Here is a 246,459-nt window from a genome sequence, read left to right as displayed (position 1 = left end):
TGGATCGATTACCAAGTCCTTTTGTTTTACCTCCTCAACTCTGTTCTAGTCGGTCCATTTCTCTACATCCCCACTGGTGCTACTCCACCCAGGACACCTCAACACTTGCATGAATTATCTATGTGCTTCCTCATTGCTTCTAATGGCTCTCCTGCACCCAGGTTTTCTTCCTTTCAACCCATTTCCCCCGCTGCATTCCCAGTGATCCTATCTGCTCCTGTCACCCCCTACTTCCAATGACGGAGTTTCTCCACTGCTTGAAGACCAGCCTCCCTTGCCTTCAATGCAATGGCCTTCATGGAAAGGCCTCTTCGTACCGCTTCAGTTCTCACCGACGTTCTTTACTCGCTACACTGCGGTCCCACTGAACAAGTTATGTCAGTGACGCTATGCTCTCTTGCATCCCCAAGACCTTGCCAATACTGCTTTCTCCCCTCTCACATCTTCACCTTCTCCCTGCTCCCCTTCGTTTCCTAATTCTTACTCATCCTCCAGATTCCTGTTTAGGAGCCACTTCCTGTAGGAGGTCATCTCCGAGCTTCAAGTCACAGTGACCTTCTGCCCTGTGAACTCCCAGAGCACGTGTCCCCGCATCAGAGCACAGCCTCTGAGTCAGAAAGACTTGGATTTGAATCCAGGTTGACCATTTACTTTGCTGTGTGATCTTGGATGAGTTACCCTTTTAGACTCAGTTTCCTCGTCTATAAAAACGGGAATGAGGAATTTCCTGGTGGTCCAGTGGTTAGGACTCTGTGCTTTCACTGCCAAGGGCCCAGGTTCGATCCCTGGTCGGGAAACTAAGGTCCCACAAGCCGCATGGCGTGGCCAAAATAGATAAATAAATAAATAGATAAAAACGGGAATAACAGTAGTAGTTACCTCTTACTGCTTCCGTGTAAGTTAAGTGAGATAGTGCATGTGATTTCCTGTGTTTCAACGAACGGAACACAGTAATTACTCAATAAATGATTTTATTATTGTGCTAACTGTCTGTAAACCATCAGCTTGTGTCTTCACTCAGAACAGCTTTAGGACCTGGTCTGTGCAGAAAAGGTAATATATGCTCAAAAAGCACTGGCTAATGGTTAGAAGGAATGTGTGTTATTCCCACATTGCCTTGTCCCTCATTTTTAAAGGGGTTTAATTCTATTTCAAAACAGAATTGAGTCTTTTTTTCGAACTAAGTGGTCCGTCAAGAGCTTCACATATGTCAACTCATTTAATTTTCGTAACCACTCTAAGAGGTAGTTGTCATTCTTATTTTATAGGTAAGAAAATGACGTCATAGCCACAGCAATAATAAAGAGCCGAACTCTGACTCAAATGCGGGACTGGCTGACTCCAAAGGTGTTCAATATTTGTCACCAGAAAAAAAACCCTCCCTCAGGTTCTATCCTGAAGAAAAGGATGGACACACGTGCGGGAGGCCAATCATGCCCGTATGGGTGGCGTTTCTAAGCTTCTGCTGGGCGTCTGTGTAGCCTCGGGTGCAGTGATGAAGAGGTCTGTGGCTCATGATTGGGCCCATGTCCTCATGCGCTGAGACTGTGAGTCTTTGAGAGGGTGTTTGTTCAAGGCATAGGTGTTGGGGTCTGTGGATGTGTGTATACCTGGATGCCTGGCACCCTGCTGGATACCTGTATTGTAAGCAAGCACATCTGCAGCTCAGGTCGATGGAGCAGCTGCACAGAGAACCTCTACAGAAGGACTGGAAAAGCCTAAACGCACGTCTCAAGAGGAGCCTCTTTGCAGAACTGGCTATATAATCAGAGAGTCCAGGAGCTCCATGTCGCGCTGAGAAGCAGGAAGTGACCCTGTGGCCATGGCCAACTGGGTGCGGTGCCAGGGCTGAGAATCAGAGAATAACCGGGTGTTGGTCAACCTTGGAGCACATGAGACACACTTTCCTCTAAACATACTGGGAATATCACTTAGGGACATGCCAGAGGGTGAGGGGCTGGCTGATCAACATTTTATTGACACTAAAAGTAAGTTCAAACCTGTCTTTAGCATTCATACAGCCAGGATTGGAAAGGCAGATTGTTACTGTTTGGGAATGACGGGAGGTACGTCGCCCAAATTACTTCAGTTAATGAACCCAGACAACTGCACACCAGCCGCCGTGCCTTCTTCCATCTGCCTGTGAGATCAGTCCAGTCTCTCCAGTGTTGTTTGCCTGCTGGATCACTTTGGCTTTTCATAAGGACACATTTATGAAACTCAGGTTAGAGAATGTTTTCAGGCATCATAATGAGCTAACTGGAGATAGAGCAAAAAGAGGGTTCAGGGAAATGTGAAATTTAGGCTAAGTCTGGGTTAAGATCTAAGAAGTCTCAGGGAAAGAGGTGTGAGAAGAAACCCAGACTCGGGGGAGACAGGAGGCGGGGTCCCTACTGGGAATACTGAGACCTACAGTGGTTTGTGAGGACTGCAGCTGAGACAGGGGAAGAACGAGTCTGGTAGTGGGATAATCCACAGCCTGGAACTTTAGTATTGGGATTGCTGAGGGCATGCTGGTGTCAAATCCTCAACTCTAGCAACAGCTACTGATTTCCTTATAAACTTCCTGCCCCCAAATGTCACCCTGACACTGGGTGACAGTCAGGAGGGGACAAAGCCTATGGATGGAAGATGGATACTCTAGGAATGGCCAAATACTGGCAACATGTTAAGGCAAAAAAATAACAAAAATAAACGAGACCTCTCTCAAAGAAGTTGTCCAGGGTTAAATAATAGCATACCTAATAGTTAACTGAAGAAGGAAATGTGTACTTCATTTTTCCAGGCCATATTTCAAAATGTTCTTTTGCAATTAGTATCTGTGAAAGATAAGTTATCTCAACCTTACAAATAAACTATCAATTATTAACTGATCCATGGATCCCAGTACTTTATGAGTTTCTGTAGTAGTGGTGTCTCTGCAGGTTGCCTTTTCCTTCTGCCGACACAAATAACTCCCACACCTTTCTGTCATCCAGGATGATTAACATACAGAAATCTTACTTCTTCAAAATGTGCCCCAGATCACTGGTGTACACATCATGTACCATACTTACCTGTTTTTATCCGATCTCAGTGATTAGTGAGACCCGTGAAAAAATGGGATTGTACAAAGAGTGGACCCCAGGTTGCACAAACACTGTTCTGCACCTTGTGAAATGGTTGTCTATCCTGGTTTCAGGTTTTGCCTCAATGATAATTTACATGGCTAGATTTTTCCAACTTTAGAGGGGGGCAGATAGGATGCATATGCAGAACCAGCATATTCTATGGTCTTCACAGAGACAAGGAACCAAAAGTGAGGGCCTTTGTGTGTAGGACAGGGTAACCTAGACAGAAACATGGAGCCAGGATAGCCAAGCATTTTACAACGTGAAGAAGTCCCATTTCTCCACAGCATTCACTAATCATTGAAATATGATAGAAACAGGTAAGCGTGGCTATGGGAAAACTTTAATTGGCAATTACACTGCTTCAAGATGGCAACTTAAACTAAAACTGAAATTACTGGTAGTTTACTGGATTTGTAAAATCAGTCATCTCCTTAAAAGTTGAATTGAAAAAGAGACTTCTTTTCCTTTGTCAATAATTATGCTACACTGAAAGTAGTAAAAAGCACAGAGAATGAAGCATGAACATGTGTATGCCCAAACCAAAGTCTGATATTCTCTTCGTTAGAATTCATCTTTCCTTTGTTCTTCAGGATCAATTAGGTAGGTTCATGGTTTGATTGTTAAGGTGAAGGAGGCTTGAAGGAGATGTACTTTCTCAACCCTCACTTGAAAGTCAACTTTAGTGTAATGATACTTGATAGATTTTGGTTTTGGTCGAGGGTTTTTTGTTGCTCAAAACCAATCAATGGGAAAAAAAATGAAGTACAACTTTCTTTATGCAAGAGCTTCTGATTTGCACCATTCACTTTCAAAATTCCAGAGACTCAGGGCCAAGAAGGAGCGAGGTTTCTGACAGGTCAGTTTTTGCGCTTTGAAAATTCCTTTGCCCTCTTCCAGTGGAAATGTGGCTGGAAAAAATTGTACAGTGCCCCACTTTCAAATCCCTTACCTTTTTTGAGCCACTTCTTTCTGTTTATATAACTTCAGGATTTGAATGCCTTTGGCTAACTAAGGAAAGTGGAAAAGTGACTGATGGGAATATAGAGACCCCCAGTACAGCTGGATTTAAAATTTTACTCTGTTCTGATCCTCGACTGGAGTAATCCTTGGGTAGTTATTAGCTGGTTGGAGAAGCCTGGCACCCTGTGGCCATGTTTAGTACTACAGCTGCTTCTGTCCCAAGGTGCCCCAGTTTGTACTCTTTCTAGGGGCTACCCTGGATACAGTGGGATGAAAGGCGTGTATGCTATGCGTGGATATTTTGGGGGGGATTTTTAAAAATTGAAGTATAGTTGATTTACAATGTTTCATGTGTACAGCAAAGTGATTCAGTGATATATATATACGTTATATATATATGTGTGTGTGTGTGTTTCTCAGATTCTTTTCCATTAAAGGTTATTACAAGATATTGAATATAATTCTCTGTGCTATACAGTGAGTCTGTGTTATTTATTTTATATATAGTAGTGTGTATCTGTTAATCCCAAATTCCTCATTTATTCCCCCCCTGCCCCCTCTCCCCTTTGGTAACCATTGTTTGTTTTCTACATCTGTGAGTCTGTTTGTGTTTTGTAAATAAGTTCATTTGTATCATTTTTTTTGGTTCCAAATATAAGTGATATCATATGATGTTTGTCTTTCTCTGTCTGACTGACTTCACTTAGTATGATGATCTAGATCCATCATGCTGCTGCAAATGGCATTATTTCATTCTTTGTTAAGGCTGAGTAGTATACCATTGTATATTTGTACCACATCTTCTTTATCCATTCATCTGTTGATGGACATTTAGTTTTGGATTTTCTTTTTTTCTTTTACGTTTTTTCATCTTACACCTGTCTCAGTATCTCCACTGAGTCATAGTTTTTGATCAAAAAGCAGGAGACATGCACAGAGCATCCATTTTACAAGCAGGAGAGGTTCCTTTTCTTTCCAGCTAACACTGACTGGGGAACATCAGCTCCTATTTTTAGGCTTAGAAGAAAGAGAAGTTGGAGGACCAGGGTAGGGCATTCCATGGGCTTAAAAAAACCCCATTAAATGTTATTTTTATTTTTTAAAATTTTAATTATTTTATTTATTTTTTTAATTAATTATTTTTTGGCTGTGTTGGGTCTTCGTTTCTGTGCGAGGGCTTTCTCTAGTTGCGGTGAGCGGGGACCACTCTTCATCGCGGTGCACTAGCCTCTCACTGTCGCGGCCTCTCGTTGCAGAGCACAGGCTCCAGACGCGCAGGCTCAGTAGTTGTGGCTCACGGGCCCAGTTGCTCCGCGGCATGTGGGATCTTCCCAGACCAGGGCTCGAACCCGTGTCCCCTGCATTGGCAGGCAGATTCTCAACTACTGCTTCACCAGGGAAGCCCCAATTATTTTATTTTTAAAAAAACTTTTGCTCTTTATTATTTTTAAAATATTTATTTATTTATTTGCGCCGGGTTTTAGTTGTGGTAGGCGGGCTCCTTAGTTGAGACATGTGAACTCTTACTTGCAGCATGCATGTGGGATCTAGTTCCTTGACCAGGGATTGAACCCTGGCCCCCTGCATTGGGAGCACAGAGTCTTAACCACTGCACCACCAGAGAAGTCCTTAAATGTTATTTTAAAAGTTAAAAGTTGAGGAAATTGGGAGACAAGGTTGTCGTGGAACGAATACAAAATGAGGAAACAGGAGATTTTATTTCTAGCTCTGGTTCTGTCACAAACTTTGTGTGATCCCAGGGAGGTCATTTAACCTCCGTGGGTTTCATTCCAATAAAGTTAAGAGGTTGGACCAGATCATTTCCAGGGTTCCCTCTGGCTCTAAACTTCTGTGATTTGCCCATGGATGCTATTTCTTATGCCCTGCACAATATCTCCTTGCCAGCTGTGCTTCTGAGCATGCAAACTGTTTCTTATCTTTACCCATCACTGCTTCTGGTCCTGAGATCACTCTTAGCTGAGGTCATTCAACCATATCTACTAGTCTTCAATTGCCTGTGTCTTTTAGAGCCAATATTTGAGTCAACCTACGGAAACTCACTGATCTTTTCTAGTTCACTTTATATTCATTAAAGAACTGAACTCATTGCCTTCATTAAACTGGTAGAAGAAAAATTTATTCATTGGCAGATGTTGCAAACTCGATCTGGAATCTCTAAACAGGTTCATATCTTACTCTCTTTTAGTCTTAGATATTTTATGATGAATACAGGTTTCATTTGTCATTCTTTTGACTTTACTTCATTGTTATCATGCAGCTGCAGGGTCTTGATCTTGATGGCACGAAGACTGGCCACCATCAGGAACGTGATGGCATCATGCCGTCATTCAGTGGAATCTTAAGTAGCATTACTTTTGAAGATATGACAGCGAAGACATAAGCCCTGACACCAAAGACTTATAGCTTACAAGGGTAGCCAGAAAGCTGTCAGCACAGAGGCGTGAAACCAAATCAGCTTGGGGGATGACACTTGGTAAATCCTGAAGGATGCATATGAGTACCTAAGCACGGAGGGACTGAGGTGGGAGAGGGGACTGCTTAAGGGAAAATTCATTTCAGTGAAATTTACCCAGCACTTACTCACTGTTTTCAATGATTTGGCTTTTTCTAACCTCAGATAGGTAGGATTTGGAGGATATTTGATTCTATGTATTTCTTTTGAAAATTTTTATTTATTTTAAATTAGTTTTATGAAAGTATACTTGATTTACAATGTATTTGTTTCTGCTGTACAGCAAAGTGTTTCAGTTATACATATATATACATTTTTTCATATTTTCCATTATGGTTTATCAGGATATTGAATACAGTTCCCTGTACTATACAACAGGACCTTGTTGTTTATCCATTCTCTATATAATAGTTTGCATCTGCTAATCCCAAACTCCCAATCCACCCCTTCCCCTTACTCTTGGCAACCACAAGTCTGTTCTCTATGTCTATGAGTCTTCTAACCCAATATATTTCTAAACTCAAATTTACTTGGCAATATCCAATTTGGGGGAGTCATATGTCCTAGTGTATATCTGATGTAAGTACTTCTAGAACCTTGCAGTAGGTCCTTGGACGTTTTAGCCCAGTCACATCAACCCTATAGTTTTGTCCAGTGCACATCCCTGAAATCAGGAAAGTGGCCACCTACGGGTATAGTCACAGGTTTTATCCCTGTGAAATAGGGCAGAAGGGTTGAAGGTTTAAGTATAACATGGAATGAATGATTTAGGGATGCTCTGTCTAGCAAAAGAAGGCAGGAAGATTTTTTGGTGGTTGTGAAGCTGGGGAGATCCTAGCCAGGCAAGGACTTAAGATCTCATTGTCCCCCCTGCCCTTCAACCCTCCCCTGAACCGCTCAGTAAGATAGTCTGAAGCTATTTCATGCTATTTTGAGTACAATAAAAGCTTAACCAGCCTCCACTTGCCAACTTCTCTGTAAAACTTACTGGTGGATGCTGCAGCGTGCTGAATACTCATGACTTTCTCTAAAACCCTCTACCACATCTACTCACTGTTATGCTAATTGTAATTATAGAAATTAAACTATATATAAGCCAAAGAGATATGAATTTCTACTGTCTTTTTTCCTCTGTATGAACATGTATTATTTTTATTAAAATTTTTTAAATTTTTTTAAAAAAATTATTATTTATTTATTTATGGCTGTGTTGGGTCTTCGTTTCTGTGCGAGGGCTTTCTCCAGTTGCGGCAAGTGGGGGCCACTCCTCATGGCGGTGCACTAGCCTCTCACTATCGCGGCCTCTCCTGTTGTGGAGCACAGGCTCCAGACGCGCAGGCTCAGTAGTTGTGGCTCACAGGCCTAGTTGCTCCGCGGCATGTGGGATCTTCCCAGAGCAGGGCTCGAACCCGTGTCCCCTGCATTGGCAGGCAGACTCTCAACCACTGCGCCACCAGGGAAGCCCTATTTTAATTTTTTTATTGAAGTATAGTTGATTTACAGTGTTGCATTAGTTTCAGGTATACAGTAAAGTGATTCAGTTATCTATCTACCTATCTATATTTTTTCAGATTCTTTTCCGTTATAGGTTATTACAAGATATTGAACGTGGTTAACCTGTGCTATACTGTGGGTTCTTGTTGTTTATTTTATATATAGTAGTGTGTATATGTTAATCCCAACCTCCTCATTTATCCCCTCCCCCATTATTATTTTTTTTAAAGCTCACTAGTCCATCTATATTTGTCTTTTGTCCTAACTCCTCACCACACAGGTACTAGATTCTCTTTGATTGCCACCAGGTTACCTGGTTCCCAGCTTCTTCCACTTTCGATAGCCATAGTCTTCAATCTCTTGTTAACATGGAGTGAGCTTGCAGTCTTCAGAACCCTTCAGACAAGTTCTCTTCTTCTCCATGAGGGTGGGAAAGAGAGGTTCTAGAAAACCACACAGGGGTCCAACTCACTGAGGAACGATTGCAAGAAGAGCAACTTTTAAAATTTCTTTATTTATAGACATTTCCGAACCATTTAAATCAACAACGAATTTTTTTAGACAAAACATACCATGTTTATCTTGAGGTACACATTGGGCCCATAGACAATGCTCTGGAAATAATGCAACTGTTAACTGGTAGTTAACAACCCCAGTTTTCCAAGCAAAGAAACTGTAAAGATGGTTACAAAAGTCTTCGAAAAGAATATACCATTTTCATTTAAGTCAAGGAAAACTCCCAAATTTTTGACTAATTGAATTCAACTTTTAGGCTTAGCTTAAGCAATATTTTAAATGGAGCTTAATATGAAAATGGGAGAAGAGGTTTATAGCTAAGAAATGATCTGAGCCCTACTACATGAGATTGTAAACAAAGGAAATTCATCATCTGATAAGCTCATTACAAATCTCATAGCCTAAAAATTAGACAGAGCAGCAAAATTACAGAAGATACTTGTATATACTTTTAACAGAAATCACGTTTACCCTTTGTTTCTCGCTTTCACAATGAGACAAATTTTAAAACACCAAGTTCTGAAGACTAAACGATGTGATTGGACAAGAAGTGGTCATAAGAATTACAGTCCCACAGTATAAAAATCCTACTTTCCATCATTTGCACTCTGGGCATCTGACTTTTCTTGCCCTAGCAGCCTGGTGCCATTGTATTCCTAGAAAAATAGTGGGAATTGGGATTAATGGTCATAGTTTCTGAAAGTCTTGTGTGTCCAACAGCAGATTTCACTTTTCTGGTGGACTGAAGTTGAAATTTTCTTTGAACAGTTCACAGTGGTCTTTGGAGAACTGTGGGTTTTTTTCAGTTTGTTATTCCAAATGTTAACCTCATACTCTTTAGGCATGATGAGTAGTGACTTGTGATACAGTGTGTTTGGAAAATGAAGAGCCCTCTATTCATCCACACCCGCCCCCTGAACTTCTCGAGGAGTTGTGTGCACGATGTGTAAGGTGGTTCTGGAATGTCGGCAGAGGGTATTTACCCACGTCTGAAAACAGTTGGAATGGACAGTCATAATGTTTCCCCGTAAGATTGTTTTATTTCTATGTGAAACAAGAATAAACACTGCAATTTAGTCGAATGGGCAGCTCGCTGCAACTCCATAAATGTGAATGGTCTATGTGGGTTGAAAGGGTCTAAATGTAAATTTCACAGTTCGTAAAGTTGAGCAGCTCAACTTAAAAGAGAGAGAACGTGCAGGCGTTTACGAGATTCTGAGAAGTAATTGATCTGTGTTTGAGTGCTCTGTCCCAACAGGAATCAGGCCCACATTTTACATTTTAGCTGCTTGGTTTGGTTTATTGTTGAATTTCTTAAGGGGGTCACGATGGTTTTGGCCATGCATTTAAGGAATCCAAGAAAGAGTCCCATTTGGACACTCTCCCCCAAGCACAGGGGTCAGTGCACAGATTGCAGGGAACCTGCCAGAAGATGTCCTCAGTCTTGACCTGGTTGGTTAGAAAAGGTTCTGCATGTGGGGATCTCTATACACTGCTTTTCACTGCAAAAATCGCAGCTCAGAAGGGAAGGGCTGTTTCCTTCCTACCCCTGTTCTGCGTTCCTTGTCTTGATTTTCTCTGGCTATGCATGCCTTGTCTAGTAAGGGCGCCATGTGGCTTTGGAGATACCAGAAGATACTTACTACCAATTTAAAAAAAAATTCCAATCAGTAGAAAAGAACACTAGTCAATGGGAGTCAGAGATACTTGCTGCCTCCAATGCTTTCCAAGTTTTAATGGTCTTGTAGTTTTTCTTTTATACCCCGTTAATAGAGGCTGCCATTTCTTCCTTCTGTGGGTTCTTGAGGGACAGGGCACACTTAACTCTCCATACATCCAACTGCCAGGAGAGTTCATGTCTCTCTTACACATACCCAGTCTCAACAACTGTGGTTTTAAACATAAACCTTATGAGTTCCAAGAGGGCAGGAACTGTGTCTTTTTATCAGCCTGTCAAGTCATACTAGCCTAGTGCCTGGCACACAGATGATGCTCAGTGAATTTTGAGTATGTGAATGAAAGGCCATAGCCCCTGCCTTCAAGGAGTCTCTATGTGGCCGTCGATATAAACTCAACGTACATATGCCAAGACAAAAAACAAAAAGGACTTTGTGTTGAGGTTTTGCAAAAGAAAAAAAAAAACCATACAAAAAGAAAAAAAGATAAAAGGAATCAGTTGTTTATGTGGGGCAACTGTCATAGTAAACTCAAACCCACTCATTCCTCCCTCTTGAATTGAGAACAGCATCCAGGCACTAAGGATTCACGAACGGATTCAGCAAGGTTTTGCCAAAGAAAACTTGCAACTTTTCAACATCATCCTTTCTGTTTTTATTTTAAAGGAAAGTTCTGAGAGGTTAACTTTACCTAGGGAGTTGCCCCTCACACAGAAGGATGCTTTCTCAACATGAAAGTCATGGAGGGGCTGCATGTCATCTGAGTGCAGTACTAGAAGCTTCTATATAAACTTGTCAGTTACTTTTGAAGAGGTGCTACAGTTTGATAGATTCTACAGGGTACTCTTTTATGGGGCACTTTTAACCTAGAGTATTTGCATTTTGGGAGACATGTTGGGGGGAAAAATGCTTTTTTTAAAAAAAAAGAGATTTAAGATGGAAAATGAGAAAAGGTATCAATTCACCCCAATTCTAAACAATGAGATGGATTAAAAATATCTTGAATGCCAAGAAATGAAGCCATATATTGAACAGGTCTGCAAAACTAGACTGGTGGGTCTTGTCTTTCCATTTGTGTATTTATCCTGATGAGCAAGAAGAGCGGATAATAACATACAAGCCAATCCTGCAAGTCACACTGACACCTGGGTGGCTGTCTGTCCATCTAGAATGTGGGGACAGACTCTGGGGGAGACAGGGCTAGGGACGATATGCTGCTCGGAGAACAAAAACTTTTCTAAGATTTATATTCCTTCAAAAAGTCAAGAATTATGTGGATGCCATTATATTTTGGAGTATTTATTCACGTTTGGCAAAAACTGTCAGACTGGGTCCTGGGATTGTTGGAATGAAAGTATGGTAATCATGTATTTTCTTTGGAAGAGAGGAAAGAAGAGATTTCTGAACTAAACAAGTACTCTTACTGATACTTTAAAAAATGATGCAACAGATGTAGCACATATCAAAGCAGAGGATGGTATGTCTGATTTCTGAGCTCTCCTAAAGCACAAAGCATGTTGAGAACACCTGACACGCTCTGAGAAATGCTCTCCAGACCCCTCATCACCACATACCAGGAGAATAAGACCCTCAAACCCGAGAAGAATGATCACTCGACAGAAATGGTCATTTCCCCAGACACTGATCAGCACGGGAGTATTCTATGTAAAACTCAGCCTGTAATAGGTTTAAAATCAAACTTAATTCTTCAATACAGACTCTCTACTGATTTGTTCCAAGTTTTCTGTGATGGAGCCTGATAAGACTGAGCTTCGAGGGACAGGGTTCTGAGAATCTTTGGAATCATTCTGTCCCATTTCCTAAGAGAGGCGACTTAATTAACGGCCCCAAACTTCAATGGATATTTGAAAGTGAACAGATATTATCTAAAAGATCAGACTCATACTGATGTTGAAAACATACATTTGTATTGTGTAAATATACATATACGTATATATTCTGGTCTTTTTTATCTCTGCTCAGTAAAATTAGCAGCAGTTACAGATAAATTATTGTGGTCATGATTTATTATTTCTAAGGACATCATAGATCTTCTCTACTAGCACATGACTTTTGTAAAATGCCTTTTGATAAAAAGATCCCCACCAAGCACATAACACTGCAGTGTCATTTCATATCACTAACATTTTCAGGCACAAGAGTAAAACAATTAGCACTGAGCAATCCGAACGACAGAGCACAGAATAAATTGTCTAAAGTTGATTCTCCCAAAGGAGGGAATTGTTCAAAAGTGTTTTTTTGTTTTTTGTTTTTTGTTTTTTTTTTAAGATTCTTCTGTCTTTCAGCTTTGGCTATTTTGTAAATAAATATCACAACTTCTCGCATAAACCTACTTGGGTAACAATTATTTCTCTGAACATGCCTTTTGTCCTTTAGCAGCTGTTGAGTGTTGAGTGATGTACAAGGCACACCTCTAAGTGTTCTGTACAGCATTTTTATTGATGTACAAAATAGCCTGTTCACCATTCAAAATCATAATCTGCATAGTAAGAGTTTTCTCTTATCCCTATTTACAGAGAAAGTTTTTAGTGCAAAAAAATGTGAAACTGTGTCCCAGCCCTCCCCTTCTAGAACACACATTTATTTGTTTTGTTCAATGCTACCTGGGGTTATTTGGCTATATTTTGGGCCTCCAGCCGTTAATGAATTGCAGGATTTTCTTCACCTGCAGTTTGCTCAGTTTGAAATCCTCAGAGAGGATTTCTTCCGTGAGCTGAACAAGCAAGTTTCCGTCAATCTTTTCGGTCACAAAGAATGCTATGACGTCTTCGGACAACCCTATGAACCGCAAGGACTTGGACACTTCTTCTATGGAAAGTCCTGACAGGTCGGCAGGTGGCTGCCACGGGGACCCGTCACCACAGGAGCGGGGGGCCAGCTGGAGGTGGAGGGGTGATGAGAAGGGGTAAGACACGGAGAAGATGTCCTGTGTGCCCTTCTGAACAAAGTACGGGTCCTCGGAGAGGTCCGGCGACCCAGACTCGGGGTCTTCCTCAGCACCATCAATTTGCAGAGGCAAAGGTAGGGTGTCGAGGGCAGCTTTCTCTTCCACTGGCCTCGGGGCCCTGGGAGGCAAGGCAGGGCACGAGATGCTCTGCTTGGCGGGGCCGGCAGTCAGGGTCTTCCCGCCCGTGCTCTCCAGAGAGTAGCTGGCCGACTTGGGACACCCCGGGGCACTACCGCCGGGCTCTGTGGGCCTGGGCCCGGGTGGGCTGGCCGCCAGCTCGTGGCCGTCGAGGTCGAAGGCTGCCGGGCAGTTTCTCTTGGGCGTGCCCGGCGTCTTCTGTCGGGGGTAACTGTAACTCCTGCTCGGATCCAGCAGGAAGTCGCTCCTGGTCTGGGTCTCTGACGCTCCCAAATAATGATTAGGCCACGAGAGCCTGGAGGACAGAGCTTCAGCAGTGGGACTGCCGAACGGGGACTTGGGGTCCATGGAATCTGCTTTCACTCGGGTACATGGGTAGCAGGAAACGGGAGCGCTTTCAGGAGGACTCATGTCACTTTTAGTAACGCTGCTTAAAAGCCAAACACAGAGAGAGAGAGAGATGAGTGAAAAAAAAAAAAGTAAAATATCCAACCTATCCTATCCCATCGATGTCACTTCTGAATAGAAAAATGTAGTTAGGCAACAAATATTATATTTCTTATCATAAAGTACCTGCTTAACCTCACTGGGTTTGTTTTTTTTAAAGAATCTTTAAATTACGGCAATACATTGGTAACTATGGATATGAAGATATTGATTTAATATGCTATAGCAGAGATGGCAAATATATAATTTTTTTAACAAGAAAATCATTGTTAGTGGGTGCCTGGATCTTTGTGATGAGAAAAATCTTTAGCCTTGTTTGGGCTTATCACCAACAGGTGCTGTGATTGATTAGTGATGTCTGCAGTGGGCAAGGGTGGAGTGAGAGAGCAGTAAATGAGTGTCTCATGCTTGTCATCCTTGGGCTACAGTGACAGGACTACATCACCATCACCGATGACCCTATATCCATCCAAGAATCTGAGGCTGGAAGAAATGTTTCGAATAAAATGCTTATTCTTGCCTTGGTTTCCGCACAATTGCGTAACATCAGCGTAAAGATTTAAATGTCCAGGGAACAAAAAAATACCTGCCAAGGAGAGCTACTTTAACCTGTCACATGTGATCACACTCAGCTCTGGGGCCCTATCTTCAGAGTGACCATGAAACCAGAGTGTGCTCAGAGGTGGGTGATGGGGGGACAGCAGGTGGGACTGAGACTGCCTCTTGGAGGAGACTTACATCGTGGCTGACCTCACGGTTTCACAGCCTGATCAAGAGAGGCCGGGGTGGACCTACATTTGTTTCTTTAGACCTAAGAAACAGTTGAAAGTTACATGGAGATAGATTTCAACTGGATATAATGAAAGATCTCTAAAAAAAGTTATTGGCATGTGCCAACCATGGAATGAGCTGCAGTGCAAAAGAATGAGCTCACGGCACTGGGAGGACGCAGATGGAAGTGGAAGACCCTGCCTGACAGTGATGGTCAGGAAGGGACTCCAGCACCGGGTGGGAATTCAGAGCAGACAGCCGACAGGACCCCTGCCATTCCGGGTCCTCCTTGAGGGTGCTGTCTGCGTGTGTTGAAGTCAAAGCGGAGACAAGTAGATGCCAGCCTTAACCACTGAACCCCTCACAGACTCTGCATCTTCCTAGGTCACCGGCTCTTCCATCCTAGCTCAGAACCAACAGGGCCCCATCATGCTCATCCAGTTAAAAAAAAAAAAATTTTTTTTTTTCTTTTTTTAAAAGAAAACTTCCTCTCCTACCACCCTGCCCAGGGGATGGCTCCTTGACACGGTTCTCAAGGACTGGGGACCTGGTTGATGAGGGAACCATGTGGAAGTGGGCCCTGGCATAGGACTTACATGTCGTGCAGCCCTGAAGAATAGTAGGACAAGGTGGGGCTGGGAGAGCGAGTCTGCTGCCGCGCCGGCTTGGCTGTGCGAGGAGGGACCGAGGGGCTGGTGGACTGAGGCTTTGCGCTGCGGGGCGGGACAGGCGGGGCGTTCAGGAGCCGGCATTCTTCCCTGACCTGGCGCAGAAGAGAACACGCGGGGTTAGCGACACTCGGACTACGCGCAGGGCCAGCTCCCTCCCGGAGGGCCCAGTGGCTGCTCTTACGTGACACCAGCAGGGGTGGAAGAAGGGGAGAGGAGACCTGAGCAAGCAAGGACTGTGGGAAACAGGAGGCTGCCAGAGATGGAGCGATTTTGAAAGAAACGGTTTGGCAGATGCTGCAGAAATGTAGCAAGTCATGGGAAGGACAGCACGGTAAAGAGCCGGTGATACGTGAGGACACAGGAAACAGGAATAGGATGAAAATAAGTGCGTAAGTGATCACGATATTAATAAAGGATTCCATTCTCCTAGCGAGTTGTATTTCTTCACTGTTCAAACTGAATTTGATTTGCTACAAACCTTAGGGAACAGTGGACCTTGTCTAGTGTAAAGGCTCCTTCTGAAGTTACGGTCGGGGCTTCTCACAGGTAACTGTGCACATGAATCCCCTGGGGATCTTGTTTCATGCACATTCTGACTCAGTAGACCAAGGGTGGGGCCTGAGACTCTGCATCTCTAACAAGCTCCCAGGTGATGCGGACGCTTCTGGACCACGGACCACACTCTGAGAAACAAGGCGGCAGATGGCGTAATGAGGCAGCTCTCCAAATCCGAAAAACAGTAGTTTATAAGAGCCGCCTCCACCTCTCTCACCCTCCCTTCATCTTCACACCGGAGAGGGAAGCAGGTGACCTGTGCCATCCCTTGCCTGCCTTCGCCCCAGCTTGTTTTCCATTCACGGCCTGCCTTCAGAATACGGTTTTTAATGAGGCAGATATTTTTATGTACTTCTCTGTGTCAGACAGCAGGGGGCAGTTTATACCTGGTTCAGCTAGTCTACCCTTAACTACGTAGGTAAAAACAGAGCCAATTCGGACTTTGTAAAAAAAAAACACCCTTGCTTGCTTTTAGGCTGTGTTCCCACCCATTTTTTTTCACCTTTGCCTTCGATTCCTCTGTCCCAGGGGCTCTGGGTAATGAAGACAATGAAACGGAGCTCCTGTTAGCTTTGGTTTGGAGTTCGCTTAAGACCAAATGAAATGGGCTCACGTTACACTGCATCGTCTACCACCTACGCTGCACCCCGGCCCTCTAACTGGCTTCTGAGGCCTGATTCACTTGCTGGAGAAAACCAGATGTTAAAAAATTCATGTGACCCCGGGGTGACCCGGCAAACCTCAATTCTAAGCGAAACAGAAGCCATTTAAAGTCTCATCCGTTGCATTTCTCCCTGGGTCTGGGAATCACAGCTCGCACCCAGAGGACCCACCACCCTGGTTGTTGGGACCCACTGGATACAGTTTCTCTTCTGCAGCAGCCCTTTAGGCTAAAACAAAACATTGAGAGCAGCAGATTCTCTTCTCCAACAGCTGCGGGAGTTCTCTTTCTGAGCTTTTCAAAAGGTGGTGGAGGAGGAGAAAACGAAGTTTGGATAAGGAAGAAGGAGGCTTGCTTGTAAGCTGGCCCAGGGGGACTCTTGCCTCACTTTGGGGTCTTCTTAAGAAGCTGGGAACCAACTAGGACACTGAAAAGTTCTGGCTGGATCACTCCACTCCCTGGCTTTTGGGAGCATATACTGGTTACAAAATAAGTAAGATATTGTGTCATCTTCCTTCTGTCTTGTTAGCGAATTGTATAGTAGCCAACTGTGTTTTTCTTTCTTAGGGAATGTCTTTAGAATCTGGGATGGATGGGTGCGGCTTTTATAGATGTGCTTGGTTCTGTCTATGCTTAGAATAACAGGAATCATGGAAAACGTAAGAAGATAAGGAGTCCGTCAGTTAACTTTTCCATTTTAAAAATAAACAATCGCTTCTCAACATGGGATTAGAGAGAGGCATGAGGAAAACAGGGTTAAGGCTGAATTTGATCTAGAAATTTCTAAATTTTGGAATTAGTCATTAAATACATTTCATTAGGGACCACTTACCTAGATGTCAATTATGATATGCTGAGATGTCGACTACACTATGCATTGTAATTGAGGATCATCAGCTGACCTAGGTCTCGGAACACAGAAAAGCAGCCACTTGTAGTTGACTTTGATCTCTGGGAAGTCCTCTCTTCTTTTCTTATAATCCCAGACTCTCAAGGTTCCTGACATCTGGTTCTGCCCCCTCCTTCCATAATTGGACAGTCCTAAAGAGCTTCCCCATAGGTTTCCCGGTGACAGGAGGGGACGGGGGAGGCAGCAGTAAAAGGAAGCATTTGTAGGTCACAGGGCCTGGCGAGGTGAGCTCGGCTGACCGGAACGTTTCCAGCTACACTCCAAACAGCATTTGAAATATGGAAAGCTTCTGAAATGGCCACATGACTCCTAAAAGGAGTTAAAGAACAAAGGTGTGTGTGTGTGTGTGTGTGTGTGTGTGTGTGTGTGTGTGTGTGTGTGTGTGTGATGTTGTCAGTGAGGAGATACTAACATGAGACCAAAGAAAGATTTCTTCCCTTGTGATGAGGGGGCAGTTTGGGTGTAATTGTGTGACTTCAATGGGAAAGAACTAGGCTTATCTGAAACCCATTTTGGAGAAAAGGTAGTTAAAAACAAAACAAAACCCGACTTCAGTGGGACCCCGTGGGCGACAAGAATTGATCTGTAACACTGTGGAGGAACACAACTAGCGAGTGCTACACCGGGCAGGTGCGGGAGGGCGGCCCTCTCGGGGTGAGCACGGCTGATGACCCTGCAGACGTGTCTCCACGTGTTACTTTTAACTTGGTGCTGCAGATGTGGACGCTTAAATGAGGTCATACTGCAGTGCGTTTTATGAGAAAACTATATATGCTTTGGGGGAATGTATACATTTTTGGGGTTCAGAAGTGACACACCGACACACTGTGAGGGTTTATTGTGCCATCTTACTTCCTATCTCTTACATCCTTTTAACAGTAATTATTCTACTTCTCTTTGCTTCTTGATTTGATTCATCATGGGACATTTATATCCAAGAGGAATGTAGCTGTGGCTTGAAATGAATTTTATCTGACAATAAAAGGCAATTTATAAGACCAGATGGCCAATCACCCTATTTCCAGTTTTCCCTCATATTCAATTTCACGTTTAAGTGCTACATTTTCAGCACATTCCTTCTAAAAGTCTCAGCATGTGGCTTTCATCTTGTTACTTCCCATCTCCAGTGGCCCCCCTTGACTACTGGACAAAGTCCAGCTTCTCCTGTCTCCCACTGAGGCCTGCTGCAGTCTTTCTAGTGATTTCTTCTCGCTAGAAGAAATTATCCCATTTGATTCCATCTTTCTAGTTATTTCCCTCACTACTCCTCTATATGAATACATGGGTCCATCCAATGGGGCAGATTCCGTGTCACCTAAACACACCCTGTGCTTTCCTGCCTCTCGCTCTGCTTTAGTTCTTACTGCCCATCCCCTCCGGCCCAGCTCTAACTGTTACAGGCGCGGTTTGGGACCATCACAAGTAGCCACCAGTACTTGTCATTGCTTCTGAACTCTGCCAACAGACCGTTTATATTTACTTACTTCCCCTGTATATTCAATTAGCCCAAAAGTGGAAATGGTAGGGACTGTCGTCATTGTTCTTACTGCTCTGTGGATGGCAGAGTTTGGGGATTTGTCACCTCTGGCACAAATATGGCGCACAGAATGCCAGGTGGAGGTTATCGGATGTCACAAAACAAATACAACGAGGCACTTTTATTTTCAAACTTGTACCAAAAGAATGCCTTTTATATTTTAATGTGGAGACTGCTATTGATAAGTCATCTGGGCTGCATGTTAATTTTTTTGTCTTCATATTGGTGTCAATCTAGGGGAAAAAAGGTGCCAGCAGACCTGGACCCTATGACCGCCATCAACTCTGCCACCATGACACTGGACGTGGTGGCAGAGTGAAAATGACAGTATTTCTGAACTGGGAAAGGTTGTGGCTTCATTGTCAGCACCCCATCCCACCGCCCTGTAACTACTATTCTCAGTGAGGATGTAACAGAACACACCGTGCCCGACACACCATGCCTGACGGACTAGAGCCCTTCTCTGCCCTTCAGTGCGGCATTTAAGACTGAACTTCAAGGAGCAGTGCAGGGCGAGGGTGAGGTACTTGGATTATCAGGAATAAACCTCGAACCCTGGTGCTAAGGGAGGGGATGGTGTTCTGTCTGAGGCAGGTGTTACTACCCATCGCGGATCATGGGTGACTTCTGCCTACTGGTAATTTCTGGTGATGAGTAGCTTGAGTGTTTACAGCCAAGCTCCTGGCACCTGCTGGTTATGACAGGGTCAATGACCACAGCATGGATTCAGGGAGAGCGGACTCCCATCCGTACCCAGAGCCTGGCTTCACAAGCAGTTCTCTGGTCTAAAGCCTTTCTTGTAAGTGGTTTTACTTTCAGCACAATCCTCTCATCCTTGCCTCTCCACAACAAGTCTTTCCCTTTTCTAAAGAAATGCTCAATGATTCAGTCTTATCAGAGATAAGATACCGCTGCCCAGGAGTAAGACACGTCTCCCCAGTGTTCCAGCAGCGGACCATGAACCCAGAGCTAAGCAGAAAGCTAATTTATTGCGAGGTGGAATTGGGGAGTTCTGCTCTTTCTAGAACCATCACTTCTCTTTAGTCTACGAGGCATATTCTCAGGGAGGCATATTTACCTAAGTGGCTGCCATCTAACACACAAAATTTACTAGTGGGGTTTGAAGCAAGCTGTGGAAGGTGTCCGTCCTGAGGGCTAATGGCCGGGACCACAGGTACCATCTACTGCCCCTGAAAGTCTGAAGAACATTGTGTCACTTTCCCTTTTCCTACAGATGACATTAATTCCATTTACTATTGACTTGTTCAATTATATGCTGAGTGCCCATCACAGGCTCACGGAGCTGGTGTTGAGTAAAGCAGACAAGAGTAAGTAGCCCCTGGAATTAGCTGGGAGGGAGGGAGGGAGACCAACACACGACTGAGATAAAAATCGGTCCTATAATAATAGAAGGTGGAATGAAGGTCAGTGGGAGGACCATGAATGAGTCAGGAGGGCAGGGGAAGAACAAACTCACAGGAAATTATACTGAGAAAGTCTGGAGGAGGAAGGAATCGTGAGTGTACAAAAGGTACATGGGCAGGAATAAACCACCAGAACGATGCCCTGGACTGGGGGCTTAGAAGGCGAGACAAATCCTGGTGCCACTTATCAGACAGACACTTAGAAGGAAGAATAGAGCTTGGGAGAAACCAAGGGTTCAGTGTTGAAAAGAGTTCGAGCTCAATGCTCTACGGATAGAATCTGAAGTCCTGGTGGCACTGAGATCCCAGATGAGAAGGGAAGAGGGCTGAACCCCTAAGGCGCCAGTAGAGGAGGAGACCAAGGGGGGAGAAACACAAGGGACCGCATCTCACCGCTCATGGCACAGAACAGTCCCCACTGGTGTCAACGAAGCAGATGGTGGGGAGGACGGCTCAGGAGAGGGATGGTGTGAAGACGGGACGACGGCAGGAAGTCAGGGCAGGTCGGGAAGATGTGTGACAGTTAGCAGGTCCCTGGGGATCTTAGTGAATGAAGCTTGAGTTGAGTGAGGGGACCAGAAGCAGATTCCAGGGAGTCAAAGCCAGAACAGGAGGCGAGGGTGGAGTTAGTGAGGACAGACCACTCTTTTCAAGAAGGAAGGAAGGGGCTGGGAAGGAAGGGAGAGATAGCTATTAGAAAGGGCTAGTGGATTGAATGAGGCATGGCTTTTTTCTTTTTAACTTGGAAGAAACTTGAAAACGTGCCTGGGTAGGTACATGCACGCATGTAAACTGGAGGTTAAGTGCACACTGACTTCTGGGATGGAGAGGAGAACACATTACCCCACTGCTCTCTGCCTTCACCATGCCAGCACTGGCCACGTAAAACCAGAAAAATAATCAATGGCAGCTTATTATCTAACAGTGAAAGCAAAGATGGACACACCCAATAAAATAAATGGCTTTGGAAAGCTTCGTGTTACTATGTGAAGGTGGTTGACAAAGTCAAAACCCAACTCCAACCTGTGGTCAGAATCTCGTGCGTCACGGAATGGGACTATTTATTTTCTGAATACTCTCCAGAAAGTGTAACTTGATTTCCTGACTCCTGGAATAGGTATTTAAGCATCCTTTCCCCTCCCCACTCCTCACAGCTATAAGTCTGTTTGGTTGGGAGGAAACTGAGCTCGGGGTGAAGGACCAATAATTTGTGAAAAATGGAAAACAAGGTCTTCTCCCTAAATAGTCACATGTTAAACATAACGCCATGAGAATTTATAAATACAAAGCTCATTATTGCATGGCTGGAAACAGGGTTAAATGTAAATGTTTAGAAGACAAAAATTCACACATTACATACAACTGGAGTATTTATACACGTATGAACTACTTTCTTCTGTGACCTTATCTTTCCCTGACACTTCCTAGGGATTAAAAGAATACAACAAACAAAAGACACACAATGTGCTCATGAAACTGCTCAGTGTAGGAATGGGGGCTTTTTGGTATGATGATGTTTCTTGGAAAGTCTTAGTTTCTCAGAACTCCCTACTCGTCTTCTATGGAAGAAATGACACTTTCACACCCTTTCACTAACTGGACCAAAGAGACAGCTTAGGAAAACAGAAAACTTACTATGAAATGTTCTTTGCTGAACTTTTTTGGGGAAAAAAAAATCAATTTCATAGCAGCAATTGTTCAACTTTTAAATACAAGGCAATGGATCTGGAGACACTTGCCAACGAGGCCTCACATTTCCTTGTCTACAGTCTAAAATCTGCCATCACATACCTGTGGGTGAAAATCTCGGCTCAAAGACCACACTGCTTGGAACTGTGGGCAGTCACTAACGGGCTTCGGCCATCCTTAGGCGGACTAAGGATCATTTTGTTTCTATGTTGACACTAATTCAGAAAACACACACACTATAGGTGAGCTTGATCTAAAACTGGACTCACCTTTACCATGAGTTTTCTTCTCTAAAAAGCTGACTTCAGGATAATGCCAGTGTTGCAAAGAAAGGAGTTTTGTAACCATGCTTCCCTGAACTTTGTAACTTTGCCTTCACTGCATGCCCTCTGCCCTGTATTTTACATTTCTTCCCACACTCCCTCTCCCAGATAACAAAATCATTACAGCCTTAAGAAATCTTATTTATAAAGAGGCTTTTATGCAAAGAGTTCACAACCCTGTCACATACCCATCAGGGGTATTTTCAGCCAAACAGAAATTAAAGTTTTACAATGACAACATGGCAATAAATGAACATCTATCTGATGAATTACGCCAGGGCAGATGTGATTTACAGTTGAAATCCTGATTCTCAGATGTGTGCGTTTCTTTTTCCCATTGTGTATGCGGATGATAAGGACCTAAGGCAGGCCTGGGTCTGCAATGGCCTCCAACCTCCAGGCCTCAGGCAAGGGAGTCAAGGCGGAGGGCACAGCAGGCCGCTACTGGGAAACAAGAAGGGCACGCAGTTCTGAAAAGAATACTTGTTTAAGTTCCAGGGTGCTTCCCTGGACTCCAAAGAAAGACTATGCCATTGGGGCAGAGAATAAAGACCTTTTCTGAGCAAGGAGTATAATGCATGATAGATATATTTAAATAGTATATAACTTTCCCATTAATGTGATTTTGTGCAAATGGTAAACCCAAGAGTGCAGATTTGAAACAAGGGCTATCCCATAGAATATTACAATGACTTTATTAACATTTTAATCATTGAGACTTTCGGCAGACACAGGAGAAAATTTCTTGGCCTAGAAGGTTTCATTTAAAAATAAATAACCTACACAAAACCAAAGGCAATTAGTTTCAAAATTACCAAAACACAATAATAATTCAGTCCTTATTTCAATTAACAAATGGGAAATGTAGGTATGGCTTGCTTACAGAGTACTCCTCAAAAGCTGTAATTAAAATTAATTAAATGTCAAATGCCTTAAGAGACAGCATTAATTAGTGGAATCCTGAGTGAATCCTTTTGTAGAGCAATTATTTTGAAAAGTAAATAATCACTTCCAGATTAATCTTTTTATTACCTAAATTTGACTATCAATACACCAGGTTTATTTAAGAAGATCTCTCCTTTAGTGCCTTCTCTGATATATATTTTTTAGCTTTAATTTATATCACTTAAAAATTTTTTTTACTGGAGTGTAGATATACTATACCTATTTTAGATATAGTAGTGTGTGTATGTTAATCCCAAGCTCCGAATTTATCCCTCCCCCCTTGTCTTCTCTAATATTAATAGTCAGTAGAAGAAAGCCCAAAGACAAAATAAAAATTCAGAGTAGAATCAATTCTTTTTTTAAAAATTTATTTGATTGAAGTATAGTTGATGTACAATGTTGTGTTAATTTCTGCTGGGTAGCAAAGTGATTCAGTTATACATATATGCACACATTCTTTTTCATATTCTTTTCCATTATGGTTATCTCAGGATATTGAATATAGTTCCCTGTGCATACAGTAGGACCTTGTTGTTTATTCTATACATAATAGTTTGCATCTGCTAATCCCAAACTCCCAATCCGTCTCTCCCTCCCTCTCCCTCCCCCTTGGAAACCACAAGTCTGTTCTCTGTCTGTGAGTCTGCTTCTGTTTTGTAGATAAGTTCATTTGAGTCATATTTTAGATTCCACATATAAGTGATATCATATGGTATTTGTCTTTCCCTTTCTGTCTTACTTCACTTAGGATGATCATCTCTAGGTCCATCCATGTTGCTGCAAATGGCATTATTTCATTTTTTTCTTTTGAATAACTGAGTAGTATTCCATTGTATATACGTACCACATCGTTTTTATCCATTCATCTGACAATGGACGTTTAGGTTGTCTCTGTGTTCCTGGCTATTGTGAACAGTGCTGCTATGAACATAGGGGGACATGTATCTTTTTGAATTATAGCTTTTCTGGATATATGCCCCGGAGTGGGATTGCTGGATCATATGGCAACTCTTTAGTTTTTTGAGGAACCTCCATATTGTTTTCCATAGTGGCTGCACCAATTTACATTCCCACCAACAATGCAGGAGGGCTCCCTTTTCTCCACACCCTTCCAGCATTTGTTTGTAGATTTTTTAATGATGGCCATTCTGACGAGTGTGAGGTGATACCTCATTGTAGTTTTGATTTGCATTTCTCTAATAATTACCGATCTAGAGCATCTTTTCATGTGCCTGTTGGCCATCTGTATGTCTTCTTTGGAGAAATGTCTACTTAGGTCTTCAGCCCATTTTTCGATTGGGTTGTTCGCTTTTTTGTTGTTGAGTTGTATGAGCCGTTTGTATATTTTGAAAATTAAGCACTTGTCAGTCACATGTGCAAATAGTTTCTCCCAGTCTGTAGGTTGTCTTTTCATTTTACGGTTTCTCTTGTTGTACACAAGCTTGTAAATTTGATTAGGTCCCACTTGTTTATTTTTGCTTTATTTCTACTGCCTTGGAAGGCTGACCTAAGAAAACATTGGTACGATTTATGTCAGAGAATGTTTTGCCTATGTTCTCTCCTAGGAGTTTTATGTTGTCATGTCTTATATTTAAGTCTTTAAGCTATTTTGAGTTTATTTTCATGTATGGTGTGAGGGTGTGTTCTAACTTCGTTGATTTACATGCGGCTGTTCAACTTTCCCAACACCACCTGCTGAAGAGACTTTTTTTCCCATGTTATAGTCTTGCCTCCTTTGTCAAAGATTGACTGTAGGGGTGTGGGTTTAATTCTGGGCTCTCTATTCTGTTCCATTGATCCATATGTCTGTTTTTGTGCCATTACCACACTGTTTTGATTACTGTAGCTTTGTAGTATTGTCTGAAGTCTGGGAGGGTTATGCCTGTAACTTTGTTTTTTTTCCTCAGGATTTCTTTGGCGATTCTGGGTCTTTTGTGATTCCATATAAATTTTAAGATTATTTGTTCTAGTTCTGTGGAAAATGTCATGGGTAATTTGATAGGGATATCCATTACATGGGTAGATTGCTTTGGGAAGTATGTTCATTTTAACAATATTAATTTTTCCAATCCAAGAGCATGGGAATATCTTTCCATTTCTTTGAATCATCTTCAATTTCCTTTATTAATGTTTTATAGTTCTCAGCATACAGGTCTTTCACCTCCTTGTTCAGGTTTTTTTTTTTAAGATTGACTTTTTAAAACAATTAATTAATTAATTTTTGGGCTGTGTTGGGTCTTAGTTGTGGCATATGGGGTCTTTTCGTTGTGGCGCGTGGGCTTAGTTGCCCTGCAGCATGTGGGATCTTAGTTCTCTGACCAGGGATCGAACTGGCGTCCCTTGCATTGAAGACGGATTCTTCTACTGGACCACCAGGGAAGTCCTGGTCAGGTTTATTCCTATTTCTTTTTTTTTTGATGTGATTAGAAGGGCTTTTTTTGTTTGTTTGTTTTTTACATTCCCTTTCTGATATTTCATTGTTAGTGTAAAGAAATGCAACAGATTTCTGTATGTTAATCTTATATCCTGCTAACTTGCTGAATTTGTGTATCAGTCTAGTAGTTTCTGTGTGGAGTCTTTAGGGTTTTCTATATATAGTATCATGTCATCTGCATATAATGACAATTTTACCTCTTCTCTTCCAATTTGGATAACTTTTATTTCTTTTTCTTGTCTGACTGCTGTGGCTAGGACTTCCAATATTATGTTGAATAGAAGTGGTGAGAGTAGGCATCCTTGTCTTGTTCCAGAATTTAGTGGGAAGGCTTTCAGCTGTTCACTGTTGAGTATTATACTGCTGGTGGGTTTGTGGTAAATAACTTTTACTATGTTGTGATATGTTCCCTCTATAACCACTTTGGTAAGAGTTTTTATCATGAATGGATGCTTTTTCTGCATCTACTGAGTGTTCATGTGGTTTTTGTCTTTTCTTTTGTTGATGTGGTGTATCACATTGATTAATTTGCTATGTTGACCCATCCTTGTGACCCTGGGATGAATCCAACTTGGTTGTGGTGTAAGATCTTTTTGTGTTGTTGGATTTGGTTTGCAAATATTTTGTTGAGAATTTTTGCATCTATATTCATCAAAGATATTGGCCTGTAATTTTCTTTTTTGGTACTGTCTTGGTCTGACTTTGGTATCAGGGTGATGGTGGCTTCATGGAATGTCTTTGGACATACATTCCTTCCTTCCTCTTCAATCTTCTGGAAGAGTTTGAGAAGGATCAGTATAAGTTCTTTTTTCTCTGTTTGGTAGAATTCACCTGTGAAACCATCTGGTCCTGGACTTTTGTTTGTAGGGAGTTTTTAAAATTATGGATGCTATTTCACTTCTAGTGATCTGTCTGTTCAAATTATGTTTCTTCTTGATTCAGTTTTGGTGGGCTGTATGTTTCTAGAAACTTGTCCATTTCTTCTAGGTTGTTGAATTTGTTGGCCTATAATTGTTCATAGTATTCTTTTCTTTTCTTTTTTTTTGTATTTCTGCGGTATCAGTTATTTCTCCTTTTTCATTTCTTATTTTGTATATTTGGGTCCTCTTTCTTTTCTCCTTGGTGAGCCTAGCCAGAGGTTTGTCAATTTTATTTACCCTTTAAAGAACCAGCTCTTGTTTTTTTTGATTTTTTTCTATTGTTTTTTAAATCTATTTTATTTATGTTCTCTCTGATCTTTATTATTTCCTTCTTTCTGCTCACTTTAGATTTTGTTTATTTTTCTTTTTCTAATTCTTTTAGGTGGTAGGTTAGGTTGTTTGAGATTTTTCCTGTTCTCTGTGGAAGGCATGTATCACTATGAACTTCTCTCTAAGAACTGCTTTTGCTGCATCCCATAGACTCTGTATGGTTGTGTTTTTATTGTCATTTGTCTCAAAGTATTTTTTGATTTCCTCTTTCATTTTGTTGTTCACCCACTGGTTTTTTAGTACCATGTTGTTCAGTCTCCATGTAATCATTTTTTTCTTATTTCTTTTCCTGTGGTTGATTTCTAGTTTCATGCCATTGTGGTCAGAAAAGAAGCTTGAAATAATTTCTATACTCTTAAATTTGTTGAGGCTTGTTTTGTGCCCTTGTATGCGGTCAATCCTAGAAAATGTTCTGTGTGCACTTGAAAAGAATGTGTATTCTGATTTTTTTTTGGATGTAATGTCCTGAAAAATATCAATTAAGTCTAACTGTTCTATTGTATCCTTTAGGATCTCTGCTGCCTTACTGATTTCTGTCTAGAAGATGTGTCTGTTGATGTGAGTGGGGTGTTAAAGTCTCCTACTATTATTGTATTCCCATCAATTTCTCCCTTTATGTCTATTGGTATTTGTTTTACATATTTGGATGCTCCTATATTGGGTGCATATATTTTGAGGATGTAATATCCTCTTCCTGTCTTGATTCCTTTATCACTATATAGTGTCCTTCTTTATCTTTATGGCGTCTGTTTTAAAGTCTATTTTGTCTGACATGAGTAGTGCGACCCCCACTTTTCTGTCATTTCCATTTGCATGAGATATCTTTTTCCATCCCCTCACTTTCAGTCTATGTGTGTCCTTTGCCTTAAAGTGGGTCTCTTTTTTATGTGTTGCCTACAATAAGCAGCATATTATAGGCTCTTGTTTTTAAATCCAATCTGCCATTCCCCTGTCTTTTGATTGGAGCATTTAGTCTACTGACACTTAAATTATTGATAGATCTCTATTTATTGCCATTTTAAACCTTGTTTTCCAGTTGATTTTGTATTTCTTCTTTGTCCCTTTCTTTTTCTTTTTGTGGTTTATGATTTCCTGTTATATTATGCTTGTGTTCTCTTCTTTTTGGTTTTTGTAAGTCGATTTTATGTGTTGATTCGTGGTTACCTTGTTTTTCAAGTATTTTAACCCCTTCCTATCTACTTGCTTTTAGACTGGTAGTCATATAGGCTCAAATACATTCTAAAAAAAAACAGACAAAAAAGTCTACATTTTATTACTCTCCTCTCCCACATTTTATGATTTTGATGTCCTCTTTTACACCTTCATATTTATCCTTTTGCTGTTCATTGTGGTTGTCATCGCTTTCACAAAAATCTTTTTGATTTTTAAAAAAATCTGTCTACTGGCTTATTAAGTGATTTACTTTCCAATTGTGATTTTTCTCTTTCCTATACCTTCTTGCTTCTCTTCTATTTAGAGAAGACCTTTCAATATTTCTTTTAGGATAGGTTTAGTATTGCTGTATTCTTATAGTTTTTGCTTGTCTGAGAAATTCTTTATCTCTCCTTCTATTCTAAAAGATATCTTGCTGGGTAGCATATCCTAGGTTGCAGATTTTTCCCTTTCAGGACTTTGACTATATCTTGCCATTCCCTTCTGTCCTGTAAACGTTTCTATTGAGAAATTAGCTGATAGTCTTATGGGGGTTCCCTTGTAATTAACTCTTTGTTTTTCTGTTGCTGCCTTTAGAATCCTCTCTTTAACTTTTGCCATTTCTATTATAATATGGCTTGGTGTAGGTCTGTTTGGGTTCATCTTGTTTGGGACCCTCTGTGCTTCCTGTACCTGGATATCTGTTTCCTTCTTTAGGTTCCGGAAGTTTTCAGCCATAATTTCTTCAAACACATTTTTGAACCCCTTTTCTCTTTCTTCTCCTTCTGGGATCCCTATTATGTGTAGATTGGCATGCTTTATATTATCTCATAGGTTTCTTATTTTGCTTTTTTTTTTTTTTTCCAATTTGGCTTTCTGTGTTCTGATTGGATGACTTGCATTATTCTATCTTCCAGAACACTTAGTCGTTCTTCTGCATTATTCAATCTGCTATTCATTGCCTTTAGCTCAGTCAGTTTTCATCTCAGCAAATGAGTTTTCTAATTTTTCCTGGCTCCTCTTTTATAGTTTCTAGTTCCTTTTTACAGTAATCTGCATTCCTATTGATAGCCCTTCTTAATTCCGTCAGTATTTTCATTATCTCCTTTTTAACTTGGTGTCTATTAGACTGAAGAGGTCTGTTTGTTCTTTCAAGGGAATTCTCTTCATCTTTTAATTGGGAGTGTTTCCTCTGCTTCTTCATTTTACTTATATTTCTCTTACTCTATGAATTTAGGAGAAACAATTATCTACTGTGGTCTTGGAGGGCTATTTTTATGTGGGAGCATCCTGTGTAGCCTGGGTTGGTTTAATATTTTTGGTGCAAGGGCTGTTTTTAGTATGCATGTCCTGCTGCCTCTTTCCTCAGTGTTTGCTGGCTGTAGAGTAGAATTAATTCTTATAGCTCAATTCTTAAAAATCACTTCTCTCGGTTTTTAAACAGTACATTTTTATGACTTTTTCTTAATTTGGGTAGTCTTGTGAGGGCCCTCATTCTGTAGGGTGGACACATCCAGGTGTGACACCTGGTAGCACCATGACCTAGCCTCGCCATGCCTAATGGAATTAGCCAAGGCAACTTCTCAGCTTTAATATTTCTAGAGAGGTTTTTCTAGGAATTTCAGTTTCTTGACACATATTTGCAGCCTTAGAACCACATGTGGCTTTTTCATAGGTACTCTATAGTTCTACAAAACCCCCAAATCCCCCATGAAAGGATTACATATTATTGGGGCCCACAGGATGCTGAGCATTTCTGTAGCCCTTTTCTTGGTTTATCATGATTACAATTTTGGCTCCACAGGTAGGTAACTATAACACATAACACCTAGCTTATCAAGCAGACATTTTAAAAGTCAGATGAAAAGAACGTTTTGCTACTTTTCAAGCCTGTTAGGATGCACTTTTGGAATGCAGGGAGTGACTTTCCCCTGCTTGTGTGCCAGTAGGGCTCTCTGCTGGTCTGTCTGTGGAGGTAGGTGTCCTTGTCCCCATCAGCTTCCAAGACTCTCTGGAGAGGCCTTATACCTTAGGCAAGGAAGGACAGGGGAAATAACCTCCCCAAAATTATTTTCTATCATCTAACCCTAAAAAAGAATGCATCCCATATTAAGTTACTGCTACTATTTATTGAATGCTTACCAAGTGCCAGGGAAAACTGCCAAGTACTTTGTACAATACAATAATGCAATGAAGACGCTGTTATTAATTCCCACAGGAACTGACTCAGAAAGTTAAACAGTTTGCCCAAGGTGTGAAGCTATGAAGCTACTAAGTGGCAGAGTGAGAATGCAAATCCACGTGTGGCTCTTAGACATGATGTTTTGTGCCTCTAATTATCCATCACATAGTGTGGCAGATCACTCCTCTCTGCTCCCGGTGAAATTCCACTGAGGAGGGAAATGAAGACTCTCAGGATGTTTGGTGTCCCCTTCCATTTTCTCATCAGATGCTCAGTCTGCAGATTCAGACTTCTGTAGAGTGCAGTCTTTTCAGGCACCTACTGAACTAGGTGCAGTGTGGATCTGGATTGAATTCGCCCTTTATGTCTTATTTTTCTCAAACATCAATAAGACAGTGTGCTCCATTACAGGAACTTGATTTATGATGGACTTCAGTCTTACAACAATGAACGTATGCTACCGATCCATCTTACAATTCAGTCCCTACACCCTGCTTCTCATATTGTCATTGTCGGGGGGCATCCTGTCAATCCCAAAGGTTAACGAATTCTCCATCCATACTGCAGTAAAACTTGCTTTAAACCAGTGGTTTCAACCTAGAGCTCCTTTTATGATTTTTCTTTCATGAACCTCAGGAATCGCTGCCACGTTAACATCCAACCAAGAGTGAATGCACTTTTTTTTTTTCTGTTACTAAAGAAAGACAGACAGAGGACGTTAATTAATCCCTGGGTTCTGGGGTCCTCAGGTTTGATACTACTGCACACATAGCTACAGAAGAGTTGTGATCCAGTAGTTTTGATACTGATTCGTAATTTACTGCATTGACCAGAATAGTCTGAGAGTCAAACATTCTATTTATAGAATTTCATGCAATATCAAGCCTTCCCGTCACTGCTCTCCAAAATGGCATCTTCCAAAGAGGAAAAAAAAGAACAAAAAACCAAAAAAAGACAGCTCTTCAAGACTGTCACTTGTAGAGTGTATCTGGGTAAATATTTCAGACATTATCAGCCAACAGCCAGAAAATTAAAATTATGGAATGAGGCCCACAATGTTACAAAATAGAGGATGTGTTTGGAACATATGAACCAATTAAGGATAACCCACTGAAGAGGAACTGTCAGGTCATTCTGATTCGAGGGCACTTTGCACAATTTAAAAAAATGAAAATGTCACCACTCAGTGAGCTGGGCAGCTCCCCAGCCTGGGCTCATCTGCAACAATTTCTCTTCTGTGCCTGGAACCAGGAGCTGTTTACTCTTCCCTGGGATGTTCCAGTTAGGGAGGGAATAGCCTCTTATTCTTGGGAAAGGTAAGTAGCAGTGTTTTGTGTTTAAAGAAAAAAAACCTTTGTATTTAACGATCTTTACAAAGGTACAGACTAGAGCATAATTCTAAGTAGCCGCATCAAGTACAAAGTATATTAACAGGGCTAAACTGATCACTCCTCCACTGAGGATTTTCTGTTTGGCCCCATGGCCTAGTTTTCCATTTTAGGATATGGGTAGGACAGTGGTCAAGCATTATCCAGATGATGCCGGAACTGCAGCACACTGCTGGAAACATAGCAAGAATTACTGTTGAAGGAGAAAGATTTTTATCTCATTTACAGAAACAAAGACTGTCAAAATCTGCTGGAGAAAGAGCACAGATATTTGCTGTAACTTAGGACCCTGAAGTAGGGAGTGAAGAATAGAATAAGAAGAAAAGGCACAGGCTGACATATACTGCAGTGGAGCCACTGCCCCTTTAGATATTAACATGACTGGGCCATGGACTGTGGCAAAGCAGAGTTCATTTGCCATTTATCAGCTCTGCTTCCCTTTCTATGGCCCATCTTTTTCCCGGGACCCACCCCACTGTCACTATCCAAAGAAGTTTTATTTAATTCTGTGGGATCACTTGAATTTATGCCCCATTAAAGTTCCCTTTTGAAAGCTACAAGCTGAAGCCACATCTAACAATTATGACGTTCTCCGGATCCCACGCACATCCTAAAACTGGAAAATTTGTTTCATGGTCACAGAACCAATAAAAAACATGACTTCATTTGAAATGCCTAATTCTTAAAAAAAGAAAATTAAGTAAATTCAGGTGTTTATAAAAAGTCTTTATGATTAGAGCATTCTATAAACACCGAATATGCTCTGAGAAGGTTCTCTTATGTCATAAGAAATTACGGCTTAGACTGGAGGCCCAAACCTTTTCTTCTGCTGTGAGATTTGCTTTTAGTTCCAAATTTAACTCTAACATTTTTCTTTTAGTACCAAGGTCAAGATAGGGCCTCTTAATATTTATGTTCTTACTCATCTTTCACTAGCCTCAGTGAAAACAATCACTGCCAGTTTCCTACCTCAAGACTTGGTTATGTAAATAACTAGGTGTGACCACCTTGGATGAGTCAATCAATCAATCAGTCAACAAACAGGAGTCCCCATTATGTGCCAGGTGGGACCAGAGTTCTATAGGAAAAGCTCATGTGGTCACATTCCTATTGAAGAGAAGGTTCCAAGCTTCAAGCAACAATCACATACACAGGTAAGTTGAGACATCCCTAAAATTGCCTAAAGTACTTACTAGGAGTGTCCCCTTACCTTTTACCTGTTTTTTGGGGAACACCATCTGACATGAATAAAAGAACCAAGGACTCTGACTCCACCAAGACTTCCCCCAAATATTCCACAACCCCTACTGGATACGGGGATCTCTGGGCTTGTGCCTTAAGATCCCTGGTAGATCTTGTAAGGAGCAGGGGAAAGTAGAGACCTGCAATTTTATGTCCTGGAATAAACAGCTGGAGGTGGGTCTTCTCTCAGGAAAGCTTTGCAGCAATGTGGGCTCTGCATGGACAGCTATGTGTGACGCCCGGCACAAAGTGCTGCCTGGTGTCCAGAGCTGTCCGTGACCTGGTTCCAGCCTTGAAGACACCACTGTCCTTCATACTCCCTCTTCAGCCCTATTCCACTCGCCCAGCAAAACTCTGCATTTTCCCTCGTCTGCCCTTGCCTTTGCTCAAGTCAGTCATTCTGTCTGGAACGCCCTTCTTTCCCATCTCTCTGCTCTTTCCATTCATGTATACACTCTCGGCTCATTTGAAATGTCATCATGTCCATGAAGGCTTCTCTTGCCCAACTAGAGGTTCTTTTCTCCTCTGAACTGCCCCCACACATGACCTATGTATACCTCCCACATTTTAACTTGTATAGTAGTCCTCTCTTTTCATCCGTTACCTTCCCTACAAAAGGGGAAGTTAGTTACTAGAGTCCAGAGTCATGATTTCAGGGGTCACTGATGGTGATTTTTCTAGCATCTAGCCCATGGTTTTGATACGAGGCTCTACACAGCTCCGTGGTTCCAGAGAGGTGTCCTGAGACCACCTGGTGGGGGCAGAGTGGACAGGGCCAAGGGGAGACCCCCTCCTTCCAGTCTGTCGTTCAGTCAGATGGGTTTTGATTGTAATTCTTCTATTTATTGTGATCTGTATAAGTTTTCTTTTTTTTTTCTTTTACAGGATTCTGCTAGAGATAGAAAAAAAGGAGACCACTGCCATAGATACTGTCAAATAAATGAACAGAATTACACCCTATGTATGCCTCAAGCGCTTTCTCCCTTCAGATATAATGAAATCCAATGATCAAAAATGAGTCGTGAAGGTTCAGAGTGCCTGTCAATCAAGGAACATGGTCAAAACAGAGGGCTCTTTCTCCTGTCCGGTATGACCTTTTTACATTAAAATCTGATTGATAGACGCCTCCTCAGCTCTGAGTGAGTTATGTTTGAGGTGGTAAGCAAAACCGGGCTGGCACCTGGCTCTGCTCTGTGTGTGTATGTGTGGTGTGTAAGTGAGCATCCCCATGATGCTTTGATCTTGATGTAACTGCGAGGAGAGAGTTACAAATGATGCTGATGTCTCTTGATCTCTCCTTTCCCCAAATAAATCCACTCCTCCTTCAGTCCGCATCGGTGGTAAGTGGCACTAATATCCACTCTGCTGCTCAGCCTACAAATCTAGGAGTTTCTCCTGATTTCTCTCTTTCCTTCACTACCCACATCCAATTTAATCAGTAAATACTGTTGGTTCCACCTCTGAAACATGATCCGAAGCAGCTCATTTCTCCCTGCCATCCGCTGCTACCAACTGCTGCGGTTCAGGGTGTCATCATTTCATACCTGTTACCATATTCATACCTCTTATCTGGTCTCCACCTCCTGCTCTCCCCTCGCTGTTATCCATTCTCTAGGCAGCATGTTTAAACCTCTCCTAAGAAAAACTCTCCAAGAATTTCTCATCAAATGTACAGTAAAACTCTAACTAACTCCCAAATGGTAAAAATCATCCAGCAAATATTTCTATTTCACTCCAAATTAAGCAAATTGCTCATTCTGATAATCTTCCACTGGGGAGTTTTCTTTAAGAAAGAAAATAAATTAGCAGATGACTGAGCAGAGAGACAGAAGGACTGGCACATCACCCAAAACCAGAACGGACTTACGGCTTCAGATTTGGGAGGCACTGGAGGTGGAGGTAGGGCAATCTCTGAAGACTTCATTGCTGCTCCCAGAGTTCCGGGGACAGGAAGAGGAGAAGGTGCACATTTGGACCGGACAGAACCTCGAAACTGATCACATCTGCTCTTCTCGCTCAGGGAGCGAGTGAGAGGCTGATGGCTGGGCTTGCCTTCTTCCAGCCACAGCTCTTCGTAAGGAAGTTCTGACTTCCCTGGGATGCCCACTGATTCTTCACTAGCTTCTGGGAAAAGGTAGTCGCTCCCACTATCACCCGAGTCCTGATAGGGCAGGATGTCATGAGGAAAGGGGGCCCACTCTCCCCCGAGGTCCCTGCAGCCGTGGAGGTTCACCTCACTGTTGCCATGGAGATTGTTGCCATACACACAGACCGAGAGCCGGTGGAAGGACTGGGTGAGCTCATCGCGAGCGTAGCTAAGGGAATTGGGCACATGGTTGTGGCCAGTGCACCGGCCCTTCTTGGGGCTCTTACAGTCCTCGTTCCAGTCGGTCTTCACATCGCGGACCGCCCGTGAATACTCATCGATGTCGAACTGTTCTTGGCAGATACCCAGCCAGTGATGGACCAGGGTTTCAGGCCACACTTCCCCCTTCACCAGGTGTTCTGGGAGGCTAAACTTGGGGACAGTCAAGTGCAAAGGGAAGTGCATGGGGAGGATCTTGTTGTTCCGCAGCACACAGCAAACCACCACTGTCTTGGTCTGGATGTTCACGAACTTGTAGCGGTGCCCCTCACGGATGAAGTGGAGGTCGTACGGGTTCCTCGGTGGAGGGCTGGGCACGGTCACGTTCACGGGAAGTCTGGTTTTCTCCACAATGTTGCGGATGGTGTGCTCGCCCTCCTGCATCTGAAGTTCCAGGGGGCTTCGGGTGCTGAACCTGCCCTTGCACTGGAATGGGAGGCTGATGCTCTCGTTGGTCCGGTGATTCATGCAAATGAGGCACGGCATTTTGCCTTTTCCCAGCTTGCTGATGGAATTGAGCTTCCCAATCTTTTTGAAGATGGTGTTGAGTCGTGACTTCTCCTTGAAAGTCTTTGCATAAAGGATTTCTGCCTGGCCCATTAGAGTGAGTTCATCCCCCGTACAAAGGGTGATGTTGTAAACTTCGGTGTCTTCATTGCATTCACCTGAAGCAACCTAAAATAGGATAAATCAAATTTTAGGGTAGTTGTCTTTAGTTTATTCACACAGAGAAGTAGCAAACATGCTATTAAGACACACATGCATACACAAAGGAAAATGCTGTTTTATTTTAATACTAAATTTAGACAATCCATTTCTCCTATAGTATTTATGTGGTTAACAATAACAAGATGATGTTAGTTCAGACTCTTAAAAGCATTTTTTTTTTCTGAAGAAGAAGGTACCCTGTATTCATTTGTAACATTTTGGGAAATACAGAAGAAAAACACACACACGGAATAACACCCACGAACCTGATGCAGAGACAGCCATGGTTAATGGTTTGATAAACATCCTTCTAGTTTCTTTTCCTATGTATTCTACCATATGGATAATTATTTTGGGACATTAATATTATCATTGTATCATTTTCAGTTATAAAAATGCTTTCATGAATATCATTGTAGAAAATTCTTTTTAAACTTAAAATTCTACTAATTTTTTTACCTTTAAAAATTTTCTAATTTTATTAAATTTTCTAAAATTGGGACAAAGGATTTAAAAAAATGTCTTCTTTCTCCCCATTCTTTTATTTATTATGCAAACTATTCATATTCATTGGAAGAAATATTAGAAAATACAGATATAAAAGTGAACAATTTCTACACAACTTGCCCACTAAAGATAACCTGTTAACAATTTTACATAAACGGAAAGAAAAGACAGAGATAAGACGGTGGAGTAGAAGATGTGAGCTCACTTCTCCTTACAAAAACAGCAAAATCACAACTGATGAACAACCATCGACAAAACCACTGGAATCTACCAAAAAAGATATCCTACATCCAAAGACAAAGAAGAAGCCACAATGAGATGGTAGGAGGGGGCACAACTGCAATAAAATCAAATCCCGTACCTGCTGGGTGGGCGACCCACAAACTGGAAAATTATACCACAGGAGTTCTCCCACAGGAGTGAAAGTTCTGAGCCCCACGTCAGGCTCCCCAGCCTGGGGGTCTGGCAACAGGAGGAGGAGCCCTCAAAGAATCTGGCTTTGAAGGCCAGCGGGGTTTGATCGCAGGAATTCCACAGGACTGGGGGCAACAGTGACTCCACTCTTGGAGGGTGCACACAAAGTCTCATGTGCACCAGGACCCAGGAAAAAAAGCAGTGACCTCATAAAAGCCTGGGCCAAATCTACCTGTTAGTACTGGAGGGTCTCCTGCAGAGATGGGGGCAGCTTTGGCTCACTGCGACGACAAAGACACTGGTGGCAGTAGTTCTGGGGAGTACTCATTGGTGTGAGCCCTACAGGAGGCGGCCATTTTCTCACCAAGACCTGGACCCACTCAACAGCCTGTAGGCTCTAGTGCTGGGACACCTCAGGCCAAACAACTAACAGGGTGGGAACACAGCCCCATCCATCAAGAGACAGGCTGCTTAAAGTCTTCCTGAGCATACAGCTGCCCACTAAACATGCCCCTTGACACAGCCCTGCCCAACAGACAAACAAGACCCAGCTGCACCCACCAGTGGGGAGGAACCAGTCCCTCCCACCAGGAAGCCTGCACAAGACTCTTAGACAGCCTCATCCACCAGGGGGCAGACAGCAGAAGCAAGAAGAACTACAACCCTGCAGCCTGTGGTAAGGAAACCACAATCATAGAAAGTTAGACAAAATGAGATGGCAGAGGAATATGTCCCAGATGAAGGAACAAGATAAAACCCCAGAGAACAACTAAGTGAAGTGGAGATAGGCAATCTACCCAAAAAAGGATTTAGAGCAATGATAGTAAAGATGATCCAAGATCTCAGAAAAAGAATGGAGGCACAGATCGAGAAGATAGAAGAAATGTTTAACAAAGACCTAGAAGAACTAAAGACCAAACAAACTGAGATGAACAATACAAAAACTGAAATGAAAAATACACTGGAAGGAATCATTAGCAGAATAACTGAGGCAGAAGAATGGATAAGTGAGCTGGAAGACAGAATGGTGGAAATCACTGCTGCAGAACAGAATAAAGAAAAAAAAAATGAAAAGAAATGAGGACAGCCAAAGAGACCTCTGAGACAACATTAAATGCACCAATATTCGCATTATAGAGGCCCCAGAAGGAGGAGAGAGAAAAAACCTGAGAAAATATTTGAAGAGATAATAGCTGAAAACTTCCCTAACATGGGAAAGGAAACAGTTAGCCAGGTAGAGGAAGTGCAGAGAGTCCCAGGCAGGATAAACCCAAGGAAGAACATGCCGAGACACACAGTAATCAAACTGACAAAAATTAAAGACAAAGAAAAAATACTAAAAGCAACAAGGGAAAAGCAACAAATAACATAGAAGGGAACTCCCATAAGGTTATCAGCTGATTTCGCAGCAGAAACTCTGCAGGCCAGAAGGGAGAGGCATGATATATTTCAAGTAATGAAAGGGAAGAACCTACAACCAAGAATACTCTACCCAGCAAGGCTCTCATTCAGATTTGACAGAGAAATCAAAAGCTTTACAGACAAGAAAAAGCTAAGAGAATTCAAATTCAGCACCACCAGACCAGCTTTGCAACAAATGCTAAAAGAACTTCTCTAGGCAGAAAAGGCCACAACTACAAATAAGAAAATTATGAATGGAAAAGCTCAATGGTAAAGGCAAACATAAAGTAAAGGTAGGAAATCATCCACACACAAATATGGTATCAAAACCAGCAATCATGGGGGACTTCCCTGGTGGTGCAGTGGGTAAGACTCCGTGCTCTCAATGCAGGGGGCCGGGTTCGATCCCTGGTCGGGGAACTAGATCCCACATGCGTGCTGCAACTAAGAGTTCGCATGCCACAACTAAGGAGCCCGTGCGCTGCAGCTAAGAAGCCCGCAAGCTGCAACTAAGGGTCCTGTGAGCTGCAACTAAGGAGCCCACGTGCTGCAACTAAGACCCAGAGCAACCAAATAAATAAATAAATAAATATTTAAAAAACCCCAGCAATCATGAGAAGAGGAGAGCATAATGCAGGATATTAGAAATGCATTTGAAATTAAAAGACCAGCAACTTAAAACAATCTTGTTTATATATAGACTGCTATATCAAAACCTCATAGTAACAGCAAACCAAAAATCTGCAATAGATACACACACAAAAAAGAATAAGGAATCCAAACACAACACTAAAGTTAGTCATCAAATCACAAGAGAACAAAAGAAGGGAAGAAAAAACACCTATAAAAACAAATAAAAAACAATTAACAAAATGGCAATAAGAACATACATATTGATAATTACCTTAAATGTAAATGGATTAAATGCTCCAACCAAAAGACACAGACTGGCTAAATGGATACAAAAACAAGACCCATATATATGCTGTCTACAAGAGACCCACTTCAGATCTAGGGACACACACAGACTGAAAGTGATGGGATGGAAAAAGGTATTCCACACAAATGGAAATCAAAAGAAAGCTGGAGTAGCAATACTCATATCAGACAAAACAGACTTTAAAATAAAGACTGTTACAAGAGACAAAGGAGGACACTACATAATGATCAAGGGAATCAATCCAAGAAGAAGATATAACAACTGTAAATATATATGCACCCAACATAGGAGCACCTCAATATATAAGGCAACTACTAACAGCCATAAAAGGAGTAACAGACAGTAATACATAGTGGAGGACTTTAACACCCCACTTTCATCAATGGACAGATCATCCAGACAGAAGATCAATAAGGAAACACAGGCCTTAAATGACACATTAGACTAGATGGACTTAATTGATATTTATAGAGCATTCCATCCAAAAGCAGCAGAATACAAATTCTTCTCAAGTGCACATGGAACATTCTCCAGGACTAATCACGTGCTGGGCCACAAAGTGAGCCTCAGTAAATTTAAGAAAATTGAAATCATATTAAGCATCTTTTACGACCACAACACTATGAGACTAGAAATCAACTACAAGAAAAGAACTGTAAAAAAACAAACAGATGGAGGCTAAACAATATGCTACTAAACAACCAATGGATCACTGAAGAAGTTAAAGAGGAAATCAAAAAATACCTAAAGACAGATGAAAACAAAAGCATGACGATCCAAAACCTATGGGACTCAGCAAAAGCAGTTCTGAGAAGGAAGTTTACTGCAATATAATCTTACCTCAGGAAACAAGAAAAATCTCAAATAAACAATCTAACCTTACACCTAAAGCAACTAGAAAAAGAAGAACAAACAAAACCCAAAGTTAGTAGATGGAAAGAAATCATAAAGATCAGAGCAGAAATAAGGATGAAGAAAAAGCAGAAAAGATCAATGAAACTAAAAGCTGGTTCTTTGAAAAGATAAACAAAACTGATAAACCTTTAGCCACACTCATCAAGAAAAAAGGGGAGAGGACTCAATAAAATTAGATATGACAAAGGAGAAGTCACAACTGACACCACAGAAATACAAAGGATCATGAGAGACTACCATATATGCCAATAAAATGGAGAACCTAGAAGAAATGGACAAATTCTTTGAAAGGTACAATCTCCCAAGACTGAACCAGGAAGAAATAGAAAATATGAACAGACCAATCACAAGTACTCAAATTGAAACTGTGATTAAAGAACTCCCAACAAACAAAAGTCCAGGGCCAGATGACTTCACAGGTAAATTCTATCAAACATTCAGAGAAGAGTTAACACCTATCTTTCTGAAAGTACTGCAAAAATTGCAGAGGAAGGAACACTCCCAACTCATTCTCTGAGGCCACTATCACCCTGATACCAAAATCAGACAAAGATACCACAAACAAAGAAAATTACAGACCAGTATCACTGATGAACAGTCGCAAAAACACTCAGCAAAATGCTAGCAAACCAAATCCAACAATACTTTTGTTTTTTTTGGAAGACTTTCAGAACTAAAGTTTTTTTTTTTTTTTAAATACATCTTTATTGGAGTATAATTGCTTTACAATGCTATTTTAGTTTCTGTTGTACAACAAAGTGAATCAGCCATGTGCATACATATATCCCCATATGCCCTCCCTCTTGAGCCTCCCTCCCACCCTCCCTATCCCACCCCTCTAGGTCATTGCAAAGCACCACGCTGATCTCCCTGTGTTATGCTGTTGCTTCCCACTAGCTATCTACTTTACATTTGGTAGTGTATATATGTCGATGCTACTCTCACTTCACCGCAGCTTCCCCCTCCCCCATGTCCTCAAGTCCATTTTCTATGTCTACATCTTTATTCCTGCCCTGCCCCTAGATTCACCAGTACCATTTTTTTTTTTTTAGATTCCATATATATGTGTTAGCATATGGTATTTGTTTTTCTCTTTCTGACTTCCTTCACTCTCTATGACAGGCACTAGGTCCATCCACCTCACTACAAATAACCCAATTTCGTTTCGTTTTATGGCTGAGTAATATTGCATTGTATATATGTGCCACATCTTCTTTATCCATTCATCTGTCGATGGACATTTAGGTTGCGTCCATGTCCTGGCTATTGTAAATAGAGCTGCAATGAACATTGTGGTACGTGTCTCTTTTTGAATTATGGTTTTCTCAGGGTATGTGCTGAGTAGTGGGATTGCTGGGTCATGTGGTAGTTCAATTTTTTAGTTTTTTAAGGAACCACCATACTGTTCTCCATAGTGGTTGTATCAATTTACATTCCCACCAACAGTGCAGGAGGGTTCCCTTTCACTACACCCTTTCCAGCATTTATTGTTTCATTTTTTGAAAATGGCCATTCTGTCAGGTGTGAGGTGATACCTCATTGTAGTTTTGATTTGCATTTCTCTAATAATTAGTGACGTTGAGCATCTTTTCATGTGCCTCTTGGCCATCTGTATGTCTTCTTTGGTGAAAAGTCTATTTAGGTCTATCACCCATTTTTTAATTGGGTTGTTTCCAACAATACTTTAAACGGATCACACACCATGATCAAGTGGGATTTATCCCAAGGATGCAAGAATTTTTCAATATCTGCAAATCAATCAGTGTGATACACCACGTCAACAAATTGAAGAATAAAAACCATGTGATCCAAAGACAAAGGAGAAGCCACAATGAGACGGTAGGAGGGGCGCAATCACAGTAAAATCAAATCCCATAACTGCTGGGTGGGTGACTCACAAACTGGAGAACACTTATACCACAGAAGTCCACCCACAGGAGTGAAAGTTCTGAGCCCCACGTCAGGCTTCCCAATCTGGGGGTCCGGCAATGGGAGGAGGAATTCCTAGAGAATCAGACTTTGAAGGCAAGCAGGATTTGACTGCAGGACTTTGACAGGACTGGGGGAAACAGAGACTCCACTCTTGGAGGGCACACACAAAGTAGTGTGCTCATCGGGACCCAGGGGAAGGAGCAGTGACCCTATAGGAGACTGAAACAGACCTACCTGCTAGTGTTGGAGGGTCTCCTGCAGAGGCGGGGGGCGGCTGTGTGTCACCATGAGGACAAGGACACTGGCAGCAGAAATTCTGGGAAGTACTCCTTGGCGTGAGCCCTCCCAGAGTCTGCCATTAGCCCCAACAAAACGCCCGGGTAGGCTGCAGTGTTGGGTCGCCTCAGGCCAAACAACCAACAGGGAGGGAACCCAGCCCCACCCATCAGCAGACAAGTGGATTAAAGTTTTACTGAGCTCTGCCCACCAAAGCAACAGCCAGCTCTACCCACCACCAGTCCCTCCCATCAGGAAACTTGCACAAGCCTCTTAGATAATAGCCTCATCCACCAGAGGGCAGAGAGCAGAAGCAAGAAGAACTACAATCCTGCAGCCTGTGGAACAAAAACCACATTCACAGGAAGATAGACAAGATGAAAAGGCAGAGGGCTATGTACCAGATGAAGGCACAAGATAAAACCCCAGAAAAACAACTTAATGAAGTGGCGATAGGCAACCTTCCAGAAAAAGAATTCAGAATAATGATAGTGAAGATGATCCAGGACCTCGGAAAAAGAATGGAGGCAAAGATCGAGAAGATGCAAGAAATGTTTAACAAAGATCTAGAAGAATTAAAGAACAAACAAACAGAGATGAACAACACAGTAACTGAAATGAAAAATACACTAGAAGGAATCAATAGCAGAATAACTGAGGCAGAAGAACGGGTAAGTGACTTGGAAGACAGAATGGTGGAATTCACTGCTGTGGAACAGAATAAAGAATAAAGAATGAAAAGAAATGAAGACAGCTTAAGAGACCTCTGGGACAACATTAAATGCAACAACATTCGCATTATAGGGGTCCCAGAAGGAGAAGAGAGAGAGAAAGGACCAGAGAAAATATTTGAAGAGATTATAGTTGAAAACTTCCCTAAAATGGGAAAGGAAATAGCCACCCAAATCCAGGAAGCGCAGAGAGTCCCATAAAGGATAAACCCAAGGAGAAACACGCCGAGACACACAGTAATCAAACTGGCAAAAATTAAGGACAAAGAAAAATTATTGAAAGCAGCAAGGGAAAAATGACAAATAACATACACGGGCACTCCCACAAGGTTAACAGCTGATTTCTCAGCAGAAGCTCTACAAGCCAGAAGGGAGTGGCATGATACACTTAAAGTGATGTAGGATGTAGGAAGAACCTACAACCAAGATTACTCTACCCGGCAAGGATCTCATTCAGATTTGATGGAGAAATCAAAAGCTTTACAGACAAGCAAAAGCTAAGAGAATTCAGCACCACCAAACCAGCTCTACAACAAATGCTAAAGGAACTTCTCTAAGTGGGGAACACAAGAGAAGAAAAGGACCTACAAAAACAAACCCAAAACAATTAAGAAAATGGTAACAGGAATATACATATCAATAATTACCTTAAACGTGAATGGATTAAATGTTCCAACCAAAAGACAAAGGCTTGCTGAATGGATACAAAAACAAGACCCATATATATGCTGTCTACAAGACACCCACTTCAGACCTAGGGACACATACAGACTGAAAGTGAGGGGATGGAAAAAGATATTCCATGCAAATGGAAATCAAAAGAAAGCTGGAGTAGCAATACTCATACCAGATAAAATAGACTTTAAAATAAAGAAGGTTACAAGAGACAAGGAAGGACACTACATAATGATCAAGGGATCAATCCAAGAAGAAGATATAACAATTATAAATATATATGCACCCAACATAGGAGCACCTCAATACATAAGGCAACTGTTAACAGCTATAAAAGAGGAAATCGACAGTAACACAGTAATAGTGGGGGACCTTAACACCTCACTTACACCAATGGACAGATCATCCAAACAGAAAATTAACAAGGAAACACAAGCTTTAAATCACACAATAGACCAGATAGATTTAATTGATATTTATAGGACATTCCATCCAAAAACAGCAGATTACACTTTCTTCTCAAGTGTGCATGGAACATTCTCCAGGATAGATCACATCTTGGGTCACAAATCAAGCCTCAGTAAATTTAAGAAAATTGAAATCATATCAAGCATCTTTTCTGACCACAATGCTATGAGACTAGAAATCAATTACAGGGAAAAAAATGTAAAAAACACAAACACATGGAGGCTAAACAATACGTTACTAAATAACCAAGAGATCACTGAAGAAATCAAAGAGGAAATAAAAAAATACCTAGGGACAAATGACAATGAAAACACGGCGATCCAAAACCTATGGGATGCAGCAAAAGCAGTTCTAAGAGGGAAGTTTATAGCAATACAAGCCTACCTCAAGAAACAAGAAAAATCTCAAATAAACAATCTAACCTTACACCTAAAGAACTAGAGAAAGAAGAACAAACAAAACTCAAAGTTAGCAGAAGGAAAGAAATCATAAAGATCAGAGCAGAAATAAATGAAATAAAAACGAAGAAAACAGTAGCAAAGATCAATAAAACTAAAAGCTGGGTCTTTGAGAAGATAAAGAAAGTTGATAAACCATTAGCCAGACTCATCAGGAAAAAGAGGGAGAGGACTGAAATCAATAAAATTATAAATGAAAGAGGAGAAGTTACAGCAGACACCACAGAAATACAAAGCATCCTAAGAGACTACTACAAGCAACTCTATGCCAATAAAATGGACAACCTGGAAGAAATGGACAAATTCTTAGAAAGGTATAACCTTCCAAGACTGAACCAGGAAGAAACAGAAAATATGAACAGACCAATCACAAGTAATGAAATTGAAACTGTGATTAAAAATCTTCCAACAAACAAAACTCCAGGTCCAGATGGCTTCACAGGTGAACTCTATCAAACATTTAGAGAAGAGCTAACACCCATCCTTCTCAAACTCTTCCAAAAAATTTCAGAAGAAGGAACACTCCCAAACTCATTCTATGAGGCCACCATCACCCTGATACCAAAACCAGACAAAGATACTACAAAAAAAGAAAATTACAGACCAGTATCACTGATGAATATAGATGCAAAAATCCTCAACAAAATACTAGCAAACAGAATCCAACAACACATTAAAAAGATCATACGCCATGATCAAGTGGGATTTATCCCAGGGATGCAAGGATTCTTCAATATACATAAATCAATCAATGTGGTACACCATATTAACAAATTGAAGAATAAAAACCATATGATCATCTCAATAGATGCAGAAAAAGCTTTTGACAAAATTCAACACCCATTTATGATAAAAACTCTCCAGAAAGTGGGCATAGAGGGAACCTACCTCAACATAATAAAGGCCAAATACGACAAACCCACAGCAAACATCATTCTCAATGGTGAAAAACTGAAAGCATTTCCTCTAAGATCAGAAACAAGAGAAGGATGTCCACTCTCGCCACTATTACTCAACATAGTTTTGGAAGTCCTAGCCATGGCAATCAGAGAAGAAAAAGAAATAAAAGGAATACAAATTGGAAAACAAGAAGAAAAACTGTCACTGTTTGCAGATGACATGATACTATACATAGAGAATCCTAAAGATGCCACCAGAAAACTCTAGAGCTAATCAATGAGTTTGGTAAAGTAGCAGGATACAAAATTAATGCACAGAAATCTCTTGCATTCCTATACACTAATGATGAAAAATCTGAAAGAGAAATTAAGGAAACAGTCCCATTTACCACTGCAAGAAAAAGAATAAAATACCTAGGAATAAACCTACCTAGGGAGACAAAAGACCTGTATGCAGAAAGCAATAAGACACTGTGAAAGAAATTAAAGATGATACCAACAGATGGAGAGATATACCATGTTCTTGGATTGGAAGAATCAATATTGTGAAAATGACTATACTGCCCAAAGCAATCTACTGCAATCCAATAGATTCAATGGAATCCCCATCAAATCCAATAGATTCAATGCAATCCCCATCAAATTACCAATGGCATTTTTTACAGGACTAGAACAAAAAATCTTAAAATTTGTATGGAGACACTAAAGACCCCAAATAGCCAAAGCAGTCTTGAGGGAAAAAACCGGAGCTGGAGGAATCAGACTCCCGGACTTCAGACTATACTACAAAGCTACAGTAATGAAGACAATATGGTACTGGCACAAAAACAGAAATATAGATCAAAGGAACAGGATAGAAAGCCCAGAGATAAACCCATGCACCTATGGTCAACTAATCTATGACAAAGGAGGCAAGGATATACAATGGAGAAAAGACAGTCTCTTCAATAAGTGGTGCTGGGAAAACTGGACAGCTACATGTAAAAGAATGAAATTAGAACACTCCCTAACACCATACACAAAAATAAACTCAAAATGGATTAGAGACCTAAATGTAAGACCGGACACTATAAAACTCTTAGCGGAAAACATAGGAAGAACACTGTTTGACATAAATCACAGTAAGATCCTTTTTGATCCACCTACTAGAGTAATGGAAATAAAAACAAAAATAAACAAATGGTACCTAATGAAACTTAAAAGCTTTTGCAAAGCAAAGGAAACTACGAACAAGACGAAAAGACAACCCTCAGAATGGGAGAAAATATTTGCAAATGTGTCAACAGACAAAGGATTAATCTCCAAAATATATAAACAGCTCATTCAGCTCAATATTAAAAAAACAACCCAATCCAAAAATGGGCAGAAGACGTAAATAGACATTTCTCCAAAGAGGACATACAGATGGCCAAGAAGCACATGAAAAGATGCTCAACATCACTAATTATTAGAGAAATGCAAATCAAAACTACAATGAGGTATCACCTCACACCATTTAGAATGGGCATCATCAGAAAATCTACAAACAACAAATGCTGGAGAGGGTGTGGAGAAAAGGGAACCCTCTTGCACTGTTGGTGGGAATGTAAATTGATACAACCACTGTGGAGAACAGTATGGAGGTTCCTTAAAAAACTAAAAATAGAATTACCATATGACCCAGCAATCCCACTACTGGGCATATACCCAGAGAAAACTATAATTCAAAAAGACACATGCACCCCAATGTTCACTGCTGCACTATTTACAATATCCAGGTCATGGAAGCAACCTAAATGCCCATCAACAGACGAATGGATAAAGAAGATGTGGTTCATATATATAATGGAATATTACTCAGCCATAAAAAGGAACGAAATTGGGTCATTTGTAGAGACGTGGATGAATCTAGAGACTGTCATACAGAGTGAAGTAAGTCAGAAAGAGAAAAACAAATATCGTATATTAATGCATATATGTGGAACCTAGAAAAATGGTACAGATGAACCGGTTTGCAGGGCAGAAATAGAGACACAGATGTAGAGAACAAACGTATAGACACCAAGTGGGGAAAGCAACAGGGGGTGGTGGTGGTGGTGTAATGAATTGGGAGATTGGGATTCACATGTATACACTGATGTGTATAAAATGGATGACTAATAAGAACCTGCTGTATAAAAAAAAATAAATAGAATAAAATTCAAAAAAAAAACCCCAAACCCATGTGATCATCTCAATAGATGCAGAAAAAGCTTTTGACAAAATTCAACACCCATTTATGATAAAAACTCTCCAGAAACTGGGTATAGAGGGAATATACCTCAACATAATAAAGGCCATATATGATAAACCTAGAGCTAGCATCATACTCAATGAGGAAAAGATCAGGAACAAGACAAGGATGTCCACTCTCGCCACTTTTATTCAACATAGTTTTGGAAGTCCCTAGCTATGGCAATCAGAGAAGGAAAAAAAATAAAAGGAATCCAAATTGGAAAAGAAGAAGGAAAACTGTCACTGTTTGCAGATGACATGATACTATACATAAAAAATCCTAAAGATGCTACCAGAACACTACTAGAGATCATCAGTGAATTAGGTAAAGTTACAGGATACAAAATTAATACACATAAATCTGTTGCATTTCTATACACTAACAACAAAAAATCAGAAAAAGAAATTAAAGAAACAATCCCATCTACCATTGTAGCAAAAAGAATAAAATACCTAGGAATAAACATATCTAAGAAGGCAAAAGACCTGTACTCTGAAACTGTAAGACACTGATGAAAGTGAAGATGATACAAACAGATGAAAAGATATACCAGGTTCTTGGATTGGAAGAATCAATATTGTTAAAATGGCCATATCACCCAAGGCAATCTACAGATTCAATGCAATACCTATCAATTTACCAGTGGCATTTTTCACAGAACCAAAACAGAAAAATCTTAAAATTTGTATGGAGACACAAAATACCCCAGATAGCCAAAGCAATCTTGAGACAGAAAAATGGAGCTGGAAGAATCAGGCTCCCTGACTTCATTCTATACTACAAAGCTACAGTCATCAAAACAGTACCATACTGGCACAAAAACAGAAATATAGATTAATGGAACAGGGTGGAAAGCCCAGAAATAAACCCATGTACCTATGGTCAATTAATCTATGACAAAAAAAGCAAGGCTATACAATGGAGGAAAGATGGTCTCTTCAATAAATGGTGCTGGGAAAATTGGACAGCTACATGTAAAAAAATGAAACTAGAACATCTTTTAACAACATACACAAAAATAAGCTCAAAATGGATTAAAGGCCTAAATGTAAGACCGGATACTACAAAACTCTTAGAGGAAAACATAGGCAGAACACTCTTTGACATAAATCTCAGCAATATCTTTTATGATCCGCCTCCTAGAATACTGGAAATAAAACAAAAATAAACAACTGGGGCCTAATTAAACTCAAAAGCTTTTGCACAGCAAAGGAAACCATAAACAAAATGAGAAAACAGCCTACAGAATGGGGGAAAATATTTGCAAACAATGCGAGCGACAAGGGATTAGTCTCCAAATTTTACAAACAGCTCATGCAGCGTGACATAAAAAACAAAACAACCGAATCAAAAAATGGGCAGAAGACATAAATAGACATTTCCCCAAAGAAGATATATAGATGGCCAAGAGGCACATGAAAAGATGCTCAATATCGCTAATTATTAGAGAGATGCAAATCAAAACTACAATGAGGAACCACCTCACACCACTCAGAATGGCCATCGTCAAAATATCTACAAACAATAAATGCTGGAGAGGGTGTGGAGAAAAGGGAACCCTCCTGCACCATTGGTGGGAATGTAAATTGGTGTAGCCACTATGGAGAACAGTATGGAGGTTCCTTAAGAAACTAAAAATAGAGCTACCATATGATCCACCAATCCCACTCCTGGGCATACATCTAGAGAAAATCATGGTTTGAAAGGATACATGCATCCCAATGTTCACCGCAGCGTTGTTTACAACAGCCAAGACATGGAAGCAAATTAAATGTCCATTGACAGATGAACAGATAAAGAAGAGGTGGTACATATATACATTGGAATACTACTTAGCAATTAAAAAGAATGAAATAAAAAAAAAAGAAAAAAGAAATGAGTGTATCAGTCTATCTCAGAGATATAGAAATACACATACAGTTTTATCGCTCAGCTTCTCACTGTAATTTATCCATTTTCCTGTGCATATACTCCATCAATTGTAATACTAACCTAACATATTCCATTATATATGGATATGCCTTAATTCATTTGACCAATTCCTTATTGTTAGACAGATGGGATTTCCCAATTTTTAGCAAGTATAAATAGTACTGCAGCAAACTTTTTTACACTTCAATTATTTCCTTAGGATAAAGTCTCAGAAGTAGAATTGCACGGACAAAGCTGTGTATACATGTGAAAGGTCTAATATGTGTTACCCATTGTACTTCATCAATGTTATACATAGACATATTTCTACTCTATGAAGTTATGTTTCCCCATACCCATGCTGAATAAATTTAATGTTTACCAATATTAAAAGTAAAGCATGAGTCCTGCATTTATTTATGTTTTATGTTGAATATGCTTGAATATTAGTATTGTGAATATTTTTTGGTATTTATTTATCAAGCTTTTTAGTTTTTCCTCTGTGAATTGTCTACTTGTGTCCCTCACCCATTTTTCTGTTGTGATGGCTATCTTATTGATTACTATTTATGCAATGTGAATGTCATTTATGCTATACATTTTCCAATTTGTTGCTTGAATTTCAATTTTATGGCTTCTTTAAGTATTAAAGTTTTTTTTCTATGCAGCATTTTAAAACATTTCCTTTGTGATTTCATTCTTGGGTGTTATGTGTCTACTTGTTGAGAAGATATAGATCAAGGTTCTGATCTAGGAGTGGTTTTGCCCACCCCCCCCAGGGGACATCTGACAGTGTCTTGAGACATTTTTGATGGCCATGACTGGGAGGGTGCTTACACCTAGTGGGTACAAACAAAGAATGGTGCTAAACATGCTACAAGGCACAGGACAGTCCTACAGCAAGGATTTATCCGGTCCAATTTTCACTGGTGCTCAGGTTGAGAAATGTTGGTATCATTAACCAATATTTTCTTCCGGCATTTTGATGGTTTCATTTATTAAATATTTAACTTATTTAATTTTTTTTGGTGGATTATTTAAGGTAGGGATCTAACTTCAGTTTTTTAAATAGTTAACTGAGTGTCCAGTACATTTCCAAATAACCATCCCTTTCATCACTGATTTGAAGTGCCACTTCTATTATATATTAAATTTATAAAACACATACACTCAAATGTATACATATATTAGTATTTATTTAGGGGCCATTTTATCCTTATGATCTTTCTGCCTATTTTCCTATCATAACAATACTGTTTTAATTCCTGTATCTTTATCATACATTTTGAGATCTGATAACAAAAGTCCTCACTTGTGGTTATTCTGACTCAAAGTTTTTAGATGGAAAGAAACAAGAAAAGCAAAGTCAAAAGTCAAATAACAGACTGACAGAAAATATTTCCAGTGTATATGACAGAAAAAGACCTAACATCCCTAATACATAAGCAGTTTTTAAAAAAGACCCCAAAACCTCCAGAAAAACAGAAAAGCCATGAAAAATCAATCCACTAAAAAGATGCATCTATGAAAAGATGTTCAGCTTTTCTTATACTAACAGAAATGTAAACCGTAATTACACTGAGATACCATTTCTCACCTAGAACACTGATAAATATTCAAAAGCTTGACACTGCCCTCAGTTGGTAAAGCTATGGGGAAACAGGCACTCTTGTTCATAGCTGGTGGAAATGCAAATAGTACAAGCCTGGTGGCAGGGAATTTGGCAATATCTAACCAAACTATTCATGCATTTATCCCTCCACCCAGCAATGCTACTTTTAGGAATTTACCCTGAAGACATTTCTCCAACCGTATGAAAATACCCATGTACAAGGTTATTCGTTGTAGCATTATTTGTATTTGTAAAATATTGGAACCTATTTCAATGCCCAAACATCGACAATTGATTGAATAAACTATGGTACACACACAAAATGATATTATGTGAAAATGAATGAGTACTGTTAGTTCAATGAATTGGTATGAAATAAATTCCAGGATATACTAAGTTAAAAAAAAAGCAAGTACATGAAAATTTATATGGTATATTGCTTTTTTGTTTAAGAAAGAAGGAAAAGTTAGTGTGTGTGTGTATATATATATATTTCTGCTTATTTTTTTTTAAGGAACACAAGAAAAATAAACCAGAAAACAATGAAATTGGTCACTTACAGGAGGGAGGGGAGGGAGGAAGGGACATGGGGGAGAGTGACACCTCTGTGAGTAAACCTTGCTATAGAGTTTTGTCTTTTAGGAAGTATGCTAATGATCTATATATTCAAAAAGTGAAATAAAAGTTAACAAGAAATTAAAAAAAAAAAAAAGCTGAATGCAAATGGAAACAGATGAACCCAACTGTATTTCAAATGAATAAACTAACAGCCCTGGGGACAGAGAAATAATCCAAGTAACTGTGGAACACTGACTATATACTACCAGTAGGGAAAAGAAAAGACCAACCAAGATTGTGTTCTTTTTAGTAGATTTGTTTTGTATAGGGGTATAGGTACAGTGATTCTCAAACAACTCTATGTGTATTGTAGGACTGAACAAATGAGTAAATGTGTCGATATTTTGGGAGCCAGAGTTTTCACTGTGGCAGGGGAGACAGAAGTATGGAATTGGGAAAAGCAAGCAAGAACTCCACAGGGTTGGATTGGAATTGGAGGTATTAGTACCAACTCATAATTTGAAGACACCACACACACATATACTACTTAGCTTTGTTCTTTCCAAGGGACTAGAAGGAAAGATTCCAACTATCACCAAATATACTTAGTGCCCAACTCATTCCCCATTAAAAGGAACTAGGGCTCCTGGGACAAATGACTGATTCCAGGGCGAGGGCAGGAAGGATACAAGATTAGCTTGGAACATTCTGTTGTGCCAGAAAGTAAAGAAGTGCTCATAAGATGATGGGATCATGTCAAAAAGACACAGGAGCCAGCCTGAACTAGCCCCCACTGGCTAAATCTGGGACAGTTTGAGTACCACAGTAAATGAAGACTGTAATGAATTATAATCTATTGAATAAAACAGGAATGTCTAAGTCCATATTGTTAACAAAAAGATGAATGAATGAAAAAAATGAATGGGGGAAAAGCTGACAAATGTAAAGAAGTGGTGGAATTGAAAAAATCAGAATTTTGTATCATCTATTACAGTAAAGATTATACACTAGAATCATTAATTAATACTGAATTTATAGAAGTTTGATTAAGGTAATAGATAATGTGCAAGGTCTTAAAATGTCATCCCCCAGAAGCTAATTAATTACCGGGGGAGGAAAAGTAATTGTAGAGGGTAGAAACTGGACACATCTTGACCAAGTGATAAAACTTAATATTACCAAAGAGAAGCATGTTCACGACACGCACCTCTGCATGTGATTCCCTGAGAAGTTCAGGACCTCAATCACATAACAGTCCACCTTAAAAGCGCATTCACTACTAGAATCTAATCATGAGGAAATATCAGAAAAACCCAAACTGAGAAATATTCTATAAAATATCTGGTGTGTACTCTTGAAAAACATCCATGTGATGAAAGACAAAGAAAGGTTGAAGAACTGTTCCAGATTAAAGTGAAATAAAGAGAAATGAAAAGTAAATGCCATACGTGATTCTGGAATGGATTCTGTACTGGAAGAAACAAAAATGCTATAAAGTACGACATTGGGACACTTGGCAAAGTTAGAATACAGACTGTAAATAAAAGTATTGTTATCAATGTACTGTGGTTACATAAGAAAATATCCTTATTCTTAGGAAATATACACTGATTATTAAGGGGCAAAGGGCATAATATATGCAATTCACTCTTGAATGGTTCAGAAAAACATAAATAAGTTATACATATGTACGTATATGCACATGCAGGCGTAGAGGATGATAAAACAAATGTGCAAAATGTTAACAGTTGGTGAATCTAAAGTGGTTAGGGAGATCTTATATTATTCTTGCAACAATTCTTTAAGATTGAAATTATTTAAAAATAAAAACTTAAAAGAAAACATGACAATAGGAAATTTTAGATATTTTTGCCTATTTTTCCAGATGAACTTTAGAATAATCCTGTCCATGGTTTGCATTGGTAATTTTACTGGAAGTACATCTACATGGTGTTTTGACAAGAAGTAACATCATTATATTAGTATTTCCAAACAGGCACATGAAAACTCTCACCATTTATTCATATCTTTTATTTCCCTTATTAGTATTTAAACTTGCCTTTGTTATCAATCCCTGAACATTACTGTTTACTGTCTTGTTGAATATACTTTGTTGCTATTCTGTGTGTCCAGTAATCTTATTGTAATAGTTTTTCCCAGTTGATTCTCTTGGGATTCCTAGGTAATTATATCTTATGCAGTCGAAAAATTTGTTTTCATTTTTAAAGTTTTCATCCTTTCTCCCCACAACAGAGTGGTGGTGACGAGAGTGTTGTTTCACATTTTAATGTGAATATAATCTGTGTTTTAATATCAACTATGAGAAATTTGTTGGTTTGAAATGGATATTTTAAAAAATTGTATTAGTGATGTGTCTTTCCAATTCTAGTTTTCTAAAAGTTTCTACAATGAAATTTTTTTTTTACCAAATGCTGTTTCTGTATCCAATAAGATAGTCATATGTTTATTTTTCATTTTGATGTATGTATTTTATATTTTAATAGTAGATTCCCAAATAGTAAAACAACACTACATGCCCGAAAAAATCTCTACGTGATCATGGTGCACTTAAAAAATATATTGCATGATTCTCCTTGATAGCATTTGATCTATGATTGAGGTATCTTAGTCACATGTGAGATTAGTCTATAGTTTTAGTATTATGTTATCTTTATCACATTTTAGTATCAGGCTTACATTAAGCCTGAGATGGATTTTTTCTTTTATGTTAATAAAAAAGCATCTTGGGTCAAGTGACTGACATTGTTCATATTGCTTACTGAGTAGGAATCATTATGTCTTTAGAAAACTAGGTAGTAAGAATCCTTGTAAATAATTCCTTACCCACTCTGGGTCATCTCTATATAATTTTAACCTTTGGGAAAAGGAGTTTGTCGATCAACATTAGTGCTATAAAAAACAAACAGTTCTGTTGTCTCTGGAGTGAAGGGAATCCCTCTGAAGGAGGCATTATCAGTACATAAATGGTAGCACAATATTGTTTTAACAGAAGTTCAGGCTCCTAAGGTTTAAAATCCATTTCAGCGGACTCAGATAAGTGTTATTATTATTATTTTTTAACAAGACCTCAACTTAGCTGTGTTTATTTTCAGACTCAGCATTCACCTGGACTTCTATATTGGAGTAAGTTTAGGAATTTAAATCAATTAATTAATAATAAATAAATAAAATTTAACTTTTTATTTGGAATAATTTCAGATTTGTAGAAAAGTTGCAAAGGCAGTACAGAGCGTTCCTGTATACCCTTCACCTAGCTTCTCCTGTTAACATCTTACAAAACCATGGCACATTATCAAAGCTAAGAAATGAACATTGGTACAATCTATTAACTACATTATAAGCTTTATTTGGATTTCACTAAGTTTTTCCATGAATGTCCTTTTTCTGTTCCTGGACCAAACCAGGATACCACATTGCATCTAGTCCTCTGTCCTGTGAGTTTCTTTGTCTTGCCTTGTTTTTTATGACCTTGACAGTTTTGAAGAATATAGAAGAGGGTTTTCTTTTAAGCTAATGTATCATTTATACATGACAGTACTTGGCACGTACGAAAGCTGACTGTCTTTTCCTACAGGACCTGTAGCTTCAAGGTTTCAGTTATTTTATTCTCCTGACTTTGGTCACCAAGGGTCCTTATGAAGATTCACTGGCTATTAATTTTAATTTTTGGTTTATCCCTTTTACTTCCAGCTGGCATCTAGTGAAGCTTATAATAACACAGATCAGAGGTCAGCAAACTACTGCCCACAGTCCAATTCTGGCCCACCACCTGACTTTGTAAATAAAGTTTTATTAGGACGCTGCTACGCCCATTTGTTTCTGCACGGTCTGTGGCTGCTTTCACTCTCCACTGGCAATGTTGAGTAGCTGCAACAGGGACTGTATGACCTGCAAACTCTTACCTAGTTACTCTTTGTGTGCCTTTACAGAAAAAGGTTGCTGACCCCTGGTATAGATGAATAAAAAGAACCATGTTCTTTGGAAATTAATTGGTACAATACTATTAAGGGTACAATACTAATAACTAAACTACAAGCTGAGTTTGAATCTTGTTAACTATTAGGTGACCTCAGATGAAGTGTTTTACCTTTTTGAGCCTCAGTTTCCTCATCTGTAAAATGAGAACACCATCAGCTACTTCTTAAGCTTAACCAATGTAGGTAAACAACTTCCCACAGTGGTAAGCCCCCAATAAAGGGAGACCATTATCGTTATTATTACTTTTATTAACAGTAATTCTGAAAAAGTTTTAATTCTTATAATTCTGCTTCACATTACCTTTCACATCTCTGTATTTTCATGTTATTTTCTATTTTCATGCACTACTGTTTTCAAGCCCAAACCGCTACCTTTAAGCATTATCCTTCCTTCTGTACTAAAGAATTGCTCAAGTTTTTATTGAATGTGTTATCCCAGAATAAAACTTAATGTCAGAATAGGGACTGAAATATCATTACAGTTATATCTCAAAGGAAGTGAACATATTGAAATGATTCAGAATACACTGTTTTAGGATAAACTGGTCTCCAAAATGCTCAGATGCATTGCTATACTTCCTTTTTATTGGAACTTTATAAAAAAAGTTGGCAGTTCATCCATCTGGATCAGAATGGAGACAAGGATGTTGAGAAAGGGTTCTCATGAGATTTGAGGAAACACACACATGTTCACTCATACAACAGACTGTTTCCAGTGAACATACAGGGAGCCAACAGTGCTTCTCAAACACGAAGGAATAACAAGAAGAAATGTCTCTTTCTAGCTTCTTTAAATTGGTACTTATTCTATTTTTCCTTATTTACTTTTATAAACATACACCTTCCAGAATGAAGAAATTATAGGTCTAGTGAGTACTGCACACCAAATGAGCTGAAAGAGAATGTCCACATAGTTTGTGAGACACGATTCACACAGATTAAACAGATCTAAATTATCTTCAGTAAATGTCACTCTCTGGGCGCACTCAACAGTTTTGTCTACATTTTCGTGTATGTCTGTACTTCTAAAGGAAGTTACTCCTACTCCCATACATAAAAATGCATAACATATGTGTGTACAATCTGTGGTTCCATGCTTCCAACTCTGATGTCACCATTCACGCTGACAATTAGCTCTGCATATATTAGGAGACTAATGTACCTACCAATCTTGCGGTCACTGTCAGTGACAGAGGAAGAAGCTCATAAATAAGTGTTCTTCCTTTGACAGTTGAGCCAAACAGTCTCCTCTGGTTTCTACAGATGTGATTTATTTGCATAATTTCTTTCCTTTAAAAATTTTTTAATAGCAAAAGAAACAATGTGTTCTGTCTAAGTGCTTGGCTATGCGTGCCTGGTTAACATTTCCAGTTTCAATATTTCCTGAGAGGAAGTCATTCAAAGTGTGTTATCTAAACAACTCTAATAGGTCTAATCCAGGAAACTATCAGGGTTTTACTGTTCATAATAGCTTTCAGAATTAATACCCCAAGGTCAAGCAACATTTAAAAACACTGACATAAAATTTTACACACACACACATACTCTCTCTCCCCACCTCTTCTGTTTCTCTCTGTCCCTGGCGACTGGCAACCTGTTCCCTAAGAACAGTTGTTTTAAAGATGAAACACGTAACAGAGGTTAAAATCTCAACTCTTGAAAAAAAAAAAATCAGGATTGATCTGATTGATATTTGGTTAAATAGACAATATTTGATTAATATTAGACCATTTCCCCCCGAAATTCGATTTTTGTAACTCTTTCTTTTGGGAAAATGGCAGAAAATGAGAAAGAAAGGGCATGAAGAGTTAAGATAAATGTCAATCCTGAGTGTTTTATTTTTTTAAACAGGAAATAGGGCAAGGATGACAAGTACAACGGCCATGATTTAATTTGTGACGGCGCAGCCGAGGGCTTGCCAACGGGTAGTTTTTCAGAGGAGGTCTTGAAACCTCAGATGATGAAAAAAGCACTGGGCTGTCTTCAAACACTGAAATAATTAGCCTCACCACTGTATCCAATTTTATCATTCTGAATGACTCTTGAAAATAAATGACATCTGACTCATGGTAAGGAAAAGATGAAATTTTTAAAAACTGGAAAATACAAATAAAAACTGGTTACTTCTAAATTCATTCACTCTTCATTTTTAAAATTCATTCTTACATCTGACAAAATTCAGGTTGCGTACTAATCGGTAATTTCTGATCTCTCTGAAATGTAGCCAAGAACAAGGTAGTGAACTAAAGGCCTCTGAGCAGCCAAAAAGATGTGACATTAGGGCTTATGGAAAAGCCTTTAAGGACCTTAAGGGTACTTACTCCTATCTAACTAAAACTCTATCCAGCTTGGTTACCAGTTTCCAGCCCACAGCTGAATAGAAGTGGAAATCAACACTGGAAATACGGACTGTTAAAGCAGGTATTCTAACAAACATAAGAGGCAACAAACAAACAATTTAAATGAGACCATAAAGCACATAATTCTCAGGGTTGTAGAGTCTCCCCATATAAAGGTAAAAGTCATACACATCAGGAGATGAGGATGAGTTTAAATTTTGTTCCAGTACTTCTCTTTCGGATGATAGAAAGTACAATACATTGTAAAAAACTGAAAGAAAATTACAGTCATTTTGGACAGGATTTTTGTTATAATTCACAGCTACCCCAAAAGCTGGCTACCTAGAACTACTCATGCTCTAAAGGCTCCACAGAGGTAGAAAATGCCAGAGCCAATGATCCTTATCCATTTTGAAGAATCAGAGGAATAAAACACCTGCCTGACATCATTATAAACTTAACAGCATGAGGATTCCTTTTCTGAATGGTCAAGACAGAAACCAGGAATGGTATTTTAAACTAGGAATGATGTGACCACCGCGACTCAACTATACTCTTAGTATAAGAATAAAACAAAACAACCAAAGAACTCAGTCCCACTATTTTGTATTACTCTACAGGACGAACATAGGATGGCCCATGCACACAGAATAAAGTCTAGTCATACGCTGTTTTTGCCTTTTAAAAGACAAACGTGATCAGAAAGATGGCAGAGAGTAAAATAGTATGACAAGAGTTAGAATCAAGAGCAGCCCAAACCCTTCCCATCAATGTATCTCCAAGGCCTGGTCTGTAGTGTGTTCTGTTAAAATGAGTCAAGGAAGTAACATGACATATGTTTAATTTGTTAACTATCTTAGGTATGGAAACAAAGTACAGTCTAACTGGCTGGCAGAGGAGGAAGATCTTTATTTTTTCTTCAGCACTTTTTCAGATGGCAGCTTTAAAAAGGGGAATGAATATATTAAGATAAAAGGCACACAGACTGCCTCAAATCTACGGCTTGGGGGAAAAGCTGGCTGATTCGCAGTAAGTTAGAAGCCTTGGAAAAAATCCAAAGTTCAGCATCAAGTTGCAGGAATCATATTAAACTTTAGAACTCTTGCTTATTTATTCAATGATGCATTTTGGCTACTTCCTTGTGTCTTTACCACTGCTTCAAGCAACAATGCAAGAACCAACCCATCTTGTTTCTCTGTGAATACTGGTTAATACTTTAAAAAAATTCTGGGTTAATATGTTACAGTAGCATTTTTGAAGGGGTTCATTTTGACATGTGCTATCTAACTAGAAACTGCACCACTGCTGATAGAAAACATCAAGTTAACTTGTAGGATTTTATTTCTGAAATATTGGCAACATACTCTGGAATGATGTAAGATCTAAAAATCGGCACATATAACATTCAGAAAGTTGCCAAATCCTGTGTGTCAGACCATAAGCATTTCAGAAATATGAAAGACGGAAGGATTTGGCTAGGCAATAATTATTGAATATGTTTATTTAGATTTTTAAAAAAAGAAAATGAGTTTACCATGCAAGCTATCGTGTCAATGTGAAAGGATTTTCTGATCATAATCATGGGCCTTATCTCAAATCCACAGACAGAATATGAGGGAGTAAAAGGACGACTGGATTGAATTAGGGGACCTGGCTTTGCAGCTAAGTTGTTTTGTGGTTTTGTATGTATCAACGAAGTCGGCTGACATCTGTTTCTTAGTTTTCCTATTTATTAAAAGAAGGAGTAGGACGAGGCAATGTGTAAGGGCCTTTCCAGGTCTAACATTTGATGATTATCAAAACTCAGAGTCTATAAATTTCCTAGTCCTGCTGGATTATTTATAACAGCTTGCCACTTTATTCTTGGTCACGTTTCTCAGTATTGAGAAGCTCAGCTATCACTCAAGTTCTCTGAATCTTACATGATTTTTTTTCCCTCTTAAAAAAAGTTGATCCTGAGATGCTTCGCCCTACACTCCAGCAGCTTTGCCGTGAGACACTGCCACCCCTGCCAGAACCAGGCGCCAAACCCAGTTAGCAGGAGCCAATTCGCAGGTGACAGGACTGTCAGCTGAGCTCTGACCCAGCCACAGGGTAATGGTTCTTACGAGGTCTGTGTGGGCTGAAGTGGTGACTACATTCCACATTTGGCCCAAATCTCACAGTTCCTGAGTGGGGCACTTTCCCCAGCTGAGACAATGCAAACTTGTTATTCTGCCTCCGGGGAATCTATGCTGGAACAGCTGAAAGCTTGGACCTCACTAAACCGGAACGAAAATAGCAACGTTATAGCATCCAGATTAGCGCATTTGGGCTCCCTAGGACTGGGGAGCGGTCATTTTAATGTAGAAAGCTTGTGCGTGAGGGCACTGAAGGCAGGAAGCCTCCTCCCCACTTTACAAGAGCTGCAAGCTACCCAGTGCCAAATCCAAGGCTGCCCTTTCTTCCCGCTCTCTCCGCAAATGTCACAGGAAAGACAGACTTACATCAAGACTTAATTTTTTAGTCGTTAGTTTGATGGCAGAAAATACACGTGTGGGAACACTTCTCATTATTACTGGGCTGGGTTTGGGAGGCTGGAAGACATGTAAAATAATTCACTAGGTACTGGTATAATAAGTCTCCAAAAAAGTATTTGAGGTGAAAGGGTATTCTGAAACAACACATTATGTACTCTGTTCTAATATTCAGTCACAGAATATAAAGTACTAAATAAAGAGTAAGTGAAATCATCTGTGCTGGGAAATTTTTTTAAAATGTGAAACTTCATTTAGTTGGATTTTATGTTTTGAATCAGGGGTTGGCAAACCTTTTCTTACAGGGCCAGAGAGTAATAATTTCAGGCTTGTGCGCCAGATGGTCTCTTTTGCAACTACCAGACTCTGCCGTTGTATCATGAAAGCAGCCACAGACAACACTAAGTGTAGGGGGATGGCTGTGTTCCAATAAAACTTTATTTGCAAGACAGGTGCCTTGCCCCAAGATTGTAGTTAGCCAGCCCCTACATGAGACACTTGCAAAGCACATGAATACATTGCTTCATTTAAATCTCATGACAAATTTATGAGGTGGGTAGTATCACTCGCATTTTGTCCATTTTGCAGGTGAAGACACCTGGGGTCATATGACCTGCCCAAGGTCACAGTCAATGCCTGGAGCTGGTGTCTGACCTCATCTCTGAATCCAGAGCCTGAGCTACGATACACAGTCTGACATGCTCTTTAGATAACGGCAACTTGTTTAAAGAAAGAAGTCGGACTGAAAACTGTTGGTGCAGCTATTTTTCTTATTAAAGGGTAGAGGACTGAGCCTTCGGTTGGAATGACCAATTCAGAACTAAGACATCTTCTGACTTTGAAAGTAAACATGAGAGCAGAGATAGCTGATGAAAAAACTAAAAGAGGTAATTGAGAAAATGCTTATTACAGTTAAAAACAAATAGGTATGGGCTTCCCTGGTGGCGCAGTGGTTGAGAATCTGCCTGCCAATGCGGGGGACACGGGTTCGAGCCCTGGTCTGGGAGGATCCCACGTGCCGCGGAGCGGCTGGGCCCGTGAGCCACAATTACTGAGGCTGCGCGTCTGGAGCCTGTGCTCTGCAACAGGAGAGGCCGCGATGGTGAGAGGCCCGTGCATCACCACGAGGAGTGGCCCCCACTTGCCGCAACTAGAGAAAGCCCTCGCATAGAAACGAAGACCCAACACAGCCATAAATAAATAAATAAATAAACCCAAAAGTTAAAAAAAAAAACACTGAAAATACAGTATGAATTCAACTTTAAAAAAAAAAAAAAGGTTAGAAACGCCTTAAAAAAAAAAAAAACAAATAGGTAGGAAAGCAGGTAAACAAAAACAAAATTCTTACCATGGAAACCAAAAACTGGATGTTATTAACAGAGGGAAAAAGTGGTGAATGAGGCAGGTGACTGCTGTTCTAAAAACATCGAATGCCATCAGCTTAGGAGGGATTGGAGGAAATGGACAAAATGATCAGCAAGAGGTTACCTGCCCACATATTCTTTCATCTTCTTGACCTTCTCGTCTCCCATTTTCTGTTCCTCCCACCTCAGTTGCCTATTTAGATTTGAAAAACAGCTACTCCTATCATTTCCTATATTACTGCCTCAAGTTTAATTTCAAGGACTTCACACTCTACCACTCTCCTATTTTGCACATCACTTCCTTAAACAAATCCACATCAGAAGTTTCTTAACCCTGTCAGGATCTCCAATTTTCATTGGGGTTACACATCTTGTATCCATGGCTCATTGCTACCTGCCACTCCAGGGCACTTCATCTGTGCCTTTGCTTATCTCTGTTACACTCCCTGGTAGAACCCAACTCTGACTATATACCCAACTCTCCAGCTGAAGATGGCTGGAAGAAAAAAAGGTTAGTGCTGCGTAATCTCACTTGAAATTTACTTCGACAAAACCGTGGGACCACCCTACTATACTTCCCTGGTTAACTGTTTTCTGGGTCTCTGAGATGATTATTATTTCCTTCCTCTCAAAGCTTCTAAAGGCTCCCATTTTGCTAAACTTAATGGTTAGTTCCCAGTGCTTATCGAACTCAATCACTAAGCATTTGACACAATTGCCCATTCTTCTTTGAAACGCTATTGTCATTTGGCTGCGGGGATACCACGTGCTCTGCTGTCTTTCTATCTGCTACTCCTTTCTGTCTCCTCTAGACCCCAGTGCTGGAATGCTCCAGGGCTCAGTCCTCAGATCTCCTCTCTTAATCTAGACGCTAGGTTAGGGTTTCTCAACCTTGGCACTCTGGACGTTTTCGCTGGATAATGCTTTGCTGGGGGGCTGTCCTGGGCATTGTAGGATGTTTATCAGCATCCCTGTCCTCTACTCACTAGACACCAGTAGCACCCGCCCCTTCCCCAAGCTGTGACAATCAAAATTGTATCCAAACATTGTCAAATGTCCCTGGGGGGGCGGTGGGGGGATCACCCTTGGTTGAGATGTAGGAGAACTCAGCTAGCCCCGTGACTTCAAATGCCACCTAGGAGCTGATAAGCCCCAAATATATATTACATCCCAAGACAGACCCTGCCCCAAGCTCCGGACTTGTATATCCAAATGTCTTCTCTATTGCTTTATTTGGAGGTAGTGTTTGTATTTGCTTATTTATTCCCTGCCTCCCCAACAGAATGTAATCTCCAAGCAGGCAATGATTTACTTATTCAATATTTACCCCCAGTGCCTAGAACAGGGTGGGCCATGTAGTAGGTGCTCAAAATATATTTGCCGCTTAAAGAATTAAACGTTTACCATATATTAACTCATTTCACGCAGTTAATCAATGATGGGACAATTGGGCAGATCATTTTTAAACACATCAAGTCATCTTCTAAAGACATATTTTCTTTAATTCAAGATAAAAGGAATACATTATTTTGAAATAAATGTGTAAATAGTACTAATACTATCCGTTAAATTTTACATAAAATTTTGCTATAGTCTTGAAAATAACAAAACTAGTTCTTTCAATACTTTTGTTTTACTCTGTATTCTTATCGTGCTTCATTTCAATTTGCACTTGTAACTATATATGAATATATGTGCATAAATATATATTTCTTTATTTCAAATAATAATTGTGCCTTTTGACTATCATGATGCCAGTTAGCTGCCAATTCTTAACTGTAAGTCATTTCTAGAGTTGTTTAGCCTCTTGGTCTAATTTACACTGTATCTGAAGCAGAGAGAAGAGGATGAATTTTCCAAGGAGGTTTGAATTCTCCTATCTTGTAAAAAATTGCTTCCTGGATAATAGCTATATTTATATAATATTTCATATTACATTATATTTAATAATATTTGTAACAGCTATATTTATAAATAGGTTGTACTGTTTTTCATTTTTTCTCTCCTTCTCCAGGAGAAGTAATAACCAAGCATAGCACTTCCTTGCCCCCAGTTAGGTCTCACATTAAGCTCGGCATATATGTTCATGCACATTATAATCAATTTTTAAAGAAGACCATGGCATCCAACATTTTCTTTTAAAATCCAGGCAGTATCCAGGCATCTTTCCCCCAAATCTCCTCGGTTTATTTATTTACGTGGGTGTTTACTCACTAAGCACACAGACTTTTGTGTATATCTCTATGTAAATTTCTTGAGGTTCCTTTATCGAGTCTTCTTGGAATAGAATTGAAAGACGTCTTAATGATTAGCACAGGCTGGATGTGATGACATCTTAAAACTTTATGAGTGATAGACTAGAGGTATTAAATATTTATGTATGCATAGCACAGAACTCAACCCAAATCCAACCAGCTCTATGGATGCTATAAGCTTCTACTCCATACACTTATCTGTAATATCCACAATTACACTGACATATTTTAAAAAGTGTTCATATGGAAAGGATTTTCTGTTTGGCCTCATTTCAGTGGGGAGTCCAACTGACTTTTTTATTTTGCTTTTTAAAAAAATTGTGGTAAAATATACATAACATGAAATTTACCATCTTAACCGTTTTTAAGTATACAGGTCAGTAGTGTTAAGTACATTCACACTGTTGTGCTAAACTTTTAAATGACATCTCTATTATATACATTTGAATCAATATAGCCAATCATGGTATTCTGTGGGGAAAAAAAACCCCTATCAAAATGTATTCGTTTCAATATTATTTTTTCATTCATTGCTGGTTCAATACAAATTCACAAACAAACAGCTCTTAGGGGCATCTTTTAAAAGTCTTTCATGTAAACAATATGCCACCAAAGACTGAATATTAGATTTTAATACTTGAGGACATTTAAAAAATCATAAAAAAATTTTATGCGTGATTTCTCATCATTTATCAGCAAACGAAATGTTTCAGAAGAGAGTTTTGCAGTATTACCTTTGCTTTCTAAACAAAATTTTTTTCATTTAGTTAATTCTAAATGTAAGTTTTAAGGAGAGATTTAAATCAAATCAAGACACTAATGAAATAGGATTTGATTAACTTCTGGCCAACGAATCTTGGCAAGTTTAAAAATGAACACTTTCTCACACATCTTCAATGTAAACAAATACAAGCTGTCTTGATGACTCACAGCCCGGGCCACTGAAGGAGTTAAAAATTATAAATATTCTGAACATAAGCATAATTTGGTTAGTAAAGAACTTTACTAAATACAAAATCATTTTAATAATAAAACTAAAGGAAGTAGATTATGGCAGCTGTGTTTTAGAACTGGAGGAAAGAATGACTTAGCCAATTCAATGGGCCACTTCTCCACTAAGGAAGCTGTCTTGGGCATCTCTCCCCTTCCTGGGAGTGTAGGTGGAGTGACCCACCTGTAAAGACACTTGCGTTCTTGGGCCAAGATACCATGTAGTCTGTTTTTCACATAGAGTGGATTTCCAGGAAACCGGCATCTGCCCCCTAAATCTTGAAATATTCAGAGAACAGTGACTCAGTTGGACTTCCTGCTGAAATGAGGTTAAACAGAAAATCCTTTCAATGTGAACACTTTCTCAAATGAGTCAGTGTAATCGTGGATGTGGCTGAAGAAAGTGCAGTGGGTTTGCAGGCTGAAACGAGGCTGGACCTGGTTGGTGGCATCGCTTCTCTGGTTAGTCCCTCTTCTAACCAGACTCTCGTCAAGGAGCTCGCTCATTGTGTAGGAGGGGACAGAACTGTCCCTTTAAGAATGCAAAACCAACACAGCACAGTAAACACTATTCAGCTTTCCTCTGACGAACAAGGATCAATAAGTACCTATTGGGCAACATTCGATACATCAATTTTCCCTCCTTTGCAGACTGATATAGACAGAATGAATACATGCTGATGTCAGGGCATGCTCTGGAAGTCCCTCTTTCTCTCAATAAGTGTTTGGTATTAGATTTACCATATGCCTTTTGCTTGCTCTTACAAGCAGAGCATCTAGCCTCACAGAAGATGTGGCCAAAAAATGGTTATATCTTAGGGAATAAAGTCCAAATTTTAAAAAAGGAAAATAACTTTTGATCTGCCTTAACAGTTATTCTAGCCAAAGATAATGCTAACTAAGTGTAGTAACCTTTCGGGTGGGGGTCAGCTCAGCTACAGCACAGTTCTTATAAGACCAGTTTTGGCCATTGACACCAACTCATTAGGAAGATGGAACCTCCTAAGAGGCACAGATGAGCACTTACTGTGTACACAACAACCTGAAAGCTAAATTATCTTAGTGAGGATAAATCTTTGGTTCTTTCAGAACTACCTTCACGTTGAATGTTATTTCCTCCATGACGTACACGCGTTCAGGAAATGCTTTAGCCACCTCCTCCACACTGTTGAAATATTGCACTGGCTCCTTTATATCTCGGTCTTGTTCCAGCAGCTTGAATTGCCCTGAAATACGTGATAAACGGAAGAGATATGAGATGTTTACGCTGGACAGCTGTCACCGTGGCGACAGCATCCCCTTTCTTTACTCCCACTCTTCTCTGTCAAAGGCTTTCTGAGCATTATCATTTAAAAAAAGAAAAAGTTACCGTGGCAAAAGGTTTTCTTGAACTAGGATATTTCTTTAAAAATCAGCTTAAAAATGAAAGCAAACATATTTTTTCTTTTTTTGCTTACTTTCAGAGTTTATTACCACAGGATCAATAACAAATTTGATGGATGCTTACTTGTAATGTAAATTCGACATTGAAAACTTAATGTGTTATATAAATGGTTGCTCATGTTGTTTGTAACAGTAAGTCACGCTGTCATTTAGTTGTAATAATGCCCCCCCCCATACATTATATTCTAAAACCAAGGCCGAGTGGCCTGGGGGAACTGATTTTTTTTAAATTACTATTTTTAAAATGTGCAACGGAATAAAATAATACGTGGACCCTTAGCTTTCACAGATATCCTTGGTTTCAACAATACGTGGGCGATGCTGAGGGCTCAGGAGCTGCTATAATTTGTAATTATATAGTTTGGCTGCGGCACACGCGTGGGGCTTGAGACCAAGGGGCCTGGGGCGGGGGCTGGGAGGAGCCCCCTTGCAGTGAGTGAGCCACTCGGCATCTAGAGCAGCACGTAGCTTCCATCTTTCCTTTTTACTACCATGTGTGAAATTCATGAGAGTAGAATATACTACCAAAGTATCCACAATGTGGGGGATTTCTGAAGAACTCTGAACATATTCCTAAAAATGTCAAGGCTCTATTATGCTGCTTGGACGTTTTTGGTATTTGTGATATTGCTGCCACATTCTAGAGGAGCTGCTTTCGGTTTAGAATAAAAGACCATATACAATCAAGTCCATGACGCCATGTTTCTTCATGGTCATTTTCTGAACACTGTTTACAATGTAACACTTGAGAAACTTGAAAAGGAATGAAAAGCTATTATGAGGCGGATCTCTCTGCATGTGTCCACGGGGCATCAGGCAGAAATAGGGAAACTTTCATACTTTCAACACATTTGCCTTAAAGCATCTATTAGGTGGAGGCATCATTCTAGATGCTGGAGATAAATCAATCAAGAGACCAGATAGAAATCTCTGTCCTTTTGAAGCTTATGCTGAAGTGGGAGACAGAGGATAAATACAATCAATCAGTAGAATATATGTCAGAAGGTGAGAAGTGCCATTAAAAACAGGGTGAGGGGGGTTGGAGAGTGCAGGGCGGCCACAGTAGGCATGGCTGAGACAGTGACTTTGATGTAGTTGGGCAGTGAGTTCTTAGAATTCTAAGCACACGCAACAATCTACACAGAAACCCTCAGGCGGATGGGTTGGTGCGTCCTTGGCATGCTGTGGCTGGAGTGGGGTGAGTAGAAGCTAAGAAGGAAGAGAAAAAAAGTCAGAGAAATAACACGTGGTTTAGATTGTCCACAGCTTTGCAGAACTGTGGTTCTTCATCTGAGTGTGATGGGGAGCCACCAGGGGGGTCTAAGTGGAGAAGAGGTGATTTAACCAATGTTACAGAAGAATCATTCTAGTGTTGAGGACACACTGTAAAGTTGCTAGGCGTAGAAGCCCAGACACCAGTTAGGAGGGCCCTGCAATCATCCAGGTATGAGATGGCCGGGGTTTGGAAGCAGTGAGGAATCTGGCCTGAGCGGCTGAGGAATGGAGCTGCCACTAACTGAGATGGGCAGGTCTGGAGGGGTAAGATGAGGAGGTAAGATCAGGAATTCAGTCTGGACAGGTTAAGTCTACTAGACATAGAAACGGAGATATCCCGAAAGCTCTTAGACGGATACATAAGTGTGGAGGTCAGGAGAAAGGTCTGGCTGGAAATAGTAACTCTGGGTGCCACTGGCACATGGATGATATTTAAAGCCATGACACTTTAATGATGACAACCATAGTCTCAAGTGTAGACCGAGAAGAGGTCCAAGGTTTGAGTTCTGGGAGACTAAGGACTGGCCAGGAAAATAAGAGAAAAATCCAGAAGTGGTACATTCTAGAAGCCAGGTGATTCGAGTGCCTCAAGGAGAAGAAGGGGGAGTGATGTCAAATGCTGCGTATAGGACTGTGAAACGAGACTGAGAACTGTTGGATTTAGCAGCTTGTATTTCATTGGGGATTTTGATACGAGCAGTGGAATAGCTGGGCCAAAGCTTGATTGAACCTGAGAAAGGAGAGCTGGGAATAACAAGAATGGACAGCAGGTGATGTTTCGGGGAGTTCTGTGACGAGGGGAGAAGAGACACTGAGTAGTAGCTAAAGGGAGGAAGTGGGATGGGGCCTGGAGAGTGCTTTTGTTTCCTTAATACGATGGGAGAAGTACCAGCATGTTTGATGCTGATGGGAATGACGCACAGATGATAAGCAGGATTACTGGAGCACATCCTTGAGGAGATGGGGGGACATCAGAGTGGAGGAGCTGGCCTTCAACAGGAGTTCATCTGCGGCAGGTTCAGTGGGAGCTGGGGGAAGCTCCCTCTTATTGCTTCAATATTTCCAGCAAAAGTGGGAAGGAAGGCATCAGTTGAGAATAAAGTTGAGAGGGGAGGTGTTGGAGGTTAAGGAAAGAGGAGAAGATTGTAAAAAGTCCAGTGAGAATGAATACCATAATATGGTGGGCAGCCCTAAGTTCCCACTTGAGGTTAATGGTCATCATTTGAAAGTGAAACCAAACAGTCTAGTCGTGTGTTTTCCTCTAGCCAATGTCTGACGCACAGGGGCTGGCGTGAAGCAGGTAGAGATTTGGATTCAGCCAATTGCCAAGTGAGTATGAGACGTGAAAGAGGGACAAAGCAGGCAGGATGTATGCAAGGGAGTTCATGGAGCTTGAGCTGGACCCAGCATCTTGGGAGGGAGGGAAGAGGATGAAAGTAATCATGGGATCAACGGATGGCAGGAGTTGATTTCCGTGCCCTGGAGGAGTGAGCTCGAGAACCAGGCAGAGGAGAGGTCAGAGAGTGGTATGTATGCGACTGAGATCACGGAGGGATGCAGTTATTGGTGATGCTGTGGTCAAGCGGGCGACCATGGGAGGTAAGCATTGTGGTGGTGAGAAGCTAAAGGAACTGAGAAGCCAGGGGTATCAAATGAATCATACAGGTAAGCACTGAAATCTCCAAGGGTGAGGAGAGAAGCACTGCTGGGGAGAACGGCAGTGAGCTGGGAGTAAGAACCATGGAGAAATGAGGGAGGAATCCTAGGCTTGGGAGATGAATGTACCAACGATGGGGGAGCAGGGGATGCTGTCTGATGACAAGAGATTTACAGCTGAGTTTTTAGGGAGCAGTGAAGGTCAGGGTAGCAATGAAGACCATAGAGACACTTATATCCCCTCAACTCTGGGGCAAAAAAAAAATAGAGCTACCACCTGAGAGGCCTTCAGGGAAGCAGTGTTTTCAGGGCATGTGCAGATTTGGGTTTTAACAAAATGAAAGTAATTTCAGAGGAGGGTTTAAGGATGTAGGGATTTTGCTAGTGATGAACCTTGATGGAAGCGTTTTCAAGAGTTAAAGGGTAGGTGATGAGGACAAAATAGAGGATGCACCTAGACATAACAGCTCATGTACCTTTTAGAAGAATGTAGAGGGATGAATAACACATTTGAAAGCACAAAATACGCTGGACTGTACCTTTTTCATAAAAAACGATTTTTAAAAAATCAAAGATTACGGCAATCTCAATACTACTTATTTAAACAAATTCTGCCAAATTAAACTTTTCATTTGTCATTATTCTACTTAGTCTATGTACAAATTTTTAGTAACTATGGTTTATCTACAGTTTTATACTCTGTTTCTTTCTGTATTTTCCTACATTTTCCCACGTGATGACACTTACAATACTTGCATAGCACTTAATAATGGATTTAACTATTTTTCTATTCTTACATGGTCAGTCTGAGTTTGGCTGGTGCCTAATGTAAGTGGGAACTCTGCCATGTACACATTTTATGATACTGGCAAATTACTAATCCGTCTGAGCCTTGCTTCCTTGCCTGTAAAGTGGGGACACTTCATAGGGCTGCTGTGGGGATTAAGTGAGATGATGCAAAGTACTCAGCACAAGTAGCCATTCAGCAGTTCTCGGCTCCCTTCCCTCTTCTCAAGATGCAAAGAGATTGTCTTTTGTCTTCTGGCTCACATTTTGGGGATAAATTTTCTAGCGTGAGGTTATTAAATCAAAGAATAATACACAATTCCTTATGTTTACCATGCACGGCTATATTTCTTTCCAAAATACCAAAACCAATTTATATTTCTATGAATAGGCTACATGCCTCCTAGTTGGGACACAATCTTGCCAGCACTGAGTATTTTTTCAATTAGACAATTCAATGCATATTAAAAAGCATCTCTTTCCTGTATTAATCTGCATCTCTTTGAAGATCAGTGAAGTTAAACATTTGAATTTTTCTTGTACAAACGACTGTACAAATATATAATAAATATATTTGACATAGTCTACATTTCTTTTCACTTCTAGAGACATCTAAGGGCCTGTTGGATATTTATACTTGGAAGTCCCATTAGCACCAAATTCAACATGTCTAAAGTCAGGGAAGCACAATGCCTTGCATGCAATAGGTACTTAATAAATGTGTACTAAATATAGTCCTGGAATTGGCAAACAATGAAACAATGCATAAGTAATTGCAGGTTTTCAGAGTTATAAATAAAGGTGAACTACATTACTATACACAAGGTTTGTTTCTGAACTACAGATGAATGTTTTCACTCAACAGAGAAAGAAAGCAATGGTGTACTTAAAAATCATTCAAATCTGAATAATGTACAGAACCTCAAGACATATTTTTCAGGGACCAATCCAACCAAAGAATAGATTAGATAAGCAACTGCAACTATCTTCCAGGATGAAACAATCTTTCAGCATCAGAATGTAATACACAAGGGGAAAAAAGTAGTCACCAGTGAGCAAGAGTTCAAATTTATAGGTCCATTTGGTGGGAATACCCAGAATCATCTGACAGAGACATCAGATATTTGCCAACAATTCCAATTACCTGCAACTGTAATTTATATTTTCTAATTTGTTAGCAGAATAACAAAATAAATTGTAGATTTGGAACCTAAGCCAAGTCAAGCTACCATCACTAAACCAAGTATAGTTTATGAAAGTCTACAAATTATCTTTCCAGGAGCATGAAATAGTTTAACTTATTTTAAAATTTTGATCAATATTTTAGAAAAATTTTCCTAAGGCAGGGGGCAGGAGGATCTGTATGCATGCCAAGTGGTCTGTAGATGTACAATCTCTGAGCTAACAGATTACCCGAAAGCTACATGCCTATACTAAATTCCATTCTGTCCCTTCAGAAAGGCATTCACAAGTCAAGGATGTGTCACCAAATCCTGACACTTTCACATCAAATGAGACATTACCCTACAGAATAGTGCCGCCTCATAGAAATACAATGCAAGCCACACATGCAGTTATGTGTTTTACGATGGCCACATTAAAAAGGTAAAAAGAGGTGAAATTTATTGTAATAATACGGTTTTATCTAAACCAATACATCTAAATTCAATATAAGAATCATTAATTAAATTTTTTCCACATTAAGTCTTTTAAATCCCATGTAGGTTTTACACTTGCGGCACACCTCTGTTCACACTACCCTCATTACAAGCACTCAACAGCCCGCGTGGCTAGTGGTTGCTATATCCATGTGGGTATAGAACATCTCTGCCTTCTCTTAAAACTGGCTGCAGGTACTGTTCACGTCCTTAAAAAAGATCATGTGATGGAAGACCTCCTGACAAAATAGGATGTTTCATCTCATGAAATAACAGCTTCAGAACGCTTATATTTTCCTTTCCTTGCTCTGTTTGTCGTGATCGCTGATATTCTGGTTCAAAGAACAGAGCCTGGGTTTCTTGATATAAATCACCTCTATCCCCTTAACACCGTTTTTCTTCTCTTTCAATTTGGGTGCTCGTTCTTCAAGCATTCTTTAGTTATTTTTCTCTTGTGTCTGAGATCTCTTACTGTTAGCAGCCTCAAATATATTCTGGCATATGAACCAAATGAATAATCCTATCTTGTATGGCTGTGATGTCAATAGTAGAGCTGTATAAATTCTAACCTTCTAGTCTCACCTGTGTTTGTCATCTCAGGAAAGATGGACAGGAGGACCTCAGAAGCATGCGCATGGGAGCACTGACCAGAATCTATTCTGAGAATGATGAACATACACAGATGAAAGGATAAGAAAAAAAACAAAGTAGCAGCTAAATATGACCAAATGTTTTCACATCTGAACATACTGTACATCAGAAAAATTGATTCCTCTCATTCATTCTTTTAACTGTTTATTGAATATCCAATATCATCCGTTAACTTCTGTCTCCTCTTTTCCATATAGTTTCTTTATATTGTCCTGTAAGATTTTAGTTCATATGTTTCTTTGTATACATATATTATTATTTTAAACATTTTCTTGTCATATGTTTAATGGTCTAAAACCAAATAAATATTTTATACTTCTTACACCCCACAAATACCTTTAAAATCTAAATATATCAAATGTTTTAATGTAATGTTTTAAATACCAGGTCATGGGATATACGCAACTTCCTATTTCAGGGGTTGGCAAACTTGTTCTGTAAATATTTTAGGTTTCGTGGGCTAAATGGCCTCTGTTAACAACTCTTCAACTCCAGCGAAGTATCTCAAAAGCAGCCACAGACGATACGTAAACGAATTACAACATCTGTGTTCCAATCAAACTTTACAAAAACAAGCAGCAGGTCAGATTTGGCCCTGAGGCCACACAGTTTGCTGACCTCTGTCCTGCAGGGAGACATCAAGAAATGAAAGACATCAGACAGGACATCAGAAATGAAAATGACCAACACTCCTAAGTAGTTATCCTGAGGTCTCTTGTAAGGTAGTTGAAACTACACCCTAAGCTGGCCCATGTTCATCTTAGAATGGCAGTTTTCCCTTTAAATATGAGTCTAAAATCAAGATGTGTTAAGCTGCACATGCGGATTGTATTAGGAGAATAATGCAAATGAAAAGCAAACGTGCCCACCTCCTCTCATTGTATTTTACGGCTTCTATTCTCCTATAAAAGAATAGAACCCTCTCAGATGAGTCAAGTTGGAGTTCTCTGGGAAAGATGCTAGGCCGCTGTGTTGCTCTGTTCCCTGCGACTGCTGTAGCCTGGAAGTCGGAACTTGTCAGAGTCAAATCCTGGAGCCAATTTAAAGAGTTAAGAGCCGGGTTCCTGCCAAAATGTGAAATCAATTTACACAACACATCTTCCCACAATCCCCACACGGAGGAACTAATTTTTTTAACAGACCATTTCATGAATAACAGAGTCTTTGTGCCACCAAATGAGAACATTTGGAGATCGCCGAAACATCTGTTCTGAGATGTTACCGTCAAAACCCTGTTCCCGGAGAGGGAGGAAACTGCATTGTCTTTCAACGGTTTTGTTAATTTCATAAACCATCTCCACTGTGAGAGCTGTTCTGTCAGCAGGACCCTGAAATTCCCAGGAACAAATCCAACACCACGATCGTCGATGACAGGTTAAAGAAATTGAAGGTAATATGTAAAAAGCAAAGATTGGTACTATTATTGCACTATTTTCATGATCTGCTTCTAAAACTATATTACATAATTAATCTGCTGACAGGGAATAACTGTCATCCAGAAAATATCCATTTTTTGGTGTGTGTCCCTCAAGATAATCACAGTGATTCACCTCGATAGAGATGATACATTAAGCACAGACAGCTAAGAGGCCCGAAGTCCTACGTGAGGTGTCTAAGTTTCGAGCACCTATATGATGCTGACCTGACCGTAGGACCACACACTCTCCTTTACTTAGAGGGAAAAAAGGTCACTTGTCAGAAATGAAAAACGGAAACAAATTTTGCTAATTAAGAAGAGAGAGCAACGATGCTGAGATGTGTAGAGATAACAGAGAGAGTCAGAGGTGGTCAAATTCAGTTCTGTCCCGTTTGCTACTGGCTGGGAAGTTACGGTCAACAGGCAGTGAGAAGTAAGTCCCGTGCTACTGGGAAGGCGGGGCTCCCCATGATTCATGCCTCCCTGGTCCCTATCACGCCTGGTGATGAGCACGGCCTGTGGTAAATCTCCTTTCACAGCTCTGGTTTTACCGTTCGCCTTCCCTTCAGCCCAGTGGCTGACTTTCTGTGTGTAAATAAAACGAAACGAGAGCCGAAACCTCTAGGATCCATCTGTGGGCCCATAACTCAAGTGAACGACGACATTCCACCAGCATTTCCCTCCCTGCTGGGAGCAGGAAAACGTCGCAGAAACCGGCACAAGATTATAAAATAGAAAAGAAAGCAACAAAAATGGCACTGGAACACCAAAGCAACCCAAGAATGGCTAAAATGAACAAAAATGGTTAAGAAAAGCATCCCAGAATGTTGAAAACGCCACAACCAGGACGGCGTGGTGCCCAATGTTGTACCACACGGGGCATCAAGCAGGCACTTATGAATGAATGAATGAATGAATGCCTTCTTTTCTTCTCTTACCTTTTTTGGAGACAGGCCATCAACATGAAAGTTAGATGGTTTCAAGTCGGTTGTGCAAATGAAATACATTCTAAATGGTTTAAATAACTGGACCTTAAAACCACTGGGCCATTTCCAGATGTGAATAAATGAGGATTCTCAAGTGACAGAAACAACAAACCAACTGCCATTTTTCAAGAAATAAATAAACATGGGCAGGAATCTACACTCACACTCAAGATTTAACTTTACAAGTGCTCTTGTATTTTTAACTTTATGGATGCAAGCAGGCTGGAGTTTCTATAGGATTGAAATGTAAAAGCAGGATTGCCAGGTAAAAGAGATGCATCTTGTTATTTTGAACTGCACCAACCAATATACTGCCTTCTAAAAAGTGTATGTAAATGTTCACACTTCTACCAACAACGTATGAAAACTCATTTACCTAAACCTTTCACCAATACTATTGGTGTTGGTGAACCATCTAGCGTCCCTTTTCTTGAGTAATGTGAAGAGTTTTAAAGATTTACTTAATATATGTAATTGCCAAAAAATTCAAATAGTACCAGACGGTATAGGGTAAAAAGTCAGTCTCTTTCACAATCTTATCCTCAGATCTCCTTCCAGACGCAGTGCTATCATTCTCCTGTACATCTGGGTCCAGAGATGGTATCTGATACAGTCCATCGGCACACATAATGCCACTCTTTTCCAAACAAATGGTAGGATTCTGTACAGTTCTTTTATCATTCCATAAAAATCTGTCTCATTCTTTTTAAGAGGTACACAATATTCTACTCCGTGCAAATACCATAACTAATTTAACCAGTCTCCTATTGATGGACATTCGGATTTATTCCAATCTTTTACCACATTGATGCTGAAGTTGATAACCTTGTACTGAAGCCTTTGGGTCCTTAATGCAAGTACATTGGCGGGAAAATACCTACGTGTGGAACTGCTGGGCCAAAAGGTAAGTCCATTTTTACTTTTGATAGATATTGCCAAACTAACCTTCACAGAGTATATGTCCACTTATACTCCCACCGCTAATGTGTTTCCTCATTTCCTATTATCATTGCCAATCTGACAGGTAAAAAACAGTATTTCATTGAGATTTTAATTGCATTTTTCTTATTAGAAAGGTAGATATAATTATTTTTATAATAATTAAGTAATTTATATTTCATATTCTGTTCAGTTTCTTATTACCAATTTTTGAAATTTCTAATGATCTTAAGCATAATTTAAAAAATAAAAACACAAATAGGAATTACATTTCCTATTCTACAGTCTGATTCCCAGTATCACTTTTAGTTAGTTTCTAAATTATAATTTTTTGGGGGGGGGGAGGGAGGGGAGTGGAAGTGGAATTGGGATAAAGAGAAAGGTAAAGAACAAATCTCAGCACAAAGGCTCCAAACTTATAACCAACAGACAATAGGAATTAAAGCCAAAGAACAGAAAGAAATCATTAACCAAAAAAATAATAAATTCCATCATAAACTATCTGTGGGTATTTCTATTTATTTCTCATCTCCATAAAACATGTGGTCAGACCACTGCTTTCAATTCTGAAACTCCATCCTTGAACTTAACTAGACCTGATTAAAACCTAATCGTTCTGGGACACATGTTCTAACCAGCCAAGCTACTTCACACCATGCAAATGGTTTCCCTACTTGTTGAAAAATGGGAAAATTGCATTTTTCATTGCATTTAGTTGGTCAGTTCCTTCTTCAGAATGATCAGAAATTTTCTGGGACACAATTATCATAAGCATGATGGAACCTAAAAAGGTTTCAGATTTGAACATGCTTGCTAACATGTAATGGTGGGAACCTCCGGGTCATCATCTTTCTTCTTCTATACTCACTTTTCCCCATGTCTTGCCCTTTCTTTCCTTGAAATCTCTTTGCCCTCAGCACTCACTGCTACTACTCTGGTTTCAATCCTTATCACTTCATAATGATATTACTGCTTCAGAGCTTAAGGCTCTCTCCATCTCTGCCTTTCCACCAACACTTTACTCAACTTGAAACACAACCTGAATGGATTTCATTTCACTCAAGAACCTAAGTGTTCAATACACATTTGTAGAATAAATGAAGAAATAGATGAACGTACAATAGCTCTTTAATTTCTACCCACCCAGCCCAGGCTGCTCTGCCTTAGCTTTCACGTCCCTCCATGATCTGGCTCCACTCGGCTTCTGTAAACGTTTCCCCCACCACCTGTGCAACCATACTCCTTCTCTCCCCTTTGCCTGTGCTCCTGCTCTTTTCTCAGTCTCTGCAAAACCCTGGATCCTTTTAGTGCCGCTTTAAGTTCTGTGCATGACTGTCTTCCTTCTCCCACTCTCTCAGCTCTCCTGGGGGACCCCCTCTATCACCTTGGCTTCAAGGACCACCTATAAGCTGACAGCACACCAACATTCCCTCCAGCCAGATCTCTCCTGAATTCCACATTGGTCTACCCAATACCTGGTGCATATCTCCAACACTTCTTCCACAAAGATCTCTCTCAAAATCAACACGTGCAAAACCGAACTCATCTTTCTACTTTCTGAATCAAGCAGCCAGCCAAGTCAGAACCCCAGGTGGTCATCCTTGACCCCTCCCTTTCCCTAATCCCTCACGTTCAACTGGTGTCAATTCAACTCCATTCCCTTTCCTGAACAAACTACAACATCTCTCACTTTGGCCAGTTTTACCAGTTGATTGCTTTACCCCTTGACTTCCATTCCAGAAAACTATTCTTTCCACTAGTGCTTAAAATTAAAATTGAATCATATTTTAAATGAGGATAATTTGCAGAGGATTTATTTACAACAGGGTCATTGATGATGGTGTGGGTGGGCTGCAGGGGAAGTAGAGTGAGAAGCTAGGGACAGTATCAGAGAAGAGGTCACCACCATAGGCCTGTGGTGCCAGGGTGAGGGACTAGTTACAGGAAGGAGAACGTTATGTAAATAAGGCTGCCCTGACTGAGAAGGGGAGAAGCAGCTGTTCCCAGGCGATCCTTCAAGGGAGCCATGAAGCTGGAGAATATAAAGACCTTAACCAGCATCCTCTCTTGACCCGCCCATCTGCTGGGGCTATCTATCCAATGGCTGAACTTAGCTGGAAATCAAAGGGCATAAGAGTCTGCTGATTTGGCCCTACTGGTCAGCCTCTGGGGAGGGGCAGGGTGAAGGCAGTGGAGGATAGACTGGGGGCGGGGGTGTATGCCCTTCTACCCTCTGATTAAAAGACTTTGGAGGCCTTCCACCTCCTGTAAAATTTAACTTTATAGAGAATATATAGGGCCTCCAAGATCTGACCCTTACTTTCTTCTCATTATGCTAAAATCCATCTAGATCCATCCACAGTGAATTATACTTCTTCTTATACTGAACTCAAGATCTGGAATGCCTTTTCTCTATTCCCAGGTTTGGCCAAGCTATTCATCCAAAACCAATTCACTCTTCACCTACTCTATAAAAAATCTTCTTAGCTCAGGTTATACCTGGCCGCACTCTTTTGTGATCTCATTGTCTATAGATATTTATCCAAGCATGTAAATTTTATCATTCTCATTTGTTTACATGTCTTTGTAAACTAAACAGTAAACTCTCTAAAGAAAGCAGGGGGTGTGTCAATCACCTATTTATTCCCGGTGCCCAATACTGTGCAAGACACATAGTAGGTACTTAATAAATAACAGCTGAATGAGGGAATGAATTTAAGTATGAGCTCAAGTCCCATGTCATCCATGAAGCTCTCCCTCATAACCTAAGCCCATGCTGATCTTTGTTCATATTTATCACCGGAGTTTGTTAAACTATTCCCTACTTATTTCACCTGTTTTTGTATTTTTCTCTTAGACCACAAGCACCCTGACAGCAGGAATCATGTCTTCTGCTTCTCTGACAGCTCAGTTTGAGTCCATACTAGAAACTTACTAAATGCCTGCTTTGAAGAACAGGCGTTTAGAGCAGGAGAAATACATATATATATGTGTATGTAAATATATATGATATGTATGTATTTTTTCCAGAGTACCAAAATCAAATATTTACATGACCAGAGAAGCTGTAAATTAGTAAAATTAGTAAAAAGGTGGAGATGGCCACCTCAGAGCTCCAGCACCTGCTGATTTCCAGAGGCAGGAAATCTGGATTTTTTTTTTTATGTAAATGCATCTAATTATTAATAGTTTTTAACGATTCACTCAAATAAAAAAGTCTCCTCTAACCCAGGGACTACCCTGGGTTTCTATGAGACAGGAGGGAGTGGCTGTGGTTTGAACAGGGCTTAACACAATACTGACTGACGTGATGCCATATGTGAGTGGGCAGGTATCAGTCAGGAAATATTTGAGAAATTTAGGTGGGAAGTCTAGGCTCTTGGGGTGCTTCCTTTTCCCTCAAATTGAAAGGATGACTTTAAGTGGGAGGCCTCCGTTTACAGCTTTTAGCCTAAGCTTATGAGCAAGCTCATTTAAGACCTACACTGCTGACAGCCTTCTGCCTGGACATAGCCGAGCTCCCTCTACTTCTGGCCTCTACCACAGGTATTCCATCTAAACGTGGTAACGGACGATGGTAGGTCTTGCCTGACTCCGAAGGCCAGAACATGTTAAATGGCAGCACTGACAAAGAATCAGAAGAGAAAATCACATACCAAGTGACCAGCTTCTTAAGAAAGAGACTCGATAGAATGTGGAAACACAAAATAGAAAAGAAAAAGGAGTCTGAGCCTCTGGACCAGAGCCATGTCAGGATGACTCCACCGAGAGCCTGCTTTGAATCGAAAGGTGTTCACACACACATTACCTCACTCAACAATCCACAGTGGTGGGCGGGGATTATTAGAGACTTTACCCACGAGGAAACTGAAGCTGGCAGAGATTAAGGAATGTGTCTTTGGTCACAGCAAGTCAATAGCAAGCCCAGGACTGTCACTCATGCGTTCTCATCCTAAGCCCACTTTTACTATGCTGCTTCCCCAAGCCACTAATACCTCCCTCCTCAGGATGAGGTTGACAGGGAGAGGAGCTGACTGTGCCTTGTAGGTTACTGAAAAAATTCCCCAAAGTTAGTAGGAAGAAGGGTCATTTACTATTTACATATGCAACGAATTCTTCTTTGATAGTGTGGAGGGCTATTCAGATGGTCTTGTTTAATCCCCACAATGACCCTGGCAACTGGTTATATGATAAAACCTATCCTCACTTCAGGGTAACTTAGGGTCACTGGAGCATGGAAGGTACACAGTGTCACCAATAATTCACCCATTCGGTGGAAACAGAACCCAGCTAGTCTTTCTAATCTCTGGCACTGGAACTAGTCACTGGGATGAAGCAGCTGCTTCTATTAAGGATCAAAAACCCACATTAAAAAAAAAAATCAAGGTTCTAATAAGTAAAAAGCAATTTTATTTGAGGTAGGATCCTTTTGGAGAGATAGAAAATGATCTATTTATCTACATAAAAAAGTTACATAAAAAGTTACAAACAGCAAAAGTAAAACTTCAATTTTTATTTGTAGAACTTAAAATCACATAGTACAAAAAAATGAAGGGGAAAACAAAGGTTAAGAGAAAATGGGAAGCAGGGAAAATGAGGCGAAAAGGAGACGTGGAAACAAATTTAAAAAAGAAAATGAGACAGAAATGGATGCAAGAAAAAAACATTACACACAGATAAACACAATTTCAACACAAAGGAGAGGAAGACCGCACCAACGCAGATGGACAAAATATGGACGTACACGACACAGACAGACTTTAAAGCTATGTTGTCATTTTACAACTACAGGCAAAAATGAAGGTATTCTGTATAGAATCAAAGTTGAGGTCTAAGAGTTTTCAATACTATGGTTCATATGATATATGCTTCTCTTCCATGCCTTATGGAAGTATTTAAAAAGGAAAAAGAGAGCCAAACTGCATGTCCAAAGTGTGGGGAGGGTGAGGAAAACACTCAAGGATTTTAACATTCCACCATTATTCCTCTTTTGAAACATGACCCCTTTCTTGGATTCTCATTTGCTCCCTTTTCCACAGCCCAACAGTAAACTCCCACACACCAGTGGGACCACAGAGGAGAGACAATAATACAAGCAGCTGCTCAAGCTGTGGTTTTCATTAGGAAAAAAAGTGCCTTGATTATAAGGGATTTAGTTTTGAACCTTCAGGCCAAAACTGAACTGATTAAAACTCCATGTAGAGAAACACGAATGGTTTCTTAAAACTCTGATGTAGAGCATACTCGGCATAATCAAAGGGGGGTGGGGAGAACCATCCAAATTTTAACACCCACCTTGGCTTAGTGCATGGACTTAAAGATGGAAAAGCTAGCAAAGACACTAAATGAAAACATATTGTAGAGGTCCTAAATTGCATTTCTGTAAGGGTTAGGGGTACATTTTCACCAAATTCTTTAGCTACAAAAAGCGAGGCAATCAAGCCATAAAAAAGATGTAGAGGAAACTTGAATGCTTATTACTAGGCAAAAGAAGCCAATTTGAAAAGGCTCCAGACTGTACCATTCCAACTATGTGACACTCTGGAAAAGGCAAAACTATGGAGACAGTAAAAAGATCAGTGGTCTTCAGGGATTAGTGGAGAGGGAGAGATGAGTAGGCAGAGAACAGAGGATTTTTAGGGCAGTGAAACTATTGTGTATGATTCTATAATGGCGGCTACATGTCATTATACACTTGTCTGAACACATAGCATGTGCAACACCAAAAGTGAACTGTTATGTAAACTATGGCTTTTGGGTGATAATGATGTGTCCATGGAGGTTCATCAGTTTTAACAAAGGTACCACTCTGGTGGGGGATGGTGATATGGGGGAGGCTGTGTCTGTGTAGGGGGAGGGGGTATATGGGAAATCTCTGTACCTTCCCCTTCAATTTTGCTCTGGAACTAAAACTACTCTGAAATAAAGAGTATGTATGTGTATATATAAATACATACATACATACACATATACATGCATATATACATATATACACACACATATACATGCATATATACATATATACACACATACCAGCAAGGCAACTCTTTAAAGGCTTGCAGTCGATACAAGAGCAGAGCTGAGGTATGGCACTCCTGGAGCCAGGCATGCTCTGTTCTCATGGCTTAGCACGTACTCATTGGTTATCATTTTGCCTCTACGTCTTCACACGGCAGTTAAGCATATGAACTTCTGGAGTTGAAATCCTGGCTCTCCCTCCCACTGGGCAACTTTGGTTAAGTCATAACCTCCTACACCTCCGTGTGTCTCCTAGTTCCATAATGCAAGGGCAATAACACTAACATCAGCTATTGAGATGATTACACTTACATAAAGGGCTTCACTTGATGCGAGGCACATGATAAGGGCTCACTGAACATCACAGAGAAGTCAAATGTGACAAAGATGTACCTGTCACGAATGAAAAGGAATGTCATCACGATACTCTTTGGAACGTGGTACTGGTTAGGAGAACAGTGTTAGCTCCTTCTTGTATTAATCTGGGCAAAACTCCAGAAGAGGAGGAGCCATTACGAAGCATTCTAAATTTAAAGAAGTGGCACAATTGGTAGCCAGGTAGCTGGGAGGAAGAGAGGAGAAAGAAATGCGGAAGATGTGGATTCAGGGCTTAGCTGCTCCAGCTCTGCCACCTGGTTCTGGGACAGAAAGACAAAGAATGGGAGATGGCCAAGGTTATCTTCTCTACAAGCTGCCTACTGCACCCGCTGCTCAATGCAGAGCAATTCCAGTTAGAATGTCTCACACTCAAAACACAATTACTCTAATGCTTGTGACCACAGTGCTGTGGATGAGAGTCCTATGCTTATTAGCAATCAGTCAAAATTGCAGTAAAAAACAGAAACTCTAGTAAAAGGAAAAGGCCCTACATGACAAAGAGCCCCTCGTTGCTGTTAAATCTTTTTCTTTTAATTAAGAAATGGAGAAGCAATAGCCATGCTGTGGCTCTGAGACCTAGGGCTCCATTTCTGTTCAAGGGTTTCATGAATGGCATGCTTTCAGATGGTAAATACATACCTATGTCCGGCACCCCAGAACCATGGGAAGGTTTCCCCCTCCACCCCTTCACCAAAGAACTACTCTCTCTTCTTTTGTTTGCTTTGGTCTTTGCTGACAACACGTCCCAGCTCTTGCTCCCTTCTTGCAAAGCTTCATTTTCATCCAAATGCCTCCACTTTTATTCGCTGCAGATCGAGCTTATTGAGCATTCTCTAGTGCCTTTCAGGTCTGTCCCTGTTCCATGTTAAACAGGCTGTGGTGTGAGTGCAGGGCTGCGCTCAGTAAAATATTCCATCCCATGAGGGCAGTTATGTAAACAGGGCTGCTTCTGGCAGGAATGTCTGATGGGATAAACAAGGCTGGAGAGAAGGACTCTTAACAGAGAGGAGTGACTTTGTCAGGGCACAGAGGTACATTTCAATAAAAATACTCTTGTTTCTAATGTAAGATCAGGCTTTTAATAAACCTAAACCACTGGGGGAAATTTAAAAAGAACAATAAGGGGTGAGTCAGTGACTGTGATTTCTGAAACTGTGCTAAGGGGATTTGACTTTTTTTCCTTTTCTGGTTGTAGAATTTTATTTCTTTAAAAATAAAAACCAAAAACATTTAACGTGCCAGGGATGTTAGAAGGCGACTGTAAGAATTTGTAACATTTGAGAACCCATATAGATGCTGAATGGAAATGATGGCTAATAATCTGTCAAATTAGGAGTAATCATCAAAAAATTGGTAGATTATATCCATGTTGATACAGAGGCTTAACACTGTCTTCATTAATATTTGGCTCCTAGGAAGAGGGATGAAAGTGTAGTATTTGGCCTTGCAAATATATATAAAAAATATATATATGCAAATATATATAGAAAATTCACTATACTAAGGTGATGATAGCTTATAATGAAGAAAACCAGTATCAATGAAAACAAACAGGAACTGCAGTACTTGAAACTGACACCTACTTCATGGGATTGTTGCAAAGATTAAATTAGGCCATGTATGTACAAGAATACTCAGCAAAGAGCAGTATGCATTTGGTTAATAGTAAGATGATAAATATTGTTTTCTTATTGTCAGGATTCAATAAGAGAACTGAAAATAAGGGCTGAGTTCATTTTCCCTCCCTATTTTAACTATTAGTCAAACTAATATAACAGTTCAAAGCATATGATTTATTTACTTAGTACTCTGTTCAAGGCAGCGTGCAGAGTGCTAAGGATATTTCAGACACTCAGAGATTACTGGGAAAAAAAATACAAGTCTCTGTGTTTCCTTCTCTTTCATTTACATACATTTGAATTTTTCCAATGCCTATCCAGTTTTTTTTTTTTTTTAATTTATTTAATTTCTTTATTTTTGGCTGCGTTGGGTCTTTGCTGCTGCGCGCGGGCTTTCTCTAGTTGCGGTGAGTGGGGGCTACTCTTTGTTGTGGTGTGCGGGCTTCTCATTGCGGTGGCTTCTCTTGCTGCAGAGCACGAGCTCTAGGCACGCAGGCTTCAGTAGTTGTGGCATGCGGGCTCAATAGTTGTGGCTCGCAGGCTCAGTAGTTGTGGCTCGCGGGCTCTAGAGCGAAGGCTCAGTAGTTGTGGCACACGGGCTTAGTTGCTCCGTGGCATGTGAGATCTTCCCGGACCAGGGCTTGAACCCGTGTCCCCTGCTTTGGCAGGCTGATTCTTAACCACTGTGCCACTAGGGAAGCCTATCCAGTTTTTAAGATGTGAATAATTTAGGGTAGCATGTTTAGCATGCCCTGTAAATAATTCATAAATCTGAAATGATTAGATGGTTGATAAACCTAATCACTATAGGATACAGTGGGGCAGGACCTGAGTTCATGCTGGCTGATATTATCAACTCCCTGTTAGTAGAATAGACAATGTCAACAGATAGTTTCTTTCAGTAATTACACTCTATTTCCACCTGCAGTCCAGCTGAAATTTTCCAAGGCCAGAATAAGGGTGTGCTGACATTGTTTTCATGAGTGTTATTCTTACTAGTCAGTGAGAGGAAGCTTATTCTTCTAGCCTTCTGAGTCATTTCAACTTATACAAACACTTTTGTGGAATGAATGAATTTCGAGAGGGTTAGGGAAATGGAAGACATCATTATATTATGTGACAAAGATAACTGGAAAAGATATTCAGACTTCAGTGTGGTAAAACTGGCTCACTGTGCAGAGAAAAACTAAAAATGAATCCTTACCTGACATCACCTACAGGCAAGGAAGGACTTCAGAAGCAGAAACTATAGGGCCAAATAACGATTACATTAAAATTAAGGATTTCTGTTCAGTAAAGGATTTCATGGGAAAAGTTGACAGAGCGGTGATGGAACAGATGATGCTTGCGAAGCCCAAAACCGAAAAGAGATTGATATCTGAACTGGTCAATGTAATGCTGCGAATCACCAAAAAATACACCACCGCTAACACAATGGCAGGCCAGAAAATGAACAGACAATTTACTAAGGAGGCTATCCTAAAGAGTAGCAAGCAGGGGGAAAAAAAAGAAAAAGTATCAAGCAGGTGACAAGAAGCTGAATAGTCAAATAAATGCAAATTAAGAGCTATTACTTCACATTCATTAGACAAAAATGGTAAATTCCTGATGTGGGTAAGGAATCCTGTTAGACTGTGATGGGAGTGAGGCTGGGGCAGCCATTCTGGAGAGCGATCTGGCACCAGGTAGTGAAATTAATTCTACATACTTCTAAGGCCAGCAATTCCACTCCTGGGTTCATGTCCCAAAGAAATGTTCAAACAAGAGCATAAGGAGAATGCATGAGGATGCTCACAGCAGCGTGATTTTTGCTGCCCATTCTTGGGAGAGCATATGAACACACAGTAAAATGAGAATGGATTTTAAAAACATAGTGGATCCATGTAAAGCACAGGGAACTATATTCAATATCCTGTGATAAACCATAATGGAAAAGAATATGAAAAAGAATGTGTGTATACATGTATACCTGAATCACTTTGCTGTACAGTAGAAATTAACACAACATTGTAAATCAACTATACTTCAATAAAATAAATTTAAAAAAATAAATAAATAAAAACCTAGTGGATCCTTAAAACACAGGGCTGAATGGAAAAAAAAATATGAGACTTAAAACACAGTATAATTTATATAAATCTAAAGTACTTGCACACAAACCATTGTGCTTTCATAAAAACACATCCAAAGAAAAAAGGCACAAGAAACACATTTAAATGGTTGCATATGGGAGGGTGGGAAGGTAAAGGACTATCATGATGAAATAGAATAAATAAACTCTTCCCCCAGACTGTTATTTCTAGAGAAAAATCTATCACTAGCATCTTGAACACTTTAATATATCAGGAAGGAAAGAATAAAGGAAAGAAGGGAAGGAAAAAAGAAAGAAGAAAAGAAGGGAAAAATCTGAATGTCTTACAGGTCAAGCATTGGGTTTGATCAACACAATAAAAATATTCTCCCTTGAAACAACAGGTGCCTTCCAGCATTCTCCTCAAAAATCATACAGGCCCCCCCAGAGATATATGCCGACATAACTAGACCCTAGCCTTTGAAGTGAATGGGAAATACCTTCCAACCTACCCACGTACTTTAACTCACAAAAAAATCTGTTCCTCCTTCTTTTATTTCATCATTTCCATCAAACTGATGTCATACTAAGTCCCCACCCCTCCACCCGTTCAATTCTATTACCATCCATTGTGTGGGTAGCAAAATCTAATCATCTTAAGAACATTTCTCTCCCACACTTAAACCCATAAAGAATGGTTTGCGGGTTACAGCCCTTCCTGTGTTATGCACTCTATACCAATAAGAGCTTCTCAACTGGTTTCAGAGATTGTGAAGAATTTACTACTGCTCTACGTATACCACGGATTCCTAAGCAGACCAAGATGAAATTACTAGTCATATGGAAATTGGTGAAAATTGACTGGAACAGCTTTCAGGGGTGCAACCAAATGTATATTAAACTGTTAATAACACTGTGTAAAAAGACAGATGTAGGCAAAATAGTAGACTTACAATCTCGTTGTGGAAACGAAATAGTAACCTATGAAATATGAAATAAGAAAATAAGGTAACACACCATTAAATTCTAAAGGAGACACACCACTAGTGGTTCTCAAACTGGTGTATATCAAAAATCACCTGAGGGCTTGTTACAGCACAGCCCGCTGGGCCCACCACCAGCTCTGATTCTGACGGTAGGGGCCGGCGGGCTGAGACTCTGCATTCCTAACAAGTTTCCAGGTGATGCTGCTACTGCCAGCGCCTGTATGGAGTGTGAGAACCCATAACAACTCCTCACAGGAGAGGCATCAACTATAATATTAGAGGAGAGACAGAGCACAATGGCCTTGTTGGGACAGAGAAGAAACTGGGACACGAGGGAGGCCCTGAGGGTGGGCTGGGCTTTGGGTGATTCGAGGACGTGGAGGTGGAAGAGTGAGGAGAAAAAACCGGAGGTGGTGAGAATACCTGAGCGCAGGTGGAACCGTGGGTGGGAATGACAAGCCGCAGGGCGGGCCTGATGGGCTTGGCGACAGGTGGGTGGGCTCCACCTACTGCCATGCTGTGAGCAGAGGACGCCCCGCTGGCGCACGGGGTGTGCGCCTCGCCCAGCGGCCACCCTGCACCGTGACTCCTCACGTGGAAAGCCAGGAGACAGCGCGGCGAAGAGCCCCGACCAACAAGTGCCTGCCACACACTTGTGACACTTACCATAGTTCCAGTTAAATCAACTATAAAACGAGCTGTAAAAAGTGCATTTCTGGGCTTCCCTGGTGGCGCAGTGGTTGAGAATCTGCCTGCCAATGTAGGGCACACGGGTTCGAGCCCTGGTCTGGGAAGATCCCACATGCCGCGGAGCAACTAGGCCCGTGAGCCACAACTACTGAGCCTGCGCGTCTGGAGCCTGTGCTCCGCAACAAGAGAGGCCGCGATAGTGAGAGGCCCGCGCACCGCGATGAAGAGTGGCCCCCGCTTGCCACAACTAGAAAAAGCCCTCGCACAGAAACGAAGACCCAACACAGCCAAAAATAAATAAATAAATAAATAAAAATTTTTTAACAGTGCATTTCTCCCGGTCACAGGGGAGAGCTGGGACTGAGTGTCCAGCGTGCTGCCCAGCGTACCTCTGCGATACACACAGACAGACTGGTTGAATGAATGAATGAGCGCCAGGAAGGCAGGACGTCAGAGCCAAGCTGCCACCAGTCAGGGCACACTGAACTCCTCCCGGCTCCTTCTCTTGCCCTCTTTTAGACTCAGTGCCAAACCCTACACCAGCCATGTATTTTTCTCCTCCCCCAGGCAGAGCCAAAGGAGCCCGGCACAGGGGAGGCACCCCAGAACCAAGTCCTGCAACTCCAAAAAGGGGGAGCAAAGAAGGAGGGAAGGCACTTTAGTCTCCAGCCACAAAACCCCCAAGGGAGCTGCCCTCACGGGCGGCCTGGATTGACAATCCATACCCTCTTCCTATTCTAAAGTACACAGTCAGTCCTGGGATGTCCGGAGGGGAGGAGGGGAAAGGGCGATGCCTGTTCCCACCTCTGGGTAGAGAGAGCACCGTCCCTTCCCACTGACCACCTGACAGGAAGCTGTGAGGACGAAGTGGAATCGGCCCAGGAAAGAGTTCAGTGCGGTGCTTGGCACTTAGTGCTTTGTACGTGGAAACGACCTCATACATGTCCCTGGAAGTCTGCTTGAGCCCTTTCCTGGGAACAGTGGCACAAAGGAGGGAGAGTATGGGGGCCAACATGGTGGTCTAGGACATGGATTGAAATGACAATGACGAAAACAGACACTGCAGGGTTTAGGGGGTGAAAATTTTTTTTTTTCCTCAGATCAGCTGAAGCTGAGATGATAAAGTGGAAGTGTATTCAGCAGTCAGTGGAACGTTGGAATGGGAGAGGTCAAGAGTAAAGAGTCACCTACAGGAGGTGACGGTGGAAGCTGGGAGGGTCAGGTTTTCTGTGGAGATGAAGAGAGGGAGACGCGAAGAGAAGGGGGACAGAGAGAGAGAGAGAGAGAGAGAAACAGGCAGAGTCTTAAGGCCAACACAGCAGGGATGAACCAAAGAAGACAAAGAAGGAATTGAAAAGATGGAGTGAAGCCAGGAGAGTGGACCGCCACGGACAGTGGGAAGTAGAGTTTCAAGGACGGTTCCTGCTGGTGTCTGGTGTTACAGAGTCAAGGGAGAAGACCAGGGCTCTGGCCATTACAAGTCATTATGACTTCAAGAGCCAGGTTTTAGGAGGCGGGAGTGCAGGCTCAGAAGACCAAGGCCCCTAAAGGCACAGCTGGGATCCAGTTCTCCAAGTCAGGACTTCAAGAGTTCCCAAGTAACTGACATTACTTCTCGAGCTAGCTAGCTAAACTCCAACAAAGTGGGAACCTGGCCTACTGTTTTTCATTCAGAAGAGCCCCAAATACTGCAAGTCTGTGTGACTTCCTGTGAAGAGGTGGCTGGCTCATGGCAGCAGATCTCATCCTTTGCATCATTAGCTGCTCCAAATACTCTTCCTGCGCTGACAATGATGCTTCACCTGGTGTTGATTTCTTATTTTTTTTAATTTTGGAAATTATCTCTAGGTACTCATCATTGGTGTAAATAATGGGGGTGAGGGAGGGGAGCAGCTGTGACTAGTTTGGAGAAAAGATACCGATCTCTATGCAGGCTGGAGTGTGGTCTGTAGGGAGAAGGGAGAAGTCTATTTCTGTTCCACCCAAGCCTGAGAGTGATCACCACGCAGGACAGCCCCTGCAGGCCTCGGAAGGACGATTCAGGACAGGATTCATCAGGGATGCTAAGGACCATACTGAACACCCAGCAGTTAAGAACACTGTGAAATTACAGTCAGAAAGAAGCAAGTGTCTGGAGACAGAGAAAGACCAAAGCCCCACACAAACTGTAACCAAATCAAATGCTTCAACTCCCAACCTAATTTAGCCACTTTCCCATCAGAAAAATCCCTAGGAGAAGAGAGAGTGTTATAGAAGGCTTAGTCAATCAGACCCCAAGGGGTGCAAATTTCCGAGGCAGTTCTGATGATTGATGAGAAAGTCCAGTGGTATATTTCAACTCCCCTTGGAACACCTTTGAGAGAGATGATACCCGGAGATGTCAGAATTGTTATTTTTGTGGAAATAAAATCTGCTGCCAAGTTTTTATTTACCAAAACCTCTCACCTTAAAGGAAAAATACACAGAAAAGTGCAAACACTCTAAAACTGTTACATACCGGGGGGTGGGGGGTGGGGGGGCGGCGGGAGGGAGGATGGAAAAGGAAAGCAAGGATGGTCTTGATACTTTTCTAGCCCAAGTAACAGAAGAAAAAAGCTCCAACTTTACGTGGCAGCAGACGATTTCCCGAGTGGGGTTCCACTTGGGAAGAGAGAGACAGTAAAAGTTGGAGTTGTTTTGAAGGACACAAGCTGTCCTGACATGATATAACCTATTACTCATATTTTTGCTGTGGGTTTTTTTTTTTTCTTTTTGTCTCTTTTCAGTGTAACTTTGACAAGAACTATGGCTATCCCAATCTTATCTTCTTCCCTTATAATATCCCTCTTGAGCTAAACAGAGAAATATGACCCCCATTAGATGATCACTTCTCTCCCTTTTCTCAGTGAAAATCCCAGAATTCTTTCTCTTTCCCTCCCCTTGGCAGAGATGGGAAAGAGTTTGGGGTAGGAGATGTGTGGGAACAATCAGGAGACTTGGCAGAGATAGTGGAGACACCTGCACCAGATGGGGGTGGTTGGTATCACTCTTATCTTCTCCAGCTAATGCCCACTCCGAAGGGGGAGCTTTCAGGATCGCTCCTTCCACCCACTCCTTCCTTCCTCCTCAAATATAACCACCTCCCCCCACTGCTAATTTTCAAATCGGCACAATGATTAATGACCCAGGCAAGCACTTAATTTCCTGTCCAGTAGTACAAGGCAGATTTCCAATAAAAGAACTCACTCAAGACAACTATTTCCTCTCTGCAGCTTCTAATCTTGTATTGAATTGTGGGCATTCTTCCCTCTCAGTGTGAAAGCAGAATCAATTTTTGAACTTCCATTTGGTGAATATTCCAAAGAATCACAGAATGCTAACGCTGGAAGGGACCTTAAAGGCAATGTAATTCGACCTCCTCTTTTCTTGCAATTCAAGCAGGACTTAAGAGGAAGGCTTTGCCTTACATCTTCTCTGTGCACTTGGTCAAGCAGCAAGTGAGGAGGGAATTACTATCATTAAAGCACACAGCTTGGGTCCTCACTGGTCTCATTATGGAGTTACCTTTAATGAAAGTCAATTTTATTTTTAGTTTTTAAAATTTATTTTATTTATTTATTTATTTTTGGCTGTGTTGGGTCTTCGTTGCTGCGCGCGGGCTTTCTCTACTTGCAGCGAGCGGGTGCTACTCTTCGTTGGGGTGCGCGGGCTTCTCATTACGGTGGCTTCTCTTGTTGCGAAGCATGGGCTCTAGGTGGGTTGGGCTTCAGTAGTTGTGGTGCACGGGCTCAGTAGTTGTGGCTCGCAGGCTCAGTAGTTGTGGCGCATGGGCCTAGTTGCTCCGCGGCATGTGGGATCTTCCCGGACCAGGGCTCGAACCCGCGTCCCCCGCACTGGTGGGTGGATTCTTAACCACTGTGCCACCAGGGAAGCCCGCAACAGTCAATTTTAAATTGGGAACTAATCACCATGGGAGAATATTTCTGCAATTATGGGCTCAGGCAAAACAAAACAAAACAAAACAAGTGTCAGTGAAACCCTTCAGATACAGCAACACAATTACCATGTTCAATTACCTCAGGTCTCCTTAAACACCCACTGCAGATGTAATGAGTTGTCCTGATTTGAACTACATGTATCCATCACCTGTCTTTATTTCTCAGAAATGCTGGGTAGATAACTCCATTGCTTTCTGTGAAATGAATTCTGAAAAGCAAAGGTCCCTCAACAAGATGCTAATGGCTGCATAATATAGTACCTTCTTTAGATGAATGATCTCTCATAGACAATTTTAGTTACAATTCAGGAAATGCTCCCTGGGTTGATGACGAAATTATCTGAAATTCACAAGGGAGGGTATGCAAATGACAAGGAATGGGTTGTGCTGATGGCAGGTTGAGAGATGGCAGAGTGACCACATTAGCAACAGAGCATGTTGGAAGCTGTGAACATTAACACTGGACTAAAAGTAATGGACGTGAAGTGAAACACCCCAGTGCATCTCTAGCTCTACTTACTAGTTGTGTATCCTTCCCCAAGTATTTTATTCTTTTTGAGGCTAGGTTTCCTTACCTGCAAACAAGCAATAACTAAGGCCTGCTGGAACATTGTAAAAATCGTATTAAATACTATGCATGAAAGTACCAATCACACAGCACCTAGCAAATACTGGTGCTCTATAGATACTTCTTGAATTTAAGTATCTTAATCCCCTAACAATATACATTTTTTTAAGTTGAAACATCTTGATTGCCATAAACAATGCAAACACAGGGATTTATAGCATTTTATTACTATAAAAGTTAGCATATAGCAACCATAGGATCCAACAAGTCAGATTTCCATTGGCTCTGACCTATTCCCCACTCAAATGCTCTGATGAACTAAAAATCAAATATGGGTCATAAACGGCCACAGAACTTAATGACATCAATCTGAACACTGTAATGAGGTGAAGCTTGAAGGCTAGAAAAAGCATGGACTTCAGACCAGAAGAGCTCTACTTGACCAGCAACATGACCTTAGAGAGATTATTTAACTTCCCTGAAACTTACCCTCCTCATCTATAAAGTGAGAACCCTACCAGCAACTCCACAGGTTGTTATGAGGATTAAATAACATTAGCAGATGTAGGTAACACAGCCAGCTAGAATCAGTCCCTCGACTCAAAGTAGGCATCCAAAAATGGTAATTGCTAAAAATATGCAGTCCAGGGGTCTTTAGGTGAATGCTATTTCTCTGTTTCCACTTATTTTATAAAACAACTGTTCTACCTACTGCACAGATTTGTCATGAAAATGTAGTGAGATAATCTAGGAAGTTCAAAACTAGGAACTATTAAATGTCATCTCTATATTCAAGGCAAAGATACATTATACTTTCGCACTGTCTCTAGGAAATCAATCCCTGGAAAACATATGTTTTATTTTTAATGGCCTGTTTTTAGCTCCAAAAGATGCCAGAATTGGGACTAACAAAGCCATATGCAATCTTGTTGTGCAGGACCAAATGGAGCTTTGGCTATAAACTTAAACTTCATCCACACAAACCAAGGCAGATGGTGTTCACAATAAAATTTTTTGAAAAGTTACAATATGTATATAAGTACGGGCAATTAATACACATTTTGCACTACAATTCAGTATCTGGTATACAAGCTTGGAAGTGGTGATGCAGGAAAATTCTGTAGCCCTGCGCGTTATGGCTCAGCTTATCCACTTACGGGTGCCTGAGGCCCACTGCTTCCCACCTACATTAGTCATAGGAAAGAAGGACAAGCTTTGCTTTCATGACCTTTCAGATCCAGGTGATCTAAGGTAGAAAGTTACAGTTTCAAAACTAAAGTCTTCACCACACTTAATCCGATAATGAGTAGGGATAGGAACCTTCAAAATGGCCAAGAGCTAGAGAGCCAGAAGATACTTCCAAGGTTATAGGATGTCTTAGCAGGACGTTATTTTTCTACTGAAAACTCAATTTGTGCCCCATCCTTTCCCAGCCTAAAATTAGCGGGTGGTTTGCTCAATCATCACCCAGAGAACTCAGCCGGCCTACCACTCTCAAGTTGGACAGCACTTCTACTCTAGCTGGCTCTCTTGGAGACAGTATTTTGAATTTCCTTGGTTGAATGCAAAACACATTAGCTAACTAACCAAACAAACTGGAAGGAGGCATAACACAAGACCCAAACCTGGCAGACGTGATGACTGTGAAAACACTCTTAAATGCTACAGGGTGGTAGGGAGTGTGACCCAGAGAGCGAAGGAGGTGATTTCTTTAGAGTTTCAATATTTATTTGTCCATAAATATAGTCACCCATAATGCAGAACTAGAAAGGAATGGACAGCAAACCTAAATTCCTCTGGCTTGAAATAGCCACAGCCCCAGAGGGGTCAAGGCAAGCATATAATCTGGTAAAATTTTTTATTTCTCCTACCCTGAATTCAGGTAGGAGTTCTGTAAATATTCATTTTCATATTCATTCATATTCTCTCTCTTTCCCCCTCCCTCCTCCTTTAGAAATAAGATGTTATGGAACAAGGGGTTAGGGAAAGAGGGGAAAGGCTCAATATAAAATGAGAAGACCTAGGTTCAACCCAGCCACTTAATGGCCATCAATCTGGCATAAAAGCTAATATAGGAGCCTCCGTTTCCTCATCTGCAAAATGGGAAAAAATCATGAGATGCTGATTTCTGGGGGTGAGTGCATGCACTTTGTGTTTGAAAGGCAATGCAAAATACAAAACAAAACAAGGAAACCATGATGCTTAAATACCTCTAAAACAACAGCAAAGCTCCTGAACTTTATGTAAGTAACAAAGGCCTCTGGTTCTTTAAGGCTCTTTTGGATATTTTGGGCACCTTACATATAAGCTCTAGATGATCGGACTAGAATCTGAACCTCACGCAGAGGCTGTCTTTTATAGACCTGCAGCACTTCAGAGCTCTCCTGGAGCAGGCTAACAGCACAGGCAAGGGCAGCTTACTGGGTATGATGGTTGATCGTGTGTGTGTCAACTTGGCTCAGGCACGGTTCCCAGATGCTTGGTCAAACACTATTCTAGATATTTCTGTGAAGGCATTTTTGGGGATGGGATTAACAGTTAAATCAACAGACTGAGTAAAGTAGATTGCCCTCCATGATGCAGGTGGGCCTCACGCAATCCCTTGAGAAATTAGACTGAGGTTTTCCAAAGAAGGGGGATTCTGCCAGCCATCTGCCTTTGGCAGCAAATGGCAGCTCCTCCGTGGGCCTCCAGCCTCCAGCTTTTGGACTTGCCAGCCTCCACAACTGCCTGAACCAATTTCTTACAATCAATCAACCAACCAATCTCTATTTTACACACACACACACACACACACACACACACACACACACACACACACACACACCGCTTATTGGTTCCGTTTCTCTGGAGAAGCCTGACTAACATACTGTGCTTCATCCTTCTTAATTTTATTTAACACTAAACCATGAAAATGTATTATGTCCTTTGCTTCCATGCCAGTTGCTGATGTGAACGCTGGTCCTGCAGCCCATGATGAATGGTTAGAGAAGCATACCTGCTATGATGCCTGCACACCTACTAGGTGAAAACACTGTCCTAGTGCTGCAGGCAGATCTCGGAGGGCAGGATTCACATTTCTGTACGTAAGAGTTTCTCTGCAGGCCTCTAAGAAAAACTTCTGAAATAAAAAAATGCTTGAGGAGCTATCTTTGGGGGCTCCAAGATATCTGGATACAACTAAAAATCCTTGGCAGAAAGGACAATACCCTTAAAAATGCAGTAGCTCCCCTCCCAGTGTCACTGCTGCCAGGTCCTCATAGAGCCTAGGGGCGCCCCACACCGACCTGGTGGGTTTTCTGAAACACCCCTTTCCTTCTCAGTTTGGCAACTGCTGTGCTAGGCACGGAGGATAGAATGGTGGGTGATATGGACAGTCTTAGCCTCTCAGAGGTTCTCGTCAAGTGATGGGGTGTCAATCACTAAACAAACACTCAAAGAAATATGTAATTACAACTTGGATAAATGCTGTTTAAAAAAAAAAAAGTTCTGTGAGGTCAAGGGGATCTGGCCTTGTCTAAGGGGCCAATGAAAGGACTTCCTGAGAAATCACTCTGACCTGAGACCTGAAAGATAAGCAGAGGTCAGGCTGCAGGAAATGAGAAGGCTGGGGTGACTGGGGTCCAGAAGAGCAAAGGGAAGAAAAGTAGCATAAGATGAAGTTACTCATAGGCAGGGGCCTGTCATACAGTGCTTTGCAGGCAATAGTAAGAACTGTCCCCAGATATCCTTGGATCTTTTTTCCCCCTTTTCTTTAAAACTTTCTTCTAAATTTATGTGTTGTAAAAGTAAAGCATATTTATTATAGCAACTCAACAATAGAGAGGAAAATTAATTAACTGTTAATTAACAGAGGAAAACATATAGTACTTACTAGGTGCTAGGCACCTGCCAAATGCTTTCATGCTACTATTAACCCTAAAATACAAAGAAGTTTAAGTTACCTGCCCAAGGCCACAGAGTTAGCAAGTGCGTGCTGGATGTGGACCCAAGCAGTCTAGTCCTAGAGTCCGGCTCTTAGCCACCATGCTAAGGCCACAAATCGGCCCTGCCTCCGACCCTACTCCGTTAAGGACTGATGTAAAGTGTTTTACATATCCTTGTGTAGGTTTCTCTGTGCTCAAATATGTAAAATCAACTAGATAAAAGAAAATAGACATATATTGGAATTTGTTTCCTGCAAAAGGGAAATTTTGGTATTTCTCTTAAAAACAAACAGAAGCCCCTTGAGTTTGTTTAACATGGCAGTAAGGCGATCAGATTTGTACAGTGGACCTTAAACAACACAGGTCTGAAATGCATGGGCCCACTAATACATGGATTTTTTTTCAATAAATACGTACTACAACATCCGCGGTTGGTTGAATCTGCAGAACATTGGATATGAAGGGCTGACTATAAAGTTATACGTGGATTTTCCACTCCGTGGATGGTTGGCACCCCTGACCCCAACTGTATTTTATTTTATTTATTTTATTTTTTGGCCGCGCCGTGCAGCATGTGGGATCTTAGTTCCCCGACCAGGGATCGAACCCATGTGCAGTCTTAACCACTGGACCACCAGGGAAGTCCACCCCAACTGTATTTTAAAAAGATTCTCACACTCTGGCTCCCAAATGGAGGACAGGGATAGGGTGGGGCAGGGAGGGGTAGAGGGGAGAAGCAACTTGTTAGGAGCCTACTGCAATCCTTGGGCATATGAGACCACATTTTCTTTATCCATTCATCTGTCAATGGACATTTAGGTTGTTTCCAAATCTTGCCTATTGTGAATATTGCAATGAACACTGGCATGCTAGTATCTCTTCAAAATCCTGATCTCAATTCTTTTGGATAAATACACAGAAGTGAGATTGCTAGATCATATGGTAGTTCTATTTTTAATTTTCTGAGGAATCTCCATACTGTTTTCCATAGCACCTGTACCATTTTGCACTCCCATCGATATTGTGCAAGGTTCCAATTTCTCTACATCCTCACCAACACTTGTCTATTATTTTCTTGATAACAGCAATTCTAGCAGGTATGAGGTGATTTCTAATTGTGGTTTTGATTTGTATTTCTCTAAAGATGAGTGACACTATCTGCTCATATACCTGTTGGACATTTGTATTTCTTCTTTGGAGAAATGCCTATTCAAGTATTTAGCCCATTTTAAAATCAGGTTTTTTGCTATGGAGTTGTAGGAGTTCCTTATCCTTTGCATATTTTGGAAATTAACCCCATATCTGATATATGATTTGCAAATATTTCCCTCCATTCCGTAGGTTGCCTTTTCACTCTGCTGATGGTTTCCTTTGCTGTGTTGAAGCTTTTAAATTTGATGTAGTCCCACTTGTCTATTTTTGCCTTTGTTGTTCTTTTAGTGTCATATCAATGAAATCATTGACAAGACCAATGTCCAGAAGCTCTTCCTCTATGTTTTTTTTCTAGGAGATTTATAGTTTCAGGTCTTATGTTTAAGCCTTTAATCTACTTTGAGTTGAATTTTGTGTATAGTGTAATATAAGGGGCCAATTTCATTTATTTGCATGTGGGTATCTAGTTTTCCAGCACCATTTATTGAAGAAACTATCCTTTTCCTATTGTGTATTCTTAGCACTCTTGTCAAAGGTCAGTTGATTGTATATGCATGGGTTTATTTCTAGGCTCTTTATTCTGTTCCATTGGTTTATATGTCTATCTTTATGCCAGTACCATACTGTTTTAATTACTGTAGCCTTGTAATATATTTTGAAATCAGGAATTGTGATGCCTCCAGCTTCGTTCTTCCTTCTCAAGCTTGATTTGGCTTTGTACAGTCCTTTGTGGTTCCATATGAATTTTAGAATTTTTCACAAGAGCACTTTAAAAACAAGCTGGTTAAAAGAAAACAAAGCAAAACCTGTACTTCATATAATCAATCTGATATGTTCCAGATTATTATATATTTTAGTGTAACAGATTACCATTTACCTAACAAGCATTTACTCATCTTCATAGGAAACAGTGGTTGCCATCTTTAGCACTGTCTAGAGCCATCTGAGCAGTTAGAATGTATGTCCAAGTGTCAGCAAGCCACCCACTCCCTAGCAGCCTGCCAAGGGCAGCAGTCCAGGATATTCACAGGCACCTCCCACTCCCAGCTTTTCCACCCAATGCTTGAATACACAGGGCTGGTGTCTGATTCCCTTCCAACCCAAGCACTCGGGTGGGGCCAGGCCAGGGTGGGGAGTGTGTGTCACAGTGTGACCCCTCCTGGTCACACTGGCGGTCTCTGTATCAATTCTGTTCTGTTTCTGCTAAGGCTCAGACCTCCAGGGACCTGTGTGCATCCTACTCTGGTCTTCTCACATCTACCCTGGAGGAAGTCTTGGAAATGCCCAGCTTGGTAAGTGGTGTTAATACCACCTCTGCAATATACTCACACAACTGTGCTGCCTCCCCTGTCCCACCTCCAGACCCCAACTGTCAGCCTGTTTCTTTTGATCTCTTTTTGGACCCAGACATCCAACTGGACTTAGATTGAAAAGGCTACATTTTTGTTGAAACCTGGTCCCGTACTGCTAGCTTCTTTACAGAAATTATCAATGATTATGTCTAATCACACTAAGTGGGGAAAAAAGTAACTACTCACTATGCTGAGTAAACAGCAATTTACTATATCTAGAAATGCCTAATTATTTGAATAATTTTTGGGAAATTAAATTATACTGGTAAAAATTAAGCTTAAGGGTTACTGATACAAAAACCTTTTCAAAATAAGACATTACCAGATGATAAAACACATGCATATACTTATATATAAATTTGTAATAATGAAGTAACAGATCAGAGAGCTAATGAATAGTCTACAATAAAATAGTCTACAGTTTATAAGCAAACCAGAAAAGTAAAATGTATGAGCAAGTCAAACACAGGCACAGAGTACAGTCAACTCTTGATTATCCAGGGACAGATTAATTACAAAGTCATGGCATTTGGACAAGGTTAAAATGACTACAAATAAGTGAAATGTCTATGTACTAGAAGACCATTGTTAGGAATCCAGTATTACTACCACAGCATGGGAAGTCCTCTCCAGCAATCACATTTCATTTCATTTAATTGTTGAAATCTAAACCAACACTAAAATTTAGCAAAATTTTCAACTGCTAATTAGAAATATCATTCAGTGATAAACTAGAATAAAAAATTATGATATGAAAAAAGATAAAGGACATATTAATTCCATTTTAATCAATACTGAGTTCTTAAAATAGACTACAAAAATAGGAAAGCCTTTAGCACATCTTCTCACTACAACCTTGATAAGGCAATGCTAATTTGGTGAAATTGGCAACGAGCACAGAATTGGTCTAAATGTTAGATGTCCTTTCCACTACGGTTATACTGTCTACTTTATAGTATACTCTGGGTTGGTTTCATTTTAACTCTGTGTTGGGTTAAAGTCTGGGAGTCCCCACATAAATTGCAATGTTTACCAAAAGCTGAAAATCATATCAATATCAACATATTGCATAATTTAAACATAACTGAAGAAGCTAAGTCAAGCGAGTATAGAATTTTAAATTAACAACAGATAGAGGCCCCCTTATGGGAAATAAAATCATTGACCTTAACTGGTTTAGATCTACAAAAACAAACTCCCAATACAATTGGACCATCCTTTTATGAGAATTCCTTTAAGTATTCTGCATACGTTTCATCAATATAAAGCAAATCCTCTTAGAAAGTGACAGATATTGTTAGAGGTAACTTAGTACATGAAAATGTGTCCAAGCCCTGGTTGATGGTTCTTTTGTTTCAGATCACATATAAAAATAAAATTCCAATACACCCAAAGAGTTTGGGCTTTCCTTTGGGGTCAGGAGAACAAATGGTTTATTGTTCTGTTTATTTTTTTTAGTGCATTAATGTTATGGGAATCAGAGAAATGATTGACTGATTACTCCCTGGTTGTGTTTCAGACGTTGAAAAGTAAAGAGACATGGAATCACTGGATTTTGGAGAACTTAACAGAATATGATTCAAGAACTTTCACCGAGGTTCCCCAAACACAAACTGAACATTAGAAGAATGTTGATAAAGCAGAGTTGAACTGCAGGGGACAACAAGCTTTGCAGAAGGCGGCAGGTCTGAAAAGCACTTCCCCCAAAAGGGAAGGAGGTCATCACCCGGGTTAAAGAGAAGGGAAGAGACAGGGTGTCAGCACCATCTCAGTTCAGTTAGTTCAGCTCAGTCTGGTCTTGGCTTCGTTCACGCTACATTTCTGTTTGGAGAGAATCTGGAGAAGTCTGCATATAAACCCCCGCTACGAGAGCCAGGTTTGAGGCCTTTAATTTATGTAACTATGCATACATTGTGTCTCCAGACTGCTAGCAGTGTGCATCCAAGAATAAAAAAAAAGAAGCGACCTTAAGACGGTTCAAGATAAAAAGAAATTGTTGAGATAATAAAAGATTAAAGTTTAGTAGCAAGAACATTAAAAACAACCAACCAACACACATAGTGCGGTTCTGGCCTGTGGAAAGCACTGCTCCGCAACCAAGGAACTAGCCTCCTGTCCTTGTGCAGCAAGACCCTCTCAGGACTCCAGGTAGCTGCTTGTGAACAAAGAAACAAAAGGGAGCTCATGGCGGAAATAAGGAGACAAGAGAAATATGAAATGGAACCAAACTTAGAAAAGCAATCTTTTCAAAGGTGAACGGAGGCAACTGTACTCACTGGATAATAGGGGATGAGTTTGGGTCAATTTGAAGGGACTTCTGGAAGAGAGGGACTCTTTTCTTCTTTAGAAAATGCCATAGGATGCACGAAACAAACAACTACTTTAACTGAAATCACAGGAAAAGACCAAATCGATGTCAATTAAAAAAATATTTATGTATTTTGTGCAATGGATAAAATTGGAAATGAGTACAATGGAAAAAGGTGTACAACAGGGTTTATGAGAGAGGTTCTGTCCCTAGAGAGGTTAACAGTGATCTTGAAAACAGCACAACCAAACCTGGGGCTAGAAGACACTTATCCTGGTGCCCCTTTCATGCCAGGTAACTATTTCCTTAGTCTGAACCTCGACAATGTTCCATTACATAAACATGCCTGAAAAAATTCACTAACTGTGATCTATCACTGTCATGAATTAACTTCCGGGAAGGTAGGATCTGGAAGTCTGACCCAGTAGGACATTCTAGCTCTGCAAATTCACTCCTGACATTCCAGAGAACATGACAGGGAGTTCTACGACAGGAAGGAAACACTGGTTGAGGCCTCCTTGCTAATTTGAAAACTACTTTTGGAATCTGCAATTATTTCTTAAAATAGAGGTTTAAAAACCTCTGAATTCAAACTAGATTTTAATTTGCCTAGTTTAAATTTGTTTTGAAACTTTTGTAAAAAGCCACGAGGAAATGCTCTAGAAATTATCAAAAGGCTACATTATGCTGCTCGATGAGAAAGAAAGGCAGAGGGCCAGGGTTTTGCCTGTGATTAACAATACTTGTCTTAGATTTGGCTAGTGGATCTGTCTCAAGAAGTTCCATTCTTCTGAATGAATCAAAACTGGGTGATGACAAGAAAACTATCTATACTTCACATTACCATAAACGAAATGAAAAGTAGGCAACATGCAACCTCAGCCTAGAAAGTCAACCAGAGTTCAATTTAAACATGAATATTAAGGAAAATCCTCCTTTCCACTTTGTAAATATGTAATTTACCAACTCAAATAGGATATAAAAAGAATCAAATATATTTACAATATAAATAACTATTAGCTGGTACTGTTTTTTTTCAGCTAATTAGATCATTAATGAACATTAACTGCAAGAAATCCATGTAAACATCATCTATTTGGTGTGTACAAAGAATTCCGTCTGAGGACAAATATATTTCACAGAATTTATCATATTTAGTCCATTTCCTAACACATAAACTGTCCAAAATGTAGTAGATATAAAATAGAACAGATTTTATTTTAAACCTTCGTTATCATAAAACTGAACTTACACACATTTTAAATGTTGGAAGGACTGAAATTTTCATGGTCCTCATAACTTCTCCATAAAGTTTACCAGGACAGGTATATATAAAGTTAAACTACTCCCTTCAAATGCAGCCATTTCTCTAAATAATCTTTAAAAATTGTCAGGTTTTTCTAATGTTTATGGCTTACAGGCCAAAATCACTTATTAAATAACTAGAAATAACCAACTACAGCATAGTGATTTCCAATCTAGCCAAGAACTAAGAAGTACTGTAAGATATCTAAGAATTCTGTACACTGAGTAACGTCTACCTATGTCTTTCCAAATACAGGTAGAGGCCATTGTTATTTGTAAAAATTTGAAAATCAAGAACTATATTAAAATAAATATACTGGATTATAAATATAGATATGAAATAAGCAGTTGATGAATGAGGGAATACTAAATTAATACAATTTCAATTTACTAGACTAGCAAATCTTATCGGTTTCACCACCTGATAAACTTTTGGTCATTCTGTATTTTCTTAACCAACAAATACAAAATGGATCATGGGCTTGTAAACCGTCACGGTGTTAAAAATGGATCCTTGATTTTGAAAAGGTAGCATAAAGTATTGAAAACAAGGCATGCTTTTTTAATCCAACCCTAAAACTTCAATGAGCTCTAAAAGGACATTTGCTCGAGTCCAGGGAATGTGGAACACAGCATGAGAAATGTGAACATTCTCGGTAAACTGACATCATCATGACAACTTTGGCAGGGCTCCAAGTGTCTGAAGCAGAACTGAGTCTTGTTTATGAAGTGGGAGACGGAAAACTTGGGCTTTCTGATTTACACCTTGGCAACCAGTAGAGATAGTTAAAAGAAAGGGAACACTTTTTATGTACAGTAACTGGTAAGTTTCAGTTAAGAAATGGGAAAAGGAGAAAAGAAAGCTATTTGAAAAGTTTAAAACTGACCCCCCCCTTCAGAATGAGTCATTCAGAGTGTCTCTCCTCTCTAAATATACATACACACAGAGACTTAAAAAAAGCCTATTTATGAAAGTAATATAACCACTTTACAATTCAGAAAGTAAGAATAAAATAACCCATAACAGTTCAAATTCAATAGAACTACCCTGATTAGGACTTTTGGCTAATATTAGTACCTTCTTGCCCCAACTGCTTTAAGTCAGGGTCTTTAAGATATTAAGTATGGACCCAAAGACATTTAAATTTGGTATAAGGAAGAATAAACATTTCTACTCAAACTTGTGGATGTCAATATTTCTGCCAATACATGAGGTCTAGCTGTTACTGCTTCAAACTAAAGATAAGACCCCTTCTCTCTAAGAAATGTGAAGAGAGTTTTTAAATGCAGTTTTAAAAATAGCTTTACATGTCAAATCATCTCTTATAGTTCGTGAATCACTTCTTAAAGTTCTTATTTGGATGTTTGTCCTTTATTTTAGCAAACTATACATTGAAGAGTTTTCATTTCTACTTTATACAATAAAAAGGTAATGTGAGTTTTAAAAACATCAAAGTTCATACTGGAGAAACAAACCAAGTGATGGCCTTCTAGTTTCAAAATACACATAAAACCTCACTGGTCAAGGTTTTACATTTCTGTTCCACATTAAGTTTTATGGTCTATCAGGAATGTAAAGCATGATGTTTCAGTAAAATTGCGATTTATTAGATAAGTTCCTACTTTTTTGATAAATGTACTTTGGTTTTGAATGGTATCCCTATTTTTAACTGGAAAGAGAGCAAACATTAGCAAAAGAGTTTGTGAGAAAGTTGACACAGCAGTTTTCTAGAAACCTGTATCTTAATTTCTTAGTCTTTTAGTTAAACTTCTGGTACTTCTGTCCCCTCAAGTTTAAATTTTATAGTGCACTGTTGTATTTCCTTACATCATTAAAAAAAAAAAAGAGTTTAAAGTAATCAATGACGCTATTTTAATATAACTAGGAAGTAATTTTAATTCAATTGTGTTAAGCCAGAAAGGAGTACTCAGGCACCATATGAAATGCATTGGAGTGCCTTAGTCATATATTCCTTTTAATCACAATTACATATTCACTTTCTTGGCTCTCCAATGGTTTGAAAAGGTTATCTTTAGATTTATTACTCATTAATCTGACTCAAATTTATCAGTAGAGAAGACTTATGTAAAACTATTGATGTAAGCAGAACAACAATTACAGTTCTCGGCCCTAATTTAACTCTGATATAAATAATACATTAATAAAGGTTCAGACATTTTCCAAGAAAAGCTTTACAGTGGGGATTAAAGGGCCTGCATGACACAAGTTTCACACAATTCAACCAAGTTCACGAACATATGCTTCATTTAGCCATGAGTTTAACCTTGAGAAGTGTGAAGATAATTAGGGTCAAGGATGACCTTAAACATTCAATGTTCTGGAAACCTGGTTAATAAACATTCTAGGTAACATCCTGAAAAATGAAAATGTAAGTGCTTCTAAAGCAATACCTTCTCTCTTTTTTTTTTTTTTCAGGCCTCGTACTTGAACAGAAAACATCACTAACCTAAAAAACCCAAATTTTGCTCGGCATGACTCGATGCCACAGTTCAAGTCTGACCAGCTACCCCACATTAAAATTCTCAGTACATTCTTTGAAAAGATGGATTAAAATACCAGTTTCTAGGCCATAAAGAAATGCCTGTGAAAGGGAATCTTTTCTTCAGTGTAGGTACACAGCTGTTGATATGCAGATTTATGGAATTCTGTGTGTCTGAAATACATGTTTGTGCAAACGCATTATGTCTAAAATGCCCAAATTTAAACGGAAAAATACTACAAATTAAAACGATTAAAAAGTGCTTTTAGAGCTAAAAATTCTCAATGTTTAAAGCAAAACCAGTAACTCTTTTCCTTCTCAACCCCCATCCCAAACAAAGCCCTTTTGAGCAGCTGCAGGATACACTCTTATCAGAAACAGGCAGGCACCAAATTACAAATGTATGGTTATTCCAAAAGTTCATTTACTAGTCAGTTCTTCAAAACTTTAACATCTTCCCAGAGAAACAAGATGAAAATTGGGGATTAAGTTGCCAGATCAGCACACAAAGCCTGATTTAAAACATAACAATACTGAGACAGGGCCAAGAGTTCTACAGAACACTGCTTTAGGGTTGGCCTGGGGTGCATCTCCTTGTGCTGCCATGCTGGTCCGAGAGTAGGGAATCCTGTGCTTCTCACTGTGGGCCCAGAACTCTGCCAGTGCCACTCACTATTAGAGGATTTGGGGGTATATGTTCCGTAAGGCAAGGCTGGGGAGTAGCCTCTAAGAGACCACAGTTTCAGGAGATGAGGGGCAGAATCAGGCATTTGGGGATGACAAGCTGAATGGGAGCGTGGGAGGAGGTGGCGAGGGGTAGGGAGGTGAGATGGAGTAGAAAGTGAAATACTGGTTGGGCAAAAAGTTCGTTTGGGTTTTTTCCGTTACGAAAAACCCAAACGAACTTTTTGGCCAACCCACTAGAAAGAGGAGGGGGGGGCAGGGTCTAGGGGTAGGCTAGTGAGGACTGATATGAGCGAGAGTTTACCTCCCTCCTTTCTGTGGATCAACTTTCTCTTTCCCCAGGATTAAAAAGACCAGACCTGTGAGCATCTGTGATTATGAGGGAAGGCGACAGTCTCCATGGAAAATGGGTTTAGAAGGGTGAGAGTGGAGGATGGAGAATTCCACGTTGATTTGGGATCTGTAGAAGAAACTCTCTAGCTGTGGCCATGGGATAGAGGAGCTCTCAATTACTTCCCTTTGGGAATTGCTGCTAATATGTACGTGGTATAAATTGAGACCACGAAGGGACTCAGAATGTAAATAACAAACCAAATGAGTTCAATTATTTTTTTTTATTAATAGAAGACCAACTCACACTAAATCTTTCAATTATAAATTTCCATATGCCAACTAGATCATCTGTTGCTTCTGACAGAGCACTGAGTTTTTAGAAGAGTCAGATGTTAATATGGAAATAAAAGGTATACTGATTTTTTATTTAGAATGAGAACCTATATGTACATCTTTTTTCACTGATTTTTATTCCATTTATGTTAAATTAATATTTTTAAATGTCCTGGATATAAAAAAATGTACAAACAAGTTCTAATCAGATGCTAATAAAATCGAAAGCATTTATTTTTTTCAATAAATACCTGTTATGTGTGAGGTATTTTCTCAGTGTAGGGGATACAGCAGTGTAGGGTCAGAGAAGTCCTAAAATGCTACTTTTATTTCTTAGTGACAATTTTACCACATAAAGGAGGTATCCTCTCAATTTCTAGTTGGCCTTTGAGCACCACTATTTATTTACATAATAGCTATTTCATTAGAGTATGGCCAACTTTTTTGACCTTGGCCCAACTATAAGGGCTAAAAGAATTTGTCACACTTAAACTGGCTTAATTTATTGAACTTCTTGCTTTGATTATATAAGGATTTTCCTTACCCATAGGCTAACTTCTGAGTTACATTAGGTAACATTTCAAAAGTACACTGAAAATCAAATGAAGTCTGACAGTAAGAAGACAAAGATGAGTCATGGAAGGCGAAGTAACCATTTCTTTCTGTTTTCTTTTTTTTTTTTAATTGAAGTACAGCTGATTTACAACGTTGTGTTAGTTTCAGGTGTACAGCAAAGTGATTCAGTTATACATATATATTCTTTCTCAGATTCTTTTCCATTATAGGTTATTACAAGATATGGAATATAGTTCCCTGTGCTGTACAGTAGGTCTTTGTTTTCTATCTATTTTATGTATAATAGTGTGTATCTTAATCCCAAACTCCTAATTTATTCCTCCCCCTTCTTTCCCCTTTGGTAACCATAAGTTTGTTTTCTATGTCTGTGAATCTGTTTCTGTTACGTAAATAAGTTCATCTGTATCATTTTTTTAGATCCAACATAAAAGTGATATCATAAAATATTTACCTTTCTCTGTCTGATTTACTTCATTTAGTATGATAATCTCTAGGTCTATCCATGTTGCTGCAAATGGCATTATTTCATTTTTTCTTATGGCTGAGTAATATTCCATTGTGTGTATATATACCACATCTTTATCCATTCATCTGCGGATGGACACTTAGGTTGCTTCTATGTCTTGGCTATTATAAATAGTGCTGCTAGGAACACTGGGGTGCATGTACCTTTTCAAACTAGAGTTTCCATCTTTTCTGGATATATGCACAGGAGTGGAATTGCTGGATCATACAGTAATTCTATTTTTAGTTTTTTAAGGAACCTCCACACTGTTCCCCATAGTGACTGCACCAATTTACATTCCCACTAACAGTACAGGAGGGTTCCCTTTTCTCCACACTCTCTCCAGCATTTATTATTTGTAGAGTTTTTAAAAAATATAAATTTAATTATTTTTGGCTGTGTTGCGTCTTTGTTGTTGCGCGTGGGCCTTCTCTAGTTGTGGTGAGCAGGGGCTGCTCTTCGTTGCGGTGCACGGGCTTCTCATTGTGGTGGCTTCTCTTGTTGAGGAGCATGAACTCTAGGCGCGGGGGCTTCAGTAGTTGTGCCATGTGGGCTCAGTCGTTGTGGCTCGCGGGTTCTAGAGCGCAGGCTCAGTAGCTGTGGCACACGGGCTTAGTTGCTCCACGGCATGTGGGATCTTCCTGGACCAAGGCTCGAACCCGTGTCCCCTGCATTGGCAGGCGGATTCTTAACCACTGTGCCACCAGGGAAGTCCCATTTGTAGACTTTTTGATGATGGCCATTCTGACTGGTGTGAGGTGATACCTCATTGTAGTTTTGATTTGCATTTCTCTAATAATTAGTGATGTTGAGCATCTTTTCATGTGCCTATTGGCCATCTACATGTCTTCTTTGGAGAAATGTCTATTTAGGTCTTCTGCCCAGTTTTGATTGGGTTGTTTGTTTTTCTGATATTGAGTTGTATGAGCTGTTTGTATATTTCAGAATTTAATTCCTGGTCAGTTGCATTGTTTGCAAATATTTTCTCCCAGTCTGTAGGTTATCTTTCATTTTGCTTATGGTTTCCTTTTTTGTGCAAAAGCTTTTAAGTTTGATTAGGTCCCATTTGTTTATTTTTGCTTTTATTTCTTTTACATTGGGAGACTGGTCTAAGAAAGTACTGCTATGATTTATGTCAGATAATGTTTTGGCTATGTTCTCTTCTAGGAGTTCTATGGTGTCATGTCTTATATTTAAATCTTTAAGCCATTTTGAGTTTACTTCTGTTTATGGTGTGAGGGTGTGTTCTAACTTCACTGATTTACATGCAGCTGCCCAGCTTTCCCAACACCACTTGTTGAAGAGACTGTCTTTTCTCCATTGTACATCCTTGCCTTCTTTGTTGAAGATTAATTGACTGTAGGTGTGTGGGTTTATTTCTGGGCTCTCTATTCTGTTCCATCGATCCATATGTCTGTTTTTTTGCCAATATGACGTTGTTTTGATTACTGTAGCTTTGTAGTATTACCTAAAGTCTGAGAGGGTTATGCCTCCAGCTCTGTTCTTTTTCTTCAGGATTGCTTTGGCAGTTCTGGGTCTTTTGTGGTTCCATATAAATTTTAAGATTATTTGTTCTAGTTCTGTGAAAAACGTCATGGGTAATTTGACAGGGATCGCATTAAATCTATAGATTGCTTTGGGTAGTATGGCCATTTTAACAATATTAATTCTTCCAATCCAAAAGCATGGGAATATCTTTTTATTTCTTTGAATCATCTATTTCCTTTATCAATGTTTTACACTTCTCAGCATATAAGTCTTTTATTTCCTTGGTCAGGTTTATTCCTAGGTATTTTATTTTTTTGGATGAGATTTTAAAAGGTATTTTTAACTTTTTCTTTCTGATATTTCATTGTTAGTGTAAAGAAATGCAGATTTCTGTATGTTAATCTTGTATCCTGCTACCTTGCTGATTTTGTTTATCAATTCTAATAGTTTTTGTGTGGAGTCTTTTTCTTTCCCCCCCCCGCAGCTGCATTTTAATTAATTAATTAATTTATTTATTTATTTTTGGCTGTGTTGGGTCTTCATTTCTGTGCGAGGGCTTTCTCTAGTTGCGGCGAGCGGGGGCCACTCTTCATCGCGGTGCGCGGGCCTCTCACTGTCGCGGCCTCTCTTGTTGCAGAGCACAGGCTCCAGACGTGCAGGCTCAGTAGTTGTGGCTCACGGGCCCAGTTGCTCCGCGGCATGTGGGATCTTCCCAGACCAGGGCTCGAACCTGCATCCCCTGCATTGGCAGACAGATTCTCAACCATTGCACCACCAGGGAAGCCCTTGTGTGGAGTCTTTAGAGTTTTCTATATAGAGTATCATGTCATCTGCATATAATGACAAATTTTACCTCTTCCCTTTCAATTTGGATACCTTTTATTTTTTTCTTGTCCAATTGCTGTGGCTAGGACTTCCAATACTATGTTGAATAGAAGCAGTGACATTGGGCATCCTTGTCTTGCTCCAGAATTTAGTGGGAAGGTTTTCAGCTTTTCAATGTTGAGTATTATATTGGCTGTGGGTTTGTCAAAAATATCTTTTGTTTTTCTAATTGAAGTACAGTTGTTTTACAATGTTGTGCCAATCTCTGCTGTACAGCAAAGTGACTGAGTTATACACAGAGACATTTTTTTAATATTCTTTTCCATTATGGTTTATCAAAGGATATTCAATATAGTTCCCTGTGCTATTCATTAGGACCTTGTTGTTTGTCCATCCTAAATGTAATAGTTTGTATCTACCAACCCCAAATTCCCAGTCCATCCCTCTCCCTCCCCCCCTTCCCCTTGGCAACCACATGTCTGTTCTCTATGTCTATGAGACTGTTCCTATTTTGTAGATAGGTTCATTTGTGCCGTATTTCAGATTCCACATATAAGTGATATCATATGATATCTGTCTTTCTCTTTCTGACTTACTTCACTTAGTATGATAATCTCTAGTTGCATCCATTTTGCTGCAAATGGCATTATTTCATTCTTTTTTATGGCTGAGTAGTATTCCATTGCATATACATACCACATCTTCTTTATCCATTCATCTGTCAATGGACATTTAGGTTGTTTCCATGTTTTGGCTATTGTGAACAGTGCTGCTATGAACCTAGGGGTGCATGTTTCTTTTTGAATTATAGTTTTGTCTGGGTATATTCCCAGGAATGGGATTGCTAGATCATATGGTAATTCTATTTTTAGTTTTTTAAGGAATCTCCATACTGTTTTCCATAGTGGCTGTTCCAGTTTAAATTCCCACCAACAGTGTAGGAGGGTTCCCTTTCCTCCACATCCTCTCCAGCATTTGCTATTTGTAGACTTTTTAATGATGGGCATTCTGACTGATGTGAGGTGGTTCCTCACCGTAGTTTTGATTAGCATTTCTCTAATAATTAGTGATGTTGAGCATCTTTTCATGTGCCTCTTGGCCATCTGTATGTCTTCTTTGGAGAAATGTCTATTTAGGTCTTCTGCCCATTTTTCGATTGGGTTGTTTGTTTTTTGTTGTTGTTCAGTTGTATAAGTTGTTTGTATATTTTGGAGATTAAGCCCTTGTCTGTTGCATCATTTGCAAATATTTTTTCCCATTCCATTGGTTGTCTTTTTGGTTTTTTTTTAATGGTTTCCTTTTCTCAACAAAAGCTTGTAAGTTTGATTAGGTCCCATTTGTTTACTTTTGTTTTTATTTCTATTGCCTTGGGAGACTGATCTAAGAAAACACTGGTACGGTTTATGTCAGAGAATGGTTTGCCTATGCTCTCCTCTATGAGTTTTATGGTATCCTGTCTTATGTTTAAGTCTTTAAGCCATTTTGAGTTTATTTTTGTGCATGGTTTCAGGGTGTATTCTAACTTCATTGATTTACATGTAGCTGTCCAACTTTCCCAGCACCACTTGCTGAAGAGACTTTTTCCCATTTTATATTCTTGCCTCCTTTGTTGAAGACTAATTGAGCATAGGTGTGTGGGTTTATTTCTGGACTCTCTATTCTGTTCTATGGATCCGTACGCCTGTTTTTGTACCAATACCACACTGTTTTGATTACTGTAGCTTTGCAGTATTGTCTGAAGTCTCAGAGAGTTATGCCTCCTGCTTTGGTTTTTTCCCTCAGGATTGCTCTAGCAATTCTGTGTCTTTTATGGTTCCATATAAATTTTTGGATTATTTGTTCCAGTTCTGTGAAAAATGTCATAGGCATTTTGATAGGGAGCACATTAAATCTGTAGATTGCTTTGGGTAGTATGGCCATTTTAACAATGTTAATTCTTCCAATCCAAGAGCATGGGGTATCTTTCCATTTCTTTGAATCCTCTTTTATTTCCTTTATTAATGTTTTATAGTTCTCAGCGTAAGCTTTTCACCTCCTTGGTCAGGTTTATTCCTAGGTATTTTATTTTTGGGGGGTGTAATTTTAAAAGGTATTGTTTTTTTACACTCCCTTTCTGATATTTCATTGTTAGTGTAAAGGAATGCAACCAATTTCTGAATGCTAATCTTATATCCTGCTACTCTGCTGAATTCATTTATTAGATCTAGTAGTTTTTGTGTGGAGTCCTTAGGGTTTTCTATATATAGTATCATGTCATCTGCATATAGTGACAATTTTACCTCTTCCCTTCCAATTTGGATACCTTTTATTTCTTTTTCTTGTCTGACTGCTGTGGCTAGGACTTCCAATACTATTTTGAAGAGAAGTGGTGAGATTGGGCATCCTTGTCTTATTCCAGAATTTAGTGGGAAGGTTTTCAGGTTTTCACTGTTGAGTAGTATATTGGCTGTGGGTTTGTCAAAAATGTCTTTTATCATGTTGAGATTTTTATTTGGTGAGAGTTTTTATCATGAATGAATGTTGAATTTTATCAAGTGTTTTTTCTGAATCTATTGAGATGATCATGTGGTTTTTGTCTTTTCTTTTATTGATGTGGTGTATCACATTGATTGATTTGCGTATGTTGAACCATCCTTATGACCCTGGGATGAATCCAACTGGATCATGGTGTATGATCCTTTTTATGTATTGTTGGATTTGGTTTGCTAATATTTTGTTGAGGATTTTTGCATCTATATTCATCAGTTATTGGCCTGTAATTTCCGTTTTTGGTACTGTCTTGGTCTGGTTTTGGTATCAGGGTAACAGTGGCTTCATAGAATGACTTTGGGAGATTCCTTCTTCTTTAATCTTCTGGAAGAGTTTGAGAAGGATCCACAAAAGTTCTTCTTTGCATGTTTGGTAGAATTCCCCAGTGAAGCCATTTGGTCCTGGACTTTTGTTTGTAGGGAGTTTTGAAAATTACAGATTCTATTTCAGTTCTAGTGACTGGTCTATTCTATTTCTTCTTGATTCAGTGTTTGTGGGCTGTATGTTTCTAGAAACTTGTCTAGGACATGACTATTTTTTTTAAAATAAATTTATCTACTTTATTTATTTATTTTTGGCTGCATTGGGCCTTCATTGCTGTGCACAGGCTTTCTCTAGTTGCGGCAAGTGGGGGCTACTCTTCGTTGAGGTGCACGGGCTTCTCATTGTGGTGGTTTCTCTTGTTGCGGAGCACGGGCTCTAGGTGTGCGGGCTTCAGTAGTTGTGGCTCACAGGCTCTAGAGCGCAGGCTCAGTAGTTGTGGTGCACAGGCTTAGCTGCTCCGCGGCATGTGGGATCTTCCCGGACCAGGGATTGAACTGTGTCCCCTGCACTGGCAGGCAGATTCTTAACCAGTGCACCACCAGGGAAGTCCCTAGGACATGACTATTTAATCACTTTGACTACATTGAAATCACACCATCTTTGGCAAGTGGATTATAAGATGCCTTCTGATTGTGATTCCATGCTGTCCTATGAGTGCGTGGAAATACTTGTCAATGGAACCTGGACCTTTCTGATTTAGAACTGTTACAGAGCTGGGGTAGTTAATATAGGGAAGGGGAAGTAGTAGAACTTGTGAAGAAAGGAGGAGGGGGAAATGGATAGGGGGAATAAGGGAGAACTAAAACTCTCAGAAGTCAAGAAACAAAGTTTTGTCATTAGAAAGATTATGAAGTCTTCTATTAATAAATTGACTAGTTAGAAATGAATCATTACAAATAATACAATGACTCATACAAGATGTCTTAGATGGGTCTATGTTAAGAAACTGATAAATATTAATTAGGGAAGCCAAAGAACCACAGACAACATACATGAGGCATAAATCATCTTGATAATCTAAACCAACAAATTCATTAGCACTATCAAGATACAGTAAAAATAAAGTAATAATTTAGTACCAGAGGTTGTGCCTTTTCTGCTCCATGTTTATGTTTTGTGTACCTTACACTGAAATTCCTCTTAGTGGTGAAAATATTATTTAACAATACAAAAAAAACAACATTAGCAAAGGATTATGTGAAAGAGTTTCACAGATTTTGTGTGCACTTCTAAATGTTAATAGCTTCATCTGAAAGCATGAAAGAAAAACATTAAAATACATATATGTGCCAAATTTGAGACAACTATATTATATAATACATTCTATTTCAGTGCCTAAAAGAGTGCCTGGTACCCAGCACATTAGGTCAACAAATATTTGTTACATTACTAAATGAACGTTAAGGCAAAGGAGAGATAGCTATGGCTAGAAGAATTTAGTTTTCATCTGGGAGAATCCAAAATTAACTCTAAAAATCACCAGCACTACCTGCACATAAGAACTTGTTTCTTTTCTATCTACAATGCAAATTTAAAACTTTAATACATTTAGCTAAGAGAGAAACAAGCTATAACTCTCTCTAAACCTCCACAAAAGCAGGATTGACATTCTGATCACCCCAGAACAGGCTAGAAGAGACCACAGAGCAAAGGCCAACTCCCCTGATTCACTGATTAAACTTGGCCCAGAGAGGTTAAATGATTCGCTTGAGGTAACAGAGCAGAGGAGCAGTTAGAATTCTAGTCCTATGACTTCCCTCCAGTGTTTTACTCTTTACCGTGTTTAAATAAATATTTTGTGAGAAAGCAGATGTCATGGGCAAGATAAGTGAAGAGTGAGTGACAGAAGAAGCTAGTGTGTTTGCCTGATGATAAATTTACCATAGAGATCACTGTGTCACTGGACTCTGTTCCAGAAAACTCCACAAACAAATTGTCTTTATAGGGCATTAAAAGAACGAAAATTTGGAGCAGAGACAGAAGAAAAAAAATTTCAAGAGAAAACAGCCCTAAGTTCATTATCTATATTGAAGAGCTCATGTCTAATGATGGTATTCTAAGTTTTTTTCAAAACTACCTAGCAGGTATACAATTTTACAAATCTATATCTAATTCCTTTTTAAAAAGACTCTCAAAACAAGAAGCTTATGATGAAGAACAAAATAACACTACCTAGAATTGTATACTTAGATAAGTAAACAAAATTTTCTTATTTTGTATCTTTGGAATAGATACATTTTAGATATGGCTGTTTTATCTGGATTTCTGTTTATGATAATTATTCATATATCAATATTTTACTTTAAGAAATCAAGAACAGAGAGGAAAGTGGAAAATTACTAGCTTTCCACTTGCGTTTCAGAACTTCACAACTCAATGTTTCAGTCACTAACAAGAGTTGGGGGAAAAAATTCAACAAACATACAAACACATTGGAAATTTCTTATTTTATTTTTATCTTCTTAAATAATGACAACTAAAAATTACTGGTTTCATCCTGATATTTATAAATATAGGGGAATGAAGGGCTTTTTTCCAAATACCTTTAACACCCTTAAGTTTGATCTACATTCACAGACAGAACAAAGAAGAGTGTGTTAGCAGGTAAAGAAATATTCCATAAAAGAAATGGAGGCTTTTTAAGCAAACAGAAGTCATCAAAAAATTATAAGCGGACCAAACTGAATATGATTTAGGTCTACACAATTGTTGAAAAAAAAGAACATTCAATAGAGTTCAGGAAAATTCCATACACACTTATTATTAGAGAAGGCTTATTTTATAAAATGAATATATCTTCAAGTGCTCTTTGTTGCTACGAGCAACATTCTTACAACCACATTCTACTGCCTGAATCAGGTCGTGATTACCTCCAAACAGACCTTGCCATTCTAGAGAAGCACTTTCCTTTCATTCAGGATTTCTAAGGAAACGGCTTTCATCTTAGGCAACCAAACATCTGGCTTCTTGGTTTGTTTTAAGGGGCAAAATGGGAGAAGAATGAATCACCATGAAGCAGGTCAGGTTAGCAATTTTTTCCTATTTCAAAAAAGGTTACGGTCTCCAAAAACTTTTCCTTGAGAAAATGACTAATTCAAAATGCACTGATAACGATACACCAGGGATTTTCGAATATGTCTCATGACCATTCACATTAATCTCCCATGTTTGCTTTCTAAACTCTTACAAGCTGTTTAACTTTATAATACTACAAAAGAAAAACACCCAGTAGGAAAAAGAGTGAAATTATTCAAATTTTACCGCTGGGCTTTTTGAGTTTTCCAATCACAATTACATAAATGTAATTCTGGGGATTCCTTCCTTTGATTCTTAGAACACGCTCTTCTATTTATCTCTTTCCTATTTAATGGCCAGTTTATTTACTACTCTGCTCCTCTGCCTACTTATACTTGTTTAAATTCCTCAAAAACATAACAACAACAACAAAGAGGACAACTACTATTCCCACTACCACCACATATTGAGAACTTATTAGATGTCAGCTATTGTACAAGTGCCTTATATATGTCTTTCGATCTCCACTATGGTATATGGTATTACCATGTCAATTTTACAAGTAAGGAACTGAGGTTCACCGAATTAAGCCATATACCCCAGGCCATATGGCTAGCAAAGAGCAAAACCAGGATTTGAACCCAGGTTTATACGACTAAGCCAAAAGTCTCCAGTAAGGTGTGAAAGCTACCTCCTAAGAGAACCATTACTGTGACGATATTTTGAAGATCCAAGACTTATGGTTTTGCTGTTAAAACCTTTCCCTAATGGCTTCTGTTGTATGTATGATTTTAAAATAAAAACCCTAATGGAGTTTTGGGTCCTGGCCATGTGGTCCCTCCCTGCCTTGGGGGTTCAGTGCTGTGCTACCTTACTCCTTCCTTTCTGAGCTCTAGGGACACCGACCCTCTGTGAATTTCTTTCACACAAAGAGCATGTATCTTGCCTCAAGGCCTTCGCACACTCTGTTCCCTGTGCCGGCCACACTCTTTTTTTCCTAACGTATCATTCAGGTTTCAGCTCACAAGTCATTTCCTCAAAAAGGCTTTTCCTGAACTGAACCTAAAGTAGCTCCTCCTTTTCAGCTCTGAAGACACGTTGACCTTTTCATTTACAGCCTTTATCTCAATGTGGAGTTGATTAGCGCCTCTCCTCCCTGGACCAAGAGCTCCCCGATGACAGTGTCTGACTTTATCTTGTTTGACCTTGCACCTCCAGTGTCCAGCACAGTGTCAGGCATGTGAACTGAATGGACATCAAGAAGAGCCACTAAAGACCAGGAAAAAGGCCAGCCTCCAATTGTTTCATCAGCTCCACCTGGTACTCTAAGGCATGCCGGAAGTAATGTTACCTGCATGGGAGCTTTCACTCTTTACAAAACTGTTTTATCGAAAGGAAGGAAGGAAGGAAGGAAGGAAAGAAGGAAGGGAGGGAGGGAGGAAGGAAGGAAGGAGGAAGGGAGGAAAGGAGGGAAGGAGGGAGGGAGGAAAAAATTTCATCTAAGTCACAAGTCACACCTATTTCCTTAAACAGTAATCTCTAGAACACTACAATTTTAAATAAGTTTAATGAATCAATGAGATATAACTATAAATAACTTTTAATAAATACAGCAGAAGGCGTATATCCATATTAGCAGTGCATTTCAGACACATCATTCTGGGGGCTGCACAAAGACTGCTGTGACTGCTACTGCTCTAGGCATTTCTAAGGCTCCTCTTTGGTAACTGCCTCTGAAATGAATTTACTAACTAAACAGGAAAACCATCCTCCTCACTTTATGGCGACAAGCCACCATCTTTCCGTTGGCACTGTCTGTCCCCTCCTCTATACACACACGACATACTCAGCTTAGCCCCCACCACTGAGCTCGAGTGACACACACAGGCCAGGAGAGCTGCAGCAGATCTGACAGGTTCAGTCAGCCCGTGGAGGAAGGGACAGAGGAGACCCTTTCAGAGAGCGCGTCAGACGTGCGTGCTTCCCAAACGGGCCCTGGAAGTAACACAGGTGGGATATGCCAACTGCCATGCGGTGATGGTCCAGGAACTAAGAACTGCCTGCAGAGGGCGCTGCTCGTTACAGGAAGTCAAGTGAGACCTCCCAGTTGGCCAGAAGGTGCCCAATTTTAGCCTTCTTTGTGTCCTCCTTGGTTGAGGCGGATCCTTTCACACCTCAGGGGCACCATCAACTTCTTCCCGAGGCTGCGAGCTTAGCTTTCCACTTCTCTGTTGGGCAGCCCCGATACTCCTTCCTAAGAAAACCATTTAACTCAGTACATAGTTCAGAATTAAAAATAACCAGGGCCTGGGGGCAGGGAGAGATGAATAGGCAGAGCACAGAGGATTCTTTGGGCAGTGAAATGACTCTGTACGATATAAAATGATGGATACACATTATTATAAAGTCGTCAACCCCATAGAATATACAACACTGCTACAGACAGACTGACTGAATATCTGTGCCCCCATCCACCCAAATTCGTATGCTGAAATCTAATCCTGAATGTGATGGTATTAGGAGATGGGGCCTGGGATTAGTGCCCATATAAAAGAGACCCTGCAGAGCTCCCTCCCCCCTTTCACACATGTGAGGACACAGGCCTGTGCCTTGATCTTGGACTTCCCAGCCTCCAAAACTGTGAGAAATGAATTTCTGTTGTTTATAAGCCACCCAGTCTGTGGTATTCTGTTATAGCAGCCGGAACAGACTACAACAAACACCAAGTGTGAACCCTGATGTAAACTAGGGCTTCCAGGTGATAAAGATGGATCGGTGTAGGTTCATCAGTTTTAACAAGTATACCACTCTTGGGAGGGGATGTTCATAATGGGGGAGGCCATGCATGTGTGGGCAGGAAGTATATGGAAAATCTTGGAACCTTTCCCTCAATTTTGCTGTGAACCTAAACTGCTCTAAAAAAACAAGGTCTATTAAACAACCACCATCACCACAACTTCTTTCTGTGTCATATGTCTTCTTTAAAAAGACAAAGAATTAACTGATAGAAGATGCCAGAACAGTTTTCTGGAGGGGGTCATGTAATCCACGACTGCTAGACTCTCTCTAAACTCCCTTCGTCTGCGAGGAATGTCAGTTTACTCCAACCCTTGTGGCCATAGCAATGCCTGGGTGGTGAAAACAGGCCACTAGAAGGTCAGAGTCAAAGGAAGTAGTAGCAACCTCAGCCAGGCCGGGAATTCAAACAATGTATCTATTAGAAGCAGGTCTGGCTACGTAATTCACAGAGCCCAGGGCAAAATGAAAAGGCAGGGCCCCTTGTCCCTAAATTATTGAGAATTTTGAAACAGTGATGGCAGAGCATTCTGCCAGGCGTGGGGCCTCTGTGAGGACAAGGACACATCCTGCACAAGCCAGGGATGCCAGACCCAAGGGGGAGGACCTGAGAACCTTCCCCAAACTGCCCAGCCGTCCACTCAGTTCACATCCCTCCTGCTGTGACATCCATATGCTGTTTCAAAACTGTACGTGGTAGGCTTTGTTCAAAAAATTGTCTCCTGCTTTTATTTTCAAAGTAAAACATTCCCATAGTTTTAACAGTCAAAAGGCACTAAGTGTGTTGTAATAAAAAGAGCAACCGCAGCTCCGGCCTCACACCTTTCAACCTGATGCCTGCTCCCCAGAGCTGTTCATTTTTACCTCTTTGAGCATTTCTTCTGATATCTGTCTCAGTGTTTCTAAATAGGTATGACTTGTATATATCATCTGTTGATTTCCTGTCACATAGGACGCTTATGACACCACCTGCACTCACTCTACACTCTCTTGTCCCAATCCTCCCAACTAGGTTCCATGACAGTTTAATTTGGGGATTAGAATCAATATTCAGTGATTATATGATACAGGTCACAGTAGAACCAAAAGGATTACATTCTTTCCTGTGCAATATTTAATCCCCATCCCCGGGGTAAATAACTGCCGTATGGTTGCTTTGTGTTTTAAGTAACTAAGTCTTGTTAATCCAAAGCATAAAGACCCTCTCCACATGGTCAAACACATCAGGTATTGGCTCTCTTTTTAAAAAAAAAATGATGCTGATGATCACCTGCATTCATTCCTTTTCTGGAACACCTATTATTCAAACATTGAGCCTCACGCTGTCTACTTTGTTTCTCTTCTTTCCTCTCCTATACTCCTCTCCTTTACAAAATTTTACTTTCTGGGAAAGTTCCTCATCTTTAGTTATACTATCATTCCACTGAATTTCTTTACTTCTGCAATATTTTTAATTTCTAAAAGAAGAGCCTGCTTATTCTGTTTCTTTTTTAAATAAAAACCTTGGTTTTGTTTAATAAAATATCTTCTATCCTTTGATCTCTTTCAGACAATCACGGAACTTTTCTTCTGATTCCTGGAGGGCATTTGTGCCAAGATTTCTTTTGCCCGGTATGTGGTTTGCTTGGACGGGCTTGTTGCAGACACTCCCCACAGTCGGATGCTCCTTGGTTGCCTCACCTCAGAGGGAGGCACTAAAATTTGGATGGATGGGAAGCTCTGTGCAGGTGAATGGACTTGTCGACTTGTTAATTTCACTGTAGGCTGATCAGCTGGGGAGCACACTATTTCATTAGGGAACCCCCGAATGTTAGTATCTACAGACCCTTTTCTGGGGGATCACCTTTCCAAAAGAGAATCCTTCTACCTGGATGAGTTACACTGGCCAGCAAACACTCCAAAGCCAAGTGAGGGAGCGTTCTGGGGGTTATACCAGGTGTTCTGACTTTCACAGAACTCCTGTTTTTAATACTGGCATCTCATCTTCACTATGGTTCCATTCTACTGAAAATTTGAAGATTATGGGTGAAATTTCCATTATTTATTCTAGAGACTTAATATCTTTCATGCTCTGTCCTCTCCTCTCTTCTGTTTGTTCTTAAGGGTCTACCCCTTATTTGCTTCTTCACTTCATTTTTTTCTTGGTTTTGGGAAAGAGCAAACACTCAACATTTGTGTTGAATCGGCACATTTAATCAAAGTTCTCCCTTTGCTTCAGACCTCAAACAGAAATTCTGTTATTATGGCAGCATTTCCAGTTAGGTGGAAATACATTTCTACTTAATATTCTTTTTAAAATACTGAAATTCTCACAGGTGACAGCCTTCTGATTTTTATCTAATCCTTAGATCCTACCATGCAACTGTAAGAAAACAAAGCACACTCCCATCAGGTCTCAGGTGCATGAGTTTTCTTTCCTCTCTGTCATCACTACCATCACCTTCATCACCCCACAGAGGAACATTCATATGCAAACGATCCACTTCCGGGATCACCTAGAGATAATCCTGAAATCTGAGACTGGCTCCTTACCTCCTGCACCTGCCCTGCCCATAACCACACACACCTGACCGCCTCCTCGTAACACTTTTTGTTGGCAGGAGCCTAAGGACTCTGGCTATTTTTAATGTTAGAACGAGTTAAGCACGATGAGGAAGGCAAATCTTTGACTGGCTGCAAAAATCAATCAAAAATATAATGATATCCCCAAATTAAATCAAAATAGTTTTGGATATTTGTTTCCCTTCAATGAAATAAGAAGGAAGAATCTACCAAAATATTACTTATTAACAACTTCAATAGTATGATTAACTGTAAATTCATTTGGGTCCACAAGTTAACTCTCTAAGTTTTGATTTTAGATAGAAAATTATTTTCAAAGTATTTGGAAATCTGACATCCCATTCTCCCCCTCCCAATCAATAGCAAATGGAATTAAGACATTCTATGAAAGACTTTACATCAGCATTTTATAATTTCCCAATATCCCGTTTAAGACAATTATTTTAGAAAAATGTGTAAACCAGTTATATTTCCTAGTAGAGTTTATAGAGTATATTATGATTACCCCATATAAAATCAGCATCAGTTAAGTTATTAAATCGATAGGTAGAAACTGGAATGGAAACCAGTCATTCAAACATCTTTTGAAGACCTATGTGCCAGGTTAATAATTAAAATGTTGAGTACAGTGAATGTTTTTACATCATTGTGTACCTCCATTTAAAGTGGAATCATCTACATGTGTTGCTTAACAATGACTACTGTCAAGCAACTGTACAAAAATAAAAGTTTATAAACCATTTCTGCCACCTTCAATAGCTACTAGCAACTATCACAGCTGGTCTGGCAAGGAGGGTGGGAAGGCAGAAGACAGAGGTACCATAATTGAACATGCAAATCCTCAGTATTTGGACTAAGTAGCTATGGTCTTCAGTATTTCCCATACTAGATGTTCTAGCTCCCAGAATTCCTATTCCAGGATACAGTTTCCTCACCTTTGCATCACCTTCACTACTCATACTTCCTTTCCATTCTAGTACATTTACCCTCAGGTACCCAAATGATCTCTCTGGAGCATGTCATTTTCTAGGATCAGACCTTTTCGTGTCCTTTGTGAAAACCTTTCAAAGAATTTTAGTGGGTTTATAAGGATCTAACTCGTACTGTATTCCTAAATTAAATGTGCTTTAAGTTATAAATAATATTTGAAATTATAATGTTCCTTTAGTTGCTAAATATATGTAGCTAATCAGTAATGGACAAATGGAATGTGTGATTTTTCTCAGTTTTTCATACTTCAGTTGTAAAGGCAAATTACAGAAAAGAGAAAGAAATTATTGAGAAGCGTGAAAACGCTCAACTATAAAGCAACTGATGTAAGTGTATATGGTTTAACCAAATGATAACTAAGCTGGGATCAAATGCCTAACACTGTGCAAGATGTCAAAGAAAAAACTTCATCTATTTATACTACAATCTGCCCTTCCAGTTTGTTTCAAAAGAGGAAAATTCGGGATATATTAAACATCAAAACAAAAGAATGTATACTACTGAGGAAAGACGAGCTGCTTATCAGCAGAGTTTGCATTTTGAAAACAGTAATATACCACTGATTATACAGTTATCCATTCGTGTACCCCTCTGTAAAACTGTACATTTTCATCTATAGTGAATTATTTTATATTGACTAGCTAAGATTGTTCTTCCAAGGCAAAGTCTATGGCAAACACAGAATGTCAAGTATACGATCACTTAATTTATACACCTTTATATCTAAATTCATATATCAAATTTGCTTAAATTAGAATAAACTGCAGTTGTAGCTTGTAAGTATTCAGCTCTGTCAATAAAGAATATGGGGGATTTGGTTGTGAGTCCAAATTGATGAGCCTGACTTAACCAAAACAGAAATATTCCTGAAAAACTGGATATACCACAATATCCCTTGTGATGATTACAAAAGCATACCTATGTTTCTTAAGGGAAAAAAATATTTTTCTGTTTCAAGGCCAAAATAATCTTACTTAAGAACACAGTAAACCTTTAAAACACCAATTATTTTCAGGAAATCAAAAACAATTGCCTAGCCATTAACTTTATCATGGCTTCATTCCTCTGCAAAGGTTAATTTACTTTTTGGATATTACCTCGTCGCTGTTTCTTTATAAAATGAATATAGTGTCATAATTGTACACTTAACCATCCTGGTTAGAATTATCAATGATCATCTACATGTTATTTATAGCTGGTAAAACTGAAATAAAATTTCTTAAGAATTTCTCTGATTGAGTAAGATTTTCACCTCTTGGTGGGAGATCCCTTTTGATCTGGGCACTGAAAGCCTAGGTCGCAGGCTTCTTTCCTAACAAATCAAGCTTCACTAAAGGATTTAAAATTTTATGCAAGTGTTAGAAATGGCTTAATGAGCTAACTCAATCCCCCCCCCCCCCACCGTACCCCTAACTCTAGGAGCTCTGGAACATTCTGAACTTTCATAAGAGATAAAGCCTTTGTAGATTTTCAGTCATCAACACGTAGAAGGGAGGGTTGTTCTAAAGAGGCTTGGTAACTTCCTGGAACTTTCTGAAATACCACAGGAGAAGCCCTTACCAATCTGACTTTAAGGCACACTCTGGTCGAGGTCAGCTTTCTGATACCATAAAAGGAATAATTTCAATATCTCAGGGCCATAAGTGTTCACCCCTGCCCTTCCCTCCCCCCCCACACAGAGCATGCAACACAGAAACAGCAAATGTGGGAGAAAAGCAAAATCCAAAAGCAAGAACTATATCCATTGATTTTATAAAAGTCTGATGTGCTAGTGTTAACAAAAAGCACGTTGTATCTTGTGAATATGCCTTAATGTTAGTAAAACACACTTACAAAATTCTCTAATCTAGCTCATAGGACTGATGTACAGAAAATTACTTTATAAACATAAGGCAAATGTTACAGCAGTAGAAAAATGTGGGAAAAGTGCACCAGTACATGAGATAAAGATAATCAGATCAAAGTTGTAAAATATGTGAGCATACCATGTACCAGGCACACGTAAGAGCACAAGAAGTTGAGGAGGGAGCTGATCTCCAGAGTGTTAACTTAACGAAATCACAGAGTAGTGAGTGGCAAAGCGAAAACTAAAACCCAAGACTCTTCAAAACCTGTGCCTTTGGTCACCTACAGGAACTTCTAAAAGTGGGCAAAGGACACTAAGATGGAATTTTCATTTCTAGCCTTCACAAAGAACGCTGGCTCAGAATAGTAATTTAAAATATTGACCAGAACCTTCATATATATACAGAATTATTTTTATTGGGAAACAATAAACATCACTCCAATTGCCTTTAACTCTGATGTTCTATTCTGGCAATGATAGATAGTTTAGTTTATTCAACAGAAAAGAAATATTAGCCATTCATAGCATCATGAAATACCATTATTCCACACCCACAGCTATACTAAAGCAACAGAAACCATCCTGATTTCGAATATTCTCTTTATTACACAAACATAACATGGAGATTTCCTGTAACTCCAATAAAAGAGTCTAAATATCTCACAGGCAGTGGTACAAAAATCTTTTATAAGATCATGGTTTCCATTTTTGGTTCAAAAAATATGGACACAACAGGTACATATCCTTTATCTATTACGATGGGGAAATGGAAGAGGAGGTGGGGTTGATCAGAACTCTTAAGGACAGTGACGGCATACTTCCTGACTCGTTCCCACCCCCACTGGCCAGCCTCACCCCACCCATGTCTCATTTAGGATCCCCCCCCCGCCCCTCGCTTCAGGCTCCAATCACTTCTTGGTTATCTACCCCCTCTGTCACCAGCACCTCATCAAAAGGCCTTCCTCTGAGCGCTAATCTTAGAAAGAAAGCAATGCCATTAAAATAATGCAAAAGAAGTGTGCTTTTTTTTTTTTTTTTTTTTTTCTTCAGTAGGAGCTAAATCTCTGGAGGTAATGCACTGGTTAAGTAAAAGTTAAATGAGGAATTCCACTATTAGGTAGGGGAGGATTTATGGAGGTGGTGGAATGTGTCCACAACCTCTTCAAATAATATTCCTTAGGTGTTGCTTAAAGTCCTTAGTAAATGATACATGGTCCTCCAAATTGGACTCCTGTTTACCAGCTCAGCGCCACCTTTCCGTTTTCCCTTTTTCAAATTGTTGGCTCCAGTCATTTCAAACGTATAATTTTATTTCAGTGCAATATTCTGCTCTCTCTCCCTGCCTGTAACACTTCTCTCCTCTCCCCACCCCATGACCCGGCAGGAACACCACCCTGTAGTTCTACCCACTATACCGCAGTTCAGTTCGGAGCGCCTTCTAGATGATGAGGCCCCTCGGGTTTCCGTCTTTAGTGCTACTTTTTAGCTACAGTGCAACACGGTAAGCAACCTCCTTCCAGGCAGGCTTATGGTTCCCGTGTGCTTCCGGGACCGGTACACTGCTTGGCATAGAAGAGTCCTCGCCCAATACGTGCTGCACAAATGAATTTATAAATAAAGTTATGGCAAAGGCTGCCCCAGGAGAAATTAAGAAAGAGAAAACTCTTTAAAGTGTATTACATGTATATATATTTAATAGGAAGGGACCTGTATATAATAGAGAAACATTCTTATTCACTCAGATCCATCCATTCAAACACCTAAAGGGACGCAGACTAGGAAGCTGGGCCAATGCAGCTTTTGAATCATCTTCTTCATCCACTTTTACAAGAAAGTCTAATGACTACATCATAACATGAGATAAAGTTTGATTAAAGCCATTAACGAAAACTAAGTACCAGAGTCAACCGGCAGTTATGCAACAAAGAAGAGTGATTTAAATTATATTTTGCTTCCGGCTAGCTGGGAGGTCTACATACCAAAGCTGGGTTGGCAGCTCTTAGTGGTTGAGAAAGTCCTACAAATATTCTGGAAAAACCAGTGGGTGGAATTTAGGTCCTCAGTAATAATACAGCTTTTATTGCCAACAGGTGAAATGTAAGGTTGAGAAACCAAATATCACTATATTAGGGTCAAGAGCTTCACAATGAACACCCTGCATTAAAAACAAACAAACAAACGAACAAAAAAACTACTCTGAAGGCTAATAGTACTTTTTATTTAAAAAAAATTTTTTTTTTTTTAAATGGAGAGGAGTTACTGATGATGCTAAGCTGCATGGACAAGGGCAAGTTGAGAATCTACAAGAACAACATCTTTATCTCCCCTAAGCCCTTCCTTATGCCTTCTAGCAGTGCTACCGTTCTTAATTTACAACCTTGCCATTCAGAGTTTCAAACTGATTCCTGTCAAACAAAACCAACAGCAATAACAACAAAAAAAGCCCACATCAAACAAAAACAGTAAACACTTCACTTTCTTTTAAAGTATATCTATGTAAATCCCTTCCTCGCTGCAAAGCCCAAGAAAATCGCCTCTATTTAAATAAAACTGATCAACTACTGCTTTCAAACCGTATTAAAAAAAATTTAACGAATAGCAACAATGCTTAGGGTTTACATCAGATACTGATTTCTGACTGGTAGAAGAACACTGCTTAGTAGATATGTTTATGCATATAATACCAGCTGATATGGGTAAGAGCAGGCTTTTCCCTACTATAAATTCAGCGGCAATAAACTGGTTGTTTTAGACTAAGATTACATTTTGATCCTAAGACTCAGACTAAGCCTTTTTCTTCTCCTAAGATATCTGATTTTATAACATCTAGGGATAACCCAAATTCCGATGATTTACAGAATGTATGCTTCTCCTTTGAGGCACTTCTTACTCTTCACCTAGTTTCCAGATTACCTCTCTGATAAAACAAACACAAGAAGAACAAGCTCTCAATAAGTTCCTCATTGCCGAAGTCCAAATCTTATTTTATTTTGCTCTGTTTTATTTTCTTTATTGAGCATTTCCAAGCTGGGCACCCTCCTAGGTTTTAGGGATACAAGGATGATGAACAGGGGTCTAGTCCCACTCCTGAGCAAGCCAGGGAGACACAGATGAAACAGAATAACCATTCAAAGTGAAGGGCTACGTGGAAGTGAGAAGAGCAACCTCACTCACAGGAGGGATGACTAACTGCCCAGGGAGCCAGGCGAGGTTGTGCATGGGAGGTGACATTAATCTGGGGCTTGAGGAATGAAGGGAAGGGGGATTTAAAGCAGAGCCACAAAGACTATGACACACGAGGTATTCACTCTTAAAATAATCTCCCACTCCTGACAAATCCATCTACTTTTTTTTAAAGTATTTTTTTTCTAGAGCAGTTTTAGGTTCACGGCAAAACTGAGAAGCAGAGAGATTTCCCAAATACCTCCTGCCCCCACTCAAGGACAGCCTCCCCCGTTATCAACATCCCCACCAGAGTGGGACATTTATTACAACTGATGAACCTACACCGACACATCATAATCACCCGAAGTCCATAGCTTAGGGTTCACTCTTGGTGGCGCACATTGTAGAGGTTTGGGCAAATGTGTAGCGACATGTATCCACCATGACAGTATCATTCTGAGTAGTTTCACTGCCTGTATCACCAGTGCTTGCCCCTCCGCAGGGAGAAAAATGCTTAGTCAATGTCGCTTGCCAGTAAGGACCAGTCATCAAAACTGAGCTCTTTATTATTTCAAAACCTGACAGAACTTCTATGAATCTGTGGATCTTCACATCCGTTGGCAATGTGTCACAGTTGGTGACAGTCAAGTAATTTTCATGGAAAATCAGGCAAAAATGCCACACAGTAGAATTGAAAGAGAGGTCTCGATATTTCTTCAGTTGGTAAAAACAGCATTCTCCTTTTCTGCTCTGCGTCACTGTTCCACTGCCTCACTGACAACCTCTAGGTTGCGGGAACTCTATCTTTTATATATTAAGGTCATAAAGTCTCCGCAGACCCTGGTGCTAAGTCCTAGGTGGGTAAAGTATTAAGTTTAGTGAGTGGAAGTGGATCTATAAAGACCCTTCACAACCTGGACCTAGGTATGTTTCTAGCTCACTCCCAGCCACTCCGACCCATTCATTCCCACGTTCTTCCTCCCCTCGTCCCCTTTCCCTCCCCCTCCACTCACTCCAAACACATACAACAAAAATGTGGCTTTTCAAAACGAGACTTTGCATCATTTTGATCAGGAATCTGAGAAATCTAGCTCCCTATCAATAATAACAGTGAAATTAAACAAAAGGCATTAGTGCTCAGCACTTTCATTTAAATATCGCTAACCAAGGAAAAATCCACGTTGGGAAGTCAACATGAAATGTAATAATTGTCCTTTTTGAAAGTGGACCATTAGTCTGCACTTGGTCTGAATGGTACACCTACACCATTGTTCCTCGTGAAGGCAGATCGGAACTGTAACGGCATCCGAATGTTACTTTCATTGTACCGCCTTTCCCACACATAAGCTCTAAGGATGACTATATTGTGGCACAACTACATGTTATCAGACATCCTGAGAATGAGTGAGTCAAAGACAAAATGAATTCCAAATGTGGATTCACATTTCAGGGCCCATATGCTTCTTTTTAGACGATGCAGAATAACTTTCACATCAATAACTTTCACATCATTTGAACAATGATCCAAATGACTGGAAGTCTGCTTATGTTAAATACATTTCTTGGCATATTTTAGAGAAGAGATAGTTAGAAATCAGCCTTGTAGAGAGGTTTTTAAAGCTTACTAATCTGTAACCCTTTCCTTCTACTTTCAGCACTAACAAACACTTTGTTGATAACGTTATTTGTTGCAGGTTAAATACACACAGACACAGACAGACACAGACACAGACACAGACACACACACATCTCAAGCCCCCATGGAGTTTTTAAAAATGAGAGAATGATTTCTATGGTTGATAATAAACAATACTTTTAGTTGAAAACATCAAGGATTTTTTTTTTTTGGCAGGGGTTGAGTCAGGTATCATTTAAAGTAAAGACTTTGTATTTAATTTCTTCCTGATTAACTAAACCACTTCATGGGGCATCTTGTAAATAAAAAATAAATCAACTATAACATCAGTGAATTCTTCCAACATCACTCTGACACAGTTATCATTTTGGTGTCTTTCCCTCTGGATATGGATGTGTGTGTCTTTCATTCCCTTCAACTGTGAAATTTAGGGGATGAATAAGATAACCCTTCCCTTTGAGCTGTAAGTTGCTATAAGCATCATCAGAAAGTACTTAAGACAAGATTTGCTATCTATCTATTTATATCTATATCTACGTTCTAGATGAAGAAAATTATGAAAGTTTCCACTGCCTGACAGCTTACACACTACTCTGTGGCAATTTTAAAGTAAATGTAACTAGTTTATATTGACAATGCTTATAAAAGTGTAAGACTAATTTTTACTACAGGCATGACTCCCAACATTTGCAGTCATGTTTTGTGAACTTCTTTAAGCCAATGTTCCTCAATTTATAAGCCACACTCTTTTAAAGATTCCTAAATATCTGTTTCCCTTGTATTCAAAATTTCAAAATAAATTAAACATACAACAAGGGAAGCTTAAATATTAAGTGTGCCACTTCAAAACACGCAAGCTCAACTCTCCTCACCTTCACCACATAGGCTGGCGATCAGTGATAGAAGCCAAGGTAACACTAACACTAAGATTATGCATGAACTATCTGCTGTTGACAATCTTTACATATCCTAATTCGTATCAACAATTCAAACTACACAGGCACATCATTAATCTGAAGATTTATTGTCTTATTACATGCCAGATCTTCTGATAAGCACTAGAGGTACAAAGGAAGATCTGTACTTGCCCTCAAAGAACTCAGGATCTACTGGGGGGGGGCGGAAGGCAATTATAAATGTGGTCATGCAACGTCAGAGACAGAGGGTCACCAGAAGACCAGCAGAGGCTTCCTGGATGACGGATGACCATTCTAGGTGGAGAGGAGAGCCTGACTAAAGGAAGGACATGGCAGGTGTGGCAACTATACAAATGCAGAACTGGGCAAGGCAGGACCTAAGTGTCAGAGTGTCTTAATTTGTCATAGTGACTTTCTCTTATTGGCCTGGGGATCCATGAAAAGATTTAAAGCAAAGGTGTAAGGTGTGTAAATTAAAAATCCTATGCATCTTAAATATCAAGGACCTTTCTGGCTGCTGTGTGGGTAGCGAATTTTAGGGGAACAAAACTGGAGGCAGTTCAGAGGCCACTGTAAATGAAAAACGAAGAGGGTTTGAATTAGGGCAGTAGACATGTGTTTTCAAAAAAAGGACACATTTGATATGCAGAGGAGATGGAATCAGTGAACTTTTCATCACAGGATGTGGGGGATGAAGTCGTGGGAAGAGTCCCAGATTTCTGGCTTGGGTGGTGATGCCACCAAACAGGATACAGGAAGAAGAGCAGGTTTAAGGGCGGGTGGTAGCTTTAGAGTGAGCTCCACTGAGCTGAGTGGGCCAAGGATGGCAGTCTGGGTGACACCGAGTGCCAAGGGGCGGGTGACACAGAGAGACAGAGCTCGGAACTGGGAGCAAGTGGTGATGTCCTGGCAGTCCACAAGGTCAAGGAGAAAAACAAACAATAGCCTCACGTGTGGTAGAAAGGTCCAGCAAGGAAAGGGCTGGAAAACGCCCATGAGATAGAGAAAGCAGGATGCACTAAGGACCTTCGTAAAAGCTATGGTAGCCAAGTTATGAGAACTGAAGTCAGACCACAGCAGGTTATGAGGCAAAGGAGAGGTGAGGAGCAGAGATTCTTGGTTGAGGAGCTGTCAGATGGAGAAGCAGGGTTCAGGGTGGGGTTTCGGTTGGTTATTTATTTGTTTTTTTATTGAAGTATAATTGATTTACCATGCTGTGCCAATCTCTGCTGTACAGCACAGTGACTCAGTTATACACATAGAGACATTTTTTAAAATAATAATCTTTTCCATAAGGTTTATCCCAGGAGATTGGATATAGTTCCCTGTGCTATACAGTAGGACCTTGCTGTTTATCCATTCTAAATGTAATAGTTTGCATCTAGGGTTGGTTTGTTTTTTATTTACTTAAAAAAATTTATTTATTTTTGGCTGCGTTGGGTCTTTGTCACTGCGCGCGGGCTCTCTCTAGTCGCGGCGAGCAGGGGCTACTCTTCGTTGCGGTGCGCGGGCTTCTCATTGCGGTGGCTTCTCTTGCTGTGGAGCACAGGCTCTAGGTGCGTGGGCTTCAGTAGTTGTGGCATGTGGGCTCAGTAGTTGTGGCACAGGGGCTTAGCTGCTCCACGGCATGTGGGATCTTCCTGGGCCAGGGCTCGAACCCGTGTCCCCTGCATTGGCAGGCGGATTCTTAACCACTGTGCCACCAGGGAAGCCCTTGGGTTGGTTTGTTTTGTAAATCAGTTTAAATCACCTGGAGATAGCCAACACTGACATTTTGGTAACCATTTTTTCCACACGTTCCTCTGTGTGTCTGTGTAAACACACACACACACACACACACACACTCAGGGGCATATATACACAGACATACCTCAGAGATATCAGACCACTGTCATAAAGCAAATATCACAACAAAGAGAGTCACACACATTTTTTGGTTTCCCAGTGCATATAAAAGTTATTTTTACACTACACTGCAACCTATTAAGGGTGCCTTATCATTGTCTACAAAAACAATGTACATACCTTAATTTAAAAAGGATGCTGCTGGAAAAATGGTGTTGACAGACTAGCTCAACGCAAGGTTGCCACAAACCTTCAATTTGTAAAAAATGCACTATCTGCGAAGTGCAATAAAATGACTTATGCCTGTACATAAATACACATACCTTATAACACAACAGACACAAGGAACAACATTTACTGTCTATGAAATTATGATGTACTAATAAGACAAGTTGTATCTTTACACCTAAACCACTCTTTAAGTTATCAGAATCACAAGCACACTCATAAAAGAAGCACAGTCCTTCTTCTAAATTAAAACCCAACATCTCCATGTAACACACACTACTCTTTGACAAAACAAATCTCTTTCTTACTTCTGAGAAATTTAACATAGAACAGTCAGCCTAGGAAACAGACACACCCAATCCATTGATTTTAGAAGGTGGAGAGCAATTACCCACTTGGAAAGTTTCCAGCGGGTTAAACATGCAACCTTATGAGCAAAGCCCCAGAAGCTACATCCCTGAGGTCAGACAACCTCCTAGCAAGGGGATATTGACAATATACACCCAGAGAGTGGCACCCAGTGAGTCATCAGAGGGGCAAGTTCCACCCTGTGAAGCTTCCACACCTGTCTTCTGTCTCACCACCACGGAAGGAACAACACACAAAGCTCTCTAGTGTGGTGCTGCAATGTCAACAGAGCTGGGAATACTGGTTAAACTGGCCCAGTCAGCCGAATGGCCACTGGGTTTGGCTTGGGGTTCACTCTACTAGGAAATGGGGCAAGAGGTTGGAACTGTAACACAGAAAAGGCAGCCCCTAAAGACTTCGAAAGAAGAGAGCAGGACGTAGGGTTTTATTGTAGAAAACTGGGTACTGTATAGTTTTTTTTTAGTGGAGGGACCCAGACACCGCAGCTTCCAAGCAGCTTCATTTGGTTACAGCTCTCTCTCCTCTCACCCTCACCCCTGACTCTCCCTGTTCTGATGCCAATTTCCCTTCTATAGAAATTATCCTCGAAGTTATCAGAAGGAACATGTTTGATAAAGCTTTTCTGTATGAATCACTCTCCCTAGTCTTGTATATAGTAGAAAGACTTCAAAGCATTAATGCTATCTCTCTATATACAGTAGATAAATATCTGAATTTTAATTTTTAACTAGAGAATGAAAAACTGAACAGTCAAATAGCCTAGCTGGAGGGGACACACACAATTGCCGTATCCACCTAGAAGATAATCCTAACTCTCGTTTATAATGTCAAAACAGAACTCTTTCTGGCCACGTTTTAATAAAAGGAAATATTATCCACTTAGGTAAAAACTAGCTTCCATTTGCGGGGGTGGGGGGGAGAGGGGATTTCTTTCTACCACCATGGAACAGACACAGTTATAAACGGAATCCTGGGATGCAGTAAACAAGACTGTGCAGAACTCAAGTCCAAAGCAACATGTTCTTTTTCAGGGGATGAATTAGAGGGGACGGCAATGGATGCTTCCTGCTGGACACACTGCTTCCTAGAGTCCCTGACTGAGTTCTCCAGGGAGCAACAGAACACACAGCAGAACACACGTGGCCCTCACCCACTTTCACTCACAGAAACAAGTGGGAAATGGTATACAACATAAAGAGGGCTTAGGATAACAATCTACTTGGTATCATTTTTTGGTTTGGTCAAATTACAAAAGAAAAAAAAAATCTCTATTTTCTCTTCCTGCACATTTTCCCAAGAAGACTGATAAGAAACAGTGAAAACAAGTGCATTTCTCAGCTCTTCAGGGCATATCCTTACAAGCAAAGCCACCTGAAAATAAGGCATCTGGGAGAAGATGCCAAAATAGAACAGCTGTCACACGATGTGCTCTAGCTGCCCACCAGTCTTTCCATGAGAAGATCACTAGGTCAGTCCTGACTGGTTTTTCAACCTTCAGAGATATATGAACCTGGTAATTTTCCATCATCTGCTTTAAAGTGAACCAGATTTACTATCAGTGGTGTCTGGTCATGGGAAGTTCAATTATTTTCACACGTTAGACTTCATGGCCTTAGAAAACTACAGATAAGAATTTCTGGCAAAATGAACACATTGATATCCACCTCAAATAAACTATGCAAACCTAGAGTTCTTACTGATGAAGAATGTACTTAACAGAATTCCTTTTGCCAATACACTGTTTGGGAGCTTTGATGCTTAAAATCTAGTGTGTGATTTCAGCAGCTCTCATAAACAATGGTGATAAGGCTGGGTTGAGTTCCCTGATGTGAAATGCTTCAGCTGCCACTGAGGAATATGAACCCAGGGTTCATGCTACATATTTCTTATCAAATGTTTCGAGTGTGGTCTTCAAGGGCATAAGGAACATTCAAGTAGATGTTAGAAAGGTGATGCTTGGCTGAAGGTAAAGTGACATCACATGGTCATAATTCCTTTTCTGGGCAGTTGGTCAGTTTTGTACATTGTGTTCAGTCATTACTTATCACGCCATTTCTTGCTCTGTACAATTAGAGTGCTTCCTTTAATTTGCAGGTTGGTTTTCTAGATGCAAGTTTATGTGTTCTTGGTTCCATGACTTAACTCTCCACCTCCCTTGCAAGTAATATCCTCCTTGATGGCATGTGCCCATACGATACTGTTTTACCTCTAGCTTAAACCAAACTGATAATAACAATCAAGTACGTACCTTATGATAGACCCTTCCTTAGATTCAAGCAAAACACTATAGCTCCAACTGTTCAACCATTCAAGCATCTCTACATACCTGGCACACTTCAAGGTACTGTGAAGAATGCAAAGATAAATAATGCATTAAATAATTAAATAACTGCAATGCCATTTTTAAGAGCTAAAATAAAGTAGCGGATACATGTAAAGGCCATGTATACTCAAGTGCCAGACATGGTTTCAATAAAGTGCTATGAAACTTACAAGACGAAAAAGTACTTCCAACAGTCGGGTTTAAGGTGAGAGGATTCAGAATGGCTTGAAGGTCAGGTACCATTTATTCTAAGCACAAGAGACACCCACTTGTTCTTAAAGAAGGTACTAAGTATACGAAGAACCAGGAAAATTTTGATATACTAAAAGTAATGCTTTGCAAGGGGATAGTTCATTATAGTTTACAAAGCTTCTATATTCAATATATTTAATATTCACAAACATTCTTATTTTAAAAAGTAGGGAACTGAGAAAGAATAAAGGCACTTTTTGAGGTTACAGAGCTGATAATGTAAACTGCAGAGGCCAACACCAGAATCTACAATTTCTGACTCCAAGTCTAAGACCCATTCCACCCCACACAGCTGCCTCAGAGTCTGCATACCTGAAAGAGCAATTCTAAATGCAATTCTAATTCCTAAGCTGTGTGGGTTTTATCACAGGTTCATCTGAGTTTGGGGGACTTTGCATCTTACTCATTCAGGTCAATTAAACTGAGTCAAGAATCACTTGAGAAACCCAATCCATTCAAAAGCTGCCAACTGGAGTGATCTCTTCCTTGAATTAGGTCTCATGTAGCTAAAGCAATATCACGCTAGATATCCTGCCCACCCTACAGGCAGTCAAACTGGAAATCATTTGATTAAAGTCAAAGATTGGAAGTTAGATCCAGTAATTTGGAAATGATTCCAATAGTGAAGAGACTTAAAAAGACAATGGTACATACCTGGCTCTTCAAACCAATTTATACCTACTTTTGTCTGTACAGTGATCAATAGATTTTTGTCAAGACTTCATATGGCCACTCCAGAGCAAGAACTACCATAATCGCCACTGTGCAGTCACACACAGATTGCCAGGAACCTTACTTCCAGGAACCTTACTTGCTAACAGGGGGTTTGCATGTACTTAGTTGGAAAAAAAATCTGGGCAATGATCTTAAGAAAACTGTCTCAGGACTTCCCTGGTGATGCAGTGGTTAAGAATCCGCCTGCCAATGCAGGGGACACGGGTTTGAGCCCTGGTCCAGGAAGATCCCACATGCCACAGAGTAACTAAGCCCATGTGCCACAACTACTGAGCCTGTGCTCTAGAGCCCGTGAGCCACAACTACTGAAGCCTAGAGCCTGTGCTCCGCAACAGAAATCACCACAGTGAGAAGCCCACGCACCGCAATCAAGAGTAGCTTCAGCTCGTGGCAACTAGAGAAAGCCGGCGCACAGTGAGGAAGACCCAACGCAGCCAAAAATAGATAAATAAATAAATTTATTTAAAAAAAAAAAAAAAGAAAACTGTCTCACTATGTTCAGACAAATGACTGAATTAAAAGTATGGTCTGAACTCTTCAGGATATCCCAAAATAGATTTCTGGAGGAAATCTGTAAATAAGATCCTCCATGTAAAGGCAGGAGGACCATTTTAAGTATTAAAACAAATCTATACAGAACATTTAACATGTTTTCACATGCCAACAAAGAAGCACTTGTCTCATGGAATAATAGATATGTTGACATCTCAAGGCTTAACTATCTTCATTTAGATCAAGTGAAGGTCTTTACAAGGGAAACAAGAATGTGTTCTGGATGCTGCTCTGTACTACTGTGTAAAAATCACATTTTCCACTGGGTTATTTCTAGTATATTAGAGAACATTATTGATTTTATAACCTAACCTTGTATCTGACCACTAAATTCTGATATTAATTATAATCTTTGGTTCAGCTGGTTTACTGGGATTTTGTAAGACAATCATGATATTTTTCTCTTCCTTTCCAATGCTTGAAATCTCATTTCCTTTTTTGTCTTACTACATCAACTACACAGTAACAGCAGCACAGAACATTTATACAGTACTTAGGATATGCCAGATGCTCTTCTAAGCATCAGTTCTAAGCTCATTTCAGCCTCAAAACAAGTATATATAGGTATTATTTCCCCCATTTTATAAGTGATGAAATTGAGGCACAGAAAAGTTAGGCAACATACAGAAACGATCACATAGCCCCTAAGAAGCTGAGCCAGATCAATGAACTTCCTCTCTACATTGTCATTTTGGTAGAGTACGAACTCTAGTTGGGGAGAAAAATTCAAGTTGTTAGGCCACTGCTATAGACTGAATGTGTCTCCCCTCCCCAGTTTATACGCTAAAATCCTAAGCCTGTGTGATGGTATTAGGAGGTGGGGCGTCTGGGAGGCGCTTAGGTCATGAAGGGAGACCGTCATGAATGAGATTAGTGCTCTCATAAGAGAGACCCCCCAGAGCTCTGTAGCCCCTTCCACCACGAGTGGACACAGCAAGAAGTCAGCCGCCTGCAACCCAGAAGCGGGCTTCCCCAGAACCCAACCATGCTGGCATAATGACCTTGGACTTCTCCATTTCCACAACTGTGAGAAGTAAATTTCTGCTGTTTATAAGCCACCCAGTGTGTGGTACTTTGTTATAGTGACCCGAATGGACTGAGACAGCCACAGAAGAGAAGAGGTGAAAGTAGGAACCCTCATCGTGTTCCTGACTCTATACTGTTGTTGGTTTTTGCCATAAGGCAGGAGGCAATGACCTTGAGTCTGCCAGGAACCACAGAGCTGACCCAAGGTGGCTCCTCCCACCTCAATGTCGTTCAAGGTCTAGAGTGCCCAGCTGGTCAAGCATGAAGACAGTGGATGGAGATGACTGGACACCGGCGGCACTAGTGACATCGTCTCTCTACACAGCAACATGCTCTACAGTCGCCACATAGAAACGCACCAGAACCAAACATCAAAGAGAATATAGTTTCCTAATGGTTCCTGCAACAGGTAAAATGCATCACCTGATCTTCCTTCCACTACCTCACAAAAAAGACACACTCGCTATGAAACACTGTGCATATATGTGTGTGTTCAGGAGAGCAGGGCCGAGGGGGAGTGAAGTGATCTATGCCAGGAATTCTGTAGTACAGTTTAAGTGCCTTTATTTTTTACATTTCCCTACTTGTCTGCCCTGTTAATCCAGACATGGGGTTGCTGCTCAAAAGGACTGCTCTTTCCCCAGCTCGTTTACACCTTGGGAACACAAAGAAGGCCTTTCCGCAGGGAGGAGGAATAAAATGCCCTCGAATTTGTGAGCTTTTCCTGCTAGATGGGCAGAAGAATATTACCAGCCAGGGCATACTGGCTGACAAGAGGGCGCCAGGTAAAGGAAAGGTGGAAAAACAGAACGAATAATTACAGCCCCAATCGAAATGCTTTCTCATCCTTGAGATAATATCCTTCTCTTCATGATTCACCCGGCCTGCCCTTGAGAGACTCGAGAGCAGCCCTGGGAGCAATGGGCTGTGTTATTTGCTGCTTCCGCCTTACTTACGCTAGTCGCCAAGGGCTGTCCCCACCTGCTACCAAAGGGTTATCTCTAAAACACAAATATAAAATCATGGGAGTGAGCTCATGCTGACAAGGTGCAACCCAAACCCAGAAGGCCCATCAGAACTTTGTGATCTGGCCCCCGTGGCAGGCAGGCAGGCTGCAGGCGTAGTGGGTAGGCTTCGCAGTTGGATGGCTCTGGGTTTCAATCTTGACTTCTCCTACCTAGTGACGGTAGGACCTTGGCTAAGATCCCAAAGCCGTGGTTTCTTCATCTGGAAGGGGACAGTTTCTACCATGAAATGAAATCATGGCTCTGTGTGATACAGGCCTGGCTCCCACTCAGCAGGTGCTCCCGGCTACTCAGTGTTGCGGGTCCTACGTGCTACCACTCCCTCCGCTGCACTCCTCCCTCCACCCTCTGTGCCCACTGCCCAGCGTCTCGTGTGTGTTCCATTATTCAATCAGCGTCTGAACAGATCCACAGACCTGCAGCAGCACTGCTTCAATGCAGCCTCTCCTTGCTAGATTTGGACTCCCTATTCAGTTACCTGAACTTTGTTAAAATGGGAAAGCAGAAGATAGAACAATAAAAGAGAAATGATGCTACACTTCTATTGTGGTGGGGGGGGGGCAGATCTTGACCCGCACAGATACAACATGTAAAATTCTCAATTTCAACAGCATCTGAAGAACCATATATTATGTAGATACATACTGCAATCTGAAGTAGGGAAACCAGGTTTTATAACGTTGTTTTAATTCTTTTAAAATCTGTTTATTCTAGGCATTTACAGATACATACACCTTGTTTTTTTTTTTAATATATATATAAAGGGAGAAGATAAAGGGAGAAGGAAGGGGCCAGGGTAGTCCTAGAGGATAAACAAAGCTCTGCAACAAAAGGGGATTGCTCCTTTGCTGCCCCCTGAATTTTTCTGCCATGACACACATGGGTGCTGTCAGTCTCAGGCAGTGTGTGCAGAAAGTGATGTCTGTTCACAAACTGTTTAACATGTTTTTTTCAGTCTGGGCAACAGCTTGTTATGTTTTAGAAATCAACTCTGATACTTTTTTCCAGACAATGTCTGCCTGGCAGCCTCTGTGCGAAATGAGATTGTTTGATAACACAGCATAAAATATTTTTTGATAACACAGCATAATAATAACATTATTATTGTTATCTGGGATTCTCCATCTCGGCACCACCGACATCTCTGTAGTGGTGGCTGTCCTGGGCATTATAGGATGGTCAGCAGCATCCTTGGTTTCTACTCACCGGGTCACAATAGCCCCCCTCCCCGCGTTGCAACAGCCAAAAACGTCTCTCTCGATATTGCCAAATGTGCTGGGGAAGGGGAGGTGGGTACAAACTCTGAGCAACTTGCTTGCTCAAACTTGGTTGAAAACCACTGGTCTATGTTAAAGAAAACAAACATTATTTTTCTTAAATAAAGAAAGTAACAGAGTTATTAAGAATTGTGACAGATTCCATAACAGATGTTTTGATCTTAACGAGTCAACCTACAAAACACACATGTTCTTCTTCACAGAGGAATGTCTTTATCATAAGCAATGAAAATATACGACTGGACTATTTCATTCAATTCATCAAACTTTCCTAGTTTGACACATAGAACAAAGAATTCCTACTGGATGTAGGAAATAAGTAATTGCCAGATATAGGCAAAACTGTTAAATCTTTATGGTATCAATCTTTTAGTCCTTGAGATTTTTGTATATTTTTTTTCCCCTCCTATCACCTGATGCCTTACTCCAAACACATTTTTTCTGTGGAACTCCTATCTCTGATGTACCTGGCAGGCTCAAGAACTAAAAGGATAAGCACATTCTTGCCAATCAAGAAGTCTAAGTACCTGAGATGATGTGAAACTTCTACTGGAAGGCCCTGAGTGTCCCAACAAGATCACAAAAGCATTTTAAAAGAAATCTGAATCTTTACTTTCCTACTCTACTTCTTTCTAGGAAGAACTTGACATTTATTTTGTTGACAACATTTATTTTAAGGGCAAAGAATGTTTTAGCAAAAAAGAAAATGGCAGAAATAAATGAAAGCCATTAGGAAAAAGAGTCCACGAGCTAAGGCCTACGCCTGGGAGGTTAAAAACAAAAGTCTGTTTCCTTAAAAACTGGACCAAAAAAAAAAAAAATCTCAGAATTATCTTTCTCTCCTTTTTCCTTGTCCCCTGCATCTAGATATCAACTTTTACCTCATCAGCACTTCCCCCAGCCTAGGTCAGGTCTTCACTATCTTTCATCAGGTTATTTCAACAACTTCCTATCCTGTTTCTCTGATTTCTCATCGTCCATTCTGGCTCAGCATGGGAGGTGGTGGCCTCCTGTAATCCTTTTGAGACACAGATTAGGAGGGATGCCCACAAGGCACAGAGATTACTGTTCCCATAATTCGTCCTAGAATTTGAATCTCTTTACATTTGTTCCAAGCTGGTTTTCGAAACTTATTTCCTAAATAATCCTTCCCCCTCTAATCCACTAACCATTTAAATTATCTTCACTATTGCCCATAATCCAAACCTTTGCTCAATCTGGCACTTGGTCTAGACTCCCTTTCCTGCCATGGTCACCTGAGGACCCTCACCTCCCACTCCCTGACAGAACTGCTCTCTCCTTACTCACCAGTTTGCACTTCTATCAGAGCATCATGATCATCTATCTCCCTTACTATCCATGGAGGGGCTTAGAGCTACACTTGCCTGCTTCAAGGGAAAAGGGAACCAGGCTGTTCTCCAGGCATTCTCAGGCATCTTTGTAAACCGACTGAAAAAAATGTTCATTCTTTAAAGATGACTCAGGTTCAGTTCGCTCAAAAATATTTAGTGAGCTCTTAAGCTATCCAAGCCTGTTCTAGATTCTGTGAGAGACAGGACTGTCCTCAAGGAGCCTTCAGTAGGGAAGAGAATAAAAGCAAGACATAAACACTCTTGAGCACAAAGTATTATAGGGATTCCAAACAGGAAGGACCTTATCTATGCACACGTTGTGGAAAATTGAGAAAAGCTTCTTGAGGGGAGGTGGTGTATGAGGTAGGATCTCATAGCTGGGGGGTGACTGATGTGCAAGCCGTCCAAGGACTAGAAACAGCACAGAGTGAGGCAGGGTGGGTGGGGCCCATCTGGGGAACAAAAAACAGGCCAGTGGGGCTGGCGCCCAGAGGGGTGTGTACCGGAGAGCATGCTCTTATAGTTGAATGGATGTCAGCCCTCAGAAGGGCCCTGATTAGACGACAGTCTGCACCCACCTGGAGGACACCTCTGACACGTCCCGGCCGGTGGTGAAATAACAGCTCTAGTTGAGAAAAAATAACCTGACTGATGGGGGCTGGCAAGGAGGCACTCAGGTCTTCAGAGACCCAGTGAAAGCAGGTTGGAAAGGGGAAGCAGCTTTGGCAGGGACAGTGGGGATGGCATCAATAAGACTTGGCACACAATTACTTTCAGGGGCAAAGAGGAAAGGGCATGAGGTGATGGAGGGTTGAAATTCCCTCCCTGGGTGACTGGCTTCATAACTACAAGTAAGAAAGCTGGGGTGGGGCTTCCCTGGTGGCGCAGTGGTTGAGGGTCTGCCTGCTAATGCGGGGAGCACGGGTTCGAGCCCTGGTCTGGGAGGATCCCACATGCCGTGGAGCAACTGGGCCCGTGAGCCACAACTACTGAGCCTGCGCGTCTGGAGCCTGTGCTCCGCAACAGGAGAGGCCACGATAGTGAGAGGCCCGCGCACCGCGATGAAGAGTGGCCCCCGCTTGCGGCAACTAGAGAAAGCCCTAGCAGAGAAACGAAGACCCAACATAGCAATCAATCAATCAACCAATAAATAAATCTTTAAAAAAAAGAAAAAAAAAAAAAAAAAGAAAGCTGGGGTGATGAAATGGTGTGAAGGGCTGTATGGAAAGACACAGCTGCCACTGAGTATTAAGCTCATGGGATGCAAATGACATGAGGGGAGACATGGACTATTTCAAACACTGATGCGCCCTCTGCATTTCATTTACCTACAACGATTTTTAACGTCTAGAAGATAAAAGCTTTGTGTTTCTTGCTGGTCTCACGCTCACTCACTGGCTTGACTCACTCTTAGGGACAAACCCCATGATGTTCTGTAAACCAGTCCTAACAGGTTGGAGGCCTTGGTAATGTATACCTTCCAGAAAAGCACACATGCGAGTGTCTGAATCATCTATCCTCTTGCCCTAAATGTCAGAAAAGTTCGCATGGTACACGTGGTCTGTCGTTTTCCTGTGGACAAGTCCTCCTGACAACTACCCAGCTGGGTAAGCGGTTTAACAGAAGACCAGCACACGACTGCCCTGGAGGGTGAGTCATAAAGGTAAGTGATTCCAATTCTAAGAAATGGAGGGAAGTGACTTCAGGAAGACTTACCGGCATTGCGATCAGTTTTGGAACATAGAAGTCTGTTTTCCGCAAAGAAAAAAAAACTCAAAGCAATCCCTAAAAGCTGAAAGGGAACATTTTAAAAGGTCACACCACCTCTCGTAGGTACAAATCCAACATGGAAATCAAATTATGAAGTGAGACGAACCCATCCCCACCCATGTTATAAACACCCCATTAACAGTGTGGTTACAGGCAGCTTGTTCAAACTTTCCACCTGATGTTAATCACATTATCTCATAGGTTAAATTAGACTCAAGCTGGAGTTATCCCTTTCAAGTACCAACTTTCCATTCAGTACTGACAGAGAAGTAGAAAAAAAAATTAGAAAACAACAGCCTTGGAGTTTTGAACCCCAAACACCATCCCTGTTTTCGTACCAGAGTTTTCGTTTTATGTTTTGGATCCTAGAGTTTCTGTTGTAGATGCAGTGTGTGATTTTCAAGGATTCTGAGAGTAAACAGGCCAAAAATGTGAAAACAGCAATCGAGGGATTCTCAAATTTTTATGAACGTTGTTTTACCAGAGTTTATAGAGCAAGAAAAGCCACACAGGTGCAGTGGTTAAGAATCCGCCTGCCAAGGCAGGGGACACGGGTTCGAGTCCTGGTCCAGGAAGATCCCACATGCCGCGGAGCAACTAAGCCCGTGCGCCACAACTACTGAGCCTGCGCTCTAGAGCCCGCGTGCCGCAACTACTAAAGCCCGCGCGCCTAGAGCCCGTGCTCCGCAACAAGAGAAGCCACCGCAGTGAGAAGCCTGTGCACCGCAACAAAGAGTAGCCCCCGCTCGCCGCAACTAGAGAAAGCCTGCGTGGAGCAACGAAGACCCAACACAGACATACATACATACATACATACAATTTTTTAAATGTTTAAAAAAAAGAAAAGCCACAGTGTGACACCAAATAACTTTCCCTGTATTTACTCATATTCCCCCTTTCCATTTCTCCCATAAAGCTCTTATGTTAAGGAGAAACTAATAAAGAATTTCCTATCTTTCCAAATCATACACACACACACCTCCTTCCCCCTTTATACTTAAATCACTACCACCAACTGGGTCAGCCCCTGGGAACCGGCCAGGCTGGGAGCAATCAAGTCTCCATAGGTAGCTGCTAAGCTGGGATGGTTGCACCATGTGGTGAAAACAGAATCATTTCTTTCCGAGTTCACCTTTCACTGGGCTATTTCCACACTTGATACTGGAACAGAACAACTTACTAAGACTATAAGTAGGACTCAAGGATTGAGGCAGAAGTGGTTTTGGTAAGAATACCACTGAAGAGTTATACACGACAAGTAACTTTGCTGTTGGTTGCCGTCAGAGAGTCAATTTTTTTCCTTATTACAAAAATTTTCAAAACATACAGAAAATGAATACTGTACCATCTACCCTTCACCTAGACTATTAGACTATTAGACTATTAGACTATTAGAACAACTTTAACAGCCCGCCCAATATTTGTCTATGTTGATCTGTTTGTTTTTGAAGTATTTTATAAATGATAATCATATTCCCCTCCCCTAAATAATTCAGTTATGTCTCTAAAAAATAAGGATGTTTTCCTTCAAAACTGTAATACTAGTATCATACCTAACAATACTTAACAAAATCAAGATAATTCCCTAGAATCATCTCATCATGAATATCATTCATATTCAAATTTCCTTGGGGGTATTATACTTAAGCATTTAGAAGTGAAACTAGAAATCTATACCAAAGGCTGGCGACAGTCCTCCAGTCATTCTTCCATCAAAGGTAGATGCTTACATAAGTTCTTTACCTTTGTTTTGAGTTTAAACATCTGGGTGAATACCCAAATGTGAAAGATACAATTCACCCGACCTCTGACCACAAACACTATGTTACAGTAGCTACACCAACTACATCATGAAACAAAGAAGTAGAGAGGGAGAGGGTAACAACGCCCCTGGTGGAAATCAATGGCAGAGACAATTTCCCAGACACCAGGCTATTACGTTACTTAATTAGTTTCCCCCCTTTTCTCTTCTGAGTCATCCCCCCAGCTGAGAAAGATGCTTCCGACTCCATTATTCTTAAAAAATGAATATTAGAAGCCTTTCACTCCTATGTCCTCTCCCTTAGCTTTTCTTTACTACACTGACACACACAGTTGATCTGTGTTGCTGTCTCACCTTCCACTCATTTTTAATCCCCTGGTGAAGTCTAATTTTCCTGCCATTTATTCACCAAGTCTGTCCTTTTGAATATCACCAATTTCCTCAGTTGCACTTAAAAGACCTTCTCCCCTGGCCTCCAGACTTGGATAGGAAGGCCCCCAGGTTCCCACAGCATCCTCTCGATCTCCCACAGGCTCTCCTGGAAGCTCTTCTGTCTTTGCTCCTTCCTGTAATTTACTTAGAAATGGGAATGTCACCTGTACGCAGATGACTTATGAATCTGGAAAAGGTCAAGAGAAATATATATTTCCTTAGTTTTCCCCTAGAGTCAGATTACAAGTGGGGAGCTGTGCGTGAAAGGAAAGAAAAGCAAGAGCTTTACTCAATTTACCAGCAAATTCTAACAGATCTCTCTTCTCTGTGACGGTTAGAATGTCTTCCTTGTGCAAAGTGCCTTCTAGCACTTTCCAGAGAATTGTGGTGAGGGAATCAGGTTCTGGAGTTGCATATCCTGGGTTCAAATCACACCTATTAGCTGTGTAATAGTACAAGATCCTTAACATCTTTGAACCTCGGTTTGCACTTGTGCACAAATGCAGATAATAACAGAACCTGCTTCATGAGTTTGTTGTGAAAGCTACACGAAGAAGTACACAAGTAAAATGCTGAGTTAACGAGAGAATACTAAGCACTACATAAATCTGAGTTATTGCTATCTGTGACCTAAAGATTCAATTATGAAAAATGGTTATTTCTTAGATAGCTAATATTTATTACTGGCAAAACTGGTTGGGATAGTGTTCCTTGGCATACTATATTGGTCCTGAGGACTTTTTAAAAGACCATTTGGTTACTTTCCATTTTATCACATAAGCTTTATCCCATGTAATAGAGAAAGTACACAAGATGTTCTACAAAAGTAGTTACTTTTGTAAACAGATGATTCACGCTAATTAAACTCACAACCCAGGAGAATAAAATTAGCTTGTTTCGACATTTCCTTTTGTTCAGTAATTACAATTCAAGGTTATGTTAGAATACCACATTACTATAATTTTGCCCGAGAGACAGACACTGCACATCCTACATTTTTAAAAACAGGTACTGCTGATATAAATGCAGGTGCTTGCTGAGAAGGGCCTTGCAGATTTCATAAGCAATTCTAACCAACCTTGGGCTCCACTGTTACCTATTTCTGTACATACTGTAGCTAGGAGGGCAGTACTGAGATCATTTTAGCTTGTTAAAGATTCACCAGATTTGCAGGAAGATGAGAATTTAAAAATAGAAGCCAAACGTGGCTGGAGTTTATCTCAGATGCTTATATTCAAGTAGCAATCTGTTCGGTGATGATGACACCAAGCACGCCGTCGAACGATTTAAATTTTCATAAACCCAGTCGGAATTCCACTACTTCCCCAAGTGGTGGATCACGGGTACAGGCACCTCTCATTCTGATTCATTTGATTTCTCAGAGCTGTGTCTCTAGAGAGAGCTTTTTCTGGTTTTCACGACAGAGTGATAACGAGGAGGTAACATTATTTAGTACCCCTCTCGTGACGGGGACAGTGTTGAGTCATTTACACAAGTTAGATCTCAGAGAATCTTCACGACATTTTCTAAGGTAAAACTTCATTTTATAGGTTGGAAACTTGGAGCTTAAAAGGGCAAATAAAATTCCAGAGGCAATGGCGTATCCAGCTTTTTGTGGAGCCTGAAGTTTATATTAGTTTTAAAGGACAAAATGTCAAATTGTGAATACCAAATTAGGTTTAAGGCCCTAGAAGGGTTCAGCATAAACCCTGAGACACATGCTTTAGTGTAAGCAATATGCGCGAGCTTCACCGCTCTGAGCTGCAGAGACACAAGGAATTTGATGAACAGAAACGTGAATTGTAAAATGGAAATCATTCATCTTTACAAACTGTTGGCTATAATTAAGTTGCACTAGGTTCCCTTTTCTAATTTTTAAAAATAGATTTTTGTTTGTTTAACAAGTCAGGAAGCGTGCAGGGTGAGTTAGCAGTGTCTGATGGAGTGCCAGGCAGGAATTTAGATGGTCTGAATACACAGAATGCAGAAAAATTCCGAATTCTGTGTTGTACATTCCTTAGGAAATCTTTGCCCTTCGGTAGCTACAAGAAGTTAGAGTTTAGATAAAACTGATCTATGATACCTTTTGACTAAAACTTGTCTAAAAGCTGCATTTTTCTAAACACTATGCCAATTCTTCTTGAGTGGTTTCCCTGCTGTTAGCAAAATATGTGATGCTGATGCTGACTGAACACATTCTCTCTCTCAGAATCAACTGTTTGTTAAACCAAGAAAATTCCTTTTATCCCAAATAAAAAAATTATTTTGTCAGAATGAGTGAAGTCTTTTTTTCTCAAAGCACATCTAGTAATTTCAGAATTCAGAGTAAGGCGATTCTTATTACCACCACATCAGAGTATAATTCTGATAAGGACTTCAAGTCATATTTCTCTTTTCTGAAAATTTTATGAAATTATTTCTTTTCACATGAGGAATTTCATGAAAATCTCTGATAAAAAAATATGGGAAAGGCACTCTGAATTGTGATTTTCTAAAAATGTGGAGTTTCACAACTTTCCAGAATATATGTGAATAGAGCTGTGTACGACTGTCTAGGCCGTGCACTGCACAACTCCAAGGGACACCATTTACAGAGACCACAAAGTAAGGAGCATTGCCTGGAATAGGACAGTGCAGTGGCCCTGATGAAAACGGTACACTAACTGAGAAGAATGGTTGCTACCTATACCAGAAAATAAGGAAAAGGGGGCATGTCATAAAGATAGATGGGCCAGCTTGTACCCAAATGGCAAAATGTGAGACAATTTGAGCATCAAAATAAACAAGGACAGGAAGATATTTAGACCCCCTTCTTGACGGAAGAATCCATAATTTCATGCTGATAATAAAAGGTAACTAATTGAACAATGGGAGAGAAGGAAGAGCTCTTCCTTACAGTAGAATGACAACACATATAAGAAGGAATGATGGAGTTAAGTTAGAAATGCACTGTTTTGCCACCTTCAAAGTAAAAATTGAATCAGACAGGAAACATCAATAGCTGCTCAACAAAAGAAGGGGGGGAGTTAGAGAAGGAATAAGATATCTACAGAATCTCAAAGAACTTTCTTTCAAATTTCCCAGTAACACAAAGCATGGTAATTATACAGCAGAGAAATCAGACAACACCTTAACCGAGTGATCAAAATCAATGTCACCAATAAGGGGCAAAGGGACATCCCGTGTCTCTAGATGTGATTCCCTGAGGAGGACACAACCAGCCCAAAGTGCATAATCTCAATCTAATCATGAACAGCCTGAGGAACCCAAATTGAGGGCTACTCTATAAAACAACTTGCCTATATTCTTCAAAAACGTCATAGGGACTTCCCTTGTGGCGCAGTGGTTAAGAATCCGCCTGCCAATGCAGGGGACATGGGTTCGAGCCCTGGTCCGGAAGATCCCACATGCTGCAGAGCAACTAAGCCCATGTGCCACAACTACTGAGCGTGAGCTCTAGAGCCCGCGAGCCACAACCACTGAGCCCGTGTGCCACAACTACTGAAGCCCGTGCACCTAGAGCCTGTGATCCACAAGAGAAGCCACCGCAATGAGAAGCCCGCGCACCATGACGAAGAGTAGCCCCCACTCGCAGCAACTAGAGAAAGCCTGCGCACAGCAACGAAGACCCAACGCACCCAAAAAAAAAAAAAGTCATAAAACACATAAGGAAGGAAGGATAAGGGGAAGGATAAGGAACTATCCCAGATTAAAGGAGACTAAAGAGACACGATAGGGAAATACAATAAGGGGTCCCAGACTAGATGCTATCCTAGAGGGAAAAAATATTATTGGGACAACTGACAAAACTGGAACATGGACCGTAGATTAGATAAAAGTATTAAATGTCCTGAATTTGCTAACAGTACTGTGGTTACATAAGAGGATATCCTTGTTCTTAGGAAATACATAATGAAGTCTAAGGGGGATGTGTGCTGTCTGCTCTCCAATGATTCGGGATAAATAAATAATATGGGCGTGTGTGTGTGTGTGTGTGTGTGTGTGTGTGTGTGCAGAGAAAGAGATGGAGAAAAAGAATACAACAAACATGGCAAATGATGGTAAAAATGGGTAAATAGTATAAAGGAATATATCATACGATTGCAGCCTCAAAGTAAAAAGTTTAAAACAACAACAAAAAAACCCAGCAGCCAAAACAACATTGAGGGGTATCAGTATTCAGCCTGCTTTAATGAGCAGAAAAGTAATTCAACTTGTAATCTGTACTTCAAAATAAACAGTTAAATCTTTAGAAACATTTTACTGCTATCATTACCATAATCACCACCATTAACACTATGGAGCACTTGGAATTAGTAAGCACTCAGAAAGGTGCTTCACTTGCATTACCTCTTTAAATCTTCACAACTAGCTGAAGAGAAAGGCACTATAGTTATCCCCACTTTACAGATGAGGAAACTAAGATTCAGAGAGGTTTAGTAACTTGCCCAAATACAGACAGTAAATGGCAGAACCAGGAATCCAACTAGGCTGATTACAAAGCTGGTAGATTTTATTACTATGTTAAACATATTTAATTATTATTTATTAATTTTCCTCAAAGAATGAGTGATGACTCTTAACCTAAATGAAATTACAACAAATTAGTACAACATGCATGAATAAGGGTTTCTTCTACGAATTAAAATTAGAACACTAATAAACCAGAGACATAAATGATATTTTTAGTCTCCACAATTTACTTTATACTCTCTTTCTTCCAAAGGCTGGACTTGATAATAAATTCTTTGAAATAAAATATCCCCTAGGATGTTCTTTGAAATAATCTTATCAAATGTCTCATAAACCATTGGTTGCTTGCTATGGACTGAATGTTTACATCCTCCCAAAATCAGATGCTGAAGCCTAAATCCCCAACGTAATGGAATTTGGAGGTGCGGCTTTCAGGAAATAATTAGGTCATGAGGGTGGAGTCCTCATGAATGAGATTAGTGCCCTTATAAGAACAGACTTGAGAAGGATGATTGTTCTCTCTCTCTCTCTCTCTCTAACTTGTGAGGACACAGCAAGAAAATGACCATCTGCAAACCAGAAAATTGGGCTCTCACCAGACACCGGATCTACTGGCACCTTGATCTTGGACTTCTCAAGAAATAAATTTCTTTTGTTTATGATCTATCCAGTCTATGGTATTTTGTTATAGCAGCTTGAACTGACTAAGACAGTTCTATTTCAAGTTTTTCTTCCTTTAATATATTTTCTTTCTTTTCATGTAAAGTGGGTACACAGTCTTAGTGTTCATGTTTCCTTTTAGTCTTGGGACCTCAATTTTACTTTAAAAAAAAAAAAGTATCATTTGCAATACACGGCCTGGGGTTTCCCAATTAAGTGTACTATCATTTTCCCTGCAGATAAAGAGTAAGCTGTTGAACATACCATATCTTTTATCCTGGTGGAAGTCTATTTAAAAAAATGTTCAGAACAATAAAACATTTGCAAATATTTGCAGGTGTTTAGGGAAATCTTATCATCTGGCATTGTGAATGCCCATTCCAGAATAAAGGATTCCCAGCCTTGGCTGCATAATTTAACTACATACAAGAGGAGCTATTAAAATCCTAATGCTCAGCCCACACTCAAAACCAATTACCAGAACCTTGGACATGGGAACTGGGCATCAGTCATTTTGAAAGCTCCCCAGGTGATTCCAATGTACAGCCAAGTTTGAGATCCCTAGGTGACGCATCTGCAGCCATAAACAACTGTATCTTTTGTGTATAGATCCTAAGGACTCACAAAGGTTTTTAGGATTGGTCTCACTTGTTAAGGAGTGTACAGTGCAGTTGGCAAGTGAAGATGTGTGTGCTTGTAGGAAAAGGTAACTGAACGAAGCCTGAGGACGTGTGCTAAATGAATGTGAAACACGGTAAGTACATCGAAGACCATATGGGGACAGTCGGGGGTACCTGCACCCTCCTGACGCAATGACAGGCTCTGATAAAAGCATGGCCAAGGAAGGCAACTCCGGCCGGGGAATGGTGTAAATGGAAAAGTACTCAGGATATCCAGGACACAGTGAGGTGACTCATCTAGCTAGAGTGGGAAGGCTCACTCTTCAGAGTAGAAAAGGTAAGTTTGAAGAAATGCACTAGAACCAGCCCCTATGAGGGCTTCGAGCAGTAAGTCAAAGAGACTGGTGGCATACGGAGTCTCTAAAGAGATCTGAGTAACTGATCAAATGACAGCATGCATTTGGGACGAACGACGTCACGGAGCAATGGGTTTGGGGGAAAGACTAAAACTCAATCTACTAAAAGAAGAACACAGCAGACTAGGTAAAATCATATATTTGAATCACAATCTTACACCTTCTTTCTCGGTTTTTCCACAAGGGACAGAATTTGGGTTCTGCTAAAACTAGCATGGATCTCACCTGTTGTGGGACCACTGGCAGGAGAGACTGGGCAGGTGGAGGGTCTGTCTCATTCTCTGCCCCTTTGGCCTGGCTCCCAATCTCACAGTCGTAATACTTTCTGTAGCTATATGTTCCTCCTTTTTCTATGAAGTCTACTCCTACAGCTGGGCAAGAGAATTCCAGGACAGGGTTTCAGGCAAGAGAAATTCCTTCTTATAATTTTTCTGGAATAAGAAGGATTTTGAGAAGTTTAGTGATCTCTAGGTCATATCTAGCAATGAAGACTCCTAGGAATAAAAGGGGGACCAAACCATTCATTCATCCAAAAAATATTTACTGAACACATACCATTTGCTGCTGTTCTAGACAGTGGGGATAGAGCAAGGTCTCTTTTCCAAACAGACAACTCTCTGGGCAATGTAGAGGAGTCACTCAAAAACATGACGGCAGTCTAGGGCTATACAATTTATAGCTAATCCATTACAGTGTCCTGCTAGAGACTTTTGAAAAATTAACAACAGTAGAGAAAAAGTCAAGATCCTTCACATAATGAACTATAAGCCCCAGAAGAAAGTATAGGAAGTATATATACATAACGTTTTTTAAAAACTGCATTTGTAAGCCACCACTATTGAAAGTGGATTCAAGCTACTAGATGTATCATAAACTCCTAGAACACTGCTGGTACTTAGAAAGCCCTTAATAAAAATTAGTTAAATGACATTGTTACACTGAATGGAGTTCCAACTGAGGCAAGAAGGTAGCTATTATCCTGATTTAACTAAGCAGTGAGGTCACCTCTGCTGCCTGTATTCTAAACGCTTCCTTGCAAAGAGGGACACGTTCAGGTATCTGACCTTTCAATCCAATACTTTTAAAACCAGACCACAATGCTTGTTTGTGAAATGGTATCTTGTGAAACCATGACATCACAAATCGTGCTCAGGTTTATTCAGAGATACTGGTGTTCAGAGGCTGGCTACGCATATGGACTGTCATTCCAGAGATGATCTTTGTGTTTGTACCAATTTCATTTTATAAATATCTAATAAGAATCTGTGCTTAAGAATCCACGCTTAACTACATGTATTAATTAGAAATGCCTATGACAAAATGAATCTGAGCTTTCACTGATAAAATAACCAAAGTGTTTCGTTCATCTTTTTCTAAGTCATTATACCCTCTAGTTTATAGACAATTCCTATTTTCTCACTGTGGAGGAGAAAATTAGCATATTCAAGTACCCTTCATTAGCTGTTTCTTGTCTCTTGAAAGGAGCTTTACCTGCATAATGTACCGGAATCTCTATCTTTGGCCCAATGACATAGTGCCCCTCCTCCAAGCTATGGGCAGTGATGGTGGTCCACTGACGGCACGAATGAATCAGAAGGTAGTCATTTTCCCGCAGCCCTTCTATGCATTCTCCTAGAAAATAAATTTTATATAAGAAACTTAGAATTAGCATCTGTTTACTCCATTCTCTGCAATAAAATTTTGTTAGTTAAAACTTCACTAATGGAGAAGTTGATAGTTCATCCCAAGATGAGATAAAGTTCACTTTTGAGTTACCAATAAAAAAAGGCATTTCATACCAAGTTGACAACTGTACACAGGGTTCCATAAAAATGTTTCCCACTTATTTCCAAAGAGATTTTCAAATACCTCATTCTATCTTAATGATTATATTTCAATGATAATAAAACAAACATTTATTAAGTGCCAACAGTACATTGGACACTAATTAAATGCTTTGCATATATTATTTCAATGTAATACAGTAACATTATGAGGCAGGTATTGTTCCTTCTTTACAGGTAAGAAAAATTAAGGTTCAGAATGTTAAGTGTAGTCTAAGCTCACAGATTTAATAAGCAGAAAAGTGCAGATTCAGGACTATGTCAGAAGGATTCCAAAGCTATGTTCTTTTTTGGCCATGCCTTGCAGCTTGAGGGATCCTAGTTCCCCAACCAGGGATGGAACCTGGGTCCTCAGCAGTGAAAGTGCAGAGTCCCAACCACTGGACTGCCAGGGAATTCCCCCAAAGCTTATGCTCTTAATCACTACAACATAACTACCAAAAATAAATAATAAATTTATCTCTCTGTTGAAATAGTACTTGAGATTAAATGCCTATATCTCCTTTCAAATTTTATATGTTTTAGTATGGTACTGGTACAAAAATGGACACATAGATCAATGGAACAGAATAGAAAGCCCAGAAATAAACCCATGCACTTATGGTCAATTAATCTACAACAAAGGAGGCAAGAATATACAATACAGAAAAGACAGTCTCTACAACAAGTGTCGCTGGGAAAACTGGACAGCTACATGTAAAAGAATAAAATTAGAACATTCTCTAACACCATATACGAAAACAAACTCAAAATGGATTAGAGACCTAAATGTAAGACTGTATACTCTCAAACTCCTAGAGAAAAACATAGGCAGAATACTTTTGACATAAATTGCAGCAATATTTTTTTGGATCCGTTTCCTAGACTAACAGAAATAAAAGCAAAAATAAACAAATGGGACCTAATCAAACTCAAAAGTTTTTACACAGCAAAGGAAGCCTTAAAGAAAACGAAAAGACAACCTACAGAATGGGAAAAAATATTCACAAAAAATGTGACTGACAAGGGATTAATTTCAAAAATATACAAACAGCTCACACAGCTCAACATCAAAAAAACAAACAACCCAATCAAAAAATGGGCAGAAGATCAAAATAGACATTTCTCCAAAGAAGACGTACAGATGGCCAACAGGCACATGAAAAGATGCTCAACATCACTAATTATTAGAGAAATGCAAATCAAAACTACAATGAAGTATCACCTCACACCAATCAGAATGGCCATCATGAAACAGTCTGCAAATAATAAATGCTGGAGAGGGTGTGGAGAAAAGGGAGCCCTCCTACACCATTGGTGGGAATGTAAATTGATACAGCCACTATGAAGAACAGTATGGAGCTTACTTTAAAAACTGAAAATAGAGTTACCATATGATCCAGCAATCCCATTCCTGGGCTTGTATCAGGAAATGATGAAAACTCTAATTTGAAAAGATACACGCACACCAATGTTCATTGCAGCACTGTTTACAACAGCCAAGACATAGAAGCAACCTAAATGTCCAATGACAGAGGAATGGATAAAGAAGATGTGGTCCATATATACAATGGAACATTACTGAGCCATAAAAAAGAATGAAATAATGCCATTTGCAGCAACATGGATGGACCTAGAGATTATCATACTGAGTGAAGTAAGTCAGAGAAAGACAACTATTGTATGATATCACTCACACGTGGAATCTAAAAATATGATACAAATGAACTTATTTCCAAAACAGAAAGAGACTCACAGACATAGAAAACAAACTTATGGTTACCAAAGGGGAAAGGTGAGGGGGAGGGATAAATTAGGAGTCTGGGATCAACAGATACACACTACTATATATAAAATAGAAAAACAGCACAGGGAACAATATTCAACATCTTGTAATAACCTATAATGGAAAAGAATCTGAAAAAGAATATATATGTAACTGAATACATGTAACTGTAACTACATATACATGTAATATATACATATATGTAATTGTAACTACACCTGAAACTAACACAACATTGTAAATCAACTATACTTCAATAAAAAAAAATAAAATGTTATGTTTTGCCAGTTCTCTCTGGCCTCCTACCAAATTTCCCAATCAATTGAAAATAATGAAGCTTTATAGCATACACATGAAATTATTTTTTTCATTTTAATATTTTCTAAAGTAACTTTTCAGCTTTTGAGCCAATAACAAACTATTTCAAAAGAGAAATCCATTCCCTGAAACTTAAAAAATGTTCCCTTTTTTTTTCTTAGATGCTGAAATAATCCATCCCATTAATCCTGGTTTAGCAATTTTAAATGCTAAAAAAACAAACAAAAAAACCAACAACTTGAAAAGACTAATTCCTTTATACAGAAAACAATATGCTTTCCTTATTTTTGACATTTATTATATCTCAATAATTAAAAGAATTATTATTGATTTCACTGTGTGTTCTGAAATGGCATTTATAGACTTCTCAAAAATTCTTAAAAGTGTCAGTACTTTTTCAATAAATAAAGTAGAGGAGGCTGTAACGATCAACTTGGTTACCACAGCCATAAATTTTGGGAGGAACAGGTTTCATAAAGACACCACCAGGGGATCACTGGTACTCATGAGCCCTTCGCATCCTCTCTTTGTATGTAAAATCTTTAAAAAGAAAAACAAACAGGTTATTATTTCAGGCTAATAGGAAGCTTTATATCAACATGATTGTTTGACTTAACCATAATAACTTGTAGCAGTTCTTTTTTGGTTATGATTCACCTTTAACTTGGAAAAGTGGCAAAGATTGCTAGACATCCAGTAATACCTCACTCACTCCTTGTCCTCAGTAACAGTCCTCTTATATTAGCTGGGCACATGGCTGCCCAGAATACAGAATACTGTTCCCAGGACCCATAACAAGTAGGTGTAACACAGTAACTAGGTTATAGCCAATGGGATGTAGTGCAAGTAGTATATGTAACTTCCAAGATATACATATAGATTTAAAATCTTTAATATACCAGAAAATTAACTGATTGTAGTTTATAATTCAATGCTTTTAGTATATTCACAGAGCTGTGCAATCATCACTAGTGTCGATTTACAGAACATTTCTATCACCCCAAAAGAAACCTCAAACCCATTAACAATTATTCCCTACTCCCCACCCCAGGCTTAGGCAACCACTAATCTACTTTCTGTATCTATAAATTTGCTTTTTCTGAAAATTTCATATGAATGGAGGTATAAAATATTTGAGCTTTTTCTGTCTGCCTTCTTTCATTTAGCATGTTTTCATCTATGTTGTAGCATGCATCAGTACTTCATTTTAATGGCCAAATGATATTTGATTATATGGATATACTATGTTTTATTTGTCCAATCATCAGAGGATGGACAGTTGGACTGTTTACAATCTTGGCAGTTATTGAATACTGCTGATTTGAACATCAGTATACAAGTTTTTGTATGGACATATGTTTTCATTTCTCTCAGATATATACCTGGGGTAGAACTGCTGGGTTATATGGTAACTCTATATTTAACTTTCTGAGAACTCCCTGATTTTTTCCAAATTGGCTACACCATTTTACATTCCCACTAGCAATGAATGAGAGTTCCAGGGACTCCACATACTCCAACACTTGCTATTATCCATCTTTTAAATTATAGGCATTTTAGTGGGTGTGAAGTGTGTCTCACTGTGGTTTTGACTTGTATTTACCTAATGATTAGTGATGTTGAGCATCTTTTCATGTGCTTGTTGGCCATTCGTGTATCTTTTTTCGAGAAACGTTTATTCAAATCCTTTGCCCAATTTTAAATTTGGTTGCTTGTCTTTAATGCCGAGTTGTAAGAGTCTTTTTTTTTTTTTTTTTTAACATTCTGGATACAAGTTCCTCATCAGACATACGATTTGAAAATATTTTCTCACATTACATGAACTATACTTTCACTCTGTTGATAGTGTCCTTTGAGCCACAAAATTTTTTAATTTTGATGAAGTCAAATTTATTTTTAATTTTGTGCTTTGCAATGTTATATGTGAAAAATTTCTGCATAACCCATGCATCATGAAGATTTAAAATGTTTTATAAAACATTTTATAGTTTTTAGCTCTTATATTTAGGTTTATGATCCATTTTGAATTAACTTTTGTGCATGCTGTAAGTAGGGGTCCAACTTTGTTCTTTTTCATGTGGCTATCCAGTTATCCAAGCACCAGTTGATAAGACTACTCTTTCTTCATTGAACTGTCTTGCCTCCCTGTCAAAAACCAATTGACCATAAATGTAAGGGTTTATTTCTGGTTTCCCAATACTATTCCATTGCCCTATACATCTATCTTTATGATAGAACCACGCTGTCTTAATTACTATAGCTTTGTAATAAGTTTTGAAATTGGGAAATGTGAGTCTTCCAACTTTGTTCAAGACTGTTGTGGTTTTTCTGGGTCCCTTGCATTTCCATATGAATTTCAGGATCGGCTTACCAGTTCTTGTCTCAAAAGCTAGGATTGTGATAGGGATTGTGTTCAATCTATAGATCAATTTGGGGAGAACTGTCTGTCATCTTAACAGTATTAATGTTTCTGATCCATGAACATAGGATGTCTTCCCATTTATTTAAATCTTTATTTCAATGATGTTTTGTAGTTTTTAGTGTGCAAGTCTTACACTGTTATTGTTAAATTTATTCCTACGTATTTTATTCTTTTGATGGTATTGCAAATAGAATTATTTTAAAATTTCATTTTTGGAGTGTTCATTGCTAGTGTAGAGCAACAATTGATTTTTGCATACTGATATAATATCTTGAAATCTTGCTGAACTTGTTAGTTCTAATAGTTTCTTTGGTAGATTCCTTAGGATTTTCTATATACAAGTTCATGTCATCTGTAAACAGATATAGTTATACTTTTTCCTTTCCACCCTGGATGCCATTTTTCCCCCTCTTTTCTTGCCTAATACCTCTGGCTAGAATCTCCAGTACCACATGAACTTAAGTGGCAACCAAGATGTATCTTTGGAGGGAATGTGCCTTTCTTTTCCCTCTTTATTTTTCCTGATGGATGAAATATGGAGGTGATTATTAGAACAGGAATGGTAGTGACCATCTCAGACCTTGAAGGGAACTTAGGGCTGAAATTGAGTGCATGACATAGCAACTGAAAAACAACAACAACAACAACAAAAACAGGCCCCTGTCACCTTGGGCGACACCCCAACCTGAACTTTTGGTCTTTGGGTCTCTGTGACTTGCAGCCAAACTCAAGCCTAAAATGATACAGGAGTATTAGAATAAATTAAGAATTGTGGTGCTTGCATTATACAATAAAAATATGTAAACTAGTTTCAAAACAGAAAATAATTTTTATTTTTCATCTTTAAGAAACCAATTGTATTAAAGATGCCTATCTAAGGAAGTACTGTCTAAGCCTAGCTCCCGGTTGTAAAATCTGAACAACGGCTGGTATCTAATGATATTTTACTTCAAAATAATCCCCCGGAGTTTGCAGGAAACAGCATTCATCAATATTATGCTTTTGATAATTTCTTTCAAGCTTCCTAACTGGTTTGTGGGTACAGAGACTGTATTACTTTTACTAACTCAAGTTTACTTCATAAAGACCAGCACATTACTCAAAAATTGCTAAAAATATTGTCACACATTTAATAGAACTCTTTACTTGTACCTAATTACAGATAAGAGTTAAATGTTAACTTACATTTGGATAGTTAAATTCACGTATATTATGAGCTTTGGCTCTAAGTTATCTATGAATCTAAGTTAGGGGTATGGCTCTAAATGGGGTAATATCAAGTATTCCTAATGCAGAGAGAAAAATAGTAAGTGTTCTTATATTAATGGCAAAAAGAAATCTTGAGAAAAACAGTGAAACAGCTTTCCTAGAATTTCCTAGAATTTACCATCAACAGAAGAATTTAATGTCAAGTACCTCAGTGATACCACTTGCTGAGTGCCAGAGAAAGGAAAAGTCACTCCACAGCCTGTGGGTGAAGCGTCCATTTGACCAATTACTAAGAATCAAGACCCAGTAACTAACCTTCAACTCCTCCCTTTGTATCTCACTTTGGCCATGAACCTGCAGCACAGAAATTCTAGTGTAACCCATGATTAAGAGGTCCCTGTTTTCTGAAAATGAGTAAGAATGCCAAAGAAAGCAACTGAAGCCCCCAGGATATTTTTATTCTTGTAAAATATTCTGATTAAGCGAAGCCAAATATCTGCTGTCATAGCATGCTGACTAATCTAAAAGCGACGCCTAGTTCTTCTACTGACTAAAAGTATCTAAAGTTTAGAAAGATGAAACAAATGCTAAGAACTATTAAATCTGCACCTATCTTTACGTTGAGTGCACAGACGTGAAACAACGAGGAACCCTGTCACCTCAACCAGATCATCACCTCTTCAGGCCGAACATCATTTCTATTTCTCCTCTGGTTTGCATTCCACAAGACCACAGCGTGTAGAACAGGTATATAATAAGTGCTTTCTGAATGAACAATCTTGGGTAGAAATGGGTGAGCATTCACATTAAATAAGTCTAAGTATAAATTAAGCACTAAGGTCTTATTCAATATTTAAGCCCCTCGAGGAAAGCAGAGTATTTAGAAAGGCTGTTTTTTCAAGTATCTCCTACTGATCTCTTCCCACCCTAAACAAACATCCACAAATCTACACTAAGATCCCTTCTTTAGATGAATACTCCGTTCAAAGGCCCAAAAACTGTAATCTTGGGTTCTAAGCAAGTGAAAGAGCTTTTACATTTTACGGTTTACTGTGAAATCCCAACAAGAAGAGAAAGAAATAGAGATGAATTTAGACAAAACACTAAATGGTAAGGGAGTCAAAGAACTTCATGGTGAAATCTAAGCAAAAAGGAATGTATAAAACAAAAGAGAAAGATGTTTAAAAAAGAGAGAGATTAAGGATATATTATTACCTCTTTTCAAATGAACCCTGGGACAAAGGACTCCCTTTTCAACAGTAGATTTACCAGGAATAATAGGCTTCTGCTGTAGGAAACAGAAGTATGCCTACTTAAGTCAAATCTGAAATTTTCTGCTCTGAAATACTGTGCTGTACCTAATATTTAAAAGATAAGAATTCTATGTCAAGTGATTTTTAGAAAAACAGGTGAGCAACTGCAGTATCAGTATTTCTACAAACACTGACAATATACTAAATCTCTTAGTACAGTGCCTGGCACATACCATGGAATCACATTTCTGGCAGGCGAGGGAGGGGGCTCAGATTCACATAGGAAAATTACACTTTGCCAATCCATTAAAAGACAGAATATAGACATTCCTCTCTCCATAAGTCTGATACAGCCCGTGTATTCTCCAGTGTTGGACAGTGAACATAAGATGATGCATTTGGTTGGTGCAACATGTGTTATCACATGACGCGAGGCAACGTTATACCATAAAATCACGCAGAGACCAAGCATCGAAACATGCTCCTGGGAGGCATCATCCCAGCCTCCTCCAGACACCAAACTCTGAAAAGGGAGGGCAGGCAAAGGCCAAATCACCAGGCACATTCCTAGGATCCCTCCTCCTTGCCCTGCCCCCAGCTCTTTGCTTTCACTAATTCAAATGAATGTATGATGATTCCACATGTTAGGTGGAAGGCAGTTTGGGATCTCAATAGCCTAAGAGTTGGAGCCAGATTTAGGTTTGAATTGAGATTCTAATATTTATTAACTATATGACTCTGGGCAAATTATTTAACATCTTTGAGCCTCAGAATTCTCACATTTAAAATGATGGTGATAATACTGTAAGGAAGTTGGGATGAGTGGATGAAGATAAACATAAAGGATCAGGATAGTATTGTACAGATAGAAGCCTCATGAAAAATATGACTTTGACTTAATTCCTTCCTCAATTAGTTCCCTTTCTCTTACCAGCTGGACTCAGGTACACAACAGTTTCTTTCTCCAATGAGAAAATGCTCTGATAATTAATGTGCAATAATTTACACTGTATGCTTCACATCAACTATTAAAATAAAGGGATGATTTTCACCAGGTGTAAATGTCATGTTAAATCCAACAATTTGGGACTTCCCTGGTGGCGTACTGGTTAAGAATCTGCCTGCCAATGCAGGGGACACAGGTTCGATCCCTGGTTCAGGAAGATCCCACATGCTGCAGAGCAACTAAGCCCATGTGCCACAACTGCTGAGCCTGTGCTCTAGAGCTGCAAGCCACAACTACTGAGCCTGCGTGCCACAACTACTTAAGTCCACTCGCCTAGAGCCCGTGCTCCGCAACAAGAGAAGCCACCGCAATGAGAAGCTCACACACTGCAATGGAGAGTAGCCCCCGCTTGCTGCAACTAGAGAAAGCCTGCACACAGCAACAAAGACCCAATGCAGCCAAAAATAAAATAAATTAAAAATAAAGAAATGAATACACTTTAAAAAAAAAGAACATAAATTATAAAAAAAATCCAACAATTTTATTTCAAGAGGATAAACTGAGCCATGAGTCAAACTTATAGGATTTTCACTGTCATTTTTAGTTTCAAATGTGGCTTAGAGTCCCTTGAGCTTTATTATGTGACAAATAAAATATAAGGTACTGAAGAATCAAACTAAAAAAAATGATTCACTGCTATAGAAGTTACATGAAAAGATACATTCTTAGTAAAATATTTGAATTATATATGACAGTTTTTAGAATTTTTCTCCCATTAAGTTGATTTCCAAAAATTCTGCATGGCCTTCAAAAGAAAACCGAACAAGATTTTGAAAAAAAGAAACAAAGACTCACACATATGCCATTGTTGAAAATCTAATGATGTTTCCAGTGTCAACACACAAAACCACTGAATTAAAAAAAAAATTTTCTGAACACATAAAAGAGGGGTAACATGAAAAATACAGATGCCAAGTAACACCTGGATTTCTATTTTTCCAGGTGGGTTGCCCTGAAGGCAGAAGCTAGACAACGCTTTACCTCTACGACTTCAAAATACATGTAATAAAGAAGTTCAGGGACCTCCCTGGCGGTCCAGTGGTTAAGACTCCGTGCTCCCAATGCTGGGCATACGGGTTTGATCTCTGGTGGGGGAACTAAGATCCCGCATGCCACACAGCGCAGCCAAAAAATTTTAAAAATTTAAAAAATAAAATAAATAAAACTGAAAAAAAAAGTTCAACATGAAAGAACACCATATTAAAATACTAGAAATAAACAGTCAGAAACTTCAAAAAAAAAAATCAGATCACCAAATTTTAAAGACAAGTCTATAAAGATATCGTAGGCCTAAAAGAAGTACATAATGTCTCTGATAAGTGGGGTGCAACTTCCTAAAATAGAACTGGAAAACAAAACAAACCAAAAAAAAAAAAATCCTTTCTTTCTAAAAATCTAAAAAAATAACCACCCCACCCCCCCAGCAAAACCAGGAGTTTACAGATATTGATGGAAAGACATCATCAATTAATTTGGTTAGTTACACCACCTAGCCAACTATTGATATATTGTTTACAGATAAATTATTAGTACAATTATCTGAGGCAATTGTAACGAAAAAAAATCACTTTGACATTTATTCCTCTGTACACAGGGTTATTTCCTAAATGTGTAATCTGAGACATGGAATATTTGGCTGGCTTGAGGAAAGGCAAAATACAGTTCCAAGAGTTCTCAAGCGTATTATGTACGCATATACTTTTTAAAATCAGAAATCTATTTTAACTGATCAAAATTATGTTGGCAATTATACATAAAGGTCATTATTAGTGAAGTTTAAATTATGTTAAATTTAAATAACATCCGAAAGGGTTTCGCAAACACTGACAAATAAGAGAAAGCGCAGTCTGGCTCAATTAATGAAGGGGCTCCACCCACCAAGATCCATCAGTAAGTCACTATGTGAATGTGACCAAATCACTCAGAATGTTCTAAGCTTGCCGAGCTAGATAGCAGAGAGTTGGAATATAGTTAATAATATATAAATATATTTAATTTTTTTCAGACAAGGGCAAAGCTAATTAAAGAAATTCACCTGAATGACGTGGATATAATAAAAATGAATACGGAAAACTTTCTACCCCACCCCATTCTCTCTTCCACCTCTAAGAAATAAAGAAATCATTTTATAAATTATCCAGGGGACCAGCGTCCAGAATGTTATTCCATTAACTTAATAAAAAGAGAGATTAGGGCTTCCCTGGTGGCGCAGTGGTTGAGAATCTGCCTGCCAATGCAGGGAACACAGGTTCGAGCCCTGGTCTGGGAAGATCCCACATGCCGCGGAGCAACTAGGCCCGTGAGCCACAATTACTGAGCCTGCGCGTCTGGAGCCTGTGCTCCGCAACAAGAGAGGCCGCGATAATGAGAGGCCCGCGCACCGCGATGAAGAGTGGCTCCCACTTGCCGCAACTAGAGAAAGCCCTCGCACAGAAATGAAGACCCAACACAGCCATAAATAAATAAATTTAAAAAAAAAAAAAAATTAAAAAAAAAAAAAAAAAAAAGAGAGATTATTTTCTTCCATTTCAAAATTTATTTTTCTTCTAGATGCAAGAGAAATACTAGGTAGAGGGTCTAAATAAAACCAAGGAGACTGAAATAGAACAATCACACACATATAAAACTGACAGCCTGCATTCTTTCCCCCCAAGTCAGACAGTCAAAACGAGATACTTTCTGCTTAGCGTGCTTACAGATTGCACTGGTGGGACTCTCTGATATCCATGTCTGATCAACTGCTCCTTGTTGCTGTGTTCTAGAAACATCCACCAGCCCGTCCCACACATTTATTTCTATTCTAGGTCCCACTCCCACCTCTGCTATGGGATAGCCACATACTGCTCTTTTGCTTATTTTCTACATGTGAAATGGAGATAACAGACCCACTCCAATGGATAACATGAGAAACACCTTCGACAGCAGGATATAACATCGCCAAGAACTAAGTCAATAAAGGGAAATGGAACAGAAACTACATCCTGAAATCACTTTCAGCATGATGCTACGTTAACAACATGAAGAGGGTGAGTCCTTCCCTATCTCCCTGCAAAGCCTGGAACCTAGGTGAAGAATCACAATAAGATAGAACCACTAAGACTGGGCTCAGGGTTTTAAAAGAGAAAAGGGGCAAAGAAATAGGATTCTCCTTAATTTAATGCAGTCGTGGCTATTAGGGCAACAGATGGAAAATACACTAAGTTGAGAGATGGTAACACTGCAACTCTGAAGACCAGTAACCAGCATTAATAGAGAGAAATGCAGCGAGGGACAGTGTATCAGTTTTCTACTGCTGCATAACAAACTACCACAAACTTAGCAGCTTATACATGGGTCAGAAATCTGGCACGGCATGGCTGAGTTCTCTGCTCAGGCTGAAATCAAGATGCTGGCTGGCTGGGTTCTCATCTGAAGCTCAGCGTGCTCTTCTAAACTCATTCTTTGTGTTGGAAGAATTCAGTTGCAGTTGTTTTCTTCTTGCTGGAGGACTACTTACTCTGGACTCCTAAAGGCTGCTCTCAAGTCCTTGCCCTGTGGCCCCCTCCCTATCTTAGGGACAAGAACCTGCCTTATGTTGAATCCCTCTCATGCTTTGAGTATCTCTGACCTCCTCTTCTGTAACCAGCCAGAGAAAACTGTTTTGAAGGGCTTGCCTGATTAGGTTGGGCCCACTAAGGATAATCTCTCTATCTCAAAGTCAACTGATTGGGGACCTTAATTACATTTGCAAAATTCCCTTTGCCATATAACATAACATAATCTGGTATAACACCAGGGGATGGCCATCAGGGGGTCACCTTAGAATTCTGCCTCCCACAGAGAGTGATACAGGAAGAAAGCTGGTCATTCCAGCACACAGCAGATATAGAAATTAAGTCAAGAGTATTACGGGTAAACTTTATGTCTCTTCCAAAGAGGCTTTATGGGTAAAAGTAATCACAATCAATTTATACTTTGAGATATTAGGAGACGAAACTGCTGTTACCTTGCCCAAGCTGAGTGGAAGAGTCAAATAAGAGTGCAGCTCTGCTTATGTTTAACATCTCAAGTAGGCCAAAAGAACACAGTTCACTTAAGATTCTGGAGACAAACAGAATCTAACGATCAGATAAATTTAATTGAGAAATGAATGCAGCTAAAACTTATTAGTCTGTATTTAAAAATAAAGTTTAAAATAATTTCCAACAATTTCACTTGGCTTTTTAAAATTAATTGGATATAATAATCAGAACTTTTAAGTAGTTTCAAAATTATTACTCTATATATGATGCTTAGGTCCCAAGGTTTCTTCGCTACGTTCCTTTGATTGTACTTTTAAACCCTAGAATAGAGAGGGAAAGAACATTTTTTTCTGGAAAGCAAGTACAGGCCACTGACATGGAGAGAAATGTGCCTACCACTTGAACTCCATTCATCTGTACCTCCTTGAATGCATCCGACTACTGCTGGGCACTGGCTCCAAAGGACTCCTCTGCTTTTTGGATTTCATGATGCTGACCCTGAACTGCCACCCTGGCTGGGATTAAACCACCACCTCACTCATCTGTTCCAAGGACCACCAGGAAACCACACACCTTTTGGGAGGTTTGTAGAGGGTACTTTCCATTTAGATTGTAAAGAATGTACTCCAAAGCTGGATGCAAGAGAGCTACACAGCATTTAACTGCACTGGTTCAATACACAGAAACGTTTTCTGCCTTGGAGCTGTCTTCACTACAGAGAATCCCCAGATTAGTCCCACTTATGCTGACGCTGGAGTTCCCTCCCCAGTATTTCTACTGCATGGACCTGCATGGACCTATGTAGAGAAATATTTATAAATATTTCTGGGGAGATACAGCAAGGGCATAAAGTTCTACCCAGAGTCCTTCAGATAAAGGGCGATTATGAATATAGTTTGAGCTATATTCAGCTTTGCCAATTCATTACTTTGCCCTGATATCAGTTGCACTTAGAATTACACACAACTGTCAGGCACAGGCCAATCCTGAGCTCCAGGTCTATATATCCAATTGCCATCTGGATATCACCAGCTGAATGCCCCATGAGAACCTGAAAACTTGATATATCTCAGAATGATGATCTTTCCTCCAAGAGCCCTGGCTCCTCCCATCTCTGTGTGGGGTAGCTCTACCCTCCCAGTCAACCAAGCAGTCACTGCCAATGGTACCTCTTCCCTCATCACCTACATCCAACTCCTCACCAAATCGCATGGGTGCCTATTGATCCAGAGGCAACAGAATGCAGTCATTACGGGTGTGGACTCTAGAAACAGCTTGCTTCAGTTCACATCCCCAAACTGCCACTTGCGGGCTGTGTAACTCTGCAAGTTATTTAATGTCTCTGTACTTCAGTCTTCTCAGCTGGAAAATGTAGATGATGATGATGATAAGAATAATAGTGTCTACTTCACAGGGCTGTTGTAAGGATTACATGATTAGTGAATATAAAGCATTTACACCAGGCACCTGGTACAAGGTGAGCCCTCAATAAATCTCAGCTAATATTATTGTTGTCATTGTTCTAGCTCAGTCTCTCTGGGCTCCATGCCTTTCTACACATCCCCTCTGCTCTCACTTAATGCAGGCTCCCAACAGCTCTCAGCGGGAATATTGTGAGGGTGTTTCCGTCTAGATTGTGGCACCCCTCTAACCTAGCTTCCATTTTGCTGCAATTAGAGTCTTTCAAATGCAAATCTACTTTCATTATTACTTTGCTTAGAAATCTTCAATGGCTCTTCACTGGTAAGAGAAAAAAGTCCAAAATCCATGGAGTACCGCATGGAACCCTTCCTGACCTGGCTACAGCAATCACACTGGGAAGGTCTGAGGCATGAGAGGGCCAAAGAAGGGCCCATAGATGGAGACTAGCACAGCCCTGTGTGCTATCTATCTCGGGTGTCCATGGGCTTTTCTCACGTTCATCCTGTTGCCTAGAATGCCCTTCCCCCACAGTTGTTCAAGCTAGAAACTTGAGTCTAACAAGAGTCTAACACTGCCTTCTCTGTCATCTTTGCAAGACATCAGTTCTTCCTTACTTTCTTCGAATGTCTCCTTAATGCCTAGGATAGTCTCAAGTCCATACAAGACTTTCCCATGCTAGGTGCAGCTTACCTTCCCAGCAAGTCATCCTCCAGCATGACACAAACAGAACTAGTTGGGGTTCTCTGAAGTAGTTTCCTTAAGGGATCTGCTTCTCCTACATGCTTCCTTCGGCCTAGGATGGTCTACTATACTTTCTCCATCTGGTAAAACCCCATTCTTGGTGAAGTCCTCACTGGTGCATCCCTTCCATTTTCCATCCCATGGATGGAACTGTTTCCTTCTCTTACTCTCCTGGCACTCTGTACGCATCCTTCCCAGGGTCCTTCTAATGACATTTCATATTTGTGGGCCTGGCTTTCCGTGCTAGGCTGGGAGCTCAAGGTCTTGGCAGCCCAAGTACTTAATACTAAGTCTCAATTTACATTTGGGGAATAAACTCCTGTATAATTGGCGTTCTTCAGTCATTTTTCACTCTTTAAATTCAGAATGAGAGTCTCACCATGTAATAACTATTTCTTACAGAATAGAATCTGGGATTTTGCTACTATATTATCTAAAACTCAAACAAAGCCTATCAATCCCTGGCATAGATTGTTAGGAGAAAGTTAATGTAAAAAGGTGGGCTCATCATATGAGGCAACATTTTTTTTTTTTAAATTCTGAATGGAGCAGAATTTTAAATTTAATTATTAAATTAATTTAAAAATTAAGTTTTAATATATAAATTTGGAATCACAGAATTTCAGAGCTAGAGGGAAGCTTGGAGAACCTAAACGCCACCTGCCTTCATTTTATATTTGAAGAAATGGACACAAGGTTCCCAGTCAGTTAGTGGCAACTGAAGACTTCCTGTTTCTTAGTCTTAAACCATGCAATCCCATTAAGCCAGATGAAAAGGAAAACTAAACGGCCTGTTCTATAAATCTGATTTACCCAGATTTCACACGAGCACATATGCAGTTCACCTAAACTGTATATCTCAGTATAGCTTCAGAGCAAACCCAGCCCGGATGAATATTGTGAAGAACAGAAAAGACAGACAGCTGGTTCTGAAGTCTGAGTGCAAAGTTTGAATCCTGACCCAATACTAGCTGCGTGATCCCAGTTAAGTCACAATAATCTCGGGAGCAGTTTTCTAATTGAAATGCAAATAACAGCGCCTCTTTCATAAATTGTCGTGAAGATTAAATGAGGATGTTGATGAGTGCGTTCTGTGAATCACAAATGCTACACAATTGTCAGGTATTAATAAAATAAAATATAAGGTAAGGTATTAGTTTACACTGTATTTTTTTTTTTTTTTAGTGTTAAAGAGTATCCTTTTTTTTTTTAACATCTTTAATGGAGTATAATTGCTTTACAATGTTGTGTTAGTTTCTGCTGTATAACAAAGTGAATCAGCTATATCTATATATCCCCATATCCCCTCCCTCTTGCATCTCCCTCCCACCCTCCCTATACACTGTATTTTTTTTAAGCATTGAAAACTAGTCACTAGTTAATTGTTCTGTTTATCCTTATATCTTTCTCTCTCTTTCTTTTTACTCCAGCACTTGTTCTGCTCATTAGAATTGCACTAGATCCTAAGTAAGGAAAAGAAAAGGAAGGGAGGTATTACTTGAATACACAAAAATTCAGTTTTTCCTTAGGCTCTATTGCAGTGACAAAATACAAATCTCTCTTTAAAATAAGGTCACGAGTATATCATCAGCCTACAACTGTATAACACAGATTGCTACTTACCCATATATTCAGACAGGCTACAGGCCTCACACAAGCTCAGTATCAGGGAAGCACAGAATCTTCAAGTTGCAAGGGGCACTGGGGGTCATCTAAACCCATTTTTAAAGCACATTTAAGTGAGAAACCTAACTAGAAAAGAAGTCACAAATCACTATACTATTTTATACTTCAACACACAAGTTAATTATTTCATAGGTTATACCTGACTATAGATTATAGATGTGTATTAATAGATGGAACTACATTTGAATGTCCCCCAGCAGTACTTTCATATGCTACAATCTATGATAACATTAAACTTGAGATAGCTAGCTTATGACACTGAAATATACATAGAAATATTATTAAAAATTTTGAGTTCTTTCTCCCTTTACTTATGATTATAAACTAAGACACCAGAATGGGACCAAAGTCAAGGTCAAAAGAAACAGGAAATAATCAGGGATGTAACCCAGGCTACAAATCAGTATTGCATGAATTTGGTTAACATAAAGCAGTTTACCAGGGTCTGATACATTTCAAACCAACACGGAAAAAAATTGGCATTAACTATACAGAGATATAAAGTATATCTGGAACCAGATAAAAGCCTTTTCTCTCAGCATATATATTCAAACGGATGAATAAAATTTTTAAAATAAAGCTTTAAGCATGGCTTTATCCTGCTGTCAACTTACATGTAAATAGAACTTGTAAACATCAGATGTTTTACCCACTTTCCTTCGTGAAACATCCTTATAACATTCTCTTAATTCAGCATGTTGTCAAATAGTACTTATTAAGCACTATTCTCAGCAAATGAAAGAGAACAGCCCCTTGTTCTGTGTTGTAATTTGGCACAGACAACGTCCTCCCAGGCCAGCCTTCTGAAGGGTATATCAGGGCTGTTCTAAAGAAAGATCACAACAGTAAGTCCCAAAAAAGGCACTTAAAATTCTGTACCAGTCCCAATTAAGTGTCTGTGTGATTGAGTAAAATGTCAACCAAATCATCCCCCGGCTCCTCCCTTCCACTATTTTCACCCCAGTGGGCTGGCATACATCAGTTAGTTACCACTCACTTACACAGTCCACTATAAATGTGCTTAGGATTTTCTATACATTTCGCGTTTAAACTCTATTAACTCAGCGGCTCTCACTTAAAAAAAAAAAAAAAAAGAAGCTTTTCCATATTTAGTGATAAGGAAACACAGTTATTTAACCAATTGGCTAAACTGTCATCGTGGTACAACATCCTTTTTGGAGACTTTTCCCATTAACAACCGTGAAGATCTCCCTAGGAAAAGAGTTTCTATTTTTAAATGTAATTTAATACTGTTTGAGGTAAACAGTGATTCCAGGTATATATGATAAACATTGTGGAGGGGACACCTGCCTCACGAGTCTACTCATTATTCAGGTCTAAGAGTCTCTTTTAGTGGCTACAAGAATGCATTCTGTGCTCTGTACCACCTTGTAATTTGGAGCAGATAAAGAAGAGAAACAGGCATGAAAAAGTCAAGACATTCAAGATGGTACAAGATTTTGAAGTGCCACCTCTGCGGCCAAGATTTAAGTCCATGGGCGTTCAGTGAAGGCGTGTAGCCAACCTCAAAAGAATACAGCCAAACGGTCAAGGACCAAGGCTGTCTAGTCCAGTCAAAGATATGTGGACCAGCTAATCTGACTACAGATTTCATGCCTTGCTCTCTCTGCAAGGAGTATTTCTTTTTATCTAACCCGCGTCTCTCTGGCACCATTCCCCTTTCTTCAGCTCTTAGTGAGAAAGGAAACAACTGCTCAGTATCCTTCTCATGACAACCCTTCACATATGCGAAGACTTATTAAGTGGCCTCTTGAACTTCTCTTCAAACGAAAGATTCACAACTCCTTCACCCTTTCCTCATGGGCCTTATTTTTTTAATAGTCTTTTGGTTCCTGCTATCGCTCTTCTCTGGATCTTGTCCAGTTTTCTTTCTTTAGTTCTAGAGCCCAAAAGAAAATAAAATGTTCTGCTAATGGCCTGGCCAACAGCGGGCAAAGCAGGATTGTTTTACTGTTCTTAAAAATTATATTTTTTTACTTATATTAAAATGTGCATCTCAGGATGTAAAGTAAAACACACACATGACAGCAATTCTTGCTTCAATTTATATTTCACTTTATTGTATACAGGTTTGTTCTTTCCATTTCTGTTTTCTACTTCCTGTGAGTTTCAGTCTTTCAAATGTGTTACTACTTTATTCTACAGAAATTCCTCTTTTTAATTCTACTTAGAGCTTTCACAAAGTAATCAACTCAATCAATTAAACATTCCCTGAATAGCTAATGAGTTTGCCGATTATTTTATCAGTTCACTCCTATGTCTGTATTTCCCTCATTGCCCCAACTTCCCACGATAGCTTCCGGGAGCTCCAAGTTTAGGAGAGCCACATACCACTGCAAAGCAACAAAACAGATATCAATTTAACTAGATAGGAGCTTTGCACTAGTGAAGTTGCATTTTACAAGAAACACACGTCATCTACTAAAAATTAATAGTAACTACCATTTAGTTAGCAGTGATGAATTTCCAGGAACAGTGTTAAGTATTGTTTTTAAAAGTCAATAGCTCTAAAAACTCTTTTCTCCAAATTTATGGATGAGAAAAACAACAGCTCCAAGAGGTGAAATAATTAGCCCAAGATCACTCTGTTAATAAATGGCAGAGCTGGAGAGAGAACCGATAGTGCTTGACCACAGTGATATCTAAGGTAGTTGTGGTCTGGTTGTAACACCAATACCATAAGAGGCATGAACAGCAAAGCTGGTAGAAGCAACATGCTTACCACCCACTACCACACATGCAAACTTCTACTCCAAAGGACTGTATCACTCTATTCTGCCATGTCACAAAAATTAAAGTCAGGCATATGGAGAAAAGTGATACTTTGTGTTGAAATTAAGCATCTAACCTTAGAGAGAAAAACTGGCATTAAACTCACTGAGACAGCTAAAATGACTCACAAATATTTCCTATTTTCCTTCCAACCATAAAAAAAGTGACCTTTCAAAAATGTCACATCATTTACTAATATATTAAAGCTGTATTTTCTAAATCTGAAAGTTACATTTCTTAGGTCTCAAAAAAGTGGTAACATACAACAGTATGGAGAAAAAAAGGGGTCCAGGGCAATTTAAGAAAAATTTCATGAGATATGACTATACATGGAGGAAAAGTACATTATAGAGAGTTCTAAAAATGGTGGTGGATTATGTAAGTGGAAAGGCATTATATTTTTTAAAAAAATATATAATTAGCAATGCAGTGATCTTTGAGATACAGAGCAGCCACCTGGAGGAAAACTGTTAGAACAGTATGACAGCATATGAAGGAAAATGGTTGAAAAGCTTATTATATTTGCAAGTTTGATAAATTGTGTAACCTTCCTAAAGGCCACACACCATTAGAGGTTTTAATTATAATAGGCCGGCAAGTTTAAACATGGTATTGTAATAGATCACTTTGGAGGGTTCCGTCTAGTTTAACCCTTCACCAATAAATGTCACTCTTTCCCCACAGAGAAGGAACCCCAGATAGAACATTTGGACTACATGCCCGACTGCCCGGACACAGCTGATTGGCTCAAGAGAGGACACATGAACCCAAGATGAGCCAATGAGACCATTTTCCATCTTTTCAGTTCCTTGTTTCATCCTTTGCTGCATTTTGCCCTTGGATTTCATGATACTCCAGTATTCTTTTCTGATTAAGCAGCTTGAATTTGTTTTTATCATTTGAAAAGCCCTAGCAAAGGTTTACATTTTCAAAAGCATTTATGGAATGAATTTTATGTTTCTCTGGGTACTGCCCCTTTCCCTGAAAAGATAACTCTCTAAAAATGAAGACTGTGGTGATCACTTACTTCCCTTTACTACTGGGGGATAAAAAGGACAAGGTCAATGTTGGAGATCTCGAATCTATTGCCCATATTACGACTTATTATCTCCATCAAAGAATAAAGGGAAATGCCCCAGTTCAAATTTGTATGCACTGTTAGGGTTTTTGTATCTCAGTAACAAGCTAATTCAAACTATACATCATTCTACACTAGTTATTAGAAATCCACTCCTCTTAAATCTTCCCACTGATATTCTTCCCCCCCCCCCCCACTGATACTCTAAATCATTTTAGTGACGTTAACACCAATGATCTGCCACTTAGGATTATTTCTCTCGTAAGAATCAAATATATGTAGTTCATAAGACAACGTCAGCACTCTGGATAATGATGTCCACCTCCCAGAATCACTGTCCTAGCACTCAATAACCAAGCCTGAACCTTTCATAACAAGACAAAGCCCTTCTGCAAAGGAAGCCATGGTCACCTCAGAAGGAGAGGCTGCATGCTATTCTGAATTCGGGTGCTGCCGTGAGTCTCACCACACAGTACTGTCAAATTCTAAAAGCGATTTCAAGCTGAGAGAAGCCAGAGAACACTTCAGTTCGCCGGCTGTGTTTCCGGCCTGGGTTCTTGACAACATTTTAATCTGTGTGGATAAAGAACACTTTACTTCTTTAATGAAAAGCACTGATCCAACTAGAGGTGAACTTTAATTCTAAACAGAGAGCCTTTCTAGCTCACCCCTTCCTGGTGCAGGGGAGGAATGACATTCTTTAATCTTTATTGCTATTGACCTAGAGTATACAAGTAAAAAAGCAAAAAAACAGCTAAATACTTGGCCACTTTCTGTACTACAAAGATTGGTGAAGACATTCAAAAAAAGACCAGAAATCACGGTTTGTCACAGACAATCCACTAACAAGAAATCCAGTAACATGTTACTATATCCAGTTCTGATACAGTAACAATTTGGTTTCCAACAGCATGTCACAGCATTATAACTTCATTTGAATTCTGAAACACAACGGATGTCACTGGAAGTTTTAAGAAGACTTGCCTGGGACTTCCCTGGTGGTCCAGTGGTTAAGACTCTGCACTCCCAATGCAGGGGGCCCAGGTTTGACCCCTGGTCAGGGAACTAGATCCCGCATGCCGCAACTAAAGATCCTGCATGCTGCAACTAAGACCTGGGACAGCCAAATAAATAAATAAATATTTTTTTTAAAAAAAGAAGCCTTATCCTTTTCTGTTAGCAAACGCATTACAGGATAACTGTCATGGCATAATCACCAATCAAGTCCTAGAACACTGTAAATCAGTCTGTACTATAGCACTGCCATGAGAATGGACAATAGCATTGCTGAGTGAAATCAAAGTGAGAGGAGGCTGGTGACTGGAAGAAACAACTGACACTGAAGCACAACTCTGCATGCGTTCAGACCCAGAAAACAGACCAAAGGCAGTCATGTTAGGGTGTGCTGGTGTCTCAGAGTATCTTAAAAATGTGAAACCCAACCTTTAAAACATTCTTACCAAATGAATCTGACTATATTACAAATGAATGGCACACATAAATACACTGAAGGGGATGGAAGGAGCTGACCCTACTAGCTTTGAAAACCATGTTTTTAACTTGCTATTGTCATGTTAAAGAATAAAAGACCTGTAAACAAATACTGTACACTATTGCTAAATTTGTCTATGGGCAGAGAGGAGCTCGGCAGGTCCCTAAAACTCTCAGGAGAGGAACCCTCTCTGACCAGAGAAGTGGTGGTCCCAAGAGGATGGGCAAATCACTGTTGCTTTTTTATTTCCCTGGCCTCTTGCAGCATCCCCCTGGACACAAATGCAATTGCAGGCAGTGCAGGGTAGAGGAAAACCTAGAGCTTTGACTTCTTGGCTAGAGGACTGGGAAGTGGGCCCCAAGGAGCCAGAAAATGCCAGCAGGATCACAAAGAGAAGGAAGCTCAAGAGAGAAATTTTGCAAATTTGTACAGCACTCCTGGGCTCACCTCCGAGCTGCGCATGGTTCTGACTTTCAACAGCCTACCAAACGCCTAGAGCACTAACTGCAGCATACACCAATGCCCAGACCCAGCCTGGCTACAGGGTGGGGCACAAGGAAGTCAGATCCAATTAGCACGGCAAAGGTTGTGAAAACTGAACTGTCAGTGGAACCACAGCCTGAAAAGGCAGGTGGAAACTTGTAACCTGAACCTAACCTGTTGAATGTCTGCTAACGCAAAGCAGAACCCAAATCAATTTTCTGCTTAAAATTTAAACAAGACCTCAAGACCCTGAATTCCATAAAAGGACATTCAACATGTCCCACTTAAAAACCAAAATTATGTGGCATACAAATGACCAGGAAAACATTAACTTGGAAGGGAAAAGACAGACACCAATCCAAATACTGAAATTATGAGACAAAGACTTTAAAGCAGCTGTTAAAACTATGGTTTAAGAAGTAACAATGAACACTCATGAAATAGATAAGAAGTCTCTCCCTAAAACCAGAAAATATAAAGGAGCAAATGGAAACATTAGAACTGAAAAATATAGTAACTAAAATATTAACTGATGGATTCTATAATAGAATGCAGATAATAGAGGAAAACGTCAGTAAATCTGTGGATAAATCAATAGAAATTATCCAACAGAAAGAAAAAAACCAAAAAGCAAAAAACAAAAAAAACCTGAACAGGTCCTCAGGATCCCATGAGAATATACCAAAAAGTCTAATATTCATGTCATCAGAGTCCCAGAAGGAGAAGAGAAAGAACATGTGCTGAAAAAAATGTTTGAAAAAATAATGACTGAAAGCTTTGAAACCTGGTGGATATAAACTTACAGATTCAGAAGTCTCAGTATACACCACACTGAATAAGCTCAAAGAATTCCAGGCCCTGATACATACTATCAAACTGCTGAACACTGAAGACAAAGATAAAAAGCCTGAAAGCAGAAGATTATAGGGACCCACCGCCTAGGAAAACAATGAAATGACTGCTGACTTTTTGTCAGAAACCATGGAGGCCAGAAAGAAGTAGAACATTTTCCAAGTCCTGAAAGAAAAGAATTGTCATCCAGTGAAAATACCCTTAACAAATGAATGTGAAATAAAGGCACTCTCAGATGAAGAAAAACTAAGAGAAAATTTGTTTGCCAGATTTCCTCTTAGAAAAAAAAAAAAAATGCTAAAGACAGTTCTTCAAACAGAGAAATGGTACCAGAAAGAAACATCAGGAATAAAGAAAAGCAACAGAAATGGTAAATATCTGGGAAAAGAGAATATGCTATTCTTCTCCTCTTAATTTCTATAAAATTTGTATGGTGGTTAAAAGCAAAAATTAAAACAATGTCTTTTGGGATTTTCAATGTACGTGGGATGCTAATAAAGCAGCAATTAGAAGGATACTTATAACACGAAATGCTTGTACTATAAAAGTAGAACGGTCTGAAATCAACAATCTAAGCTCCAACCTTAAGAAACTAGAAAAAGCAGAGAGAGATAAACCCAAAGCAATCAGAAGGAACAGAGCAGAAATCAAAGAAATGTTAACAAGAAGAAGGAAATGAAAGCAGAAATCAATGAAATTAAAAACAGAAAAATAGAGAAAAAAAATCAATCAAAGCTAAAGCTTAACTCTGAAAAGTCAGTAAAATCGATAAATCTCTAGCCAGGCTGACAAAGAACAAAAGAGACAGAAAAATTATCAACATCAGAAAAAATTATCAACATCTGGCTATCAATAAGACCCAGCAGGCATGGAAAGGAAAACAAAGTAAGCACATAAGAACAACTCTACACACATAAATTCAACAATTTAGATGAAATGGAATAATTTCTTGAAAACCCAAACTATCAAAACTCACTGAAGAAAAAAATATATAACCTGATCAGTCTTCTATTAAGGAAATGAAATTTGTACTTAGAAAACCTTCTCAAAAAAGAAATCCCAAAGCCCAGATCATTGGCAAATTCTACCAAACATTTAAAGAAAAAATAACACCAATTCTACACTGCTTCTAGAAAATAAAAGAAAAGGGAATACTTCCAAACTCACCCCTGGGGTCAGAATCACCATGTTAGCAGAACCAGACAAAGACAGCACAAGAAAAGAAAATGACACCAATATCCCTCATAAGCCTCAACAAAATATTAACATTAATAGTAACATACCACTTTCAACTGGAGTTTACCCTGAGAATTCATGGCGAGATTAATGTTTCAAGCCAATTAATTCACCAAATTAACAGGCTAAAAACACAACCCACACATGATCATTTCAATTGATATAGAAAAAGCATTTCACAAAATACAACACCCACTTATGATAAAAACTTTCAGCAAGTAGGAAGAGAACAGAAACTTTCTAATCTCATAAGGACATTACAAAAAAAAAAAAAAAAAAATCCAAAGCTAACATCACACATCATGGTAAAAGAATGAAAGTTTTCCCCCTAAGATCGAGAACAAGGTAAGGATATCCACTCATCTGTTTCCAATATAATACCATTTACAACATTTGTTAAAAAAAAAAAAAAGAAAGAAATACTTATGTATAAATCTAACCAAACATGTACAGGTATGTTTCTATACAGGGAAAACTATAAAACCTTTGAAAGAAATCAAAAGAAGATGTAAATAAATGCAGAGACATAGCATGTTCATGGATTTGAAGACTCATTATAGTTAGGAATATCAATTCTCCCCGAAATGATTTATAGATTTAACACAATTACAATCAAAATCCTGGCAGGAGTTTTACTGGTAAATATAGACAAGCTGATTTTAATACTCATAGGGAAAGGCAAAGGAACTAGAACAGTCAATACAATTTGAGTAAGAGAAAGAAAATTAGAGGACTCACACTGGCTGATTTTAAGACTCACTATAATCAAGACTGTCTGGTATGGGCAAATGGATAGACACAAAGGTCAATGGAACAGAATAGAGAATCCAAAAATTTATCCACACGGATACCATCAATTGATTTTTGATACTGAAAGCCAGCTTCTCACTGCTGGAAAAAGAAGTTACAAATAAGCAAAAGAGAAAAGTTAAAATGAACCTTGTGCTGGATATGAATCAGAGATTATACAGTATGAACCCCCTCAGTTCATACACAGACGGATATGAAAATACATAGAGATACGTGTGTGTAGACATTTGTTAGTTTACATACATATATTTCCTAACTTTGTCTGCAGAGAGGCCTAGAAGCAGTGACACTCCAGTAGCAATAAACATACCTTTATTAAAAGGAATCAGGGCTCCTTGGAGAAGTGAGGGCTGAGGTAGGGAAAATAGAAAATAAGCCTGGAACATCTTGTGGGGTCAGAAAGTAAGAAAGTGCTTTTAAAAAAAAAGATGAAGGCACACAGAAGAACATAGAAATCGCCATGAGAACTCCTTAGAGCCAAAGCTGGAACAATTTTATCAACAATAAAATAAATATCCATGAGTCCATGCTGATATAAATGAATGATAATAAAAAAATAAATATGAGAAGACAAATCTTCCTTACATAAGAATTCCAATTCATAAATGTAGATGGGATGAATGAACAAAAAAATCACCATTAGAATACCACTGTAACATTGCTGCAGGCAAGATCCACCGATGAATGCTAAAATGAGTGGGCAAAAGTTAAGCAGAAACATATATATATATATATATATATATATATATATATATGCATGGTCTCAAAGTGTCTCCCCCAAATATTAGTTAATTACAAAGGGATCAACAGTAACTTTACACTGGAGAACCTGGCAGAGACCACCTCATCCAAGTGATTAATGTTAGACATGTAAAAAGCTATGTGGCCATCACGTGTTCAGAAGAGAACATCACCTCTGCAGTATCCTTGGCGGTAACAAATTACCTCAATCTAATCAAGAGAAGACATCAGACAAACTCAAAGTGAGTCACAATAAATGACCAATACTTTTTAAAAGTGTCAAGATCATGAGAGACAAGGAGAGACACCAAGGAACTGTGACAAATCAGAGAAGCCTAAGGAGGTGGAAAACTGAATGTAATGTGGGATCCTGGATTAAATCTTGGATAAAAAAGGACAATAGCCAAAAAACTGGTGAAATCCAAATACAGTCTGTTGTTTTAATTAATAGTATTGAACCAATATTAACTTTGATAACTGTTACTACAGTTATTAGGGGAAGATGGGTTAAGGGTATACGGGAACTCACTGTACTATTTTTGTAACTCCTGTAAGTCTAAAATTATTTCAAAATACCAAGTTAAAAAACAAAGCAAAAGTTTTCTAACATTATTAAATTGGTTGTCTGAAAACTAGGTCGTTTTTGTCTGTAGAAACATTATACATGGTGGATAGGTTTGCAGAATATCCCACAAAGTCTATTTAACCAATAATGAGATTCTTTTCATAACAGGAGAAATCAATGTAGTTATAATGGCAGTAATTAAACAAAAATAATGACATAAAATAAAAATCTGATTGTCTAAAAATGTTATATGAGGAAAAGCAGTCTATTTCAAAAGGAGAAAGATGCTGCTGTAGATGTAAAATTTCACGAAATTACTTTAGAGATATTATGCCTAATTTCGCAATGGAACCTGGAAAAGGGTGAAGGACAGGGGGAGGAGTACTCGAGTTTGAATTCCTAGAGTGTGCGAGGCACGGCTTTAGGTGCTTTCATGCATGATCTTCGTTAATCTTTCTTATTACCTTGTGAGGGAGGTATTGCTAGCCCTGTTTTACAAGTGAAAACATGTCAGTGAGGTCTCACAGCTAGTTAAGGCAGTAGAACTGAGTTTCAATCTCAGGTCTGATTAATTTCAATGTCTCTTTCTCTGTATTTACTGCCTCTAACAAAAACTGAGTCATTCTCCTTAGATAAAGGGCGAGAAGAACAGTGAAAGGCACCAAAGGGAATGAGTATGATAAGAGAATAAAGAAGGCAGAACTAATTAAGTCATCAAATGATAAAGGAAAATACTGGTGGAAGAGGTTTTAGATCAGTGGTCTCCACACGAGAACCTCAGGGCTGGGGGGATGGGAAGGGATGTAAGAGCTGCAGCACAGAACCAGCCCCTATCGGAGCTGTTCTCTGGAGTGCCTCTGAAGGTCAAGGAAGTTACACAGAACAACACAGAACATAGAGCCACTGCAGCTTCCCACTCTTGCAATCACTGTAGCTCTGCTCTACTGCTCATTTAGATGAATGTGTGTAAAACTTTCAATGATTTAAATGTAGAGATTCACAAGTAAGAAAAATAACTATTACAATAAGAAGAGGACATATGTTTATCTAGATCTTTCTAACCTAAAAGAAACACTACAAATTAACAGCTGGAACATAAACTCTTGAGTAAAAACTAGGCCTTTTTTTGTAGCCAATTATCAATGTCCCTTCTTATCCAACCTGATGAAGCCACTTAAGTCAGATGTCATTTCTGTAACTTCAAGCAGCTTCATTATTAGGACTGTTTACATGCATCACCCTGTTCATTCCAAGAGTTTCTCTTGAATTTTATTTCTAAATTAAAGCAAAGCAGGATAATAGTTTAAGAAAAACACATTATTCTGATTAGATATTTTCTGATTTAAAACTGAAAAAACCTCAAGTGCGAGAGGTTTATTTATTCTGAATATGTAATTGTGAGGTACTGAGAGGGCAGAGATTTTGAAGACAGAGAAACAGATTCAAATCCTAGCTCCCTCACCTACTGTAAAAGTTACCACGGAATTAACCGAGAAATGCCAGGTCTAGCTCCCAACTCCGCCTCTGCACACAGGGAGCCCTTAATATATGGCTTAAGAGAAAGTAACACATGGCTGTTCATGTCACACACAGATTTTAAACCATTATAATGATATAGAATCATTAAAATGGCAATAGTGACAGCTAGGCAACAAACAAATTCAACCAACCAAAGTAACGTGCTATGGTTGAAACAGCACCAGACAGAGCTGGGAGATGTGGACTTTAGTTATATTTCGACCATTACTCAGCCAGCGACCTGGAGACAAGTCACCTCCAGCCCCTGCCTCCTCCTGCAGCCTCTTCCATCATAGGAAGGGGTCAGGGTAGGACTGTCTTGGGGCTTCCTTCTAGCTCCCGGGTTCTGCTACCCGGTACCGGGGACGTGAGAAAGGGCTGAATGAGAAAATGTGTAAAGGGATAAAAACTGCCTGCCATTAGTTCTATATGGAAAGGACGGAGGTGAAAGCAACTCCAGCCTGCAAGCATTCGACTGTGATCCCGAGCTCTCTGGTGTCTAAAATGCCACAACCAGAGATGCTGGTAGAAACTCACTTTCTAGAGTATTCAGAGGTAAAGAAGAAAGTGAGCACCGGGGATGATGAATGTCAAGGATGACGATTACACCTTGAAACAGGGTACCAAGCTGAATGGCCCCAAGTCAAGGCCACTCTACCTCCAGATACAGACAGGCGGAAACTAGGGGGCTTTCAAACACCAGAAAATGGGACAAAGAAGGATGCTTTAGTCGCTGTATCTACTTCCTTCTTAAAAATCCGATACAGATAATTCAAACAGATGCTTTAAAGAATGTTTCAGGTCTAACTTACTTGGAAATTTGCTTTTATTCCCTTCCTGTGCTCTTCACATCATTAAACCAGGCAAACCGAGCTTACCTTCATGCAATGTTTATGACCCTCATATTTCATCTAACAACAACTGGACTGGTCTCTTTACAATGGTAAACTAATAGCCAATAGCTCAGAATAGCCAAAACCCAACACTCTTAAAAAGCCTAGAATAAAACAATTTATTGAACTACTGTTCCCACCAAAAATATGAGGAACTAAACATGTACAGCACTCCCCTTCCCCGTTTCTATATTCTTTTTTTTTTTTTTTGGATCCTTTATAAATTTACCGTACATTTATTGGGTTTTTTTGAATTTTTGAATTTTATTTTATTTATTTTTTATACAGCAGGTTCTTATTAGTCATCCATTTTATCCACATCAGTGTACACATGTCAACCCCAATCTCCCAATTCATCACACCACCACCAGCACCCCTCCGCCGCTTTCCCCCCTTGGTGTCCATACGTTTGTTCTCTACATCTGTGCCTCTAATTCTGCCCTGCAAATCTATCTTTTTGACTTGGAAAGGAATGAACTTCAGCTGCCATTTCTACTCTCAGCAAAAAATAAGGAAGGGAGAAGGCCTACAACACAAAACTAAATAAGAGACAAAAATAAACACGCTTTATCTGGCACAGAAAGTCTGTTTGCTCTGGTCTAACCCTCAGCTCACATGCAAGCTAGCAGCCTTGGGATGGCCACCAGCCCTGTCAATTTATGGCTTCAATCTGTGAACTTCCTTCCACAAGGTCCTACTAAGCCCTCACACTTTCCTCACCTTGGCCGGGTGCCTGGCTCCCATGATGACAGCTAGCACTCCTCCACACGGCCCCTCAGCCCTAGAGGCAGCTGAACCCCTTATCAAACTGACCCTTCCCCTCAGGGAGCTGTGAATCTCACAAACTGTGCTGAGAAAGGGGGGATCAGAAACAGAAGACAGACCCCATTCTTTCCTGCCCCTGGAACAAACGAGTGTCAAGAACAAAAGCTTGTCAAATCCTCATCCTGTTAAATGACACTGAAGCACGAAAACCAGGAACTGACTTTGGCTGATTTATAAGTTTACAATGGAACTTAACTTTTACTTTTTATCTTTGGGCAATTACCTAACTGCTGAATCTCAGTTTTCTTATCTGTAAGATGAAAACTGTAACAATACTACCTTCCAAGGTTGTTTTGAAGATATGTATGTCTGCCAAAAAAGATTTTAAAGGAATTATCATTGAAATAAGCGTTAAATATTCTCAAGGTGAATAATTTGGGGGCCTGGTGTCCCCCACGCAAGAGCTTCCAGGTTGGAGAATGGAAAGAGAAGCAGCACCTCGTCTCTGACTTCTGCCCCCGCCCCAAGGAGTAAGAGTGGCTCATTGCAGTAAGGACTCTTGGTGGGGAGTATATATTGTTGGAAAAGGTCCCCATCTGATCCCTAGCCCCATCCACACCCCTGCTTTAGACAAAGGTGGGATATTGTGACCGAGTTTTACTGACTTTATTGAGCTGGCACTATTATTTGAAAGACTAAGGGGTGAAGCTACAACATTGCAGAGGGTTCTTACAATAGCTCTCTGGATTAAATACCAGCCTCCCTATTTGAGAAAGAACAAAACTGAGGCGTGAAGCCTTGACAGGCACTGGAAGGCAGGCTGCAGAATTCCAAGGCCCATTTTCTTCACCGTGTGCTGACAAGTTCGGTTATTTAACCGAGGAGTTGTAAAGAAGCGAAGTTGAGTTCTTCCCCCAAAAGAACATGGAGGAAGAAGGCAGAATTACGCGAGAATAAGAGCCTTGGTTCTGCCCCAGGCTGACATCAGATAAGCCTGGAATTGGCCCGCCCATCAAGAACCCAAAACGGAAATTTGTAAAGGAGAAACTCCGTGACTGCTTAGGTAAATTTACTTCTGATAAGGTGATGCTTCAGATGGCTTCTCCGGTCCTATAACACCTCTCCAACTGAAGAGGGCTCAACAGATTTACAACCTGTGGGTTGGGCCTTATTCTGGGTCATTTCTGGACCAAAAAGATATTGAAGAAGCAGTTAAAATGCTTTGGTTGCAAAGTCACAGGATGAACAAACCATCTTTAATAATGATAATTTTTAAAAAACTTTAAAAAGTGGGGTTATTTTTGGTAAGACGATTCCTGGTCAGTGGTTGAGATAGTTGACTGAGGGCCATGCTGGCTGGAGCATCTTAGCACCCATTCTCTCTCTCTCTCTCTCTCTCACACACACACACACACACACACACACACACACACGCACGTGCACATACGACCTTTATTTACACTCAGGGAAAGTACTATAAACAACGAAGTAAACAATGAAGGTGCGAGCCCAGCCCCCAGCCCTACCCAGGGGATTCCAGCGCTAGGTTCCTGCAGGAGGGCAGGAGGTGCCTGGCCAGCATGGGCCCCCTCCTGCAGCTTCTGCACATCTGCTCCCTTCTCCTCTCTCACTGGCTGGCCTCTGCTTACACCTTGCTCCATACTTCCTGATGACACCAGTCATTTATTTGTTTATTCACTAATTTATTTAACATAAATAGCACTTACCGGTAGAGAAGACAATGTTTTAAAGGCACTACAGAAATTAATTCATTAAAGCAAAAGGATCTGAGGTGGAAACGATCTTTTTTTTGATGAAGAAAATGGGGCACAGAGAAGTAACTTGCTTAAGCTCACACAGTTTCCACATGACTACAACCGGCTTCTGGCACTTCTCCACATCATGATGTTTTAGCTTCAGATCCCAGGACTGTTGCTATTTGCTATTAAACTGTCCAGAGTGAATTAACCAACCAGCCACGTGTAATACTGAAAATAGCACACTGCCTGTATTCTTGTTATCATTACTCATAATTAGCACAAGCACATTCCAGAGATAAAAAGATGAGCCCCAGTAAAGGCGATGAAGTTAAGAAGTCTGGGCTTTTGATTCTGTTTCTTCCTCTAATGTCACAGTACTATATTTTGATTCTATGACGCATCTCCAAACTTGGGCTGCGTCTTAACAATCACTGCTGGCTAGGTGGTGGTTCTGCTGTATCCTCATTTCCTGTGCATACCCATTAGAACTTGTAGTTTGGAAGAAGAGCCTGGAGACAACGGTAGAGCATTCCTAAGAAATGCTGTCTCAGCAATGCTCTTGACTGCACAGAGGACCATATTGTGTAGGAAAAGCATGGACATCTACAGCTGAGTGGCAAAATAAAGCAGAAGAGTTCAACTTGGATTGTAAAGAAGACTGAGAAATACCTAAATTTGTTTCACATATATTTTCTTGTTTCTATGGCCCAAGAATGGAAAATCTATGTCTAAGTAAGTCTCAAAGAGCTTATTTCACAAGTATAAAATAAAACTGTAGGTGATAAAAAGCACCGTTACAGTTTATTTGGCATCTGTTTTCTTTCTTAACTATATATAAAGTAATAGTGCCTTTTACAATGGATAATTTTGTAAGAGTCAATGAAATACAGAACTAGTAATCATAACTAGCAGTAGCTGTATCAAAGACTTAAGAGACATTAGGACCCCAGTTCCTACAGTATCTCTGAAAGAGACAAGGATCCTCTGAGGAAGCCTAGAGGTGCAGAAGCAAGATCTCAGATAGTATGCATTTCAATATACAGAAAGCAGTATTTACTGTAACTAAGACTATTTTAAAATTTTTTTCCTGAAATTTGCAAAAGAGTTTGGCCTCTGGTAGCCCAACTCCATGGACAGCCGTGATTCACCATTCTCCTCTGTAAAATGGGGATAACAGTGTTTAACTCCACGCTGCTGCTGTGAGGATTAAATAATCCAGCTAAAGAAAAGCACACCACTTGGTACAGAGTAAACACTCAGTAAATGTTAGGCCGCTACTAATAGTCACCAGTCAAGAAAACACAGCTTCGAAAAAAATGGAAGAAGCAGATGAGGAAAGCTGCTACCTTGACCCGGACTTCTGTGGTCGTGTTCTCTATTTAGTGACTGCTCACCCAGACACAAGCAACTGTTTCAACAGACAGAGGCCTTCCCTTATATCCAGAGATGAAAGCAGCCCCCACTGCAGCTTTATTTCTCCGTTTCTGTAATCAGACCCAAATCTGAAAGGGTTCCTTCTTCGGACACAAGCCAACCCACATGGCAAATCTCTCCATACACAGCCCACCCTCCCAACCCCGTACAGAAAGAAAAGTGCTCTGAGAGTCATCTGGAGACACAATGCACCAATATTTTTGCTTGCATTCCAAAATATAGCAAACTTCCTGTCCCTGCTGCCGCCTACCGAGTTCCTTGGAAAGGTCACTGTCACAGCGCTGGGGGCAGTTCACAAACTAGCCCCAGAAGGCAATCCCGTGAGGCTGAACCCCGCTTCTATCCATTTTCACAGCAGGTGCGAACTGTAATTTCTTTTTGCAGAAGAAACCCCTCTGAAGTGGCTAGAAGCAGCCTTGCCAACTACTAAACTAAATTACTGAACTGCTACATGAAAACCATTATTGATCTATCTTTTAAAAATAAAAATCAGTATTGAAAATCTGTTGTTCTACTTAATACTACTAAGTAAACTATTTTATGGCTTTATATAATGCCCGTTACCCTTTATATCACAATGACAGTATTTAACAGGTAATACTCAATTTTTATATTCATCACCATAAAGTATGAAGCTAAGCTATTTAGAACAAAATGATTTTCTTAACAACCTGAAAAGCTAAGTATACCAAAATAATAACTAAAGAATAGAAACCAATTTATGTGAATTCAGTACAAAAATTCCACTGCAGCTTTTCATTCAATGTGTGATATTTGAAGGTAGCTGAAGCTCTTTGAAATATAAAGGACATTTTCAGAGACACTGACACCCTTAAATTTAAAACATGCTATTTACAAAACAAGCGGTATCACTGCCTGCTGAACTAGGCATATTAAAGCACTAAAAAACATTCTGTTTTAGTGAAAAATAAAAGTAATAAATGACGTTATAAGAAAACTTTGTAGCATATTATTTGAAGAGTAGAATAGACTGTGAAGTTTCCAAACTCAACTTTGATTTAGATGTAAACTTTCAGCATTTACAGCATATGGGATGTGGCAGTTTCCAAATCACCTGCATGTCTTAAGCTTTTGCCCTCTACTCAGTAGCTTTGTTCATTGTGCAGATAAGAGGCTGATGGAAAGAGAGATGCTTTCATTGAAAGATCCCAAACAAATGTTCTCAGAAAATGAAGATATTGTTCTAGAACAGAGACCAACTGTTCAGGTTAACAGAGCAAGAGTCTTCAGTACTACGCTGACTTGTATTTGCTACTGTAAAAGAGAACATGTGTATTCTTCAGCTCACAATAGCAGTAGGTTAAAAAAAGTCAAAATTAATCACTGTATGCCAGTAAGTAGATTCCCTCAAATGACCAAACATAAGACACAGAAGAGTGAAAGAAAGAATTTTTCTTAAAACTTTTCATGTAATTTCATGTGGATTGAAACACCAGAAGTACTTCAAAGATAAAATAGCTGGGAAGCACAGAAAAGCCATCATTTGAAAGTAATCTATACAAAAACCAACGAAAAACGGATCAACTCAATAGACCCGAATGTAAGAGCTAAAACTATAAAACTTTTAGAAGAACACAATAGGAATAAATATTTGTGCCCTTGGATTAAGCAATGGTTTCTTATATGTAACACCAAAAGCACATGACAATAAAAAACAGATACAGAAATGAAGACCCATCACAGCCATAAATAAATAAATAAATAAATAAATAAAATTAAAAAAAAAAACCGATAACCTGGAAATCATCAAAATTTAAAACATTTATGCTTCTAAAAACACCATCAAGAAAGTGAAAAAGATAACCCACAGAATGGGAGAAAATATTTGCAAAACATATATCTGATAAAGGGCATGTATCCAGAATACATAAGGAACTCTTGTAATTCAACAACAATTTCCCAATTTAAAAATGGGAAAGAATTGAATAGTCATCTCCCCAAAGAAGATACACAAGTGGCCAACAAGCACATGAAAAGATGCTCAACATCATTAGTCACTAGGGAAATGCAAATCAAAACCACAATGCGACACCGCTTCACATTCTAGAATGACTATAATAAAGACAGACAATAAAGATGTGCAGAAATTAGAACCTTCATACATTGTTAGTGGGAAGGTAAAATGGTGCAGACATTTTGGAAAAGAGTCTGGCAGTTCCTCCACTGATTAAACATACAGTTACCATATGACCCAGCAATTCTACTTGTAGGCATATATCCAAGAGAAGTGAAAATATATGTCCACACAAAAGACTGTATTTGAATGATCATATCAGCAGTATTCATAAGAGCCAAAAGTAGAAACAACCCAAACGGCCACCAACTGATGAATGGATACATAAAATGTGATAAATCCATGCAGTGGACTATTAGTTAACCATAAAAAGGAATGAGGTGTTGATACATACAACATGGATGAAGCTTGAAAACATGATGCTATGTAAAAGAAGCCAGTCACAAAGGGCCACATACTATATGATTCCATTTATACAAAATGTCTAGGACAGACAAATCCATACAGACAGAAAGACTGGTAGTTCCTGGCAGCTAGGGAGAGGGTGGGGTGAGAAGTGAGTGCTACTGGGTCTGAGGTTTCCTTGGGTAGCAATAAAATAGTGGTGATAGTTATACAACTCCTTGAATATACCAAAGACCACTGAATTGTACACTTTAAAAGAGTGAATTTTATGATCTGTGAATTATTCATCAATAAAGCTGTTAGTAAGTTTTTAAAAAAATCACCTACTCTGTGCAAATAGCATGGAGCTCAGAGGTAGGGGTCTCAAGTCCTGCTCTGCTTATGTCCGCAGGCTTGTTAAATGTCGGTTTCTCTGTGAGCCTGAGTTTCTAACGGTGTTAACTGCTTGGCCTGGGCTAAGACAGAAGGCCCTCTCTGGCTTCAAAGAGGTAAGCCTACAATCAAGCCAGATCTCAAAACACAGCAACAATCCCAGAGCATATTTAGGAGTCACCAGAAATTTCACATTCTATCCTGGTTAAGGTATAGTCATCACATGAGGGATTAACTGTAAAGAGAGTTAATACTTCTAAAAACAAAAAGGAAACAGTAAAAGCAGCTGAACCAAGCTGCCCCTGGAAATTTTAACCACCCAACAGTGCCAGATCCCACCCCAGTTCTTTCCAACCAGCCCTTACGAATTAACCTCACACTGGCAAGGGAAAACTCTCTTTGTCTCTTTTCCTAGATGGACTGGTTCAGAAAATTCTATATTGAATGTGTATGTGCTTATATCACAAACATTTAAAAGGGTATAACTTTCAAAGATTAATAGAAGGCCACATCGGGTAAGAAGTGTTTGAGAGGTAAAGGAAAACAGAGCAGCCCTCTTCAGCTGGCTAATCCCTATCTGTCCTTCAAGATTTAGCACAGGAAATAATTCCTCCTGGAAGCGTATTCTGCCTCCCTTCCCACTCATCAGTCTGGACCCAACGCCTGTATGTGACCCCAGAACACCTGTGCCCGTGGATGGGAGCAAGCAACTGCCTGGGCAACATCTCCACCTGGATGTGCCATCAGCAAGTCAAGCTCAGCACCTCCAGCCCCTGACCTCATCATCTAGTCTCTCCACTACCCATCCCAAGCCTGCCGTTTATTCCTCATTTTGGAGAAGGGCATCACCACCTATACAGACTAATGGGATGCAAGTGGAAAAACCTACACTCAGTAGTAAGAAGGGTGAATTATAGAATTTTTTAAAAAGATATATAGCTTTCATTCAGGATCACACACACAAAAAGGCCAAAGAACTATTATAGATCTTTCTAAGCATCTTTTAGGAACAGAAAAGAATTTACTACCTATGATCTATGTGTAAGACAGTTCATCAGAAATGCTTAACAGACGTCTGCTCCTCAAATGGAGGTATATATTCCCCCAGAGCACCCTCCACACTGAAGGAAGGAAGGAAGGAAAGGAATAGTATAAATAGTCTTGTCAAAATTACTGCATATGGTATAACTTAGAATTCATGAATAATTTCTTGCTTTTGAATATAAACCAGAAATCTTCTGATGAAAGATAACTAAGTCAAGCTGAATGGCTGAAGCTAAAGACTCCTAGTTAAAACTGCCAAAGTTCTATGTAGAAATATGTGTAGTTTGCTTTGTAAGATTCCAATGCACAATCATCTTACTATAGCATAACAAATTATTTCCACCTTCTAAAAAGTTTAAAATCCCTACAGTAAACCCCAAATATTAAATCAGCGTATTTAATAATCCCAGAATCAAATCATATGGTCTTAAACTAGATTCATTTTTCTAGCAAAAAATATAAGATCATAGTAGCACGATAGAAATTACTCTCACAAATTACCATTTCAGTTGCAAAACCGTGTTATCCCAGGAAATGTAGTGTTGAGGTAAAATGCATATTGCTCATCAAAAGAATTGCTCTAAATTTTAAATCATGCTCTGCCACAAGGGTACCACAGCCTTCAAATTAATTCAAATAGCAGACAGGGACACTGAAACAATGATACACAGAGCTGTGCAGCAGAAATTTCTAATGATACAAATACAGTAGTAATTATTCCTTTCAAAATACAGAGAGTGTTGATTCCTGATGCACCGTTAATGGTCACCAAAATATTCTCTCCATTTCTCAGACAGCAATTTCACTAATATATGTATGTATGTATATGATATCTACCTATCTATCTGTCGCAAATTCCCCATAATATGTATGTATGTATAAGATATATACGAATAAAACTATTCATTATTATTCTAGAATTCAAGGTTATCTACTGTGACAAAAATTTTATTTTTCTGTAAACCAAAAGAATCATGCTGTTCATTTTCATGTTATTTCATAGAATCACCACATATCACAAGACTGGGGGGAGGTATTACCTCCACTTCACCTATAAATAGGATGTCCATGTAATCTACTGTCCAAACCAGGGCACTTCACAGAGTTAGAGAGGGCACTATTAATAATTACTCTGGGACAAGAGACACAAACTGGGACTATCCTGGGCAAGCCGGGATCTTCCACATAGGAAACAAATTCAGAAAAGTTCCTTAATTTCTCAAATTCACACACAGAGTCAAGAGGGAATTGGGGTTGAAATCCATGTCTGACTGGAGACCAAAAGAATAACAATTTCCAAAAAGAAAAAAAAACAAAACACAAAAATCAGCAGGAAGTCAACGAATGTAGTAGCAGTGTTTCTCTATTTGATATACTGCTATAATCGTGAGCTTATCAACATGACTTGTATGAGGCTTCCTTCGTTGACTATTATTGCTTCCACCAACACCTTCTCAAATTCCCGGCAATTCCTATAATTATGCCAGGTAAGTAATGCGGAAGTTAAATTTTCAAGACTCTGGGAAGGTGAAACTCTATGAAGTGTAGAATGAAAACAGAAAAATCTAGCCCTGGTGAGTGTTACCAAGCGCAATCTCACAACAGTAACTGGGCAGCAGTATCTTATTAAGAGATGTTTACTGTATACATCATCCCAGTAGGCTCAACTGCCACAAGCCATCAATGGCCTTGATTGTACTGAATACATAGAGAGCACTAAGTACATGCAACTTTGCTGCTTTTAAAACTATATATGCTGCCCCTATTACAAGCAGGCACAAACAGCAGTCACAACTGTTTCACACGGATTAACAGCATCCGTCACCATCTCATTTACATTCAGTAGGAAGCTATGAGTGGGTTTCTGATAATTCATTTACATTTACTACACAAATTATTCCTCCATGTTTTAGGCCAAAGAATCTCTGAATATGTATTACCAAATTTAAGACAATTTTTTTTCTGGCTGGATGTATAGCTCTAATAAGAAATAAGTTAATTTAGCTGTTTATCATTCAACTAAATTCTCAATTTTCAAATTTTACTTTTGTATATTTAAAAGCTTATTAAACAAAACCAAATAAATTTCTAAGTCATAGTCCTACCAGTATTATGATATACACTCCATCTCTCAATATTATAAAAAAAATTCTTTGCCTTCACAGAAAAGCAAACTTTTAAAAAGAGGAAATATACACATTAATGTAACTTTTTCATTTCTTCTCATATCATATCAGTGTAGTGGTGAAGTCTAGAAAACTATATTTGTTTTATAGGAAAGCAATAAATGATTAATAACAACTTCTCTGGATTGGTATAGATTCAGTTCTCTTTCTTAAATCATCCAAATCTACTGGAATAGTTGTAAAAATTGATATAATGCTAGTACTAAAAGACAAAGTACTCAAATTTAAATTTCTTGAGGTCAGGGGCCTTGTATCAATACTAGTTTGTTCTTTCCATTTGCTTTATCCATCAAAGACATGTTTCTACAACTGCTATTTTTATTTCTGCAGACAGTTTTTAGTGACATTAATGAAAAGAGGTACTACGGATAATCCAAGAGACACACAATTGAATTTAGAAGTTATGTTGTTGAAATTCATTATGTGTGATTACTGAGGTGGTTTTGCTTTCCTGATTCTATGTTATGTAGTGTGACACTAAATAATTTAGTTTCTGTTGACCAAGTATACTCTGAGAGGGCACCGGAGAACCCAGCCTAGCATGAAAATTAAGCCATTTCACAAAGAGATAAGGCTACAAATAATCAAGGACTACTCTACTGTATTTCTGAAGGGGGTTATCTGGAGAGCTCTCTTGCCTTGTTTTCAAAGAGATAGCTACCACTGATTAAATCACTGTTAAATGTGAGTGTACATAAGCCTGGTCCGTCCACATCAGTTCGTTTTCCAGAATCTATAGACATTTTTACTTTCATCTATGTAAATAAACAACACCAATCTCAAAGAAAACTGGGTAAGAACAGATAGCTTAGGACAAGGGTTGTCGAGCACCAGAGAGTAAAAATTTTAGGTATGGTAGGCTTACACAATCTCTGACGCAACTACTCAACTCTGCTATTCAAGTGCAGAAGCAGCCAGAGACAGGATGTGAATGAACAGTGTGGCTGGTAAAACTCCGTTTACTAAACAGGCAGCGGGCCAGACCTGGCCACAGTTGGTGCTCTCTGGCGGGGGGAACTCAAGTAAAGCGAAATCAGATTTGTGTGAATGGCACAGAGTTCCGCTTCTGAGAAACCTTCTTCACCACTTCCCACCCAAGGGCACTGCCAACCCCTCCGTCACAGAGAAAATCCCAAGGTGCAGAATGCTACCTAGTCAACTGATGATTGTAAGATAAAATAATAAACTTCCAGGATGGGGTGTTGCCTTTCCCCTCCTAATGCCATCAGTGACTGTGCCCCAGTACGGTGGCCATATACTGTGCAGTGACAGGACACGCTAATTCACGGTTCTGAGTCCTTGGCTTCAGGCAACAGGTGGGCAGATAACAAACACTGTGAAATTATGTGAAAAACTTTGTGTTTGTGCACATGTCGATTTGCAGCTTTCATCAGATCCCCAAGAAGTTAGGCAAGAACCACCGCTAAAGTTGTCCTAATCAATACACAATGTGAAAATACTGCCCAGTAGAGATATGTATTAGTGGGGAGGGGATTATCTGTTGGTGTCGGAGCCTAAGTGTGACCACAGGCCCTGACTGCATCTCTTATGTTCTTTCTTGTCACCTTTGATGGCACCAACCTGTTTCTGCTTGGTTTCCAAAGTGCTTGTTGTGTCACACTGTAACCATAAAATACACTACTCCTCAGTCAAGGGAAGGGATTTGACTACAAGTGTGGGCTTTCTGACAGATGGACATCAGGAGCAGAGCCTCTCTCGAAAGGCTGGAGTTTCATCAAGTCTCGCCCCAAGGTAAGTGAAGGCTTTGACTATACATGTGGGTTTACATATAGAAATACACACACACACACACAAACACATACACACACACACGTATGCATAGACCATGGAAGGCAATTAAGGAAAAAGCATTTTAGATGCCAAGAAGGAAAAATGAAGACAGTTCTTACTTGGTTTTTACATGTCAACTTCTACCCTGAGTCTTTCTTGTTGGGGAGGACGGGGAAGGAGGACAACAAACATTTAAAACAGAAAACCTCCCTCAGCTGGTAATTCCCAGTGTCCAGTTTAGTTCCCATCTTCCACTAACAGTTCTCTGGGGCCCTGGTGGCTCTCTTTACTTCAATTAGTGCACCCAGGCCTACTCTTGGTACCCTGCCTATGAGTGGTTCAATTTTTAACAAAGATGATCAACAGAAGATTCTCTTATTCTGTAATGTGCAATATGAGTGGGGAAAAAAAACTCCTCGTTGGTCGGAAAACTGAGAGAGGCAGGCGACAGGAGGGAAGGCAGGGCTCCAGAACCGGCTGGCAGCTTGCTGCCCGTCTTTCCAGCTGTGTGACCTTGAGCATATTATTCCCTTTCTCTCAGCCTCTTGTTCCTGGTAGGTAGCCTTACGTCAAAGAGCTATTATGAGAATTACATGAGACAATGTATATAAAGTATTATACCATAACCAGCACCGTAATTACCCTCAATAAATGTTAATTATAATCATCATCCAGGAGTAAACACCAATGGCTTTGCTTGATTGAGGAATAAGGAAGAGTTGCTTTTAATAGTTTTATGTGTCTGTGACAAGAAAGTAAAAGGTATAGCTTCCTTCTTTATTTTGCAACCATTCATGATACAGTGCTAACAAAAAGTGGAAGCCTGACAAATACTCGTTCACCTCAGCTGTGAAGACCAGAATTTTTACCATCACTGCTACTGTAATTCTGCAGTCTCCTTCAAAGAAATAATGGTGACATGCATTAAACCAGGTTTGCTTTTTCACTTTCCTGTTAAGTGCATAGTCTTGAAGGGAGGAGGGTTTACTTGTGGTCATCACATATGTCTACACCAAAAGATTAAAAAGTGAGTAACTTAGGTGTAGACTTCGATGGAGGTCAGGCAGGCAGAAGCACAAGAACCTTTTAAGAGAATGGAGAAGAGAAACATCATGTCTCCTTATGTATGCACACCGGCCAACAGGGAAAAGTGCTATTAACTACTCCCTTTGCCAGTAATCAGAGCTATAAAAAGAGTATCATCAGAGCAAGGTTAAGCCCGTATCTTTCTGTCTGAGGCACAACCAGTTAGAAAATTTTATAAGGTATTCTAATTTTCTGAGTACTCAGCAATCTTAGTATCAATCAACTTATAACTGATCTTTAGTTCGAACTACAGTAGCTATCCTTGGCAATACTTTTTCCTCCCTGCTGGGTCAGAAAATTGGCCGAAATCCTACTGCAAAATCTAAAGGCACCTTTTAAATTACTAAATGCAAGTCAGTGATTTTGGAGTATGAAAAAGCTAAACTCCGTTTTGTTTTTTTTTTAAAGTATTTATTTATTTATTTATGGCTGTGTTGGGTCTTCGTTTCTGTGCGAGGGCTTTCTCTAGTTGTGGCAAGCGGGGACCACTCTTCATCGCGGTGCACGGGCCTCTCACTATCGTGGCCTCTCTTGTTGCGGAGCACAGGCTCCAGACGCGCAGGCTCAGTAATTGTGGCTCACAGGCCCAGCTGCTCCGCGGCATGTGGGATCTTCCCAGACCAGGGCTCGAACCCGTGTTCCCTGCATTGGCAGGCAGACTCTCAACCACTGCGCCACCAGGGAAGCCCTAAACTCCGTTTAAGTGATGAATTCAACACCTATGTCAACAGTTACTTAAAATTATTTAAAAGTTAAAATAAACTGCTAAAAAAAATACGCTTTGGGGTTGCAATATTTGGAACCACAAGCTTATTAACCTTGATCTTTTACCATCATGAGCACAGGTTCTATTCCCTCCTCATCAATGTTACTCACTCCTGTGGCCTGTTTTATGACCACAACTTTGAAATCTTCCAACACTATTTCTCTAGCCCTGAACTCTCTCAAGATGCAAGCCAAGATTTGTAATTTTTTTGTAATTTTTTCTGAAGGGAATTTCCCTTAAATAAATACCTCAAGCTCAACATATCCACCAATTAGCACAACAGTCACTGGAGTCATATTCCCAGCCCATGGAAAGACTGCACACCTCTACGCTCCTGAACGTTAGGTGTGGCCGTGGGATTTGCCAGCAACAATGAAATGTAAGAGGGACGTGAGGGGCATCGCTTCTGGGTAGAATCTTTAAGGGGCCAGTGCGTGACAGGCCGTATTCTGTCTCCTGCCTCAACAGGTGTGGAAGCATAAACACGGGCTTCTAGGCCCGGGTCCTGCAGGGAGGATGAGGACATAGAGGAGAGCCCTTGGCCACCCTGTGATAAACATGTAGCACAAGGAAGAAATAAACCTCCGCTATTTTCAAAGACTGACATTTTGTAGTGGTTACTGCAGCCTCACCGGGTCTACCCTGACTAATGCACTCACCTGCAATCTGCTCCTTCATCTGTGTTCTTACCTCTGACAAGGACGTCGGCCCCCCAGGAGCCTCAGGACTCCTGAGTGCTTCTCTCCTCCTCATATCCCATCTATTCAATCATCAGTCCTAGAAATCTCACCTTGAAAATATTTCCAGGGTATCACCCCCTCCTCTCCACTCCCACTTTAGGTTTGGCTGCAGGCCATCTTTCTCCCTGATTATAACTCCATAGCTTCCAAATATTGTCATTCTATAATTCCAAATTTTTCCTGCTCTAAATGACACCAGAACGATCCTTCTAAAACCTAAATAATTGGGCCCTTCCCATATGGAAAGCCGTGCAACATTTCCCCTCGGTTCATATTAACAAACATTGGAGGAGCACTTCTGTGACCAGGGCCCGTGCTAGGGAGCACGGGAACGAAGATGAGCCCTTCGTCTACACACTCATCTGCAACTGTGATGCGGTGACACAGCTGGTTGTAGAAAGTGTTGCTCAATACTAGGACTGGGTGAAATGTGAAGTTTGTGAGATAATTTATTCTTAAAATAAAAACTGGAGTGGACTCAAGTTTCTCTATGAAAACTTGACTCACAAACTCTAGTAGGTTTTCTTGAGACAGAATGGGATGGAGTTTATCATTAGCTGGGCAAGGAAGTACATGTGGCCCAAGATTCTATACTGAGCCTCTCCAGAGACTGCTCCTGATATTAGTAGCTCACGTGTTATGAGAAAAAACTCCTTGTTGGTCTGAGAATTGGCAGAGGTAGGCTAAACATCTCACTCTACTTCGTTATTTACTGTTTCATTCTGAAGTGCATCAAATTTGGGGACCTGAGTGGATTCTGCTGCAGCGGTGTCTGTTATAACACCATGTGTTATTTGTGTCCTAGAAGGCAAGGGAAAGGCTAAGAGCCAGCAGCTAAGCCACAGGATAAAGGTCCGACCTCAACATGTGACAGCTCTTCAAGATCTGCTCCCCACTGCCTTTTGGGCCTCATCTCCTCCTACCACCCCCCTTCCATGCCTCTGTTCAGGATGTTCCTAACCTCTGTCAGGAATAGCATCCTCTCTCTTCTAAACCCACCGGAACCCTACTCACTCGTCAGTGACTAGCTCAGCAGTCAATTAATGTTTTCTGTGAAACCTGCCTCCAGAGCTCCTGGCAATATTAACTGACCTCTGGGATGAAGCATTTCCACGCTTATTACACGATAATAGTTAATTCTAAGAATCTACCTGCCCGGTGGGCCTCTGAACTCCTTGAGCATCAGGACTGCACGTACTCACCTTCACGTTCCTGGCACTTGGTACTGTGCTTGTAAGACAGCGGGCGTGTGATCCACAGCTGCTCAGCAAACACAGTGTGAAAACCACATTCCATAATCCCACTTATCCATCAGCCTACTGAGGGATGTTAGGGTAAACTCTATCACTGGGACAATCCAGAAAAGGAGATGACACATTTATAACTTCTGATGTTAAAAAAATTACCTGACACTTTATTTAACTATAGGCCAGCAAAATTTGTGTGTGTGTGTTTACATATATATGTGTGCTTATGTGCATGTGTGTGTATATATGTAGTTTCCTCTGGCTGCCATAATAAATTTCCACAAATTGAGTGCCTTAAAACAACAGAAATTTATTCTCACAGCTCTGGAGGCCAAAAGTCCAAAATCAAGCTGTCGGCAAGCCTGCGCTTCCTTGGGAGGCTCTAGGGGAGATTCTGTTCGCTGCCTCTTGCTGCTTCTGGCGGCTTCAGGAATACCCTGGCTTGTGGCTCTATCACTCTAATCTCTCCCTCCTCTTCCATCTGTCTCAAACCCCCTTCTGCCTTTCTCTTCAAATGACAGGTGTCAGTGAACTTAGAGCACACTCCTGTAATCCAGGATGATTTCATCTCAAAACTGTTAATTACATCTGCAAAACCCCCTTTTCCAAATAAGGTAACAAACCGGTTACCACTTCTTTCCATGCCCAGAACTTGTTAAAAGGTCAGAAGGTGAAGAATAGAGTATGTACACCTGTGTGTGTCCGGGAGGTGGAGCTTGCAAATACTTTAGGGATAAGCTTGAGTGTCCAGAGAGCTCTGTGGCAGAGTCACTCACGACAGGATTTCTGATCCATCTGGTGGACATCCGGTGGTCCTACTAGACCCTGTGAAATGTACAATGGAAAGAGAAGACAGGATCCTAGCTCTCAGATGGCTCAGAAAGACACCTAAAAAGAGAAGTGATGAAACTTTTAAACACACCCAACTTCAACTTCATAAAGTTTGGAGGACTTTATGGAATGCATGATTGAGATTCTGTTGTGGTTCTGCACAAAGGTCTTACAGTAGAAAAAGTCTCAAAGAATGATCTCTGTATGAGTTCTCTTCTCACACTTATTTCTCCTTTTTTTAAGCAGAAAGTCTGGGACATTGAGATATCAGGTCCACATTTCCCTACGTTTTTCCTAAAAAGATTTAATTTTGCTCTTTGCATGTGAAATTAAGAAGAATCAGGAAGACATGCCAACCACAATTTACAGGGAGGTAAGGAAAACATTAAGAGAAATTTACTTCAAGCCTTTAAAAATAAACAGATGTGGGTCATAATGGGATTTTTAAGCAATAAACACAGATATACATTAAGAATAGTGTGTGAAGTGTGCTCCTTGTCCAAAAAATAATGGGGTAAATACACTTTCAATTGATCATATAGTTAAAAAGATGAGCACAACTTGCAAATGCTTCTGAAATTTTGCAAGGCACATACTCTCTCTTTTACACACACACACACACACACCAGCTTAGTACAGTATCATTTTAAAACAAATTCTTCCCTGGAGACAACTTATTGCCAAAGCATCTGGACTATGCTTCCAGAAGGCATTTAACAAGTTACTATCATTTCCCAGACTCAACAGGGTAGCACTGGCTTTAAAATGAATTAAAATTTTCTTTAGAAAAAAAATCTCAGGCCTCCCACAGCTATTGGAAAAGAAGAGTAAATCAAGGCTAGGGACAGCTCTAGCCACAACTTCTTTTTAATAAAAAGAATTAAAAAAAAGAAGAATTTAAAAAAAAATCTGTTTTCAGATTTCATTAAGCTACATGTTTTTACATCACAGCCCAAGGCAATCCCTAAAAGACAGGTGAGGATGAAGTGTGTTTTTTCTACTGTTAAAGAACAAAAATTTGACAACGATATTCAATTTAGTAAGCATATTTTTGAATAAATGGGCTGGCACAACAGTCTGAAAGAAAATAAAAATCTTACGTTATATGCAAATTTAATTCCAGATGGACTAAAGACTTAAATTTAAAAAAATTGTTTTTAAATCTTCCTAGAATATCTAAGAAAATGCATATACAATCTAGGAGTCACTTTCTCAGCCAAGAGTGAAAACACAGGAAAAAGACACTTGTCTAAGAGGAAACAAGATGGCGGAGTAGAAGGACGTGCTCTCACTCCATCTTGCGAGAACACCAGAATCACAACTAGCTACTGGACAATCAACGACAGGAAGACACTGGAACTCACCAAAAAAGATACCCCGCATCCAAAGACAAAGAAGAAGCCACAATGAGACAGTAGGAGGGGCACAGTCACAGTAAAATCAAATCCCATAACTGCTGGGTGGGTGACTCACAGACTAGAGAACACTTATACCACAGAAGTCCACCCACTGGAGTGAAGGTTCTGAGCCCCATGTCAGGCTTCCCAACCTGGGGGTCCGGCAACGGGAGGAAGAATTCCTAGAGAATCAGACTTTAAAGCCTAGTGGGAATTGATTGCAGGACTTCGACAGGACTGGGGGAAACAGAGACTCCACTCTTGGAGGGCACACACAAAGCAGTGTGCGCATCGGAACCCAGGGGAAGGAGCAGTGACCCCAGGGGAGACTGAACCAGACCTACCTGCTAGTGTTGAAGGGTCTCCTGCAGAGGCGGGGGGTGGCTCTGTTTCACCGAGGGGACAAGGACACTGGCAGCAGAAGTTCTGGGAAGTACTCCTTGGCCCTCCAAAGTCTGTCATCAGCCCCACCAAACAGTCCAGGTAGGCTCCAGTGTTGGGTTGCCTCAGGCCAAACAACCAACAGGGAGGGAACCCAGACCCACCCATCAACAGTCAAGTGGATTAAAGTTTTACTGAGTTCTGCCCACCAGAGCAACAGTCAGCTCTACCCACCACCTGTCCCTCCCATCAAGCCTCTTAGATAAGCTCATCCACCAGAGGGCAGACAGAAGAAATAAGAAGAACTACAATCCTGCACCCTGCGGAACAAAAACCACATTCACAGAAAGGCAGACAAGATGAAAAGGCAGGGGGCTATATACCAGATGAATGAACAAGATAAAACCCCAGAAAAACAACTAAATGAAGTGGAGACAGGCAACCTTCCAGAAAAAGAATTCAGAATAATGATAGTGAAGATGATCCAGGACCTCGGAAAAAGAATGGAGGCAAAGATCGAGAAGATGCAAGAAATGTTTAACAAAGACCTAGAAGAATTAAAGAACAAACAGAGATGAACAATACAATAAATGAAATGAAAACTACACTAAAAGGAATCAATAGCAGAATAACTGAGGCAGAAGAACGGATGACTGATCTGGAAGACAGAATGGTGGAATTCACTGTTGCAGAACAGAATAAAGAAAAAAGAATGAAAAGAAATGAAGACAGCCTAAGACACCTCTGGGACAACATTAAATGCAACAACATTTGCATTATAGGGGTCCCAGAAGGAGAAGAAAAAGAGATAGGACCAGAGAAAATATTTGAAGAGATTATAGTTGAAAACTTCCCTAACATGGGAAAGGAAATAGCCACCCAAGTCCAGGAAGCGCAGAGAGTCCCACACAGGATAAACCCAAGGAGAAACACGCTGAGACACATAGTAATCAAATTGCCAAAAATTAAAGACAAAGAAAAATTATTGAAAGCAGCAAGGGAAAAATGACAAATAACATACAAGGGAACTCCCATAAGGTTAACAGCTGATTTCTCAGCAGAAATTCTACAAGCCAGAAGGGAGTGGCAGGATATACTTAAAGTGATGAAAGGGAAGAACCTACAACCAAGATTACTCTACCCGGCAAGGATCTCATTCAGATTTGATGGAGAAATCAAAAGCTTTACAGACAAGCAAAAGCTAAGAGAATTCAGCACCACCAAACCAGCTCTACAACAAATGCTAAAGGAACTTCTCTAAGTGGGAAACACAAGAGAAGAAAAGGACCTACAAAAACAAACCCAAAACAATTAAGAAAATGGTCATAGGAACATACATATTGATAATTACCTTAAACGTGAATGGATTAAATGCTCCAACCAAAAGACACAGGCTTGCTGAATGGATACAAAAACAAGACCCATATATATGCTGTCTACAAGAGACCCACTTCAGACTTAGGGACACATACAGACTGAAAGTGAGGGGATGGAAAAAGATATTCCATGCAAATGAAAATCAAAAGAAAGCTGGAGTAGCTATACTCATATCAGATAAAATAGACTTTAAAATAAAGAAGGTTACAAGAGACAAGGAAGGACACTACATAATGATCAAGGGATCAATCCAAGAAGAAGATATAACAATTATAAATGTATATGCACCCAACATAGGAGCACCTCAATACATAAGGCAACTGCTAACAGCTATAAAAGAGGAAATCGACAGTAACACAGTAATAGTGGGGGACTTTAACACCTCACTTACACCAATGGACAGATCATCCAAAATGAAAATAAATAAGGAAACAGAAACTTTAAATGACACAATAGACCAGACAGATTTAATTGATATTTATAGGACATTCCATCCAAAAACAGCAGATTACACTTTCTTCTCAAGTGCGCACAAAACATTCTCCAGGATAGATCACATCTTGGGTCACATATCAAGCCTCAGTAAATTTAAGAAAACTGAAATCATATCAAGCATCTTTTCTGACCACAATGCTATGAGATTAGAAATGAATTACAGGGAAAAAACGTAAAAAACACAAACACATGGAGGCTAAACAATACGTTACTAAATAACCAAGAGATCACTGAAGAAATCAAAGAGGAAATCAAAAAATACCTAGAGACAAATGACAATGAAAACACGACGATCCAAAACCTATGGGATGCAGCAAAAGCAGTTCTAAGAGGGAAGTTTATAGCTATACAAGCCTACCTAAAGAAACAAGAAAAATCTCAAGTGAACAATCTAACCTTACACCTAAAGGAACTAGAGAAAGAAGAACAAACAAAACCCAAAGTTAGCAGAAGGAAAGAAATCATAAAGATCAGAGCAGAAATAAATGAAATAGAAACAAAGAAAACAACAGCAAAGATCAATAAAACTAAAAGCTGGTTCTTTGAGAAGATAAACAAAATTGATAAGCCACTAGCCAGACTCATCAAGAAAAAGAGGGAGAGGACTCAAATCAATAAAATTAGACAAGAAAAAGGAGAAGTTACAAAGGACACCGCAGAAATACAAAGCATCATAAGAGACTACTAGAAGCAAATCTATGCCAATAAAATGGACAACCTGGAAGAAATGGACAAATTCTTAGAAAGGTATAACCTTCCAAGACTGAACCAGGAAAAATAGAAAATATGAACAGACGAATCACAAGTAATGAAATTGAAACTGTGATTAAAAATCTTCCAACAAACAAAAGTCCAGGACCAGATGGCTTCACAGGTGAATTCTATCAAACATTTAGAGAAGAGCTAACACTCATCCTTCTCAAACTCTTCCAAAAAATTGCAGAGGAAGGAACACTCCCAAACTCATTCTACGAGGCCACCATCACCCTGATACCAAAACCAGACAAAGATACTACAAAAAAAGAAAATTACAGACCAATATCACTGATGAATATAGATGCAAAAATCCTCAACAAAATACTAGCAAACAGAATCCAACAACACATTAAAAGGATCATACACCACGATCAAGTGGGATTTATCCCAGGGATGCAAGGATTCTTCAATATACGCAAATCAATTAATGAGATACACCATATTAACAAATTGAAGAATAAAAACCATATGATCAACTCAATAGATGCAGAAAAAGCTTTTGACAAAATTCAACACCCATTTATGATAAAAAGTCTCCAGAAAGTGGGCATAGAGGGAACCTCCCTCAACATAATAAAGGCCATATACGACAAACCCACAGCAAACATCTTTCTCAAGGGTGAAAAACTGAAAGCATTTCCTCTAAGATCAGGAACAAGGCAAGGATGTCCACTCTCACCGCTATTATTCAACATAGTTTTGGAAGTCCTAGCCACGGCAATCAGAGAAGAAAGAGAAATAAAAGGAATACAGTTTGGAAAAGAAGAAGTAAAACTGTCACTGTTTGCACATGACATGATACTATACATAGAGAATCCTAAAGATGCCACCTGCAAACTACTAGAGCTAATCAATGAATTTGGTAAAGTTGCAGGATACAAAATTAATGCACAGAAATCTCTTGCATTCCTATATACTAATGATGAAAAACCTGAAAGAGAAATTATGGAAACACTCCCATTTACCATTGCAACAAAAAGAATAAATTACCTAGGAATAAACCTACCTAGGGAGACAAAACACCTGTATGCAGAAAACTATAAGACACTGATGAAAGAAATTAAAGATGATACAAACAGATGGAGAGATATACCATGTTCGTGCATTGCAAGAATCAACATTGTGAAAATGACTATACTACCCAAAGCAACCTACAGATTCAATGCAATTCCTATCAAATTACCAATGGCATGTTTTATGGAACTAGAGCAAATCATCTTAAAATTTGTATGGAGACACAAAAGACCCCGACTAGCCAAAGCAGTCTTGAGGGAAAAAAACGGAGCTGGAGGAATCAGACTCCCTGTTCAGACTATACTACAAAGCTACAGTAATCAAGACAATATGGTACTGGCACAAAACAGAAACATATATCAATGGAACAAGATAGAAAGCCCAGAGATAAACCCACACACCTATGGTCAACTAATCTATGACAAAGGAGGCAAAGATATACAATGGAGAAAAGAGAGTCTCTTCAGTAAGTGGTGCTGGGAAAACTGGACAGCTACATGTAAAAGAATGAAATTAGAACACTCCCTAACACCATACACAAAAATAAACTCAAAATGGATTCGAGACCTAAATGTAAGACCGGACACTATAAAACTCTTAGAGGAAAACATAGGAAGAACACTCTTTGACATAAATCACAGCAAGATCTTTTTTAATCCACCTCCTAGAGTAACGGAAATAAAAACAAAAATAAACAAATGGGACCTAATGAAACTTAAAAGCTTTTGCACATCAAAGGAAACCATAAACAAGACGAAAAGACAACCCTCAGAATGGGAGAAAATATTTGCAAACGAATCAACAGACAAAGGATTAATCTCCAAAATATATAAACAGCTTATGCAGCTCAATAGTAAAAGAACAAACAACCCAATCCAAAAATGGGCAGAAGACCTAAAGAGACATTTCTCCAAAGAAGACATACAGAGGGCCAAGAAGCACATGAAAAGCTGCTCAACATCACTAATTATTAGAGAAATGCAAATCAAAACCACAGCGAGGTATCACCTCACACCAGTTAGAATGGGCATCATCAGAAAATCTACAAACAACAAATGCTGGAGAGGGTGTGGAGAAAAGGGAACCCTCTTGCACTGTTGGTGGGAATGTAAATTGATACAGCCACTATGGAGAACAGTATGGAGGTTCCTTAAAAAACTAAAAATAGAATTACCATATGATCCAGCAATCCCACTACTGGGTGTATACCCAGAGAAAACCATAATTCAAAAAGACACATGCACCCCAATGTTCATTGCAGCACTATTTACAATAGCCAGGTCATGGAAGCAACCTAAATGCCCATCGACAGATGAATGGATAAAGAAGATGTGGTACATATATACAATGGAATATTACTCAGCCATAAAAAGGAACGAAATTGAGTCATTTGTTGAGACTTGGACGGACCTAGAGACTGTCATACAGAGTGAAGTAAGTTAGAAAGAGAAAAACAAATATCGTATATTAATGCACATATGTGGAACCTAGAAAAATGGTACAGATGAGCCGGTTTGCGGGGCAGAAGTTGAGACACAGATGTAGAGAACAGACGTATGGACCCCAAGGGGGGAAAACCGCGGTGGGGTGGGGATGGTGGTGTGATGAATTGGGCGATTGGGATTGACATGTATACACTGATGCGTATAAAATTGATGACTAATAAGAACCTGCAGTATAAACAAACAAACAAACAACTAATACTAAACTTTCATTGGGTTATTTGTATGGAATTATGTTAATATGTTTCAGACATTACATGAAATTTCTAAAAAAAAAAAAAGACACTTGTCTAGGTAAAAATTTTAAACTCTTGAATGGATACATATAATATAAACAAAATCAACAGATAAGGTAAATGTAAGTAAGAAAAAAATCTCTATAATATATAAACAGCACCTAGAAATTGGCAAGAATAAAATGACAACAGAAAAAGCAGCAAAAAATGTCAATTTGCAGAAGAGCGAGTCTACGTGATAGACATATTAAAAGGGCACAAAAATCACTAATGGTCAGGCAAATGCAAATTAACATAGCATTTAGATCTCATTTTATGTCCATTAGGCTGGCAAATATTTCTTTTAAACTTTATAACATCTAATGGTTGTCACAGATTTGGAGAAATGGCATTCTCATACATCAGTGATGGAAATGAGAATTGTTACCGACTTTTCGGACAGCATTTGGGCAACCGCTGTTAAATCGGTTCCACTTCTGTGAATTGGGTTCTGATACTGGGATAGAAGACCCACTTTCCCTAAATAATTTTTTCTAAAAAGATTTCATTTTGTTCCTTGCATGTGAGATTAAGAGAATCAGGAAGACAATGCCATCAAAGATGTTTTGGGAGAGAAGTAAAAGATATGTGAGAGAAACCACAGACTTTTATAGAAATAATGAACAAATTAACAACATTATGTACATGGAGGTTTAGTGAAGTATAATTAATAGAGACCAATAACTAGAAACAAGTTGAACACAAACCAACAGAAGAATGAGTATAACAGTACCATGGACTATTATGCAGCTGTTAACAAAAATGAATTTGTTTTACACCAGATGACTTAGAAAGATTCCCATGAGTGACATAAACAAGAAGCCAAGAAGTATGTATAATATACAAGTATGTATAATATAATCCTGTTTTTAAAAAGCAATGACAGAATTTTGTTTCAGTATTGTCTTCGAATCAAGGTTGGTTGGATCTATGGATGCAGAACCCATGGATACAGAGGGCCACTGTACTACGGCCTTTTACTATGTGGACTTGAGCATCCACAGATTTTGGTATCTGTGGGGGTTTTGGAACCAATCCCCTGCAGATGCTGAGGGAGGACTGTATATCTAACGTCAATGCAGAATTATATGAGCATAGAGGAAATATGAAAGATACTCCTGTATTATTAAAGTGGATTGTGTGGGTAGGCAGGGTTGGATTGGAGGAATGGGGGTTGATGTGAAGGGAGAAAGTAAAAAAACAAAAAACAAAAGTGGTAGATAAAATGCCTCGTTTCTGTAAAATTATAAGCGTGTAAGAGAGAAAGAGAATAGAGGATGCAAGAGAGGACAGTCACCAAGTTATCTTAGGATGGTGGGACCTCAGATTATCTTTAGTTTTAAAATATTTCCATGCATTCAAATTTTTAATTGTGAATACATGATGTTTATAATCGGGAGAAATGAAGTTTTGTTTCATTGTGACAATTTAAAAAACTAAATAGACTATACATGGTATTTATAACTTAGTTCATATATTTCTCCTCTTCCCTCCCCCTCTAGTGTCCATTAGCACGAAACTCCTCAGATAGCTACTGTATTCAACTGTATACAACCTGCCCAGATTGATATCTTCCCAAAAGAGTCAAGAAAAAAGACAGAAGACTGGGGGGAGGGGCAAGTACAATTCACAAGCCACCTGATCCCCTGTGAAGTTAATTTGAGGCTTCTTCTTTGGTGCTAAAAGATTCTCTTAAAGTCATCTTGTACTGTGCTTTCAGCAACTGTCACCTCAAGCCTCTGATACAGACAACTATTTATAGAGTCCTCAGGTGCCAAGTTGGCAGTGGGATATGTATTTTATTCCCCCATCAATCACTGTCTATACGTAGAAAGAATTAAACCGGGCTTTCCTTCTCTTATCTCCCGTTCCCTTCTTCTTAAACATTACTACATCAAAGTCGACACTTGCACAGATATTCAACAGAGGAAATGAAACGACATTCAATCTATCACATTTGTTTCTCTCCTGGTCTTGAAGTTATCTGTGAATCTCTAGTATTTATTCTCTCACATCAGCACTCAGATTCTAAGCTTCAACAGGCTCTCAATTTGCCAAAACCCAACGCTTACAAGAGAGAGAATAGGAAATGGAATAGAAAACTCTAACTGCCCTAAATGCAGCACTTCAGGGTTCATTATAGATTACATGTAAAAATAATGAAATATTTTTATAAACGTGTCTATTCATTCTTAGTCTTTAAAACCGAATAGTGATGAACCTAGTTTGTCAGCTTAGTTTTATGCAATACACAGGAATTTGTCAACAATGACGTACCAGTGGGAACTCTCCATGACATGAATTCAAATTCTGTATGTATAATTATAGTTACGAACACACAACATGGTTTTATCAAGATTTTCATGAGATTATTGACTGGCCACAATGCAACACTGAACATAACATTTCAATCCAATGTACAACTCAATGGAGAAAAGTAAATTAACCACACTTATTCAATTTCAGAAACAGAGGTAATACCTATTTATGAACATTAACTGGAAAAAATAGAACAGAAGTTTATAAAGTGATTAAGCCCACCTGAAACCTGGAGATTATTTATAAACATCCTGCAGAAAAACCAAGAATAAAGGACACTAGGATTTCATTTTTATTACAGAAGCTTTAAAAAAAAACTCTACCAAAAAACTAAACAAAGAACTCATAAAATTCACAAATATGATAAAATTATTGAATTTAATCTACTAGTCATCAAAGCAATACAAATTAGAAAAAGTGCCAATTTTTAAATTATCTAAATTAGCAAAGACTGAAAAACACCTATGATATTCAATGATGCACAATGATATTACTCATTCATTGCTAATGGTACAAACTTTCCCGGATACAATTCAGCAATACACATCAACAATCTAAAAAAAAAATAAATTTTTTTTAATCCCACTTCCAGGAATCCCAAATAATGAAATGATGTATAAAACTGACAAATTTAAGTATAAAGATAGCCTCAAAAACATAACACTCAAAACAACTAAATGTCTAACAAGTGGAAAATAGTCAAATAAATAATGGTTAATTGGTAATAGAAGAATCACATTCAGTCATGACAATTTTATTTTCAAAGAATATTAATAATGAAAGAAAATGCTCATGATACAATGCAAAATTTAAAAAGTTTTACATATAGCTTGGTCTCACTTTTATATATATTCTCCATTTACATGGCATGCCTGCATAATAGGAAAATGTTAATAATGGTTACAGGACTTTCCTGGTGGCGCAGTGGTTACGAATCCGCCCGCCAATGCCGGGGACACGGGTTCGAGCCCTGGTCCGGGAAGATACCACATGCCGCGGAGCAACTAAGCCCGTGCGCCACAATTACTGACCCTGCGCTCTAGAGCCCGCGAGCCGGCACCGCAACGAAAAGTAGCCCCCACTTGCTGCAACTAGAGAAAGCCCGTGCACAGCAACGAAGACCCAATGCGGCCCAAAATAAATAAATAAAATTAAAAAAAAAAAAAAAGGTTACATAACAAATTATATAACCTCTGGAATTAATACTGATATTCATTTCTGTCATTTTCTGTCTACATTTTCTCTATAACAATGATATCTGGGGGGGGGGAAATAGTAAGTATGTTTAAAAAAAAAACCCGCCAAGCCTCTCTGGCAAAAGAAATAGAGCAGGAAAAAAAGCACCTTTAAAAAACTGGACACGGCTTCCCTGATAGTGCAGTGGTTAAGAATCCGCCTGCCAATGCAGGGGACACGGATTCGAGCCCTGGTCCGGGAAGATCCCACATGCCGCGGAGCAACTAAGGCCGTGCGCCATAACTACTGAGCCTGTGCTCTACAGCCCGCAAGCCACAGCTACTGAACCCTGCGAGCCACAACTACTGAAGCCCGCACGCCTAGAGCCCATGCTCCGCAACAAGAGAAGCCACTGCAATGAGAAGCCCGCGCACCGCAACGAAGAGTAGCCCCTGCTCACCGCAACTAGAGAAAGCCCGCACGCAGCAACAAACACCCAATGCAGCCAAAAAAAAAAAAAAAAAAACAATTGGACAACTATCCCCATTGTGTATATCAGGTTAGGGGCAAAACCTGAGAAGTAGACAAACCAAAAAAGAATGTGAGAGTGCCTTCTAACAACAATTTCTTAGAGTATACAACTTTTCATGGCTTACTGATAAAGTACTTCCACCTCTAATAAGGGGCCTCTTAAATAGAACCGCTTTAAGGTTTTAGCTCAAGGATGAAGAGAGAAAAGTAAGTTGGGGCAAGAAGTTCCTACTCTCTTAGCTAAGGAAGAACCTGAACAAGGAGATGTCAAGGAATTAGGGCCCAAAGCATAACTTTTGTTTTTTTCTTAAGATGCACAGTACCTTTATTTATCTATTTTAAAATTAATTTTTATTGGAGTACATTTGATTTACAATGTTGTGTTAGTTTCGGCTGTACAGCAAAGTCAGTCAGTTATACATATACATATATCCACTCTTTTTTAGATTCTATTCCCATATAGGTCATTACAGAGTATTGAGTAGAGTTCCCTGTGCTATACAGGAGGTTCTTACTAGTTATTTACAAGGCATGACTATTTTAGTAAGTTTTGAATAGGAGAAAAAAAGTAAAGAAAAGGCATCAAAGCAAAAATCTGAATGGCAAAAGCTGCTAGGCGGCTCCCAATATTCATTGCTCACCTCTCCTGCAGTAAAAAACCCTGGGCACTGTGCCCAGTTAAGACTCCAGTTCTTTGCCTTCCTGCCCATATAGGAGTGTGTAAGTCCTGACCAATGAGATTTAAGTGCGGTGCAGTAAAACATACCCTTTTTCCCTTCCTCCTGTCTGGGATGCAGACACGATCGCTGGAGCTCTAGCAGCCACCGAGAACCATAAAGTCAAAACTACCTCTGAGGATGACAGAGCAGAAAGACATGAGGAGCCTGGGTCCTTGACTCTGTGGATCTGCCCTATCATCTTGGACCGTGTTCCTTTAGACTTTTGTTATATGAAAAAGAAATCTCCATTTTTTTTTTTTTGGTCCCTGTCACACACAGTTGAAATTAACCTAAACTGATGTACCTGGCCATGTTGAGCTTGTAAAAATTTTTCTCTTGATCCTGTCTACTCTCAGTGACTCCCTTCCTCTTAACAGACCAAAGACTGGACCAAAATAAACAGGAAAAAATAACAGCAGACTACCTTAATGAAGCTTTATGTTCTTTATTATTTTTAAATAAGTAACCTGAACCTTCTAGAGCTCTCGCTCTCTTTAGGCATAACTAATTGAATTGTTTTTAACTTGGGTCTGGTGCTTGACTGATTTTGCGGGTCAGTGGTCCAAGGTAAAAATGGATCCTGCATTACATTAAACGTTAACCTGAAACAAACTGAAGATTTTCATAGCACAAGCTACTGGGGACCAGGAATGACAATGGAGTAGATGTTAGGTCCTTGATTCCAGCCATTCCCTACTCGCCCATTGCTGCTAAAGGAAGAGAGTGGCAATTCAAAGTGAATATCAATCACGGAGTATAGTGTCTGCATAGATGGATGGCCTGGAGTCATTCAAGTGAGCTTCCTCTGGCATTTCATTAACGTTTTTTTGAATGGATGACAAAAATCTCTTATAACCAGTGCTTCCTAATTACCTACAAGGTAACAGATATGTTTAAAAATAGAAAAGTAAATATTTACCCTTTTCCAGTTACTTTTGGATATTTGAATCTGGTTCCCTGCTAGGAGGAAAATACTGTCAATGTGAACTAATTATCAAGAGCAAATTTTCATTTCTAACATCTTAAAGTCTGGTATTGAGAAAACTGTCACCTTGAAAAAAAAAATCTGACCAAGGAAATTTTTCTCTACTGAGTGGAAAAAAACAACAGAACATAACCTTTTTAAATCTTCACAAGGATACAAACATAAGCACTGCTCACAATTACATTCCTCTCTAAGCTATAACCAGGGCTAATCGTAGTGACTTACTGTACACGTTAAATATTAGCCTGAATAACAACTAGCTTCATAACTATAAGACTTCACACTGCATTTTGAATTCAATAACTTGATATTTATTAAACAACCATTCAAGTCATCAAAGCCCAAGTGGTATTTAAATACTTCAAAGTAGGTTTAAGAAGTAGCAGAATCAATTAAAATGACTTGCCCTGTAAGTATATATAAAGTAATTCATCCCCAGAACTAGAAAAGGGCTCAGAAATATTGGTTTTTCCTTTTTATTTTACCACTATGTAATACTCCTGCAATGGCAGAAAAGGAAACTCACTGTCTGGGATTAAGACACTATGGTTTCAAGTCAATCTTGGGGCTATTCTAGGAAGACGACAACTGTACCAAATTAGCAGTTGTAGTTTTGTAACACTACTTAAACCAAGTGGCTTGTTTTGCTTAGAAGTAATCCCTGGTGCCCTGAGAAGATGAGATAATGGATAGTTAAATGGCTAGCTGACTATCCAATCGGGTTTTTCTTTGTTTTAAGAGTTGACTAGTTCCAAAGATTTATGGTATTCTAGGTGATATAAGATTAAAAATTCAATGACATAGCTACATGTAGTATGTAAAGAAGGCGTCTTAATTTCAAAATGAAAGAACTAGTAAGAAAGCAAAAAAATCTGAAAAAATGAGGTGTAATTTCTAGAAATAACTTATTTACAATATTGATAACTAATGACCCTAAGAATCATTATTTCATCATGATGCTCTACCAGTCTCTATTTTTCCTACCGCTAATTTTAGGACCTACCACCTTACCTCAAGTGGAACAAGCGTGAAATTCTATGTCAGACTAGCAGAGGTCATAGCTTTAGTAATACCGATATTTTGGACCTTAAAAATTTTAATACTGAGATTTGCTTATTCATTTATTACATTCTTACTGAATGCCTCCTATGTACCAGGCATTGTGCTTAGAAGCTGGGAAACAGTAAAAATTACCCTAAATACCTTTAACCTGAAATTCGAGTCAACAATCTTGTGAAACTGGGAACAGGGGTGGAGGCTGAGATGTGAGGGGAGCATCTTCATGTGGAAATGTCATCTAAAAGAGGAGTTAATCCCATGAGATTTAAAAAATATTTTAGCAGGTATATTTTGTCAAGTATGACAAAATAATACATAAACCAGCAATAAAAGTTATTATTCAAGTTGCATATAATAGCTGGTCTTCTTAAGATTGATAGCCCTGCTGAAAACGAGAGGGAGTTTATGAGTCTTCCTAGAACTGCAGCTTAGTAAGTGAAAAGACAGATACCTCAAGAATCTCAAACAAAAATAAACGAGTTTACAAGCTGGTCTACTAGAACTTGCTATTTCAACAAGGCAGCCAAATGAGGTAAAGAGACTAAAATACTCTCTCTTTAAACTATGATGCAGTTGATCACAATGGTCAAACCAGTTTTCCTTTTACAGATGAACTGAGCATCTTAAGATTTTTTTTTACTGGTCATGTGGATACTCATTTAAGACTTTCAAAACAGCCATCTTACTTGAAAAGCAAGAGCATTCAAGGAGCCATGTCCAAATCTCGTCTTGTGGGTCTAAATGTTTACCTCCGTCCACTGTCCTCCACAAGGTCCTCTCCTATTCTTTTTTCATAATTTTTAGGCATGGCCAACTAGAATACATGACAATGAGAGGAAAGTAAAAGTATATGGTATATAAAAGAATATTCAAGAGACTTTCTTCATAACCCACCTTGTGTATAACATCATACTAGGCACTTCTTTCCTGCTAACAGTTCTCCAACTATAGGTGCTCTGAAAATCATCATCAATCCTATAAAAGCATTGATGAGAATGTACTAAAAAAAGATTCCAGTGTCTCAGTATCACTAGGTCAGGCTCACATGTGGTTCTGGATTAAGTTAAAACCTAAAGTTAAAACTAACTTCCTGTCTCTCCCAAACCCAATCTTGGTTGAGTTAGTTTACAAGACTTTCTCTCTGATAAAGACCTTACACCACCCTTTTATAACCTGTGCATTACTAAGTCAATAACCTGGAATACTCAGAAGGAAATGGACTAAAGTCACACCAAACATTTCCCTCAGCTTCTTTATCTGTAAGGATAGCAAAATCTATTTATTATTCACTGGACTTCTGTTGCCTAAATGATAGGCAACAGAAAGGGAGGCTTCTGAAGCCTCCTCATCAACTGCTCTGAGCCTGCACTATGTCAATCTTATATATACATTGTTTTAAAATACATATGTATTGGGACTTCCCTGGCAGTCCAGTGGTTAAGACTCCAAGCTTCCACCACCGGGGGCACAGGTTGGATCCCTGGTGGGGGAACTAAGATCCTGCAAGCCACGTGGTACGGCCAAAAACCAATAAATTAACTAAAAAAAATAATAAAATACACATGTATTCACATATATTATTGCATTTAACTATCATAGTAAGTAGATACATAAGATTGTAGGCTGCATGAGGACAGAGGTTTTTGTCTGATTTGTTCCGTGCTACTGTCCCGATACCTATAACAGGGTTTGACGCATAGTAGGGCCTTAATAAATATTAGCTTATTGAATAAACAGATTAATGAATAACTATGAGATTCATGGGCAAGTATAACGTACATTTTTTTTTTCTGCATGAGAAAATTTTAATACCAATCAAACGGATTAAGAGACTGCCCAAGATCACATGGCTAAGAAATAGCAATGCATGTAACTGAACGGAGGTTTCTAGGCTCCAAATCCAGCATCCTTTAAGCAACTGTCTCACCTGGGGCATATGTATCCTCTTACAATTTGGAATGCCAGGGGAAATGAAACCAAAGATTAGCATAGCACATCTTCCCGGAAAAAGACTTAGATTAAGTTACTTTAGAAAAAAAATTTTAATATATATTAAAGTAACACCAGTCATGGAGCAGATTTTGGGAATTTACATTAATTTCAAAGATAAAACTTGAATCTATAAACACCTTTGACATTTGCAAACAGCCACGTGGACCCTCACTGCCATCTGAGTGTCCACCTTGTTTCTGCACTATCAGCCCTCCAGGCACTTACATGGTAAAGTTAGAGAAGCAGCTCAGCAGAAAGCAAATACCAAAGCTCCCACAGTCCCAACACACCTGGGGCTTAGAGTCAACTCTGATTCCTCAGCAAAGCTAGGAGGGACAGACTGCTGCTAATTTATACGCAGCTGCCTCCAACGTCCACCATCTTTATTTCTCTCTCCCTGGCAGTTCATGCAGGCTTGGTCTTCCTCTTTCTTTCAGCAGACAGGACCATAAGCTCACCTTTCACTGCTCTAGACCAGCATTCTTTGAACTGGGATACGTGTCTGAAGCAAAGCCAACACTTCCCAAGGGGTTCACCATCATAGCTATAAGTGAGTCAATTTCTAAATCCCCAACTTCCAAATATTCTCGTCTGAAAACTGATCTGCCTGAAACCAAGACTGGGATGGAGGGACATCCATCTCCTGACGAGGGAAGCTGTCCTTCATCACCTCCCCTTCGCAAAGGTCCTTCTCCCACTTTACAAAAGCAATGCATCTACATCACCTTCACCAGATCTTTCTAATCTTCATTACCCCAGGGTAATGAACACAGGGCTCAGGGCGACTAACAAAGGAACAAAAAGAAATACAGTATGCTAACACATATATATGGAATCTAAGGGAAAAAAAAAAAAAAAAAAGGTCATGAAGAACCTAGTGGCAAGACAGGAATAAAGACACAGACCTACTAGAGAATGGACTTGAGGATATGGGGAGGGGGAGGGGTGAGATGTGACAGGGGGAGAGAGTGTCATGGACATATATACACTACCAAATGTAAAATAGATAGCTAGTGGGAAGCAGCCGCATAGCACAGGGAGATCAGCTCTGTGCTTTGTGACCACCTAGAGGTGTGGGATAGGGAGGGTGGGAGGGAGGGAGATGCAAGAGGGAAGAGATATGGGAACATATGTATATGTATAACTGATTCACTTTGTTATAAAGCAGAAAGTAACACACCATTGTAAAGCAATTATACTTCAATAAAGATGTTTAAAAAAAAAAAAAAATGCTGATGCCTGTTGAGGAGTCAAGTCTCCAGCATTTGGGTAACTCCTTCTCGAAGACAGGTAATTTCTACTTCTTTGTTTTAAACAACCTGAAATATTTAAATAAAAAGAGCCTTATGGCCAAAAGAAATACAAAATACTACATTTCAATTTATATTTTTTTGTTACATAAGACAGAGTGATCAATAAGACACTTTCATGCATAAAACTATATTACATTGGGAGACACTGCTTTGGGAAAGATCTCCAGTGTTTTCTTTATTTACTGCAAGTAATAAATCCTTCCTTCTACCAAAACAAACGAACAAACAAAAAAACTATATTACATTGGGATAGAATTCTGTAGGAGAAGGGAAATGGAAATATGAATTTAAGGAGAAAAAGGAAAGATGTAAGAATTTTACTGTTAAGAACTTACTCCTGCATTTTTAAAAATGAATGATACTGGGAATTAAATATAGATCCCACTACAGAGTTTTTTAAATGATGTAACAATTTAAAAAGTCAACATTTACAGTATGCTGAAAAATGACATCCTTTGCAACTATTTAAACTTAGGATGAAAAGTTTTAGCAATGAACTTAAAAACGTGCTTAGGGTGCAGGGTTTTACAGAATTTTTAGGCACCACAAGAGCAAAAAAGTTGTAAGAACACTGCTGTAGAACAACCCTGCAGAGCCCTTCCAAGACAAAATATTGAAGAGACAGAGAAAGAACAATTTCCCCACTTACCTAGCTTTGAGCGAGGATGGGTTGATAATGGGGTGAGGATTAGCATTCTCTCCCCCTCTTCTTGGTCATAAACACATTTGTTGAACCTGGTTCTGCAGCCAAGTTTCTAAAATTGATGATGAAGTTAGATATCTGATCTTAACTGCATTGCTGACGGGGATTAGACACTGGCTGAAGAGATGTATCTCACTCCTAAGGAGAACCGCTGGAGTACTTTCCTTTTAGTCTCCAGAAAGACTCATGAGACCATACCATAAAGGCTCACTAATTTTGTATTTATTTTATACGATGACAAATTTCGCCACTGGGGATGGAATACTGAATGCGTCTGCCTGGCATTTCATTAGTGACATGCACGAGGCAAAGAACTGGAAAGCTCTTACTTATTGTGTAGTTAGTATGTTAAACATGGCAAATGTCCTAAGGAGTAATGTCAACAGACACATCTACGTACCCTAAGCCCTCAGACTCCGCTTTTTTCCTTCTTTCTCAGATTCTGTACTCTCTTCTCCTCTGCCCCTTACCTCTTTTCAGCCACTCCTTTAGGAAGCAGAAAATCATCTAGATATGATGGATGAGGCCGGCGCTTAATTCGATGTCTACACTGTTTTAAAAATATTGACTTTCCTGTCCTCAAGCTCTCAGAGAGACAGTGGGGCTATTTAGAGCAGACGTTAGACCTACTCTAAATCTACTCCCATTTAGTAGAAGGAGGTAGTACAGTTTGAGATAAAAGGCGTCTTTAGAATCGGAAAGTCAGCTGAAAATCAGTCCACCATTTACTAGGTATGTCGCCCAATTTCCCTAAATCTCAAGGCTCGCAAAGTCCTTAAAATGGGGTGCTAAGGATGAGACAAAATACATCAAGCACTTAGAAATGTACCAGCACATAGTAGGCCTTCAATAATCGACAGTTATGAAATCAGATGTTTAATGGTTTTAATGATTGCTTAAAATAGCCAACAGTTTTCTCTTGACATAATGTCAACTACTGTTATGTTTTTCAATTTCTTTAACCTCTTTGAAAACAAGTGATTTGGAAAATGACTACCTTTCATGTCTAAGTATAGGGTGTGCGTGTATAAAATGTACCTGCAGTACTAAAACTAGCAAAAGGACATACACAGAATGACGACTGCACAAATTTCACATATAGCATGGTGGCATATCCTTAACATGTTCTAAGCATTGCTGTGAAACATTTTAAAACATAAGCATGGAATCTATCATCAGTTCTTTTAAAATCTATCCAAATGTAATTGGTAATCTAACACTTCCCCCTTCAAACTAGCAGAGTTTTTTTTTTTTTTTGGTTGTTTGTAAAATACTTATTATTTTAAGGCTGTAGGGACATTGGTACTCCCACAATTCTCATTTGTGTATAAATGAGTACAACCTCTAAAGCAATTTGACAATGTGTATCAAGGACTTAAAACGGATCTACATGCTTACTCAGCAGGGAAGGAATACATACTAACTCAAACAAACAGATTTATGTACAACAGTATTCATTACATCACAACTTAATAATAGTAAAAAATGAAGCCGCTTGATGTCCACTGCAGGGGACTAGATATACAGCCATCATCCCATGGAACATCATGCAGCTTAAAAAAAAAAAAAAAAAAATTAAATACGATGGGATTAAGTGAAAGAAGCAAGGTATAAAGCAGTATTTGGCTATGATTCCAAATTTGTGTATGCCACTGTGATTCTCAAGCAGGAATAAGAGAAAACTTACAATAAAGAATTGGAATTACACGTAGTGATCAAAATCCATTCCACAGCTTGAAAGGACACGCTGTTAAGACTTCCTACCCACGTCCTAATTTTAAAAAGAAGTGTGGGATGAGTACACTGCTGATTCAAACCCTTTTTATGAATGGCGGAGAGAGGAAAGTGGATAATAAAGCTAATACGTCTGCAACTGGTATTCAGTCTCTTTAAACTTTCAGTTTAATGAAACTTTTGGGTGACTTTTACACCACACACACCAATGTTCACTACCTAGCTAGTAAGTTTTGGCGGAGTGTGCAGAGATGAGAGACAGTAAGAAAAGGTGAGGACTCACATAACCTTCCAATATACACAATTTTGTATGGTGTAAGAGTAAATGAAACACTGTCAGCACACACACACACACACACACTCTCTCTCTCTGATTCAGATCTATAGACGCATATTTAAAGCACGCTCACTCTAAGCAGAAATGCCTCAACACACCACCTGACCCTCCCTAAACTCACGTGCACTTCATTACTACTTTTAAAACTCTTAGTTTATTCCCAAAGCCCACCACTACCACCACCAATCAAACAAGGCTAACACGCACGCCAAGACTGTTTTCCAGCGTTCATGAACTTTCCTGCCTTTATTTTTCACATCATTACTTCAAATGTCTGATCTAACCCCGCAGAAAAGAACGGGAACAAAAATGCCTTTGGATGTTTATACGTCTCATGTTACTCACTCCTGTACTCCAGAAAAGGAGTAACCCAAGTCCTTGTGACTTGAAATGACATCTTCCTGCTCAGTGCTGTTCTGACTTGGCCTGTGTGACCACAGCTCTATCTGCTTGCCCGCCAGCCTGCGCCCAGGTGCTTCTAGCAGCCCCACAGCAGAAGCAAGCCTGTTTCTGCAAACAGCCTGAAATCGCACGAAGCCAAAATCAACTGAAGTTATTACCAAAACAAAGGACAAAACACACCTAAACTGCCACCTTACATGTCAGAACTCTCAAACTGAAAGGTATCTATTTGCTTGACAGTATGTACATCCATCTACTGTTTGCAGATGTCAACCTGCAGAACAAACAGCTGGGAGACGTTTGGTTGGTTTCTGATTGTCAATTTCAGGAAACACAAGCATTTCTTAGTTCCGAGCTCACGTTCCAAGTCAATACAGGTTTTGGTGTATTTTCAATTTTTTTCCAGGCTAGAAAGGCGCTAAGCTAATAATTAACCTTAAGCATACCATCACCTCTGCTAAAAACATTTTCTACACACAGCCCTAAATTACTTTCTCTTCAGTTAAACAAAACAGACAAGCTGTAATAAAAGGTCTCCGAGAAATGTGATCCCTTTTGGTCACCCAGGAGCCTTTCCCCTAAAATCTGTTCCTTCTTGTGGCGGAGGGGGAGGAGAGTATCCAAAATAAAGGTGCCACCCAAAGCACAATTATTTTGTAAGAAAGTTGCCTAAGATAACTCACACAGGGTTTCCCAGGTTGAGTAATTCTTACAGGCGGGTGAGGAAGGACAGCTCGCCTCCAAGATTACTATCTGCAGAGGCTTCCCTTATGTTGATTTTTTTTTTTTTTTTTTTGGCGTCCTTTTTAATTATACTACGAGGGCTCTGATTTTCACACCTCTAGCTGCTGCTGGGGGGAGTTGAGAGCGACGTGCCAGGGCTGCGGCAGCCGCTCGAGCCAAGTCCAACGCTGGGGGGCGGGCAGCCCACTCCCCACCGGGTCCCACCCTCCCGGGCACACGCGTGCAGAGACGCGCCGAGGCTGCGGTCCGCGGGCGGGGACTCACCGCTGTCCAGCCGCGCGATCTGGGGCAGTCGGTAAGTGCTGACCAGCAGGTCCAGCGGAACGGCCACCGAGCTCCACTTCACATCCTTGAGGCTGCAGCCCAGCGAGGGCGCCGGGTCCATCTTCCCCGCCTCCTCCGGCCCCGCGCTCCCGCCGCCGCCGCCTGCACCACCCGCGCCTCGGCGGCCGCCGCTGCTCGCACTTGCGGTCTGGGGCGCGCGGAAGGCGCCGGGCACTCCGGTCGCGGGCAGCCCGGGGGCGCGGCGGCTGCGGCGGCGGGGAGGGAGGGGGCCCGCGGCCGGCTCAGCTGCCGCTGCGGGACATGGCCGGGGCGCCCCGCGTGCCCTCAAGCCCGGAGAGGACTCGCAGCAACCCGGCGGCGGCGGCGGCGGCGGCGGGCGGCGGCGGCCGGGGTGTATGCGGCGGCTCCCGCTCCGCCTCCTCCTCTGGCCCCGGGTCTGCAGCTGCGGCGGCCGCCCGCTCGCCTCCTCCTTTTTTTACCCCTCCTTCCCTCCGCCTGGAGCGTGTGAGGAGGAGCCGCGGGTCTGAGAAACGCCATAGCAGCGTTCCCAGCACTGACTAATCAACAAGGTACGAGCGACGCCTGCGCAGCTCGGGGAGACACCGCCCCCGCCTCCGCCCCCGCCTCCGCCCCCGCCTCCCCTGCACCACCCGCCCCGCCCCGCCCCGCCCCGCCCCGCCCCGCCCCGCCCCGCCCCGCCCCGCCCCGCCTCCATCTCGGCCTCCGCCCCCTGTAGCCCGGCTGGCTCCGTTCGGCGTCGGCTCGCCAGTCTGGCCGCGGCGCAGGCGGCTTGGCGCGCTCTGGAAGCTTTAGCTTTCGCTTCCCCGTCCGACTGTTCGGGGGCCCTGCACCCTCGCCCGGGCGCCACCGCGCGCCCGCACTCCTTCGCTGCCCAGGGCCTGCCCGAAGGGCGCCCTGGAGGAACGCAGCGAGCTCAGGAATCTTTCTCAGTCGTCATGTCGGGCACTCTCCCGTCTACCCCGACCCTGTTAGCACTGGAGTTGCTACTACAGGACACAAAAGAGACCTGTTTGGTGCCCATCTCTTGAGAGTGCCACAGACAAACGAAGCTGGGAAAGGCAGGCGGGGAGCATCCCCTGCCGTGTCCTCCGCACCCCGACCCCCGCCCCCGCCAACCCTACAATTATCCAGAAACGCAGCTGGAAGTTACCCCCAGCAGTCTAGACTTTGGCTGCTTGGCAGAATGAAAAAGGCCGAAGCACCGAGAAGCAGAAAGGCAATGAATGATCAGTACCCACGCAGGGGAAGGTGACTGTCGGTTTACTACCTTCATTGTATGGACAAGCTGCTGGAGACCGCAGAGGATGAGGCCAACAACAGCCGTGGACACGCCAAGGGTTACTGGGAGACCACTGGGACCAGCTGTTTTCACATGCTTTTCTCACTCATTTCTCTCCCAAGCTTAAAGGTTGGAATAATTCCCGTTTTCTAGATACGAGTACCAGGACATTAGTTTGGCAAGATTACACACTTGTAGATAGCCTTGCCGAAATACAAACCCACAGTCTGCTTTCCGTGACAAACACTCTGTTTTCCCCAATATTGAGTATGGCCTGCTCACTGCAGACAGAGCTCAGAATGTAAAGGTGGCTGTAAGATTCCTGCTTCTTCAGGCACATCCTGACTTTTATGTGCTAATCTTTTTTTTAGCATTATTTTACACCGGCAGAGGTGAATGATGGCCAGGTGAAAGGGTTACATATCAGTTCTTTATATTTTTCAATATGTATTCAGTGTTCAGTTCATGTAAGACAAAACAGCACCTGCTTCGCCCGCCCAAGGGGACTGGAAAACATCCGCTGCCTTTCAGTGGGCTGGCTTAGTTCTGTGCCAATGAATAAACCTCTCCATAGCAATTGAAGAAAAACACGGAGATTCTTCTACTCCCACTTTCCCTGTCCTCTCACTTTGAAATACTGGCAATAATTTTCACAAAAGTCTTCTGCTGAAAGTTTTGACCTTTCTGTCACTGATGTTAAGTTTTTGGAAAAGTCTTGAAAAAAAAGTGGGAAAGATTTTAGTGTCTGTTTTACTCAGAATCACAGGTCCATAAAGTTCTAAGTTTTGCCCACAGAAAGAAGACTTTTTAAAAACTTAAAGGAGCTAACTGCCAGCTAATTTTTTTTCTATCTAAATATTTAATCATTTCTGGAAATAAAGCTGAGTCCAAAAATGATATAAGAAACATTTAAGAATGGATAGGGTCAGGGGTCCTTCAACCAGTTTGTAGATCCTAAAACCTTATATGGTAGATTGATTTTAAAAAATAACTTTCTGCGACTATTATATCCTCTTTAAAAGCTCCAGGAAATAGAAGTAGTTCCCTCCCATGAAAGGATTGGTGACTTGTGACCGAAAGACAAGATAAAAAGTAAAAAGATTAATGCAATCAGCTTTTTTTTTTTTATCAATAAAGAACTTACATTAGATTTGCTCTTAATGCTGGCCTTGCAGAAAAGTTTTCATTTCAATCTTGAGTATTAGAGGAAAGAAATTTTAATGAGCTACAAATTCTTATATAAGTCTCCTGTCGTGGCAGAACTCTTTCAGAAGGATCTTATTTGTAAGACAGAGAGAGCTTTGGTTAAACTGTAGGGAAAATAAATCAGCTGAGAAGGGTAATCTTTCAGCCTGGCTGACCTACACTTCCAAACATGATACGGGGAGGCGTGTTTCTTAAGATTGTTGGGCCAATGCAAACCACGTACATAAAAGCATAACAACTGGGTACAGGGGCAAAACTTATGAGATTTTTCAGTTTATGAAAAAGAAACATCCAAGAAAAATTTTCTGTAGAGCAGAATTCAGTGTGCTCTTCCCTTGTTCCTGCCAAATACCTTTTTAAATTGACGTTTGTGGGAGGCAGCATTTTATGGTGATTAAAAATATTGACTCCAGCGCCAGATGGCATGGGTTTCATTAGTGACTCTGCTCCTATTCGGGATCTTGGGCAACTTGCTCTTTCCTCCTCTGAAAAATGGGGATAATCGCTATAGACTGAATGTTTGTGCACCCCCAAAATTCTAATGTTGAAACCTAATCCCCAGGTGGTGCCTTTGGGAGGTGATTAGGTCTTGAACAAGAAAACAGGCCCTCACCAGACTCAGAATCTACCAGTGCCTTGATCTTGGACTTCCCAGCCTCCAGCAATGTGAAAAATAAATTTCTGTTGTTTATATGCCCCCTAGTCTATGATATTCTGTTATAGCAGCCTAGATAGACTAAGATAACAATAATAGTTCTCATCTCATAGGGTTGATATGAAAATGTAATCCTTCAATATATGTTAAGCATTTAGAATAGGGCCTGACACATAGGAAGGGCTATGGAAGCATTTGCTGTTATTATTAAAAGAAGTATTGGTTTTGAAGGGCAAAATTTTAAAAAGAAATGAAGAGGCAAATGGAGCTGTGAGGAAATGATTTGATTTTGGAAGAACAGTTGCATCTGGCAAAGAGTAGAGAACATCATTCCTCAAAATAGGAAACCCAGGTGCCTGCTCCCAGCTGTGGGACCTGAGTCCCTAAATCTAGAGTCTATGGGGTTATTCTACACTAATTCCACAGTAAGCCAGCCCTGCTACCCAGCAGATCCAGGCAGTGGCCGTGATGACTCTTCATATGCTGATCTAATGATGCTGATAAGCCCGGGAGTGAATCAGGCGTATGATACTATAGGACTCCTATGAGGAACATTTCACGACTTCCTAACTGTGAAACTTCTGTTTATACGTACATATCTCGTTAATTCTCTGCATTATCAGCTTTGCAAGATAAAAACATTACATGTTGGTTTTCCTTGTATCGGAATGTCCTGGGTCACATAATATGCTAGTGGTCAAGTGTGATATCAAAGTTCACAGCCCCGGTGGTTTTCTAGGTATCTAAGCTCTTTTCCCTTTCAAGAGGTGGTCCTCTTGGCTTAGAATGCCTTTCTTCCTTTCTCTTCCGTGAAATCCTGTCTCCTGCAAAGAGCTGACCTCTCCTTTCCCTGTGTCACCATGTACCTGGCAATACCCCCAACCCTTTTAATTGTGCGAGTTGCTCTCTGATTTATTATCTGTTTTTATGTTGGCTTTCACTACTAGACCACAATTAACCATGGCCACTGAAAGTGTATTTTGTTCACCTTTGTTTCTCCAGCTCTTGTTACCATGCCTGGCACATGGAAAGTGCTCATTTAATGTTGAATTGAATAATCAATAGGCTGAGTCATCCTCGCACTCCATATTATTTAGCAGGACACTGCATCTCTGGATTTTAAATGATTAGCGTTCATCAGGTCTAGAAATTTTCAAGGTTCTAATTCCATACAGCAATGGTTACTATTAGATTGGCCCCCAATTCTTTTCATTCATCTGAAAATTTAAATTTTATTTATTAAAATCAAGTTCTGCAATTTTGTCACTGAACTAGACATGTACTTCTAGACCATCAGTTACAACACATTAAAACTGTTAGCATATTGTTAGTTTATTGTTTGTTAGCTTATTTGTGGTCTCCTTTGCCAGGACTTTACTGTCAGAAAGACTTGCTTTATTACATTTGCATCCCCAGCACTTGTCACATAGTAAGTTCTCTATATAGGTAAATTGATCAACCTATCTATCCATCTATCTCTCTTTCATCTATCTATCTATCTATCTATCTATCTATCTATCTATCTATCTATCTATCAAGAGAATGTATAAATGGGTAAACGAAATACCATAAAGAAGCATATCCCATATGGGTACTTTCAGGAAGGATTTTAAAACATATTCAGAATTTTACTTTGTCATCTCTTCCTTTCCTGCTTTTGGTATAGGATGTGCCTTTCTTAAGTAGATCATTGAATAATACGTACATTACAGTGTCAATATAGGAATATTAAGGGAAAATATCCATATTAAGGAAAAATATTCCAAGTTGCAAATTGGCTTTTGTGGGCATGTTTGCTTTTTGAAACCATATACAACATATCCCCATTTAAAAATATGTATCGCGTTGCAACCCAGAATACACATACATGTATTATCAAAATAAAAGTTTTCCAAAATAATACTTTTTTGTGTACTTCTAATGTGTACCGAATCCTGATCTTTTAATCTATTCTTTACTGTTTAATTTTTTCAACATCAGTCATGATCCACTAATTTTATTTCACAGTCCATAGCACAAGCTACAGTGTTAAAACCATCATTTTAAATAATAGTTCTTTTTGTGCATTGTTTATAATTTAGCAAAGCAGGAAACATTAGGGCTGAAGTTGTAGGAGCTTCTAAAATTCAAAAATAATCAGAAATATAAAAAGCAAATGATAATTTAATTACTGAATTTACCAAAATCATCATTGTATGTGTGTGTGCGTGTGTGTAACTTTATAGGTTATAGGTTTGGGCTTATGAAGAAGCAAGCTCTTTGTAGATGGTATTTTTCCTCCCAAACAAGCACAAGACGTCAGTCTGAGAAGCTGCTGGTGATGAGTAGTGGTCCTGACTCCCGTGTGCTTTTATAAATTATGTGAAAGGCTTTCCAAAGGGGTGGTTAAGTGATTCATAGTTTAGCTATCCAATTCTGCAGTTTCAAGAAGTACTTTACTAAAATAAAGCACAGTTACTAACTATTCACTAATTATTTATTTTTCATATATTAATAAATTGTTTTGAATCATACATTTAACATATTAGTTAAAGAAATAGATAGCTTAATTGGCTATATCACTTAAGAAGTAGATAAGCTAAGATTCTTTCCACCTAGAGAAGTGTATGGTTCATGATATAATTTATATTTTCTTAATAAATGTATTTAATGTGACAAAGCACAGGTAGAAAACCTTTCATTTTACTTTTATTAGTGCCCAAATAATAATTATTAGTAAATATTTCTTAGTGCCAAAAATCTTCACAGGATGTATACAACTTTGTTGTTGGTGTTCTGATGATTTGAAGCTTCAAAGGAGTTTTAGTGTCAGAGGCAATTCCATTTTTAAGCCTCTCCCTTGAAAGATAATGAGATTTTAGCTCCCTGCTGACAAATCCTCTAAAGAAAGTCCATCAAATATGTTTCCACCCCTCTTTTGAAGTAACCAGTGAAAAGAGAAAGACAGGGAAAGTAGGGTTATGCTGGACACCTCTCCTGGACACCCGACCACCCTGGTCCAAACTGGATGCATCTTTCTTCCCTGACTGCTCTCATACTCAGGTTCCTGGTTTATGAAGGCTGGAGTGTCACCTTCATTTACGTAGAATTGCTTGAGATCATGCTTAACTTCTCTAGTAGATTTTCTACTCATTCCCAAACCCACTTCTTGAAGAGTTTATGCCTTTCCCTCACCTCAGAAACAAATTTAAAATTCTCCAAAATGGTGTTTAAATGTCTATTTTATACAATTTTTAAAATATAGAAAAATCCCCCAAAAGAAAAAATACAACCTATAATCCCATCACCCTGCTAACAATTTATCACTCTTCATATTTGGTGCATATTATTCTTCTTATAGTATATATCTATGTGTGTGTATCTGTTTAATTTGTATCAACCTATAATGTAATTTTGTAGTCTGCCTTTCTCACTCATTTTACCATGTTGATATGTATTCCAAAATGTGATTTTTTAAATTAACGACTGTATAGTATTCCACATAAGAAACATGCTTAGAGAGTTGGATAGTTTATCCAACTCTTTATGATTTGGCATTTTTATTGTTTGTAATTTTTATATTATTAATAACATCATCATGACTATCCTTATAGGTAAATCTTTGGGCATATTCATGATTTTCCTCCTTAATATAAATTCCTATAAGGGAGAATTGTTGTATTAGAAAGTGTAAACTTATTTTTTAAGGCTTTGGATACATATTGCCAATTTACTTTCCCAAAATGTAAGAATTTTCACTCCCATAACTTGGATACTGAAGATTCCACATTATCTTTTCCTTTTAAAACTTTTTTCCTTTACAATTTTTAAAGGCAAAAGCTTTTAAAAGTATTTGAACAAGTACTAAGAAGTAAAAAAAATAGAGTGTAGTTAGCAATTACTACATGTGATTCTATGAGTGGGCCAGAATATTTAATAGTAGATGCAAGACCCTGGATAAAACATTCTTCCTAAATTTAGTAAGAACACCTATAACTAGAAGAATAAGAAAAAAATTTGAAGATATTTGGGGAGGTCAAATTTAACAAGAAAATTACCAGACAAAATACTGAAGTACAGTAAAAGTCCATCAAATGTCAAAATAAGAACTAGTAGACAAGTATTTATGTATATAACTATGAAGATAATGCTTTTCATGCTTCTGTTCAAGACCTTTATTTGTATTTTCTGAGCTTATAATTTTTTCCATTTCTTGACTTCATTATTATAGATAAATAAATGCCTTTAATTTTTTTTAATCCTCACCATTAAATCTATAGAGGGATAAACATATCTAGCTTAAGTTGATCTACCCTTGAAATCACACTACATTTGAATAAGCACTAGGGATTCATGAGGGGAAAGACCATTGAGTTCCACTTGGCTCTATACTATTCAAGCTAATGTAGTGGAAGATGGTCTCATTAGAATGATTATGCAGACTCTCTGTAGGTCTCCTCAGAGGTTCTGACCCTGTACTTGTAAAAAACATCTCTGCTTTTCTTCTCAAACTCTCATTGAAATTATATTTTGAAATGTATTCATCTTGCATTATTTTTGTATCTCAGATGATTAAAATACCTTTTTTTCCCACTACTTCATTTGTAGCAACAAGTTAAAGTCTTACCTGCTATTTTCAAATATGTTATCATTCTATATTATCTATTCTCTGGAGTTTCTTTTTGTACCTTACCACATGCTTCAGAGTCATACCTGAACACCTGAAAGTCACAGTCTTTTCCAAAGATTCAAGTCATTTGTCACATTTTGGAATTGATATAAATGGAAATGAATTCACTAAAAAGAAGAAGAAAAAGAAGAGAAGAAGATAGAGAAGAAAGACAAACATATGCAATGTTAATATTAACTTTGCTCTTTATGTATGCTAGTATTATAAATGCTTTGTATTTACCATTTTAAAAAGGTTAAATATGTCAATTTGAAAATATTGACTGTGTTCCAGTTTATCTATTACATGTCTAACTTATCAGGAGTTTAGCAGGAGAAAAAGAAAATAATAATTAGGAACAGCAGCCAAATCTATTCTATTGCTGGTATGTTTATGGTGGTAACTAATACCCTTTCAAAAGAGCACCATACTATAGTCTGTCCATTTTTCCATTCATTAAAATTTTAAATGTACTTTGACTAAATTGCTACATAAACGTTCATAGCTCATCTCCCACTCTTCACCTATCTATCCATCCACTCATTCAATAAATATTTATTGAATACTTATATGCCAGACACAAGCCAATAGGGATGCAAAGATAGTTCTTGTTCTCAAGTGTCTTAATCTAGTAAGAGAGCCAGAAACACAGGAAATAAAGGTAATTACAATCCAGTGTGGTAGGGGTTAGAGATGTGTAGTGATATTTTGAGACTATGAAGGGAGTCTCTTACGTGGCAAGGAATTGGATGAGAAAATCATAGACTTCTTTGAGGACATGACTGACTAGAGAAGCATACAACAGAACAAATTAGCCAAGTCAAGACAGGACAGAGGGAGAGACTAGGAAGTGAACCCTAGAGAAAAGGAGCCGAGTCAGTAATAGCATGGAGGCGAGAAGCAACATACTGCATGGGAAGAACTATAATCAGTGTGATTTTGCTGTATCTTGAGATTTGAAGGAAGGAGTGACTGAGATGAAGCTGGAGAGTTTGATAGGATTCAAATCATGGAGACATTTGTCTGTCCTGTGAAGGAACTTGAACTTTATCATAAAGGACCTGTAGTAGGTGACCTATGGTGTTAGTTACGGGAGCTACTGCAAGGACTTAAGCACCGAATTTGTTAATCAGCTTTGAATTTTTGAAAAGAATGTTTTGGAAAGTGTATACAAGATGGATTCAAAGAAAGAAATAGAAGACACATAGGAGACAGTAGAAGAAGCTGGTGATGGTTGATCAAGGGTTGAAACAGGACAGTGTATTCTAGACATGAAAATAAGGGAACAGATATAGGATATTTATTAAGGAGGCAATATCCTCAGAACTTGTTTATTAATTCACTTCATGGGATAAAACAACTCTCCCAAAATGATCATGAATCCCTTGGACACCAAGCAGGTCTGTGTAGAATCCAGTATGGGTAGGACATTGTACACAAGCATAAGGATGAGGAGCCAACAAGAACTTTGAAATAAGAATAACGTGGAACTATCAAGTCATTCCATTATGGATCTGAATGGAGATAAAGTCACTTTGAAAAGACAGGACAAGTCGCAGGTCAAAATGAGTCTTTATTGACAGTATCAATACTTAACAGACTCTAGTGGCATAGTTTACCTCAGGCTGATTCTATTAAACTGACTTTGTTCTGACGACATGCCTGCCTAGCAATGAGAATTCCTTGTGGATTTCTTGCGTGAGGCCCTGGACATGATGATTCCTTTAACAGTTGCAGGAAGGAAGAGACTAGTGAATATGTCGGAAGATGAGAGAATAGGTTCAATTCTGGACATGTTAAATTTGGGTCACCTATAAAATATCCAGATGTGACGTAGACAATTGTAAACAGGGAGCTGGAGTTGGGAAAGAAATTAAGGACAAAGATGCATATTTGGCAGCTGCAGTCATGTGAATGGATAAAATTTCCCAAAGGACATAGATGCAAAGAGAAGTGGGACAATGACAGAATCTTGAGGGGTTCCTACAACAGAGGCAGACCCAGCAAAAGATACTGAGAAAGAACAGTCAGAGAAATAGGAAGAGAATGATAATTTTTTGAGTCTTTTCCTTTTCCTTCCCTTAACTTCCTACATGAAACTATCTCTTGGTCAGAACCAATTTTGTCCTTCTCTATAGTATTTTGGGTAACTATGACCACAATTGTAACATACCATGGTTATATGTGTGCTTTTCTTAAACTCCTTATTAAATAGTAAACTTCTTGATTGGCACTATCAAGATTTTACTGACTCTCGAACTAAAAATTTAGCCTGCCACAGTTTCATGGATCCTGGCAGAAGGCAGGAGACTCCCAGATCAGAGACAAAGGATTTATTACTCTTAGCTCGTCAGGCAGCATGAACTTCATGTTCACATCAGTTTTCCTTGTCCCCCAAGTCCCATGGCGTGACTCAGAATGCCCAGGTGGATGCTGCATGCACAGTGAATTTGTGTTACAGCTAAGACACCCTGAGAACCAAATCTTTAACAGGCAAACCTGACCTACCTTTTCTTCAGAAGGAGATGTTACTTTTATTACTGGACATTACAGAAACTGTCCTCTGCTCCAAAGGGAGACATTACCTCTACCTTCTAAGACCGTTCGCTATACATACATCCTTGAAAGGATGCTCCAGAACAAAAGCTATCAATGCCTCTGCTCACAAGATGTGCAGAAACACTGGAGACCCGTGGAGATTTGTCTGCCTTTAGGCACACTTAATGTCTCACATATTTTCAGGTTCATATTGCATCTCCCAGGTTAGTGTCTTGCATATGACAGGTACTAATAAATATTTGTTGAAATATGATTTAGAAGTAACATCAACAACAGAGATAATTTAGTAGACTTCTCCCTAGAATTGTTTATAATAGGCTGGTATACAAACTCCTTTTAACTGCTGCTGTATGCTATTTAGATAAACAGCTCAGTTATAACTGTTAACCTCCTTGAGAACAACAATGTGTATTCATCATTTTTGCTTCCAGAGTCTTAAACAGAGTCTAGAACATAATAATAGATAAACAAAGATTCGTTAAGTAAATAGAAATACATGGAGGATCACATAATCCAAATGATGCAGAATTACAAAGTACATTGCCCTTCTTCGGCCCTCCACTGCTCCTTGGTAACAATACAAGCGGTTTTGTACTCTCCAAACCATCTGAAGAAAGGAAGATGAAAACACCCATTCCTGCTAAACGCTAGTAACTTGGTGGATTACTCCTACACAAAGCATTTTTTTTAAACATCAAGAGCAGTTTGGATGTCAAGGATATGACGAAATGGGCTTTTTCATCTCTTGGTGGTGGAAATGTAAATTGGTGTACTCTTTATTTATGCATTTGGCTATTTTCAATGAGGCTTTAAATGCCTACTTGCCAATTAAATTTGGAGAAACTGCCCTAAGTAAATTAACCTAACCACAGAAAGGAAGTTTTATGCACAGATATATTAAACCCAGAAATGTATTTGTAATAGCACAAATTTCAAAGATTTCTATTAAACTTAAGAAGGAATTCTACCATGAAGTGGTGAATCTCTGTATAGACCATGGAAAGACATTGCCAAGTTTTCTGCCTTGGAGATCTTTAAGAAGAATAAATTATCACCACTCCTAGACAATTTAAATATTGGTGCCATGTCTTTCCAAGGTCTTTTCCATTTCATTTAGTCTATGTTATATGATCTATACTTCTCTGTAAGGCAAGGTAATAAAGTTTTCAATTGCTCCTCATATTTATTTGGGGCTTGATCTTTTAGTAGAATCATATTCACTAGAAATCGAACTCTCTGGGGGATGCATATTCAATATTAAAACATTTTACATTTCTAATAGTGGAGGAAGGTATTGACTTCCAAATTGTTTCAGGGTCTAGAAAGTTGCTTTAAAATTTTTATTTTGATATAGAATCATCCAACATTCTTTGTATTGCTCAAAGACATTAGGTCAAATGAGATCTTATCATTTTATGTTCTATTATTCCACCAAAAAAAGTGTCACAAAAAGTCAGATGAAATCAGGAAGTGAGAAGCAAAGCGCAAGAATACTTGCTTAAGGATTATTTCATGAAAAAAACATAAAACCCTGACGAAATACACTTAGTGCTTTCAGAATTTCGTTAAACTAAGTGTTGCCACTGGGCTTGTACCACGTCAAAAAGCAAATCCCACAGCTGGAGGGAAGATGCAATAATTTAATAAAGCATTTGACCTTTTTGTATTAGTTATAATTCCATCCAGAAAAAGAGTTAATAGGGTTCTTATTAGTAAATCTCATTAATGCCAAGATATGCATTAACATATTTAATTTGCTTTTATTTGAACTACATGCTCTTGGGTCTCATTGATACACATGTGAGCTTTGGTGCCCTTGATTTTCTGGGAAACTTTGGTGGGCAGTTTACACCACCTTGCTCAGGATTAAAGAAACACAGAAGAGTGCATTTGGCCAGTTTGGGTTTTTCTGCTTTCTTTACATTTATATGGTTAACATAGACAATGGAAATTGACAAAAGAAATAGGGTTACCATCTTCTGGGGTGAATCCATCTCGGGCTCCCTGGGAAGTAAAGATGACAATATCCTCTTTATTACCTTTCAGACTAAAAAGACAGAGAGGGTGAAACAGGGTAGGAGCTGAGAGAAAACCTGAAAATGGGAAAATGGGAAAGCAAGGTAAAAGTGGAACAAAGAAGATGGAGAGCTGTGTGTGCCTGAGGAAAAACCTATTGGAAATGACTGAGCTATGGAAATGGGCAAGAACTGTATTGCTGGGGGTTATGGGATAAGCAGAAAACCTCAAGGGAAAACAATGAGGGAGGGGGGTTTGTGAGTGGAGGCAAGGGAGGGAAAGAAGAGGGGAAGGGAAATCATAAGATAAAATCAAATTTGTGTTAATAAGTTTTATTTTCCTTTCCTGGCATGAAAGTGGGTACAGGAATGCAAATATTTTCTTATGTCCTGAGAAATCCATTATTGGTTTCTGAGACTTCCTGCCAAATTTATTTCAATCATCTGTAATATATACCAGTGGAGATATTGCTTCAAATATATATAGAAGTAAATTTAAGCCAACAAACATTCCATTTTAATTACTCAGGTACAAACATTTCATGTTTTCCCACTGGTATCAAATGGAAGCTTTTACTGGTCCAACAATATGGGCTGCATTGTACAACACCTGACAATACAGTGAGCGATTGGGTTAGCATCTTGTTATAAAACATTAAGAGTTTCCTATGTTACTATAAAAGTCATCTTAAAATCAATCATTCTTCTAGCTTTTTTTTTTTACAATGGCGAAATTACAGAAATATAGTTTGTTTAGGGTTTGATAAAGTAACACACCAAACAGCCACCGTTTCAATACTATTTCGCCTGAGTAGTCCCTTTGTATCCAAGAAATAGTCCTAATCGTCAATCTACATGTGCCTTTGTATCTCCTTTGGTGCCCTAGAGACCCCACACTATTGCCTTAAAACAATGATTTAAAGCAAGATTTTTATAGTAGCTTAAGAATGGAGCCCTCATTCTTGTTTGTTTTTGTTTTTGTTTTTACTTTGCTTTATGTTTTAGCATAGATTCAAGAAAGCAATGAAAGGTACCGGCAATTAATACAGTAAAGTTGTCATTAAAAGCACTGTTATAGCTGTTAAGTACCTTACTCTATAAAGACAGTGTAAGGTAACTTTAATTCTCAACATGAACAATCTATGACCATTTTAAGAATTATGAGAGTTTTATCTGAACCACTTGCAAATAATTGTTTAGTAGTAGTTTTTGTCATATTTTAGATGACTTGCATCCAGATGGATTGAAACTCCACCTTTGTCTCAGAAGAAATACCTGTTTCACGTGAACAGTGGGGAAAGAGCATCTCCTGCCTTTCTTACTTATCTGCAAGACTGAGTTGGGCGTGGGTAGGGGTGAGGAACGGTAGGCTGTGGGTCAGGTGTGGGTCAGAGAGCAGACTGGGTAGAAGCAGAATCAATGGCAGTGATCCCAGGGGGATTTGTTTGCACTGTGCCTTGGGTAGGGTGGGTTAAGAGAAAGAAAAATAAGACGAGTTTATCTCTGAGATGGTGCTTTGGTATTTGAAGTGAAAGATACCTCTGGTTGTCATTTACTCATCAAAATCTGAAATCCCTTTCTTCCTAAGGTGGCTTTGGACCTTCTGGCCCACCTCTTTTTTCACCTACAGAGCTGGGTGTTCTGGGTAAACCCCCCTAAAAGGCTTGTGGCAGTGACTTGAATAAGGAGGCAAAATATCTCTGGGGAGTTCCTGAGAAACCTGAAGAGGATTTGAGGTTTTTCAGATATCCAGGTGGAGGTGAAATATATTATTATCTGTGTAACTTCATGGGTACATAAACTGGTAAACCTGGGACCTTTGTGTTACAATTGTGGAGTAGGAGAGGAGAAGGATAGGAGAGAGAATTAAGAAAGAACAAAAGATTAAGTAAGTTAACTAAGTTTTTACTTCTAAAATTTTATTATGTTTCAAATACATAGAAAACGATGGAGAATGGTATAATGACTACCTGTCTACCCACAACCCAGCTTAAGCAAATATTAACTTTTTGCTTTATTTACTTCAGATATGTATAAAGAAAAAACATTACGGATACAGACAAGGCTTCCCTCTCTTGTCCCCGTTTCCAATCCCGTTTCCCTTGTTCCCTCTTTCCCTTGTGGTGTAAACTTTACCTCGATTTCGGTTTTTGTTAACCCCATGAATGTTTCCATATTTTTACTACGTGTGTGTGTGCCCATAAATAGAATATAGTCCTGATTTGCACACTTTTGACATTTACAAAAATGATATATTTATACATATTCTGCAAGTTGCTTTTCTGGCCAAACATGTTTTTAAGATTTATCCATGCTGACCATTAATCTCTAATCTTCTTTCTAACCATTATATCTTTTATACATTTCATTGCATGAAGAGTCCATAATTCTCTGTTGACAGACATTTTAGGTTGTTTTGAATTCTTGATAAGTCTTGCTAGAGAGTTATGAATTTGGTAGTTGCTGTTGTTGTTTTGAGAAAATCAGTTTTTTTTGGTTTGGTTGATTTACTTTTTCTTAATTTTCTATTTTATTAATTGCTGTTATTTGCTTTACCTTTTACTCTCTTCAGGTTTACTCTGTTCTTTTTCTAATCTCTTGAGTTGATTTGTCAACTCATTTACTTTCAATCCTTCTTTCTTTATTTTTTTAAAATAAATGTATCTACAGGCTCTGAATCCCCTTCTAAGATCCACTCTGACCTCGCCACACACGTTTTGATACATAACACTTAGTTATCATTTGGTTCTAAATATTTTGTAAATTCTATTGTGTGTCCCTTTTTAACTGATGACTTATTAGGAATGTATTTAAAACTTTTTAAAAATCTGGAGCCTTTTTTTCAATTATTGCTTTCTAACTTTGTTGCTTGGTAGTGAGGAAATGTGTTTCGTAGATAATTCTTCAAAATATATTGGACTTCTTTTATGACTCATTTGTGAGCAATTTATGTAAATGTTTCATGTGTACTTGAAAATACGTTTGAAAAAATATATATGTATTTGTTTGTTCAGTGCAGAGTGACCCATCCATTTGTACAAGCTTGTTAATTTTACTGTTGAAATATTCTCTATCCTACTTGATATGTCTGTTTCAGATGGAGAATTGTTAAAATTGCCTACTATCATAGTGGATTTGTCAATTTCTACTTGCCACTGCATTGGTTTGGTTTGGTTTTGTTGTTAGGCTCATAAAAGTTTATGATTGTCATATCTTTTTGGTGGCTTGTTTCTTTTTCTATTGTGTTGCCATCTTTATCTCTATTTGCCTTACTCTCTCTATTTTCTCTGATATTTTTATCCTACACCAGCTTTCTTTTGCGTGGTATTTGCCTAATATATTTTTTCCATTACTTTTATTTACATATTTGTGTCATTATGTTTTAGGGATGTCTCTTAAAAGAATGTATAGCTGGATTTTCAAAAAATACAATCCGGTCTGAGAAACAGGAGAGCTGTCATATCATGGAAGAGCGCCAGGTCTCCTTAAGCCATTCCAATTTGTTTATTGCCTTAATCTCCTTTGTCTCTTCGGTGTAAAATTTCTCAGTGAGAAATACAAGATGCCTATGTCCAACAGTTCCAAGGAAACAGAGACTTAAGCTTACATGGTAGTCTGTCAAGATGCCCAAAGCAGGCAATAAATCCAACACAATTTGGTTTTCTTGTGTACCTGCAGAAACTAAGATAGAAATGATTCTACAGGTACTCTAAAAGAACAATTTAATAAATTCTACTTTGCTTTCTATTATCTTCCTTCTAAATTTTCATGGAAGATAAATCTTCAGAAGGAATTTTACCGTAATCTCTACAGAGAGATAATTTCATACCCTCACTAAATTGTAAACTCTTCAAAGGCAGATGTATCTTGTGCAAATTATATATTCAGTGCATACAGTTGAAGCTCAGAAGTTGACCTGGACTGAAATCTTGATTTTGTGGAGGGAAGAAGGAAAAAACAAACAAACCAATCATGGAAATTTACAAATTTTCCTTTTGTGACATAAATTATTATGAAAAAAATGGCAACAGTGCTAGAATTTCTATTGTACTTTACTACTGATCTGAGTTATGGCCTCAATGACCATTTTTACAAATATGCCTAAGTACTATTAATAGTTTTTATAAAAATGACAGGAAATTTCATAGTAAAAATGCAAAGTATCCCTCTGTATCAATCACTACTGTGAGCTCCTTGAAGGAAAAACCGTGTCTTCTCATTTTTGTACCTTAGCATGTTTTAACAGTGTCTGGCACATAGTAGGCTTTCAGTAAATGTTTGAGTGAATAGATGGATGAATCTCATGCAGATTAATATTACATAACCTTGCCTGCACTCAAAACTTTGCAAATTCTTATCATTTCTTTCCTTACATTCAAATATAGATTGAAATTCTCCCATTTCTGCAAGCGATTTCTGACATCCTAAAGAAAGAATTAACCATTCCTTTCTGTGTGTTCCCACTTTGTCCTTTCTGTTAAGATAGCACTTTTTATATCACATTGCAGGTAGCTATTTACACATTTGTCCCCATTCTAGCTTATGGAGTGTTGTTTCCTAATCACTTTTTAAATCTGCTTTGCAGTTGCTGCATAATATATAATACAAGCTCAGCAAATCTTTCTTGAATTGGATTTTAAAAGAGTAAAAATTAAGTGCCAATACTTGTTGAAAATCTACTGTGTTTTAGACCATTGCAAGGAAATTTAAAGTTTTCCCTTTGGTTTTCATAATAATCCTATAAAGTATGTATTATTAATCCCTTTTAACGTTTGAGAAAACTAAGGGCAGAGAGGTTAAGCCAGTCATCCTAGGCCAGGCAATCGGTACGTGAAGAATTTGGGACTAACTCACGTGCTCCTTTCACCCAACCATGCTACCCCCATTCACCCCCAGAACCAAAGTGAACTCGTAATGAAGTCTATATATGTTCTACGTCACTTACCAACAGCCTCTGAAAGCACAACATGTTGAAATTAGGATATTACTTATTGGTTACGGAAGTCTTTTTAGGATCATACTGTTTACCTCAGAATGTACACCATTGTTTTTACTTGAGACATGTTCACCACTGGGAATGAGTATTCCTCCTAGTATCCAAACACCTAGAAAGCAGGGATTATGCCGCATTATATTAAATGATCCTCCCATCGTTGTCCAGAGCATTCTGTGATGTTGATACTTGGGCTACAAATCTCTCTCTAGATGCTTATAGTCTAAGAGAGAATTGAAGGCAAATTCAAGGTTAGTACTGAACGTGGATGTACATGACGATGATGATGAAGAATTTTTTTCACGTGTATTGTCTTTGTGGCCTGATATGCCTGAACTTGAGTCTTTGCTCTAATTCCTTACTAGCTGAATGACCTTGGGCAGTTCAGTTAATTTCCCCAGGCCACAGTTTCCTCAACTGTGAACAAAGAGTGAAGATACTTACGTTAGGGTTTAAATAAGATAGTGCCCATCTTATAAATGATAGCCATTATTGTTATTATTACCCCAGAAAAGCATGTTATCCAACCACAATAAGTAAGTTAGGTTCGTGTATATGGGTTAAATGCCCTAGCTGATACATATTTATTTAGTACCACCTATTGGTCTGGGTACTACTCCCAAACCAATACAGAGACAAATGGGTAGAGACGTTCCGCAGGCAGAGGTTAATGCCCCAGACAGAGATTAAACAGAACACAAATGTCATTTCCTTCTATTCCTGTGCAGCAGTTTATAGGAGCATTAGAGTAGGATGTGACATAAATTTCACAAAGATATTGTACATTAAATATACATACAATTGCACCCCATCTAGAATTACAGCAACATCAATTATGAGCACTGCCCGTCAGTCACTATTACTGGTGTTCTCTCTATAAACAAAATCAAAAGTTCTGTGGTGATCTATTAGAGGTTTTCTATATCCTTCCCCCCACCCCTTCTGATCCTTTTAGGCTCTTATGAGCAAACCGTTGATCATGACTAAAAGCAGCTAAGTGCTTTCTTTCTCGGTGCTTAGCAGTTTCTCTGGAAGTTAGCAGACAACAGCGCAGCCCTTAATACAGACTCAGACCAAATTTAGTGAGTGGGGGAAAGAGCATGATATAAAGTTAAGAAAACATGGCCTTTCAAGGAGAATAATGAAGACAAATATTGTCGGGGTAACCTTTAAGTCACATGGCTGGGGATGTTTTCCTTTGCAAATTACTTCTGAACCTTCAGTCCTGTAGGGAAAAGTACTGAAAAAAAAAAAAAAAAAAAAAAGGCATGAGCTAATTGCTTAAAGACAGCAATAAAAATTTGTAAGTTACACATACTAGATATCAGCTTGCAAGATGATAGAAAAATTCATCTAAATCTTGGGATTAAAATGAGTGAATTCTGAATTAGCCCCTTCACTGTTCATTGCAGAAGAAAGATCCCTTCAGTAGAGAGGAGCCCTGTCTTCTGTGGGCACCCTGTCAGACAGGGACTGCTTGGGCAGCGTTCTTGCCTTTTCTCTTGATGATCATCCCTTTTGCATCATAGTCACCATTGAAGTTTGGGGCAAGCTCTAAAGAAACACATTAGTTCTCCCCCTGGGTCCACCAGCCATTTTTTCCCCTGCCGCATAGTAAAATGGTATTGCTCTTTCTACCAATAATTTAACTTTGGAGTATAGAATTATATATTAGGAACACAAAAGAAATAGCTCACCGATGTTAATGTTTTTAAAATAAACATTACGCAGCTAATTTGTCTTATTAATTATATTTATTGGGGGAATTCCCTGGCAGTCTAGTGGTTAGGACTCCGTGCTTTCAGTGCAGGGGGCATGGGTGTAATCCCTGGTCGGGGAACTAAGATCCCACATGCTGTTTGGTGTGGCCAAAAAAAATTAAAAAAAAAAAAAAAATATATATATATATATATACACATATATATATATTAGGCAAAGGAATATTATAGTAACTCCTCAATTGATGAATTTATTTTATTCTTTAAAAATATTTGAAAATTACTTGTTTATTACCGTTTGCATTTTCAAATAGAAACTTGATGTGGTAAAGGCCCTTGGCCTATAATATATTGAATGGATATATAACCTGCTTATCCTGGGGCTCACCACATTTTGGGTACAAATTATGGTACATCTAATCTGACAACTCCTATATCATGTTCTTGCCTTCACCAGCTCAGACAGGATATTCAGCTTACTAAAGACACTTCCCAAAAAGTTCTTTCTGGAAATACTCAAGGTATACTTTAAATGTGTCCATGAAAAGTTGATGTTGCTATTCCCATTCTTTTGATGCATATCATGGGAAAAATCAGATACATATGCTGGTTTATTTTAATTACTTGTATTTTTGACCTGGGAAAAAGGAAATACAGAAGATCAAAGAGGTTAAATAAAAACCCTATAGTCCTGATTTTGATAGGAAGTATCAATATGAACTTAAAAAAATACATTTTTTCTAACTCTGTCCTCTGAAAAGGCTGAGAAACAATAATAATCACAGTAGCAGTCAGCACCCTTAGCACTCAGATTATGGTCTTAAAGCACAACTTTCCACAGGAAGGAGTCGTATCTTAAAGAAATGAGTGATGACAGCTCTGGGGCAGGAATTTTACAATATGAGCCTGGAACATCTTGTCATATCAGAAAGCAAGGAAGCAATCCAAGGCTAATAGGGATGTTTCAGAAGGACTCTGGAGCCAACCTGGTAGGCTCTCACTGGCCAGTTTGAACATCAGTAACTGAACTGGATTGAAATACATCAAGTAAGTTCATGAACAAACTCATTGGTGACCATTAGAAGGTACCGGAGAGCCAATTTAAAGTTTTTAAAACTGGTAAATAAAGAGAAAAAAGTCAGGCATTATACTGCCTATTCTTTTATACAAAGTGCAACTTAGAGTAATCAAATAGTTGATGAAGTAAAGTATCGTTAATAGAAATATTCCAGTTAGCCAATGGACAGAGACTTACAATATTACTACTTTTCTCCTCTCATGGCAGCCCTGTACATGACTCTTTCTGGGTTCCAGGAACTATACTCTCTCCCTGCTTCCTTTTGGGCCCAGAGCTTGTATTAGCTTTGTGGCAAAGTTCTATTATCCCTTGTAGTTTTCTTCCATCTCACCCACACCTTCATGTATTGTTTCTTTATTAAATTCTCCTAGAATTATCCTGATTTGTGAATGCCACCTGTTTCCTGCTTGGACTTTGACTGATACAGTAATTTGTTCCTTAATTGACCCAAGAAACCAGACCCTCAAAATAGGATTCTGGGAGTGGTTCCCAAAAATTTGAGTGCAGAAATAAACACTTTTCCAGGGAGAAATGGAATATGGGTAATCAATAGTATGTGGTGTCTTGATTATGTTCAAATTATTACAGGTAGTGACAGAGGATGAAGAGCAGTGGAAGACAAGGGTTGTAGGATAGCAAATGGCTGTTACACGCAGTTGCTATAGCAACAGTAGTGCTCATAAAGATTGTGGAGTCACTTGGCTTCTTCTGGCCCTAGAGAGCATACATAGGGAAAAAGAGGAGTTAAAAGCTTTGAAAATTCAATAAAGAATATGTATGGAGAAAGAGAAACTCCCCATGGCATCTATAGGGCAGTCTTCCTTATAGTTACATGATAGATATTGTTGAGGACCAAGCCTAGGGTATAATTATAATAAGGTAACTGTTGGGTAAGAAACAAGACTTGGAAACAAAGAGTATGGACATATCAGCATCATGGTTGGGTCTGGAAACTTTGATCCCTAAAATTACTCTGAAACTTACAAATTGATGTCAATTCTTCTCATTTCTTCTAAGCCCATAATGAGAGTTAGATTCCAGCATAACATGGAGGGAGAGGCAAAATGCCGTTCAAAGAAGATACACTGAAAGAGTCGCAAAAACTTTCTAATCAGCAGAAGCTTGAGGAAAATATACAGAAGTGCTAGACCAAGAGAGATGGATTTATCTACCCAGGAATTTTGACTTAATGTATCTTGAGCACCTGGATGTGGCATAATCATTGTCTAGGTTGGTTAATTAAAGTTTGTACTGAACCATACCCGATAGCTAATGAAGTCAAAATTGTCAGAACTTCTCTGGAATACTATTGACGAAGGAGTGAGTCTAAAGCCTCGTGGAACTGGGAATGTTGGCATAGAGCTCATCAACCACTCCCTATCTATATCCCCTGGGTGATCATTCCCTTCATTGGGTCATTATGAAATGCATTGTTGAAGAGGATCACTATCTTTGAATTGCTCCGTGGAGGCTGTTCTGTCAGGCCAGAGAAGATAGTGAAGGGTTACACAGATTAAGTTCTCTGATATCACTAGGAACAATGGGATTCTGGGTTAGTAGAGGCCAGATGGTCAAGCTTAAATCTCAGAGATAAGGTAGGCACAATTATCACAATAAAATAAAGGGACAGAATAATATTTAGAGTGTTTTGAGCTGCAAGGATTTGTTACAATGACTAATTGTTCAGGGAGTGTCCTTAGAAATGAAATAAATAGGCAGATGCTGCTTGACATATTTAGGTAGAAAATTCTAAGACCGCTAGTCAGAAATCTACTTTGAGTCACTCTGGTAGGTCTTTGTAGACAGCTACCAATTTCCTATACATAAGATAGTTCATACACCCAGAACTCATTGTCTGAGAGGAGCCCAGTTTCCTTTAAAAGAAGAACCCTGCTATGTGGCCACACATATATATCATGAATCTTCTCCTGAGACTTACCCAGAGAGACCTGCAGTCATGATGACAGAATTTGCTCTCAAATTTTATGGTAGGGAAGAAATGAGATCTTCAGACAAGAAATGGGAATATTTGGTCAGACATAGGTGATCCTGAGAAATTTTAACTTAATCACTAATCCCTGGAGACCCAAAATGCAACTGTGACCCACAAGTGAGATGGAAACTAATGGATTTTAAATGATAGATGGAGTTTTGGCTCAAATTTGTTTAATAGTGGGACTGTAAACCCATCATGTGGTTTTCCCCCCAATCTTAGAGGATATAGCAGCAATAGATATACTTAATAAATGACAGAAGCCCCACATTGATTCCCTGACCCATGGAGTGAGGGCTTTGATGTTAGGAACAGAGGAAGACCCTGGAACCGACCTTTCAAGATAGTAAACTTAAAGCAATATTGCATCTTGAGAAAATATTGCATCCAGATATTAGTGCCATCATAAAAGACTTGAAAGATGCAGAGGTTGTGATTCCCACTATATATCACATATCTCACCTGTTAGCTGGGGCAGAGACAAGGTAGGTATGGAGGGTGACAGCAAATTGTTGTCAACTCAATTACATGGTGGTACCTAGCATAGCTATGGCTCCAGGTAAGGTATTTTTCTTGGAGCAAATCAACAGATCTCCTAGCACCTGGTATGAAAATACCTTCTTTTCTATTTTCTTCAGTATGTGAAATCAGAAACAGCTTGCGTTTACATAGCAGGGACAACAGTACGCCATTTCAATCTTGCTCTAGAAGGTCACAAGTTGAGGTCTCCAGGAAGCACACTCTGAGAAGGTGTTTGGTGTTCAGGATGTTTATTAGAGATCAACGCCTATGGAAGGGATAAGACATATGCTTGCCAAAGAGTGAGAGAAAAACTCTCTGAACATTCAAGACCCTACAATATTAGTGATGTTTATAGGAAACCAATGGTCTGAGCATATTGGGACATCCCTTCTGAAGTGAGAGAGAAGCTGTTGTACATTTTATCACTCATGTTTTGTGGTCCTCTTTGGGTTTTTTGAGACAATATGTACCACAGTTAGGTGTGCTGTACCAACCCATTTACCAGGTAACTCCATAAGCTGACAGTTTTTAGTGAGATCTGAAATAGCAAAGAGCTCTGAAACAGTTCAGGCTGCAGTTCAATCCTGCCACAGGGACCCTGTGACCAAGCAAAATCAATGGTCTGCTCTTCCTGTTAGTGGCAGAGATGCTATACAGCATCTGCCAAGCCCCAGTAGAATGATAACAGACACCCTAGAGCTTTGGAATAAGGCTATGTCTTATTCTGCCAACAGCTATTCATTAGAAAGGAAGATCCTAACTGACCGCTGGTCTTGGGACAGATTGAATTCTTGACCATAGGATATCCAAATTGCCAAACTTGTGCTTTCTGATTCATTGAACCATAAAATTGGATGTGCACAGTGCATTCCACTATAAAATGGAAGTCAGCAAATTTTACCTATAAAGGGTCAGATAGTGTTTCAGACTTTACAAGCTGTATGGTTTCATTCAACTCTACTGCTATAGCTCAAAAGTGGTCAGAAGCAATATGTAAGTGCATAAGTGTGGTTATGTTCGAATAAAACTTTATCAACACTGAAATTTGAATGTCATATCACTTTATGTGTATATATTATTTTTATTTTTTCCAATCTTTAAAAAATGTAGGGAGGGATATCTTGGAAGATTGGGATTGACACATACACACTACTATATATAAAATGGATAACTAATATGGACCCACTGTATAGCACAGGGAACTCTATTCAATACTCTATAATGGCCTATATGGGAAAAGAATCTAAAAAAGAGTGGGTATATGTATATGTGTAACTGATCCACTTTGCTGTACACCTGAAACTAACACAACATTGTACATCAACTATACCCCAATAAAAATTAAAAAAAGAAAAAAGAAAAAAAATGTGAAAACCATTCTCAGCTTACAAAGAATGCAAGCTACAAAACAGGTAGTGGGTTGGATTTGGCCCATGGGCTGTGGTTTGCCAACCCCTGGTGTATATGTAACCAGACCCAAGTAGGTCCAAAAGGCACAGCAAACTGTCCAAACAGAGCCAGTGGCTCAGGCTCCCATGGGGCCTACTCCTGCTGCTTTCCCTTCTCTCCTTCAATTCTTTCTATGATGAGTTAACAGAAGAGAAAAAGATGTGGGCTCAGACTCTGCATGGCGTGCTGGCATTGTGTCCATATATATCCTTAGTTTGGCTGCTTCTCTCTCTACCCAAAGCTCTACCCACCAGGAGGACTTCTTTTCACTGTCTTATAGGATCCCCCCCTGGTGTGGCTGTATATAATAGTAGTCTATTTTTAGCTCATACCAAAACATTGAGCCATCCGATCAGTAAACCAGCTGTGGGTTTTTCCTCCTTCATCAGCTGTTCTAGGGAACTCCTTTGAAGCCATAGGAATAAGCTGAGAGCAAGGTGTAGGTGGAATGGTCATGGACCATATTTGTGCAGCTTACTTGTGTCCTCTGGATCTGCCTCGGCTTGATACATGGTGTATTATTTCCATTGTGTGATGGATTGCTGGTGGGCCTACTCAATCTTATGACTTGGTGGATCTGACAGCACCTAGTTCAAAATGGGTACTTCTAGTCACACAGCCCCTTGGTGACCTGTGGTCACAGCTTGGTTTGTGCCAGGACCCAGTATCATGTCAGGAGTTTTAATATGAATGGTATATAGTTTTGTGCTACAAGTGCATGGTCTTGATTCAGAACCCTAGAGGGCTGTGTGGCAACTTCCTATTTTGTCTTGAGAAATACTCCTCATGGTTTCTTTAACTATCTCATATACCTCTAGTACCATGAGATCTGCCGTGTCATGTGGTGTATGCAATAGAATTATTTGTATGGCAACCTGGATTGTACTTGTACTGCAGTCCTACCAGACAATCTCAAAACTGGCAACCTTCTGTATCACATGACAAATGAATAGGAACTGTATGCCTAAATGTAGTATGTTGCCTCCCAAACATGAAAAGGCCTATCGTGCGATGCTTCATAGTGTTGGAAGGTGCTAAGTGCAATAACTTGCCCTTTACCTTGGAGGCAATGTCATGGCCTGCCCCAGACTATTGGACCCCTGAAAATGTCGCTTATGCGACAGCCCATATATTTTTGGAGCATCAGTGTCTTACCATGGGTATTAGTCAGGGTTCTCCAGAGTAATAGAACCTATATACTTATTTTATCTATCTATCTATGTATCTGTCTATCTATCTACTAATTATAGAAATTAGCTCACGTGGGTATGGAGGCTGAAAAGTCCGCAATCTGCCATCCGCAAACTAGAGAACGAGAAAAGCCAGTGTTGTAATTCAGTAATTACTGTTTTTTCTGTTGTAATCAGTCTGAGTCTGAAGGCCTGAGAACCAGGAGCTCTGATGTCATCTTCCAGGACTGGAGAAGATGGAGGTCTCAGCTTGAGCACTGAGAGCGAATTTGCCCTTCCTCTGCCTTTTTATTCTATTCAAGCTCTCAGTGGATTGGATTATGCCCACCAACACTGGGGATGGCCGTCAACTTTACTTTGTTCATCAATTTAAATACTGATATCTTACAGAAACAACCTCACAGACACACCCAGAAATAATGTACAACAGCTTTCTGGACATCCCTTATCCCAGTTAACTTGACACATAAAATTAACCACCACACCAAGCCATCCTAGCTTCTTTCTCATCAGGTTTGGTTAACATGATATCAACAGTATAGTGTACCTCACACCAGTCAGAATGGCCATCATCAAAAAGTCTACAGACAATAAATGCTGGAGAGGGTGTGGAGAAAAGGGAACCCTCCTACACTGTTGGTGGGAGTGTAAATTGGTGCAGCCACTGTGGAGAACAGTATGGAGGTTCCTTAAAAAACTAAAAATGGAGTTACCATATGATCCAGCAATCCCACTCCTGGGAATATATCTGGAGAAAACTCTAATTTGAAAACATACATGCATCCCAATGTTCATAGCAGCAATATTTACAATAAACAAGGCATGGAAGCAACCTAAATGTCCATTGACAGATGAATGGATAAAGAAGATGCAGTATGTGAGTAATATTCTATTATATATTTGTATATATATAATGGAATATTAGTTATAAAAAACAATGAAATAATGCCATTTGTAGCAACATGGATGAACTTAGAGATTATCATACTAACTGAAGTCAGACAAAGACAAATATCATATGATATCACTTATATGTGGAATCTAAAAAAAAAATGATACAAATGAACTTATTTACAAAACAGAAATAGACTCACAGACATAGAAAACAAACTTACGGTTACCAAAGGGGAAGCGAGGGAGGATTAAATTAGGAGTTTAGAATTAACAGATACACACTACTATCATATAAAATAGATAAACAACAAGGACATACTACTGTATAGCAGAGGGAACTATATTCAATATCTTGTAGTAACCTATAATGGAAAAGAATCTGTACACCTGAAACTAATACAACATTGTAAATCAACTATACTTCAATTAAAAAAAAACAGTATAGTGGACCAATGTGACATTCTCTGAAATGTTCAGATGGTTCAGGTCCACTTGAATCATATCATGATAAAGGACAGGAGAGCTGTAGGACAAGACCATGAATATAATCTACTGTCCATCCCAGTTCAGTTTGAACTGCTTTGGATTCTCCTTTCTTATGGCTATTAAAAGAAATGCATTCTCTAATATACTCAATATCAGGAGTTGACACTGGAGTTTCCCCTTGGTTAAGTGTGTGTTAGTCCACTATTATTTGCCATGATCTATACATTTTTTCCAACGGCCAAACTGGTAAAATAAATGGTAGTATAACAATTGGACTAATCTCTCCCATTCTACCCAGGATGTGTCAGAATTTTTAGTTTATTCTCTTGGCAGAGGTTAGGAGATAAATTGGAATCAGAGACCGTCTCCTAATCTTTTTAGCCTCCTGATGTCATAGGAATGATGTTCTTTCCCTTCATCCTTCAGCCTAGGGGTGGTAACAGCTACACCGTTACTGGCCCTTGGGTACTGAGCTACCCATTCTATTTTCCTAGGCGCTGCCCATGACTTTGTAAATAGTCCTTTTGCTGAACCTGCCTTGAATTATCCTAATTAGCATGCTCCTTTGCTTCATGTTGTAGCTCTAATTTATAAAATCCAGTGCCCCCCACTCTCACCCCCTCTCTCTTTTAAAAAAGTCTTCTGAGTTTGGTTTTCTCAAGTTTGAAAACTTTGGAGTTATTCCTTAATAGTGATCAGTTAATAGCGAATATTCCAAGTTGATATCGTTTATGACTATTGTGTATCATTTACTAAGATGCTTCCTGGCTCACCCCCTTTAATCAAGCCGCCATGGTACTCCAGGTGATATTTCTGAAAGGTGAATTGTAGCAAATCTCTTCTTTCCCTGAAATCCTTAATGGCCCTCTGTCACCTACAGAATGACATTCACATTCCTTGGTATGCTGCCTAAGGACCGCACTCCAGCCCATTCTTTTTTTAAAAATTCTTTTCCATTAT

At 39.6% G+C, this 246,459-nt stretch overlaps 1 protein-coding gene and 1 non-coding gene across 4 annotated transcripts; one reads left to right on the top strand and one right to left on the bottom strand.

Annotated features, from left to right (window-relative positions):
* Positions 1 to 12,712: 12,712 nt before the first annotated feature.
* On the bottom strand, positions 12,713 to 218,979 carry GAREM1 (GRB2 associated regulator of MAPK1 subtype 1). Of its 3 annotated transcripts, none has more exons than XM_061169975.1 (6): positions 218,773 to 218,979; positions 152,199 to 152,339; positions 66,501 to 66,631; positions 34,787 to 35,959; positions 15,153 to 15,319; positions 12,713 to 13,768 (listed from the first exon to the last, which is right to left on the bottom strand). In XM_061169975.1, exons 1-6 carry the CDS (start codon positions 218,891 to 218,893, stop codon positions 12,871 to 12,873), a joined length of 2,631 nt encoding a protein of 876 aa, XP_061025958.1. In that variant the 5' UTR covers positions 218,894 to 218,979; the 3' UTR covers positions 12,713 to 12,870. The 3 variants fall into 3 exon arrangements, with proteins under 3 accessions (XP_061025958.1, XP_061025959.1, XP_061025960.1); XM_061169976.1 differs by having other exon boundaries at positions 12,713 to 13,765; XM_061169977.1 differs by lacking the exons at positions 66,501 to 66,631; positions 218,773 to 218,979 and having other exon boundaries at positions 152,199 to 152,247.
* TRNAG-CCC (transfer RNA glycine (anticodon CCC)) lies at positions 173,238 to 173,310 on the top strand. The gene has a single exon. It is a non-coding gene; the product is annotated as a tRNA-Gly (tRNA).
* Positions 218,980 to 246,459: the final 27,480 nt, after the last annotated feature.

The sequence above is a fragment of the Eubalaena glacialis genome, chromosome 15 (genome assembly GCF_028564815.1).
Source record: "Eubalaena glacialis isolate mEubGla1 chromosome 15, mEubGla1.1.hap2.+ XY, whole genome shotgun sequence".
NCBI classification, from domain to species: Eukaryota; Metazoa; Chordata; class Mammalia; order Artiodactyla; family Balaenidae; genus Eubalaena; species Eubalaena glacialis.
This window is presented reverse-complemented; position numbering and strand designations above follow the sequence as displayed.

Bases quoted from the DNA above. Each gene is read 5' to 3' on its own strand.
- GAREM1 (XM_061169975.1), bottom strand. From the start codon at position 218,893: ATGGACCCGGCGCCCTCGCTGGGCTGCAGCCTCAAGGATGTGAAGTGG. The intron at 66,632-152,198 runs GTAAAGCTCCTT...CACGTATTTCAG, and splicing joins GATTCCGGTACATTATGCAG to GGCAATTCAAGCTGCTGGAA. The intron at 35,960-66,500 runs GTAGTTCTGAAA...ATCCTATTTTAG, and splicing joins AAATAACATTCAACGTGAAG to GTTGCTTCAGGTGAATGCAA.